The 248,811-nt window shown below is 39.6% G+C and overlaps 12 protein-coding genes across 14 annotated transcripts; 2 read left to right on the forward strand and 10 right to left on the reverse strand.

Moving 5' to 3' along the window:
• Positions 1-5,526: 5,526 nt before the first annotated feature.
• On the reverse strand, positions 5,527-8,684 carry LOC139121130 (golgin subfamily A member 6-like protein 7). Its single transcript, XM_070685777.1, has 3 exons — positions 8,297-8,684; positions 7,230-8,016; positions 5,527-6,844 (listed from the first exon to the last, which is right to left on the reverse strand). The coding sequence occupies exons 1-3, from the start codon at positions 8,395-8,397 to the stop codon at positions 6,350-6,352; spliced, it is 1,383 nt and encodes a 460-aa protein (XP_070541878.1). The 5' UTR covers positions 8,398-8,684; the 3' UTR covers positions 5,527-6,349.
• Positions 8,685-8,857: 173 nt separating this feature from the next.
• LOC139122167 (HCLS1-associated protein X-1-like) lies at positions 8,858-13,668 on the forward strand. The gene is made up of 6 exons (XM_070687586.1): positions 8,858-9,011; positions 9,414-9,638; positions 10,757-10,868; positions 11,199-11,286; positions 11,635-11,780; positions 12,478-13,668. The coding sequence occupies exons 1-6, from the start codon at positions 8,950-8,952 to the stop codon at positions 12,679-12,681; spliced, it is 837 nt and encodes a 278-aa protein (XP_070543687.1). The 5' UTR covers positions 8,858-8,949; the 3' UTR covers positions 12,682-13,668.
• Positions 13,669-15,598: 1,930 nt separating this feature from the next.
• Positions 15,599-33,101, reverse strand: LOC139121104 (poly(A) RNA polymerase GLD2-like). The gene is made up of 14 exons (XM_070685742.1): positions 32,938-33,101; positions 26,874-27,211; positions 25,983-26,379; positions 25,529-25,643; positions 24,950-25,059; positions 24,535-24,598; positions 23,910-23,976; positions 23,557-23,593; positions 22,128-22,167; positions 21,672-21,800; positions 21,000-21,043; positions 20,196-20,347; positions 18,591-18,691; positions 15,599-17,355 (listed from the first exon to the last, which is right to left on the reverse strand). Exons 2-14 carry the CDS (start codon positions 27,206-27,208, stop codon positions 17,228-17,230), a joined length of 1,719 nt encoding a protein of 572 aa, XP_070541843.1. The 5' UTR covers positions 27,209-27,211; positions 32,938-33,101; the 3' UTR covers positions 15,599-17,227.
• A 70-nt stretch (positions 33,102-33,171) lies between these two features.
• LOC139121103 (regulator of nonsense transcripts 1-like) lies at positions 33,172-70,407 on the forward strand. Its single transcript, XM_070685741.1, has 21 exons — positions 33,172-33,538; positions 37,399-37,541; positions 43,442-43,531; positions 44,618-44,827; positions 51,436-51,648; positions 52,226-52,398; positions 53,770-53,868; positions 57,186-57,294; positions 57,790-57,997; positions 58,520-58,590; positions 60,344-60,491; positions 60,855-60,986; positions 61,563-61,706; positions 62,007-62,220; positions 62,470-62,587; positions 62,790-63,089; positions 63,496-63,670; positions 64,034-64,121; positions 64,519-64,808; positions 65,241-65,357; positions 65,764-70,407. Exons 1-21 carry the CDS (start codon positions 33,350-33,352, stop codon positions 65,878-65,880), a joined length of 3,348 nt encoding a protein of 1,115 aa, XP_070541842.1. The 5' UTR covers positions 33,172-33,349; the 3' UTR covers positions 65,881-70,407.
• Positions 70,408-75,508: 5,101 nt separating this feature from the next.
• LOC139121105 (small ribosomal subunit protein eS6-like) lies at positions 75,509-79,176 on the reverse strand. The gene is made up of 5 exons (XM_070685743.1): positions 79,047-79,176; positions 78,574-78,705; positions 77,606-77,816; positions 76,873-77,022; positions 75,509-75,828 (listed from the first exon to the last, which is right to left on the reverse strand). The coding sequence occupies exons 1-5, from the start codon at positions 79,173-79,175 to the stop codon at positions 75,587-75,589; spliced, it is 864 nt and encodes a 287-aa protein (XP_070541844.1). The 5' UTR covers position 79,176; the 3' UTR covers positions 75,509-75,586.
• A 7,312-nt stretch (positions 79,177-86,488) lies between these two features.
• Positions 86,489-113,352, reverse strand: LOC139121107 (uncharacterized). The gene is made up of 27 exons (XM_070685746.1): positions 111,387-113,352; positions 110,670-110,960; positions 110,308-110,475; positions 109,049-109,193; positions 108,679-108,784; positions 107,977-108,121; positions 107,175-107,249; positions 106,091-106,237; positions 105,500-105,715; positions 103,962-104,138; positions 103,489-103,761; positions 102,627-102,816; positions 101,998-102,149; positions 101,600-101,832; positions 98,817-99,023; positions 98,349-98,586; positions 97,848-98,008; positions 97,000-97,185; positions 96,380-96,503; positions 95,661-95,891; positions 95,191-95,350; positions 94,838-95,011; positions 94,346-94,506; positions 93,188-93,415; positions 92,720-92,758; positions 92,229-92,276; positions 86,489-88,836 (listed from the first exon to the last, which is right to left on the reverse strand). Exons 2-27 carry the CDS (start codon positions 110,776-110,778, stop codon positions 88,442-88,444), a joined length of 4,488 nt encoding a protein of 1,495 aa, XP_070541847.1. The 5' UTR covers positions 110,779-110,960; positions 111,387-113,352; the 3' UTR covers positions 86,489-88,441.
• Positions 111,379-117,077, reverse strand: LOC139122168 (serine-rich adhesin for platelets-like). Its single transcript, XM_070687587.1, has 2 exons — positions 112,722-117,077; positions 111,379-112,620 (listed from the first exon to the last, which is right to left on the reverse strand). The coding sequence occupies exons 1-2, from the start codon at positions 117,075-117,077 to the stop codon at positions 111,379-111,381; spliced, it is 5,598 nt and encodes a 1,865-aa protein (XP_070543688.1).
• An 8,026-nt stretch (positions 117,078-125,103) lies between these two features.
• On the reverse strand, positions 125,104-153,516 carry LOC139121106 (serine-rich adhesin for platelets-like). 2 transcript variants are annotated; one of them, XM_070685745.1, is made up of 27 exons: positions 151,323-153,516; positions 149,400-149,690; positions 148,897-149,064; positions 144,701-144,845; positions 143,296-143,401; positions 142,761-142,905; positions 142,526-142,600; positions 141,769-141,915; positions 140,653-140,868; positions 138,868-139,050; positions 137,973-138,245; positions 137,157-137,346; positions 136,838-136,989; positions 136,386-136,618; positions 135,826-136,032; positions 135,349-135,586; positions 134,372-134,532; positions 133,179-133,364; positions 132,800-132,923; positions 132,060-132,287; positions 131,064-131,223; positions 130,651-130,824; positions 129,931-130,091; positions 129,309-129,533; positions 128,579-128,608; positions 127,954-128,016; positions 125,104-127,644 (listed from the first exon to the last, which is right to left on the reverse strand). In XM_070685745.1, the coding sequence occupies exons 1-27, from the start codon at positions 153,418-153,420 to the stop codon at positions 127,229-127,231; spliced, it is 6,795 nt and encodes a 2,264-aa protein (XP_070541846.1). In that variant the 5' UTR covers positions 153,421-153,516; the 3' UTR covers positions 125,104-127,228. The 2 variants fall into 2 exon arrangements, with proteins under 2 accessions (XP_070541846.1, XP_070541845.1); XM_070685744.1 differs by having other exon boundaries at positions 127,954-128,019.
• Positions 153,517-159,147: 5,631 nt separating this feature from the next.
• Positions 159,148-186,693, reverse strand: LOC139121109 (serine-rich adhesin for platelets-like). 2 transcript variants are annotated; one of them, XM_070685747.1, is made up of 25 exons: positions 186,532-186,693; positions 181,596-181,740; positions 181,240-181,345; positions 180,520-180,664; positions 180,206-180,280; positions 179,644-179,790; positions 178,988-179,203; positions 178,129-178,305; positions 177,207-177,479; positions 176,866-177,055; positions 176,388-176,539; positions 175,663-175,895; positions 175,172-175,378; positions 174,813-175,050; positions 174,187-174,347; positions 173,733-173,918; positions 172,433-172,556; positions 171,955-172,188; positions 170,946-171,105; positions 166,509-166,682; positions 165,616-165,776; positions 164,985-165,209; positions 164,162-164,272; positions 162,675-162,755; positions 159,148-162,134 (listed from the first exon to the last, which is right to left on the reverse strand). In XM_070685747.1, the coding sequence occupies exons 1-25, from the start codon at positions 186,560-186,562 to the stop codon at positions 161,416-161,418; spliced, it is 4,671 nt and encodes a 1,556-aa protein (XP_070541848.1). In that variant the 5' UTR covers positions 186,563-186,693; the 3' UTR covers positions 159,148-161,415. The 2 variants fall into 2 exon arrangements, with proteins under 2 accessions (XP_070541848.1, XP_070541849.1); XM_070685748.1 differs by lacking the exon at positions 164,162-164,272.
• A 19,731-nt stretch (positions 186,694-206,424) lies between these two features.
• LOC139122169 (uncharacterized) lies at positions 206,425-208,643 on the reverse strand. The gene is made up of 2 exons (XM_070687588.1): positions 207,478-208,643; positions 206,425-206,529 (listed from the first exon to the last, which is right to left on the reverse strand). Exons 1-2 carry the CDS (start codon positions 208,453-208,455, stop codon positions 206,425-206,427), a joined length of 1,083 nt encoding a protein of 360 aa, XP_070543689.1. The 5' UTR covers positions 208,456-208,643.
• Positions 208,644-217,717: 9,074 nt separating this feature from the next.
• Positions 217,718-223,894, reverse strand: LOC139122170 (uncharacterized). Its single transcript, XM_070687589.1, has 11 exons — positions 223,886-223,894; positions 223,470-223,655; positions 223,113-223,236; positions 222,574-222,804; positions 221,804-221,963; positions 221,192-221,365; positions 220,769-220,929; positions 220,408-220,632; positions 220,085-220,111; positions 218,723-218,773; positions 217,718-218,391 (listed from the first exon to the last, which is right to left on the reverse strand). The coding sequence occupies exons 1-11, from the start codon at positions 223,892-223,894 to the stop codon at positions 217,718-217,720; spliced, it is 2,022 nt and encodes a 673-aa protein (XP_070543690.1).
• LOC139121110 (uncharacterized) lies at positions 223,499-240,056 on the reverse strand. Its single transcript, XM_070685749.1, has 18 exons — positions 237,519-240,056; positions 233,659-233,949; positions 233,181-233,348; positions 232,261-232,405; positions 231,203-231,308; positions 230,490-230,634; positions 230,152-230,226; positions 229,788-229,934; positions 228,807-229,022; positions 227,670-227,846; positions 226,888-227,160; positions 226,350-226,539; positions 226,069-226,220; positions 225,241-225,473; positions 224,650-224,856; positions 224,201-224,438; positions 223,886-224,042; positions 223,499-223,655 (listed from the first exon to the last, which is right to left on the reverse strand). The coding sequence occupies exons 1-17, from the start codon at positions 239,917-239,919 to the stop codon at positions 223,942-223,944; spliced, it is 5,265 nt and encodes a 1,754-aa protein (XP_070541850.1). The 5' UTR covers positions 239,920-240,056; the 3' UTR covers positions 223,499-223,655; positions 223,886-223,941.
• Between the last annotated feature and the right edge of the window lie 8,755 nt (positions 240,057-248,811).

Below are 248,811 nucleotides of genomic sequence, written 5' to 3' on the forward strand. Positions count from 1 at the left end.
GGTGTGAGATGAGTATCAGTATCAGTGTTATTGGGAAGGTACACATATTGAGTTTCATGTTGATTTGTTCCCAGTTTTTTGAGGGATTATATCACATTTGGCACACTTTTACTAACTCATCATTTTGACGATTTTTGTCAAAAGAGGAAACTGTTTATGTCAACAACGTATCTTCCATTTCAGTTCTTTGAATTTAGTTTAAGTAATGATTGCATTCAAACACTGCAGATGAATACCGTTATCCAAATATCCTTGCATTCAGCAAAACATTGTGTATCCATTTCTATTGTTACAATATGTGGCTTGTACCAGTAAAGCTGTTCATGATGTTGAGTTGTATATACAAATGCCTGTGCAATGCATGACAAAAGCATGCTTACAAGTAGGCGTGTCGCAGATATTATCCCTGCATAAGGTGGACACACGTACATTCATCCTGTAAATAATGATTTCACATGAGATATGGACTGTATGCAAGTCTCATCTTACAGAAAAAATGTCCTGACTGTGTTTTATTGCTCTACATACAGGAATGTATGCTTGAATATTGCAAGTTCTCTGAAAAGAAGCTACAATTCTGCTGTGTTGAATTTCACTAGATATTGACTGGTTTCATCCCTGATACCCTGTGAATAAGTTTACACTGGCCATTAATAAATACGGAATTTGGCCAAAACCATGGTGGTAAAAAGGGTTTATTCTTTTATGGTTCTGTCTGCCAATCACAGTGCCTGGTACTACCCCAGAGAGTGTGTTGGTTATGGATGCGTGCTGTGCAGTTTGTCTCAGTGGGGCTGAAATAAAGTTTATCACACTTTGGACAAGTGTAATGTTGTTTTCAGTTGTTTGCTCTGGCATTCATGTTTTGCTGCTTTTGGATTCAGACCCAGAAGATATGTTTTCTTTTTGTTTTGAATTATTTCAACTTTCAAATCACTTTGAATGTTAATGGGATTTACACTCCATCATTCTTCAGCATGCTGGCACACCTAAAGAATACTATAGGTCCATTCCCATCATATTGTGCTAATCTGTCTGTCTTAGGGAGACTTTCAAAATAAATACAGAGAAATGAGCTCCCTAGGATAATGATGAATCATAACACAAATTAGCGCATACCATACCCACTATTCTTCAGCTCCACTAGCATGTTTTTTCCAGGTGTCAAAAATTATCGGAAAAATTATAGTTTGATTTCTTTAATATCAATACATGTGGTTATTTTGCTGCTTATGGATTCCGACCCAGAAGATATGTTTTCTTTTTGTTTTGAATTATTTCAACTTTTCATGATGTTTATTTCACCCATGGCTATACTGTTCCATATTTCATTATCACTGCTATGTAAATATACATATTTGCCTTAGTACAATGAGTCTTTTGGCTGTTCATACACAGGCCATTGAAACGCCTCTGAAACGGTTCTGGGCCAATACTGACACAGAAAGTTATGTGTGGACACTCCGAAGTGGTTCTGAAGCGTTTCAGATTTGAGACGGTTTAGTCGGCCCGACCAGAGCCGTTGTAGGGATTAACTCTATCCGCAAATCGCTGTGTGGACAGACTGAGCCGCTTCAGAAGCGTTTCAAACGCCCTCACGCGACAGGTATTTGTAACATAAAACAAACAACAACCAACATACAATATTCACTTTCGCCATGGCTGCCGAACACAGTACTACATCTCGCAGTATACTGGTCCGACGAAGAGATAAGCTTGCTACCAAAAACCCTATCAATTCGACCAGAAAAAATAATTACGATTTGAAAAACGTCGAATTAATAGGAAATTAAAACTGCCGAAATAATTTAGTGGTCGAATTTAATTTGGAACGACGATGATGAAATTTAAGCGAGACATGTTTGCCATGTTGAGACTTCAAAAGCATGGACTGTGAAATTTTGTGAGGTCGACAAATTAGGTAACAAAAAACCTCAAACGCATGTGGGTGTCACATCAAAATCAAAGTGGATGGATTACAGACGGAGCAATCTGTGACACTGCCACCGACCGCTCGACGGACGACGAAAGTTGACATCGTGTGCCAGCCCTTGGAAATATATTGTAACTCCCTGACAGGCAGATGAGATAGTCTAATGGCGTTTGATGCATTGAAAGTTTGTAAAAATAATAAAAAATGACATCACCGATCATAAGAAACGTGGTGTTGAAGATAATAGTTTTTAAGAGAAGACTATGACGACCATATTTCTGGAAGTATTATATAACTTTAGAAAACCAACATCTGAAGATTTACTTCAACCAACACTTTTGGATTTGTTCTACTCTTTATTATAAGATTAGTCGAATTTCTGGAAAGTAGGTGTACATTTTCGATGTCTGTGTATCGTCTACACAGAAGTCATATCCGAAAGAGTATAATCAGTTCACGACAGCGTAAACCTCTCTCTCTCCCTCTCTCCGGCATTTCAATTTTTATATTGTCGACATTTATATATCAGTCTGAAGTTTCAGGTCACTGCTCAATGCAATAGTTGATGTCAATTTTCCGTATCGGGCATGGTCTCTATCGTCACTCTAATCATTAGTGTTTTTCTGTTATATTCGACATCAGACTCAAAAACAACGTGAACAACACTGATAATATATTGCATCTTTCGTATCGAAAACCGGTAAAGGAATCATAACTGGCATGGTGACATGTCACGGCCTGGAGAAAGTTCATCACCATCGTCGAATGTGCGTGACACTTTTGCTTCCAAATAGACATATTGAAATGCACAGGGAACTTCGCGGTATGGCAATTATATGAATTTTATAGTGAAGAAAGTCTGTGACTTTAAACTGGCCGTACAACCAACAATAAACATGGCGGAGCAATGATACCGACTTCAGAGACTTCGATTTTTTTTTCATTGCGACCGCTGGTGAGAGCGAGTCGTCGAATTTTTTCCCACTGGCTATTTGGCTTTGAATTTTCAATTGCCATCATGTGCTAAGTTAAAGCTAAAAACAAGACGGGCGTTCTCTGTAAATCAATGAGCCTTTTGAATATGAAAAAATCAGACATTGAACCTCAACACGCAGCTTGAAAGTTGTTCTCCGAATCAGGACAGGGACATCGGTGAGGCCGGATTTCACGTAGTAGCTATGGAAACCGACGGCTCGTTTGTTGTAAGAAACCATGCGATGTACGCTCCCTTTGGCCGTGAGAATTTCGCCGTATCGCCTCTACAGACTGCACCGTCTATTACCTAACCATGCTATTAAACAATCACACGATAGTTCAGTAACATATATCTTCATTAATCTACCGATCATCGACCGTCGAACACTTCAAAAACAATGGTCGCGGTCACGGATTCAAGGACGTTCACAAGAAGAAACTATCAATAAGTGGCGCGCAGAATTATTTTTACTGGTTTTGAGAACTTCTAAAATAACTTGTAATCTGCATATCTTCGCACATCGAACCGATATTGTATACCTATCACCGTCGAAGTTTATGTCTTTCACTGTAGAGTTCTTTTCATCCAAAACACATATCCAGAAGAGTCCCACAGAGCGGTCAAATGAAAGGATATGTGCTCCAAACGAATGAAATTGCACGAAAGAATGAAAATCAACAGCACACCCTGGACGTGATTTAAAACAATTTAGCGCTTGTGGATAGGACTATTCTATTTGAGTAACGGGGACGGAAAGCACAGAACTGTAAAAGTACTGGAAAAAAGTGCCGTTTTTCTCGCAATTTTAGCAACTGTAACGACCCTTTATTCTTTACTAGGTTTAGGGCCTATACACACAGTGTACACTGATGTACAGAACTTTAAAAAAGTACTCTGCTGGGAACGAGCAAGGGGTTACACTCTAACGGGCGCAGTAAAACAATGCGGTCACGTCCATAGGTTCAAGGACATTCATGGGGAGACACGATGACAAATAGCGCAGTGTCGTAAAATTGCTTAGACTAGTTTTAAGAACGGTACAACATCTGGTCATCGGTGTACCGCTACCTGTGAATCAAAACGACAAGTGTAGGCCTATAGCTTCGAAATTTTATGGGAGAGACACCACGACTGAGACCGACAGTAGCGTCCGTGTAGTGTAGGTGATTCTGGTTTCTCAATCGAATCAAAAGTCCGACATTGACAAAATTGACACGAAATAAGTCCAAAAAGTTGTGTTTTATTCAACTAACTGATTCATCTCCTTTGATATCCCCTAAGCTACATGTAAACAGTCCGGAAAGACTGACATCGATGTCTCCCGCGCCCCCATTTCTTCACCGTTTTGCAAAATATCTCATCAACCGGGCGCATGGGCAAATGTCTTTGTACGTTGGTCAAAACTAATGACACTATAGGTCAGGATATAACATCGGTCAAAGTAATATTGAATATGGAAGACAAAAATGCTTTCATCGATTGACAAAAATGAGAAGGAACGAGTCAGTAAATATCGAACCATAAAGGGGAGATCGAGACTGCCATCCCCAATGATTAATCAACTGGGAACAAAATATATATTTCGATCAACAGACTTACACAACCAGAGACAGCATTTTATTCAGCTTTAAAATAAGTCACCGCCTTTCCTATAATAACACCCCGTTTGCGTTTCGATCTACTATGCTCTGTCCCCAATCGGTATGGCCGTCCCAGTTTCGCCTACCGTACTGACTGATACATGGTTATTCTTCACATATTTTTTCATCGTTTGGCATAAATACAGCATCTCTTTTGGTGCACAAGGCAAATCAACGTTTAGAAGGAAAGTCACAGGAGGTTGGGATATATATACCGTGGGTGAAATTAGAATGGAATATTGAAGATGAAAAGACTTTATCGGTCGACAAAAATTGCCATAAGCCGAGAATTGAGATTGTCTATGATTTATTAATTGGGAACAAAAATATTCAATTGAGTCATTAAGTTTGTGATTGATTCGTTTCAAAAATGTGTTCCTACATTCCTATCCGATTGTTTGTGTTAATAAAATGTTTGTTTCGCCTCTGATATTTGTTGGGAAGTTTGGATTAGTGTGTACGGTAATTTTTGTTTGTGTGGGGAGAGCTTATGGCGAGGCGAAACAAACATTTTTATTAACACAAACAATCGGATAAGAATGTAGGAACACATTTTAGAAACGAATAAAACACAAACTCGACACAAAAACATTTGGATAGTTAGGTGGGGAGCCTCTTTCACATTCTTTACAGCCAGTACGACGTCGTCCATTTCAGCCATCTTGTTACAAACAATGCTTGGCCATACACACCTTTTGAACTCGAGAGGGCGCATTAAGACGTCTTAAACATCAAAACAATGGCTTAATTTTGTGTATGTGGACGCAAGCGGACTCAAACTATTAATCCCCTGTGTTTACAAACACAAATAGTGTTGCAGAAGCGTTTCAATTTTCCCCTGTCTGAACATAGTATTTGTGATGTCTGTAAGCTGTAAACTGTCATAAACTATTCTGTAGACATGTCTTGCAATGTATCAGTCTACACTATGAACTTAGAATAATGGATCACAAAGGAAGGACAAAAAAGAAGCAGTCTGTTTTTACAGTTGTCTTTTATTTTGTTGTAAAACATGGCTACATATTGGTATAAAATAGAACTCTAATAAATTTCAACATTGTGCATTCAAAAGTAAAAAACAAATAAATTACATTGCATTCATCTGGAAAACCTGATTTACGAGTCATTTTCTTTAAAATATGTGTACCTCTGTCATACAGCTGCTAATTCACAATGGTTGACTTTTTATTGATAATTTACATAAATTTTTCAATCTACATGGATGTACGTATACTTTGGAGGCAAACTGAGTTTTCAGTTGATGGTTAGGTACATTAACTTTATGAGATGTTATTCAAAAACTTCATTACAAAGAAAACAAACACTATGATAAAGATGTCATTTCTGTTAAACACATTTACTATTTAGGTAATACATAGAACTTTGGTCAGTAGGTGTGTTGAAATTAATATGAACACATACATCTACATACACAAACATACATGCACATAGTACATGCGCAGAGTACATGAACACATACATCAATACACACATGCATGTACAGAGTACATGTACACAGTACATGCACACAGTATAATGAAGCGAGCTTTGTCTGCTGCAGTCCTTGCATTCCACATATGTTAAAGTCTTTGGTTTGTAAATGTCAAAATTTAATACAACTTTCTTGCATATGAATTTACATGTAATTATCATATTGATGATGATATTCCTCTGTTTCTATGGTTACCCCATCACCATCAAGTTCATTCTCAAACACAGGAGTCCTACTGTTTACTGTTGGGATGTCATCCATAATTTGCCCAGTTACTTTGTTCATTTTTTTCAGTTTAATACCTGATTTCAAGTGTTTGCAAGGCGGATTTGCCGATGTAGTCTGACTCCTTTTACTGGTATCTGAACGTCTTCTAGGGGAACATCATGACGATATTTGATACCTTCAATTTTCAGGATGCCATCTTTGTCGTAGTTTGCTGATAAACTCCGTGTGTCAACGCCCTGTGGGAGTTTCACCTTTCGCTCCAGTTCCCTCTCAAAACAACTTTCATCGCATCGACAGACATGTCTGCCTTCCAGTAAGAGGTTACCGCCATTTGTCGAAATAGTGAAATCTTCTGGATCATAATCTTTGACATTCAGAGAGACAATTTCAACTTTCTGTCCCATCTGTTTAGAATTCCGATGATTTGCATGGACTCTGTGATGATTTTGATTGTGTTGGTGATTGGAATGCTGACCATTATGACCTGATGGATGCTGGTTCCTGCTTCCTGTCCTCTGTTGACCAGAGCTCACTGTCTCTCTCCTCAAACGTTCACTTTGTCTCATCCTTTCCTCCTGGAAATCAAAACATAAAAGGAATACGTTTGAAAACCAAGTTTGTCAAAGAATTACCATTGTGCTCTTGAACATCAAAAATGTTACATGTAATGAGTGCAAAAATCAGTCCCCCTAGCTAAATTTTCAAAAGTTGCTGCAAGCAATATTCTTTCATTTTAATGTGACTAGATTTAAAATAAAATTTATGTAATGTCTAGATTTTTAGGGAATATTATTTCCCTCAGCTACTTATTTGAAAGATTACCAGAACCAAACAAATATTTCAAAGACAAAATTTAACCAGTTCACCTCTATTCCCTGTAAACAAGTCCACAGTTACCATTGGTAACAATGGGTTTGGGCCAAGTCATGGTTGTGAAATGGTTAAAGAAAAGTTACTGACCTCTTGCTTTTGTCTTAGGAGTTCAATCTCTCTCTGTTTCTGCTGCTGAAGTTCAAGTTCTTGCTGCCTTTGCTGTTGCAGTTCCAGCTCCCTCTGCCTTTGCCTCTGAAATTCACGCTCTCTTTGCCTCATCCTTTCAAGCTCCAGTTCTCGCTGTCTCTTTTCCTTCAGTTCTCTCTCTTTTTGTCTCTCCATTTCTTGTTTCTGCAGCTGAATTTGTTGCTGTCTTTGGACTTCTTCCTGCCTCCTAATTTCCTGCCATTGCTGTTCAATCTGCAACTCTTTTTGACGTTTCAGCTCCTCTCGTTGTCTCAGTTCTTCTTCAATCTTGTTTTGCCGTCTCAAGAGTTCCTCCCTTTCACGGACAAGTTCTTGGTACCTCTCAGCATTCTCAGTTTGGAGTCTTTCCAATTCCTGCTGCCTGGCAATTTCAGACTGCCTTTCACGTTCAACCTGGTGTTGCTGTTTGCGGATTTCTTCATCTCTGGCTTGCTGGCAGGAAGTAGATCTGTCACGCTGGTGGTTTTTATCGCTAGTTTTCAGTCCTTGCTGCCTGTATTCACTATTTACTTTGTCTGTCACACCTTGTTGACAATTTGCTTCACATCTCCCGTGCTGCTGCCTCTCTGGGAGCAAGGAGTGGTACCATCTCTGAGTTTGGAAAATATCATCAAAGAAGTGGGACGCAAATGGATCTTTCCATTGACCATCCCAGCCATTCCAAGTCCACAGCTGTTCAGGAAAGTGTGGTCCAAAGTGCCACACATCAGATTGCAGAGGTCTCAATCTGGCAATTTGATACAAAAATGAAACATATTAATTTTCAATTCACACTGTTTTCATATTTGAAACAAGCAATGAAACATAGTACATGTTAAGGAACATGCATGAGAAGCATTTGAAGTATTCGAGTAGTATATCAGGGCTGATCTGAAAGCACTTTTCTCTCTCAATATAATCCCATTATTCTGATCAGATCATTTGTTGATAAAACATATCTAATGATATCTGATACCTTATTTTGAATGTCTATTTCGATTAATATAAAAGAAAGATGGTATACCTACCCATTGTTTCCAAACTGCAGTCTCAGTGCATCACATGTCTGGCTCTGCCACAATATTGTGGTCAGAGCTAGGCCAACCAACAGCTTCACAACTTTTCCCATCAGCAAATTGTAATATTATATCCAACAGATGTAAATTCTTCCGAACAAATACTAAGTTTCGATGAATATACTTTGAATCGCTAGATTATTTCTCCGAATCTACAAATTTCCCTCGATGAACAGTGACAGCCTTGACTTTCAGTATTTTACGCCTCTTTACCAATGCGTGGTTTCCAGATCTGGATTTACGGATTAGCTCAACTGAATAATTGAATGGAATAACTACCACACCAAAACTTGTAAGAATTTATACTCACCGCCTGTCGCTAAACACACGTCAGCTAACTGTATCTCGTCCAATGAGAGTGACCCACGCAAGCATAGGATATCGATGAGTCCGCTGAGTTTGATGTACACGTGTATCTTGTTTGATTGCATCAGTGTTTACATCCAAAGTTCTAAAAATAGCAAGTATGAATGACATCATGATTTGCCACTACGCATGACCGTGTACGTTTTACGGCCAGATTGTCGTGAATTTCCGTATTAGTGAGAACGGAACAGAAGCTTCGCGAGCAATCTGGCATTGTCCCTGAGGAACAGGAAGTCAGTATGAACTTTCATGACTTTTTCGGAAATATTTTCGGTTTTCCTCGACATAGACGACCACCCAGGTTAGTAACGCTTTCCGGATGTTGCCGTTCAACCCCAAACCCCAGGCAAAACCTCGAGCGACTGTACTGCAGTCTGTACCAGTCTTACATCATAGGAAAAATTACACACACAAATCTTGCAGTCTATACCTAACTACTGTAAATGTATTTATCATCTCAGACTCTGTTTCCCTGCGATAGTCACTCTGCCTATCATCCAATTTTCACACACTCTGGCAACGCCAAGATCATGACGAATATAAATGTTAGGCAATATTACAACAGTGTTGAGAATTGTAATATCGAGATAATTTTTTTCCTCCACCAGTCCATGACATGATCTCACCATGGAGCTAGAAACGTATCTCACAATCATAAAACAACATAACTGTCATACACATATGTACCATATGACCTTTTCAGGGATGATGATGATGAGGATGAACATGGAGGCATTTTTGGTTTCCATGGTTTCCATGATGATGGTGCCGATGAAGACCAAGAGCATGGTGACTCCCATGGTGATTTTTTCGGGGATCCATTCCAAGGTTTAGCTCGGGAAACAGAAGACATGTTCAGACATTTTGAGAGACATTTCAATGAGATGTTTAAAAATTTTGGTTTGGCAGAATTTCCCCCGATAAGTGAGTAATGTTGATATTTTTACTTTTTAAAGTACAGTAATTGGTATGGAGCCAGTGTAGAGTTATTACACAGATGATGAAATACCAATGTCACATTTCAAACATGTATTATGGAGTTCTGTGCAGTACCTTAATGTACCTGCTTACGTTAAGTTTATCCCTCCCAAACAGAGTAGGAAATGACTGCCAATTTAAAGTTCAGGGCTGGTAAATTGTCCATTGGGAAGTGGAAATTTTACAATGTAACCTGCCATATAGATGGGTGGATATAGGTCAGATGGGATCATAGGCAAGGTGTTCTGGGTATACTGTGGGCAAGACATACCATATTGTCAAGGCAGCTAGTTTTTGCTTTTGCAGCAACTTTTATTTATAATTCACAGTCACATGCACTGATGTCTGTCATTATTTTCCATTGATGTCCTATACTACCGAAAGTTATGATGTCATCGTGCAGTTTTTGATTCACACTTTTGGCTCATTTTTGCAAAAAACTCGCCAAATGCTACTTTTTTCTCGCATTTGCGATTTGGCGAGTGGGCAACGGAAACACTGCAGTATTCATCATGTACCTCTAATAAAAAGTCTGACTCCTTGACTATTGCTGTTTTCCGTGCAACCCTTCTGTAGGGCAGGTAGCTCATATAGATCTTTGAATTCCTTATTCATAGACTGGCAAATGTTATTATGAATTACGGATAAAGTGTCATGCCACATTGTAACACAACTGATGTATAGATGTTGATATGCATCTTCATAAACAAAGGTTATTTAAAAATCTACAAATTTACAAAAAGAGAACAGATCAAAGAGAGGCAAATGAGCAATTTGAATTTCTTTAATTTGTCATGACATATAATGTTATGGATGCATTTTGATTTCCAAGGTGACCATTTTCAATCAATGCTAACAATGTTGTCCAAATTGTGATGGTGACAAGTAGAAATAGTGTTGGAGTGTATTGTTGTCTTTTTTCATGTCAGTTTCTGTATACTTTGATATTGGTCTCTACAAAGCAGATAAATAGAACAAACACAAGACAAGTAGATCAATTTCGTCATCAAATATAGAAACTTGACAATTTGTGTGTGTTTTTTTCTGCAGATGTACCATCAATTGAAGGTCCGAAATCGGAGGGAAAGTCAGATCCTTGAGAGATGAAATGCTTAAGAAACCAAATGCAGAAAAATTTTCAGATGCAGAGAGGAAGCCCTTGCCGTTTGATGATAGTAAAGTAAGTACACATTCCATTAACTCCAACACCGTAAAGCTGCAGTTGTGCTTATGCTAGATTACAAGGGTTTCCTAAATACCAATAATTGATGAAAATTTTAAAACAATTATAATTTATCAATTATCATATTTACTATTCTAGTTCTGTTTCAAGTACATAGCTTGAAGATATTATTCACTCTACTTGAAAAATTTCTTATTCTTATCAGACTGTGTTTGAATCAGATTCTGCAAAGATCAATTACCAATAGCTGTCTAAATGTCATTTAATGTTTTGAATAGAAAATATCCAGTTTTCTGAAATATTAGTGTATTTCTTATTGATTTCCAGCCATTTTTCAAAGAGTGGCATTGGAACTTGCCATACAGGTTACCAAGGTCAACACAACCACCAACCAGGGACGAAAAGAGGGATCGAGGTAACATAAGCTGTATCATTAAAATACGTAAATTTTGGATTGTAACTGGAATGTAGCTAGTACAGGATAGCATAGTACTTTTTGTGTATATATTCATAAAAAATCATAATGTCTTTAATCAGTGTGTCTTCTGACTAAAAGTGCTACAATTTGATACCTTTGAAGAACTTGCTCAGATTGCCCAGATATCTCTTTAGTAGAATAATCTTAAATAGGTGCACAGTAACAAATGAAACACCCAAACATTTGCATTGTCTCATCACTTGTAACTTGTCTTGAGTAGTTGTTGTTCCCCAGGGGTAAATTACAAACTCCTAACTGCATCTTGTCGATACTGTTGTATTGTAGATTTAGATGGTGAGATCTCTGCTGGCAACTTGGATGCCATCTTGCCAGGTGGCAACCAGAGTCCAGACCGAATTGTGCCAGACCAGCCCCAAAGCAGGTCATTCTTCCGTAGTGTGTCTGTGACTAAAGTGAGAAAACCAGATGGGGTAAGTGCTGATTTGGTCACATTGTGGAAAACAAGTCTTTGGAAGGGAAAAATTCCATCAAACTCTGAATAGAAGGACTTTAACACTTAGCCCATAGGTAGGAAACCCTCAGGTCAGATATTCCAAGTTGTAGTGTATTCACTATTGCATTAACATGTCAAACGTCAGATCATGAATCTTGAAATTATTTCCCTGCCAAGGGTGTTGTGATTAAACAATCCATATTGGTATGCAAATGAGTAATTTCAAAAAATCATGAAAATTGGCGTGTGAACATCAAAACGCATTTGCATTGGATGTGAATGTACTATGTAAAATGTAAATATATCCACTGTGTGCTGACTTTATCATTTTCTGAATTTTTTTTTGTGAATGATGGTACTGCTTTTTGAAATTTGTCCACTAGAACTAATAGCTTGGTTAATTTTAAATTATTTAGCTGACATTTTCCGTAAAGTGTTTTTCCATTCTTTTTAAAAATACTATATTTAATTCACTTTTATGTCGTGATTTGCTTTTGTATGTCTTACGGCATTCTGAACAAAATCACAACTTCTCTTTAGTACAGTATTGTGTGTGGTTTCCAATTTACATGCTATTGTGATAAATGCAAATTCCAAATACATGGTGTAGTAATATCATTTCATCTGGAATTACCTATCCCATCCATGCTTGTATATGTCATTCTTATCCACAGAGTATAGAGGAACGTAGAACTGTGAGAGATGACAAAGGCAATGTTGAGACCACGGTCACAACAATTGATGCCGATGGAATCAGACAGAGTCCATCAGGAGCTCCGGAAATTCCTATTAATGCTCCAAGACGACCAGTTGTACAGGAACCCATCCTGCCAGATGGATCAAAGTCAATATTTGAAAAGTTGTTTGGCAAGAGATGACATCTGAAACTTGTAAATAAACTATCTTTGGAATTGTTGTAACTGATCAGCCGTATCACAGGATTATATGGATATCATATGCTGTACATGTGTTTCTCTTTTGCTGATTGGTTGGTTCTGTCTCATCCAACACCTCTCAATGGCCAATTTCTGAATGTATTTGTGTCTCATAAATTGAGTGAAATCACATAGACTATTCTTCTTTGAAGTATAATCTGTGTTATTTGGATTACACACAATGATACAAAAAATGAAACGGCTTGTACTCTTGGTGTTTTCTCACTCTAGTCCATAGTTTCTAACAATATGAAGCACTTGATTAATGTTTTTTATTATCCAATGTACTGAGGTAGTATGCGCCTTGAAAGTGAAAGAAAAACTTTTGCTCAAATTTTCCACAATGAAACTTTCAACCATTCTCTTGAATCAAGAATAAAAATCAGAGTTTACCATGGAATTTTTTTTACAAGAGAAACAAATCACCTAATATTTCCCATTATTTGAAAATCAAAATGGCCGCCATCCCTCTGCTAATGAGGGGAAAATATACTTTATGATTTTTGAAAAACTAAGATGGTGAACATTTTTCTTCCTGCACAAGCTTTAAAATATGCCTTAACAAGTGGTAGACTAGACAAGAATTGTAAAAAATTTATAGTCAAAATATCTGTCCAGGAGGTGCATTCTACCTTAACTTGAGTGCACATAGCAAGCAGTATAAACTGAGTCATTGTGAGTCAGGATTATCAGCTTGCACTTGTCAAGTTAGAGTTGCTAACTGTTGCATGGGTGGTTGTGTGTGAAATATGATCAAAGTGTCAATACCACTTCATGTGTGCAACATAATATTTACATGCTAATTTATTAACATATGGTTTGGATCATTAACCCGATCCTCTCTTTAAGGTGTTGTTATCAGGTCTTGTTAGCTATCAGTACATTTGACATCAATATAACTGGTTGAAATAAAGATACACTTTAAATGTCTGTACTTTTGTTTTATTAATTCACTGCATTAATTGTGTCAGTGGTGTATTTGGATTTGGTAAAGTATCCTGGCAGTATGAGAGGTCAGTTTTCCTGGTAGTATGAGAGGTCAGTTTTCCTGGTAGTATGAGAGTTCAGTTTTCCTGGTAGTATGAGAGGTCAGTTTAGCCAAATCAAAGCCATTAATTCAGGATCACTCCGTAACTCTAGCTGTCTGATCGATAACACAATGTTTAATCAGGTTGAACATATTAAAATTTTTGCAGAACTTTTATGCAAACATGTGGCGAATCACGTCTTATTTCCTCTCATTTGGACAGTGTGTGTGTGTTCATGTGTGGCAATTGAAAATGTTCCCCATGGTTCAGCACTTCCTGTATATTTTAAAATTTGTTATAAAGAAATGTAATGGTTGAAGATTGTGTTTTGGCCCGTCCAGCCTGGAAGAGTAACTGATCGATGTGACAAACAAGTCTCCCAGAAGCACAAGGTTTGACTGTTTTGATGAAACGATTTACAAATACTAGTCTTCAGCTACCGTTCAGAGAGTGTGCTCTGGGAATATATGTGCAAGGAGAGAAGCATGACACTCTGTGGTAGCATTGATGGGATATTCCTATTTTTGCAAATTTCCAAACATGAGAAATTATGGAAGTCTTTTGATAGAAATTTATTGTTATTAACACAACCAAACTTCTGACATGCAATCTTGAACATGTACCAGAGACTGAGAGAGAGAGAGAGAGAGAGATTTTTTGTGGAAATAACAACCAATACATTTGAACTTGTTGCTATGTTTTTCATCAAGTGACGCTGAAGAGTATTACCTGTGCATAATTTGAAGTGACAAGATCATGAGACGAGTGAACATTCACAGGTTTGCTTACATACATGCAGAGTAGTGTGTGCGTAATGAAATCTCCAAATGCAGACTGACAATGTCAGTGTTTCTCTTTGACAAAAAGACAAACTCATTATTATATTCATTTATTTATTTATTTTATTACAAAACATGAAAAAAGTCTGAACCTGAACAAAAAATAACAACAAAATGAACCAAACAGGAAAACCTTACTTCAATGAGTATAATGATTCAGAAACTCTAGTAAACTTATAACAGTAACCTTGGCCCTGATGGACATCAGTAGAAAGAATTTCATTGTAACACGGAATGAAATTTGAAAGCGTTGCTGGACACTCAGAGAAACATCATTTGTACGTTTCTATTTTTTGTTCATTCTCTAAATAAAATGATGAATTAATCTGGGTTGATCCACCATGTATACAAACATTTCCTTGTTAAGTTGACTTACGTTTGAAAAAATTCCAAGAAAGAAAAAAATGTCTACAGAACTTGAACAAATACTAACAGTTCCAGAGGGCGCCTTTTAAGGCCCTCTGGGAGGAACTAGGATATAAAGGGTTACAAAAAACTAGTCACAATGTTGTTGAAATGGTTGACTCCAGATCACATGATCATTAATGCATTTCTTTTATACTAAAGATATTTGATTGTGTACCCTACAGACACCAGCCTGTACTTTTACTACTTTGTAGACCAAAACAAATTACAGATTGACACATGCAAGATAATTGTTGAAACAAGTACCACAACTCTATTTATCATGATGGCAGTTGGACCTTTTTGATAACAAATGCAGGTGAAAAGATCATCACACCTTCCAGTCCTGGGTAGACCTGAACAACGCTGGGCCCCTTCTTCCCTGTGAGACAATAAGGTTCTTTTAGGGGGTGCTTCCAAGGCTTTATGAAGTAACTGGGCCCCTAGGACTATGTTGATTTGTAAAACTCTTCAAAGTGGACCCAGTATTGTTAAGCCCTGCCCTGTATATAGTTGAATTGTGTGTGAGAAATATTTCAGTACAGAAATGGTGTACAATGAATACATCAGTCTTTTTTTCCTGACTACTTGTTTTTTTTCTGTTCTATAATATCATGGTAACTGGTGAAAAGTACTGGTAATTCATAAAATGTTTGAAACAAAATCTTGCAGTGATTGTGTTTTAACTGAATTAAGGGAGCGAGACAATTTTTATCTATTTGGGTATCAAAATATCTGTCCAGCATGAATTCAACTACAGTGAAAAAAGTTACGGAACCACTGATACATGACAGGAAATGAACTTGGAAAGTTTTGAAAAACATTACTCCAGAGTTTATTGAGTTTTGAGAATTTGCTGTGCATTTACTCAGTATTGTGTGAACAAGGAGAGCTTCATTAAACATAAAACACAATGATGGCAGTGAGGTTAGGATGTTCACCATGTCAACCTGTTGCCGAGTGTAATAACAACAGACCTTCATTTCAACATTTACACAACAGTAATGTGGAGACAAAGAAGAGTTGCTCTTTTCAAAATTTGGAATGTCAATTGCAAAATTTGATCAAGTTTGGCACCTTAAAATGATGCTGTAATTGTACTATATACACTGTTAAACAGTTTTACAGAACATTGATAAGACTGGAAGAGCACATTGAGTAAGTTTTATCTCATAATATGCCAAAAAGTTTGGTATATTCTTGCTAAACTAATCCCTGTCATCTTCTGAAAGAAAAAATCTCAATATATTACTCTTGCAGCATAATTTCAAGTCGACATCTGTAAGTGTAACACAGAAACAATAAATAATTTCAAAGTATAACACAAATATGTGACATTTTGGTATGAAAGTTTTCAATGCACGTGGTCACATCACACTATGCAATGCTAACACACCTATAAGTCACTGAAAATGAAAAGTGTAATTCTATAAAGGAGACACTTTGCATGTTTCTTCAATGGAATGTCTGGATCCACCAACAGAAGAAAGCTTTGACTGACAGATTCTGTAATGGCGTTTATCCTGAGACCATAGATGATCGTAGCAGTTCCCTTCTATCGGCATCTACAGAGGGACTTGATAGAAGTTGGTTATTACCCATTGCATGTTTGGTATATCGTCCTGCATATATCACACAGGGCTTCACTTGGCATCATGCAATGCATGGTGTAGCACTTGATGACGAGCCATTAATCATTCCACCATAGATTTCACACTTCATGTTTTGTGAAAAACGCAAGTACTCCACGTTCTCCATTATTTGAAACGGTACATTTTTTGACAGATTTGTTTGTCAGTTATCTGACACCTGCTAAGAAAGCAGTGTGTCGACAGGATATTGTTCATTTTTCATCCCAGACAGCATGTAACTGCAAAACAATTTTCATAAGCTCCATACTTCACCTTCTAAAGGGATAGATTCCTTTGTATCTTCCGTTGAATGCATATTCTTTGGTTCAGTATGGTACACAGCTGATATCATTTGATAACAGATAACAAAAACAGCCTTACTGTTCTGCTCCTGGTGACTACAGATAAGTTGAGTAACTCACCACTTGGTATCATGATTAGCATGTGTCGATATCTCACAAAAATCTGCATCTCACACCTTTGACATCAGTGGGTATGTAATATTTCCTGACGTAACACTTGATATCTGTCAAAATCTGTAATATCATTGCATGACCCTTGACAGTACATACAGTACCACTCGAGTTTATAGTATGTCGTTCAAACTGGTAGCTTTTCCAATCTTCCTGTTTGTGTTTTTGAAGGTGTCAACGATCTGTTCATATTTGGACTGCAGATACACTGGTCTTGCAGTGTTGTTGCTGTCAAATGGTTCTGTGTAACAAGAAAAAAAACTTACTGATATACAGAGAGACAGCAGGCTAAAAAGATCCTAATGATTATTATAGGGGTTGAAAATTGTGCAATTTGTAAACAATTTCTAGTAGCTATATAACAATGACACGAAATTTTCGAAGATCAAATATGGTGAACTTTTTATGGCAAGACATTTGTCAACATAATTATTTCAAATCTGATGGCTGAACTTTAATAACCACAGACCCTTTTCTTTAGGGTCTATGTTTTAACTTTCTTGAACTCTTATTAGTGGGTTAAACCTCATCATTAAAAGAAACATTTTTCAGTGAGAACGACTTTCAATAGTGTCAAAAATTTAGATGGCCTTTACATGCCTCATTGAATTGCTACAAAGCTGTCGACAGCCTTGGATTTATTATCTGTCAGATCAATGTCTTATCCCTTTAAGGGGAAGTTCACCACAGCTGATTTTTAAATATAAGGTCACTTACTCCAGAAGAGCATTTTTCACCACTTATAACTCGTGTGAATTTTACAAAAACGGATAAAAATAGTGGCAGAGGTTGCATTTTAGGGCTTCATCAACTCACTGTATTTTGAATCATGGGAATAAGTGCCAAGCTGGGCACTTTCATCACGTGATATGGCAGGTACCATCTTCTGAAGGGTATTGCATTGTCCACTCACTCACTTTCAAGCTAGGTTCTGCGTATTTGCATAACTTAAACAATAGTTATGCAAATACGCAGCGCATGGTGTCACCGTGAATGACAATGACAAGTCTAAACTGGATGTATTTTATGATTCAGAGAGAAATCAAAAGTGGTTTCACCTAACTTTGCAACATTGCAAGAGTTCATCAAAATTTTCTTTCAAATTTGCAGACCAGAACTTTAAATTTAATGTTTCTCAATCTGATAATAAGCGGTTTATTCTGTATTATGCAGAGTTCATTGTCGACAGCAATGTGGATTTAATGCATATTGTGAGCCCTGATAAATCAGCCTCAATGATGATTAGAAGCATAGACAATAAAGAAACGTTTCTCTACTGTCTACATGAGAAGTAACAACCAAAATGGAAACTACAGTACAGCAATAGGTAGTATACTTCTAGTACTGTGATTTTCAAATGTCCTAAATGATAGGGACAAATTTCATAGTAAATGCTGGTGGATACTTGTCCAGAAAAATTAATATGCCATCATCAGAGCCAATGCTCTCATTGTTACTGACCAAGTTTTCATTCACCTTCGATGCATATGTGTTTCCAGTGATATGGCTCAGAGACATTCAGTGACTTCTTTGGATAAGCAATGCCCAGTCTGACTGAGATGACCTGCGATGAAAAACTGTAGAAGACAGGTAGAGGGGTGTCAATCCACATAGCAACATACTGTCATGAGAGTGTAACTTCACAGCATCATTTTCAGTCGCTACAGCTAATATTACGACTGATTTAAACATGCTCAAAGATCATAAAATCCTGATCACTGGTGCTTTGAGCTTATCTCAGTACTCAACAAACACTTTTTTTTTCTGAGGAATATTCTCATCAAAGATGACATGAAAACCACCTAATCCTATGTATTTTCAAAAGGCTGAGACTCTTAAGTTTAGTATGGTAGCAATAGTTTACTCAAAGGATGAAGCAGTACATTTGTAGCGTAGAAAACCAAATTTTGGTATCAATGATAGACATTAATTTAAGTAAAATCTTGATTTTACTTCATGAAATTTAATATCTCATTTGAAACTAGAGTATATGTGGAAAAAACAATTTTGTTTTGCATTGTCTATTCACATTCTTAAATGACAGAGGTTGAAAGATTGATATTAAAAAAGTGATTAAAATCCTGATAACCAAACTGAAATGACTCTTATTCAAAATGTAAAAATTTTCTTGCCAAACAAAACTGTATTTAGTTGTAGTGTTTAAAGAAAATACCGGTGATATGAATATTTCACAAAATTTGACCATGCCAGAGTGGAAGTAAATATTTTTGAAATGTTGAAAATGGGAGAAAAAAGAGCCAGAAAATTTGGGTGATTTGCACAAATTTAAACCAAATCAACTTACAATTGCTTGTCCTGATAAAAGGTGAACCTAACCAATTAAATTAATATATTTATCATGGGTTAACAAATTACTGAAAATTGAATGAATCTTTGCAAAAAAGCAATTTTGAGCAAAATACACTGTGTTATGTGCCACCTTAAATGCCCCCTAAATGAAAGGGAAACATTTTAAAAGTACATGCTGGTGGATACTTGTCCTATAAAGCTGTCATCAAAGTCATCAAAGTCAATGCTCTCAATCAGGTCCCATGTTTTCACCCTGTCGTGACAGTCAATGCCATTGTTGAAATTTGTAGCAGTATCATTGGCCCTTCAGTGTTTGCATTGTTTAACTTGCAAAAACATTGGTACACAGTTGCTGTGCTTGACCATACTGACTGTCTAGCTGAGTGCCAGTGAGGAATTCCATAACAGATTGCATTGCATTGCTAGACAAATTTTTTCAGCAAAACCTATCACAACATAACTATTCATAACGGCAGGATGTGCTGTGTATATAATTTGAAAAGAACCCATATTAAACAGAATTCAAGCTGGCATCACCCGAGGTTGTCTAACCACACAAAAGGGTATGATTTGTGTCTTGTCTATGACATGCTCCAAGTGTAATCACCATACTGGTGCTCACACTTTGATCACACAGTGATAGCTAAAACATAACATAATCTAGCTGCACACAGTGATTTTATGACACACAAGTCTGTGATAACTGATGTACACTGTGACACTAAATAAATGTAATCTTACACAATCATTTCTGAAATACAGCTCACTTACTCAAACTCCTCTGCAAAGTACTGGAAGAAACCCTTGAGCAGACCAGACAGGCTCTGAGTATTCTCTGAGTTGAACTGTAAATTCTTTGGCAAGGCCAAGTCAAGTGATGTCGATAACAGATTTTTCACATCTGAGGTATTCCTGAATATGGTCTGGAAGAGTGAAACACATCACCATCTTTAGGAATGCTGAAAATATTGAACTTCTTAAATGTTAAATAATGCCATAGGAATTCTATCTTGCAAACATTCTACAGATTGCTGTCAGAAGAAAAGCCTGAACATGTTTGAAGTATTGATAGTTACAGAACAAATGCAAGGAATTTTTTTTTTTCACAGAAAAATGTCAGCAAAAATTCTCATGATAGACGTCAACCAGCATTGCCCATTCAACATATTACTCCTTGAAGCTTGAATTTTTTTTGTGAATGGTTTGTGTTTGAAGCCAAGTTGCAAGAGAAAGCATTCAAGCCATTGGTACATTATAAGCTCTGGGGTATGTTTAGACTTTTTGCTTGACATGATGAAAATCATCCCCAATTTTGATAACTAACTATAATCAAGGTTGGTAATTTTAACAGAATATTATTCACTTATTTATGCAAGTTTTTCTGACTTTCATGTTGTGACTAATTCTATATTTGCATGTGCTGTACATGGTGAAATATAGGTATTTTGTGTGGGGTGGTTCATAAAGTTTTCCTATTTGCAATAGTCTCACCACAGGCAAAATATCCGTGTCTCAGCACGGTTGAAACATGTTTTTGAGGTCAAGTTGAACATTATAAGAGGAATTTTGTCTTACTGGGTATAACTGTTGTAAAGCAGGTATCACTGGAGGCCTCAGACCTGTAGACAAAGAGAGAAACGTTTACATTGCACTTTCATCAACATTACAACTCCAATTAAAATTTGCATACTGGTTTATGCGGCAAAGACATTTGCCAGTTTCCATTGAACTCTGAATAACTGAATTCTACTAATCATAAGAATACAGCAAGGGAAAGCTGAGAAAACAATGTTCCAGAATAGACTTGTTGTTCAAGGTCATAACACTGCAAGTCAGAAGTCTCTTGCACTACACCAAGCGAAAAAAAACCAGTAACTTCATAAGATTGTGTCTGAACAAGTTTGACATAAGCAGAACTGTAAACAGTTACTGTGCCTGACAATACTTGATTTCTTGCCAAGTATACAGCAGTAGAATTCAATGTCAAGGTCATAGAGGGTCAGCAAGGCACGAGTAACTAGACATTTCTGCATAATGTCAATCAATATTAATGTTTTTAACTGCAGTGTTCATGCCATATGTTACGTCTGAAATGTGTCCACATTATCACACAAAAACAGCCAGGGACATTAACAGAATGCACTAGGCTCAATAATTCACGTCGGATCTATGAAGTGTTTCATGTGCATGTACAAGTGTGTGCATTCATAACATGAAGTCTTGGGGCAAGACAATATCTGGACTTACGCTGTAAATAGTGGAGAGCCATGAGAGCTAGTGAGTAACTGGACAGTGTAGACTGACTGGCATCATTGATATCGTGAGCACTGGCCCAGTGTTTGATCACCATCACAAGGGGTGCTACTCTCCAATCCACTGTCAAACAAAACACACAAGAGAGGTAAAAAAAATCATTGACAAATTCAGGACAGTTTGAAAAAGTTGCAAAGTATGAATGCTTTGTTTCAGGGCAACAAATCCGAATCAAATCTAAGGCAAGATTGAAAATTAGTGGACAGAAAGAAATTTTGGTTGAACTGTTAATGACCTAGGGAGTCCACTGATACCATCACTTTTATTTAAAGCCCCCTAAGAATATCCCATTTTGTTTGAAACCAGAGGTGTGTCCACTAATCTGCAGTCATCCCAAATCAAGTTGCAAATTTGTATTTGCAGTTATGAATTGTACAATTATCTGCTTACTTTTTGCATAGACCTGGAGAAGATGTGTGTTTCTGATACCCTATGAAAAAGGAAATAGAGAATTGTATTATCAGAATAGATAGTGAATACTTGCGGTCTCCATAAAATATTCAAGTCTTATCTTTCTAATCAAAGTCATGGCAAACTTACAAGAAACGAACCAATCAGGAAATTCCAGGATCTCTTATGGCTACCTCACAACTCAGGTACACTTGACCTTTCCAGAAAGGTCACAAGATCTTTGTGATGTTAAAATATGACGAAGGGAATATTGAAAAGACTGCAACTGTGTTAAAATGACTTATCATATACCCATGCCAATATTGCTACATCATAGTGACGTTCAACATAAAATATCAGCCGTGATATTTCACGGTAAACGTCGAGATATGCACGATGAACGTCATCAGTTTTAGAGTTTTCCCCGAACTACATTAGCAGTTTGTTGGTAAACAACGTAAACAACAAAATGGCTGCCGCTCCCCGCCTGCGAAGCGATGTCGCCGACGTAAAAACTTGAAGGGCTTCGAGGAACACGGGTATTTCTGGTTGCAAAATACGGAAATATCACGTTGAGTCTTGAAATGTTTTCCCGTGGTATTTTTTTGGTCAAGTTCTCGCAAACATTCTGCCGTTCGCACGGCGCCGGCACTGTGCACGGTCTCCACCGAATAGGTAGTGAGCGCGTGGCGTGACAGCGATGTCGCGCGCGCGACGACTGTTGACATGGCAACTCTAAAGGTAAACTAACAAAATGGCGTCCCCTCTCCGCGCGAGCTCCGTGCCGTACGACAATCGAATCACGATAGATTTTAAAGCTGAGCAGTTTTTGATCGGTTACAGTTGTAATAGCATATTGCATCTTAAAATGTTCCTTCTGTATGACGATTTTTGTATCCCGGTGTCTTTCTTCTTGGGTTTCATTGAGATATGGACGACTTGCAGCGATGTCGCGCGTGATGTTGACATCTTCGTCGTATGAATGAAGCCTGTTCACATAAACATTCTGATATTTATGCGCAAGGCGTAATAAAGTAAAGCCTCAAAATTAAAGGTTTTTCGTTCTATTTGTAAAAATTCCCTAAAATTATGGGCATGGGTATATGATAAATCGGTTATTACCCAATATCGCCTGTTCCTTGTGTCGTATCAGCATTCGTGTCATTTGTGCTGCGTCAGACACTCGACTTCGTCTCGTGTCTGACACAGCACAAATGACACTCATGCTGATACGACACAGGAACAGGCGATATTGGGTAATAACCTCTAATTATAATAAATTCATGTAGATATGGTATCCATCATGAACTTTACATCTTGTGAAACAATTGACTCTATCAAAATATCTGTCAGTGTGTATCTGTGTCCCTAAAGTTTCTGAATTGACAGCTCAGTAAATGAAAGAGAAAGAGACTGAAAGCAGACTTACCGTAGCATTGTTGATGTTGATGTCACAGTCTAATCCACTGAAATACACAAAGTGAATAGGGTTTGTTCAGATTTCAGTCTTTTTACAATAATAGCATTTGATGTTAAAATGAAGGCAACAGTGATGTATTGTAGAGTTTATTGACTGTGAGAAAACTCTATATGACTGCTACATGTAGCGCAGTCATATTGTAACTGCGTTTGTTGAAAAAATGAAAGCTATGAAATCCATATTGGTTGACGCGCCAGAGTTGTACATTACATGCAAATAGTACAGGTCCTTGATTGACCCAACGTTCTGTTAAAAACACCGATTTGTAATTTTAATTTTTACAGAGGGTTTCATTTTCTTACCTTCTCATATCTGTAAAACGTAAAATAGGCACTCTGGCTCTGATTACACTCATTCTTTGAAAATGACCTGCAATGTGCAAAAAGTAAGCATTACCTCTTTTTAGTTCCAACACATTTATACACCATAGGACTATTATGGCAGTATAACCTATTTGTGTAGTCTGGCACCAAAATGTTGTCTGTATGTCTGCTTGATTTACTGATTCTAAATAACTTGATCATGTTAGATCCAAAACACTAAGTATTTTCGAAAAATTTCATCTGAACAAGTATACAACTATCATTTTGTTGTTGGAATTTATAGTAATATAAGAAATAAGATAACTGAAGGTGGAATGTTGTGTCCTTCCGACCAAATGATATGTCACTACATGTGCACTTTAAGTAATGTAGGTATCTGTGACCTGATGTCTCTTGATCAATATTTTGACTAAACCTTCAATTAGTTAAGATGATATGAGAGAGCACAATCCCTTTTTTTTTCAAATGGCAATGTTTTGTTACCATAAAAATCAAGTACAAGAAAATACACCACATTTACATAATTATGAATATTCAGTATATGGATATAAATGTGAAAGATTACAGCACATCACTCCTACAGTGTTGCAGTCATGATACTTACGGTGGTCTTGTCTGAACTGTGCTTCAATGTCATACAGGCAATTCAACACCATACTTCTGGATGGCTGGTAGTAGATGGACAAATAGTACATTAATGGTTAACACTGACTGTATCTTGATCAAAGCACCTCAAATATTGATTACTGTAAAAGTAAATGCTGTGATACTGGAAGTATCAGATCTTTGAAATCAAACTTTGATATTCTGTCAGCATGAAAATGTTGGATGAAACATAACTAGGTTTGTGAAAGAATAAGGACAACCTGTATTGAATGCTGTCTCATGGATATACATGTATAAATCATGTTTTAACGGGTGCTGTTTAATCAGAACAAGATATTGTTATACAACACAGCCTGTGAAGAAAGTGGGAAAAAAACTGCAAAACTTTGATTACCCAAAAATGAAATACTTACTGATGTGCTGTTGAAACAATCTGTCAACATGAGACACATGTCAAGGTCACTATGTCTGTTGCCAAAACCATTGAGTGAAGACCCAGTGATGTGAAGACCTAACATAACATCTGTTGGGTGAGAAAGTATGACAATAATTCAGGCATATCCACCACTAAGGGGTTTTACAAAACTTGTTTGGTGTGCAATCCCTGTCTTGTCAAGAAAGAAACAGAAAAAACACAAACATGCTATTCTCTTTGGGATGAATCTTCTTCATAAGGCTGACTTATTCTTTGATCCTGTTCTGCCTTTGACAGTGAATGCTATGTGAGACTCTCTCAAATCAAACACACACTGAAATAGCTAACAACTTGTGAAATACTAGTTTATGGATAAAACCATAGACATTACTTTGCATTGGACATTCACTTCCTACATCCAAGAAACTATTATCACAATTGTCATTAGTAAAAAGCCATTGGTATATATGGACAACTCAATGACTTAATGATCACTCAAATCAAAATCTAATACCAGATAGTTCTCTCCCCATACACTACATTATCTTCTATTTATTTCTTTTCACTCTATACTTACTTCCTAGTGCAGCTAAGATACTTCCAAACATGCTATTTCTCAGTTGAAACTTCAAGTTAAGGTCCTCTTGTGTCTGTTTGTTTTGCAGGTAATAATTCCAAATATCTTGTGACAGCTGGAACATCCATGAAAAACAAAAAGCATAGGTATTGTTGCAACCAATGTGCCCTCTATCTGACATAATTTCTAGAAACTTTGCGTCAAATTGAGGAACAGTGGAAATTTCTTTGCAGCAGCCCTTCATATTTACATGTAACAAAAATTTACATCACAAGCAATTTGTTTACACCATGGTCAGTCATATTGGCTTAGAAGGTGCAATCACAGCAACTCAAACACTAGCATGATAAATTAAAAAAATAATTTGAGTTGCACTTAAATTTAACAAAGGGACTGTGCTTAGCAGATAGCATACGCACTGTATCTTTATGTGTGTGAAAGCAACTATCCATACCTTATCTGTGTTCAGGGAGGGTTGATGTAATTTTAAGAATTTGTCTATTGCTGAGGAGTACTTGGAATTTGTTTCACCACTGTCTGAATGTCCGCTCTGTTCAGGTGGCGATCTTTTAGCAACATACGTGCTGTCCCTTTGAGGAGCTGATGGTCTACTTGTTGATGATCTACTTGTTGGCGGTCTACTTGTTCTTGATGAGCTCTCAGTTGTAATTTTGTCCAGCTTTCTCTTTTCCCAACCTCTGATTTCAGTGTGTGGTGCATATGTTGTGTACAAATTCGCCAAGTTCTTTTGCTTTATTGTGGATTGTCTGCGTACTGGCGTCTTCTGTCTCTTTGCTCTATCATATTCATTATCATCGTCATCATAGTCGCGATCATACTGTGACAGTCTCCTGATGGTGGGAAAGAAGAGTTGTACCATGTGTTTGATTCAAAAGAAATTCTTTCGAATGGAATTGTGCTGCCATGAAACCTGTTACACAATGAATGTCTACTTCAGCTGTTAACTGAGCAATAGGTCTGTGCATGCAACATATGCCAACAAACCCACACAACCAATCTCCAACATTCTGGATGTAATAAAAGGTGTTGAGGTTTTTGAAGTATAGTTTTTAATATTTTTCACACTAAGTCATTCCACATTATTAGTATATATGATATTATATCATACCAGTATATTGATGGTGCAAATAAAAGAATATTATAAAAGTTAGAGAGTCCTAATATCTATCCCTGAGGCAGGTTCTACCTTAATATCTAGTTTGACCTGATAGCCATAGATAAAGCTGGTAGGACAGTGATCTTCACACAGAACTCTCAGTTTGAATTGATCAATTCAATGTTTGACCATAAGAGAGATGCATATAGCATGTAGCAAAATACTCACTTTCTTTTAATTCTTGTTCCGTCAGATGACCAGTTTTGATCTTCTCTTCCACTTGAACTGTTTGGTGTACTCACAAAGCTACCTGTACTACCATTTATCCTTGTCAGAAACTCCCTGATATTGAAATGTTGAGAGCTATTGCCATACGCTGAGCCAGACATCAGTGGGCCCTGGGGAGATACTTGTGACGGCCTGGCTAACAGTGGGGTTCTCTGGACTTGCTGTTGTTGCACTGTTTGCTGCAAAGATTTCAGAGCATTGTCGTATGCGGGACTTGGGAATAAGAGAGACTGAAATTGCCAGGAGTTCCCGTAACCTTGGTAGTCACGGCTCATCCTCTGTAGAAGAATAACAACATATGATAACATAAATCTGAGTTCATGTGTAATAGAATATACAAAGGGAGTCAATAAATGAAATGAAAGGGGGGGGGGGAATCATTGGAGCTGCACCTCTGCGACTTTCTTGTTGCATTTCATGCATAATATTTGGATGCATACAGTATGACAAACATGTTTCAACTTTCATCAATCGCCAATGCACCTGGATACAGTGTTTACATTGGTGGAGGGTCCCATGTGACCTTTGTGCACAGTTGATGAGACTATAATGAGATTATAAAACAGTATAAAAGAGATCACCTCATATATTTGCAATATTTTGATTGCCTTTGGCATTGTTGTGCAAGTCACTGTGGGCACATTTTCATTGTTCAAACTAGCATCAGCGGCCAAAATCCTCAACATGCTTATTTTCCAGAAGGGCATTTGCCGATGTGCTATCAGCATGCCAACTGCTCTGCAATTGGACCAATTCTTGGTTTACCAGCTGATCCATGTATTGTAAGCAAGGCATGTTGGTATGTGCTTCTTTGACAGCATCTTTCCAACTGGGTATTGAATGATAGTGCTTTAGCTTGCTTGGACTGAAGATATCATCACTTACTATGGTCAACGCATTACAAAACTGAGTTATAATACGTAGAAATTTGACTAATATGATGACAAAATTCTGTGCTTTCAATGGTCAGGAATTGTAGCTCTATAGACTAGCACTACACAGCCAACATGACAGAAGAAGCTGGCACATGACTCATGAGCTTAAATTTTTGCAGCTCCAAACCCCTCATTTTAACTACCTTTGATTTTAGTTAAAATTACTTTTGTCATAATAGGCATGTTAGACAGAGGATTTGCCATTGACAAGGGTGATTTACAAATATTAAAATATCTTTCAATAAATAATATTTCTGAATGGAATAGTGATAATTTTTTGCGTGAGTGTTATGGTATGGACAATTTCAAAGCAAACTGTCCAGGGTTAGGCCTTGAGTAATGGTCACAGTTAGAGTAATTGAAATGGAAAATTATGAGTTCATCAAAATAAGATAAAACTTTGCCACTGTCAATAGACATCAAATCAGGTCCAATGATCGTTATCATTCAAGGTAAACTGTGAAATTTACCAGGTCCAAGGAACATATAGATGATGACAAAGGCAATGGGGTCATCTTGACCACAAAATAGTGGTGGTACCAGGTGTCCGGAATGGGTAAGCGTACCCTGCCAGCTAGCCGCACCCGTCAAGATTGACCCAAAGCGACAAATTCATTGTTATTTGGTGAATTCACCAAATTACTTTTGTGAGTCAAAATTTGGTATGCTGTCACTCATCATTTGAGAAACAGACAGGTCATATTTTGATACAACATCTCCGTATCTACCGTAGAACTTCTTAAATGATTTCACTAATCTACTTTCTGAGAATCCTTGCCTCACTAACTTTTGAGCTAATAGGCTGTGTCTAACTTGAAAGTCTTCATATGAATGGCATGCTCTACTGTATCTGAGGAGTTGTGAAATATACACACCATAAGCTGGAGATGATGGTATATTGCTCGACAAAAAGGGAAAGTTTATGATTTCAAAATTGAAATCGTCTCTTTTGTCATACAGCTTAGTATATAGTGTATTATGTCTAATTTCAAACAATACATCTAGGTATATGATGCGGAGTCCACACTTTCAGTTGTTTCTTTTATTTCTAAATCATCTGGGTAGATGTGGTGTAGATAATTGGATATACCAGGATTGTTTAAACTGATGAGATCATCAATATATCTGTGGGTGTTGTTAAATCGCTTGGCAATCCTTTTACACCCAGATTTCTGAAGTGATTGCATGACTCCGCTTCATACGAATACAAAAATAAGTCTGCAAGAAGTGGGGCGCAGTTTGTGCCCATGGGAATGCCTATGGTTTGCCTGAATGTCATGCCAGCAAACTTGATAAATATGTTGTCAATTAGGAATATAGCATTTGAATCACCTCAACATCACTGTATTTGAGTTTGGCATCACTGTTGTTGGTGAAATAGCCTAAGTTGCGCTTGATGGCAATGTATTCATACCTACGACTACCATTCTTGTAAAAGAAGGCTTTCTTCACGAGAGATGATAGTCTGTCTTTAAGTTTGTTATGTGGGATGGTTGTGTACAACGTTGAAAAATCAAATGTGTGGATTGAATTGAAAGTATGTTTGGGATTTTAGAGTGTATCTTAAATATCATGGAAATAGTTCGCCGATTGATATTTGTTTATGAAATATTTAGATACACAAACTACCAAAAATCTCGGGAAGTGAGCCTGCATTTTCGACAACAGTAACACCTAGCATGTTTTCGAACCCTATAAAATCCTGATGGCATGCTGCTGCTGGCTGGTTTTCGTGCCTCACTGTTATACCTCTGTGTGGTGTACGTGCATTAAAGGATACAACTTGATGCCTTCCACTGCAAATTTGTTGTGGTTTGAGTAAAAATACTCGACTGTACATTTGGAAATTGCAAACACTTATTTTCAAAATTGCCGCACGGGGTCAAATGGCGATTTTGCCATGAAGGCGCGACTTTGCACAATTTTTAAATATCGGATATTTACAATCTAGTATCGAAGTTTGACATATCGACGTTTTCGGGACTAGTATCGATACTAACGATACTAGAATGAAATGCCGTCGTTCCATGGGAAGCTGTTGGGACTTTAATATCGATACTAGACGATACTATGATGACTAGCCTTGTACCTCGGCACACCGGATCTGTGAAATCTCCGATATTTACCCGATATTTATCGGCGATTTGGGGACTCTAATATCGATACTAGACGATACTAGAATGACTTGCCTTGTGCCTCGGCACGCCGGATCTGTGAAATCTCCGATATTTACCCGATATTTTTCGGCGATTTGGGGACTCTAATATCGATACTAGACGATACTAGAATACTTGCCTTGTACCTCGGCACGCCGGATTTGTGAAATCTCCGATATTTACCCGATATTTTTCGGCGATTTGGGGACTCTAATATCGATACTAGACGATACTAGAATGACTTGCCTTGTGCCTCGGCACGCCGGATCTGTGAAATCTCCGATATTTACCCGATATTTTTCGGCGATTTGGGGACTCTAATATCGATACTAGACGATACTAGAATACTTGCCTTGTACCTCGGCACGCCGGATCTGTGAAATCTCCGATATTTACCCGATATTTATCGGCGATATGGGGACTCTAATATCAATATATCATATATTTGAGTCTGTCAAATCGCAAGTAAATATCCGATATATATCGGAGATTTCACAACCTCACCGTTCTGGCCAAGCCCGACTTCCGAGGACTGACTCTAGCATCGATACTAGACAATACTAGAGTTTGTCAAATGGCAAGTAAATATCCGATATATATCGGAGATTTCACAACCTCACCGTTCTGGCCAGCCCGACTTCCGAGGACTGACTCTAGCATCGATACTAGACGATACTAGAGTTTGTCAAATCGCAAGTAAATATCCGATATATATCGGAGATTTCACAACCTCACCGTTCTGGCCAAGCCCGACTTCCAGGGACTGACTCTAGCATCGATACTAGACGATACTAGAGTCTGTCAAATCGCAAGTAAATATCCGATATATATCGGAGATTTCACAACCTCAGAGTTCTGGCCAAGCCCGACTTCCAGGGACTGACTCTAGCATCGATACTAGACGATACTAGAGTCCGTCAAATCGCAAGTAAATATCCGATATATATCGGAGATTTCACAACCTCACCGTTCTGGCAAGCCCGACTTCCAGGGACTGACTCTAGCATCGATACTAGACGATACTATAGAGTCTGTCAAATCGCAAGTAAATATCCGATATATATCGGAGATTTCACAACCTCACCGTTCTGGCCAAGCCCGACTTCCAGGGACTGACTCTGGCATCGATACTAGACGATACTAGAGTTTGTCAAATCGCAAGTAAATATCCGATATATATCGGAGATTTCACAACCTCAGAGTTCTGGCCAAGCCCGACTTCCAAGGACTGACTCTAGCATCGATACTAGACGATACTAGAGTCTGTCAAATCGCAAGTAAATATCCGATATATATCGGAGATTTCACAACCTCAGAGTTCTGGCCAAGCCCGACTTCCAGGGACTGACTCTAGCATCGATACTAGACGATACTAGAGTCTGTCAAATCGCAAGTAAATATCCGATATATATCGGACACTTCCATGGACTGACTCTGGCATCGATACTAGACGATACTAGAGTTTGTCAAATCGCAAGTAAATATCCGATATATATCGGAGATTTCACAACCTCACCGTTCTGGCCAAGCCCGACTTCCAAGGACTGACTCTAGCATCGATGCTAGACGATACTAGAGTCTGTCAAATCGCAAGTAAATAAATATCCGATATATATCGGAGATTTCACAACCTCAGAGTTCTGGCCAAGCCCGACTTCCAGGGACTGACTCTAGCATCGATACTAGACGATACTAGAGTCTGTCAAATCGCAAGTAAATATCCGATATATATCGGAGATTTCACAACCTCAGAGTTCTGGCCAAGCCCGACTTCCAGGGACTGACTCTGGCATCGATACTAGACGATACTAAGAGTCTGTCAAATCGCAAGTAAATATCCGATATATATCGGAGATTTCACAACCTCACCGTTCTGGCCAAGCCCGACTTCAAGGACTGACTCTAGCATCGATACTAGACGATACTAGAGTCTGTCAAATGGCAAGTAAATATCCGATATATATCGGAGATTTCACAACCTCAGAGTTCTGGCCAAGCCCGACTTCCAAGGACTGACTCTAGCATCGATGCTAGACGATACTAGAGTCTGTCAAATCGCAAGTAAATATCCGATATATATCGGAGATTTCACAACCTCACCGTTCTGGCCAAGCCCGACTTCCAGGGACTGACTCTAGCATCGATACTAGACGATACTAGAGTCTGTCAAATCGCAAGTAAATATCCGATATATATCGGAGATTTCACAACCTCAGAGTTCTGGCCAAGCCCGACTTCCAGGGACTGACTCTAGCATCGATACTAGACGATACTAGAGTCTGTCAAATCGCAAGTAAATATCCGATATATATATCGGAGATTTCACAACCTCACCGTTCTGGCCAAGCCCGACTTCCAAGGACTGACTCTAGCATCGATACTAGACGATACTAGAGTCTGTCAAATCGCAAGTAAATATCCGATATATATCGGAGATTTCACAACCTCAGAGTTCTGGCCAAGCCCGACTTCCAGGGACTGACTCTAGCATCGATACTAGACGATACTAGAGTCTGTCAAATCGCAAGTAAATATCCGATATATATCGGAGATTTCACAACCTCACCGTTCTGGCCAAGCCCGACTTCCAAGGACTGACTCTAGCATCGATACTAGACGATACTAGAGTCTGTCAAATCGCAAGTAAATATCCGATATATATCGGAGATTTCACAACCTCACGTTCTAGCCAAGTAAAGATTTCACCACCTCATCGTTCAATCTAAGTTCGATATTGTAGAGTCTAGTAGCCGTAAATATCGGATATCATATAAAAGTGCAATGTCGCGGTGTCCTCGATTTTGCAGTGGAGGATCGAAGATCAAGATGCTGGCAGTTGAACTTTGTGAGCGAATGAATTCGAATGATTCCTTCCGAAGTCCGTTCGGACGACTATGAGCCGTAAAATCTTACCGGTTCTTTCTATGTTTTTTGTGATGTTTACAGATAAGTTAATTAAAGACAATTCCCAGTTCTTCACTAACTGCACCACGTCTTCCACAATGCTTCCTGCTAAATATTCAACCAGCTGAATGGTTTTACAAACGCCAAGCTTGCATTACAGCGCCACCATTCATGATTGTGTGAAACGTCACAGCTTGAGAGATATGAACTTTGACCGCACACCCATCGAAACGTGAAGTGTACGTCACAATATTCTGCGAACGTGGCTCGTGACATCGTGGAATACGGCGTTTCATTCCTAACCAACGGATGCGAGAAAACTTCCAAGCCGTTTAGTACACTCTTTGCCGCTGCATTCATTTTTTGGAGTCCGTTTGTAGTTAGAGGACAAGAAACAAGGGTGTGTTGTTTTTACTGAACTATGAGTGTAGACACATATGGGCCGAGCTCACAGACTTTAACCTTCCTCGACACGGAAGAAGGCGATCTGTTGGGTGCGGACACGCAAGGATCGGAATTTGATTTCACAGATTTTACTCTACCATCTCAAACACAAGCGTCGCAGAGTCAGGCCTCACAACTTGAAAGTCAAACACAGAGTCAAAGTCAGGTAAGTTATACTAGTTCTGAATTAGCAGTGTTTCAACCGACCTTATTCTACGTAAGGCGGTGGCTAAAATGCTGGTCTAACGTGGGAGGTGAGCCAGCGAGCAGATCATGCATGCTGGCTGTTGAAATTTATCGGAACCATTTGGATACTCTGTTTGCGTAAGACTTAGTGGGTTTCTGCGCGCAGAACAACGCACTTGAATTACAGTTTCGCGAACACTCCTATAACCACGTGCTTTTCCACAGAAAGAATATAACAACAGTTTTATTCATTCTTTTTTGTCGTATTCGGGCCAAGTGTATAAGGATACCATGCAGAAGAAAAGTTTACATAATGATTCTGTTGCTTTGCAAACGCTCTGTCAGTGTGATTGGACCTAAAAGAATTAGTAAGAATTATGAAGGATGCCGTGAAATTAGCGGGGGCGAGTACAGTTACAGTGATATTGACTTTACTACCCAGCCACTGCTTGCACAAGGAAATCTGCATAACTATTAAATTTTACCGGATGTATCAAGATATGATGAAGTGAATTTTATTGCATTATTCTAATGATCTCTGGGATTGGGAAATGTGCAGCCATGCTAATGGGGAACATGGTGCTGTGAAGCTTGCATGATTTACGATCTCAAAGACACAACCACGCACTAACCATGTCAATTCTGAAATAGGTGACAGTACCCAATATTCACAAAAATTCTGATAGGACTAGGTCATAGCTCCTTGTTCAATATGGAATGTGTGACCAGTCAGTCATTTAAATTGCGTAGCCTCATGGTACTAAGTGATGAAATACAATCATGTCATCAGGTTAATTAAAACTGTGATTGTGTGATATGCACATCTAACACCATACCTAGTTTAAACTTAAGTAAGACAAGTATGTCTTTCTCTTAATGAACATGCATTATCCAACATTATCAAATCATTAGTGTCTCTGCTTCTTGATTCGTGTCGTTTAGAGAGTTGTTTAAATCTGTCCCTGCCGACATTGGAAACTTGTCCTCATGTACCCATCTTTTGATGGTCCCAGTTTTGCTGTGATCCTTATCAATGTCTCAGGTTTTCCATCTTTTGGACCTTAACTTTTAAATACAAACAGCTGAGGGAGTGATAGGGCTACAGATTGCAGCAATCCCCAAGCAAGAACTCTTGAAAATACGTAAAACTTTCCAAGAACTGAGATCTTAAAACCCCAAAAAAGTTTATGAAATGTGCACAGGGTTTGAACGTCTGTGAAAAAATTGTGAACACAGCAGACATTTCATGAATTAAAATATTACATGGAAAGAACTTGTTAATTTCATACCTTCCTGAATGTCTTCTCTATGTTGCTATGAACACCTGGTGAAACAAAGCAAATTACACTTGAGGTTTTACATTCTCCACGGGAGGAGTTCAGAGCTACCAGCTTTTCACCGTATTCATCCTGTGAACAAAGTAAAAGGAGGTGATGGGCATTTGATGAGAATCGTCGCTTTCCAGATGTTGTACACAAAGGTGTAAACTCAGAGAGAAGGCATGGAGAGTGTCCAAATGCAGACATTCTCCAATAATAATGATCTGGGTTGTGTTTCATTCATGTAAACCAGGCATGCGTTCAATCATTAGTAATCCAAAAAGCATTTCTGAAAATAAGTAGGGCAAGCGCTATGGTGATGGAATGAATAGTATGACAGAGTGACCTTATGATCTGTGATGTCAGAGATTGTAGGGCAGTTTAGTTCACAAAATATAGACTTCTCAATGTTCACATATTCACTTGTGTGTGTGTAAGTGTGTAAACACATACATAAACATATACACACACACACACACACACACACACACACACACATATATATATATATATATATATATATATATATATATATATATATATATATATATATATATATATATATATATATATATATATATATATAATGCATAAATAGATATTTCTTTATTATGCCTACACACCACACAGTCCCCATTTACACACAGCACATGTACAATGTTATATGAAAGGATATATGGTATATGCAGCAGTTTAAGTTGACAATGACATTAAATTGGCAGTCCTCAATCCACGGTTCTGGCATTATAGTGGTTGTTGACGGTTTGTGTGATTTTAGTCCTCCGTTCTCTTTTGAAAGTTGTGCACAGTTACAGTAAGTTTGCTCAGAGATACATTTGTAAAGCTGATAAAAATGCTGCCCCTTTAAAAACACCCCTCTTTGACATAAAATATTAAAACATGTCATCAGTGCTTCAGTGCTAGATAAGTAGGTCACCACACATGAATGCCTCTCCCCAGCTTGTATCATAGCATAGACAGTAGTGGCAAGGCTGGCATCACTCATCATGGATTTGCCAAAAAATGTTTGGTATGAGTTCATTCTCAGTCAAATTACAGGAAACAAATGAAAAGGGCCAGACCAGTACCACTAAATCAGTGTTGTGGACTGTACACAATACATGACATATACACCTGTACTCTTCTTATTATCTGCTCCACGGATTGTGAAATCTTTCCCAGTATGTGTGTGACTGTCCTTGTTGGCAGAATGCATGACCCGATATTCATTATACCTGTAACTAAGTGGAGCAAGGTACATTTCTCTTTCATGACAAGATTGATCTCTTTTCCACGTAACAAGATTTTGAGTTAGTACAATAATTTGGTGATGTGTCGTAGCCATTGCTACCGAGTAAAAGACCTGCTCCTTGAGGTAAAGACATACATAGGGAGGAAATGTGAAATACTATTATCCATCATTGCCAGACAGGAACTGAAAGAATAGAATTACACTGTATACCTGATTACATTGCTGGCATTGAGGAGCTCTGTGTGCCCGGTTTCAATATGAAACAAGGTTTGTTCGGTTCAGGAATTTGAAGAGTTATTTCAAGGAACTGATGGCAAAAACTGTTATGTGTGATTTTTGTTGATGTGTGAAGTGGTCAGTGTGATAGCTCTGAGAGTTTACAGTGAAAAATGATGGTTTGTTATTAACCCATTCAGGCCTGACTTTCTGGTTACTTACCAGAGCTACCTCTATATATAGGGGTTTAAGCCTGAAAGGGTTAAGCTGAAAAGTGAATCCAAACACTGTGACACCAGATGATTGGTTATTTCACAATCACAGTAAAGTACTAAACTACAATGTTACGAAGTGTAAAAGGTGATATGTAAATCAGGAGTTAGAGATGAACTGGCTGACAGAGGATGACAACATCAATTTGTCTATTTGCTCCAAACCTATTGATGACTGACAGAGTTGGAAAGGTTCATTTATTGGTTGTCAGTGTAATGGTACGTTACTGTGCTCACAAAAACAGCCAGTATTTTGTTGTATCATTACATATACGACATTATGTTGTACAGGGAATGTCAACATCTATAATGCATGGATGTCATGCTCACAAGAATAGTTAGAAGTTAAATTCTTGAAGCCAACAATTTAATAGTATACTGTAACTACAGGCTTGCTTTGTATCAGACAACATAGATGCTGTAACATAACTTTGGGCCATGAATCAGTCATTAGACCATGTGAAAAAAGTTTGCATCGTGAACTCAAGAGTTTGACTTGTATGATTTATTTTTCAGTTAGAGACTGTAAAAGAAGGTGGTGAGTTCAAGTATTTTGCCCTAAAAAAGTACCCATAATGGTAATGTTACACATTTTCAATTAGTCTGCCTCAACTGAACTTTTGAGTAATGTTTCACCATGGCAACCTGAACCAGGAATCAGGTCGTTGAACACGGAGGATTAAGCAAAACTTCAAACCTCATAGTTGTCATAGCAACAGAGAGCAGCGTAAGTGTAAGTTTTGCACTGAATGGATAAATCTTTCACCCTCTGTCACTCCAGGTCAATGGAGGCGAAGCAATTTCTCAAAACGGGCCGCTGGAAGATGGGGTTGCCATGGCGACCCAAGCAATGGGCGAACTGAACTTTGAAGAAGATGAAGAGGAGGCGTTCTGTATGAAAGATTTGCCAGCATATGCCTGCAAGTAAGTGAATGCTTTAACCATGGCTTGTTATCTCCATGAATTTTTCATCAACAGAGCAGTGTGGTGTTTGTCGGAGATCAGTTCACAGACTTTTGTGTCTCTCACTCAGCAGCATTTGAAAATCACTTTGAGTGCTCAAGTTCTCACTAGAATGATGAGCAAATGTGTGAACACTTGTTTTGAAGACAGAGCCTGTGTTTTAATGGCATGAATTCACACTCTAGAGATTGAGTCTTAACAGGCAGTTTTGGTCCCATGTAAATTTTACATTCGATCTTCAAATCTTGTTTGCAGATCTTAGCATAGAGAAAAAATATCAGCACTGTGTTAGTTTACTAAAAGAGAGCATTATCAATATGCCTAACCTGGACTGCCATCTCTTTGAAATGCAAAGTGGGAAATTTCCCAGTCATCCACTGTTTTTAAACTGCACGTTATGAAGCAACAATTTTTCCAGCCTTTTAGGTCATAACAGCTAGTGAGACCCCTTCCCCTACCTTGGTACAGCTGAGTGTTTTCAAATATGGCACAAAGGTGTAACACCTAGACAGACATGATCTTATCAGGTTGTTTTGTGATATTCAATTTCTTCATTTCATTTTGATATTAATTTTACATGTCCAAAGCTGTTCTCCAGACAAAGATAATCCATGAACCAGTTTCAAATCAAGTCATTCCATTTGCCAGCAGGGGGTCCGAGGCTGTGTCATCAAGCATAACTTCTTCAAGTCACTTTTAGAGTTCCTAATTAGTCGTAGCAGACTATAGATATGTGTAGGTAACAGTTGACCATGGCAAACATATGTCTTTATGCATTTATATGCATTTATATTTTTCATTCATATTTTACGGAGCCTGTAAATGGGATTTTTTTCCGTTGGTCTTCCGTGAAATAAATAAATGGATAAATGTTTTCCAAGAAAAAATGATAAAATTCAAGTAGATGATAAGTGTAAATTTGAGCATTTCAAAATACATGGAACAGGAATAGGCCAAACCCGGAATTCGAATCGACCATCGACCACGGTACAAACAAAGCCATGTGCGCAAACGCGCGCGCACAGACGTACGTGTATTTCCATACGCGTTCAGTACACATGTGGGTTTGTTTGTACCAGCATCACGTGATTATTTGGGCGTACTGAGTATGTAGAACGGCGGACGCATCGCGTCCTTTTTATTCCGGAGTAGAACCATTAAAACTGCAGTATTTTAACCAGATTTTACAGATTTATTTCTGCATTAGCAGTACCATTCATGAAGATCCATTATTGCAGTGAAGATTCTCATATCCAGAGCCCTAATACACCCAATTGAAAATAAAATTGTTGTATTTTTTAAATGTGCTGGGTTTCTGCTGGACTCTGTTGGGAATACTGATTAATTTACAGTAGATACTAGATGCTCAGTGCCAAAAATAATTTGTATGCCTTCTGAATACAGTAAAGGAAGGTGGTGGAAATAAAAAACCAGACCGGTATCTTTGAAAACTTGTCTTCCTCTGCAGAAGAATAGTACCTGTCCTGTATGTCACATGTAATATGTATGTAAACAGTATCGCTTACGTTTGACTCCATGGAATAAAATTTGAAATTATTTCCACCTGTCCATTTGGCGGTTAGATGTAAAATTTCACCAGCCTGGTCAAAATTTTACCTGAACCAGGCAAGGAGCTACTTCCTGCTTTGATATGATAAGACAGTGGAATTTTAGGGAAGAACTTCCCATGTTGGGTTTCAATGGCATAGAATTGCGCGTGATGATTTCATTCTGCTTGTGTGAGTGTTTCAGGAGAGATGAACTCCCCTGACAAAGGTAGGCAGTGTGGGATTTGCGAAAAATGTCAACCTCATTCAACCTGCATGTTTCTCATATAAAGCCTAACCAACTGTAAAAGTGGCTGTAACCAACCTTGAAAACAAAAGCCACATTACAGAGGAACCTAAGTCACATGTTATTTGAGGAGGAGAATTTCTTGTCTGATACCGTGTATGTATAGGTGTGCAACCAAACTACGTGTCCATTCAGTTAAGTAATTCATGCCAACTTTGCTGGTGTCTAGCGGTTACAGTCAGTGTGGAAGATTCACTGAAACATTTCAGAAAGCGATAACAAATCTCACTGAATGATGCTTATGATCGGATTCAAAAATTTTGGATCATGTGTGATTTTGCCTTGCCATGAAAACACTGGGTGCAATTTTTCCTGCTCAGCAAGCTAGCGGTTGTCTTGCGCTCTGGATGCAAGGCTTTTGTAAAATGGTCCATTGTGTTTACAGTTCAGGTCAGGGAAAAATTTGACAATTATATTATACCAGAGGCTGTTGTATCAGTTTTGTGCATGGGTCACTTGGATTGTGATTGTTCTCAGCTTGTTTCAAAATGGGTAAGTGCTCAGAGGAAAAATAAGACCAAAACAACAAGGTGCCGAAATCTACACAGGTGACATGAGATTCTAAAATTAGTCTTAAATACCATCAGGGTTTCGTTTTCAATTTCCTAAATGTAAAATTGTCAAAGAAACTAATCTAACAACGGGAACATTCATGTCTTTTTTATTGCTGCATTGTTAGGAAAGTAGTCCATCATGAAAATTGCCTGAAGCTTTACCAACATGATAGATAAACATGCAGTACTCGGAATGAAATGTGACACCGTTTAGTTTTACAATTATGCTTACATTTGCTTGGTTTGTGAAAGCTAGATATTGATGTGTTATGAGTGTATGGACAACGCATAATTTGGGAAAGTCTTCTCGTGTATTTGTTCAGAGCAGAATTCATACACACATTCTCAAGAGTTGTGGCTGCACTGCTGTTGGTAATTGCCAACCAAAAATCATGGAATTTTAAACAACGCTTATTTCCTAAAATTTCAGGTCTTGACGGTATTGAAATAGAAGCAATGTTTCAATCAAATGAAAAATGTCAGCAGATATTTTGTGTCATTGGAGCTGCCCAGTGGCTGTTTTGATATAGGATTCTTTTATTTGAATGTTTATTTTCTCTTTCAAGTGCCAGTCGCTAGCGGCTTTTTGAGTTCCAACCATTTTAATTTTCATGTCTTTCACTGTAGTGATATTGTTATACAGTAGTCATGGCTATGGCAAATTTACTGTTCTCAGTCGGATTGTTTCACTCAACGTATATGTCAAAAATAATAAGTATTTTTGAAAAAATTAATTTCAAATATGTGACACTTTGAAGTTTTCTGTCATCTTGATTGTGCAATCTGTATTAAGCTGAAGGCTCTTTTCACTACAAAACTGTACAAAACTGTAGTGTTCATGAAGTATGCAACCAGTTTCGTTTTGGAGAACTAAATGAAAGGTAGCCAGAGTTATTTTTAGCGATGATAAACAAACGTTTTCAACTCGCCTGATCACAATAGATCTCAGCACGTCCAGTGTGAACTTTTGCCATTCAGAGCAAAGTCTGATCACAGTATGCTTGTCCTGACATATTACACATACCATTGTCCAGGCATAATATCTTATTCAGTTGTGCGCTGTCATTCTAACTGAAAAGTGTAGAAAATGTGTGTTGTAGATAAATAAAACCAGAACTGAGAAAGCAGACACAACATATTCAGTAATCATTTTGCACTGTGATCACACCTAATATAATTAACTGTTTGACGATGACCACAATCATGGCTTACACGTTCTTATTGTAGATCAATAGAAATTGTATCTCTTGTTTTTTGTATTTGGCACAAACATTGTTTGCATCACATAACACCAACAAACTGAGTCGGGAAACTTGCCACTAGCAAACTCTTAGCAGGAACAACTTGCCAAAGATATTTAGTTATCCCTTAATTGTGTGAGTACACCGGTGTGTGTATTATGCCTATACATGTGTTGACTGAGATATCCTTGTGCAAACAGTACAGCTAGAATAATATTTAAAATGAAAATTATCCTGTCTTGAAAAGGAACTTCATTTCAGACTGATTAGACACCATTATGATAAGCAGATTACTTTATGAAAGAGAGACAAAAGATGGGATATCTGTATGATACATGTAGTAACGATTCATATGGATTAAAAGCAGTGTAAATGTTCACAGCAGGAAACAGAACCCTGACTTGTATGTGTGTAATCACTTATTACCCATAATAGTGTTTCTATAACGAGTCTAAGATGTGAACATGTCTTGTAACAGTGTTCTGCACATCACTCAAAATATAATCGTTTTGTCATGCTGACAGAAACTCGCTATCACATCTTGGCATGAACGTGCCGTGTGTCAATAATTAATTTTCTAAATCTCTTTTATATAGGTATATTTCAAAGTGGAGAACTGATTATGATTAAGAAACAGTGTGTTAACACAATCACTGAAACATACATTAAACCACAGTTTCAAGAATTTGTATATTTGAATATTTTTTATTTGGTATTCTGTAATGCATATACATGTACTGTATACAAACATAGTTTTCTGGCTCCTGAGTAGAGAGATCAATGCTCTCCCATTTTCATTTGAGAGACAGTGAGAGTTTCCATGGCACCAAATTCACATCATGAAAATGTATATTCTATTACTTAGGTAATCACTTGGACAGACAAATATTGCTTAAAATGTTAATATGCTGCCATATGTACCATGAAATGTTTTTTAATAAACACTACATGATATGTGCTTATAAACCTTCATAATCCATAATTCATGTTATGATGAACCCAGAATTAATGACAATATAATTTTTTGCCTCGGGGGGCATCTTTCATTTCAGCATTCTAACTAAATCAACATTTTCTGGGTTACTGTTTCCAATAAATTTCACATTGCCACTTTCATAGACACAACAGAGTTCAAGAAAAATTATGTAATTTTTTTAAAGGTTTTATACAGTAACAGATTAATTTTTTTTGCAGGTTTTAAGTCTGCTGATTCATTTTGTTCAGAAGTAAATTCCCTTAGATGTGTACATAATTCTTAGCTCTCTTAAAAAAACCCAGCTTTTTTAATCGTTTTGCTTTGAAGTATGACATAGTACTTTGGACTACAGAGAGAATAAGAATAGGTTAATTATTTGTAATTTCCAGAAAATTGCCTGGTATGATGGTGATATCTTGAGCAAATACTCTTGTATGATTGTTTCACAATGGGGCATAACTCTGCGACACTGAGAGGGAGTTTTTAGGCTACGTGCTGTTGAAGTCATAACATCACACTGTAATTTCACGGAGAACGATTAAGCAGTAGGAAATTTATTACATCCATACTGACCTACAGTTACACAATGTGACATTGATATTTTAATCACCATGAAATGTGCCCTTAGTGACCGTTAATTTCCAGTCATCAATTTACTACCTGGCTGAATTGCCGGTGTATCATGACATGGTGGTGTCGCAATGACCATCAACACACACGTCAGTATCAGTGGTGAAGCATACGGTGTATGATGCAATTCAATTTCAAAAATAGCAACCTGTTAATTTCAAATATTCAAATTAATTCTGATTGACACCTTGATCCTCAATTACAAAATGCCAGTACCTAATTATTAAATGTTGACAAACCCAAACTACCACTTTTATATTTAGCTCTGTTGGGTAAAAACATGATTGAAAACACTGTGTACACAGTCTCAATAATCTTCCCATAGGAATCTTTATGCACTGTGCCGCTGTACATGTATGTCTTAATCTCATGAATTTCTTGAGGAGAAATGAAAATAATTCAAAGTTTCAGTTCGTAAGATGTGAGCTAAAATTTCAATATTTCCTTTTCAAAGGACATTGCATTACCTTCATCATTGTGAGGGAATAAGATAGTGTCTCATTTTCAGAAAGCATCATCTAATGCAGTGTAAGTGATGATACAGGAAGACATCATTTGTGAATTATGATCTCAACTTTGTTTTTTTCTTCTGTATTTTTTTGATAGTTACTGTGGCATCCATGATCCTGCATCTGTGGTAATGTGTAACAGTACCAAGAAGTGGTTCTGTAATGGACGTGGTAATACATCAGGGAGGTAAGCACTTCAAGTTCTGTTCATTTCCAAGTACCATTCCATGTGTGCTAATAACCACCTGACCTTTTGAAAAACCTAAAAACCACCACCTGACCTTTTAAAAAACCTAAAAACCTGATAATGTGAAAAGGTGGTTGGACAAACTAGGAGATGGCCATTTACTTTTCACTTTCAGTTTCATTTTGATGAGGAGGGAGGGGTTTGTTCATGTATCTATGAGCTGGTTCCTTGAAGCCGAATATTGAACCAACATTTTTAATCGTAATCTTTTTCATGATGTACACGTGGTTACCCAATTATGTGCATATGGTAGATACAATATGTAAATTTATTTCATGTGACAAATTTATGCAAATATGTTACTAGGAATGAGAATGTTCTCTGTTCACATCAATAAAGGTGCATTTCAATCTATTCCCAAAAAATATATTGTAATGTGATAGCAGTGTCACCAGTAAGTTAGCTTCAAATGCTGTTGAAAAACTGAAAGGTGTACAAAAAGTGTAACAATTATGTTGCCATAGTGTGAGTTCACGTTATTTAATGGTATGAAATGTTAAATATTCGGTTGACATTTCTGCTTCATTGTGTTTCCAATGTTGTTATCACAGACAGAATGTGAGTATCAAAGGTTGTTTTTGAATTGGGTCAGAGTTATAATAAGAACGACACAAAGGGGTTGCCATAAACACATCATTCAGAGATGTCATGTGTCTGTGGTAGCAAAGTTTTCACACTTCTGATGAATCTGCACTGCTAAATAAATGTTCCAAAGATGAATATTGTCCTTTTGATGTATCATCTTGACTATGTCTTAATTCAGCATATTCTAATCAAAAAGCAGATCAGACTATTTGAATTACTCTCTTTTGTCATCATAAAATGTTTGTACATACACATATAGATAGATAGATTATAGAGTGTTAGATACTAAGTAAGATACATAGATTTTTGCATGCATGCATGCATGCAAACATACATACATACGTACATACATACATACATACATACATTAATATTTACTGCTGACATACATACAATACACTGTCCATTTGAAATTGATGTATTTGTTTATTTTGTATTCAGCCATATTGTTAACCACCTTGTCCGGACCAAGTGCAAAGAAGTGACACTGCACAAAGATGGACCACTTGGCGAAACAATCCTGGAATGTTACAACTGTGGCTGTAGAAACGTCTTTCTGCTCGGATTCATACCAGCTAAAGCAGACTCTGTCGTTGTCTTACTCTGTAGACAGCCATGTGCAACCCAGAGCAACCTGAAAGACATGAACTGGTAAGCTTGTATAGATGATTTTCAACATAATTTTCTTGCATTCATAATTTCCATTAATCAAAGTTTTCTTGAAGCTGAATTTGCATATTAATACAGCATTTGCATATATAATAATATAATGAATACATTTATATCAGAAGCCAGTGAACCTCATGGTGATGTTGTAGCTCATAGTTCTTGCGCACATCTGTTGAGCTGAACCACAGAACTAGGTCACCATACTCCTGTTCACTGACCCACCCATAATACCCAGATCAAACAAAAACCGCAGAGTTTCCATTAGATTTCTGCTGGGTAAGCTTCATTGAGAAATAACGATTACAGGTGACATTATAGGGTAATTTCGGTTTGGAGTCTTCTGCTGTGCTGTCATTACATATTTGGCAGACACAAATTGTAGTGGTACTTCTGTGCATTGAAGTGTACCTTTGATATCATGGGCAGCAGTAATTATGTGATGAAATGTCTTTTCTGCTCTATTTTTTCTTCCAACCACACTGAATGATTCATATGCATTACCGACCTCCAACTCAGCAGTAAATTTGATGACCTACCTTTGGATGAAAATGAGGTCAGAGCTAAGAGCGGAGACGTTTACCTGTGGATTAATTGATCATATGTGCTAGACTGAATACTGTACATGTATGTCTTTTAAGTAATTTGTGATGAGAGTACAGTTTTCCAGAGCCTCCTATTATCTCCAGGTTGCAACGAAGGGAAACAAACATGCTCCATTTACCAGATGTGTGCTGAGTATTTATTATTGTTTTAACATTAGCAGACATTTTTTTTCTGATAATTTAATGAGTTAATGGCATTAAAGACAGGGTATTGTGTTTGACAAATTGCCTGAACAGCCGTATTAATTTCCTTGGCATGATTGCAATAAAATCTGTGTAAAGTGTCTGACTATTTCATTAGAGCTAAACAATACTCAAAGACTAACTGACAGTTATCTCAAATTTGCAAAATGGTGTCTATCATTTTAAACCTTGTGAAAGGTAAATTACAGTACAGAAATTATATCTTCAACGTGCAGGAGTATTCCAATTTTTTTTGCTAAGATATATATCTTGTCTGTGATATCTTATCTTATGAAGCTGATATGAAACCAGAAATTGAAAATACAAGATTTGTATCACCAATATTTAATCAGATACAGTCTTTCATTTTCTTTCATTAGAAAAACCAGTACTTGATGGTTTTGATAAACAACAAGAATTTTGATTTGTGTCTCTGTAATGTGATCTCTGTGAATGAATGAATTGGCCTCACCAGATCTACCCATATTGTAACAGAAATAATGAGAACCTGGTTATTGTATTGAAGTAAGAAACTACTGCAATTCATGCTTTTAAAATTAGACAAGAAAGTCTGGTCACCTTTTGATGTACCATAAAATTCCTAATTGAAGCCGTGGCTTCTATTAGAGAATAGTTTTTACCACCCCCTCTAGACAAATGTTAAAACCACAGGCAGCTTCTATTACACACATTTTCCTGATCTTGATATGGTTAGGTCAAGCCTCATAATGCTGGCCAGTTGCCTGGTGTTATGCAAATGATCTTGGTCAAGGATACTGATCAAATATGATAAATGAAAATGAAAAATATGGACAAGGTATAACACTAGTGAAAATAAAGAAAGCCATTGCCTGACGTCAGACATATTTCACTGACCAATTTATTATGAGGCATACGATCACTCCTTTTCTTTGTCACAGCTTAGTATGTTATACTGCAATGGAAACAGAGTCAATCATCGACATTGGAGAAGGATTCTGACTGGATTGCAGCGTGGATTTCACTCTCTGGTCATCCATCAGTGTCAGAGTCTCAATATCTGGTTTCTCTTTCAGTTTATCAACCCTTGCCACTCAGTTTTCCTTTTTCCGAGTGGAATTTGTGGCCAAAATATTGCCATATTGATGATCTTTTTGTATGTGGAATTTGTGTGATCATGACATCAGAAAATTTCCAGAAAGTCCTTTGCCTAGCATCATTAGTTGTGGAAAGCTTGGGGGAAGGGGGGGAGGGAGGGGGTTACAAGTCGAGGATGTCTAAAGGGCTATGCAGCTTGAACAAATACCAGCAAAGTTGGGAGTAATAACCATAATCATAATCTTTATTTTTTACATAGCGCATATCTCAATGCTCTTGGCATTAAAAAAGTTGAAAATGATAACAGTAAAAATGTTCAATAAAAGTAACAGCTTATAAAAATCATGAAATGGTCAAAATAGATCAACAAATAAAATTCATTTATAAAAAGACTTAAAATGGTATAAAACTCACATATAAAATGACTTAAAAAGGTAGGTTTTGACCCAACTTGAAAATTATCAAATGATTCAGGGTATTGGGAGAGCATACTATACGATGTGATGGTCCCGTAGGATTCAAACAAGCTTACCATCATAGTAGCAACTTTTGCCCAGCAGAGAAGTGGGTACCCAGAATATACTAGTACTTGGCCACATTTCCAAAGTCTGAAACAAGGGATGTTCAACAACCATTGAAAGTTTTTGCCCCTTTTTTGAATTTTCTATTATGTCAACATGCACAAAATTGTGTTTTGTATTCTATAAATGTTTGAGACTGATGTCCAGAACAGGGATCTCACCAGCCTCCAAGCAGTTGTGGTCATTAATTGATATTCTTAATCATCAATATTATACACCTACAGCCGTAACCTATGGGAGTTTGACCGTCCAATAACTTTCCGTATATTGTATAGTATGTGGAGTCCCGAATACGCGCGACGCGCAATTTTAGGGGTTTGTAGCAATTTTATTTCAACAATCACGCGCGTTCCACTCATATCGCGCGTGCTGCATCCTTCAAAATTTACCATAGAATTAGTTTTAACGGACGATTAATGGAGGGAGGTGTATAATAATAGGGTTACACACAAAATACGGCCCTGTATGGACTCGGGCTCAGTGAGTGACGTATTGGACGAGCCGAAGGCGAGTCCAATACGTCACTCACTGAACCCTCGTCCATACAGGGCCGTATTTTGTGAATAACCCTATAATATTCAGAATTTCCAGTAATGACATACAACTGTTACTATAAATTTAAAAAATCAAGAAATGTCAAAACTGAGCTCAGTGTATAAATTTACTTCTTTTCCAAAATCACTTTTACTATTCCTAAAGTACTTCTAGGAGATTGTGATAGCCGAGGGTGCAAAATTGTGGTCTAGAGTCTGTCAAGCTATAGCCACAGACAGATAGTGACTATACCATTGCTAATTTGAGAGTTCATGAATGTATTTGATTGTTAAGGGCCTGGTTACACTACATAGTCTGTGAATCTATCCATCTGTCCAATATATCCAACATATCTGCCAGCTTTTTCCATATCCAACATTGTTTGTTCTCTCTTGCAACGGTGGAATAGCTTCCCGACTTCTGAATAGTTTTCACTCCTGATTAATGAACCATGCTTGGGAGGTGTGTCGCTTTGACATTTTCAGATTATCTGGGTCACCTTTTGCTTTCCTGTGGTGTTTCCTCAGGTTACACAGTTGAGTTGTACCAGCAACTCCTAAAAGTTAATGATACACAGTCAGAGAATACATCATTTGGGCCCTAATTCATTTTAACCCACTATCACAGCTAAGGATTTTATGTTAACAAAAAGTAATGTTCATCTTTCATTGTTATATTACATATTATGCATACATGTTCATGTATTCATCTTTTGTCAAATATGATGATAATAAACTAATATATAATCTTCAGCTAATGCCTCAGCAACTACTTCATGAACCTACCATACTACTGCCACAACTGAGGCTACACATCATTATATCACATATATTTGCAGATGTTGAGTGAATTTCAACTCTGTATTTAGTTGTAGCATGCTAGTTTAGTTTCTACTAAGTATATCACAAAGATTTGTCACTTTCAAATTCTCACTGTTCTGTGCAGTCAAATGTTCATTTTGTCGCAATACTATAATTAAAGTGTACCAATAGCCACACTGAGTACAATCTAGTGGTGGCCTGGCCCCGTTTGTCTGCAAAAATACTTTAACATGTCAGCATATGTTGACAGTTGACGGCTGCTTGTTTTGTTCTTACCTTTAATTTTGCATATGTAGTTGTGAAGGAAGTATAAGATGGTCATATCCACTGGGAATATTCACCTTGTCTTGCAACTTATGGTAGTATGCACCTCGAAAGTAAAAGACTTGAACTTTTGCTCAAATTTCTCTCAATGAAACTTCCAACCTTTCTGTCACCAAATCAAGAATAAATATCAGGGGTCACCATGCAAATTTTGGCACTAGAGAAGAAAAATTATCTATTACTGAGACATGTATTTGAAATTCAAAATGGCCGCCATCCCTGTATTAACACCCCCCACCCCCACGCACCCCTGACTTAATCCAAAAATCTCGCAACATATTTATAAAAAGATTGCAACTTCAAAAGAAGACAGAAGACAGAAACGCCTCATAATCTTCTTAACACTTAAGTTAATCCCAATCCTGGGCAGGGGTTTAACTCTATGGAGAAAAATTAAATTTCGATTTTTAAAAACTAAGACGGTCACATTTTTTTCATTACTCCAAGAGCCTTACAACGAACTCCAACAAGGGGTAGATCAAACCAAAATTATAAAAGTTTGAGAGTGAATATCTGTCCCCGAGGTGCATTCACCTCGAAGAGATGTTATTTGAGTATGTACTTTTATGGATTGACCAATCATTTCCAGCCTGGGGACACTCACTTTGACAAATTGTTGAGATATATCAATATAAAACTCCGTAAGTAGTATCAGATCACTTATGCAGTACTTCTCGGCCTTCCCCTTTGTCTAGATAACATCATGAGAATACAGGGCTATTGGGTAGAGTTGTTCCTGCCAGCTAGTTTTTCTGTGGTGATAGAATCTTAATACCATCGTATATGTCCACTTAGAAGTGCATCTGGCAGGCTGTGCAAAGAATAGAGAATCTGATATCAATACCTGTCACAGTGTATTTTTCTACCTTCCAGAACTGAAATTAATTCATTTTCTACAAATGCGTTGCGTCAGAAACATGTCAGGACTATAGAGGGAATGAAATTTCTGTATCGAATGAACTCTTAATTATTTGAGTGAGTTTGTCAACGTGTAACCTGTATATGGCAGAGGGGTCCATGTCGTGACTTTTGACTTCATTGAACGAGATGATGGTGAAAAGTGAATATTGATAATTACATTTCAGGGAATGTTTGCTGGCCAGCTGATCCCTCAACCTAAACATTCCACTGTCTTTTGGGAATAAGTTTGTATTTGTAGGAACAAGGAAGCATCGGTCCTATCCAGCCCTATGTCTGTAAACTACAGATACTCTTCTGAGACTGCTTAGGCAAAAAAATATAATAGGTTTGTTTCTGGTCATTGACATGTGGCAAAAATGATGCGGCAGCACGATTGTTTTTGCATTTTTTTTTAAATTTTAGGTGGAATTTGATACATTTTTTGCCTTTTCTCTGTAGGGGCAAATGAAAAACAGGAAAAAAAAAGAGTTGATGCACACACTTTGAAATGATGCGGGCAGTGACCAGAAACAAATACATTTTTTTGGCCTTATGTTTAATAGTCCCATTAAAAGTGAAATACTTAAACTTTTGCTCAAACTTTCCTCAATTAAACTGTCCACCATTCTGTCACCAAATCAAGATTAAAAATCAGGTTTCTCCTTTGCAAAGTTTGTCACAAGAGAAACAAATCACCTAATATTTACTGATATTTGAAATTCAAAATGGCCGCCATCGGTCCATGGAGAAAAATAAAATTTTCAAATAAAGAAAAACTAAGACAATGAAAATTTTCTTACTTCAGGATCTTTCAAATGAGCTCCCTCAAGTGGTAGATCAGAAAGAATTGTAAAAATTTGTGAGTCTGAATATCTGTCTCCTAGGTGTATTCTGCCTTAATAACGCCACCGTGGCATAGTTGGACCTTGAAACAGTGAAACAAGGGAGGCGTTTAAATCAGTCAACATTGACAATGTGAAAAGTTCACTGTAGTTTTTGAGAAAAGCACATTTAATTTTAGGAAGTGCTAGAAACAAGTGAAATGATGAAATATAAGCTTAATCCATTCTCTGAGCTTTGTGTATGTTTAGCCAATCAGCACTCAGCTGATGCTGAGTTATGGCACACAGTTCAACTTGCCTAGGGATGCTAATGTTTTATTGGCCCCTCAGGTCAGTGGTTGTGTGCCTGTTGACTGGTCCTGAACATCACAGGGAGGTGTACTGTGTAGTACCCTCTTGAACCCAAGGACGTGTCCAGGCTATCTGATCACTTGTTACAATAATGTGTTTGATTTCACAACAGGAGCTGATATCTCATAATTCATGTTTTGTAACTATAACAACTGTTCACAGTGCTCAGATTACAGTTCGTTCTTTGTCGGGTGTGTCTACTGTATATTCACAAGAGTGCAATATCTGGAGAAGCAGAGACTTCTACAAGCTAGTCACCATCAACAAAGTTCTCCAAAATATTTTACTATGTTCGGTGCAAATGGGCACAAAAGGTGCCATTTTATTCATAGAAAGTTTTCACCAACCTAGGACTGTGGTTTCATTGATCCACAGGGATCCATCACAGTGGCAGCCTCTGATCCAGGACAGGCAGTTCCTGTCATGGCTGGTCAAGATCCCCTCTGAGCAGGAACAGCTCAGAGCACGCCAGATCTCAGCCCAGCAAATCAACAAGCTGGAAGAGCTGTGGAAGGAAAACCCGGACGCCACACTGGAAGATCTGGAAAAACCTGGCGTCGATGAGGAACCGCAGTCAGTTCTACTGAGGTGAGTAATGACATGTGAAGTTTCATCTCATGCATATTGTCCTTTACATGCCATGGCACCACTTTCCCAGTGTACAGTTTCTTACAAAGCCATTGGAATCAGAGAGGTGATTACCATGGTCCGTATTTGCTTTGAGCATAAATAAAATACCTAGTTGATTAGAGGTACTATTGATTTGTACAGGAAATTTAACCTGTTTCGAGATACTCAGGCACTCGGAAAACTAGTAATCAAAATTTTATCCTTTCACTTCACAATTTGTTCAAGTATCCCTTTTCATATTTCGGCCAAAGTTGACTTTATTTGGTAAACATTCAGCAAAGCCTCTTTGAGGGCATTTTTCAGTCAACTAAAGGGGCTATGAATGATTAAAAAAAATGTACACGACAAGCAAAAATCAAAATTGTCAATTTGGTGGGACTTTACCAGCTGTATTTTGACTATCATGTTCTATTTTGAGCCAGCCAAGAAATGGAAAACATACAGAAAATACTGGAAATAAGGGAACATTGATAAGAGAGTTGAAAATGTATGACAGCATTTTGAAATAATCTACAAATCTGCACTGAATTTTCAGATATGAAGATGCGTACCAGTATCAGAATATATTTGGACCACTGGTGAAGCTTGAAGCAGACTACGACAAAAAACTGAAAGAGTCGCAAACCCAAGATAACATTGTTATTCGCTGGGATATCGGACTGAACAAGAAGAGGATTGCACACTTCAACTTCCCGAGACGTGACGGAGGTAAGCGCTGAAACAACTATTTGATAATTTGGATGTCACGGCTCAATAGACGAATTCTGGTAGCTTTCAGTAGGATTAATTGATACACAGAGGCATAGAGGCATAAACAGTTAATGGCACTCATAACCCAGAGCTGAAAAATATTGAAATTATGGCATCAAAATCAAGTCTACAAAAACCTTACATCTAACTTCGGATTTCAACACTTCAAGCTCTTTAATTGTTGCATCTAACTTTTTTCTCACTCTCACTTAAAAGATGATATGTGTTAATGATGTGTTGACCACAAAAAGGATTTCCAAGTGCTTCTATTGTGCTGCTATGTTATTGACACCATCTGGGCACGAGCCCATTTCAGTCCCAAACTGTTGTGCAAGCATGGAAATTCATCTTCCACAAGCATGTTTTGAATAGTCGTTTAATAGATTTGAATGTGCTTTTGATAATTTTGCACGTCAACTGGGTAATCCTCATCTTGAGAAACACTCAGGAAATATTCATGCATCGGGTGGAGTGAGCCATTTATAAATGGTTTGATGGAATAAATGTTAATAAGGACATGTATGCCGAGAGTGTGATTATCCTCTACAAGCTACAATACCAACAGTGTTCATCAGAGATTTAAAATCAAGGAAAGATTTCCAGGTACAAAATCGGCAATTGCCAATGCTCCCACGATGAAGGTTAAAATTGTGATGTTTCAACAGGTGAAAGAGTTCGTCAAGGTTTGCTTACGGTGTATTCCTATCATGTTGTACATTTGCCTTTTTTTGTGAATATCACATCTCTGCACTTTGTACTTTGCTGTTACCACTGCAGGGTTTGATTTGTGTTGAACAGCGTCAGTTTATTTTTCCCGGTATTGACGGTTTTTTTTTAAAAAAAGAACATGTGTCCCTTGTTGTGATTTTACTGGGATGGTTTGAGTAGTACCAAGGATGTCAAATGAATCACCTTTTTTCAGTGGATGTTACTTTGCCATTAAATGTGGCTTTTGGCAAAATGAACATGGCTGGATGACAAACTAAAGCAAGGATTCAAAAGGTTGTTGCTGTGACTATAGAAAGTGCTGTCATTAGTATAGTTGTAAGAAAGTTTGATAATGTATGCCATATTGCCTATCGGGCAAATCTGTAGTGAGCCCTGGATTTTTCAAAAAAAAGTAAACCCTGGACAGGTAAGAAAGCATCATGCCTCAGTCTAAGATTCTGAGATTTTACCTGGCATATGTCACAAACCTTTCATAAAAGATATTGTTGAAACATACTGTCAAACCAGCAATATCTCGCCAGTGCCGGCCAAGTTTGTTCCCCCAGTGCACAAATTTAGTCTGTGCTTTAATCATGAAATTCCCCTGTCCCCCTGTTTCAGATTTGAAGCTGATGCATGGCGATGAATTACGCATCCGATATCTTGGAGAGCTGCACAAGCCGTGGTCCGGAGTTGGACATGTCGTGAAGATCCCAGACAGTATCCTTTCTGAAAATTCAGCATAGATCATTTTCTTCCTGGCAAATAGCCATTCAACAGTCATTGCCGAGAGAATGTCTGTAGCCCCAGTCTGGAATGACCATTAAACTGTAACTCTGAGACGAATGAGAGAAATTAATCGTGATTGGGACTCTGAAAGCAATCAGATTTCTCTTGTTGACTTCATCGTGATTGAATTTCTGAAACTCTATACAATGAAGTTTCTGCATACATGTACACACATTATTGTTGCCGAATTCATTAGAATGGCCTACCACACTCAACGGAAATGAGAAAAAATTTAATCTTCTAGCGTTTTGCATCTGTGCAGAGGTTTAAAAGTTGCATTATTATGACACCTGTCCTTCAGCAATAACATCTGCACATCTTCCCAGCCACTTAATGCTTCATGAAAGCTTCAATTGCATGTTGGAACAAATAATATTTCAGATTTATTTGCTCACCTAAAAAACATTGCATTGTCTCCTGTTCTAATAAAGAATGTATTTTTGATTTATGAATAGTTTGAAGATGTGTGAAAGTTACCATACTATTGTCTGTTGCAAAGGGTTCCTGCATGAAAGAGATTTTATGGTTTTGAATTGCTCAACTGTATTTTTGTATCGTTGGAAATGCAAATTAACTGTTGATTAGCTAATGAGCAGCCAATCAACTTCTGTTTGTGAAGATGTTAGTTATAATTCACTAAGTGCATGAAGCCTCAATGGCCGACTCTGCTGTGACAAGATCATAATTTATGCCAATCTTTACTCATTATGAAATTAATGTCATTCATTCTAGGTAACCAGAGTAAGAATTTAATAAATTTTGACAACCCAGCTGAAATGCAATTACAGTCTGATCCCCAAGTGATGACTGACTTATGTGCAGGCTAAATTTAGACTGTATGTTTTGTGAAAGCCGTCCGATAACAATTTTGTGAAATCCTAGAGCTACATTTTAATAACTTAATATCTTTGCTCACACAGTGATGTTTGAATTACCGTTCCCCTGAGTGTGTGTTTGTTTGACAAGCAAACTGAAATGTGCCTTGCGGGATATTCCATCCCACTACCTCTAATCCTGCTACCACCTTTTTTTAGTCTAACCCAATTATTTTGATCGGTGTGGTCAAACCATTGTAGATTTAAATAGGGGGATTTGGTTGTACTTGATGTACATTGATAATATTGGTATTACATTAGTGCTGTATAGACATTATTTTTCAATCATATCTCAGATAATCCATTTATTTATGTGTTTTTGCCAATAGTAATATATTTGTCTTGTACTGAAGTCTTTTCCAATGCTCAGTACAAGCAGAAAGGTCAAAACGTGACATATTTTTAATGTTTCCTGTAAGTTAATCTTCGTATCCATCTTATCATGTATCACTTTAAATGTCAGAATCATAAAAGCCTTAGGCAATAAGCCGATACTCATTGCAAGGTCCGTATTCCTCTGATATGTTCATCCTCACACAGATGCTTGGTTTTATAGTTTCTAAAAAGCCTCAGTGTCTTTTTAGTCCCCAGCCAACAAAGTCAAGAATGAGGACCTATGGTCCGTCCGTCTGTCCAGAGCCATTTCTTGGACATGACTAGACCGATTTGTGTCAAACTTGGAATAAGGACTACACACTATGGCATACATATGCACGATGATTTAGTTCGTCATTGCTCCAATATGGCTGCCAGACAGCTATTTTATTTGAAAAGCGGTAATTTGCCTCAACTAATTTCATTCAAAATTGGCAAAAAGACTGTACACTGTGATTTTTTATATGCATTTTAATTTGTTTAGCAGCATGGTCTAGTGTGAGCGATTGGCAGCCATTTTAATTGTTATCGGGTCTTGAACCAATATTCTTACACCGATGGACCAATTTCAATCAAACTTGGCAGAAGGGGCATATGATAGTACCATGACATTCATATGCACATCAATTTATGTAGTATTTCAGTTCAATATGGCAGCCTGGTGGCTATTTTGTTGTTGAATGTTTTTCCTTCCAGAGTCATTTCTTGGACAGGACTGAATCGATTTTAATCAAACTTGGCATAAGGAAATAGCAACATGACATTCAAGTACATGTCAATTTATCTCGCAATACAATTCAATATGGCAGCCTGGTGGCCATTTTGTTTCATTAATATTTGTCCTTCCAGAGCCATTACTCGGACATGACCTAATGATTTCATTCAAACCTGGCACAAGGACAAGTACTATGACATCCAACTGCACATCAACATGTTTCGTGATACAATCAAATAGATATGCCTGGTTGCAATTTTGTGTGAGTTTTTGTTGGTCTTACCGTACATATGTTTAAAGTAGTGTATAAGATGGTAGTCTGATTTCTATACTCTGTGTTGATTACTATCTCACTTCAATAGAATGTAGTCTGTTTTGACACCAAATTAAGGATTAATGAGGAGCAAATACTGGCACATCCAAAGCCAAGGTAGAAAATAGCTGTCTAGTTTTGGTGGTTTAATTGATCCCATAAGCAGGCTTTGATGTCTTTCCAGGATATCCAAGGTGAAAAAAAATGAACAAGAAACAAGTGAAATGATGAAATAATAGCTTAATCCATTCTCTGAGTTTTGTGTATGTTTAGCCAATCAGCACTCAGCTGATGCTGAGTTATGGTGCACAGTTCAACTTGCCTAGGGATGCTAATGTTTTATTGGCCCCTCAGGTCAGTGGTTGTGTGCCTGTTGAATGGTCCTGAACATCACAGGGAGGTGTACTTTGTAGTACCCTCTTGAACCCAAGGACGTATCCAGGCTTTCTGATCACTTGTTACAACATCACAACTTGAGCAATGAGAATTCATTAAAAAAAGTCAATAATGATTCAGAATCATGATGATAAAGGGAGTTATCCGCACATTAGACCAGAATGTCTTTTGCTTGGTAAGGTAAATATTCATCACAGAGACAGTCCATAGCTGCCATTTACTGAATGAGGATTTGTACAGAAATATGCAAGCAATAATGGAGTAGGGATTCCCATCGACCAGTGACGTAAAAGTTTGCATGTTGAGATTGAGCGAATGTTTTCTTAAAATTGGCATCACTGCAAGCATTTACCGAACAACTAAAGTTCTTTTCATGTTTACAACCAAATTTCTTGTTTTGAGTGTAACCAACATCTGTGTTGCATGTCATGTGACAACAAATGCTCATTGATGTATACCTCATCGTGGCAAACAACATCAAGGCCCTCCAAACCTTTACAGTATTTGAATTGTGACTCCCTCCCCCTGGAAAAGGTATCGTGTCTACTGTCATCCTTGACTCGTATACTCTCAGACTATGGTGATGAGGTTGGCATTGAACTAAAGAGCAATGCTGGTGCTCCATTGGAGTGCACCCATAACTTTGTGGTTGACTTTGTGTGGAAATCCACCTCCTTTGACAGGTATGTGATATCTTTCCATCCAAAATTGAAATAAGCACATGTGCGCTCAAACACACACATACATCAATACACATGTAGAAGTACGTGTTTGCACAAGTACACATGCAAATTTAGACTACACACTTATTGAATGCGCAAGTGTTATGTTGACATTTATGCAGCCAATTCGTTTTACATGTGTTAACTCTCATGCAGATTTTAGACATATTGGAACAGTATTTGCTCAAAGACGATGGTTGACCTTTGAATCACTTGTAGAAAAGAAAAACCACATACATACACTCCTCATTGTAGTTATGTTACCTGTCCCCTGTTTTGTTGGTTTTAAGCTGCACTGCTCACTTATTCTGTTCTACAAAGAAAAGATAAAATTTCAACAGATAGAAATATGACGGTTTGCTCCTCATAGTTTGAATAAACGTAAGCTTGTGTAGTAAAAATTTGTATAGTGCTTTTTAACCTAATGAAATCTGCTGTGTGTTTTGATGTGTACAGGATGCAGGGTGCTATGAAGACCTTTGCTGTTGATGAAACCTCTGTCTCTGGTTACATCTACCACAAACTGCTTGGACATGAAGTGGAGGAAGTGGTGGTCAAATGCAACCTGCCCAAGAGGTTTTCAGCGCCTGGTCTGCCTGAGCTGAACCACTCCCAGGTCTACGCTGTAAAGACTGTGCTTCAGAGGCCTCTCAGTCTGATTCAGGTAGGGAGGAAAATCAGCAAGAGATGAAATTTTAAGTGGTTTTGATAGTGTCAAAGTAGATGATAGAGCTGCTGTATAGAGGATAACAGACTGTTCCTTGGAAGGATCAGAAGAAAGTTATTTTTAGGAACATTTCAACCGAGTGCAGACTCTTACATCGGTTGTGTTTCATTCCCCTCAGGATGGACGGTTCACTGTTTTTGCCAGTAAAACAATAGATTCTGTTGTTATTGAACATTTTTCACAGGGATTTAATTTGGCAGATTTTATTTTTCTGCGAAAATAGCGAAATTAAATCTCAGTGAATAATAAATACTTTTACAGTGAAAACAGTGAATAATTAATACTTTTACATTGAAAACAGCCATTATCACATACTGGATTCAGTCTTAGTGTGCACCATTGATACACACATAAGTGTAACCACCACAGAATCACTTTTAGCTGGTCAGGGTGTACTCGTAGATTTTATATAATGGTAAACACTCTTGTGTGATTTCTATGTTAATATTTGTCTCTCAGGGCCCACCAGGCACAGGGAAGACTGTCACATCAGCAACCATCGTGTACCACCTTGCTAAACAGAACATGGGGTGAGTAATGAAATCACTAGTCTGCCAGGCATTATCAAATGTCCTTGCCGTCTAATCTCATTGTAGCTGTAGCTATGGTAACAGGAAAAAGCCAAGAATCCAGAAAGGAAATCTGATTACAAGATATTTTAGCAGTGTTCTGTACAGTGTTCCCTCTAAGGTTTTGAGAGTGTGCGCAACTTGAGATATGCCTGATTGCCTCACAGCTGGGTCCGTTCATGTATATGCTAATTTTTTTAGGTACGTCACAACGTACAATGAACGTTGGTGGCAACTGCGCCGCCAACGGGCGCTAAACTCGAAACGCGGAAGTAAAACCTACGCTGAGATCGCACATTTCGCCCTGAGTTATCGTTTCCAAAACTAATACAGATTGAAATGACTGAGACTATAAAGTTGCGCAAGACATGAAATTTCACTGCGAGAGCAGTCGGAGACACTGTGCAATTAGTGCGCAAATAAGCCTTAGCGGGAACACTGGTTCTGTAGTCACTTGATGTACTGTCTTCAAAAATTCCTGATGTAACAATTATTACCTTTTGTACATGTAATCATGTATTTTTGATCATTGAACAGTCACAATTATTATTTCTCTGTAATCCCCCTATTCTGTCATGTAGTGATAATACATTGGTCATAGCATGAGTGAAGATTGGATAGACAAAAGAATGGAATGTAGTGCTGATGCAGTTTCTGTTACAACCAAGCGTAGTAATTTGATTTCACATTGATACGTAATTCAATTTCCACTGGTAGTTATAGCGGAGCCCGCCATTTTCAGAAACATCACGACTAAAATTGACCTCAAATGTAAAAATGTAAGATTTGGAATATTATTTGGCTGATATGTTAATAAACCAGTACTGAACAAACTTCAGAAAGGGGGAAGAATTACTGGTGATGTTAAACCAAACATACTTGACCTACCCATCGCATAGCTTCTCTGACAAACCGAAAATGTGAATTCAGTTAAAAAAATTTAGGAACAAACAAGTCATTTGAAGGGATTTTACCTACTTGAACAAAGTTGCAATTTCTGAGAATTTGTTGCAAAAGATCGATCTGAGTTCCTGTTTTTTGCGCATTGCTTGAGGTCAGGTGAGATATATCCCATTATTTTCAACGAGGAAGTGAAGCCTTACATCCCGGTTCCTAGCTTTGCCGTGGAAATGGATACCCTGTGTAAACAGAATGTTCCCAGCCTGAATTAGAGAGCTTCTTCCCTTCCCACCAACAGCTCAACAAGTTTCAGTTATATTTTGTACTACAAAAATGCTGTCTTTCAGATTAGGCTCTGTTGATTTACAGATTCTGTAAAATCCCATCAGAACCTGGTATCAGTTCAGAAAGCCTTGTGTAGGCACCAGTCTATTAATTCTCTGAAGTCCAGAAATAGCCCTGTTTTAGGCATTTGTAACATGTATATTTGTCTTGCCTTTGTAGTCTTAAAGATGCATTGGGATGCAACTTTTTTCAGGAATTTTAGAGAGTGCTAGTTGATCCAAGGCAGCAAGTCTAGCTCTGCTTAAAAATCTTCCTTCATGTGTACTTTTTAAAATTTGATATTGCTTCACTGATCATTGTCATTCTGTTACTCTGTTCTCATGTTTGCAAGGTTTATAAATTACAAAAATGGCCACTTTCCTGATGAATAAATCATAAAAATGATTGAAAGAACAAAATGAAGTCAGACATTGGGAGCTGGTGAGTTCTGCTGTCAATTTATGATGTATGTTTGTCTTTTTAATGACAGACAAGTCCTGGTATGTGCACCGAGTAACATTGCTGTTGATCAACTGACTGAGAAGATACACCACACAGGACTCAAGGTTGTGCGTCTTTGTGCCAAGAGCAGAGAAGCCATTGATTCACCAGTGTCGTTCCTGGCTCTTCACAACCAGGTGAAAAAAATCAAAACTTGTACTCTTCTAAACTATTATGTGGAATTGTGGAGTGCCCATCAGTAGTCTTAATATGGATGTGCTCAGTGTTTTCTTTTTACAACGTCAAAATTATATTTGTCGCTTTGAATTGAACTGTAGGATATACTTTTGTTGATTTCATTGGCACATGACAGTTAATCTGCTGATTAAACTTGGCTTGGAAAAAAAAATGCTCATTCTCAAACTCTTTTCTGATGTTTTCAAGATTGTTGCCATGATTTAGTGTGACATTCAAGAATATGATGTCCTGGCTGTATCTTCACTAGACGACAACCTATGTGATCTTCACTGGATAAAACCTATGTGATTTGTGTTATACAGGTACGAAGCATGGAGACATTCCCAGAACTGCAGAAGCTGCAACAGCTTAAGGATGAGACTGGAGAGCTGTCAAGTGCCGATGAGAAGCGCTACCGTACTTTGAAACGAAACTGTGAAAGAGAATTGCTGCAGGTCAGTTCTTGGAAGTTAACTTTGCCATTTCACTAAGCCTTTTTTCCCAGAATCCTCAATGTAATCATAAATCCAGACACATGATTCACACCAGAGGATTCCTGATTTTTATAAGAAATGTGTTGATAGTTTTTTTTTTGAAACTATACTCTTATACGATGATGTAATGGCACCAAAGTCAGTGTGTTTACTGCCTGTGTATTTCCTACAGAGAATGTATGCTGATTGAAATCCATTTGCAATAACGCTAGATAGTTTCAGATACTTTGCTTTACCATGTTCTAGGGGGGCTTGTTCGTAACATAGTGTCATCAGCATCCATTTTCCACAGAGCATTAAAGTAGCCAGAATGTGACATTTTGTTCCGTAGTAGGCCCATCGGCCATAAGATATAACCATTATATCGAGGGTGAGAATTGGATCTAACAGAGGACAAGTAGAGAAGCAAAATATTCAACTCTAACAGAAACTTAAGTTTTGTAAGACCTATTTCGTATGAGCAGTACTTCATTCTGTAAGAAACTGCAGTATATTAAGAAATGTTTGTTGACAAAATTTGTTTTTTCTCCCCACCAGAATGCTGATGTGATCTGTTGTACATGTGTTGGTGCTGGTGACCCTAGAGTGGCCAAGTTCAGGTTCCGCAGCATATTGATTGATGAGAGTACCCAGGCCACTGAACCAGAATGTATGATACCAGTCGTACTGGGAGCAAAGCAAGTAAGTGGTTTACAAAAAGCAGAAACAACATTGATTCCCCCTGTGTTTCTTCGCTGCAGTCCAGTCCATGTATTGTTTACACCAACGCCGATCATGGAAATGGGGTAATTTGACCACAGGGTTGTTCAATTAATCATTCAAGCATGACAATTTTGAATTTTCCTGTTTTATTACGCTTCTCTTTCATGAAAATTGTTTAAAATGATGCACATGTTTTACACTGTAAGTCATGTGAGTTCAAAACATCTTGAGTGTTGCATGACAGCTAGACAACAATATTGTTCTGTTTATCTCTAATAGCTAATTCTAGTCGGCGATCACTGCCAGCTTGGCCCTGTGGTGATGTGCAAGAAAGCAGCCAGAGCTGGCCTCTCCCAGTCTCTGTTTGAACGTCTCGTTGTGCTTGGAATCCGACCCATCAGACTTCAGGTGCAGTACCGAATGCACCCGACTCTCAGTTCCTTTCCATCCAACATCTTCTATGAGGGATCACTGCAGAATGGAGTCACACCGGGTAAGTTCATCATCAACACCAGTCTTCCAGCAGTAAATTTCATCCCACTCATTGCCTGTGTTATAGGTTCATAAGGTAGCACATGCCGTGAAACTGAAAGTTTATAAGCTTTGTTTGAAATAGGATAGCTGTAACCTTTGACTGTACAATCAAGAGTGAAATCAAATGTGTGTAGTTTTAGCAAAAAGGCCAAACAAAACCTTTCTTTTCCAGACTCTTTATTTTATTGGTGCATGTATTTCCTTTCAGCTGAGAGAACCAATAAAGCCCTGGACTTCCCCTGGCCTCAAGCAGATAAACCCATGTTTTTCTATGCCACCACTGGTCAGGAAGAGATAGCCAGCTCAGGAACTTCATATTTGAACAGGTAAGATCTGCACTGCCAGTCTGACCTCTGACCTCCAGGCAGAGTAGTGTACGAAAGGAAAGTAGCAGGAATTCGGAAGAACTTGCAGTTTTTGTTTAGGATGAATTAAAAAATCTCAAATTTTAATAAAAATGGAAAAAGTTCATCTATTTTACCATGTTCCTGCACTCATAGGTAGTTGATTTTGACTTTTTCTTGTCAGAACTGAGGCTGCTAATGTTGAGAAGATCACAACCAGATTCCTGCGGTCTGGAATCCGACCAGAGCAGATTGGAATCATCACACCTTACGAGGGTCAAAGGGCGTTCATAGTGCAGTACATGCAGCACAATGGATCTCTCCATGCCAAGCTGTACCAGGAGGTGGAAATCGCCAGCGTTGATGCCTTCCAGGGCAGAGAGAAGGACTATATCATTCTGTCTTGTGTCAGAGCCAACGAACATCAAGGCATCGGTTTCTTGAACGATCCAAGACGTCTTAATGTCGCTCTCACCAGGGCTAAGTGAGTATACATCTACATGCTGTACTGTAGGAATAGCTAGATATTAACTGTACTGGTTGAAAATGTGAACTACCTATAAAATGACCAAATGCAGGATTACTGTGTACTTCATTATTGAAGATATTCTGTCAGAAATAGACGGAAAAAAGTTACAAAATCATAAAGCCACCTGATTTTTATGCAGTAACAGTCAAACATAGAAGAGCAAAACCATACTGAGGGCATATGAGAAATACCGTGTACTTTTTGTTGAATATGTGATTAGAGCTTGCAAATATCTTGAAATTTCCTCATCATTTTGGAGTGTACTAGAAATGTCTTGTTGTGTCCAGTTATCTTATCAGCAGAAATTTTGACGTCTTTGAAAATATCTCATGTTTTTTATGAAATACCCTTTGGTTGACAGGTTTGGTAACATCATAGTTGGCAACCCCAAAGTGTTGTCAAAACAGCCTCTGTGGAACCATCTGTTGAACCACTACAAAGAACAGAAGGTGTTGATGGAAGGTCCCCTCAACAACCTCAAAGAGAGCATGATTCAGTTCAGCAAACCACGCAAGCTGGTCAACACAACCAACCCAGTGAGTATTTAGAGCTGTTGTGTAGCAATGTCATGAGTATTACCGTTGTTGTGTGAGGGAGCTGTTTACAAAGGCCGCCTCTGATATAACAAGAAACATATTACAATTAAGTCATGGTGTTCAACATGGGGTTGGGGAGGGGGGATGGGGTGGATACCAAGTGGTATGTATTAAAATTATAGTCGCGGTTTCTGCCAAGATTTCTTGATGTAAACGTTTCTAAGCAGGTATTACAAATCAAATTGAAAATTCCAGGCCACTTGTGATGTTCTCTATCACAAATTTGCCTCTTTAACCATATTGACTGTTCTTCAAGTCCGTCAACATGGTGCACATCTTCTAAGCTTACACTGTGTCTTGCAGGGTGGCAGGTTCATGAGTACAGCCATGTTTGATGCCAGGGAAGTTATGATTCCTGGAAGTGCCTATGATAGATCCGGAATGGGATCAAGTAAGTCCTGTCGTATCCATTATTTGAACCAGCCAATAGTAATAATAATGCAATCCGTTGTGATATTTTAAAAATATTTGTAATAAATTTGACTTGCCTCTTGAAACCAGCAAGCACATGAAGTCAAATGGTTATCAGTTAGACAATATTATGTGAGTTTGTTGGTCTCTTTATTTCATGTGCAGATACTAGATCAATTAAACTTACTATGTGTCCTTTATTGTATCAACCACTTTCATCTAGGCATGCTTACACTGTGTAGATCTTTAGTCTGAATTACACTCACTTTGGAAGCTGCATCCACTGGTGGCTTACTGTTCCCCCGTCTCAAGATATGTCCACATGTGTCGCTTAAATCAGTGAAGTTTATTCCATTTCCATATTTTTCCTCTGACAGGTAACATGCGATATGACAATTACTACCAGACACACGATCAGATGGGTTATATCAGCTCAGAGAGGGCTCACGCTGCCGGTGCCAACATTCCCATTCCGGTGAACATGTTTATGCCTCACATGCCCCCCATGCACTCCTACTACAACCAGATGGCACCCTCGGGGGGACGGCCCCCTCCAAAGGCCAGGGGCCCGCACCGGAGAGGCCACCAGCAGAGGCACCAGAACCACTACAACAACAGTCAGAACATGTCGCAGTTCAGTGGTGGTGTACCAAGTCAGGCAAGCCAGGTAAAGTGCCCATCTGGTTTCAGAGCACCCTCTATGTGTTGAACTGTTGGAGTAAATTGTGGAATGTCAGAAATTCTGTTTTGTATGAGCTGTATACCAATACATATTTCATGTAGAGCTAAAACAATAAGGCCGTCAAACGTTTACTTGATAATTAGATAGCCACATGAAAAATTGTAGCTGAGGAGAACGCTTACTCCTTCAGTGACTCTCTTTCATCTTATAGAGAATGATCTCTCACATGTCATGATCCACTCTTTCTATTGGAACAAATCACAGTCAAGAATTTTGTCACAATTCATATCTTTAGACCGGAAAGACTGACAGATTTAGATTAAGTACAATTTTGCAAGTGAATTTCAGCCAGATGATAGCATGTGTTGTCTGGGTAGCTGTACGGTACACTTGATGTATTTGGTTTGACCATTTCAGGACACTTCACAGCCATTCTCGCAGGGAGCTCTGACACAGGCTCACTTGTCAATGAGCCAACCACTGAGTCAGCCTGGTTTGTCACAGCCTGGACTCTCACAGCCAGAACTCTCTCAGGTAAGAGGGACCTTGAAATGTCATAGAATAGGCAGAAACAAAAATCATTCAGATCCTTCAAACTCTGCACACACACTCAAATGCATACAGATTGGACCCTTCTACCTTATAGAGCTTGTTGACAGTTTTCCAAAGTCACACCAAGTGGAATCAAATATCGTAGTGATATTTATGAGAACAAAAAATATTGCTTATGCGATGTCGGGATTCCTGAGATAACTGTCCTGAAAATTTTGAACAGGTACTGAACGCAGTGCACTTTAAAATTAAGTTCATGTAACGAACAGTAAAGTTTGACAACAGGGGTTGAGGATCTTGCTGGTAGATATTTTAATTTAAGTTTTCTCGCATGTACAAATAGACAATATCAACATTTGTTCTCTGTTGTGTTTTTTATCCATTACAGGACAGTTACCTTGGAGATGAGTTCAAGTCCCAGGCTGATGTGGTCCTGTCGCAAGACTCCACCTACCAAGGCGACAGAAACTACCAACAAGGGGCCGGAAACTTCTCTCAGTATTAGAAGACCTGTGACAAAGACACCAGTCTGAGTTTGAGGAATAAAAAAGAGCAAGAGAGAAGACATAAACAGGAAAGGAAGTGACAGAGAGAGAGATAACAAAACAACAAACGTAATGACAACCTATGGGAATGTACAATTGTTACCCGGTAACAGTTGTCATGGCAACCAATGAAAGAAGAGCAGCGAAGAAAACTGCATCAATGCCCAGAGGGCGCTCTGATGCATTTTTAAGGGCAAGATCTGCTGTCTCATGCCGCAAACTATTCCGGACTGATATCTCAAAATTTGATGATCATGAAAACTTGAAAACAAATACGATACAAAATGGACACAATAGTTGTCTGAAATGGATCTGCTTTATCATCCTTATCAGCTGCTTTGGAAACAATGGGTGAGATGAGAAACTCTGCAGCAATTGTAAAATGGTGTGAGATGACAGGAATAAAACAAATAAAAGAGAAAGTGACATAAATAAAGCAATTCTTGCATGAAAACAAAAAGCTGTTGTTGCTTAGGAAGGTGGGTGGTAAATGTGAAGGCCATTGCCAAGTCGGTTCACCTCGGTGGTGTACCGATTCAGGGCTTATGAGAAAGAGATGAACAGGAAATCGCCATAGCGTCAACATGATATGTGCACACGTGGCACTCTTGTGAATACAAGTTTTGCCAGCAGTTGGTTGACGTGCGGCTGCATCAACACCTAACATCCTAGGACTGGTATTGGCAAGAACATGCTGCCAGCAAAAGTACGCCTGGTACTGGATCAGGAGAAAAGTGACCATTGGGTGCAGGATCGAATCTACCCATGAAATTGTTAGAGAGAGAGTTGGTCATGTGGACTGAAGAAAAGGAACCGTGAGGCTTGTGTTGCAAGGAGAGTTAATTTTAGTTTGGCTTACAGCTACTGCAGAGTTTTTACTGTTGTTTTTATAGACTATAAAGCAAAGATGTGTTGGCTCATACATGGTATCTAAAAGAAGAATGAAAGACTGGCAAATTATTAAGATATGAAGCTTTCGCCATTGTCATTGATTTCCCCGTTGTCCGATGTAATTGCTAAGTAAGTTGAAACGTAAAATTATGTGATGACCAGTTTTTGCCGTCAACATAGGATTCTTTTGCCAATAACAAAAAGATAAAGATATACTGCAAGGCTGAGGAAATGCTGTAGCATAATAGAAGCTGACCCTGGGAATGGAAAACTTGTCAACATGCTTTGACTTCAGTTTGTGAGAATGGAGGGAGCAAGACCACATACATGTACATTGCTATGTTTCAACCTTGCCTACAGTGTGTTTTTGGTTAATGGAAGCATGCTTTGGTAATTCTGAGTCTGTCATTTACGGTGTAACTTCACAGTTATTCATCTGAAAAGTCGTCATAAAGGAAGGGGGCTCGCTTTTTCATCTCTTACCAGCTGCATACATTGATAAAGGACTTTGGACCAAAGATTTTACAGTACAAGGCTTGGCACTCATGTTGGCTACGGGATTGGTCACTACTGTATGACATGGTTCATCATGCTTTGCCATTTATCTCTGTTGCACAGCAAGGAACGAACATTTCATGCCAGGCATGTATGACCAGAGATCATTTCAGAATAGAATCAGTCTGTATGGCTCATCAAGCTTTGATGTCATCCATGAATGGATGTCACTGCCTTGAAGTGGTTCAATCATACATGTCATTGGCAGAAAAGTTCATAGAAATTGCTATCTCTTGCATGTTTCTTCTCTAGGCTTAAATTTCTAACTCCCGCAATGCATATCCGAAAGCTTTGACAACAATCAAGTGCCTGCCTCCCTTGTAGTTTATTCTTGCTGCTATGAACACTCTCTCTAGATGACCAGACTCCTTGATCTGCCCTGTCAGAACTAGACACCACAACAGCCTTGGCATATCGCAGCTATTTCCGGCTGTTGCAAGAAAGCGTAGAACACCCAAGTATTTGAACAGGAGCTGTATCATAGGTCAAAAACATCAGTTCCCCTCTCTCCCCCCCCCCCCCTGCAACTCAAGTGCTGTGGTCCTCCTCCATAGAGCGATGCCATAGGCACACCAGAAGTATAGCTATTACTGCAAGATCAGGGTCAGCGGAAGAAACCTTCACAAACTGTGTCGCAGTGAAGCAAAAATTAATAAAACAATGGATAGTATGAGTTTTTTTAATTCTTTTGTTATTTTCAGTGTTGTTATTTCATTGTTATCATTTGGTTGCGTTGTGCGGTTCTGTAGCTTTGTGTTTTGGATGTTTTGAAACAACTCCTCTGAGAAGTAATATATACGGCAGTTGAACGGAGTTTGTTTAATTCTTCCGGTGTTTCCAAGTTGTTTCATTTCTTGAACATTATGGTGCATACTACATGGGAAAGCTGGTTTTTGTGTTGCAAATCATTTTGAGGTACGGGTGTTGTGTCTCCAAAGAAATATGAAAGCAAAAAGTTATACTGAAGTATTGTTGGTATAAGAAATTGTGTAGCTGACCAATGCAATTGTGTTATTTTATCCAACTTCTGGAAAATACTTCCAGTTATCATAGATCAAAAATAGTTTAAAGAGAGAGCAGGCATTTATAAAGTCTTGTTGTTTGGATTACATTTTTGGTCATGTGATTCCTATCAAATGGACAGACCATTTTACAATGAACTGATACTCTCACAATGATGCAAAACCAAAAACCAGTTTCACCATCGAATTGAGTAAATTCTTTTCAGAAAGTATTTTTCCTGTATTTTTTCCCTTTCAACTAACAACTTCTATTACAAACTCTCTGTAGTTGGCTGCCGTTACGCTTTTCAAGTATATTAACTAGAAACCTGGTTGTTTTGGGTAAAAAACACAGCATTTACTTTTTGTACCTTCAATTTCCAGAAATTTTATTGCTTTTCTGTTTTAATGAACTGTCAGGCGTTCGCAGGAATTTGTGAAAATTCACAAAATGTGTAGTACTTGTATGAACAGTAACAGAAAGCATAAATTAAAACTAAAAGTTCGTCGCTTGAGGGCGCTCTCCACGATATTCCTCTGAAATGAATGTTTTTGCATGTTCCAGACTCTTGGGGAAGAATACGGAGAGTACCCGGAGTGACAAATCTATTAGTGAAATATTAATGAATAAGGTCAAAAGAAGTAGTAAATGGGTATTTCCAACCAAGGTGTAAAAACTGACAGAATTCAGTGAACAATCTATGCATGTTGCCGCATATACAGCATTGATTGTGGTTGCTTTTGCATAGATACCTTCCAATACTATATATTTACTTCACTTGTCAAAGTATGGATTGGAACATTTGGCATCATAGGGGAACTCTGAATCAGACGTACAATAATAGAAACCAAACGATACGATGGAAGGGTTTATTATATTCCCCCAGTGTTAATGTTACTTTCACAGTTATGGATGAATGTGTACTGTCTTTGTTCTGCTGTTCTATGTCGTACAATTTGTGTGAAAATAGTGAAATGAACACACATGCAATCAGCGAATTCCGTCATAAGTCCCATGACAACATACAGAATAGTATAACAACATACACCTACATAAAATGTGTGTCTGTAGAAAACAAAGTATGCATTGTCTTCTTAACACTTGTTTTGTTTTAAATTTTACCTCTATCCCCTCAATATATATAAATGTTTGTCATATTCCCAGCAGTATCATAGCATTGTATTTCAACCTTTCTTAAGTAGTTTTCAGTTATTATTTTGAGTGAAATGTACCATGGTCAGCTGTTTCTACTGGGACTACACATAAATACCATGCATGGCAGCTGAACAAAGCATGCTTGTTAGAATCAAATCACAGTTAACAAACCAAAACACTGCTTTACAAATTTTCACTTGGAGTACTCGATATTTTCTCACAATGAATTTATTTCATTTTGACTTCCCCAACATTTTTCAGTTGTCGTTTATCTCAAGTATCAGATGGAATATTTGCCAACCACAGTATGTTTTACACAGATCTTTGCCAATCAATGTTCAAAACTAGCTTTTCACAGAGTTAGCTCATATCAAGTATCTGAGGGACCTTCAGGAAGTCAAACACACAGTCTCTGTCTGAGCTAAGGGAACCCTCGATTCAAAACCTGTTACACGTCAAATGGCCATAAATTTTTTTCCTGTTTGAACATCCTATACCTGCATACGTCATTAATACTGTCTGATGTTTCTGATCAGGTTATATGCAAAATTTGTTTTAGCTTTCCCAACACCAACCTTTACTGGCCGTAAAAAAAAGATCATGATGTCGGTTGGCAAGAGGTATGGCTGAAGAGTATGATGTAAATTTTAAGTGATATATTTCACTGTCTTGTAACACCCTGTGAAATATGTTCAGAATGCATAGTACAACTTACAGTGAAAGAAGTCCAGAGTAACTATCTGGAGTGGATGTTATATGTATTGAGAGCAGCTGAATTTTAGCACACATCAGCACTACCACATTTGCATTTTCTGCCTTGTAGAGATTGTCAGATAATTTGTGTGAGTTTATGTAGATTGGAAATAAAGCACTGCTTAACCGCTGTCCTTGTCCGGTATTGTACATTCTGTTGTACATTACAGTGGTTTGCTTTGACCCATTGGCATCATGCAAACTAGACATATTGTCTAAATTGAGGTGTTGCCAACACTGTCAGGTGTAATTATCAGCTAAGCAGTAACACCAGTCGATCACAGAGAAAACGTACTGCAGGAGGTCAGATGTAGTCAAAACAACTATGATACGCCTGAAAGCAGATGATACGTCCGGGACAGTTAGCGGGCTGTACGTGGACGTGTATAGTGGTGTTGTCTTGACTACATCTGACCTCCTGCTAGACAATGTTTTAATATTTGCAGGTTTGATTTCTTTGTGACTGATATTACTGCTTGGCTGATAGTTAAGCTAAGCAGTGTTGACAACACCTCAATTTGGACAATATATCTAGTAGTTCTATTGCCAACAGTCAACGCGAACCACTGTATTTTGATCTTAGATACTTGAATGCAAACTGTCAACAAGTCTTTGATTTCAATCACTCAAAAACAATAATTTGTGTACTTGTTTATTCACTTCATTTTGTCCTTTTATGATTTTTTGTATGTCAACTCTCTTCATGATGACAAACTTTTCCATCATCCCTCAACAAGATCGCTAGTTTCCTTGGAAACAAACAATTGAATATTAAACAAGGTAGAATGCGCCTCGGAGACACATATTCTGACTCGTAAACTTTCACAATTCTTTCCTGATATACCACTTGTGAGGGTTCATTTTAAAAACCTTTCACCAGCTTCGTTTTTCAAAATTCGAAAATTTTTATTTTTCTCCATAGAGTTAAGACTGAGATTGCTGCCATTTTGAATTTTAAATATCGTTAAATCTTGGGTTGTTTGTTTCTCTCGTACCAAAATTTTCACAGTGGTGACCCAGATTTTTTTTAATCTTGATTTTGAAAGAGAATGATTGAAAGATTCCTTTAGTAAAGTTTGAGCCAAAGTTTTAAGTGTGTCACTTTCAAAGGGCATAACTACCTTAAAGGAGACTATTTGTTGTACTTCAACTCTTAACAGTACACAAATTGTTGTCGCTGTCATTTTAAGGCAGAAAGCAAGTAGGGGACATGATCCGACTCAAATTTTTACAGTATTTGTTTGGTCTATCACTTGTGGAGGCTCATGCCTAATAAAGTTTTCACTGACTAATTTTGCTTTAAAACTGAAAGTTTTCCCCATACAGTTAACACAGAGATGGTGGCCATTTTCAATTTCAAATGTCCATAAAGGCAGTATTGAGTAAATGTACAAAATTAAGTACAAAATTTTGCACAGCGTCCCCTGATTTTTATTCATGATTTTGAAAGGGACTGATTTAAAGTTGCCCCTCATTGAAAAGTTGGAGCAAAATTTAAGTCTTTCAATTTCGAGGCACATAGTACATTAATCATAAATTATGCTGACCTCCCTGTGAAGGTGGTGAGAACCTAACCTGTTCACCCCTATTCCTTTTATAACAGTCCATACTCACCGTTAAGAACAATGGGTTTTGTCTAAAGTTTGATGGTCAATGGGTAAAAGCCTAAAATTGTTGATGATGCTCCATCTGACCAGACCATACAAATAGATTTTCATTCACTCTGGAACATGTCTGCAAGCTGTTTGCCAAAGTATAACAGTTCATCATAGTGAGCTGTGTGTTTCCACATATAATCCATCTGCCCAGACCCCTTTCCTTTTATCAAGGACAGCACTGGTGCAATGGTCACTGCGCAATACTTCAATTGAGTACAACAAGTATCAAACAGTCTTCCACATATCAGTTGTTAAAGCCCCTGTAGCTGTAACTCTTGAAATTTGTTGACCTGAAAAAGGCTTTCTATTTTCTCTGGATTTCTTTAAATTCTACAGATTTAAAGGATATAGTCTTTTACCACTGAAAAATTGGACAAGTAAATTTAAATTTTAACCGTTATTTTGATTTCCCGCCATTTTTAAAAATTGGTAATATTACAAAGAAAACATAGCATATGGTGTCCCAGTGGAAAGCATTCAGCACTATGCATTATATTGGACTACTCTGTTGTTTCTGTGAAGATTCCAATGCATATATGCACTGCGTACTGTGTTTTTGCTTTATTTGCATGAGGGCGCCATTTTATGTTTGGGCAAACATTTATTATTTATCTTGCTCAAAATTGCACATGTAGTCCCAGTGGACAGTTTATTCTACCTGTATAAACACCCCTCAATGAGTACATTCCCATGAACTTGTTTTAGTTTGGAAGTAAAATCACAAAAAATAATGCTAAAAGATACAGCTATTGGGCCTTTAAGGTAGAAGGCGCCTTGGGGACAAGCATTCAGACTCTCAAACTTTTGCAATATTCCTTTCGGCCTACCACTATTAGGGGCTCATTTTGAAGGTTTTGGAGTAAATAAAGTTTTCACCAGCTTAGTTTTGTGAAAATTTTCAGATTTTATTTTCCCCCACAGGGATGACACATTGGTGGCGGCCATTTTTAAATTAAAACATATTGCTAGATATTTGGTAATTTTTTCCTCCAGTACTGAAATTTGCACAGTGACCCCCTAATTGTTATTTGATTTTGAAAGAGAACGGTTGAAAGTTTGCATGATGAACGTTGAGCTAAAGTGTCAGTCTCAATGCCAATGCCAAGCCTCTACTGCTGCTGAATTTTAGATCACCTTTTTGTGACCTGGCAAGAGATTCAGTACTACTATCACTGAGGATGACATTATAAACAAAAACCAGCTTTCCCATTATAAAGAATCATTAAGTTGGGTCCTATTAAGAGTAAATATCTTTATCCCGTTTTAAAATTGATTGTAACATCCCCCCCCTCCCCATCCCCCAATTAGTACACTTTATAAAGACCACATCACTACCAAATTACTATGTGTATGGGACACCGAATACAGGTAAATATCAGAGTTCAGCCAGACAAGAATGGTTCTATGACTGTATATACTAAACTTCAAGTTTTTGACACATAATGTAGCAAATACCACTGAAAGGTAATTTAGAGAAAGAGCAGTTCAAAATATTGAATACTATGTAAGGAAACCAAGAAATGCCTGATTTCAATAATAAAGCATTTGATTTGATATTCAACAGAAATAGGTAATGTTTGAGGTCCTGTTTGCTTGGCAACTCTATCCAAAACTAACATCAGATGGCAGGCAGAGTAGTTTGTGAAGCTGCATCTTGGAATATGGCAGGAAACTTGCGTACACATTCTTTTTTGGAGCTATCGGAGATAATGTTCCACTGCCAACTTCTGAAAGGGATGGTGCAACCAGTGTAGTTTTTTTCCATTTTGAGACCAACTTTGTTCAAGACACTGTTTGCGACAAAGATCACATGGCAAATTAAATGAGACGTCTGTCCATGGATGTACTTGTGAGATGATATATGTGCTACTCAGTGTGAGTTCATTTGTTCAAGTAGCTTTCTTTCTAATCAAGATCTCCATGACTTCCGAAAAGCGACACCCCCTCCAAGTTTCATTCCAACACATAAATCTAACACAGTGACTGGCAATTGCAATAATGAATAGTTATTTCATTGTAATGCAATGCATTTAAATGCAATTTGCAGTCTTTTAAAGCTTTATTTAGGGAAGTAAATAAACATGTTCATTATAAATCTACCATTTGTGTTATTGTTTTTATTGCATTGTTGGCCAAGGCATAGGGAGTGTATTAAGGTCATCATAGTCATATCAACTAGTCTCCACACATTTGATTACAAAAGGAATGATTTATGCCAGCTACATAGTAACACCTGATAGATTGCACTTTCATCTATGCATTTGACAGTACCTAGGTTGGATTTACTACCACACATCAACAAGTCCAGTTTCACTTCCCAAATTTGCAGAGGGCTAGATTTCTAAGTGTTTGAAAGATGGAACACAAACATCCATCGATATGGAAACATTTACATACTTTCAGCCTCTGGCAATATGGAAGCATCTATAGCATCTATGTGACTGTACCATGTTACAGTTGTTACAACTCATTGAAACCCAAGTTTTCCGAGTTATCACATCTTGTACGGAAGACTATGATCTCTGATTGTTTTATTATCAACAATGCTGCTAGCAAAATCCCTGGACTCATCTTATCCCTTTTGTTACCATGGCTTGGTTGAATCATAGTTCTCGAGGGTCTATGGTTGAATCCTATCTGTTTCAATTGCAACGTTCAACTACAACTTATGGAGGGAAATAGGACGAAAGTGGTTCAGGGAGCTGAACACCAAGGCCAGGTTTCAGCAATACGAGTTTTCAAATATCGTAAGTTGCACTGTAACCACTGTAAATATGACTTTGAGGATGCTTGACAATGCCATATGGAATATTCGGTACTCTTTGACTGTCCACACTATGCATACACATACATGTATTGGCAGAACTCTACATCAACGCACATCACAGAGAATAGTATCACAGCCCTTTGTTGGCCTCAATGTCTTTTTTTTCTGCAAACTCTCCATCATTGAGCTAGGCATGGCAAGGCAGAGAATTTGCAGTGTCAAAATGTTGGATGCGAATACTGCCTTGTCTTGCATTGCCCTCATCAAGGGGATGCAAGGACTTTGTAACAACAGGCTGTGAAAGAGTATGGAACGATCACCTCCATATGGCACCCACTCTTTAAACAATCTTTCAGTGTAATACATAAAAATCTGTAGTTTCTGCATTCAAAGAGGTTTGATAAAGAATGGGCAAAACTTTGGCAGGAGGGTGAGATAGGAACCCTAATCATCTACATATCATTAACCTTTTCATTCCGTGTTCCTTGCTTGTGTGGGATCACCTATCCTACTGCAAACAATATCAAACTCTGGAGGTCAAAGGTTAAATATTGATTACTACATTTCAGATCATGGAATCTCTAAGGGGATGGGGAAATATGGGAAAAATTACTCACCAAAGGCAACAACAGTTCAACGGATTTTTTCCTGAATGTCCTGTAGTGAAATAGCAGATACCTCATAATTTGAAATTTCACACTGCCTGAAATGGGGTCTGTGCTGAAATTTCACACTGCCTGAAATGTGGTCTGTGCTGAACTGAAGTTTGCCTTTGGAGATAACACAACAACACATTACACTGGAATCCACGGTTTAAGTGCAAACTTTTATTTTAGTAAATGACTCTGATCTTTCACTTTCCATTTACAGTTGAGTTCTTTACTTTTATTTCGATTTTGATGTGGACTCTCTGACAGACTCCCTGGTGGAAGCAGATCTCTTACGCTTCAGAACGGCTTCACGCTTCTCCTTGGCCCTCTGAGCCAACAATTTGGCATACTCAGCAGCATCCTCCTTGGCTTTGATCGCCCGGCGTTTCTTCAGAGCGAGACGGTGGCGTTTACGCTGTAAGACCACTGGAGTTATGAGACGTTGAATCTTTGGGGCTTTTGTTTTCTGTGGTTTACCTGCAAAAAAATGGAAGAATTGCAAGATGTTTTTGTTTCCCTACCAGTTTATTGGGACTACATATAGCACAGTCATGCATTACATACTGTTTACATGTAAACATTTTTTGATTTCTGTGAAATAACTGTAAACAGACAAATCTTGTGCGTTAACTTACACTGACATATAAAATGCTACAGTACTGAATTCAGTTGAATTCAAACCAAAGTATTTGTGTAGTATCTACAGTAACAATTCTGTTGTCTTCTAATATGACAGTATTACAATGAAACATATGACAGTATTGATATGTCAGTATTACAATGAAACTAAACAGAATGTCCTATAAACTTTACTGGCATTTTGGTCCTATTCCTGTAGATGTTTAGTGGCGTAGCCTACAAACACCATTGTACAATTTTGAAATTGGTAAAATATTCTTTTGTTTAAGATAAACATTGCCGCTGTATAACTTTGCTTTCTGGCAGCCCTTTTAATGATGCTGGCATTTTACACCTTGGTATGTGTGATGTATAAAAACACAGTATCAGCTCATTGCATTCACCGAGTTATGTGCTGAAATTCCACAGACTCATTCTTTCTCACCTCAAAATGATTAAACTTTTGCATATCACAGACTACAAGTACCAGGATGTAGGATAACAAGAATGACCCACAATAATGTCAATATTGCATACACCTTGACTGTTTTTGTCTTACACTTTGAAAGCACCTACATTTCACAAGTTTTTCCCACATCATATCGGAGTCTACACTTCCATCAGTCAAGAAGGAGCATCTGTCATCTCCGTATCGCACTCTCCTATCCTTAAAGAGTGCTCCTTGGTTTAAGGCATGGGTCAGGCGTCAGATTGTCTTGCCAGGAAATTTATTTAGATTACAGTTTCAAATGAAACCAAAAGGCTATGACACCTTCATAATCCTCTTACAGACTAGAGCAAACTCGATCCCTGGGATCGAATCCCCTACCTTTAAGATATGAGATGGCACAATGTAATGCCAGCCATGCAGTCTGAGTTTTTCTAACTTGACACATTGCTTACCTTCTTTCTGTGGGAGTGGTCTCCTGACAACATACTGGCGTACATCATCATCTTTTGACAAGTTGAAGAGTTTACGAATTTTGCTGGCTCTCTTGGGTCCAAGGCGACGTGGGATGGTGGTGTCGGTCAGGCCTGGGATCTCACCATCACCTGTACGCAGTGCATTTTGAGAAAGGTAATTACTGTCACCTTCAATACCACAAGTTACAACAAAATAAAATATCTGTAGCGATTTCAGTATTGGATATCAAAAATTAAATACCTTAAAAGGACAGACATGTTGTACTCTTATTGTTCTAAGTGTGCAATTCACACCTTGCATACTTTTGTCATTCAATTTTAAATCTGTTGAAATGATTCCACTTTAATACCATAAGGCATGTGATTCAAGCCAGTGCTAAAATGTCTAAGATGAAATTTTGAATGACGAAAATTCAAACAAAACTGAACAATTGATGAAAACAAAATCAATTTCTTTGAACATCATTTACAGTCATTTCAGTTGTTGATCCCATTATCAAGTGAATACAAGCCTTGTAATATTTACTTTTCAACTACTTTCTAGGGTGAATTCTTTTGCACTAAATGGGTTGTGATCACCTTTGTGGATTGCAACTCAAATTAGTGGTACATTTGCAGTTTAGATATATTAATGTCAAACTAGGTGTTATGAGTAACAGTTTCCTGACTGTTTCATGAACACAAAACAAAGTCTTCCTTTCACACTGCTTACCTTTCTTGACGATGACAAGACTGAGTACAGACAAGTTGGCATCTACAATGCAACCACGAACAGACTTGCGACGACGTTCACCCTTTCTGCGAGGGCGGTAGCACGAGTGTCCCTTGGATAACAGGAGTCGCACTCTCATATGTGTCAAGATACCTTGCTTCATGGGAAATCCTTGCTTGTCATTCCCACCACTGATTCTAACCACATAGCCCTGGCGGTGAGGAGACACAGTGTCTTAAAATTGCAGTCAAGGAACAGACAAACATGTGTGTGTTTGTGTCACATGGGATGATGTTTCAAAATTAGTACCCGTCATTCTGATGGTGAGAACAGTTAATAATCATCACATGCACTCAACAACCACTTGCTACAAAAACTACAAGTCAACTTACAGTAGTACGTACATGTAGGTCAAGATGTTTGAAAAATATGCATCCGCACATACATACCCACATATATACAGACGCCACCGACTCATCATATAAGCTTTTTGGTATTTATATACAAAACCAAATATGAGCTCAAAAACATTTAAAACTATTAGGGTACTACACTCAAAGGCTAAATATCATACACCCTTCTCTTTTAGAATTGAGAACAGATGCACAAAAACTCAGCAAACTTCAAAACATTCTTATTGACATGTTGTATGTACAATGACTGCCACACTATATATTACGAGACGAGGAATGCTATCGAGATGCAAGAGACCCTCGTCAAAAAGCAATACAGTACTTTTGTTGACATCAATTTTGTTGTGTGTTTGTGTTCGTTTATAGTTCTAGTCGTTATCAGTGTGATGTAAAACATAGCCTCCTGATGTGGAAGGAAGGTATGCCGGTATCTCAATAACTCGACAACAACAACATGCCATGTGGCGGTTTGCTGTACATTACATTGGAGGTAGTCTGGCGATCTAAACGTTTCACGAAGATGACGAAATATCGATAATGATATGTCTACTATACCTTCCATTCATCGCCGAGAGGTTCCGCTGATACTTCTTGGCTCATACGTTTTTCGTAAAATGAACGAAGTTTTCTTTCATCGTCCACTTCGATCGTTTTCTGGCAGCCAGTTGCCGGATAGCTTATATTAAGCTGAAAAAAATGTCAGAAATCAGTAATATGAAAAACAGTGCGGTGCTGTTAATAAGCCGGGAAACTGCAGAATATTAAAACGTCAAATTTTTGCTGACGATAATGAAATAACTCCGGGGATTTTCGTTTCCGACGTCCACATTATATTCCTGGACGTCGCCATATTGGCTTGGTCCAACATGAGCGTACGTCTAACAGAATCGGAGTCATCCAGCATAATATCGGGTACCTTACGAATATGGAAGAAACAAAACGATAGTCAAAACCTCAGAAAATATGTTTCTTTCAATATTGTTTTATTCAAGTATGGCATTGGGCGAAAATTTCGGTTTAGATGTTACCTTCATGGTTGAGGTATACGCCGGCCTCAGCCACGATCGAGAAAGAGGCCATGTAATCTCGTTAAGCGCTGAGGACCATGCGAGATTACGCACTAGACGAGATTTCGCTTTTTTCCCCTTCCCTCCCATGGTGGCGCTCTGGCAATCGGATCGCAGCAGCGCAGCGAGCAGCGACACCACAGTCGCTCGAGAGCTATTCAGCTCTGGGACTATTCGCCCCATAGACGAGTATACAGAAGCGAGAAGCTATTCAGCTCTGGGACTATTCGCCCCATAGACGAGTATACAGAAGCGAGAAATACCCCAAGTCAGGAAATGAAATGGCTATTTCGTATAGGGATTGTGCCACCATGTCATCTTCGACGTTCGATTTTACCGTGAAAAGTAGCAAGTTCATCTATCATGTAACCGTCGACCGTTCCCTATCATTCTCAAAATTCATACCTGGTACTTGATTTGCTTCACAAACGCTCGTTTCGTGTGATTTCGGCCGAATTCGACGGACACGTCGCTAAAACATAAGCGTGAGCAACATTCCGGTCACCTTACAGTGGACGTTGGGCACCTCCACTTTACTGACGTTAGCGCCGCGTACCCATGAGGGGTGACTGGAAGGTTGTTCATGCCTTATGTTTTGGCGACGTGTCTTCTGAACTGGCCGAAAATCACACGAAAATTCATACCTGATACTTCATCTGCTTACAAAATGCTAATTTCCTGTGATTTTCGGCCGAGTTCGAGAGACACCTGGCCAAAACATAAGCGTGAGCAACATTCCAGTCATCCCTCATGGGTAGGCGGCGCCAACGTCAGTAAAGTGGAGGTACCCAAGAGGTGACCGGAATGTTGCTCACCCCCAGGTTTTGGCGAGGTGTCCGTCGAATTCGGCCGAAAATCACACGAAACAAGCGTTTTTGAATCAGATAAAGTATCAGGTATGAACTTTTAGAATGATAGGGAACGATCGACGGTTGCATGATAGATGAACTTGCTAATTTTCACAGTGAAATCGGACACGGAATGTTACATGGCGCGGTTTTTATAGCCATTCTGTTTCCTGACTTGGGGTATTTCTCGCTTCTGTATACTCGTCTATGGGGCGAATAGTCCCAGAGCTGAATAGCTCTCGAGCGACTGTGGCGACACGTACCACAGGGGGCTGTCTACATGTCCGTCCCCAAGGGTGGGTAGATGTTTCGTTGTATCGCTAATAAAGATATATTCTACCAACCTTTGGTGTTTCGGTCTTAACTTAGCACTGCCCTTGACAATCTTGCGTATACGTTTTATCAACATGCTGCGTCTATTATCTGAGGAGTTCGAGTGCCTAATTAGCCAAAGTCAAGGGTAAATTACTAATCTGTGGACTCTCTCACCAGATTATCACCGGATTAAATTTTACAAAGTCAATAACGAACGCGCTAGCAAGGTATAATTGAAGTTCTCATGTTGATAAAACGTATACGCAAGATTGTCAAGGGCAGTGCTACCAAAGGTTGGAAGAATATATCTTTATTAGCGATACAACGAAACACCTACCCACCCCAGGGGACGGACATGTAGACAACCCCCTGTGCACGTACAATGCTCATGACAACGCCGGGAACACACAGCGTCGTACACAGGGCCAAGTAAATATTAGAGTGGGTTTCAAATTGGTACTTTGTTCATAAATTTACAAGATTACTCATAAATTTTACTAAATTGGCAGCAGCATCTTACAGTCTAAAACAACAGAAGTAGCAACACACCTGGAAACAAATTTATTATTAAAGTGAACACAAAGTCATAAGCTTAGACTTTTCACATGATTATTTATCACAATACTAACAACCAGAAATAGCGCAATTGAAACTATTATGCTTCCGATGGGACACAAAAAAAGAAAAATAATTGTTAAATACCAAAGTGGATGACTTTACACGTGGCTACACGTACGACAAAAATACGACAACAATCTTAAAATAAAACAGCTTGTCTAGCGAACAGCAGGGAACTTGTGATTTTACTTGCGTTTCAATAACACAATTTACCAACATTTTGCTACAAAGGAAAAAAAAATCAGTGAAAATGAGGTCTAGCTAACTTCCGTTTTAAACGGCTTCAATTGTCGACACTTTTATACATGTATTTTAAAGTTTACAGTTCTGGGTTGATGAACTCAAAAAGTTTTCAAAATGAAGATGTAGCTTCTATATCTGCCACCTGTCAACAATAGCTTTGAAAGTTGATGAATTAGGTTGTGTAGCAATAATTGTACTCAGGCTGGTATTGGTGTAAAGTTGAAATTTAAGAATGAGACAGCCTTTTTCCGTCACTGTGACTGCAATTTTTTATATTGTCAGCCTATTTTTGTCTCAAGCCATTACAGGATTAAAACATTTTTCCCTTCATCTGCCAATATTTCCCCCCAAAATCCCCCAACCCCCTCCCCGGAATCAAATTGGTGTCCTAATGCCTCTGAAATACGATGAAGGGCCGCCTTCCAATAAACCATACCCGTTGGCCTACCTACAAGAAGACATGGCCGTCTAAATTAGCTGACTCGAACTTAATTCGACGGATTTCCATTGCTTGTCCATTTTGTGGGTCCTCCGGATATTCTCGACTGTGTATAAATCGTTTCAGTAGTGAAACTGATCCATGCAGGAAAGACATTAAGTTTAAGCGCAGTACATTAACAATCTCGACCGCGGACCATCCGGGTACTTGTGGGTTCTTACGTCATTTTTGCGCCACAGCGCGGTGAAAGCAATATATCGGATTTCAACCAAGTAATATTCAAAGTTTCAACATGCAATAAATGACATAACTTTTAGTTCTGCCTTTTTCACACAATTTCTGTAACATTCGCTCTTCTCTCGTCTGATCTCTCATTCACCTCGCTCACGTGCGCTTCACCTACTGACGTAACTTTGCGGTCAAAAATGAAATAGGAACACAGTTTTTAGACGTGATTTCACTACGATTTCATAACTCAACTAGCAATGGACAATGGTTGAGATAAGAATGACCATAAGTCTATTACAGTTGAAGACTGCAGGGAATATGTCTGCGGAATGACATTATGTTTATCTCGCAGTCTGTCTCCATTTGAAAATATATAAACCGTTGAAGAGGTTTCATCCCGTAAACTGTTTGCACTCTAGGGTGCCTATGATGCCAGCAAGTGTCAATATATCTGAGTGCACTCAAAGATACTTGATTCCATAAAAAGAATTAACTTACTCAAAACACTGGAGAGAGAGAGAGAGAGAGAGAGAGAGAGAGAGAGAGAGAGAGAGAGAGAGAGAGAGAGAGAGAGAGAGAGAGACTACGCAAGGGGAAGCGTTACTTGTGGAACTAGGTTATATAAGCCGTATATACCTAGATGAAAAAGTCATTATTTAGTTATTCCAAATCAATGGAGACAAGATATTTTCCTTATAAAACGAGTCATCGCTTTCTCCGTGAGATAGTTATTACCATGTACCTGTAGGGTTCGAAGCACTGAGGTGACATTTTCGGAAAGGTAAAGAGTTCATAGGTACTTTTTATTGAGAAACGTAAAAACATTATGGAACCAGATAAGAATTGAAAGTGCTCCCGTGTTTCAGTATATTCTATTCAGATGTATGTATTCCTAATTAGCAAAGTTCATTAAATATGGAAACTAGTAATTAGCTGAAGTGAAATGCTAAATGTCTTTCAATAAAATTACATCATTGTGTAGGCCCTATTCAATGTACATGGCATGTTTCATCGCCTTTTATCAAGTCCATTTAGATCTACATCCTTGATTAGTAAAATTCATCAAATAAGCACATTTCTGTAATTTAAAGGGGTTTTATAGCTAAAAATACATCCATCAAGGTATATGGAGTGTTTACTTAGCAACAATAAATGTTAGATGTTGCTGCGTAAGAGGGAACAATTTAAAGGGAAACCGTCGTCTGAACTGCGTCTGTGCGAGTTTATTGTTTACAAACAATTTATTTTGTGCACGATATCAAGATGCATCTCATCATCATAGCTGCAACATTTAAATTATACGATGTAGATTATGACAGACATGTTTTAAGGCTGCGTTCACAAAAAGACGGTTAGGGGGGCTGGAGGAATTCAGGAGGGATTCGAACATTTTGGGGGTAGTGGAGGGGGGACTTGAAAATTTTGCTTTACCTGTAGGGGGGGGAGACTTGAAAATTTTTGGATCCCTTTTGAGTTTTACATTTTCCAATTCCAATTTTATGTAGGTAATTCAATGAAAAACGAATACCATTTTTATGTCATCAAAATGTTGTAATGTTAGTAATAATTTAACAAAATCTAGGACCATTTTGTCACATTTCATGACTTTTATCTCGAAAAAATCTAAACGTGTGATTTGTCGTAGAAAAACAAACTTCAGCCTCGTAACAGGGCAGAAGCTGCAACTGTTAATGATTTCTGCAATATTTCTATGCAATATAACAACTATAGTTTCTTGCTATCTCCCTACAGTATGCTCAAACACACATATTTAGAATATTTAGGTTTTGTTTCTTCTCCAACACGCCACCAGAATCTAACTATAACAATACGAAACAATACTAATTATATACTGTGTGTGGCTACGCTACCACCATCTGCTTTATTACAACAGTAGACAAAGCATGTATATATAAATATAAATATGTATTTGGTGATAATTTAATTGGAGTCCAGACTGACAGTCGTCAGTTGTCAGTGATACAAATGCATGGTACACATACATAGGCTGTGATAGCAAGCTGAATACTAGACAATTCAACATGCTGTAGGGATCGAGTAGAACAAGAACGCAGTTGTAAAACTGAACAAAAATATTGCCAAAATTATCAAAGTTAATACAGCTACTGCCTAAGGGTAGTGTCACTATCATTAATGCTCTGCTACTGCAGTGTCACCGTCACTGCATACCTGAACAGTGACAGAGATAGCTCTGACTCTGATGTACATGGTAGTTGAAGAAGAGTTGGGGTCAAATGACGCTCATGACAGTGAAACATACTTGTACACAAGAAACATACTTGTACATAAGATCAAGCCAGAGAGCAACACATGGAAGAACACATATAATTTTTTTAATTCTGGCATATGAGAATAATCAAATATTAAAGAAAAAAGATATGGTCACCATGCTTGATTTTCTAAATTTTCACATTCTTGTTATAAAATGACACAGAAGTAAAACTTTGAACAGTAAAGACGAAAAGAAAAAATATGTGACCAAATGGAATTATTTATTTTTTAACCAAATTTTCAATTATTACAACCAAAATTTCAGAGATTAAAACATTTATTTGATGGAATATTTTAACCTTCCAGTATTTTCAATTTTGAGTAGCATCTAATTCATATATGTCTTGTAGTTTTGAAACAATTTTTGGTAGGTCACTGTGCAATATGGCAATTAGCCAGAATTCACAATTTGCCTACTCTCTAATGATTGCCATTTTGTGTGCTCTTCAGGAGGAGCAATTGACCTGGCCAGAGTTGGATTAACTCAAGTTGGCTTTTAGACCAATAAATCTAAAAACATTCACTGATGCATTTAAAGGCGCACTTTTCAATCCCTGGTTCTCGCATTAGAACTCGTCTTGGGAATATGACTATACAAAGTGCTAATACAGGTAGCAGACGGCACAATACATGTTTATTTTTTCTGCGCTCACATCCTTTACAAATATGCGGGTCTGTGATAGTTGGGGGGACGTGAAAAAAATTTGACCATATAGAGGGGGGGGGGGCATTTGAATTTTTTAGGGTACTTAGGGGGATGTGAAAAAAAAATAAGATTTCGATCGAGATTCCTCCAGCCCCCCCCAATCGTTATTTGTGAACGCAGCCTAACTTTCATCAATCACCATCGTACCTTGGATACAGTGTTTGCATTGGTCGCATGGGTCCGATACGACTTTATTACACCTCACTCATTCAGCGTGCACTACCATTGGTTAAACGCGACTCACGTGACATGTAAAAGAACGTGATGATGCCCTCTGCGAACTTGATGATGCCCTCTGCATTTGATATTACATAGATGACGTAATTTTACTTACTACGCCTCCTTTCTGCGCCTAACAAATTGTCGTTCGCTTGTACTTGTTACAATCGCTGCGAAACGTCAAGCAGAGTTGTAACACACCTCATCCGCTGTCTGTATTCTCATTCGCCAGTTGATAGTCACGTGGGATGTATTCTTTTTGTGCTGATCCACGTAAACGACGTCATCAGGCATCATTTGTTGGAACTGTTGCCTGCCAGGCATCAGTTCCGAAAAATGATGCCCGCTGACGTCAAAAACGACATTGACGCGTGCGCGGACCGGAATGTAAACAAAGATGTCGTCTGCGGCCGATCTAAACGATAGTCGAGAATTTTTGGTTTATCCTACTTTCTGAAGAAGAATTGAATGCTTTAGTTTCCAACAAGGACTCGAAACGGACGAAAACTATAATCAAAGGTGCATTGAACGTTTTGCAGTTCAAGCAATGCGATCCTGTTAGGAAAAACTTTTTCTTACTGAACCACTCCAACATATTACATCATAGGCCTACATGAGACAAGTTTTGTGCATAGTACATTCTTATGCATGGCTACGGATGAGATGTGTTACAAAACACATATTGACTGGCCATGAGGGCAACAGCATACGTCTTTAACCCCTCGGGCCTGTGAGTCACCCCAAAAACAGACTGTTTCCCTCGGCCTACGTCTGTTTTTGGGGGTGACTCACACAGTCCCTCGGGGTACAGACGTATGCTGTTGCCCTCATGGCCAGTCAATATGTGTATATAATATTGCCCTCGCTCTCATGTGTTGTTATTTAATTTCAGAGCAGTTCCGACGACTGTATCCCTTTAAATTGTTGTCAAATACTTATACTATGCATGCAACTCTTTTGATGGTGAGTTTTGTGTTGAAAATTGTAGCCAGTTTTGTAAGAGTGGTGACTCAGTGTGTTCAATTAGGAAACTGGTAAGTGAACTGAACATGTTGTTAGTATCCCGCAGAGCAAATCACGGCAAAAAGCGAGTTAACCACAGGCGCTCCTTAGCTGGGTAGTCTGCCAGTGGCGGCATATCGACTACGGGATCGATAGATCGAGCAGAAAATCGATCTACTTGGCAGACTACCCAGCTAAGGAGCGCCTGTGGAGTTAAACTGGTAGTTTACTTGATCTCTCAGTGTACTTGGACGGCGGGTACAAGCTTCTCGTGGATTCGTCAGCAGTGAAGGTGCTTTCATTGAACAAGGTTCAAGTTCAGATTCAGATTCAGATGCGAAAAATACTGTCTTATGCCAGAAATCAGACTGTCTGGGGTGCCTATTATGGTGATTAATTGTAAATATACCACCTAAGTTATTTTTGAATGTTGATGCCAATAATTTTCAGTCTTGCCGATGTGTGAAACTGGTAATGTGACCGACTCAAAAAGTTGGAATTTTTCATGACTTTTATTTGCACACAGACTACCTACATACAAAACACGACAACACAAGCATTAGAGACACAACCTAAACAATTAATACTATAATTCAAAATACATGGTTTATTTGATGACGACATTGAGAAGTTTCGCTTGCAGACTGACTTTGTGTTTTCTCTAGTTAAAATCAAATCGTTTGATTCCCTTACTTTTCTAACGACGATCACATTTCCTTCTCGAAATTCTGGAGCCAAGCGAGGAAAGAAGAGACGTCCCTCTGTGTATTATATCTAATATAGGGATTTTCTCGTTAATTTAGGTCTGTAACCATTGATATTTATTATGTACAAATGCTTAAACAGCGAAAGGTTTATTTGTCAGAAATGTCGTAAAATTCCACTTCCTATATACGGTATAGTTTCAGGAATAATCGAACATAGAGGAGAATGCACAATAAGGATACGCAAAGAATGTACGGAGCCATTTCTCTCGTCCTTTCTGACCAAAGCGTCTTCGACGAGTTCTCCGGAAAAGTGGAAGACGGAAACACAATACGTCAACAAATTGCATTGGTGACTGGTGAAAACCGTATACGTGTAAACTATTGAGTAGATGTAAACTCTGAACACAATGACAGTAAAAAATAATCGAAACATCACACACACACAAGAAAACACACAATTGTCACCGATTAGATGAACTCTCACATAATATTCTACATCACAAAAGAAACATATTACACACTCGTACTATCCTGTATCAGAAAGACACACTTAGGTGTAGATGAAAAAAATACGCCTCTTTTCAATGATAAAATTCAAAAGACATATCCAACGTATGAAGGACGTACAGTTTCTTCGCAAAAATGTCTTGGAAGTTAATGAATGCATCCTTTATGTAAATGTCGTGAGATGTAAGAACAATAAAAAATGTCTGTTTTGCACGATTATAAAAGACAAGTAGTAAAATACTGTATAAAGTAAATGCAAAATATGGTTGACGGGCATTCGAAAATCAAATTTGTCATTTCCGCATCAAAATGTAAAGAGTAACGGAGTTTAAAATAAAGAAAAAACACATTACGAACGTTACAGTCAACTAAGATTCAAATTTTCCAGACAGAGAATTGTTGGACGCAACATAGACGTGACGTTAAAAGCTACTTACACAACATCATGCACAATAAATTTTATCAGTTTCTATCATAATGATCTCCATTTCCAGAAATTGGCTGTATGACATCATCGTCTCGTCAGAGACGCAAGGATCCGTCGCTTGCGGGCGCGCTGCATCGTATTGCACACACAAATTTGAAAAAGTATCTCAATTTCAATGAAGTATTTACAAGTGTATAGATTATATAAGTATTTCTACAATATACATATTCACATTATATAAATATACAGAGTATACAAATTTTGTATGAAAAGAAAATGTAACGAATATGATTTCCAGCGACATTAACCACGTTGTAGACGAGGGCGTTGCATCATTTAGCGTCAACTTATATTTATAAAAGCATATGTCATACTACATTGTAAATTGACACTAACAAATGCTGGGGAGGAAAAGGTGCCGGGAAATTTCGCTCAGAGAAAAAATAAGTATCTTCACGGTGGTTGGAATAGTATTCCTACCGCCATCATGGTATGTTTGAGGGTAAACTTGGTCTTCACATGGAGTTTGTACAGACGTTGTCAATTTATCTACTCATTCACTGTTATGCGCAAAGGGGAAATCAGAAAGTTTGTTCTTTGTCATGACTTTAATCGTACAAGGGATGTTTAGTACTTTCTTTAGGGGAACGTAAGTTTTGTCTACAAAAGATTAGATGTTTAATGCTTTCTTCGGGGGAACGTAATGTTTGTCTTTTGTACTGTGTTGAATTTAATACCTCGCCATTGATCACGCCAGAATATCGTGTAAACGTCACGGTCGTACGCCACGATATCAACGATAAACTTATTCAGATACAATACTTAAACCGCCAGCACTGGCTGGCCTTTCTTCGAATTCTGGGATATTATGGTAGGTCATGCGAAGTCGGCCACTGTTACCACTGTCAACTGGTCGCGGTTTGGAAGTCGGGGTCACCAGGATTTGAGATGCACTGGCGGTGGACGGACGAGAAGACGAAGGCGAAGCCCATTGGCCCGATCTGGGACTGTCCCTGCCACTAGGCATTGGTGTCGTCATATCGTCGTAATCAAAGTTGCCGTCCTCGACGAATGTCTTGGGTCGCTTTTTCTTCAAGTGGTTTTCGATAGCTAAGATGATTACGACGATGACAATGACGAGAACAACACCACCGGCGAAGCCACCGATTATTATTCCGACTGAAATGCCGTCAGATGACGCTGAAATAAGGATGTGCAAATGGCAGAATGTGAGAGACATCATAAAGAGTCATTCAAAGTTTAACAATGTTATTATTCTGAAAAACGTTCTTCATGAGAATGCTAATCGTGCCTCAGGCATGACAGAAGATCTTGAAGTAGACCAAGCTGACCATAAAAGACTTTCTGCAGCAGATCACCTGACGAATATCTTATATAACTCTCTCCTTGACAAAGAATTCCTCTATCACTCCCTCCAGCCACCGATCTATTTATCAACCCCAGCTCGTTCAACCATCCATCAATCCATCCATCTACCCACCCACCCACCCATCCATCCATCAATCCATCCATCTACCCACCACCCACCCATCCATCCATCAATCCATCCATCCATCCATCCATTTTGGAGAAGATAGAATGTAATTCAACATTAATTCATTACAAACATCCATCCATCCATCCATCCATCCATCCATCTACCCACCCACCCGTCCATCCATCCATCCATCCATCCATCCATCCATCCATTTTGGAGAAGATAGAATGTAATTCAACATTAATTCATTACAAACATCCATTCAGCCATCCATCCATCCATCCGTCCATCCATCCACCCATCCATCCATCCATCCATCTGTCATGTTTCTATAATTTGCACCGGTTACTGTAAATCTTCATTCTAGTAATTCGCCAAATTTCAACATTTCGCCACTTGGGCTTGAATTCCCACATTTTACCGGAGGTGTAATTCTTCAAAATTGGCGGCAAATTTACATTTTCAAGTCTCTTCTGTTTAAATTCAATGGCAACGCCATTCCAGGCACCCGCATGTCTCGTGAATTCCTATGATTATGCATGAAATGTCTCACGCAAGGTTGGACAATAGAAAGACAATGTAGTCGAACTTTTATCAGAATTGTAGATGTTAAGTATCGCTTTTCATATTATCACAGCTTGGATTTAAAACAATGGTGTTGTGACATGTCTCATGCATACTACTTATTAATCATTGTGAAACTAGCGTTGGCAAGTTTTCTTGTCGACAAAGTATTGTAAAATTTGAGAGTCGGACCTTGGGGGCCTTGGAGTGAGCATATCTCCAGGCTCTCGGAGCGAAGAGTTGCCCCAGGCAGCCATCAGGCTGACCTGGGGAAATAAAGTTTCGAGCGCAACGTTAATTCCTGTGTCGCCTGATCTATATATTTACTCCATCTACGCGGACTGTGGTCTGAAGTTCCCTTTAATCCCGATTCATTTAATTCCCGATTGACTGCTCTACATCTCCCTTCAAATGTACTCCAGTTGGCCATGTCATCACTGGTGATCTGAACTTGGTTGAACATCACCACCTTCGTAAGATATTATCTTGTGGACCCAAGTTCAGAGAACCTCGCAGGATCAACTGGAACCATAATTTTAAGATCATTATGGACTCAGTTGAAGATTATGCCAGGAAATGGGCTAAAAGGGAGGATGTAGAGTTGGACACACTGTCAGAATGGGTCAAATCTGTGAGGAAAATAGTGCGTGGCCGTATTGGTCGACTAAGATCACATGTTTGCAGAAGACCCTATTCTGTATTAAAGATCCTGATGCTGTTAAGTGTTTGAATGATATCCATGACAAATATGTTGTCGTCCCTGCTGATAAAGCTGCCAATAACATTGTATTTGTCTGTAAGAAGTATTATTTTGAATATCTTATAGACGAACTTGGTGTAACTAAGACCTCAACCAACTCCACTTACAGACAATCAATGTTCAACAAATCTGAAATTTTGGCAAACCATAAGTCATTCATGGATAATTTTAATATTACAACAAAGGATGACCATAATAAGTTGCCTAGCTTATACTGGATACCAAAGCTCCACAAAACACCTTACAAAGCTAGGTTTATCGCAGGATCTTCAAAATGTTCAACAACAGAGTTATCGAAGATACTGACTTCTGTTCTTTGTACTGTTAAACGGGGACTTCAATCATACTGTGATGTTGTCTTTTCTCGGAGTGGTATAAATCAAATGTGGATATTAAAAAATTCGAAGGAACTCTGGAAAATTTGAAATCGAGATCTGTTTCAAAGTAACATCTATTAAAACTTTCGATTTTTCCACATTGTATACCACAATACCACATGATAAATTGAAAGAACGCTTGAAAAACATCATCAACCAAGCATTTTTCTACAAAAACGGTTCACGCCGTTACAAATATGTGGTATTAGGGTATAATTCTACATATTTCGTTAAAAATACAACTAATGCTAAAGTGTTTTATACCGAGAAAGACATTATCAGTATGCTTGATTTCCTCATTGACAACATATTTGTTGAATTTGGAGGACACATTTTCCAACAGTGTATAGGAATTCCCATGGGCACTAACTGTGCTCCCTTACTTGCCGACTTATTTCTGTTCTCATACGAGGCAGAATTTATCCAGAACCTTATCAAGCAGAAAAAGGTCTCTGTAGCTCGTACTTTCAACCTAACATTTAGATACATAGACGATGTTATTTCATTGAATAACTCTGAATTCAGTAAATATCTCGCTATGATTTATCCTCCAGAATTGGAGATTAAAGAAACTACAGAAACGGCCTCTTCTGCTTCATATCTGGACATTTTACTTGAATTTGACTCCAATGGTCACCTTTCTACTAGGCTATATGACAAGAGAGATGATTTCAACTTTAGTATAATTATTTTCCACACCTCATCAGTAATATTCCACTCTCACCTGCTTATGGGGTATACATTTCCCAGCTTATACGATATGCAAGAGCATGCAGTTCATATGGTGATTTTGTAGAGAGACATGGCCATCTCTCTTTCAAACTGTTAAATCAAGGTTACACCAGAGCAAGACTTGTCTCTACATTCAAACGCTTTTTGGCAGGTATCGCAAGCTGGTAGATAAATACAATATCTCTCTTCGACAAATGATCACTGATGGCATCGGTGACATTGGGCCTTAGTTAGTGACCACTACCTATCTGACTTACAGATTGATATATGGCGGGTGCCACATGTGGGGCAGGATGCGCTTACTATTTTCGAAACACCTGACATCACTTCTTGGTCTTTTGGCCAGAGGTCCATATATCTTTCTTTCATGAATTTGACTTTGTTTGTACCGTCTATTTACTGTCTGTTCTGTGCTGTTTTGTGTCTATGTTTACGACTATTGTCTTACAAATTTTGACCTAGTGTTATTGGATTATGGATTGGTATGATTGCGATTATTTCAGTACAGCATGAATATTTCCTTACAATTTGATATATCCATCGATTCTTCATCCATCCATCCATCCATCCATCCATCCATCCATTTTGGAGAAGATAGAATGTAATTCAACATTAATTCATTACAAACATCCATCCATCCATCCATACATCGTATACTTACAAGAAACGGCTACTCCAGCCACCGTAGTCGCATTTGCTGTTGTTGCTGTTAGGAACGAATACAAAAAAAACCGCAATTAATACTCGGTTTATGTTAAGATCAAATATCAGTTGTTTCCCTTTGAAATATAAACTCTTGAGTCTTGTTTACAAAATGTTCAGTTTGATTTTCCGGAATAGTTCGTCTTCACAGCACGAAAATGCATTTTAAAATCGAAATTTTCACCAATTATATTGAGAAACTTTCGAAATCATGCAACTTCTGGTGTCAACAAAGCTGCTCGAAGAAGAGGAGGTCTTGAGTAATATAAAGGAACAAACAAACTGTCTGATATCAATATCAAAAGTGTTGGTACAGTTAACAATTTACATTTACAGAAAGACTCTTGCCGGCCATTGACGCATAATTAGTGTTCATAAGTTTGGTACTTTGCGATGGTTGTATGTATGAAGATAAGCTAAATTATGAATTGAAATAAGATTTCTAGATACCTGTCGAGTTGTCTGCACCATTCACGGTAGTGGCCAACCCTGTGAAAGATAGAGCGTTGAATAAAACGTTTATTTCGTGTAATATGATGAACTGGACAATTCGCATGCTATCATCGCAAGACAAATCGTATTCTTTGAGTGAATAATTGCGTACAAAATGATACTCTATATGTGATACTCTAAGTACACTGTGGAAAACTGTAGAAATTATTTACCGGAGCCAATTTAAAGAGAACGAAAAGATGACCAAGTGACAAAATTATGAAAATATGGGCCACTAATTTTTACCCTTTGGTAGTTTATGTTCATTGATCGTATTAATTTGTAAAGTATTCGCACATTCACATTGTGGGAATACCAACACAAAAATAAACACCAATCATGCGCTTTGTATGAAGCAGGGGAATACCGGTCATGTGTATTTCAGAGTGCATTGAAAAGTAAAGAACATATACTTTTATTTATTACCTGTCGTCGTCGGTATGCTTGAAGAAAAGGCTCCGAACTCAGACAAGTGGTTCATCTGACACTCTACGGTAGAACTGTCAATCTCTACGGTGGTGATGCCACTGGTCGACCACGCGCTTGCATCCTCGTCCCAGTACTTACAGGTGTACAGTTTAGTGCTGTCTGGACTGTTGATGGTCAAGTTCATTTTGATAGGGGTGGTCAGGCCCGTAACGTTGAGGGTTGCATCTAGAGAAGTAAAACGGCATTTATGTAAAATTGATGTTAGCTTACTCAAAGCAGGGGAAAGCTTAGTAATCTATGTAAGAACCCAGTCCCTATCTGAGGGACAAGGAACGTGACAACATGTTTTCTCAATATAGGGACTGCTTTGTAACTGAATGCTGCACCCTTCTGTACCGTCTATGGCAAGTCGCACCTCCAACAAGGACTGCGTAAAAAAAACTTTTGCTAAAACTTTCTCAAGCAAACGTTCAACATTCTCTTTCAAAATTAAGAATAAAAATCTAGGGGTCATCGTGCAAATTTTGGTACAAGAGAAACAATTTATCACAGAAATCAAAAATGGCCGCCATCTCTTTGGAAAATGAAATCCCCCATTTTCGAAAACCTAAAGGAGACTTCAGTTATTATGAGGGGCGGGTGGGCCGGAGGAATTGGGGAGGGTCACATTTTACAAACTTTGCCTTGGGGGTCACATTTTACACTGCTAAGTTTATGATGGATGCAAAATCTGAATGAGTTGTGTAAAGAAACTTCACAACAACATTGCCATATGTAGTGAATCAACATTTTCGGTGAAATTCTAACATCAAATTTCTTGTACACATATGCACTTGTAATCACCCTCTTCTAATCAAGTACATTTGCATCAATTATCCACATCTATAAATGAACAAATATTGCTATAGTTTTATATTGGAAAAAATGTTCATAGTTTTCTCATACACTATTATGTATAGTGAATCAACATTTTCGATGAAATCCAAAATTAAATTTCTTGTAGACCAAAAGAATATTGCAAAGGTTTGAGAGTCCGAAAGTCTGTCACGGTCCCGCCGTCATTCCCTTCGATGGGAAAAAAGTCGTCTTCCTCGGTGAGATTTTTGAAATAAAATGAGAGTAAAATACACAAAGGTGATTGTTTATTTCCTTTACCCGAATCAGGATCCGCCAGTTCAACTGACACGACATCAGTTGCTCTTGAGTTTTTATCTTCATCGGTAGTTGATCGGTAGTCCACACCGGTGTCATAGTGCTGGGTTTTGACGGAAACACCCGAACATGTACCGCTGGAACATGTCCATGCTGCCGTATATCTGTGTATGCGATAAAAAAACCCCAATTTATCTAATAAATATACATGTACTTCATTTGTTCGAAAAACCATAATATGACGCACACGAGTCGCACAGACTGTTTTCGAGACTCTTCAGACCACATAGATGACAGCGACGCCGGTTGTGTAGGCCTACACCACACCTGTATATACCAATTTTGCCATCTTAGTCACTGCTCTAATAAACATAGCCTGTGATCAAAATCGATGCAAGAAAATTTATTTAATTCGTTCCAGAATCTCTTATCCACCACACAACACCTACGCCGACTTTTGGGATAATACATGACAATATGTAATCTACTACATACGTGCTTTGAAGTTCGGAGCCGAAGTCAATTACAGCGCCACCAGCCGATGAAAAGGTGCTATCAAGAACGTTCTTTTCTATGCTCATGGTTACTCCTGTAGTTGATATTTGAGTGGCGCCACCGCCCAGAGTCTGACCACGTGACAGTGACTTCAGAAGTTTCCCTTGCGCCTGACTGCAAATAGAAAGCAATGGAACCATTTAGTTGATGTAGAATTAGACTTATTTGCAATGAGCCTTTAAAGATCAGCCTGCCGATCCTCTCTCCAATTTTACCGCCCTGACCCCTCTTCCTTGTTTGTTGCATGCAAACGCAAGAACTGACAAGCAAGAAAACAGTGTGTGAAAATTTACCGGCATTTGTCCAACATGGCACTGTTCCACAAGGGATCCAAACCATCACCAATAGCTTGTACTTGCTCCAGCATAATGCGCGCGCTTTCGGAGTCGATTGCGGAACTGGAATCGTCACTATAAACAGTTACAATCTCGTCCACGACATCTAAAAAGGAGTCTGCAATACAAAAAAGTTATTGCTAACCTTGCTTTGTATACATACGTAACCAGTGAATTTTCTTCAATGAATCCTGAGGTGTTCTAGAACTCAATGTACACAAGATATAGAAAGACTATTTTTATTTTGGACACTTTGCTAATTAGTGACACTTTAAAAAGTACACAATTTATGGTTTGATTTTTAAAGGTATCTCCCCCAACTCGATATAGTGGTCGCTGTCGATGGAAAACAAAATGACAAATAAAACATAGCATTAATTTTTGGAAGCAAAAGTATACCAATTTGAAAGAGATATGAATTCACCCACCTTGGTCATCGATATCTAAATCATCGGTGTTAAATTGGTTGATCTGATCTATAAGAAGTCTTGCATCGTCTTTACTGATCACCGAGCTGCTAAGGACGTTCTGCACTAAGGTCAGTCTGCTCTCTTCGTCCGCGGACGATATCTGGGCGTATGAACGCTTACGACGACGCTTGGACGAGGTTGTCTTCTGTAGCAGCATATTTGTGTTCACCAATGCATCAAGGAATGCTCCTGAAGGTAAAATAAGCGAAAGAAATGTTAAAGCGAAAACCTCCGTTCTTGACGTCATACGACAGAACCGTTGTAATTCTGCACGTCCTCTTTTTGATGGGAAGAGGCGATGAAACGAAAAGAAGATGCATTTGATTCAGTGGCGATGGAGGAATTGTATGAACGATTATAGTGATCAAAGGCTGTTTTGTTTTCAGTTGGTCGTGTACCTCTTCTCCATAATCAATAGCAAGCCGACTGTTCCTTTGACACCTTATTTAAACATGTCGCGTGCCATTACTGTCCATTGTAAGATTTATCTAATTAAACCACCAGCCATGATTAAAACTATAATATCATGTGTAATTAATGGGCGAACGGTCCATCGTTGAGGCGGGGAAACTACCGAAGCATGGTGTTTCAGCATTTTCAAAAACAAACAAACAAACAAACAAACGATGAAACAAAAGATAAAGTATCTGAATAGTTTGCGAGATTCTATATCTCACCTTGAAATTCCAGTGGTTCGATCTGGTTACTCCTGAAGTCGGTGATGTCGGAGGCACTGAAGGACACTTTGACTAGGACACTGATTTCTGTGATGAAATCTGAGCAGCTGTATTTATCACATGCCTGTGAAGGGGGATTGAATGTTTAAATAAATTGCCATTTTTATGTGCAATTCGCATTTCACACAACTAAGAAGGATCACGATGCCAGTTTACACTTCAAAGACATGATGTGATATGATGTTGTGTGATGACATCTTGTGATGCGCGTGATATGATTTTATCTGATGAAAGGCCATGTGATTTGAAATTACAATGTGCGATGTTCATGCGATGGTGATGCATATTTATATGATATGTGGTGAAGTGTGAAATAGTTTGTGTTATCACACCAGTTGATATGATGTGATAGGATAGGATAGGATACGATGGTTTGACATGAATTACATAGCATGACATAGTGTGACATGACAAGACCTTATACGATGATATGATATGATATGATATGATATGATATGATATGATATGATATGATATGATATGATATGATACCATGCGATACGATTGCCAGATAACTTACTCCCGTATGGCCATCTTTAATGAATAGATAATTCACTCACTCGGGCAACAAAAGTGTTGTTTGAAGTTCCATCCCTTGCTGGTTTTCCGACTCCGCTAGACGATGGTTCCGATCCCTTCTTGGAGACCGCTTCCATCTTGTTGTCATTGTCTTTGATTCGGAAGATCTGATAGCTGAGCGGATAGGCATCCTCGTCCGCGGCACAATTCTCTATCAAGTAACTTATCTGAACAGAATGGAGGGAGAAAACTGCATTAATACGACGAGAAATGATAATGATATTGTTGTTATCGCAAAGGTAATTTTCTTACCTCACTGATCAGATTCGAGGGAACGGAATTTACGTACTTTCACTAACAATAGGCAAACACAGGACACTACTTTATACAATAGAACACCACAAATATTCAAGATCGCCATGGACTGACCTCCTCGTGGCGTATGTAAGAGGCGTTGTCAGAAATCTCAAGGGACGTTTGAAAGTATTCGATTCAAAAGCAGCGTGACGCAACAATATCGGGTTGTAAAACAATTACGACGCGATCTGCCACGCATTAAAGGGGGAACAATAAGGAGATCGATAAGTCTCATAGTACGGGCTTACTGAGTTCCGAGCCCCTGGGGTATGGGCCGCCAGGCTTATGAAAGTTGAACATTTCAACAAGGTGTTCTTTGTCATGCTGTAGTTGGTAGTTTAAACAGATGTTCACCATACAAACATCTGTTTACTCCGTAAACACGGCAACATCTACAACATCTCAGAGCAATTTTGCCACAGACCTATCTTAGTGCGTTATGTATATATATATATATATATATATATATATATATATATATATATATATATATATATATATATATATATATATCATCCCGCTGTAGATATACCTGTTCCATTTCCGTGTATGATGACGCGCCGCCAGCAACTGTGAAGTCACATGACGTCACACCAGAACGAACGCTGAACGTAACCTTGGAAACACTGGACTGACCATCTTGATCGGTGGCTGTCACTTGGATGCTGTAACTTGTTCCTTTAACCAACTGGCCTGGATGGTGAGAGAGAGAGAGAGAGAGAGAGAGAGAGAGAGAGAGAGAGAGAGAGAGAGAGAGAGAGAGAGAGAGAGAGAGAGAGAATGTGTTAAGTACTGTGTTTACATAACTAGGTTCATCTATTGTGGCCGATGTAGAAAGACAGCAACCCGTAAGGATGGTAAATTTCATTTCTGATAAATTTCTACCCCAATGTGGTGAATATTTGACAAAATATGGTGTACATATCACATATCTTTCGTAATGGAGTATAAAAGAGTCAGAAATTCGCTATTTTGTTTACAAATATACGAGAATTGAAAAAATATAACAATTAGACTGATCTAGTTTACAAACCTGATCTTATAATGACGTTTGAGATTGACTTGGTTCCATCTGGTGAGGCGATTATTCTTGGGACAGTGACCAGGCCATTGGTGTCACTGAAGTTGAAGTATCCGTAACCGCTGTCTGTGTCCACCGATTCAAAGGCCACGGACACCACGGGTACGGTGTGTTTGATCAAAGACTTGATCGTCACTGTTTCGTCTTGGGTCACCTTGTTGTCGTCGCTGTTCTCGATTTCAACAGATACCTGTACAGGAGTGGCAAAATTGTCTCAATTGTTCATCTATACGTTACATCATATTAACATGCTAATTCGTCAGGAATAAGTATTTTACGACCATCATGATGGAAATTGAGTTTATCTAGACGTGGAGTCACCTGGGCTCTAAAAGTAAAGCTATTAGGTTCAAAAGTAAAGTACTGTTTATACAGATATTAATGGCAAACATGAGTGTAAGGCCTGACAGCGATCCTCACCTGCGGCGGGTTACCAGAGACAGCTGAAATCTGGACACTGGCACTGGCCACCCTGGTCAGCTTGGAGATGGTAAGAGTAAATTGATATGTCTTGTCAGCCCCCATACTCATAGCATCGAAGACCAATATGGCGGAGTCGGTGGTGGCGGGAAAGAGTTGTCCTTCTTCGCCAGACTTGTAGGAATAACAGGCTGTATTGTCGGTGACCTGGAAGAGTGGAATCGATCAAACAATCACATAATTTATATATGTTTCATCTCAATGTCAGTGATGTTTTTCAAGGCATATTTATAGGCATTTTTATGTTTCTCTTACTATGTTTGAATCAGGTCGTGTCGTAGATATCAAATGATATATCGAAGTTAGGGACTGGACACAAATTACAGGGGGGGGTGGGCCGGTGTTTTTTGGGGGTGGGTCGCCATTTTTCGCGCAAGCATTTTTGAAGGGTCATAACATTTTGTGCAAGCCTATGGGGGAGGGTCACCTTTTTTCATGCATCAAAGCTGAAATTGCATGTGCACGTTATGGAATACTGAAAAAAGAAAAAATACCTCCTGGCACTTTCATTTTCTGCCATTACCATTTTCGACGCGCCCTTCGGGCGCAAATTTCAGGTATAATAAACAATGTATTGATGATCCAAGCAGCCACATTGATTTAAGTTGTCATGATTTCTACTTATTCAACACTATTGTGCATAACTGTTCCCTATAATAACTCTTTCAATAACAATTTGGGAGATTACTTATTTGACATCATTCTCCCATTGACAATACATTGGGTATAGGTCGGTGTCAAACGTTCATGTCGCTGTATGTACATTTTTTAATTTTTTGAGGACATTGACAGAATACAAACTGTTCAGAATAGTGCATAGTGTCATCAATAACAACTGGAAGCTTCAGGTCGAACAACTTTTGAATAACAATTTAGGATCAGATAACCTATGAGTTATTTGTAGTTTCCTCATAGCCTACAATGTACAGTGAATCAACATTTTGGTGAAATTCCAAAATCAAATTTCTTGCACAACCATTGACTTGAAACCACTCTAGTCTAATCATGAATATTAATACTAATAATTAGGTGTACATAAATTCACAGGTTTACCAAGTTTTGTATTGGAAAAAAATTATTCATAGTTTCATCATAGACTGCCATGTATAGTGAATGGACATTTCAGTGAAATTCCAAAATCAAATTTCTTGCACACCCATTGACTTAAAACTATTCTAGTCTAATCATGAACATTAATACCAATAATCAAGTGTACATAAATGCACAGATTTTCCTATTTTTTTATTGGAAAAAAATTATTCATAGTTTCATCATAGACTGCCATGTATAGTGAATCGACATTTAAGTGATATGCCAAAATCAAATTTCTTGCACAACCATTGACTTGAAACCACTCTAGTCTATCATGAACATTAGTACCAATAATTCAGTGTACATAAATGCACAGATTTACCTATTTTTGTATTGGAAAAAAATTATTCATAGGGTTTCACCATAGACTGCCATGTATAGTGAATCAACATTTCGGTGAAATTCCAAAATCAAATTTCTTACACACACATGGACTTGTAACCACTCTAGTCTAATCAAGAACATAAATATCAATAATCAAGCATACATAAATACACAGATTTGCCAAGTTTTGTATTTAAAAAAAATTATTCATAGTTTCTTCATAGACTACAATGTATAATGGATCCACATTTCATGCGAAATTCCAAAAACAAAGTTATTGTACACAGGTGCACATTTTACCACCCTCTTCTAATCAAGCACAATTATGTCAATTATTCAGGGTCATATATACACAAATAGTGCATATTTTTAATTCTGAAAATTTTTTTTACAGTTTTGTCATAGACTCCCATGTATAGTGGATCAACATTTTATGCGAAATTCCAAAAACAAAGTTATTGTACACAGATGCACATTTTACCACCCTCTTCTAATCAAGCACAATTATGTCAATTATTGAGGGTCCATATATGCACAAATAGTGCAAATTTTTAATTCTGAAATTTTTTGACAGTGTTGTCATAGACTCCCATGTATAGTTTTGTCATAGACTCCCATGTATAGTGGATCAACATTTTGACAGAAATTCCAAAATCAAATATCTTGTTCACATGTGCACTTGTAAACAACCCATGCTAATCAAGTATATCTATATCAGTTATTAAACATCTGTATATGAACAGATATAGCTAGTTTTATACTGGAAAATACACGTTCGTAGTTTTCTTATAGTCGACTACATGTATAGTGAATCAACATTATCGATAAAATCTAAAAATTACATTTTTTGTACAGGCAAGCACTTTTTACCTGCCACTTCAAGCAAAGTACATTTACATGAATTATCACACACATATGATTTGATATTTCTTGGACAACGCGTTATATCGGCCACATTTTGCCTTCCTTTCGGAGGGCGACTTAAAAAGTATAGCAAGTCAGAAGGGGGTCTTTAACACATTGCGGTTTTTTTGCGGGTATTGAGTAACAGGGGAGGGTCACTTATTTTCATGCACGGATAAGGGGAGGGTCACTAATTTTTGTGCATGAACTTTTGAAGGGTCACTATTTTTTACGCAGCAGTTTTTCGAAAAACACCGGCCCACCCCCCCCCCCTGTAATTTATGTCCAGTCCCTTAGCTTATTCATGAAATCAGTTTGAAAGAGAGACTGCGGACTCCGAGGTTATTGCCCCGATTAAAATGTAAACGCTCTCTGGAAATATGGTTATTTGCTAAGATTCGTACCTGTGTGCAAGTCCACTGGTAAGACATGTCAACGGCTAGATTATCAGGGTCACTCGATGACGACCCATCAATTTCAAGATTGCCGCTGTCTCGCCCCACGGTCATCTCCGCACTTCCGCGAATCGTTGCGACCAGGGGTGTGCTTACGGTTGTGACTTGGATGGACGCCGTCGCTATTTTGTCTGGATCACTGTCTTTGTAAACTTGAACGGTGAACGTGATAACTACGTCACCTGTTGTCGATAAAATATTTTGCATAAAGTTCATTAAATTAGTATTTTGAGGCATTTACATTTAACTCAAGACAATTTTCAGAATAGGAAAATATCGACCAGAGAAAGCATAGTACCCAGTCATCTTATGTAGAAAACTTGTGTAACATTGGCAAAAATGCTCACCTGGGAGACTGTTGGCATCCACGTACAGCGTTCTTTTGTACATTGTCTTCAAGTTCAAGGGCACTTCTGAGTTATCGACGGACCAGGTGGATTGTGTAGAGCCAGGTGGCACACACTCCGAATAGAAGGTGACTTCGGCAGTTAGGTCGAAGCTGTAAAAAAAGTAAGATTGCTACGAGGTCAAAGGTCAAGTTTAATGGGAGAGAGTAAAACTTGGTTTCGAGGGTCTTGCTTTGTAACTAATTTTATTATATGATGAATAACACGTCTGCCGAGTAATATCTACAACTCCTATCCCTGCTTAATCTTCCATAGATTACGTCTGCAGCTGCAGCAGATCCACAGAATTAACACAGAGTAAAACTGGAATTTTGAATTCCACTTATCCATAATTTTAGATAATTCGTAATCCCAAAAATTTTAAGGTGATCCCTGACTTTTTATTCTGGAGGGTTCAAGTACATGGTTAAAAGTTTACCTGAGAAAAATTGAGCAAAAGTTTACTTTCTGTTTGGAGCGCGTATTATCATAATATATTTAACAGACATTCATTTAAATGAGTAATATTAAAATCAACAGAGTATAAGATATTCAGTGATTTGCCATCAGTTAAAAATGATTTGACATACCTGTCCGAGACACTGGCCGACGAGACGTCGACTCCCTTTGAAACTATCTTGATTTCTGGAAGAGCTACGGCGGATCGTTCCACCACGTAATATGCAATGTCGCTTTCACCGAGGAAGTTGGTCACAGTCAGTGAAAAGTTGTACGGCGTGTCAGCGTCGATGAGTTCACCATCAAGTTCCAAATCTGGACCTGAACGTACACAGGTTAATCAATTCAATGTTAAAAAGGAAATACGGAAAGAAGAAGAAGAAGAAGAAGAAGAAGAAGTCGTACATTGTCTCGAAAGAGACCAGGAATAACCAGAAGTTACTTTATGTCAGTCATTTACGGTCTATATAATTTTCTGCAAATAAAAAGGTATTTTTTAATTTTGGAGATGATCAATTTATATACATTTTATCCGTACATGTCTTAAATCGCAGCATGTTCAAAATCATACACAGCAGTCTACAGGATATAGACAAACTACCATTATTCGGTCGATTAAAATTGTACCGCGAATTTCTTATTTTTTATATCACACTTCAGACACTTCGTCGAACAAGCTTAAATTCACTGTAAGTGAGTCCTGCTTAGACGTCAATATGACCTTTTAGTATTTCTAGTTCACAAACTTGAAACTTTCATTATGGGGATTTGAAAAATGAAAGAAACTTTTAAGAGAATGAAAGAGTCGAAATTTTTTCCTCACCGGAATTAATCCATGTAAAAATTTTGGAAAATATAACACAATGAAAAATTTGTGAATTTGGTCACCATGAAAATCGATTATTTAGAGCACCAGTCATTAAATCAGAAAGTTTGAGATATTTTCCTTCCAAAGGAATCTAAATTTTAACTAATTTAATATTGAGTTCTTACTATTTAACCCAGACATTGCTGCGGTTGCGTTTGTTGTGTTGCCATCACTTTCGACGTCCCAGGTGTAAGTCATCGCTCTACCGCCACTACCGGTTGACCTGCGTCCACTGATTTTAACATCACCGCAGCTTGGAATCTTGGGAGAGCCGTCCAGGAGGGCGACAGGCTGGAGGGCTTGCGCTGGACCGGCGACAGTCACGTTGCCACTGGCCTCGCGTGAATAATCTTGTTGGAACGCCTTCACTACCCCGTTTCTCAGAGTCAAAGCGTCGTCTGTTGAAGATTAATGAAATTCGTGACATAGAACACAAACGTATTTCGAACTATTATTCACAAGAGCTCAATCAAATAAAACATCAGTTTTGAAGCACCGCATCACACTTCAATAACCAATAAGCAATGCGACAAAAACCCATCCCTTAATCATAATAAATTTGGAGTGAAACATGCAACACATTCGTGTACATACTTACCAGGTTCAACAAGCGTATTTGCTTTTCCAGTTATGATAACCAGGCTCTTTGGGTCGCGGAAGAAACAGTCCGATCCCACACCGAGCAGATCACTGCTGGCAACATCGAATAAATCACTGCATGAACTTAAGCCGCCATCTTCGACGCCGTTATCAAATGTGACCAAGAGGGAGGCTCCTGAAAAGTTATTTTCAAATTGTTATTTCAAGACTGTACATGCCTATTTGTCTAGTGATATGCAAGCAAGGAATGAACCCTCAAAATGTAGGTCACCTAAAGTTCTATGTTACCCCAAAGTCTACCGAGTCCATATCATTTTTTTCGATTTTGGAAATAATTAATTACTCATAAAAACATTTAACAGCCTCCTGTAACGCGATGTTATAGTAATTTATAGTAAGACTCGAGTATTGATTGAGATTTCAGCCATTTAACAAGCATCCCTTCCTGTGAAGAATCAATAAAAACGGATCGAGTAGATAAGGCTAAGGAAGGACATAACAGTTGTATCCGAAATAAGCGAGTCGTAAACACATACATTGTTCTTGTTAAATTATCACGCACGAATAGAGCTTGTGTGCTGTATGATAGTGATATCATTAGATATGCGGGGAAGATAACATACTTCCATATTCAGTACGCTAGATTTTGCAACATAGAGAGGAAATATAGATACTCTATTCAATATGCCACTTTTCATTTTCTTGAAAGAAAGACTAACGACTTTCGACAGGCAACTTTCTTTAAGTGATCGATCGTCGATTTATACGATACATTTGATGAATTGGAAGAAGCCGCCATTGTTCGCCTGGAATGTTACGGTGGTATATTGAAACGGCACTGACGCGATTTCTGGGACAGTAGCCTGGGGCAAAGTCAATTTTTTTTGTAACCCGTTAGACAATGAACGCTCACGGCTACGTTTCTGGAATACCTGCGATGTACAATCCTAACAGAGCTGAAGATCCAAACTCTATGAGCTGTTTGCATAACAGCCGTTGACAGAGATTTGAAAAAAAAACTAATTGCACAAGGTACAGAAACACAAAACTATTTCAACCCTTTCACAGGCAGAAAATGGTTTAATTCCCTTGTTTCAAATTACTGGGTGAGGCCAATACACAAGGAATAAGTGGGAAAGAAGAACCCCAAATGCAAAGATTAACTTTGCTCTTTACATAATGAAGCCACAATCTCATTTGATTCTGCTGGACCACGGAGTAGTTTCACTTAACTTCAAGACATGTTTAAAAGTCCTTGGAAACCCTTCAACACCCATCGGCGAAATGTGGCTTCTGTGAAAACTTAGGAAATACTTTAAGGACTACTTAATATTTTGTACTGCATAATACATTCTTTCTCAGTTTGCATAGGGTATCAAAATTGAGCATTAAATAGTGTAGGTGTTTGTTTTGGCGGGTTTGCTTTTGTCTTTTTTCCTGGTGAAAGGGAGGGATTGCGCAACGTCGAAGAGACAGGACTGTTAATCTCTCTGTAATTGGCAATGTGCCATCATTGACAGTGACGCTGTGACCTACCGTTGTCAGAAAACTGCGCAGACTCCATAGACGGGGCAACTGCGTAGACGGTGATTTCGATGGGGTTGGCGCCTGTGTCTCCGAGCCCTGTATAACCATTCACCGACGGCATGGCAGACAGCCTGCACGAGGTGGATGGCATCGCCACGTCAAATTCCATCTCTTCGTCCGAGATAAATTGACCAGTGTATGTCTCTTGGCCGCCGCTCAATATACCTAAAAGCAAGTCGTAACTGACACTGAGTTCTTGACGGAGGTTAACAGATTTCATTCTTTATATCGTGAAATAAATTTTTAAATTTAAACTGGGCATAGTCCCAGAAAAGGCTAGGGCAAGTATAAGAGTAAATACTAAAAATTCTTAAGGAGTCCTTTCATAATTTCTCCAAGTTTGTTAATTCTGTTTTAGAATACCACGAAATAGATCATTTCAAATTAAATAATTCATTTCAAACTTGAAGAACTTGAAAAATTAATACTTCTTCCACATGAGGAATTGCCTGATCTCGCACAAATGTCCATTTTGATAGGGAGTACTACTGATATTTTTTGTTGTGATTTTCACTTTCAAACTTTAATAAGGCCACCTACTGCCCGTAAGTATAAGCGACGGCACGGCATACGACGAGTTTCGGATTTCACTGAATGCTCCCGCAGTGGCGGTGACAGTCACCGTTATGCTGGATACACTGGTGTCCAGGTCAATCTCCAGCGGAGTCAAATCAGTCACGTTTACATCTGAAAAGAATATACGTCAGAGATTTCCAAATATGAGTCGACATATTCTATTTATGGAAGAGCAGAATCAACAATTGCGAAGGTTGCTGCATATTTACACTCAGTGTGCAATATTAAGACTGTCACTTAATTGCAGAATAGCTATTTTGAATATAACGGTCCACTCTCAAGCTTTTGTGCTTCACTGTTTGCACGGAAGAGCCTAACTTAAGCCGTCAAAGGCAAACATGCATTGAAAGTCTTTGTGGGACAATTTGCGCAACAGGTGTTTGAACCGATAAACAAGAAAACGGGTAGGCATCGTCATGGTGAGATGAGGCGATCACTTTCGCCGTGCGTGGTAGACAAATACAGTCTTCCAAACAACGGCGTTTCTACATTACCGTATTGTACTCTCTCTACTATGCAGTGTTTCATATGGCAGACACATGGGGGGGGGGAGAGAGAGAGAGAGAGAGAGAGAGAGAGAGAGAGAGAGAGAGAGAGAGAGAGAGAGAGAGAGAGAGAGAGAGAGAGAGAGAGAGAGAGAGAGAGAGTACACTTGTCTTGGGCGAGACAACTAAAACTCTGACTGAACTAGAAAGGGTGACAAAGTTACGGCTAATAATAATGACCTACGGACCGGCTAAATTGACAGTAAATTAAGTCGAACAGTGTGAGAGGGAAATGACAGACGCACCGGGAAAGGCCAATTCAAAGGTATTACTCGTAAAAATTAAAAGAAGAAATGGCATTGAGAAGCGAGCGAGCCAACATGATCTTAGACCGCATAGTTCTTCGAATTATAGAGGGCTTAAAAGACAATAATCGGTTTACAAGTATACAAAGATTCCATTTTCTGGCTAAGGAAAAAAACAGTAAAAGGCAGGTCACTCGAAGTATCTTTTATCCTACATCTAGTGTATAAAGAAACGTACGCTAAACGATATTTACACACCTTGGTAAGTTAAAAGGCTAGCTCCAATGTTTGTAGGCTGATCACTATCACGGCGAATAGTAACGGTGTAATTACCTATTCGGGAGAAAAATCAGATAAAATCAACTGGTGCTTAAAAGATTTGTATTGGTGCTTTGTACAGCTGGCAGTAGGAATGAAGGGATAAATAAATGATATCTCATGTGTAGTTTTGAGTTTAACCCTTTCTGACTGTACCGATCGCTATGACATAGTGCCAGACATTCATAATGCAGGAACATTGTATACATTTGACAAAATGTACACAATATAGTGTTCATCTTCTTCTTGTTCTTCTTCTTCTCCATCAAGCTCGTTGACGAGCAAAGAAGTGAGAATGCATGCCAATATAATCCTTATTGTTTTATTGTGATATTATCGCTAAAGTGCGAGTGTATTTAAATCGCAGTGCTGGTGATATCTGAAACATATTTTTTCGGTAATTTTTGTTGCCGATTTCAGCTACAGGTTCTCGGTGAACTCCTAATAAGAACAGAACCACTAAAAACTCATCAAATCAAAACAACCTCGACGGTCGAATTTCTCAGTATTCGGGCATAAAAACGATCGTTTCGTGAGCAATAAAAACATTGCCATCTGATGAAGAAATTTTAAGAGGCGAATTACTGGCATTCTAACAAGCTGTATTTCACAAAAGCGATAAAAAAGCCACAAATTTCGAAAGTTAAGCTTACAGATGCTGATAACCTTGTATGACATGAGATCAAGGTAATAAAAAAATTCTATTAAAACCACTTTTTTCGTTTTGTGAAATATGACTCACCTAAAGCCAGTGCGGGTGACATGCAAGTGATTGAAGTTGTGTTTGTATAGGCTAGCATGTCCGTTTCAGTTTTCGTGCCGTCACTGCTTTCAAATACACAGACTAGTGTTGACCCCACGGTGAATCCAGCGCCAGTAATAATCAACTGTATTAGGATACGAAAGACATAAAAATATATGTATCACAGCTGTTGGAAATAAAAGAGCGACCCTGTACAGTCTACAGCATGATCGAAGAGGCAAACCATCCCTATTATCCGGTTTGGTAGCCCACGTTCAATTCTTAATGATAGTGTCCAAATTCCAGTAACTTCCATCTGGGAGAAGATTATCGAGAGCAAAGAACTTGGAATATTTTTTATAAAAATACCTTCATACCGTCAGCAATATGTATTTTAAACCCTACAGCATAAGTTGAACTCACTTTTAGGTTCTTAACCACTATTTTTATTCAAACCACTTTCATATGCTGTTGATCAACAGTGTCTTTGTAATGTGTCTATTGTCTGCCTTTTTAACTATTTTGTATTTTATTGTATGTACTTTACTGCGAGTGATAAAAACTCGATTTTCCATTTTATGGACAATAAACTTTTTCTAACTCTATTTCTAATTTTCATCCCGGAGAACGCAAACTACTGTGATAGTCAGTTCCTTAAACTCTGCCACTGAACAAGACAAATTATGCATGAGAATAGCTTACCTCTATTTCTGTATCGGCGGGTATAAAATCTGGCACTACCCAACCAACACCAACGCAGTCTGTCCCGTTGCCTCCGCATACACCACAGGTATCGAAAGTTTTACCACTGCGATGGACGATAAGCAGTTTAAAAAATCCAGAGTGAAAGAACAATATTCAGTTTTTGCCTTACAGTTTGAAGATATCTTTCACGACGACCGATAAAAATAATAAATGCCTAGCCAACTTGTTTAAAATTTCATCGTGAGATGTCTACAGAATATACAACACGTGTGATGTACGCTATTAGCACATCGACATATGTATACCGTTTACTCATTCTTGGTACGTAACTAGCGGGTTATAAAAAGTTTAAAATTTGGCAACGCACCTGTTGGCTACACCGTCACATCCTAAGCACGACGTGGCACTGACAACACCGTTGCAGCCACAGTCATTTTTGCCTGCATCGTCCGTGAGGTTAGTGCTGCCTCCAACACAGATGCCACAATCGTTCTCATATGCCCTGTCAAAACCTGATGAGTTTACAAAGACGGAGTTAGGATTATGGGAGCGAATGAACAAAAGTCATGTTAACTTTGACGTAAAATATGTTTCGTATTCCTCGCACAAACATGAACCTGAACATGGCAGTGGCGTGCTACAGTGATAATAATTCACAAATGACCGACATTGAGAGATTTCGATGATGACCTGACCTCCGAGCAGTTTGTGTGTTATCCTGTTGGTCTGTCCACGACAGGGTTATTTGACGTCAAACTTCTTTGGTATTATAATTACACAATCCTATTACCGAACAAATTAAAGTTGTCGGTTTTCTAATATAATAATATTGCCTGAATATATTGGTTTATATATCCGAGAGCTGGTTACAATTTGCCCTACGTCAGGAGTTTATTGGCCGGGCGATAGAATTGGAACGTTGGATGATAGCCTTGTCATTCGCTGTTCAACTTTGTCGGAAAATGGACAAATGGAGCGGGTAGCCGTGACCAACGGAGATATCAGACTATCTAGTTTAAACGAGACGTAAATTAGGTCATAGTGTGTTGAGGATCGTAATTAGATGGAAAATTTTCTTGGACTTCAAAGTCTACGTCTGTTTACTGAACTCTTTCAATTTGAATATACCCCTGCTATCAGTCAACGCCAACTTTTTGTCATGTTTGGTACGTGTTCGTGGCGTTCAACCTAGTATACATGTAAAGCTTACATATTCTGTACTGTATCATCGTGGTTGGCGTTTAGAAAATACATTGAGTAATCGATCCATGTGTCGACAGACAATGGAGGCTGACTTTACAGCAGAAACTACTTGCTTCTTGATATTCATTAGATGCGATAAACTTTTATTCCAGGCCTGCGCGCTTCTCAAAGGGCAGTCTCATGATTTCAATTAATTTAATCTTTAAGATCGTTATTTGAATTAATACATGTAGATGTTTTGATGTCCAGCCAGGTGTGACCCCGATGTTATATATACCACAGAGTATGATTATGGACAGTTTAACTGGCTATGACAAGAGGCCCTGATAATGTTGTGGTATTTCTGGCCAAGAAAGGAAGTGTTGTAAGAGTCGGTCACACTTGTTGTAAATGCGGTCACACTTCTGGGATTCACGATCTCACCTGGTAACACGCATGTGCCGGAACAGTCCATGTATTTGCTGGCGGTGCTGTTACTTCCATCGGAAGGTTCACAATAACCGCAGTCGTCTCGTATCCATCCGCCATCACAGATATCACGGCAGTCTAGACGACCACTGTTGGTATCGTTCTCAAGTCCAGAATTTCCGCCTAATAAACAGAAAAACAGCATAAAAGTTTTACATAAAATCTATATTACCAGGCGTAATTATGCTCAAACCTAGACGAGGATAATAGGTATATGTAAAAAATGTAAACAATTGTCGCAGATCTTGAAACAAGGGTAGTGTGCTGTTGCTGATTTAATAACGCATCGAACAATTATCTAAAATTTATAGACTTACCAACGCATTCACCACAGTCATCTACGAATGCCGTCCCATTACAAGTTCCGTAGCAATCCCAAGTGATACGGTAGTCACTGGCCGCCTTGCAAAGCCCGCACCTATCCATACCAAAGTCACTGTTTCTTCCCGTTGTCCCGCCGACACATTCATCGCAGTTGTTGATGTAAGCCCCACCGTTGCATATTCCAGCGCAGTCCTCTGTGGCGTTGCCATTACATACTCCGGCACAGTCCGTACTTGCAGCGCCATTACATACACCAGCACAGTCAGTGATTCCCAGACACACCTCTATCAGGAGTAAAACATTATTCTTCGTTAGTAAAATTATTAAGATGGAGTTTAAAGATACCCAAACTACGAAAACTGCTATGCCTTCAAGAATGACCGAGGGTGTTCTGTTCTTCATGTAGCCTTCTGTCTATGACAGGATACTATTTATAGTTGACATAAGTCCGGGAAAAGATAACTTTTGACAGATGTAACGTGATGGAATGTCGTGAGGCAACAGCATGATTCATGTCTATATGTATGACAATCACACATAACATTGGATATCAGGAAATATAGAAAAGACACTCGTAAAAATGATTTACACAAAGCATAAATAAATAGCATACTAAACTATATTTCACAGATACGTGTACCAAGATTAGTACAAAGTTTAGTACAAAGTTTATATAAAACGCTTATTGTAGGACACTTTTTATCACTTACCAACAACAGACGATGAAAGTACTTCCGAACCAAGATTTGAAGAGCTGAGTAGTCCAGAGTCCGACAGTTGACCATCAATCTGTCCATCAGAGCTTAAGAACAATGATTCAAGGGAACCGAAATCACTTTGAAAGCTGTCCTGAGATCCCTCGGAGATGACTGACTCAAATGGATTGCTGCTGTCTAATGTTTCGGAAGACAAACCGTCATCGCTGAGTGATAGCAAGGACTCGACACTTAATTGGTTTATGGAGAGTACGTCAGAAGGAACAGAGTCCGAATACGAGTCACTTATTTGATTTCCAGAGTTTAGGTCTGATCCCGTTGACCGTGAATCTCCTGTAAAGTCACTTGATTTACCCTCAGAGACATGGGAGAGAGACAGAGATTCTGCAACAAAATCACTTATTTGACTTGCAGATAATAAATCTGAAAGATTTGTGTCTGATGACAAAGAACCACCAGCAATATCGGAAGCCAGCGAGTTTCCAGCGGCGTCACTTCCCTGACTTGCAGAATCTAAGTCTGATGGCACTGAATCTGCATGACTGTCACTTCCCTGATTTGCATGTAAGTCTGATAATGTTGAGTCTGCATGACTGTCACTTCCTTGGCTTGCTGAATGCGATTCTGATAATGACAAATCTGCAAGGCTATCACTTCCTTGACTTGCATGCAAGTCTGATAATGCTGAATCTGCATGGCTGTCACTTCCTTGACTTGCATGTAAGTCTGATAATGCTGAATCTGCATGGCTGTCACTTCCTTGACTTGCATGCAAGTCTGATAATGCTGAATCTGCATGGCTGTCACTTCCCTGACTTGCAGAATCTAAGTCTGATGGCACTGAATCTGCATGACTGTCACTTCCCTGATTTGCATGTAAGTCTGATAATGTTGAGTCTGCATGACTGTCACTTCCTTGGCTTGCTGAATGCGATTCTGATAATGTCAAATCTGCAAGGCTATCACTTCCTTGACTTGCATGCAAGTCTGATAATGCTGAATCTGCATGGCTGTCACTTCCTTGACTTGCATGTAAGTCTGATAATGCTGAATCTGCATGGCTGTCACTTCCTTGACTTGCATGCAAGTCTGATAATGCTGAATCTGCATGGCTGTCACTTCCTTGACTTGCATGCAAGTCTGATAATGCTGAATCTGCATGGCTGTCACTTCCATGACTTGCAGAATCTAAGTCTGGTGGCACTGAATCTGCATGACTGTCACTTCCCTGATTTGCATGTAAGTCTGATAATGTTGAGTCTGCATGACTGTCACTTCCTTGGCTTGCTGAATGCGATTCTGATAATGTCAAATCTGCAAGGCTATCACTTCCTTGACTTGCATGCAAGTCTGATAATGCTGAATCTGCATAGCTATCACTTCCTTGACTTGCATGCAAGTCTGATAATGCTGAATCTGCATGGCTGTCACTTCCTTGACTTGCATGTAGTCTGATACTGCTGAATCTGCATGGCTGTCACTTCCTTGACTTGCAGAATCTAAGTCTGATGGCACTGAATCTGCATGACTGTCACTTCCCTGATTTGCATGTAAGTCTGATAATGTTGAGTCTGCATGACTGTCACTTCCTTGGCTTGCTGAATGCGATTCTGATAATGTCAAATCTGCAAGGCTATCACTTCCTTGACTTGCATGCAAGTCTGATAATGCTGAATCTGCATGGCTGTCACTTCCTTGACTTGCATGTAAGTCTGATAATGCTGAATCTGCATGGCTGTCACTTCCTTGACTTGCATGCAAGTCTGATAATGCTGAATCTGCATGGCTGTCACTTCCTTGACTTGCATGTAAGTCTGATAATGCTGAATCTGCATGGCTGCCACTTCCTTGACTGGCATGCAAGTCTGATAATGCTGAATCTGCATGGCTGTCACTTCCTTGACTTGCATGTAAGTCTGATAATGCTGAATCTGCATGGCTGTCACTTCCTTGACTTGCATGTAAGTCTGATAATGTTGAATCTGCATGGCTGTCACTTCCTTGACTTGCATGTAAGTCTGATAATGCTGAATCTGCATGGCTGTCACTTCCTTGACTTGCATGTAAGTCTGATAGTGCTGAATCTGCATGGCTGTCACTTCCTTGACTTGCATGTAAGTCTGATAGTGCTGAATCTGCATGGCTGTCACTTCCTTGACTTGCATGTAAGTCTGATAATGCTGAATCTGCATGGCTGTCACTTCCTTGACTTGCATGTAAGTCTGATAATGCTGAATCTGCATGGCTGTCACTTCCTTGACTTGCATGTAAGTCTGATAATGCTGAATCTGCATGGCTGTCACTTCCTTGACTTGCATGTAAGTCTGATAATGCTGAATCTGCATGGCTGTCACTTCCTTGACTTGCATGCAAGTCTGATACTGCTGAATCTGCATGGCTGTCACTTCCTTGACTTGCATGTAAGTCTGATAATGCTGAATCTGCATGGCTGTCACTTCCTTGACTTGCATGTAAGTCTGATACTGCTGAATCTGCATGGCTGTCACTTCCTTGACTTGCATGCAAGTCTGATAATGCTGAATCTGCATGGCTGTCACTTCCTTGACTGGCATGCAAGTCTGATACTGCTGAATCTGCATGGCTGTCACTTCCTTGACTTGCATGTAAGTCTGATACTGCTGAATCTGCATGGCTGTCACTTCCTTGACTTGCATGCAAGTCTGATACTGCTGAATCTGCATGGCTGTCACTTCCTTGACTTGCATGTAAGTCTGATAATGCTGAATCTGCATGGCTGTCTCTTCCTTGACTTGCATGTAAGTCTGATAATGCTGAATCTGCATGGCTGTCACTTCCTTGACTTGCATGCAAGTCTGATAATGCTGAATCTGCATGGCTGTCACTTCCTTGACTTGCATGCAAGTCTGATACTGCTGAATCTGCATGGCTGTCACTTCCTTGACTTGCATGCAAGTCTGATAATGCTGAATCTGCATGGCTGTCACTTCCTTGACTTGCATGCAAGTCTGATAATGCTGAATCTGCATGGCTGTCACTTCCTTGACTTGCATGTAAGTCTGATAATGCTGAATCTGCATGGCTGTCACTTCCTTGACTTGCATGCAAGTCTGATAATGCTGAATCTGCGTGGCTGGCACTTCCTTGACTGGCATGTAAGTCCGAGTCTACATGGCTATCACTTCCTTGGCTAGCATGCACGTATGCTAGTGCTGAATCTGCATAGCTGTCACTTCCTTGACTTGCACGCAAGTCTGATAATGCTGAGTCCGCGTGGATGGCACTTCCTTGACTTGCAGAATGTAATTCTGATGGTACCCAATCTGCGTGACTATCACTACCCTGACTTGCATGTAAGTGGGATAATGCTGAGTCCGCGTGGCTGGCACTTCCTTGACTTGCAGAATGTAATTCTGATGGTACCCAATCTGCGTGACTATCACTACCCTGACTTGCATGTAAGTGGGATAATGCTGAGTCCGCGTGGCTGGCACTTCCTTGACTTGCAGAATGTAATTCTGATGGTACCCAATCTGCGTGACTATCACTACCCTGACTTGCATGTAAGTGGGATAATGCTGAATCTGCGTGGCTGGCACTTTCTTGACTGGCATGTAAATCTGATAATGCTGAGTCTAAATGGCTTTCACTTCCTTGACTTGCAGAATGTAATTCTGATGGAACCCAATCTGCTTGACTATCACTACCCTGACTTGCATGTAAGTGGGATAATGCTGAATCTGCATGGCTGTCACTTCCTTGACTTGCATGTAAGTCTGATAATGCTGAATCTGCATGGCTGTCACTTCCTTGACTTGCATGTAAGTCTGATAATGCTGAATCTGCATGGCTGTCACTTCCTTGACTTGCATGCAAGTTTGATAATGCTGAATCTGCGTGGCTGTCACTTCCTTGACTGGCGTGTAAGTCTGATAATGCTGAGTCTGCATGGCTATCACTTCCTTGACTTGCATGGAAGTCCGATAATGCTGAGTTTGCATGGCTGTCGCTTCCTTTACTATCATCGAAGTCTGATAATGCTAAGTGTGCATTGCTGTCACTTCCTTGACTTGCAGAATGTAATTCTGATGGTACCCAGTCTGCGTGACTCTCACTTCCCTGACTTGCATGTAAGTGGGATAATATTGAATCTGCATGGCTGTCACTTCCTTGACTTGCATGTAAGTCTGATAATGCTGAGTCTGCATGGCTTCCACTCTCATGACTTGTGAAGTGTGATCCTGGGTCTGAATGGCTCTCACTGACTCCGCTTGCGAAATTTGTGTCAGACAACACAGAGGACTCATGCAAAGCGTGGAAACTATCATTTGATACGTCAGAAGGTAAGTGAAAAGAATCCGATCTAAGATCACTTAAATGATTCTCAGAAGCTATGTCAGAAGGTAAGGAGCCTGCTTTGAGATCACTTACTTGATTGTTGGAAGGAAAGTCAGAAGGCCATGAATCGCCATGAAAGTTGCTTTCTTGGCTCTTCATATTTTCAATAGACAGATCAGAAGGCCACGAGTGTACAGATTTAGCACTTTCACTACCAGTGAGCAAATCGGTCAAAAGAGTGCCGGAATCAGACGGCCAAGAGAGTGAGTTTTGATCACTGAGTTTGCTCGTTTCCCAAAAGCTTGGCGGCAAAGACTCTAAATCACTTGGAATGTTGTCAGAAGGCCAGGAAAGCGAATAGAGAGAATTTTGTTTATCAATGAATGATAACTCTGAAGGTAAGGATTCTGAATCAAGGGCTTTGCTGTCTTGTGACCAATCAGATGGCCAGGAAAGAGAGTATTCATCACTTGGTTTAAGAAGGAATGATAATTCTGATGGTAAGGATTCTGAATCAAGGGCTTTGCTGTCTTGTGACCATTCAGAAGGCCATGAAAGTGAGTATTCATCACTTGGTTTAAGAAGGAATGATAATTCTGATGGTAAGGATTCTGAATCAAGGGCTTTGCTGTCTTGTGACCAATCAGACGGCCATGAAAGTGAGTATTCATCACTTGGTTTAAGAAGGAATGATAAGTCTGATGGTAAGGATTCTGAACCATGAACTTTGACACCTTGTGACCAATCAGATGGCCAGGAAAGTGAATATTCATCACTTTGTTTAAAAAGGAATGATAAGTCGGAAGGTAAGGATTCTGAACCATGGGTTTTGCTGTCTTGTGACCAATCAGATGGCCAGGAAAGTGAATTTTCATCACTTGGTTTTAGAAGGAATGATAAGTCGGATGGTAAGGATTCTGAACCATGAACTTTGCTACCTTGAGACCAATCAGAAGGCCATGAAAGTGAGTATTGATCATTCTGTTTACCGATAGAAGGGAGGTCTGAAGGTAAGGATTCTGAACCACGAGCTTTGCTACTGTGTGACTCCTCTGAAGGCCAGGCAGAATTTTCCTCGGAATCACCATGCCCATGGGACGGCCAAGAAAGTGAGAGCGAATCACCATGTTGAGTGTTGGTCAGTGAATTTGACTGCCAGGATTCGGAATTGCTAGCTTCACGTCGATGTGATTGATCAGAAGGCAAGGATGGTAACGCCACGTCGCTTTGCTGACTGCCATGCTGTGATTCACCTTCGCTTGATTGCACGCTTTGACCAGCAGAGCTGTTTCCAGCGACGTTCACATCCCACACATTTAAGATGGTAAAACACAGCACAATAATGATCTGCCGATATCTCATACCCATAAAGTTAATATTATGTATGTAGTTTTCCGTTGAAGTGTAAATCAAGTTGTACCTTATAGTTTCGGCCCCTTTTCGTCCACGCACCAGTTTCTTCCTCGACAGACACGGCAGCCAAATTGTGTACGGTCGTGCATTCAAACTACTGCAGTGTCTTTTGGGCAGATAACAGTTATATGATCTAAATCTGAAAGACGTTATTCAGTAAACGTCTTAGTGGGAGGACAATGATTGTGTCAATATAATGTCTATTCATTTCCCATCAGCCCCTTTCATCTGCGGCTTAAACAATTGGCAACGGCATTGTCTCTGAATCAGAACGTTGAATCTGGCTCATAACATTTGGACAGTAACTAGGTTATCGAGAGTGTCCATTGGACATCGTGATTACGTGTGAGGTCCATCAATGCTTTATGAGCATAGGTTCATCTTCGATGGGTTTACATCATCCTGTGCAACTGCTCATGTCAGCACCTTGCATGTAACGGAAAGAGCACGGATTCAACTAATCTGTGACGTAGCCATACCATCTGTCACCCTTGGGGATTCTACGTTAAAATTTCAAACATTCCGCTGTCAAGTAGAAACGCTTTTATTGTCCGGGTCACACGACATGTACCTTACAGCCGTGTCCGGGTAATTATTGCATTCAAACTCAAAATTACCAAGGCCATGATAGAATTATCGATTGTTTCCTTATTCAATCGTAGCTGTCCAGAACGGATATGTTAAGGGCCTGTCACACTCCTATGTCAGTGATCTAAAATTTAATTGGCTTATGATGTGTCAGACTGTATTTCCTATTCATACTTATGTATTATATATATATATATATATATATATATATATATATATATATATATATATATATATATATATATATATACACATACTTTTTTGATCACGTGCTATTCAAACTGTCTAATATTACTCGAGATAAAAAATCAAGCACATTAAAAGAAACAAAACCAAAAAATACCCTGAATTGATGACTAAATGGTTTCTCATGAATGGCTGTTCTCAGAGAAGTGTTCCTTGACTTTCACCATCACATAAAATTATTTGAAAATAGTGATACGTTTGTTGGACTGTTAGTGCTGAACTAAGAATACATGATTGTGACAAGTGACATTTGAAAGTCTGTGATCGACAGACGCTGTATTTCCTCTGCAAAATCTCTTTGTCATCTACTTGAAAGGGAAAAGAGACGTATTTTTAAAATCTTGTACTGACCAACCATGACCACCAGAATCTTTTTAGATTTTCATCCAGGTGAGCCTTGACTAAACTAAACGAAATGTTTTCCAGCCAATCAGGTCACATCTCTCCTGCCTCCCAGAAATATCCAGTTGTAAGTTTGCTTAATTTTTAAATTGTCACTAGTTACATGAATATCAATTTAAATAGAAAGATACCATCAAGGTCTCAAATCAAAGCGTAGCATGCATTTTAGCACTAATACTCGCGTGCTAAGGTGAGAATGGGGCTGAATATTTCATTTAAAATATATATTATCATAATGATATGTTCAGTGGCAAGATGACTTTAGTGGTTGAAACGGTGGCGTAATCACTTTCACTTTGAAATCTCAAAGAAGTATATGCAGTGATCATCTGACATTACGATTTTTTGTAAAAGAAGCCATTCGCTCCTTAGCTGTAACACAAACATGATCTGTAACTTTAAGGGAGTTTTGGGTTTTTGCTTTATTTCAATCGTTAGACCGTCTGTCGTAGAGGAAGCAGGCGTGACATCGACAAGACCGCCTTTCTTGTCTGGTGTGTTTTCTACCTACAGTACCATGGACATACAGTCCCGTCGCGAAGGCGTATTGCTCAGAGAAAGGATATTTGCATAGCTAAGAAAACTCGAATCAACACAGCCAGTCAAGTGTCTTGGAACGTAAACAAATTGTTTACCGCCTTTATGTAATCCGGCATTCTTTAAATTCACTGCCCCGTCCATGCTTAAATCACCGAACAAAATGAACGAGTTCTTGACGCTGCTTTAAGAATTTCGAGAAAGTACATCCCCATTGCATTACTATGCTGAATTTTCTCTAGAACTAAAAGTATCTGGATAGTTAAAGTATGTAAATACTTTGACGTGCAAATATGTTCTGCACAAGCACTCAAAGCTATCGCAATAAAGGCCACAGCGATCTCAATATCACGAGGAGTGTGGTGGTTCTTTAATCCTTAGGAGACGATTTATTATTATATACTATCATTATTATTAGACTTCCTTTCTTGCTTGATGAATATGATAGAACTAATACCGTAATGATTCGCATTCCACGCTGATACAACCAACATGTAAAGTCATTCCCAGGGACAGTATCATAGCGTAAACATGGACATCAGTTACGCTGTGGTACAATCCAGTGACTATTTACTCCGACAACAATCACACAATATGATAGTTCAACACAAAGTTAATCATGGCAACCGACTCAACTTCCAACAGTTTTGATTTTGTTGCCCGGCCATCAGACAGATGCCATAACCTCGAGGTTATTGACCTTGGGTATTCTTGCCTTAAGTAGGGTATGGAAGATGAAATTATGAACTTTTCATTTGTCAAGAAGATAAAGTATGGAACAAATATCCATGGCGAAAGCACGGTCTTGTATCTTGCACATTAAAATAGTTTCTGATTTGTAATTGTGCAGATAAATCAAATTAGTTTAGAATTGGTTTTTACTCTGTTTCCATGTGACGATGCTGCCATGTGGTCACAATCCCTCAACCCACATGGAGGGTATTGTGATGTGATTTCCCCGAAAGGGTACGAAAAAATTACACCATTCCGGTCACGCTGTTCACAATGAACACTAACTGAACCAGTCCTGTAGTCCTAACATACATGAAGGTAATGTATTTGTAGAAATGAGAACAAAGGTTGAGAACGAAGGTTGTAATTTAAGAATTAAATATTATTATTAAATATTATTATTAAACGTGCCTTTCTTCTACGTCCAAGATTAACCAGGCAAACCCCCCCCCCCAGCAAAAAATGTTTCTCTAATCAAGCATGATTATCATCGTTGCACGTGGTCACCACATGAACAAATCTTCAAATATCGCTCTTTCATGTGACATGACTGAGAAACACCACTAGTTTTGACGCGCAAGTTTGATTCCTTGGTCGAGAAAATTCCAAATGTCTTCTGAGGGGATTTTTTTGCAAAAAAGTCAACATTTCGAGCCGATCATGATCACTGTCAAATAATCGTCAGAGACAACCAACTGAAGCCAGTTTTCAAGATACTGTAGTTAAGAGTGCCGTGTGTAAATTTTATCATAGTTCCACTTAATTTTGAAGACAAATCAACTAAACGTTTTGACGGGTCATGAAAGTCGTTGTACATAGCTTCCCTTATATCTGGAAACTTTACCCTTCCGCCCTCAAGGTTTCCCATACCCCAAAAGGAAAACTCCTGATGTTCCTCTTCCATACTCCATACAGACCTGATTGGGTTTTGTACAAATTGCACTCTGAGAAAAATTCGCTTTCTTCCCGCCCGCTACTGGAAAAAAAATTCCCGATAGTTTGATGCGAGAAAAATCGCCACCCTTCCTGACAAGAATACGGTTTGGATAAACTTTTCTGCTAACTCCCCCTCCCTAATATCCAAGGACATTTCGAAGCTTGACTTAATCTTTCAACCAAGAATCACACTAAAAAATCCGATCAATTAACTGTGATATTAACAAAACGCCGCCGACACTTCCATCCACTGCTTATCCATGACCTGCACTTTTTTGTCTGTGTGTCTACCTTCCGTTTACAAATATTGATGGCGGTTTCTTCAGTTACCAGGGGCACCTGTCTCCCCTGGAGATGTCACTCTGCAGATAAACCAAATCACTTCAGCACTGGCTTTTTAATGTTTCCTCGTCACAACCATGTTTAAAGATAGCTTATTCCTTTTTAGGAAAATACTCTAGTCCAAAGATTTAACATTAGCTTGCTTCTTCTTCTCAGTATCTCTCAGAGATTTTAAAGTTAATCCTATTACTTCTCCATTTCAAAGCCTACACGTCACACGGCAGCGAAAGTCTTGAAATGTTGATCCGCGTTCTACATGCCACAGGGCGCCTCTCAAGCAGTTGACGACAAGCATAGGGACCCTAAAGCATCATAACAACATCCTCTGTTATGCTTTTTGCCCAGTAAATCTCACATTGGGCTAACATCACAATCTATTACAATTCCTAAAATCATAAAATGAACACTATGTAGACTGATTTTTGTTGTAAAAATGGAAAACTTTGCAGGGCATGGGGGATTGCCAGAAACACATGTCTCAGAATATTTCTTCAACAAACGATGTAAGTCGTTCATAAAAAATCAGCATTTTTTTCTCTCGCTTTGTTGATTTTGTTGCATATTTAGCATATCCAAATTAACAATGTACCCTTCTCTTTGCTACGACCTTCAGGTGTTAAAGATAAAACTAGTCCTTTGTAGTAGTAGTCGCTGTGGTTTAAACACCGACCAGAAGGAAGCGCTTCCAAGCTTTTTCACTCTTAAAGTTTACTGTAATTGCACTAAGAAATCCATTTTGGTGTTTTACATTTACACAATGTCACACATGCTACACATGTTACACATGCCCCCAAAAATCAAAGGTTGAATAGTTCAAAGGTTAAATAGATCTAAACCATTTCCTTTTGTGTTCCAGCCTTGTTCAAACTCCCTGTAAGCAAACGCCATGGGCATGTTTTCTTAACTACCCACAATCAATTATACAGAAAATAACTGCAGTCTATTTTGGTATATCTGGAACAGAATCCACGGGCGATGCTTATCTGCAGTGCAATAAAGTAGGTGCAAAATCAACAAGCAGCTAATTATTGCATCACAGAATCAGTAGCATAGAACTTTGATGGGGTAAAGTTCGACATTACAGCATGTGTGTGCCGGAACTTGAACCGTAACTTTTACTGCCGAGTTCTCAGTATGGTTCTGTGTTATCGAGTTTTTAAAAAATAATACAGAACCATATACTGAGAAACTCGAGTCAGTGCCTGCCACAGTTGCTGTTACGAAGCAATAAGGACAATTTGATGGTGTCGTACGGTACATTGTTAAAAACGTTGTAAAAAAGAAAGACAGACAGTAATTCGAATGGAAAAATTACTATGTTGCCTGAAATAGCGCATAAGTTTGAAAGGTGATCACGGTGATGTGGACGGGAAAAATGACCGTGACGATGGCGCCTTTGCTCGCGATAAAATTGGCGGGATTATAGATGATCGGACGACTCGTTTTACGTCATCATTGGAGTAAATAATAGCACAGAGATCACGCTGTGCGACGTTCATGTCTATTGTACATGACTGTACTAATCGTCAAAGCGAAACTAGAAAACGTTAGCCGCCATTGTTCGTACAGTTCAGAATAAAACGGATTGAATAGAGAGAATGTGCCATAGCTATTAAGATCAAACAATTGCCGTGTTGTCTCAGGGTAGGTGGAGTTAAACGCTGGAGTCGTGGCATGATTCAGAGCAAGTACTTCATAGACAAACGCAATATCATGCAAGGGTATTCGATTCTCGCCAAGTTGTAATGTGCTTTTTTATAGGTTTGCGACTCCATGCTTTTATAAGATGTGCAAATTTTCATATTCAACTGTTCATGCATATGAAAATCGGAAATTTCAATAAATATTTGACAAAGTATTGATAAACAGGAATTTCTAGATTTAAATTTGCTGCTATGTCGATCATTGGCCAACTGGGCATAATGGTAATTAATACTTACGAAAGACATTTGAAAAAATAAAATAAAACTGCTAATCAGTGTGTGGTGAGTCGTGATTGTAGAGAAACCATGTATAAGGTAATGTTTCGAGAAACTATATTAAAATACACCATGACGTTACAACTTCTCCCGTCTATGGTAGATTCATGTTATGCAAAAGCTCTGTTTTAAATTAAATCGAGTGTGGCAGCCATATGCACATTTCAAGTTTTTCCAAGTAAAAAATTAAGTATGAAAGGTATTAATTTTTGTCTTGCAATGTCAGATATTAATTACCACAGGGAAACACTGTGAACAATAATAGAGAACTCAGTTTACCGACTACCCGTAACACTTTAGTTGAAAAGAAAACTTTAATATTTATATGGATTTTGTGTTTTTAAAGGGCTATAGCTGAAACATGTTGTTCTTGAACCAATTACATCTTCTCAGAATGTTGGAATACAAAGTATAAGCATAGTTGACATAATAACATTGTGCACACTGTGCATTTTGTTTGAACAAATGATCATGATTCTTAGTCCAGACTATAATTACTTTGTCAATAATACAGTTCGAAATATGAAATGCCAGTTTTGTAGACAAGTGGGGCGCTGCGAATTTCAATACGATTTCAGGAGTAGAAAAAAAATCTACATTTCACAAAGTGCTAAACTGTCGGAAAATTACATCAAAATTTACAGCTAATATAGCTTCAATAAAGCTCGCTCTTCAAGTTGTATTTATAATGAAATCAACATCATCTTCTGGGACCAGAAAGACCGTACGCTTAAGTTGAAATTTTCTCTTCTAGTGTTCCATTATAGAATGTGAAATTTGTCAGCTTGAAAGACAATCAGACACAGGGACTAGTACTTGGTAAAGGTTTTGAAATACATTTAAATATTTAAAGAAAACTACATGCAAAGCATACATCGTGCTTTTATATTTCTAACATAATTGTGTGATTGCATTGAACTCCACTTTATCGTCATTTCCTTATTACGATATAGATTGCACGAAAAAGCCATTAGCAGAACACTTATTCGTCATCAGGTTATATAACTCTGTAAGCTTCTTTGTGTACAGTAGTAAAATCATATGATGATGTCTCTTCAACCACTATGGGATTGACAGAACAATTAGCCAATGGGGTTGCATGGGTTTACAGACCAATGCTACAACGCTTTTATATGCTCTGACTAGTCAACAGACAGCCCTTTTAACTCTATAAACACCTTGACCTTTGAAATCTCATTGGATTATCGTTTGGGTCACCTTGTGAAAACTGTCGACCAGAAAGGAGACTTTGACAGTATTAATTGTACCATATACCCTCGAGATCTTCTCAAGAGTCTATGATTAAGGTAGAACGCACCTCGGGGACAGACATTCGGACTCTAAAACTTTTACAATTCTCTTCTGATATACCACATGTGGGGGTTCATTTTAAAGCTCTTGGTGAAAGAAAACTTTTCATCGGCTTAGTTTTTTGAAATTCGAAAATTTTTATTTTTCGCCATAGAGTTAACACAGGGATGGCGGCCATTTTGAATTTCTAATATCGGTAAATCTTAGGTTATTTGTTTCTCTAGTACCAAACTTTGCACGGTGACCCCCTATTTTTATTCTTGATTTTGAAAGAGAATGATTGAAAGATTCCTTGAGGAAAGTTTGAGCAAAAGTTTGAGTCTTTCACTTTCGAGATGCATATTACCTTAAGGTAGTAGGGCCTATAGTATACGCCTCGAAAATGGAGCTTGTGCTCAAACTTTGCTGGTGAAACTTTCGACCATTCTGTCACCAAATCAAGCATAAAACTCAAGGGTCACTGTGCAAAGTGGTGGATAAAGAAATAAACTAATATTTACCGATATTTGATATTCAAAATGGTCGTCATTCCAACTTTTCGGGGAAAATAATATTTTTTGAATTTCAAAAAAGTCGGTAAAATTTTTCTTACTCAAAAATCTTTAGAATGAATCCCCATAAGTGGTAGACCAGAACAGTATAGCAGAAATTTAAGAATCCGAATATCTGTCCCTAAGGCGCATTCTATGGCGGTAAACTACCCCTTCCTATACATTGATGGGTTTTTGCTCAGGGGTCCACGATTCTAACAGCATACACCTTGATTTGATCTCCAATTGGATTGTGGGTAGTCTCGTATGACCCAAGCCAACAACCTCGTAGAACGTGATTTGGTCACGAGACTAGTATGGTCAGCTATAACATGTGCTTCATCGCTGAAGCAAAATAGATTTCACACCTTGTCAAACTTGATACAAATATAAATATGTTTTATTTTCTGCATCTACTTGTCATCAGTTGTATATTACACAAAAGTCCTGCTGTACACTTTGAATAGGAACTCTTTTCATTGGTTTTAAATTATCAGGGTCTAGTTCTACCGGCTACTTTCTTCTTGAAATAAGTCAGAGTAAATCACTCCAAGAGTTTAGCGAGTGTTCAACACGTCAAAAATCTTACAAAAGTGTGAATGCTAGTAGCAATTAACGACCCAATGAGTAAAAAATACAAAGTCAAAGAAAACAACAACATAAGATGTCATATCTCAGTACATTTATGATAGACGGTGCTCAGGTAACTCAGTCCGATTCAAGCAAATTGTTCGATTTGCCTTCATTATGAAGGACAAAGTCGCTGATGTTTGTAAAAAATATACTAGATGTTGTCATGACCATTGATTCATGTATTGCTGCCAGTGTTGGATATAAAAAGTATAGTTATCATCTCTCTGAACCAGGAGGTGTTTAGTTTGCCTGTCCAACCATCACCACCCTGGTCTAGTTTTAACATATACAATAATTTTTGTCTTTTCGATGTTGTCCGTAAAAAAAGCAGCGAATATATTTTATCAGTCTCTCTTTCAACTTTTTTTTAAATGATGGAAATTCTATCCAACTGTATAACACAAAATGCACTGAACTAGTGTACAAACACAGCGACGTTGTCCCTTTAACGAACATAGAGTCAAATTCCTACAACAAAGTACAGCTTACATTCAAACTTAACCAGTTATTTTTACTTTACAGCAATGGCGTTGCGAAACGCACAGAAACACTCACAGATAAAAAAATCAGCAGAATATCACACATTGTTTTTGCCCCACCATGGCGACCATAGCCGCACAAGCAGATGTATAGTAAGGGGCGATTTTATCCTTTTGAGAGTGCGTGTAATCTCCCTGGTTAGACAACAGTATCACCATTGCATGTCCTGCCAAAATAATGCTTAGATTTTGTCAATTTTCATTGCCTATCAGTCTGTACTTTATGAACGTTTTCGAACCATATTAATTTCCAACTGCTTGCTCTACAAGCGGGAAAGTAGTGAAAGATATCTGGTCACATGTGCTGTACCGATAATGATCGGTTTTGTACACATAAACACTCACAGGTATGCACACAAACGCTTAGAGGTACAAAATAAGAAAAATATTACATAATTTTGCCCCATCAAGGCGATCATAGCCTCGCAAGCAGATGTATAGTATAGGACAGTGCCCGGATGTGCGTATTCAAATAAACGCAGTGATATCGGGGTTGGGGGCAAGAAATCTTGTGTCAAATCTATGTTTCACATTGCAAAATACATAATTAAATATATGTTAAACACTCACAACCAGCACTTGAGATAATTAATGGACGGAAATACAATAATTAGCACATTTAATTGCTTGTCCACATACTACGTAATTTCTTTTTAAAAGACGATAAAAAATATTACAAAAATCTTCGCGCGTGTGACAAATATCAATTTCACGCATTTCATGTAAATGTTGTTCCATCAAGATGACAAACATCGAAGTATGGTACTATGACTCTTAAATAAGGATTAGTTATGTACAAATCTGATGTCTATTTCTACAGTTTCACGAATTGAAATCTTACATATATATATTTTGCTGTTCACACGTGACTGCCATGCAATATCATCGAGATTTGATGGAAGCCCTCCTTTTCTCGTTGATATAATGTACAATAAAAGAAATGTTGTTGAAATGCCCGACTCAATATATAACTTTCTTTTCTGTGTATGACTTTTATCAAAAGTCATTATCTACAATCGAATTATTTCACACTGAAGGAGGCACACGAGACAAATGATATAATATAATTGTTAATATGCATAATATGTTACATTTCTATATACATGATACAAATACATTCGATAAAATCATATTTCAAAGTTGGAGTGCATGTGTCACCATGTGTTTATATGCATGTCAGTTTATTCGATTGTTCGTGCATTTGTCATTACAATGAGCATGCGTAGATGTGTGTCAGTATGCCCAATGCGCTGTTTATTAATATGAAATTACGACTGTGAAGAAAGCGACATTTCCCGTCATTTATGAATTATTCTTGCAATAATCAGTTATTACACGTGATGTGTTGAGAGAGTCGCACTTGTTGATGAGCGTGGCCGAGATTGTGGTGCGGAGTCTCCCTCCGAAACGAGGGTCACTTCTGTGTCTGGTCTGTCGACTGGAGTTGTTCCTCCGGCGTGAGATGAGGTGAGCGGACGCGATGGCGCGTCGGCTGTTGCGCCATCATCGGCAGCGGCTGTGTCTTCCTTGGCAGCGTTATTGTTGCCCGGAGGTGGCAACATTTCTACCTGTTCTTCGGGTTCTAGGGCAGGGTTTGGGGTGCCGTCTTCGACATCGTTGGTGACTTTCGAGGGTTTTTTCGCCATTTTGACCCCGACGACGACTAGAATGACAACGATGGCGACAAAAACGGCGGAGCCGACGGCGATACCTGCGATCGCTCCATCGCTGAGGCCATCGGAAGGCGCTGGAAGTAAACGACAGAACCTCAGTTATTGCTACCTGGTGTTATAATTTACGGTTGACATTGCATTGTTCCCTGAGACATACCATAGAAATCATCAACACATTATCCCTGTGGTGTTAAGGCCAAGGTGATGTTTTGAAAAACATTACAACGGTAGAACCCTTTTGATTATTTTGTTCGGCGACAAGTGGCAAAGCTGCAGAAACTGATCACATTTGTCTCATGGTAAGCTAAAATGAGTCATTACTATCTTTAAAGACGAAACTTGAAGCTGAGAATCTCAGGAGGATGGCTGATATAGTTACATACCTGTTGCTATGACGACATCGTCCGTTGTTTGTGCAACTGTTGTAGCCGATCCTGTTGCTGCTCCTGCTAAATAAAGACGTTTTGATCGGTAAAAATCTGAATGCTTTTAGGGTTAAACACTGCAATTTTTAAAAATATTTCCATTATTTACAAAGAAAATGTGGAATCTTAGCTGATAACGCCGGAAGAAAATTTTGCATGATATGCCGATATGTTGACTGGTCATGTGACAGACGAAAACAGGGCAAACATTAAGTTCAAAAGTTAGAATAGAATTTCCATCTTAACATAACAAAAGTTGATCAAAATTTTGCCTATTTTGGTTGATTTTATCGTATACTCGGTGTAACCTAGGGAAGGCAAGAACAGTTAATGGAGACGCCCTTAATTCGACCGGACTTGCACACATCAAGGGAATTACTTGGTAATTTATAGTCGACAGTCACAGAGAAAACGTTACGCCGAACGAATTAGAAATCTCGCATTGATAACTTATGATACACATTATTCGTCAGTGTAGAACGTGAGCGTCCATTGGACTGTTTTTAGGCAGCACAGAAACATTTATATTTTATTTTGTATTGTATTTGTATTAATTGTGTTGTAAGAGGAAACGTTTGAATACCTGTAACTGCTGCAGCCGTCGTAGGTCCAACTGTAAGTAAAACAAGATTGACGAATTGGTAAAGTTGACAAATCTCATGCGATGTAACCTTATAGTGTATCACCAGTAACGGCTACGCTACCAATTTGACTTATTTTACATTGGTCTGCTCCCCTTACAACATGGACATAACTAGTACACAGCCAGTCAATACGGCAGGTGTAACCTTCAAATTGATTTTTATTGCTGATTGACTACTCTTCCTTGCAGTAAAGACTTGAATTTTCTTGGCAACAATAACAACGTGTATAGCACACATTGTACCGTATTTACAAGGCAGGTACCGACTGTCTCAAGATGTTTCCTGGAGTATTCAAGGATATTCGGCTGATACGAGGAGCTCACGAACGAAATAAAATGGTCAAAAGTTACAGTAAATAAGCTTTCTTTTAAAGTCACGTAAATGTGCGATAAACCAAAATCATTGTAAAGAATGACTTGATTATAAAATTACATGTATATTTTGATAGCATAGTATTCCTCAGCCATCAAAGACATTGCAAAAAGTTGATTTCATCCCTTGAAAGAAGTGTTCTCCGTAAAATAAAAACTATCGATAATGTAATCCTGTACACCAAATAAGACTGAAACGACGACAGACATCACATGGAAAATAAATAAAATAAAAATAAAATAAAATAAAATAATCAGATAATTCTGCAAATTTCATATAATTTCCGATCTATCTCACCTGTGCTCGGAATATCGGAAGAAAAGGCACCGAACTCAGACAAGTGGTTCATCTGACACTCCACGGTAGAACTGTCAATCTCTACTGTGGTGACACCACTGGTCGACCACGCGCTGGTATCTTCATCCCAGTATTTGCAAGTGTAGAATTTAGAGGTGTCTGGACTGTTGATGGTCAAGTTCATTTTGATAGGGGTGGTCAGGCCCGTAACGTTGAGGGTTGCATCTAGACGAGTAAGGTTGTAAAGTTAGTCAATGAGTATATTGCGGTTTTGAAAGCTAGTAAAGAAAATCTAAAGAGATCAGTGTAGGAGCTTGACAAGCGTTCAACATTTTGATATGTTGTTTTGAAGTGGTAATTGAAGTCAGAAACCGATGTCTTCACTGCGGCAAGCACTGAAAAAAAGACTTTTTCATTGATTTTTCAAATAGCAGTGCCTCTGAATTATTTTATTCACTCATTTACATCAAGGTGGATTACTTCGCTTGTTTAGACAGAAACGCAGTCTGCCTTAACTGGTTTAAAAGCTGTTGCTGTGAAAAACGTGCCTGTTTCATTTACTTTACTTTTCTAACTTTGCACATTTGCTGTTTTGCAAAGTACCGGGCAGTTCTTTCTTTACCTGAATCAGGATCCGCCAGTTCCACCGATACAATGTCAGTAGCTCTTGAGTTTTTATCTTCATCGGTGGTTGATCGGTAGTCCACGCCGGTGTCATAGTGCTGGGTTTTGACGGAAACACCCGAACATGTACCGCTGTCACATGTCCATGCTGCCGTATATCTGTACAGTAATAAAAACAAACAAAAAATAATAAATAAATAAATAAACACATAAATAAATAAAATACAATGCTCAGATTTGAATTGGCTTGTTTTTTGAATAGTTGAGGCACTTTCTGTTATATTTGGCATAAATAGAACTGACAATTGATAAAGATAATCCACACAGAAGGCATAAATATTGTAGCGGAATTCTTGAAGGTGGGAAAAATAATAAGGAAATGTATTGTGTCAGAGGCAATAACCGCATCTGCACACAAATGACACTGTCCGCGAGACGGTTAGAGTACAGAACACCACAGACTAAAAAGTTTGTGTGAAGATAAAGATCCCATGATGAAATTTCGCTTCATCTGAGAGTTCCCCGATGAATTTCCGCAAAGGAGAGTCTCTGTTACAACATGGAGCTAGGAAGAGATTACCTCCATGGTTACAACATGTACAAAGATGAAAGCGAGCTTACGAAGACCCACGGCGAGGTTAAATGTGGCCGACTGTTACGCCTGACCCACGTTACCCATAATTCATGATAGGTCGGAAGTGTGTCTATTCGTACTCACGTATTTTGCAGTTCGGATCCGAAGTCTATGACGGCACCTCCAGCTGACGAGAAACTGCTGTCAAGGACGTTCTTCTCGATGGAGATAGTCATCCCTGTGGACGCTATTTGAGTGGCTCCTCCGCCCAAACTCTGTCCACGCAATAGGGACTTAATCATATTATCCGTCGCTGTACTGTGGGTGAAAGTCGTTTATGTTGAGTTAAGACGGGTCATGATCCTATCGATATCATGGATGGTGGTTACGCAGAAGTCGATGAGTGCTATCATTAGTTTTTAAGTAAAATGACAAGCCGTAATCTTATTATATACGGGTTTTTAATGTCATGAAACACGAACGTGAAACCAATGCATTCTATGGTCTTTGAACATATTCATGAAACGCGAAAGGTTACACACGTGGACAGCACCTACCGAGACTTGTCTAACATGGCGGAGTTATACTGAGCATCCAAACCACTTCCGATTGCTTGAAGTTTCTCGAGTACAATGCTTGAACTCTCCGAGTCGATGATTGCATCGGAATCGGTGCTGTATATTTGAATGACCTCATCCATGACATCCAAAAACCCATCTGCAAAGGAATATATTCAATAACGGTCAATCACTGACAGAAAGAAAAGCTAGTCCCTCTTCTCCAGCATTTTTCAAATTAGCGTTCTGCAAAACCACCCTTGAGCCACTTTATGAAATGAACGCAGCTGTGGAGATTTCTGGGTCGTACCAAAGAACAATAAAAACAAGAACAACCACTTCAAAACGTTCAGAGGCATTTCATAAAACTATTACAGGCCAAACATTGAGATCACATCACAGTCACATAAAAAGGATAGGAAGTACGAAGACAGAACGGCCGCGATACAGACATATCGCAGAGTTCGCAGACCGATTTTCCACGCAACAAGGCACAATTTATTCAATAAACCAGCAATGATGGCTTCCTCACATCTCTTAATTCATACCTGTTATCTCCTTTGCGTCAAAATTGAGCTTCTGTGTATTTTGCGGTACGATTTCCGAGGGGACCCGTGCTATCAACATGAAACGACCCTTTCTAAAAACAACTGCCTTACACTCATTGGCTCAATCAGCATACCCGAATTTAAATGTTTCAAGCAATCATGGACTGACAGTAGATGGCCAATCACAGCACGACTATTTTAAAGGGTAAGAAATCAAAATTTGTTGTCGAACTTCCTCTGTTACTAACGCTTCGAGGGGCCTCGCCGTGTATCGAACCACAAACCACATTGTGGATCACATGTACTACTGCAGACAGTAAGAAATCGTCGCCTTCTCCATTGGTGTTGACATCAAGGCTAGGTCCAAGTTGTGAGATACTGGATGACGTAGACGTTGTGGTGTTATGGCCCGTAAGAATTTTTTCATTGAACGAAGAGTTAAACATACCTTGATCTTCGATACTCAAGTCCGAAGTGACGAACTTGCTGATTTGGTCAATCAGAAGTCTTGCGTCGTCTTCGCTTGGAACTGAGCTGCTCAAGACGTTCTCGATCAGGGTCAGTCTCTCCTGCTCGTCTGTCGACGTTGTTTCAGCGTAGGAACGCTTGCGACGTCTAGAGGAACTGGTCTTGTCAAATAACAAGTTTGTGTTCACAAGCGCTTCTAAATATGCCCCTGCAGTAAACGAATGAAAGTTATCAGTCGACAATATTCACTTTATAAGGAATAAGTTGAAAATGATTTTGAGAGGCATTTAGTTCTAAAATAAATATTTTATTCCACATTAGCATAATTTGTGAAACCTGAATTTTGTTTTTTTTTCTCATTCACATAGCTGTAATTTCGTATAGAATGATTCTATGATTGCCCCGTACAGTAAAGTAACCTCAAATTAATTGTATGGCATTTTAAAACATCAACACAGCAGGATGATTATATCTCGGTAATTTTTGCTGAATTTCTCGTCTCTCCTGTGTTTTATTCGAGGTCCGCATACAGGCATATTAGCGTTGGCGATCGCATGGCAATTGCTTTTGATGTAAACCTCTTTGTTTGTCCGAGACTCACTGCGGAACACAAAAGTTTACCCCATGCATATTCAATGCATATTCGTTTTAACATTCAACACTGATGGGAAACGCGGAAAAACAGAGTATACGTAACCATCGCGCCTGGCTGCTATTTACCTTGGAATTCCAGTGGTTCGATCTGGTTGGTTCTGAAGTCGGTGACCTCGGAGGAACTGAACGATAATTTGGCGTCAACACCAATGTCTGCTGTGAACTCGGAGCAACTGTATTTATCACAAACCTAGGCGAAATTGAGATATCGAAAGCAACGATGAACAGAGAGACAGAGAGACAAAGAGAGAGAGAGATAGACAGAGAGATAGATAGATAGATAGATAGATAGATAGATGGATAGATGGATAGATAGATAAAATCAAAGCGTTACTGTCCGTTTCCTTATTACTCAATTTTAAACATTAATCGCAAAAATGACAAACGAAATGAAATAGAAACACAATCCATCGACAAAGCAAAGAAAACTTTTACGACAAATTACCTTGGCAACAAATGTGTTGTTTGAGGATCCCGCTCTGGCTGCTTTTCCAATTCCGCTTGAAGCTGGTTCTGAACCCTTCTTTGAGATCGCTTCCACGTTGTCATTGTCATCTTTGACTCGGAATATCTGATAGCTTAGAGGGTAGGCATCCTCGTCCGCGACACAGTTTTCTAGCAAGTAATTTATCTGAACAAAAGAAAGATAAAGAACCATTATGCTGGTCAAATGGGGTTAACGTCGACTTTTTTGTTTTTCTGCCATTCTTTCGAATTTTACAAGTTTTTTTGCTCCGTATTAGAGATGTTTAGTTACACGTAACTATGTTCGATCAATACGCGTAGCGCTTTGCCAGGTGATAACCAGACGTCGCGTACGTGTAGCACAAACGTTCGGAACGTCAAACGACACTGTGCAGGGCGAGGGGTCGCTGTCAGAAAAATTGTAACAACAGCGGTTCTGTCTGTGGCGTTTTCGCTAGATGAGTTCGAACCCGATATGATTTCCGCGAATTCAGACGAGAAACTTCGTAAACTATCATTGTAAATCAGCAAACATCTTTGATATCAGAATATTTCCTAGACTTTGCACCAGTACAAGAAGTACGTGCCATGATTTCCTGACATGAACGAAATGTTGTAGTCTAATTCCATTTTACCTGACGCCTACACAAAGATTTCTTAATTACTGTATGAAAGAAAATCGGTACATTTAATTCGATGATACAATGAGCCATACGAAAATTCCTCACGTAGAAAATTAATATTGTAGAAAATTACAAGAATTTCGCATATTTCTGAGAAAAAGATGCAGCAAAATCATTTGAAACGAGGACTAAACGAAAAATTCCACACGCAAGCACAGATACGCGTACGCCACAGCTCGCCGTCAGAAGTAAGCGTAAAACCTCTCCATAATACCATGGCAGAAAACGTGCTCCACACACAAATTCGTAGTTTAAAAGTATTAGCACTTAATGTACTTAGGCAAATGTTAATTTGCTTGCAGGGTAGGCAGAGTCACATAAAGTTGCTTTAATATAATAATTTATTGGTTAAAGACCACTACACACCTTGTCTCTGTGGTCTGTACATTTCAGAAAATTAATGGTAGAAATAATACTTTTCTCAAAGAAGATACGATAGTACCCAAATTGTCAATCTTCTTAAGATAGAAGACAACTTAAAGTTATATACCTCTTCCATTTCTGTGTACGACGAGGCGCCATCGGCTACAGTGAAGTCACATGACGTCACACCAGCACGAACGCTGAATGTAACCTTGGAAACACTGGACTGGCCGTCTTGATCGGTGGCTGTTACTTGCACTTTGTAGCTAGTTCCCTTCACCAATTGACCTGGTATACCATTAACCAGAACAACAGCTTAAGTTTATTTTAAAAGACCAAGGTATGAAAATTTCTAACGAAAAACTCACTCTTTCATCATGAAAATTCAACTTGTTTTAGTCGTCGTTCATATCGGTTTTATTGTACAGACGTTCGCTGTCTGGATATTATTATTGGTCTAGAAAACAAGTATTCCCCCTTCTTCCTAGAGTACAGTGGAAACACAATGCCTTTCAAACAGCACGGTGTTCAACATGATGTTGACAAATTCAAAATCGGACAAAAATGAAATTGACAACAAATCACACGCAATGGCTGAGTAAAAAAATTGTAAAATTTCACGCTGTTTATGCCGACATGATTTTAAAAATAGATCAATCATCTGTCTTTCACAAACAGATAACAATTATGAAAGTTACTTTGGGAGTTGCAGCTGATATTGAGGTCGAATGCAGCTGGGCGGCGGGGGGAGGGGGTAAATATTCGGACTCTCAGACTTTCACAATACTTTTCTGATCTATGGCCAGTCGGGGCTCCTTTTGACACATTTAGAGCAAATAAACGTTTCACCGTTCGCGTTCTTTTTTTTTGTGAAATCCGAAATTTGATTTTTCCCATGGAGTTGAAAGAGGGATGGCAGTCATTTTGAAATTTGAATATCGGTAAATTCAAGGAAATCTCTTCCATAGAAACATTATTTTGTACAGGGAATCCTAACTTTTATCTTAAATTTTGAAGAAAAAATGGTTTAAAGTTTCCTTTAGAAAAGTTTGAGCAAAAGTTGTATGCTTGATGTGGAGCTTCGAGTGTACTTGAGGGACTAACCTGATCGTATGATAACGTTGACCACTGATCTGGTTCCGTCCGGGGAGGCGAGTATCTTTGGTGCTGTCACCAGGCCATTGTTGTCACTGAAGTCGAAGTATCCATAACCACTGTCTGTATCGACTGACTCAAATACCACTGACACGAGCGGGGATGTGTGCTTTACGAGGGCCTTGATCGCGACTGTTTGGTCCTGTGTCACCTTGTTGTCATCACCATTCTCAAGTTCGACAGATACCTTAGAAGACAAATCAGAGAGCATTGGTTTCAGCTGTTATTGTCTGATCACAAGTTTAGACTATTCTGCAGGCTATACCATAATGCTGTGAAAAGTGGAACTTCTGTTTGGCATACGTGGAGACTTGCCACTTTCGGGTTGCACAAAATGTCAGTGGTATACTCCAGAAAGTATCCTGAAGTCATGAAAATGATAAGTTCATCCCGAAAGAGATAATGCGATTGAACGTTTATTCTTACCTGTGGTGGGTTACCGGAGACAGCTGAAATCTGGACACTGGCACTAGCCACCCTGGTCAATTTGGAGATGGTAAGAGTAAATTCATATGTCTTATCAGCCCCCATACTCATAGCATCGAAGACCAAGATGGCGGAGTCGGTGGTGGCGGGAAAGAGTTGCCCTTCTTCGCCAGTCTTGTAGGAATAACAGGCTGAATTGTCGGTGACCTGGAAGAGAGGGAGATGCAATCATGATATAACATATCTCTCTTCTTTCCGAAAATGTCAGTATAGCTTTTAAAAGTAACCATCGACAGCTTACAGTGTGATCAGCTACTCGTGATTCCAGACATTATGTCGACAAAATTTCTCAATTCAGACATTGAAGTACATTTAACGTTATGTATATCGACTTTGGTGAGTCATATATACATACAGTGTACGAATTCATAACGTGACTTATTAATCAAAATATTTTCGATGTTCTCGGAACAGTTATAACATTTGTTTATTAGCTGGTGGAGTAGCCTGTTTCGCGGCACCACAGTCCTCAATGCTGCCTTGACTTTCCATTTCCTTACCTGAGTACAAGTCCAGGTATAAGTCATGTCGACAGCAACATTATCAGGGTCACTCGATGACGACCCATCGATTTCAAGGTTACCGCTGTCTCGTCCCACCGTCATCTCCGCACTTCCGCGAATCGTTGCGACCAGGGGTGTGCTTACGGTTGTGACTTGGATGGACGCCGTCGCTACTTTGCTGGGATCACTGCTCTTGTAGACTTGCACGGTGAACGTGATGTCTTCGTCACCTGTTTAAAACATAGATACATATTATTGCTGTGCCGAGGTGTTCTTTTTATATATCTGTCGTTACGATAGCCGCAATACGAGACAAAAGGAAAACATACACATGTAGCAGATAGCAGAAACACTGGCCAATCACTGGATAACACTCGGTTATCCCATCATCTGATGTCACAAAAACATTGTATTTCAGGTACAGAGTACATTCAGACGAATATACTCACCTGGGAGACTGTTAGCGTCCACGTACAGCGTTCTCTTGTACATTGTCTTCAAGTTCAAGGGCACTTCTGAGTTATCGACTGACCAGGTGAACTCCGTACTGCCAGGTGGCACACACTCCGAATAGAAGGTGACTTCGGCAGTTAGGTCGAAGCTGGGAGATAATGCGACACAGTCGGTTAATCAATTTATGTACAAAACTTCAAATGAAAGCAGACAGGCTAATTGAGAAAGCAATGTTGACATTGCGACATGAAATATACAGGACAAGGTGATGATGGTACATTTTTGGTTTACAGTATCATGGTGATTTGGTCTTACCTGTCCGAAACACTAGCGGACGAAACGTCGACGCCCTTGGCAACAATCTTGACTTCTGGAAGAGCTAAGGCAGATCGTTCGACCACGTAATACGCCGTGTCGCTTTCACCGAGGAAGTTGGTCACAGTCAGTGAAAAGTTGTACGGCGTGTCAGCGTCGATGAGTTCACCGTCCACTTCCAGATTGGGACCTGGAGATCAACACGAACATCACGTACAATTAATTAAAGAACAACCTGCAGAGCGGCGGGATCAACTCAGATTGTTATTAACCATCTGTAAAGGAATATTTTCCTTCTCAGATAGCCCAACTTGTCAGAAACCGGAAAACGTATCGATAGAGAAAAAAGTGAAGTAGAATTTCAACAAGTCACTTGATGTTAATGGTCACTTTCAAGGTAATTTATTGCTCTTGTGATTTTCATTTGGCAGAGAGTTCCTCAAGAGAGCTCCTCAAGGGGAAACCATCTGACGCACGTTATCTGGACCACCAACATCATCACCACCATCACCGCAATAAATCAATCAGTCTATCAATCAATCAATCAATCAATCAATCAATCAATCGCCTACCTACCTACCTACCTACCTACCTACCTACCTACCTACCTACCTACCTACCTACCTACCTATCTATCTATCTATCTATCTATCTATCTATCTATCTATCTATCTATCTATCTATCTATCTATCTATCTATCTATCGTCATCTACTTTGTCGTCGTTGTGATTATCATCATTTTCAACATTGTCCTGGTCATCGTCATCACCATCATGGTTACAATATACAAGGATCTGCGGGGTTTTATATCTCACCATTCAATCCCGAAATTGCATTTGTGACGTTGGTTGTGTCGCCATCACTTTCGACGTCCCAGGTGTACGTCATCGCCCTAGCGCCACTACCGGTCGACCTGCGTCCACTGATTTTCACATCGCCACAGCTTGGAATCTTGGGAGAGCCGTCCAACAGGGCTACTGGTTCGAGCGGTTGCGCTGGTCCGGCGACGGTCACGTTGCTAACTGACTCACGTGAATAATCCTCCTGGAACGCTTTCACTGCACCAGTTTTCAGAGCAAGCCAGTCAGCTAATAGCAACAAGGAAAGAAACGGAGATTCGCTCTTTTCAAACTAACTATTTTGTTGTCATTTCCAATATTGTGTATTTCCATCATTACAAGAAAGACATAACACCAATCCACGATTACAAACACACAGCTCAGCCTCTCAGCCTCTCAGCCCCCCCTCTCTCTCTCTCTCTCTCTCTCTCTCTCTCTCTCTCTCTCTCTCTCTCTCTCTCTTCTAATTGTGCTTTACATATACATATATGCGAGTACAAGCTATCTGTTCACATATAACATGTATATGTTTGCACAATCATTGATGTACATGTGTATCTTTTTATGTGAGTATTATGTCTGCCTGTCTGCCTGCCTGCCTGCCAGTCTGTCTGTCTGTCTGTCTGTCCGTCCGTCCGTCCGCATGTATGTATGTATGTATGTATGTATGTATGTATGTATGTATGTATGTATGTATGTATGTATGTATGTATGTATGTATGTATGTATGTATGTGCGTATCACTATTTGAACATTTATATTCAGCATTTAATACTCAAAATGTGCAAAAACGATTATTTTAACTCCTTGATAATCTTTGTCGAAAAAACGTGCATGCTCAGTTTCACGGTCGTTTTTTTTCTTTATTTACCTGGTTCAACCAAAGAACCTTGCGATGCCTTCCCGATGACAATGACCAAAGTCTTGGGGTCACGGAAGAAACACTCTGCTCCTGAGCCGAGGAGAGCACTGCTTGCAGTGTCGAAGATGTCACTGCATGAACTGAAGCTACTGTATTCCACACCACTGTCGAAAGTGACCGACATTTCGGCTCCTGTCGGAAGATTAGAACTTATGCTATGGTCATACAGAGAGATTTAGACGTGAGCCACTAAATAATCGACTTTGTAGATTTTGTAACATGAATGCTATTGAGGATGAAAGTCATTTTCTCTTTGATTGTCACCAATATGATGAAATACGTCAACAACATCTTGGTCAAATATTTGCGACTATTCAGGGGGTGCAAAATAAAGAGAAGATGGAATATCTTTTTTCTGGTCCTGTAAGACAGCTTGCAAATTTTGTTGAGAGGGCGTTTTATAGAAGGAAGGAGATTTTGTATGTTTAATTTTGATACGATTCACATGTATAGATCAGCTATCAATTCCTCACTTTCTGTTATTGTACTTGTTAAGATGTAAATGGTGACTTATAAGTCCATAGGGCTGGGCAACTTGAGAGTTGCAGGTCAAAATAATAAATAAATACTACTACATACGAATGCAGGGTGTAAAGTCAACTTTAAGCATTAATGTGTTTCCATAGGGATATTTTCCATCGATGATGTCATTATCTGTTGATTTGCATACTCAAACAATGTTCAGTAATACACTTTGCATACCTGAATACAATTATCTGACAAATGAGCACTAGATGGCGTTTCGTGCAATGCAGGTAGGTCGGTAACCTTCAAATATCATTTTATTTCGTCATTTCAAGGTGTAGGTTATTTATGTACCTCAACAATAAGCTTACAAATTAAAACGGAAAAAGTCGCTTCCAGAAATTTCCATCCCAAGAAAATATGAAAGACTTTCTTAAAACCGACATTAACTCTGATAACGGCGATGCATGTCGTGATGAAAGTCAAGTGTACCCCCAACGCCACCCTGAGTCTGTAGCTTCATTCTGCCCTCGGTGCATGAGTACCGAAGGCCAGGATCGACTCGTTGAAACCGGGATATAATTGTGAGTGTACAGTTCCATTGTCCAACTATGGTTTAGTTACGCCAGAGGAATGTTTGGGCAAATACAGCCAGACAGTGTAATTAACGGCACAATTCTATAGTTTGGATCACTCAGGCGAACACTTGATGGTGTTTGAGGACGAAAGTATCGTCACACAAATATTAGTCCAAATTTCTCATTTTAGTGTGCAATAGACGATTTTCCGCTGATTGCGAGATCTCGCGAGACTTTATTACATGCCCGTAGAAACAGGTTTCCAGCTTAGTAATACAAGTCAAACTTAGTATGGAACTAGAAAAAGTGCAGAACTGAGCAAATGTTGCAACTTCATATATTTTATGCAGTGTTTAACGTAATTAGCGACTTGTCCTGTTTTACGCAGTTTGTCCTGTGTTGCGAGAACGCGTCCACTGCGAACCACATATTCTCGCGATATCTCGGAATGTTACGCGCGGTTCGGAACATGGTCTATTACGTCACCTGCAAAACATTGCACCTGACTTTGTTGTGTCATTGAAGCACTTGTGAAAAAACAGTCGCCAAAATCTTGTGTCAACTCTACGCCCATATGCCGAGAATGTATGAGGCACTGGAAAGGAAGAGGACGACAACGTAGTCGCATGATGTGACGTAACACTTTGGAATATATCCAACACTCTGGCACCAATTTTGGTCACAAACTCACCGTTGTTGGAGAACTGCGCAGAATCCATGGAAGGTGCAACGGCATACACCGTTATTTCAAACGGATTATCGTCTGCGCTCCCGAGTGCTGTGTACCCATTCACAGAGGGCACGGCTGTGATCCTGCAGGACACTGTCGGCATCGACACATCAAATTCCATCTCTTCGTCGGAGGTAAATTGACCCGTGAAAGATGCTGAACCACCAGTAAAAACACCTAGCACGAGAAAGTTATTCGTTAAATATCTTCCTAGTCAGAAACTGATTTTATTCATTTCAACTTTGAGCCCTGATGGTATATTTGCTTTTTCACGGTGGAATACATTTTCTTCTTCCATCCAAGTCATCCCAAAATGCTTTCTGTTCAACTTGCTAACACAGTCTGAGTTTTAACAATGTCCAGTATTATAGCTGAAAGCTAAAGTCCTGTCCGGATTTCAAATCATTTGGCAATGGCATTAGCATTGCATATTTCTGAAACATCTCGACAGTGATACTTTGTATGTACTAGGTAAGAATTCTGTGATAGTGTATTTGTTTTGTAGAAAAAAATGATGGAGCAATAATTAAAAATTGCGGCTCAGTTGAAAAGATCATCGACAGTCATTTTATAAGAATTGGGGGTATTCTTGAAGACGCCACCATCATCTGTTTACCTCCTTGTCAAAGTGCACTTCAAAATGGCCATTTTTTCGGCCATTGAGTTTGTTTACTTTACTGGTCGTTTGGTTCCGTGGAAGCGGAATTGATATATGTATAAGTTATTGTCAATGACAAAACTGCTATATGCATTAAACATACATCAACACCTATACTATCAAGCTATTATTATCACGATTGGCCCCAGTGTGAGTGAAGTAAGGAAAAAACAGGTAATCACTTTATTGATCTTGAAGCCAATAACTTACACCAGTTTTTGATATATTTCCCCGTCCTTGACTGCCCTCCAGCAGGCCTGACACTCTTTTTCCTCAATGCGCTTGCGTTTTTATTGGAAAGAGTGAAAAATTAGTTGCATTTGTTTTTTTAGCTACGGAACATGAAAGCAGCTACCCACTGGCACTATAAATCTGTTTGTTCGTTATTTTTGTACACCCGAATCACGTGCTTTACTTACTTCCGGAAAGCATAAGAGTGGGCACAGCATACGATAAGTTTCGGATTTCACTGAATGCTCCCGCAGTGGCGGTGACAGTCACCGTTATACTGGATACACTGGTGTCCAGATCTGTCTCAAGTGGAGTAACCGCAGTTACGTTGGCATCTGAAAAGAACGGAATTGGGTTGTAAATGTACTGGTGAAAGAATATAAATGGTTGGGCATTGTTAGTGCTAAATACGTGAGACAACTCGAAATACCTCTTAGTTGACTAAGAAACGCAGATGACATCAAAAGAGATTGTCATGCTATTTCCGACTTATCGCGGACTGAAAACATATCCTTATCTATGGAACACGGAAAACATCATCAATATCATCATCATCATCATCATCATCATCCCTAATCCTAATCCTTCTCCCCCTCCTCATCATCATCATAATTTTTAAAGAAACTGTCGTTCAATTTTGTCATGGTGAAGAATTATTTTTACCAGAAAGACATATGTTAAACACAGCGACAGAGGATGAACTCAATATTAGAAATATCGATACGACTTAGCAAATTTATCACACTGCTGCGCTAAAATGCAATATTGTATAATCATTGCATTCTTGCTTATTCATCACATTTAAAAGGCTTCTTGGTTCACCAATCAAAACAGTAGAATACCATGGCAAAACGTCCGTAGAAGGAAAGCGAACACTTGTGCAAATCAAGTAGAAAAGATCGTGGAAGGACTGTTATAATTTGGACGAAATATCTGTTTTCTCACCTTCGTAAGTGTACAGACTGGTTCCAATGTTACTGGGTTGATCGCTGTCACGCTGTATCGTAACTGTATAGTTGCCTGAGGGGGAAATGAAACTAGCAGCATGAATTTAAGTGTCACGTGTTGATTCAGTACATGCAAAAGGGAATCAAAATGTCCAGTTCGACACAAACTACGAAACACGAACAAGATGCAGATCCAAAAATCGACACGTATATGTTTTGCAATCGACACCCACCTGCAGGCAGTGCTGGTGACATACACGTGAGTGACGTGGTGCCCAGGTAATCTATCATGCTACTGTTATATTTCGTGCCATCAGTTGCTTCAAATTCACAAGTTAGCGTTGACCCAGACGTGAAGCCTGCTCCGATCAAGGTCAGCTGCAAATGACAGTAAAACGCGACTGTTTCAATTGAGTCCTCAAATAGGTCTATGATCAATATATATATATATATATATATATATATATATATATATATATATATATATAGAGAGAGGAGAGGAGAGAGAGAGAGAGAGAGAGAGAGAGGAGAGAGAGAGAGAGAGGAGAGAGAGAGAGAGAGAGAGAGAGAGATAACAAATTACTTAAAATAATATATAAGTAATTTGTGTTATATATATAACACAAATTAGATAGATAGATAGATAGATAGATAGATAGATAGATAGATAGATAGATAGATAGATAGATAGACAGACTGATGGACAGGCAGATACAGATAACTGTATAGTGTACAGCCTCCTACCAAAGAATCGACCATATCACTTACTGTGACTCTCTGTCCCACAGGTATGAAATTTGGTGTCACCCAACCAACGCCAACGCAGTCAGTTCCGTTCCCACCACACACACCGCAAGTATCGTAGGTTTTCCCGCTGCAAATATAATTGAACCTTCATTGATAAACCAGTACAAGTCCGTAATGTACATTACAAGCTGCTTGCAGAGATGAAATGGTGATATATTGTTTTTTTAACAGGAAAGAGAGCAAGAGAATCCGCAACTCGTACAAACTGACAAAATGCTGATTCGGGGACTCAAAATATAATGAATCAATTCAATGTCTCTTAATTCATTGGTTTAATCACTAGGGAGATCTCTGAGATTAAAGAGATCATTTTATTAACTCTAATGTTCCAGATTTTCTTCTGTACGTTTTTTCGAGTACCTTTCATTTCGCATGCATTTCGTCATTTATGGAAGGAGTCGACTCTCCAGACTGATGTCAAGGGATCACTGATTGGTTAATGGTTAGTCGCGGACCTATCATGCAATTGCAGTGTAACCAGGGTGAACCGCGTCAAAACAACAGAAAACAGCCGCCAGCAAGATGGCAGAAACGATAAATTGTTGCGTAATATAGTCGCAGGCCTTAGATTGTCGGGATTGTTAAAAAAAAAAACGAGAAAAGAAAAAAACATCACGCCAAATTTTCGAAAGAGCCTATATTTGCATGGTTTGCCCCCTAAACTGATTCATTACCCAACGCAAGCCTTTGTTTTAAAAACCTTGCTTGTTCACTACATTCCAGACTGTGAAAATGAAACCACCCGAACAAATTTGTTTACTCAATTTGGCGTAGTTGGAGAAAATGCAGGAAATGGCGAATGGTAGTACCAGCGCATAGTGAACATCGTGCAGAGTTTGTTCATTTGCATAAGGGCTTATTTGAAACTTTGACATTCAGATGATTCAACTAATGGAAGGCGCGCTACGATGGTCTTGCTCTACAAAGGGCTGTAGTTTTAGGGACCTAAACATAACAAGCTTCGTAGAAGGAGAAGAAGCATTTCCTACCATGATAACAGAAAACATTGTTTGATAATTATCTGATGTTATTACATGTGAAATGTCACGACGTCTTCCAATCTCAATTTTTGTTTCTGGAACTTTTTGACGGCTACCTCTAAACTGTTACCACTTACAATCGATTAAGTCGTCGCTACTTGCGATGTAAACTACCTCAACGTCGCTGATAACTGTAAATTTACATTCTGTTACTCAACTGTGTTGCATTAAAATGTCATTATTTCATATACAATTAAATGATCGATTAATCCCTTAATTGAAATGTTGCTATGGATACTTGATTACAGCAAAACAAACTCTGTCGGATAGAGTTATTTCTATAAGTATTTGCAGAAAAAAAGTATAAGGGTTTCTGTGTAACATACCTGTTGGCCACACCGTCACATCCTAAGCACGACGTGGCACTGACAACACCGTTGCAGCCACAGTCATTTTTGCCCGCGTCATCAGTCAAATTAGTGTTACCTCCAACACAGACTTCACACTCGTTCTCGTAGGCCCTGTCGAAACCTTTAAAGACAAAATGTTACATCTTACTTGTAGAAATGTCACCTTTGACGTTGTCCGGCGTGCGCTGTCTAAAAGATATCGGTTGCAAAGTGTAAGTACTGACGATTTATGTTCAAATCTGAGTTTATCACAAAATTAAAATAAAAAACAAATTACATCCAACTATTTGAAGTGTTTGGAATTATTGGATATACTGTTAGCCCCATCTGTTCTATGCGCTGTAGAGGGGTCGCCAGAATTCTTAAAGACAGTGGCTAGTTTTCAAACGTCATCAATCTATTACTGTGTTGATGACATTTTTCACTCTTTCTTGCCCTTGAGATATTCAACCAAACGCAATAGATACAATAAAACACATTGGTTAACGATGGAATATTTCATATTTCTGCATGTTACCGTAATACATTTTGTTTGATAGCCCGCCCTCGAAAAAAGTGATAGCCAAAATATCAATAAGCCCGCGCTTGCGTGTGCTGGAAATGTTCCCAACAGTTTTTATTGTCTTTAGCTACCGGTCTTGTTCCCATATATGTCAAAATCTTTAAAATTGGCCGAGATTCTATGAAAGCCGGATAGGGATGTCGGGGAAATTCGAGGCGCTAAAACGCTTGAACGCTAAAACGCTTGGACAATGTAACACGGTTGCTACGATGTACAGGGACAGTTTGTTCAACTTAGAACGGAATTACACAGTGCAAATTTTTATTTCAAAACACGGGTTTCCTTAATGTGCATGGATATTGAGGGTTTTTAATGGTACCCTGCATACAAACTCCAATTTATCTAAATCATCAGCATTTATATGACGTCACGCGGACTGTTGCTAGCAACAGCGCCTCTTTACGCCCTAGGTCACATCACAGACTCCGAACAAATGGAGTCACAAACAGTAGACGGCGCCCACAACTGAAGACCAAGAACTTGTACGAAGTCGTATCTCTATTTACTCGCGAGAAGATGTTGAAAACAATCTTTACAAGACAAAAACAAAACCAAATTACGATAAATGGATGTATTTTTGTAAATTACCTGGCTAGGGATAGATGTTTCATCTCAACAAATTTCGAGGCAGTAACGTCAAACGACTCGACGTGTTTTTTTTAATGAAACGGTCTGCACTTATCAGATATTGAACTATGGCAGTGACATCCAAAAATTACATCAAAATTTCACATACAAAACAGTCTTAGAGATACACTTTTGAAAATCTTATCTGATCATCTTATACCACTTTGTTATCGAAAAATCCTTCTAAAAATTTCCTCATTCTTATAAGGTGATAGCTCGCTGAAGAATGAGTAGGTCGCGACGCTTCTTTCTTACGAGAAATATCAACTCCTTCGACGCTATGTATTCAATAAGGCCAAAGGTCAAAATAAATCAAGATGGCGGAGTCGATAAATTTTGATGCCATTCGAAAACTAATAGAAGGCGCAGCATATTTAAACCAGTCCCACACTTACATTTTTAATCGGTCTTTAAGAAAGCAGATGTTTTCAGAGTGTAAACAACTGTTTTTGAAGATAATAGACCACTTTGTCCAGGCAAATATATGGATAATCAACCCTTTCGTACAAGGCAATATGTTCCCATTATCTGCTTATAATTAGCATGTTTAACTTTGTGTTCATTATATCTGCATCCCCTTTCTTTTAAAAAAATACAAAAATGATGAATGTTATCATCAGATAGGTTAATAAAATAGTGCAATATAATGTATGTCTGCAAGTACAGTATTCTCCTTTTTCCTTTTTCAGAATTATGTCAACGATTCGATGAATATTTGCAGCGTTTATTTTATGTGATGCAGTTATACATATTACGTTTGCAGTACATCATTCTGACTGTTTACTTTTATTCTCAATTTAACATAAAGGATCATGCTGATATTGCCATTCGTTCCCTAAGATATGCACAATCTAACATATATTTTATTTGAGGAAATTAGGCCTAAACTAAATTTAATAAAAAAATGGAAAATAAAGGAAAACAATGAATTGAAAACCAAGGCACACTGAACAAAACCAAGGGACACACTGACCGAACAACAACACAGTTTGTAAAGTATTGTCATGACTACTCTAGTCATCACAATGTCTGAGATGGCTAGAAACTAACTAACAAACGTAAAATGACCCCCGTCCCATCGGGAGGGGAGGGGAGGGGAGGATTGGGCAAACCCTCCACATATCTTTGAAATACCGCGGTGATGAAAAGTGAGCGAAATGTACCTTTCCATTTTCGTGACTTTTGTATCGCCAAGTCTTGTATATTTTGACGAAAGGGCAACTGGAAGCCAAGGTAACTTCTGTTCTCAAAATAGTATAAACAGACCTAAAACCATACTCTTCATCTGATGGCTGGCACAATCACAGAGTAGTTCGAATCGTGCTTGGAAAAAAAAGCGTGACCGTGTGATGTTTGTTCGATGATGCCAGATAAAGAGAATGGAACTCATTCTAAAATGACTACAAACACAAAGACTCACACTCGAAAACAAACAAAACTACCAAACGACACCATCGGAACACTTTCTAAAGGCATTGCAAAAAAAAGATAAACTAAAGTTTAATCCAAGCAATTTCATCGACATTTATGAGAGAAATTAAGTGGGCAATGATTTGAGCCAACAAATAGGATCTCTTTGTTCTGAAATTATTAATGATTTAACGTCCGACAGAGGCCATACCGAGAAACAACAGTCTGTTCACAGGGAAAATGAAAATATACTGTAATTAAAGTACGGTAAGTAAATGGATACTTTGGTCTGTGTACATTTTTCTCTCTTATTTTTTTTCTTTTATTAAATTTTTTCATTTAGTTTTTCATATAATCTAGAAGGGTGAAACCGATATATTTTCAACATCCGTCACTTGGATACAACACTAATGTACGTCATCAGATCCTATGTAATCATATTTCATAAAAATGTCCTTGTCACAATAATTTTCGATGAAACGCATTGATTTTCGTCAAAATGAGTGGTTTTATCCCAAATCCAATGTGTTATCCCTAGTGTGAAACACTGGATGCTATTTTAGTCAAACTCAACTGGTAACAACGACAGCACCCTGTAACATAGACGTGTACATCACATGATAACCGCTTGTTTTCGACACCTCAAAGGCTGACAAACGCATGATAACCGGCGGGCCCAACTGAATTGAGTATTTCTGAGCTATTCATGACCACACAAATACGACACTCCTGTCAAGAAGTAAAATGGTTATCACCCGCCGGCCAGTACCAACGTTTATGCCTGTCACTATGGCAAAATCTAAAATAGTACACAACGCTTTGGGCACTAGGCAAAGAAATAATTAACACAAGCGTGATCTCAATTTCTTAACCTTCACTGCTTTACTTAACAGAATCACGTTGCCATTGCAAACAAACTCTCGAATTAAGCCACCTTGTAATTTGCAATCAGGGCGATTCTTGGTCTGAGTAAAAACGATGACCCATCTCGTTTGTAAACTTTCCTGCGCAATTTTAGAAATTATGCCACCTCATTGACTTTCAATACGAACAGTATCGTACTGACCAGCAAAGACGGTGTGTTTAGTAAAAATTCATGAAGAAATCGTCTGTACTTCATCAGAACTTTATGCTTTGTGCGTGATCGAATATTTAGCGGGGGATCATGCACTGTTTACCAATTTTAACAACTGTGAATCCTACCTCAGAAAGTAATATCACATACCACGGGACGTAATTCTATTGGTCTACTAACATCCAGAAAAGAAGATAAAGTCTGACGATTAAACTTTTCAACTTTCAGAACACATTTGTAGCAGATTCAAAGTGTTTCACTTTATACTGCCTGCTGATGACAGGAATGAAATGTCGCATTGGTTCCTGTCGGGATATCATTTGTCGGCAGGATTTTGATGTGAAGTGACTTTCACATTCTAATATATGCAGCAATGACATGCTAAAAGTGTCTCTTTTTAAAATATGTATTATGTGTGGGAAGACATATATCCTTTTTGTTTGTTTTTGAACTGTGTATTTGGTTGTTTGGCGTTCATACACAATTGGCATAGCATACCTGGTAACACGCATGTGCCGGAACAGTCCATGTATTTGCTGGCGGTGCTGTTACTTCCATCGGAAGGTTCACAATAACCACAGTCGTCTCGTATCCATCCGCCATCACAGATATCACGGCAGTCTAGACGACGACTGTTGGTATCGTTTGCTCGTCCAGACGCCCCACCTAACACCGGATGAATAAAAAGACGGAATTTTCTGAAAATGTTACCGTAAAAGATTTTATATCTTGCGTAGAGTCATTTCTTTTGAAAAAATAAGGTAAATAGGATTATAACGGGCAAAAAGTTACAGGTGCAAATATTGCCAAACGACCACAAGCATTAGATCTTTTGAATGACAAAATGGCTAAATAATTATTTGTTACTCGCAGCAATTACAGGCTCACTAATGACACAACAAACGAACAGCCGACGAAGATTCTATAGGTCTTATTGTTGTCCAATTTGGCGTACACAAAATGAAGACTTCGAAATTTGAATTGAGAGAAACTGGACTTACCGACACATTCGCCGCAGTCATCCACGAATGCCGTCCCATTACAAGTTCCATAGCAATCCCATGTGATACGGTAGTCACTAGCCGCTTTGCAAAGTCCACACTTGTCCTTGCCAAAGTCACCACTTCTTCCCGTTGTCCCGCCGACACATTCATCGCAGTTGTTGATGTAAGCCCCACCGTTGCATATTCCAGCGCAGTCCTCTGTGGCGTTGCCATTACATACTCCAGCACAGTCCGTACTTGCAGCGCCATTACATACACCAGCACAGTCAGTGATTCCCAGACACACCTCTGTCGTTCGGAGAACATAAAAACCAAGGTTTTAGATGAAATGAGGAAAGATTCATTTTTTTCTGATATGTGTTTTAATCTTCTTAACAAATAGGCAACCATTGTTTAAAGGTATGCGGAGCTGGAAAACTGAGAGCACTGATGCGTGATACGTATCTCAGTTGCGCACGTGTATCGGACAATTACTGAAACCGGTGCGGTTTTTTGCATAACCGAAAATCAAGTATCCTTTCACGTTGTCTAAAAGTGAGCATTTTCACCAATCATGACAGGATAATGGTTTAAATTTCTTCAGGGGGTTGTTATTAAGACAGTTAGGATGAGCATTGTTTTATATAGTTTACACAGCCCTTCAGCATTCATTGCTTATTCAGTGCTTGTTGAGACTGAATTAAGTTCCCTTTTAAGGTGCAATATAAGCACTATCTGTGTAAGTCTGAGAGCTTTCTTTGCTGAAGAGTACAATCGACAAAGCTAAATGCAGTTGTGAGACATCCATGGCCCGAGGCAGGCCAGTGTTTTTTGAAAGTGTAGGGAAAATAAGAATACACCTACAGACTGGTCGTCAAAGCAGAGTCATTGTACCAGATAACGTTGTCTCCGGTTCAATATCTACAGTGTAGGAGTTCCTTACCCAACTATTTTAAATGCATGCAAATGACCTGCATACTTCTGCTATAGAAATTGACTCTACAGAAATTGAAACTGCTTCCGAAAGAGACACGGTACCGAGTGTCACGTTTACATTTAGCAAATTGACATAACGGACAGGGGCGCCTTATTTCCAGCGAAAGTCGCATCTAGTCTGGGACCAAATCCTCTGAACGAAGTCGTGCCGTTATAAGATTGGTCAGAAGAGGACAGAACTGTCAGAATTCTTGTCTTTAAATTCGATAGAACAGTCAAAATTCAGTCTCACAAAAAATAACTAAATATGATGACAATTAAATCATTAATCGTACCAGACAATACTATGAACTGTGAAAATATCCACGTCGGGTCATGTGACTAGATTTTTCCAATATTTTTGTGAGTTGCTACTCACGATTAAAATTGATCAGATTTACCGTTAGTGGCCCAGGCATTTTTATGTCGTGTTATTCATAAGGAGCCTTTATCTTTTCCAATAATAACGCCAAAAAAGAACTTGAGTAGAATTTGTAGTACAAAATTGGAGCCATTGTTATATTGTACCCTTTCTGTTGTCATGAGTCCCGGGATTAAAAGTTTTACAGCATTACAATTTTCTAAAAGTTTCTTGACAAGTTGAGCAAAACGATTTTATGAATAAGTGCAAAATTCTAGAAATAGTGAAAGGCGCGTAACTATTGTAACTTCGTGCAACTTTCAGACATTTCTCGGAGTTTCCGAGGACACTTAAAAGTTGGTTCTACCTTACGGAGACAACACCAGCTGGAAAAGGCGATTAATGTTTCCCTGTATGTGCGCTTATGTTAATATTATAGACTTAGAGTCAGACAAAAGGATTTTGTAGATTCGGGACTCGCATTTTATACTCCAGCTGAATCAGTTTGATAGCAATTTACATCCTAGTGAATTCAACCTGCATCCTTGAAATGTGTATATTGTTACGATAGAGTCAGTGGTTTTTAAGTTCTATTTGAAACTTACCCACAACCGAAGACGACACGTCACTTGATTCCAGCAGAGACGAGCTGAGTACACTGTAGCTGGACTGCAACTGACTGTCGCTGTCACTCGAACCGCTCACTAAGACAAGCGAAGACTCGATGGAGCTCGACAGGGATTCCCCTCCCTGACTGACCTGGGAACTTTTAGAGGATACCGACTCCACCTGACTGCTACTGCCGACCGACAAGTCAGAAGATTCATCACTGATAGATATTATTAAGGAATCGGCTGATTGATCGTCGCTCTCACTAAGTATGACAGATGAAGACACGACAGATATGATCACCGACGATTCTTCCTCTTGCTGGCTTGTATCCGATGCGCTCGAATCGACTTGATTAACGTTTACCGACGCGTCGGCAGATACCGAAGCAGAATCATCGGAATCAGATACTTGATCGGCGGATGATGCATCAGATGATTCGGATCCGGACTCTGACGTTTGGCTGTCGCTTTCCGATTGAGTATCTGAACTGACTGATTCCGACTCGGATGCCGAACTTTGCAGGCCGTCGGATGATGCATCAGATGATTCGGATCCGGACTCTGACGTTTGGCTGTCGCTTTCCGATTGAGTATCTGAACTGACTGATTCCGACTCGGATGCCGAACTTTGCAGGCCGTCGGATGAAGCATCAGACGATGCGTCAGACATTTGAGACTGTGAGGATTGGTCGTCGCTTTCCGATTGAGTATCTGAACTCACTGATTCCGACTCGGACGCCGAACTTTGCAGGCCGTCGGATGATGCATCAGATGATTCGGATCCGGACTCTGACGTTTGGCTGTCGCTTTCCGATTGAGTATCTGAACTGACTGATTCCGACTCGGATGCCGAACTTTGCAGGCCGTCGGATGAAGCATCAGACGATGCGTCAGACATTTGAGACTGTGAGGATTGGTCGTCGCTTTCCGATTGAGTATCTGAACTGACTGATTCCGACTCGGATGCCGAACTTTGCAGGCCGTCGGATGAAGCATCAGACGATGCGTCAGACATTTGAGACTGTGAGGATTGGTCGTCGCTTTCCGATTGAGTATCTGAACTGACTGATTCCGACTCGGACGCCGAACTTTGCAGGCCGTCGGATGAAGCATCAGACGATGCGTCAGACATTTGAGACTGTGAGGATTGGTCGTCGCTTTCCGATTGACTATCTGGACTGACTGATTCCGACTCGGATGCCGAAATTTGTTGTGCACCAAATGATGCATCTGACGATTCGGATTCCAATGACAGGCTGTCGCTTTCTGATTGTGTGTCTGAACCTGCGGAATCCGACTGAGGGCCTGAGTCTGATCCTTGATCGTCGCTATTTGCTGAATCTGACGAGTAGCCTGAGTCGGAACCGAGGTGTTCGCTTGCCTGGGAAACCGATGAGAGGCCGTCACTTAATGTATCGGACATCGAGTGACTGTCACTGTCGTGACTTCCTGATTGCATGTCGGAAGACGCATACTGTTGAACGTTGATGCTACCGTCTGACTCTGACATCATGTCCGAGCTGCCGAGTTGTCCCGCCGAGCTGAGATCAATTGATCCGAAAGAGCTTTCATGTGAATCACCGTGACTCAAGTCAGAACCTATCGAAAGGTCTGATTGAGAAACATCTGATAGAATCGAAATATCATCACTTTGGGAGAGCAGATTTGACGGCATTGATTCGCTATCATAGCTTGGCATGGATCCCATCGATCCCATGCTTTGAGAATCGAGAGAAATTATCAGTGACGAATCTCCCATTTGACTGCCTTGCGACCCGAACGAACTTTGATCAAAACTGCTAGGAAGACTAGCTTCTGAATTTAAGGAAATCATTAAGGAAGAGTCTGCCGATCCCATTTGACTGCTTTGCGACCCGAACGAACTTTGGTCAAAACTGACTGAAAGACCACTTTCCGAATTCAACATCGAGCCGGAATCGCTGCTGCCCAAAACGAGAGAGCTCGGCAATGAACTGTCGACGATACTGCTCCCTGAATCCGAGAGGCTCGAATCTGAGCTCGTTGCCAAACAGTTTGATGGGAAACGAGTAGCACATATTAAAAGAAAAACGACAGTTTTGATACAGTTCATCTTTGCACTTTCCGTTCGAAAACTTGGTCGACTTCTTAGGTGTGGTACCTTTGAGGCGCACAATCCCAGCCAATGCTATTCCTCTTGGCGTACTGAAGCAAGTGAGACTAGCGCTGCTATGACATCCTATCTCATTGATGTGTTACATAATTGAATTCTAATTTTGTAGAAGACGGCAAACAATAACCAATTGCAGATCGCACTGTGTAAATTATTTCAATAGAATTCCCTGTATGCTATCTGACGTGAAAGTGTTGTCGGGGAGGATTGTAATGTTCGCGAGTCAACAAACGTAACAACCTCTCCTACATCTTGAAATGGCATTTCTGTGTAACAAACGAAGGTCTACCCCTAAGTGTAAAGCATATTTGTATTCATTTCACAGAGTTTTCCCTTGAATGTTGACTCAGTGCCGTGCAAGAATTCAGTAGTCTCTAATATCATTAAACAGACTACAAATTAAATGAAATTGCAGGGCAAATAGCGTGCATCACCTCCATACGATAAAACTATTGCATCTTTCCCTGTAAAAGCACTGATACAGTACAGATAAACAAAAAAATAGACTGGTTCAACAATTTGACGAGAGGCCAATAAAATTTTCTATGGTCTTATGTTTATTCACAAACCTCATTTTTTAATTACACACATCTGTTCACAGCAACACACATACATATGTACATGGTATGCATGCATAGTATACATATATACATGCATACATGCATACATACATACATACATACATACATACATACATACATACATACATACATACATACATACATACATACATACATACATACATACATACATACATAAATACATAAATACATACATACATACATACATACATACATACATACATACATACATACATACATACATACATACATACATACATACATACATACATACATACATACATACATACATACATACATACATACACACGCACACACACACACACATACATATACATACATACATACATACATACATACATACATACATACATACATACATACATACATACATACATACATACAGACAGACAGACAGACAGACAGACAGACAGACAGACAGACAGACAGACAGACAGACAGACAGACAGGACTAATCATAAAATAAAAACAGATTGTCTTTGCATGCTACTGTAATACGAAAAAAAGTTCTTAATTTTCTTTATGATTTCATCCAGCGCCAGATATTGAAAAAATTCACAACAAAATGCTGCGTCATATTTTAAAACTGTACAACAACACTCGATCATTGCTATGAGGGGCGAGCTAGGCAGACCAACTTTGAAGATTCATATGTATTGTAAAATTATTAAATATTGGTTAAAAATATTGAAAATGGACAAAACAGAATGGTATACAAATGTTACGAGTTCCAAAAATGTAAAATAGATGTACAATGTTATGATTTTGGGCAAAAAGTGTAAGAGCTTTACTTCAAAGTTATGGTTTCGGAGAAGTTTGGGAACACCAAGGTGTAGGAGACGAGACTGTATTTTTAAGATTGTTTAAGCAAAGATGTATAGACATTGATATCCAACTTTGGATGAGCGACTTGAATAACTCTGAGAGGCTAAATACTTATCGTGCATTTAAGAAAGAGCTCACTTTAGAACCATATTTGACATGTATAGAGAAACCTGCTTTCAGACTTGCCCTTTGTAAATTTAGAACATCTTCCCATTTACTAAAAATAGAAACGGGCAGGTGGAATAATATTCCCAGACCCGACAGAGTTTGTAGCTTTTGTAATCTAAGTATCGTTGAAGACGAATTTCACTTTTTACTTGTTTGTCCAACTTATATGGACTTGAGAGCGAAATACTTACCTTACTATTACTTTAATCCTCCTGTTATGTATAAATTTAAGACCCTCCTTTCATCTCAAAATACCGTTACACTAAGGAATTGAGCAGATACATTCTTTTCGCGACAAAACGCAGGGAAGAGATTGCTAGAGCTGCCCACTTGGCAATATTTAAGATTTCTTGTATATGTATGTGTATGTGTTCTTTTGAATCAGTAATTTTGTTAACTAGCGATCTGTATTATTTTCTATTGAAGTTTGTACATTCTGGCCGGAGGCCATTAGTACTGAATAAACGAAATCACAATGTTGCGTTGTTTCTGTCGCGTAAACAAACCAACAACAGTTAAACGTCATCAATGCCATTACTTTGCATTAGAATTGAAAGTGCTTGTACTGCAAAATGCGAGTGTACTTTCTTGAAAAGAGGGGAATTTTCATTCTTTGGTAATATTTCATAGTGGTACTTAACAGTACCTAATACGGAGAAACAAAAATGCAAAATGAAATACTTCTCGTTATTAGTGTAGCAGTATACCTCTGCCTTTTGCGTTAAACGGCGATTCAGGACTTCTGAGCGGATAGACGTACAGCGTAAATTGTTAACGTTACCATCGAACGGGGCGTGCGCATACACGATGTGAACGAATTCTAGATTCTTTCCTTGGAAACGGTGTAAATGTTTTATTGTTTCCTTGGAAACGGTGTATATGTTTATGACCTTCGGGGAGCAAACAGTTACTATTGACCCCACAGGCCTTGGTTATACATACCAAAATATCTAGTCATGATTGTTGGCGCAGACAAGATTTTTGGATTACTCATCGATAGTTTTTGGTGACTCGGTTACGAAGTCAATATCATCTGTTTCACAATTTTTACCCCAAAATATAACTTTACATGCCGTCTTGGATTTTTTAAAAAGTTCTTTGAAACTTAGAACGATTGGAATTGTTTTACCGTTTTATACATCTTAGATAGTTCAACCGGGAGTAGTTCAAGTTGAGAGTCAATAGACTTCTGTTTTGCAGTCTTCGACCCAGGCCCCGTTGGTTAGGTCACATTCCCTCTAGAGAGACCGTGGTTTGGTTAAGTTTCCGTTTTGATCGTGTGACCTAAAAATGTCAGACCACACCTGATTGCTGTCTGTCGTTTAGGGACCCTGTGCGCAAAACGTTTGAATCAAAGCACAAGCAAGATTTCAGGCGTAGATGACGTGATTTAGGCGTAAATTAAGTTACATCACTCGACAAGTATTGTTCGATGTTTGAGCCTTCTAGCAACGGACTAAAAGTGTAAAATGTTTGTTGAGTCATATGTCAGCGATGCGGATGTCTTCGGCTTCACCTTGTCTTGTCTAAGGTGAAAATGTTTCCTGATAGAGGGCGTGAAATGCTGGAGTTGTTCGGGGGGGGGGGGGGGGGGGGGGGGGAGGAAGTAGCCACTGTGTGTAAAGTGAATGGTTTAGATTTTGCCGTTCTTGGTGACTTATTGCATAACTTAGGGACCTTGTCAGGCTAACTAGGATTTCCGGCTTCAGGTCCGGGATAATGTCGTTTTGAAGTTTTAAGCAGTAGCACTGAGCTGATAGGAAACACAGTGTTTATGTCCAGTGTGTCTGAACATCGCGGAAAAAAACTCCGCTTGGCACTGAAAACGGACGGTGGATATATTAGTTTGACGCCAAAGGTAAGTAGTGTGTTTCTCATAGAGGATGTGTGAGGCTTTTGCACGCTACCATCTCCTCCCAAATGGTGTTCACCATTTCATCTCCAGATATGTTGGCAACAGAAGATTGGAATGGTTACTTGGTTAACGTATATATAGAGAGAGTTTGGATTCAATAATGAATGTAATCTGTAATCGAAATAGGCCACATTTTCATGAGATTTATCATGAGGGAGGTTTCATTATGTTAATTTTGTTTGCTTTAAATCGAAAAAAAATTAGCAAGGGTATGGACATAATTGGTGGAGTGACAATCAAGTTTCAGAAGGAAGGTAAAATCGCGACAATAGAATAAATCACACACAGTATCACGATTTTAATTATTTTGAAAGTAGCAATAATCATAATGTCTGATTGTTTTATTGTGATGATAACGGTGATCGTCTTGATAGTGAGGATGGTGGTGATAGCGATGATAGTGATGATGGTGACATGATGGCGATGACGGCAACAATAATCAGTATGATTGTGGTGGTGATGATGTGACGATGTTGACGATGTTGACGACGACAATGATGACGATGATGACGCTGATGATGATGATGATGATGATGATGATGATGATGATGATGATGATGATGATGACGATAATGATGATGATGATGGCGGCGGCTTGGTCACTTAGACGGCGCAATTCGAGGAAAGGTTCGGTTACCATTCAACTGAAGAAGTCAGTCTGATAAATTGACTTCTAAACGTCTGATTAATATTGAAACTTTGCCTGTGTGTCTGAAACCGTTTTGTATTGCTTTTCCATTTACAAATCAAAATACAGAGGCACAAAACGATGAACAAAATGGAGACAAACACAATTGAATTGAAAACAAAAGTATTGGCCTTCGAGAAACAAGGAATTTAAAACATCTTTCGGTAATAACCATTTTGCGTTATGAATTTCTAGCTTGCCATTACTTTTTGCAATACATTCTCCACATCCCCATTTTTGATGCAACGTTGCTCTAAATCCAAATCTTGGAAATAGGGGTAAACACTTCTGCATTTACTCGTTTATAAATATTGTTTCCAAATAGTCAGAAGATACTTTAGGACGTTTGAAAAATCCAAGGAACCTAGGATTATGTGTCGTAGAGTTGGAAGTTCTGTACTACCAGTCTTACTGTTTTTGAAATAAATTTTAATACAAAAAAAGTAGATGATTCCGTGTTTCAATTTCCTTGTGAAAACATTGCAAAGTGGATCAGTGACAACGAGAGTTTCCATCTTAAAGAGATCGTCATTTGAGTAGATGATACGATGTAAAAACTTAAATTGAAAAATTCAGGCTATAGTATCGATTGCACTCAATCAGTGCATACTTTTTATTAAAAATGACAGAAACCCCCTCACACTATATATTGTCAAAAAGCAGAGAATCTAAAGTTAAGTATGATAGCAATAATTTACTCTTAGGAGGCATGGGTAAATATTTGGGGTAGAAAATCTAACTTTTGGTATTCGTGATCAAAACAAATTTAAGTCAAAAACTTGATACTACATGAAATTTAATATTTTCATTTAAAACTAGAATATATTTTCATTTAAAACAAGAATATATATATATATATATATATATATATATATATATATATATATATATATATATATATATATATATATATATATATATATATATATACGACAATTTTTGCATGGAAATTCATTTGTGTTGGTAGCTGATTACTGTCAATTGAACCTTTGATCTCAACGCTCTAGATTTTAGTCACTGAAATTTCGGTTGCAGCACTAAAACCTTCGTCAGCACTACAGCTTCTGCTGACGAAGGTTGTAGTGCTGGTGCAACCGAAAATTTCAGTGACTAAAATCTAGCGTGTTGAGATCAAAAGTTCAACTGACAGTAAACGACAATTCTGTTCTCATCAACTGTTATCATTCCTAAATGTCAAGGGCTAAAAATTCAAAAAAGTGATCAAAATCATGATAAGCGAAATTGAAATGAGTCTTCTTCAAAGTGTAAGACCTTTATTGCCAAAGAGAATTGCAGTTTTGTAATACAGTATTTAAAGAACATGTTGTGAAAATTTGAACTAGCCAGAGTGGAGTTTATTATTTTTTGAAATGTTGAAAACGGCTCAATTTTGGCCATAATGACTTACCGCTTCCTGATATCCCAAAATGTTGCTAGCAAAGTAAAACATCAACTCAGTAATTGGGTTTTTTCATTGAATTTTATTTGCACACATGCTATCTACAAAAATAATATACATTTATTTGACTATTCACAGTAATATATTCGCAGGAATACTACAGTTTATGCGTAACATAATTTGTCCGGGTGTAGACTTTTTCTCATCGCTGTAGAATTATGAAGTTTACATCATATATTCCGGTGAAGTTTAACCAATCATGATCTGTGCGAACACCTGTCTCACACCGCAATTGCGTGTTTTGTTGATTTTAATCTCGATAAAGAACCTACAACGAAACATTTCCATTACAACTCGTCTGCGGAGGAACAATGAGACAAAAAATGTGATTGGTGTTGCACGCAAACCTGTGGACGAGTTTCAGGAATTTTGGCGGGAGAGGGTAACGCGCCAGATATTACATTGTGGCATATGCACGGGTACACCGCGCATGCGCACAAATTCGAATGTTTGATTGAGAGGCCGCCTGCACTCGCACCTGATAACGTGATAATACATTCACAACATTTATGAAGCAAAAAACAAGCTTGAAAAATATCAATCGGTCTTTGCCTATTTGGTTTGGGATTTTATCAGACAGCCTTAAAACCAGGTTTCCCGCCAAAATTATCAAAACATTGTCTTAAATCTTACCCTTTTGACAATCGAATTCAGATTATTAATGATATATAAATTGTACATCGATTACATATGGTACTTTTGTGTTTTTCTCGCCGTCGAGGGAACATTTCTGACAACCCTACTCCCGGGTCGTCCATAAACCAAAAACCACCCGTAAAACAGCTCGTTGGAATTTCCCATCCCTTTATATGTAAATCTAATAGTAATACTTTAAATTATGATAATGCTCTAAGAACCAATGAACGCAACGGAAAGCTGAACCATATGAAAGCAAAAATGATGTCAGCGAAGTGTAAGACGAATTGTTTCAGTAATCGACAAGGACACTTCTAGTGTGGACGGACAATTTAGCTTCATCACGGACGGATCTCATCGGCGTAAAGAAAATTGATGTAGATAATGTCGACATTTTTTTGTCATTTTCAAATTTGACGGACCGACACAATGAATGTACATCTACGTAGGGCTTCATTTACGAATGTAGGTCACGTGACAAAGTAAGAACGATAGGACTCAACGGATCTAACATTCAATGTGACGGCATACAAATCTGACACAACTGTAAAGACATTTTCTGTTTCAAAACAATTTCACTTGTAAACAATTTACTGATAGCATCTGAATGATACACACGTACTTTTCTAAGAAGGAGATGTAATATCTAATGTAAATTTTCACTTGCTTGTCAAATCTCTATATATTATCAATAAAAGTAAAGTTTCAAGATCGACTTGTTTTTGAATCAACTCATGAAAAAATCTGTCTCAACATAATTCAGTAATGACATAATATACACTCTAAAATACATCTACGGAAACATTGTACCACACAGCAATTACAAAAAACAGTGAATTTCTGGTAAAGCCCACGTCAGTTTTTGCAGAGCCTTCGACGCCAATCTCAACGTAAACACCATTTCGACATAAAAATCTCAAATATTCGGAGCACATAACGAATAGTGGACCCAGTAGAATTATCGTATTACATGTCAATCACTTGGGGTGTCCTTTTTAGGGTTGTCGACACGATCCAAACTCTGACCCAAGAGTACACGTCGGCTAAATATAAGTTTATGGACTTCGACAGTTAATGACAAGATAACTACTAGGCCCACTATAATGCTTTCCAAGTATTCTTGGAACCGATATGTAAATGATAAACTAGGGAGATCACCGTCAATGGTAAATAAAAGAGTCAGAATTGTATAAATACAATACAGTTTCTACTTAACAAGAATGTGAAAAAAAACAACATAAATATTTCCGAAACCATAGAACCTATCATTGCCACTTTGACGAACTTTTTACATTGCTCATTTAAACTGAAATTATGTAAATGCTTCAATATTTCATTGTCGCTTTGAGGTGACATATCTTTAAACTTTCTTACTATGACCGCAATATTAAAAAAGGATCTGAGGATGCTGGCAAACAAGAATTTGGAAATCCATTTCTACTGGTTTGATGGTTGCAGCCAACTTTTTATCCTCCGTGCAAGTAGTTGATCACCTTTCCTTAAAGATACACTATCTAATGCACATGCCCAAAGATAAATTACTATAAAAATAGAAAATAAAAGCAAAATAGTCCCTAACGTTGGATTGTTCCGTTTTTGTTTTCATCGAAGTTACAACAAATGTATGTGTTGTTGATATTATTTACATGTGGTGGGTAGTAAACATCCTGCGAGAAGCGGATGCAGAAGTCGAACTCGGAACGGATCGTGGAAGAGCTGAATCTTCGGAAGCACCGTCCGCCGACACGACAGTCATCGCGCTTGTAGGCCTTCTCGGTGAACTGCTAGAAGCTGAGCCCAGGCGAGAACTGCTGTCGACGCTTGAACCGATCTCAGATACGATGGTTAACCCTCCAGCACTGTTTGGTCGTGGGCTGGTGCTTCTCCCGTTGTGTCTGGGTGTGAAAAGAGGGTCACTCGGGCCCGGCTCGGCTTTCATCGGCATACCCTGCGATTTGAGGAACTCGTTGAACGTCGGGAACGTCTGCCTCAGCATTTCCTTCGTTGGGTTCGTCACGGCAGTTGTCGCAATGTCGTCGCCAGATGGCCCACCGGCGCCCCCAGAAACCTCGCCCGCATTTACGACCGAATACGGATCAACCGATTGGTAGGCCGGGGTTACACCGAGACGGTAGGACGGTTCTTCAGCAGTGGTGTTCAGCGGCGAAACCGTACCGACGTCACCTACTGGTCTCGGCGTTATAATATCGACGTCGATATGGCCGTCTTCGATGTTCTTTCCCGGCGCCTTCTTGAAATGCTTTATGACGACTAAGACGATTATTGCAATGAATACAATAAGCACCACAACGCCGACAACAGCGCCGATGATTATTCCTGTACTGCTGTCGCTACTAGCTTCTGCAGGTAAAATATCAGACACATGAGTTGAGTCACCATGAAACATAGAGAGGCAATATTTGCAGCAGATAAGAATAACAGCAGAGTGTTTCCTCAAGGCTGAAAAAGCAAATTTATCCAACGGGTTTTTTTTTGTCCGAAATTTCTTATAATTCTTTATTTTCCAAAAAAATATCAATAGAGCGTGTTTATCCAACGATTTGTCATAACGTTGAAAGTATAACAGCGGTTATACATGTCTAAAATACGGTTAGAGTGTGTTAGCATCCTAGGACCCGTAACTCGTTTGCGAGTATTAATAAAGTTGGTTGATTTTCCTTTAAAACCTTTAACTCAAAATAATCAATATTTTTAAAACGCACTTTCACATTTATAGACAAACGCCCACAAAGCAAGTACCTGAATATCCCAAATTACGTAGTATTGCACGATGCAAAGACGATTTCAGCGTCTATGGTAAGATACACATCCGAGCCTTAGGTTCAGCCTCAATGCAGACACCGTGGTTCGGCGTGTAGTGTACATTACAATGGTACTAACCTTCCATGACAATTGGTCCATTAGCCGTCGATACTTCTGTCGGCATAACTGTCCCGATCCCATTTGTCAGATCTTGACTCACTGTCAGGACAGAAGGAAAAAATTACCAACATCAGGTCAACTACAAGGTACATCAGACGAAGTTTTTCAAGAAAGAAGTTAAACTATACCTTAAAGAGCAAACTTTACCTTATGAAGAGCAACCGAAGAGGATAACACCTTATTGTCTGTGCATGAAAGGAAGTTTAGCTAAAGGACTAAAATATGTATCCCTTGAAGCGTAAAGAGAGGACAGTCCTAGGTGGAGGGACCGTGATATATGTATAAATCAATACCATACCATCTCTTGTAGACACAATATAACTACGAGATAGGATGTGCTGAAAGATCTTCAATATCTTAAAGGTTCCAACAGCCGAGTTCTTTTCTTAGTATTTTCACGATTTTCGTTTCAACAATGTGATTATAAGCAATGATATATTTTGGTCTCAGACAAATTTGAGTGCTGTCGTGATTATCGTGTGCTAAGAATGACAGTTAAGATTTAACATCTTGACATTTTACGCTAAATTGATTGGTCAAATAAGGTGAGACATGTCACTACCGATCCAGTTCATATTTCACAATAGTGAGCTTTGAAATAAGTGGTCATATTTGGTAGCATTTTGCGTAGAGCAAAAATTCAAGTAGTAGAAGTATATATATATATATATATATATATATATATATATATATATATATATATATATATATATATATATTATATATATATATATAAGTAGAAGAAATATACGGCTCAAGTGGCGAACTGATATCTCTAAACTCACATATTCTAGATTTAAAGGGCAGTAGCTCTAATGTTTGATGATTTGCCCAACCACTTTTGTTTTATAAGTCAATGACAAGTTCATGTTCTACCCCACAAGCGTGTTTAAACACTACTATATAGCTTGCCAACACAACATGTAGAATGTATTGTTATTGTTTGCATTTACATTCGAGTCCGGACCAGAATTCTCTCGTCAACTATAACGATAACGATGCAGTTTTGATTGACAAGCTAAATACTATGTATCGCAACGTGTCTTGGGGATAGAACATGAGCAAGAAAATATATTTGACGTACAGAAAAATCATCAAAAGTTACTGATACTGACCCTTTAAAAACAAAGGATTTGATTATTCTGTTTGAGACTTTGGATGTCGATATTTTTCAGATCGTTCAGAGCGGAAGACAGATAGTATTAAGATTCAATAAGAGTTCCTTATCGAAAATGTAAAGCTTACTGCAAAAATCGTGAAACATCATTATTAGTAGAGAAGCTTTGTTTCTATCTTTCGATGGTTTAAATATTAGCATTTATTATTTATATTTAACATGAATTTAGTGTAATATTCAATGTTAGACCGATAAGCTCTTGCATTAACTTTTTACATTTATTTTAGGGTATTATCGTGTGATTCATTGAACATCCGGGTAACTTTACCAGTTGTAAAATTGGAAACGGAATCTGTTGTATATTCCGTGGCATTGACCGTGACATTGACTGCTTCATTAAATGTTGCATTTGGTGTAACATGAGCAGTTGTAGGTACAGCTGGAAAAAATAGAGAATTACACATCAAAGAAAGATGAGCAAACGACTAATAAGGAATATGGACCAGAGTTGAGGGCGTGCTCAGCGGAGACCCACGTGATTTCTGTAGATCGAAAGTAAAACCACAGCGGGTAAACGTGATCCTTCCGTCCTTTCCGGTAATCCACCTTGGTCGATGTTTTGTATTTGATCTAGAGGAGTATCGTATGGATAATAACATTCAATCGTAACGTAGTTCAAAAGGGGTGCATTTCAACCGACTATCGCAGAATGTTCTGGCGCGCTTTCTTACCCCAGTCAAATGTTCACAGGGCACTTTGTCAGTTGGTGAAATTTGTGACAAGGTAACTGAGTAATTTTGTAGCCCTTTTTGCGACTTCTCACTTTGTACTTTACCGCATAACTATTATTTCTGGTGTAATGTCACCTTTGTCCCACTTTTGAATTATCTTTCGTAAACGTGAGAGTATAAATGTTAGCAATATTTTGTAAAACACGAGAAAAGATATTTGGCGAGGTTAAACGGACTCAATTCTTCTTAGTTTGTACGATTGGATGCTCCGAATCGTTCCTACATAATTTTTCAGGAAAGTAACCAGGCTTCAGAGGTGTCTGGCGAAAATTGTGTGATTGCCTGATGATCGAATCTGTGGAGTACCAGTTGTGACCTAGGTAAAAATTCCCGCGTTCGAAATGACGTCGGGTATCTCACCTGTTGTTGGCTTATCGTAAGAAAAGGCGCTGAACTCAGACAAGTGAGTCATCTGACACTCCACGGTGGCGCTGTCAATCTCGACAGTGGTGATGCCATCGGTTGACCACGCCGCTGCATCCTCGTCCCAGTACTTGCAAGTGTAGAATTTAGTGCTGTCCTGACTGTTGATGGTCAAGTTCATTTTGATAGGGGTGGTCAGGTCCGTAATGTTGAGGGTCTCATCTGGAAATAGTAAATGTATTATACTTTAGTAATAATTCTTAAATCTGTTAAAATAAAGGCGAAGATTTGATGCATCTTTGGAATTATGAAGACTTTACTGTCACCGTGAGAAAGTGGAAATTTGTTTTCTCGACGTCACAGCAGAAGTAGAAGGTTAATTCTTCAGTTTATGATGCACAAGCATATCAAGTACTTTTCATAGCATAAAAGACACACTTAATGTTTCTTATGGTAAATTTATTCATAATATGCAAAAGCAACAATATGCAGCTATCAAGAGTTTTGGAAACTTGGAAGGGCGAAAGGCTTAAATATAGGTATTTTCAAAAATTTGCCCGAAGCAGAAAGAGGCAATTCTGATGAACAATTCTTAAACTTTGCCAGCCTGTATTTAATATTTCTTTACCTGTCTCAGGATCCGCCAGTTCAATTGACACCACATCAGTTGCTCTTGAGTTTTTATCTTCATCGGTGGTTGATCGGTAGTCCACACCGGTGTCATAGTGCTGGGTTTTGACGGAAACACCCGAACATGTACCACTGTCACATGTCCATGCTGCTGTGTATCTGTGAAAAAAGGGGAGCGGGAACCACGCTACAGTAAAGTTTTGCACAATGTCGACGAAATGTCACCGTAGGAAAATCGTGCACGATCGAGTTCTTTACCGGCCAGGAGTGCATTCAAAGCAGGCATGAGAGAAGATTACAACTATACTAGGCATGAAGTTTAATTGATATGAAGTATAGAGGGCTACTTTGAGGGAGAAGCGCCAGTACCCAAACCTTTATCCAAGAAAATACATGTACAGCGTCCTTACTGATGCAAGATGAAAAAGATGGGTCATAATGAAAAACACTTAACAGACTGTAGAAACACCGTCTGTCGGAAGAACCATATGGGAGATTGTCGGTCCACTTTACCGAGGTACATAATTGTACTCCCATAGAAATGTGCACGGGTAAGTGCCTCCCCCCCGAATTGGTCACTTTTTTGCTAAAAAATCCATAAAAATGGGTCACTTTTCACCCAAAAACCCTAAATATGGATCAGTTACAAAGGAAATATCTCCATATTCCAGAAAAACCCTCACATATAGTAGGATATCGGTGAAATTCTCCAAAATTGTCGAGAAAATCCCTTAAAAGTATATTATTGCAATATTTATGGGCAGATATTTTCAAATCAGGCAGATACCCCGCGTATGAAAATATTTGAAACACCCCCACCTCCAGGGAACAAAAGCTCCATGGGATCGTAATCGTTGAAATTGCATGAAATGAAGCCCGGCGTCAACTTACGTGTTCTGCAGGTCCGCACCGAAATCTATTACAGCGCCACCAGCCGATGAAAAGGAACCGTCAAGGACATTCTTCTCTATCATCATGGTTACTCCCGTGGATGAAATTTCGGTAGCGCCACCACCCAACGTCTGACCACGTGACAACGACTTCAGAATCCTCTCCTGCCCCTGTCTGTTGTTGATTACGTTTAAAGAATTGGGAAGAAGCAGAGGTCAGTGTGATTCTTACGAAAGATAAAATAGCCTCTGAGTAATTTTTAGAATGGTCACATTCCAAGTTTCTGAAAATCAAGCTACCTCAATAGCGTTCGACATTTAACACTCTAAATTATTTTCTTCAATGACTCCTTGAGAATATAATGTTAAAAGACTAAGCATACATTAGCGCCGTAAAGAAGAAACTAAACACCATACTTTTCGGAATTTGATATGGTACCTTGGATTTGGAACGTGAATTATGGTGTCCAATCCATGCCAAAATTACTACTTTGATTTTGCAACACAACATGCCATTCCGAATTCTATTTTACAATTCAACATGCTATTTCACAACTCAACATGCTATTTGACAACACATCATGGACTTCCAAATCCTATTTTACAACTCAACATGCTCTTCCCAATTTCATTTGACAATTCAACATGCTATTTCACAACTCAACATGCTATTGACAAGACATCATGGACTTCCAAATCCTATTTTACAACTCAACATGCTCTTCATTTGACAATTCAACATGCTATTTCACAACTCAACATGCTATTTGACAAGACATCATGGACTTCCAAATCCTATTTTACAACTCAACATGCTCTTCCCAATTTCATTTGACAATTCAACATGCTATTTCACAACTCAACATGCTATTTGACAACACATCATGGACTTCCAAATCCTATTTTACAACTCAACATCCCATTCTAAAGCTAGCTCTGCGGAGCAGGGCAGTGTTACTGGCTATCGAACAAGATTCAAAATGGCGGACGCGAAATGGTCCCTCGCACAGAGAGAGAAATGCGAACTTTGCACAAGTCTAAAAACGCAGCTTAGTACATTGTGTATCTAAACAAAATGAGCGTGCTCGAAAACTAGGATCGATCACGATTATAAATTAAAAATTGCCTGTTTTTGGAAAAGAAACTGGGCGCTGCAATCAGCAGTTTTGTCTATTGTGCACCGTGCGTGGGAGGCTTATCGTGAAAGACCGAGATTTACTATATGGCGCATCTGATATGGTCCCATCGCATAGAGAGATGAAAATAGGCTTTGTCTAAGTTCAAAAGCACAGCTTAGCTCATCGTGCATCTAGACAAGTTGAGCGTGCTCAAAATAGGAGATCGATCACGATTTTGGGTGAAAAAAACCGATTGTTTTCGGTGGAGAAACTGCGTGTTGCAACCAGTGGTTGGTTTTGCCTATGGCGGTCAGCAGGGCTGTGGTGGGAGGCCTTTAGCCGGCAAGGGGTGGACCATTGGGGATGGAAAATTTTCGAAAAAAAAATTCCCCACAAATTTCAATAAAAATAATCAGCCAAAGAAACTTGAGAAAAACAGATGACGCACTTAGGTAAAAGGAAAAAAAATCCGTCAAAATTCTGAAACATTTTTATTTTAGTCTGCATCAGATATACTATGATTCTTTGGCCAAGAAAGGGGGGGGGGAAGGGGAGATCTGAAGGGTATAATCGTGGCCAGTAAATGAAGTAACTTTTTTATTTTATAACTTTTTGTTTTGTTCATCATATGTTTTTCTTTCACTGAAGTTTGGCATCGTAAAGTAATTCGAGATATAAGATAATATGAAAATCATATCTGTGATATCGATTGTTAACAACTGTATTGTGGGTCTTTACACTATGATTAATTAACAAGAATTCAACAATTCAGGCAGCTTGTATCGGTACATAAAATGGGAAATATTCACCAACCATATGACAAACAATCACTTTCTTTGTATTTCACTATTCAACGAAACTGATTTCCATTGTAATGTTTAAACTTTATTTTACAATTAAACATTACAAATCCGTATTTTTCTTTTCAAAATTTCATTTGTACACTTGTCTTGACGGTTTCGCTTTTCTTTCTAATTCCACATAATATCCCTCGTCATATACACAGGCTTGCAATTGAGATATTTCATACTCAGCTTGCTGGAGATTGGTCACTACATCATCATTTATGATACCATGACCAGTGCCGTTCAGAACAACAACAAGCCGGAGCAGTGTTACCATTCTTCGGTGTAGCCCATCATAGAATGATCGGTACTTTCTAACTCTCTTTCCAATAGCTGTATTTTCTCTGTGATGGTCTGCCTGATGAAGGCTGTGTTACGTGAACGATTCATTTCAATGATTATCATAAGTAGCGAGCAGCCATGACAACTGACAACTAAGCCTCAGCAAGCGGAGATGTAAAATACGAATATGGGGCCAGACAAGGGTCAAAGCTCTGTTGGAACGGACTTCGCGAGAAGACTTGTGGATAACAACCGATAGAGGTCGCTGTAATGTCGCTATCCGTATTCTTCTGCACTATTGCATTTCACACGCACGGTATTCAACCGTCAAGACAAGTGTACAAATGAAATTTTGAAAAGAAAAATACGGATTTGTAATGTTTAATTGTAAAATAAAGTTTAAACATTACAATGGAAATCAGTTTCGTTGAATAGTGAAATACAAAGAAAGTGATTGTTTGTCATATGGTTGGTGAATATTTCCCATTTTATGTACCGATACAAGCTGCCTGAATTGTTGAATTCTTGTTAATTAATCATAGTGTAAAGACCCACAAACAGTTGTTAACAATCGATATCACAGATATGATTTTTATATTATCTTATATCTCGAATTACTTTACGATGCCAAACTTCAGTGAAAGAAAAACATATGATGAACAAACAAAAAGTTATAAAATAAAAAAGTTACTTCATTTACTGGCCACGATTATACCCTTCAGATCTCCCCTCCCCCCCCTTTCTTGGCCAAAGAATCATAGTATATCTGATGCAGACTAAAATAAAATGTTTCAGAATTTTGACGGATTTTTTTTTTCCTTTTATCTAAGTGCGTCATCTGTTTTTCTCAAGTTTCTTTGGCTGATTATTTTTATTGAAATTTGTGGGGAATTTTTTTTTCGAAAATTTTCCACTCCCCAATGGTCCACCCCTTGCCGGCTAAAGGCCTCCCACCACAGCCCTGCTGACCGCCATAGGCAAACCAACCACTGGTTGCAACACGCAGTTTCTCCACCGAAAACAATCGGTTTTTTTCACCCAAAATCGTGATCGATCTCCTATTTTGAGCACGCTCAACTTGTCTAGATGCACGATGAGCTAAGCTGTGCTTTTGAACTTAGACAAAGCCTATTTTCATCTCTCTATGCGATGGGACCATATCAGATGCGCCATATAGTAAATCTCGGTCTTTCACGATAAGCCTCCCACGCACGGTGCACGATAGACAAAACTGCTGATTGCAGCGCTCAGTTTCTTTTCCAAAAACAGGCAATTTTTAATTTATAATCGTGATCGATCCTAGTTTTCGAGCACGCTCATTTTGTTTAGATACACAATTACTAAGCTGCGTTTTTAGACTTGTGCAAAGTTCGCATTTCTCTCTCTGTGCGAGGGGACCATTTCGCGTCCGCCATTTTGAATCTTGTTCGATAGCCAGTAACACTGCCCTGCTCCGCAGAGCTAGCTTTAGAATGGGATGTTGAGTTGTAAAATAGGATTTGGAAGTCCATGATGTGTTGTCAAATAGCATGTTGAGTTGTGAAATAGCATGTTGAATTGTCAAATGAAGAGCATGTTGAGTTGTAAAATAGGATTTGGAAGTCCATGATGTCTTGTCAAATAGCATGTTGAGTTGTGAAATAGCATGTTGAATTGTCAAATGAAGAGCATGTTGAGTTGTAAAATAGGATTTGGAAGTCCATGATGTGTTGTCAAATAGCATGTTGAGTTGTGAAATAGCATGTTGAATTGTCAAATGAAGAGCATGTTGAGTTGTAAATAGGATTTGGAAGTCCATGATGTCTTGTCAAATAGCATGTTGAGTTGTGAAATAGCATGTTGAATTGTCAAATGAAGAGCATGTTGAGTTGTAAAATAGGATTTGGAAGTCCATGATGTGTTGTCAAATGAAATTGGAAAAGCATGTTGAGTTGTAAAATAGGATTTGGAAGTCCATGATGTGTTGTCAAATAGCATGTTGAGTTGTGAAATAGCATGTTGAATTGTCAAATGAAATTGGGAAGAGCATGTTGAGTTGTAAAATAGGATTTGGAAGTCCATGATGTGTTGTCAAATAGCATGTTGAGTTGTGAAATAGCATGTTGAATTGTAAAATAGAATTCGGAATGGCATGTTGTGTTGCAAAATCAAAGTAGTAATTTTGGCATGGATTGGACACCATACGTGAATTACCTGACTTTGTCGAACATGACGGAGTTAAATTCTGGATCCAGACCACTTCCTATGGCCTGGAATTTCTTCAAGGCGACGCTGGCGCTTTCCGAGTCGATGACGGCATCCGAATCGGAGCTATAGATATTGAGAACCTCCGTCACGACGTCTAAGAAACTATCTGTAATGTTAAAAAAATAGCAGATTATAAGATTAAATCCTGCTGGGCCCAAGTTTGTTGTTTTTGGGGTTGTGTCATTTTCCTCTGGCAATTGAGTAAATTGTGTACAAAATGACACAAAAATGTAAAGCGCAGAATGAAAGCAACAAACATGGAAAGAAGAAGAAGAACAAATACGCAGATACTAGTTGTTCAGTCTCTCCGGGTTACTCAGACAGAGAGAGAAAGTAATACCACGTGATAAACTATTTGCTGATGGCGTTCGCTTTTAAAAGTAGAACGCACCTCAGAGACAGATATTTGGACTTTGAAACTTTTACAATATACTGTTTTTATCTACCAATTGTGGTGAGCTCATTTGAAACTCATTGAGCAACTGAAGTTTAAACGGCTTACTTTTGTGAAAATGAAATTTACCCCACCTGCCGTTTACACAGTGATAACGACCATTTTGAATGTCAAGACTCGGTAAACATTTGGTTATTTCTTTCCCGAAATTTTGCCCGGTTATCCCTGATTTTTAATCTCGATTTCTAAAGGGAATGATTAAAAGTTTCCTTACGGAAAGTTTGAGCAAAAATTTTATCTTGCAATTTCGAAAAGCGTACTATGACTGATATCCTTTACAAGTGACGCAGGCTAGCATAGGCAGAATGAAGTTGCTTTTCCACGGATGGACAACTTTTGACCGTGCTGCTGACTTTGCTATTGTAGACAAGATTATTCTCAGCTCGACAGGAAACCACCAGTGTTTGAAACGAGTGCATTCCTTGGTGAGTTTGGATATGAACACTAACCCTGGATATCTATTGCCATAGCGCTTGCTGTAGTTAAGATAGGAACACATACCCTGAGCATCTATGGCCATGTCTTCGGTAGTGAACTGATCGATTTGGTCGATGAGAAGTCTGGCGTCGTCCTTGCTTGGCACCGAGCTGCTGAGGACGTTCTGGATCAGCGTCAGTCTGTTCTGCTCGTCCTCGGACGTTGTGTCTGCGTAGGACCGCTTACGACGGCGACGCTTGCCGGCAGACTTCTTCTGGAAGAGCATATTTGTATTCACCAGGGCTTCTAAGAAAGCACCTGAATAATCACGTGACCGGAGAGAAGGGAAAATACATTCCATGTGAGAAATCATACATAAATTTAGGTAAATAATAAGAAAATCAATCTTCGGATCGAAAACGGAGCGTTTGGACATTTTATTTAAAGAAAACATTATAGTCAACCATTCAAAGTGTTCTGTTTTCGGGTTTCAATATCAGCAGCAAAACCATATAAGGGAGAGGGTTCCCTGTACGTTTTGTTGACCATGCCATGGCCTTACCTTGGAATGCTAATGGGTCAATCTGGTTACTCTGGAAGTCACTGATATCAGAAGCTGTGAACGTCAATTTGATGGTAACTTCGATCTCTATCGTGAACTGAGCACAGCAGTATTTGTCACAAACCTAGGAACGCAAAAACACAGACAAACGGTGTGTGCATGTCAATAACGTTTCCGTCATATTGGTCTATCTGAAATTATTCAGCAAGTGTTTCTGACATCCATATTTTCCCTCACAGCAGAGATATCGCCGTAAGCGTGATTTTTAATTTTCTTCATTCATCTCCATGTTACATGACGTGACGTAATATGCGTGACGTGAAGTGATGTGATGTGATGTGATGTGATGTGATGTGATGTGATGTGATGTGATGTGATGTGATGTGATGTGATGTGTTGTGATGTGATGTGATGTGATGTGATGTGATGTGATGTGATGTGATGTGATGTGATGTGATGTGATGTGATGTGTTGTGATGTGATGTGATGTGATGTGACGTGATGTGACGTGACGTGATATGATGTGATGTGATGTGATGTGACGTGATGTGATGTGATGTGATGTGATGTGATGTGATATGATGTGATGTGATGTGATGTGATGTGATGTGATGTGATGTGATGTGATGTGATGTGATGAATTGTGATGTGATGTGATGTGATATGTTGTGATGTGATGTGACGTGACGTGACGTGACGTGTTGTGGCGTGACGTGACGTGACGTGACGTGTTGTGTTGTGACGTGACGTGACGTGACGTGACGTGACGTGATGTGTTGTGATGTGATGTGGTGTGATGTGATGTGATGTGTTGTGTTGTGTTGTGACGTGAAGTGATGTGATGTGATGTTATATTGTGTGATGTGACGTGATGTGACGTGATGTGATGTGATGTGTTGTGATATGAAATGTGATTTATTTGATATGATATGGTGTTAGATAACACGATGTATGGCATTGTATGGTATGGTTTAAGTTACGATATGATGCGATATGATATGACATAATATGACACTATGATTCGCAACATATTATGGTAAAGTAAGATGTGATGTGATATTACGTACAAGTGATGAGAAAGAAATAAATGAAACTTGAACGTGACATGATATGATACGACATGGCGGCATTTGACTAGGCGATGTGACATAATGTACGGAATGTGAGGTAACATGACATGGTATTAACAGGATATGCAGTACTCAATGGTGTCAACCAAATTCAGTTGTCTACATATTCAAAAGTAAACGGAATTTCAAGGGTTTGGAAGACACGTTTGGGGATGTAAAAGATTACTCACGTTTGAAACAAATGTATTATTGGAGGATCCATCTCTTGCTGGTTTCCCAACTCCCGTTGAGGATGGTTCAGATCCCTTCTTGGAGACCGCTTCCAAATTGTTGTCATCGTCTTTCACACGGAAGATTTGATAGCTTAGTGGATAGGCATCCTCGTCCGCGACACAGTTTTCTGTCACGTAACTTATCTGAAGTACAGAGAAATACAAATGCTCTGCTCAGTTATACCCTTCTTTTCCGGTACTGTGACTAGAATGCACTAAAGTTCAACATTCACAACATGCGTTTTATATTTGTACATAAGCATTAACAAGGTTTTTAATAGGTTGTCAAGGTTGGGAAATGATTTTCCTTTCAGAGTCCGTTTTTAAATTATCTTCAATTACAGAAAACCTGCATTTTCTAATATTTATTGGCCATACATTGGTTTGTTCATTTGTTTCAGCTTTTAATTACCTCTTCCATCTCAGTATAGGAGGAAGCGCCACCAGCGACAGAGAAGTCACACGACGTCACACCAGAACGAACGCTGAACGTAACCTTGGAGGTGCTCGATTGGTCATCTTCATCCGTTGCTGTGACCTGGACGCTGTAACTTGTTCCTTTCATCAATTGACCTAAAGGTAAATTAAACGTTGCCATATTATTCTTTCAGTTGAGAAATATCGAAACATACTTAAAGCTCCATAAGCTGTATCTTTTGGCTATTTTTTCAGAACCTTTGTTTTGTGATTTCCCTACACTTTCTACATCGAATCCCTAAACTGTAATTTAATGCCGAGTATTTAGCATATCAACACAACTTATGAGAGTATAATCTAACTTGTTGTTGTTGAAAATTGTCCGGACTAGAATTCATTTGTAAACAATAAACAATTATCACTACACACATACAAGGTGTGCTGACAAAAAGAATACTCAAAATTTCAGCATGACAAACGGATTAGGGTCAGACAGGGTAGTTGATATACAGAAGCAGAATACTGAAAAACTTGCCAAAAGCTATGTCCCTTTAAGAGATAAGTTCTAATCGGAAGGTTTTTATTCTGAACTTTTACCATCATTGAAGAAATCGTACATACCTGATTTGACTATGACATTAGAGAAAGACATGGTCCCTTCTGAATTCGTGTGTATCCTAGGAACGGCTACCAGACCGCTGGGATCACTGAAGTTAAAGTACCCATAGCCGTTATCTGTGTCCACAGATTCGAAGACCACTGATATAAGGGGTACGGTGTGCTTCACAAGCGCTTTAATTGTTACGACCTGGTCTTGGGTCACTTTGTTGTTTTCGCTCTTCTCCAGTTCGACAGACACCTAGAAAGCAGACCATGAAATTTCCAGGGTCAAGTTTTCATGTGTTACAATCACGTACAGCGCAGCATGTGACGACTGATGCTTTACAACATCGAGTGGATTTTGATACTCCAATCCTTACCTGTGGTGGGTTACCGGATACAGCTGAAATCCTGACGCTGGCGCTGGCTTCTCTGGTTAGCTTGGTGATGGTCAGGGTGAATTCATATGTCTTATCAGCCCCCATACTCATAGCATCGAAGACCAATATGGCGGAGTCGGTGGTTGCGGGGAAGAGTTGACCTTCTTCGCCAGACTTGTAGGAATAACAGGCTGAATTATCGGTGACCTGTGAAAGTCATGGAGTGAACAGTGATGAATTAAATAACTGAAGATTGAAATGTCAACGGTATGATTTTTGGTACAAGAAGACATTTTTAGGTAAGGTTTTTCATTTTTCTAAGCTTTTGCATACTTATGCTTTTAATATTCGAAATAACAATATTATCACTCGTTATTCTTTTCACAGGCTCGCCTGTGAGATCTACCTCTGCTGTTATTCAGATAAATGTGCATTGAAAATGGGGGTTACATTCTTCTGCTCTGCACACGTATTCGTTTTTTATGCCCTACCTGTGTACAAGTCCACTTGTATGTCATATCAACGGCCACATTATCAGGGTCTTCGGAATCCGAACCGTCGATCCGTAGTTCACCGCTGTCTCGGCCTACGGTCATCTCAGCACCGCCGCGAATCTTGGCCACCAGCGGCGTGCTGACGGTTGTGACTTCGATGGAAGATGTTGCCACTTTGTCTGGCTCGCTGCTCTTGTAGACTTGCACGGTGAACGTGATAACCTCGTCCCCTGTTGACGGACAAAAACAGTTTTTACGCTCAAATTTGTATCAATCTGATTATTAACTTGACAACGAAATGGCAGGTTAAAGAGTTTCCCGAATGTACGGGTTGCCCTCAACGTCAAGCAATGTACATACCGTGACATGTGCTTCACGTAATACAACCTGCGCGCCTTATATTCAAGTTTCAAATGAAGGCATTTTATCCATAATTTTAATATAAGACTGTCCAAATCAGTAGGACATTCTTCCCCAAAATATGTTTTTAGCATAGAGGATGGCCCGAAAAGAAATCACCAAACAAGCCAAATCTTTATGTTACCAAAAGTTTCAAATTTGACCTTAATTTCATGACTGCTAGCATGACTGCTACAACAATAAAAATAAAGTCTAAAATTATTCCTAACTAAAAACTGGCTTGTGCATGAATCTTCAAGCTACTAGCATTTAACGTATCTCATTGTACAACTTCAGCGAGTATTTGATCAAAAGTAACTAACCTGGGAGACTGTTAGCGTCCACGTACAACGTTCTCTTGTACATTGTCTTCAAGTTCAAGGGCACTTCTGTGTTATCGACAGACCAAGTGAACTCCGTAGTGCCAGGTGGCACACACTCCGAATAGAAGGTGACTTCGGCAGTTAGGTCGAAGCTGTAAAGAAGAGACGCTTTTGGGTTATTACAGTAATTTGCAGATAAAAAACTGAAAGAAGATCGGTGAAAGTAATAGTATTCTTTCACAATCATGCAAGAGTTTGTCTGAACTGTAATATCACGACGAATGCCAACGATGTCGTTGTCGTAATTATCATCATCATCATGATCATGACCATCATCATCATGAACATGATCATCATCATCATCATCATCATCATCATTATCATCGCTGTCGTCATCGCCGTCGTCACTGCGAAAGCTTTCACACATGCAAGCAATGAATTCCCCTGTCAAGTTTTACGTCACTTGACATCACTGTACCTGTCTGAGACACTGGTTGATGACACTTCGACGCCCTTGGCAACTATCTTCACTTCCGGCAGTGCTATGGCAGATCTTTCCACCACATAATAAGCAATGTCGCTTTCACCGAGGAAGTTGGTCACAGTCAGTGAAAAGTTGTACGGCGTGTCAGCATCGATGAGTTCGCCGTCCAGTTCCAAATCTGGACCTAAATCGTTGTGCAATAGAATGAACAAATAGAACTGTGTGTCAACTCTGACGAAAAACCGACTTCTTTACATTTCAAACACATCTATAAGTGATGTGAAACCATGAATTTCAAAAAAAAAGGTTTGAAAGTATTGAGCCTAGCTTCTTACCAGTCGTGCCTGATAGCGCCGTCGTCACGTTTGTTGTGTCGCCATCACTTTCAACGTCCCATGTGTATGACATTGCTCTAGCGCCACTACCGGTCGATCGACGTCCACTGATTTTAACATCGCCACAGCTTGGAATCTTAGGGGATCCATACAAAACGGCCACCGGCTGCAGGGGCTGGAGAGGACCTAAGACTGTAACGCTACCATTTGCCGTTAATGAGAAGTCTTGGTGGAATGTCTTCACTGCCCCACTTCTCAATGCTAAATCGTCACCTTTAAAAGTAATAAGAAAGACGAAGAAGTAAGGGCGACTTCATTGATGTTGAGGGCTACGTCACAGCAAAATTCACTAGATACTTATTTCTCAGTGAAACAAAATCTGAAGAATATTCTGTAATACGTAAAACAATTTCCAAGCGTTCGTTGATTCAAGGAGCTTAGGCATTAGACATTTGCAATTCTATATCATGCTAAAGATGAATGCAAATTGTTCGACTGTGTTTAGACTATTCCCTGAAATCACTGGAGTTCTTTAAAGGACGACTGTCCGTGGACAGTCGAAACGCTTAGTCTCTTCCAGAGTTGATCGAGCTGGAAATGCACCGCAAACACCCTAATGGGTTTTGACGTGTTTCTAAATTGTAATTTGAACGGATTCCATCTCAATTTCACATGTCATTAGATATTTCTCTTAACTGCTAGCGATCACGAAAGGAGATCCAGGCGTCGATTATTGGACTTCTTTTATAATGCACCCGACAAATATTTTCATATCTTTCATACTATTTTTTATTTATTAATATATCAACCATAACATTGACGGACTCGTTCACAAAGGCTTTAGAGGGAGTGTCAACGTCACTGACAAAATTATTGCGGTACTTTTATGACAGGTGACGCTGTGAATACAGCATGGACTCACCAGGTTCGATGAGCGTGTCAGCCTTTCCAATGACGATAACCAGAGTCTTGGGATCACGGAAGAAACACTGTGATCCCTCACCGAGCAGCGCACTGCTGGTATCGTCAAATATGTCACTACAAGAACTGAAGGCCTTGTACTGCACTCCTGTGTCAAACTTTACCAATATGGCGGCACCTGTTGAAGACATGTGATGTTATAGTTAGTCTTTACGCGCTATAAGCGCTGATGAACACTTCGAATGAATTGCGTATTGATCTTGGTGTTCACAACCGTTAAGTTGAAAACAATGGTCCAATTTATTGCTATATTGATTCAGTCCTACATTGCAGTCTGGCAGGCATTGAAGTAACGAACATAACCCATTGTTTTCGTCCTTTCCCATTATAGACGACACAGTACTACAATGGGACGTCTTCACCGCATCACCAACATTCGCAATAAACATCAACTTATCAGGAATTATAGGTAGGGGGAGCGAAGTAAGGAAAACAACAAACAGGTGTAAGCTCTAATACACACTAATTTCTCTGGACAAAAGTGTTTCGAAATTGTTAAGATTGATGAACTCTGCAATCGGCCTGAATGCTCGATTAATGGTAAAATAATGGCACCAGTGTGCAACGTTGCTTTCAACAGACAGGCAATCTATTGTTTGATATCTCCTTTCACTACATTATCTGGGTAAGACAATCCCTGATAAATCCAACAGAATCCTTATTGTTGAATCTCCATTTCGCACGCATTGCTCATAGCGATGAATTGAAACGTTGTTATTTCTGAGACCGTTATATACAATACGTGCTGGCAACCGGCCAGTTTCAAAGAACACAGTGACCTATATATACTTGACACCTACCGTTGTCAGAGAACCGCGCCAACTCAAGGTTTGGTGCAGGAGCGTATCCAGTCATCACTACAGGGTTGTCGTTTGTGTCGCCGAGCCCCGTGTAACCGTTGACGGACGGCATGCCGTAGACTCTGCCGGACGAGGACGGGGCCTCGATGTCGAACCTCATCTCTTCGTCAGAAATGAAGCGACCGTTGTACACTGATCGATGGTTGCCAGAGGCATCTGCATTGAAATGTTTTGCACAGAAATGTCAGAAATAAAGCTACAGCTAGGAGTTGTCTATGAAAACTTACAACACGTACATATCGTGTTTAACATTTTTAGCCCGACAATATGTGACAAAACATCTGACAGTCACACAATATCTCTTGCAATATATCAACGCATAACAGTGATATAGCTAGGCATCGGAAATATGACACTACAATTTGAAGAAGTGTATAACAATAACATCAAAGGTTGCAGTCAAATTTGTTGCTCATCAAACCATAGAAGATTCTCGGGGGGATTTGACGATTGTATTAGTATTTTTTTCTTCAATGATTTATATCACGAATTGACTGATGGAAAGGAAATATATCGCGCGTAATTTGCATATCAAGACAGAACTGGTTTTTTTTTCAATATTCGAGTCCTGCATATCGACAATGTAAGGTACTTGCCTGAGAGAAATATGATCGTGGGCACACTGTAGGACAAGTTGCGCATGTCACTGAAGGCGCCATCGCTGACTGTCACAGTAACGGTGATAATATCCAGACCTTCAACGAGGACAACTTCAACTGGATCAATGTCGGTGACTGTAACGTCTGCAAAGAGATGAAGTAAAAATAGTTTTTGATTACATATCACAACGTCGGCCTTCTTTGATTGTTGTCTTTTTTTTAAATCGAATATCCTCCGGTTTGCTCCGGAAACCACTGTCTTAGACCATATAAAAAGTCATTTTGTAAATAGTTTGATCCTGTTTAAAGTGTACTTTTATGTATAAGTGGAAATCACTATATGAAAAATTATGCATCTCATAATCAAACTCAATGAAAAGCAACAAAAAACCAGCAAAATGAGACAAAGAAATTATTCACAAATATTGTAAATATGTGACAAATACCTTTAAAATATCGGTGTGTTAGAGAGAGAGAGAGAGAGAGAGAGAGAGAGAGAGAGAGAGAGAGAGAGAGAGAGAGAGAGAGAGAGAGAGAGAGAGAGACTAAAATCACTGACCTTGGTAAGTGTACAGGTTCGCCCCGATATCTGTCGGCTGGTCACTGTCACGGCGAATAGTTACGACGTATGTATCTGGCGAAGCAAACAAAAAGCATTTCCCATGTTATAAAACACTGCGTCATTGCAATAACGGATCGGACGTTCTGAATAGCATGATAAATGCCTCAAACTGTCAGCATTCAGCGGAACAAAGTCAAATTTGATTGAAAGCAAGAATGGGACGAGAGAGATGTGTGAAATATGACAAACAACATACCGATAATTTTCTGAACTTTGCGTTTATAATAAGGGTATTGAATAAATTACTTTACCTATTGCCAGTGCAGGTGATGTGCACGTGATAGCCGTGCTGTTTATATATTCAACCATGTCAGTTTCAAATTGCACGCCGTCGCTTGATTCGAATATACACGATAGGCTCGAGCCCTCAGTGAAACCAGCTCCTATAATGGTCAACTGTAATACAACGTAAATGATAAATTTGGTAAAACGGGTTATCGTTTGTTTGATCAACTCTCCTGGTAAACAAATTCACATCAAAGTATATCATTTTAAGGTAGAATGCAACTTCAGGACATATATTCGGACCCTTAGGCTTTCACAATACTTGCCTATAAGGGCTCACTCAGAAGGCTATGGAGCAAATAAAGTGTCCACCAGCGCAATATTTTAAAAATTGAAAATTTAATTTCCCCAACAGCGTTAACACTAGGATGGCGGCCATTTTAAATTTCGAGAGTCGGTAAATATTCTGTAAGTTATTTCACTTGTACCATATTTTGCACGATGACTACTGATTTTTATTCTTGAGTTCGAGAGAGAATGATTCAATGTGCCCGTACCAAAAGCTTAGGCAAAAGTTTATATGTCGTTCAATTTTGAGTCACTTCCTTAACACCGTTCTTATCTCTATGCTTAAAGTGCACGATGGATTAAGCAATGGGCTGTCACATAATAAAAGAACAATAAATATATGCTAAACGATTACAATGAGAGAATAAAACAAAAAAATACAAAAAAATTAGAGTTACCTCAAGTTCTGTGGCTGTTGGAATGTAATTTGGGAAAACCCAGCCAACACCCACACAATCCGTTCCATCTCCACCACATACACCGCAGGTATCGTAAACTTTGCCACTTAAATGAAAAGCAGGAAATCGATCAATATAAAGATAAGAAAGTAATGCATGACATTTGTTTTGAAACATGACCAGGTTTTTACAAACTTGCATTTCCCACTTTTCAATATTTACATAAGCAAGACTAATACAATTTCACAGCTCATGTAGCAATTTGATCGGTTTGAACAAGTTACGCTCTTTGTGATCCACAATGCAATTGATTGATGTCATGTGAGATTCAATGAATGAATCAAATTTTCCAGTACCTGTTAGGCACGGCGTCACATCCATGGCAAGACGTTTCATCGTCAATACCTTCGCAACCGCAATCGTGTTTGCCCTCATCGTCACCTAGGCCCGTGTTACCGCCAACACAGACCCCGCATTCGTTCTCGTATGCCCTGTCGTGTCCTGGAAAGAAAAATAGAAGTGCGTATGGAAAAGATGCTAAGATTGCGATAACTGATATGTAACAGCAACATCTTTCAATGAGGTTCTTTCTTATTATGATCAACATCACAAGCAAAATGCATCACGTTTGGCGTTGCCATATGCACAATAACCAGTTATTATAACTTAAAATTCACTCATACGTTATGTATCTCTACAGTGTCAATTAGAACAATATCTGTACAGTTTCACAAAAGGTGGGCGACAACATAAAAGTAAAAATATTGTCATTATCACTTTGATTGTACTTGTTGGGTGGTAAATATGATGAGAAAGATAGGTGGTCCAATTTTACTTCCTTTAGATAAGTAGTATCCTTGTATTCCACATAGCTTACATTTCAAGCTTCAAAATAGTGCAGAGCTTATATTAAAGAGCGAGGTGTAACTTTTTTATGACTTCACTTCTTTTGACATCTAATGTCAACTGCAGTTTCTTTTTCATATGTAGAGATACTATGTTGAAAAGCTAAATAGTAGGTATTTCAACATGCTTTAAATTGGGAAGTAGAAACAAGAAACGTGCAGTCGACAATATAATAAGAATAACACAAAACAAAACAAAGCAAAACAAACAAGGATAGTAAAAGAAATCAAAGTGACAGCTTCTTGCCCTTTAAGACTGAAGTTAGTCATGTCTTTTTCGGTAAAATATTTTGAAACATTCGACTACTAATGACTTTCAGATGCTGAAAGAAACAATAGGCTTGCTGACCAAGCATAGTATAACGATATCTTTGTCAAAAGCACGGATCATGGGTTCTCAGATGTAAAAAAACCCGAATAATTTTACCAATATATCTTGAGATAGAGCACGATGGTACCACATTTAAATGTGTTTTCGACATTGCTTCTTTTACTCGGTCTTTTTGTGAAATTTTCCAGGAAAAAAGAATGTGACATTTTCTCCCGCGTGGTCATACAGGTCAAAAAAATTGGCTAACACCGCGTTATCCATGGGTAGTCAGGCAGGTCTTTATTCACTATATTTCTCAATTAATAAACTAGTTGAACGTCTTTTATCAGAGAACAAAGAATTACAGCACATAATTAGTCAATGTCACCAAAAGCTAATGCAAAAACGAGGGATCGAGAACTGTCGCTTTAAGTAACAACAGAGGTTTGATTAAAATATTTAGCTATTCAATTACCATTAAGCTTACAAAACACTGCTAAATTACTTTCACTGATACTTATTTGTTCGAAGAATCAACGTATAGTAAGTTTCATAAACTTTGGTCAATTTCTTCTTCTTGGGTATCTCTAATTGTGAAAGTTCGTTAAATATGTAAATTACCAATTATCTATCATAAACTGCTAAATGCCTTACACTATCGTTATATCAAAGGGAAATCAATATACGAGGTAAGTTTCATCAACTTGATATATATATATATATATAATATATATATATATATACATATATATATATATATGTATATATATAATATATATATATATATGTGTATATATATATATGTGTGTGTGTGTGTGTGTGTGTGTGTGTGTGTGTGTGTGTGTGTGTGTTTGTGTGTGTGTGTGTGTGTGTGTGTGTGTGTATGTGTGGTGTGTCATAATGGCATTCCGTCTTTTCGTCACTGAATCATCACGACCACATATGCTAATTGCATCAGCAGATGCGCCATGACACGAATTGTCTTATCATGAGCGCGATATGCAAGAACCACGACAAGTTTCTCTGTGGTAATCTATGAAGCTGAAGGAGTCTATGGCGTTGATGTTTTCGGGCATTATAAAGTGATCCTTTGCTTTCATTTCATCGTTGGATAAATTATGTAGAAGTAAAGCCATAAGTTTTTTATACAATAAAATTCGTAAAATAATGTCGACGTAACATAAGGGCGTTGACCCTATTCACTGTCTGAGACGCAGCAAAAGGGCGGACAACTAAAGCTGAAGGACGTACACATGCGCAATGGTCATCTTCCAGATTGACTATGCTCCAGACAGCACACGAACTTTGAATACTGGTGACATGCAGGACACGATAAAGGGGAATTCTAAAGGTTGCCAGGGAGAGATTAATCTGTTTAGCAAAGTTCCTTATGTCACACTGGTGGACAATAGGCGAGCGTGAAATGAAATTAGTGATGTATTGTCGGCACATGATTGATCAATACAGCGAAGAAAAAGGTCATTGTACGGGATGTGGGGGACCAATGACAAATCGATTCAGACTAGAGCCTGGCACCTGTATCGCTGGATCATTAAAGATTTAATCTGCCAGTTATTTGCCAGTAAATTTTTGGACTGAAGATGCTTACCCAGTTTCTTCTTGGGAGTCTGAGTGACAAACTTAACGTTGTTTATTGTAAATTGTCATTGAGGTTCATCGGGGAGTTAGCAAATATTTATCTAGCCTCATCATTGTATAATTACCATATAAAGAAAGAGATTATGAATATGTCATTACTGAGACCAAAGCAATCAATTTATTGGTGGTAAAAAGAACAGTCCCTGTACATTTCCGTTCCAGGTACTTTGATCAAACGTGTGTATCAAGTTTTGCAACACTGCCAGTGCCGGCTTATAGCCTGTGCTGTGCAAGGCCTTTCAAATTCATATAGAGATTTCGTTTGAGAGAAAGTGTACACGGCCGATTTGTAAAAGTAAAAATTGAAGATTTCAGAAATTTTAAGGCATCGACAACAATACTGCGCAGATATATGCATGAATGTGCAGACTAATAAAGTGAAAAAGTTAAAACTAGCTCCCGTATCACAAAGAACATTTAATTTTCGGCTGATAAATTTATTTGTACTTTTAACTTGACCAAGAAACTCTCCCGACTTAGCACTGTAACGCCGTGCTTTACTACCGCAAAAAACGAGAACTTTCCACCTTGAAAAGGTTAGTTATTACTTTGCAAATGCAATATTCAAATTTCAGAGTTGGAGTTTTAAAGTACAGTTTTGTTGCTACAATTTTGTTATAGTGCAGATTTTAATCTGGGAATTCCCCTAATGTGCCACGCCTCGTCAAGCCAAGCAGCGCTGTAGTCAAGAATATTTTTAAAGTTACCGGGATACGCTGTCCATCCCGCCCCGTTTCTTCTGTCATTACGCGACTTCAAGAAATAAGATGTGGATTTCAGTTTGCGGTGTGACAGTTCTCACGGGACTAAAGCGCCCGCTTTTTCGCAAACGTTCAGAAATCGGGTCAGTTACGTAGTCCACGTCACAAAGTTACACAACCCGAGTTCATTGTAAATGTAACATACTTAATCGAAAGCCAAACACCATATGCACATGCTCTCGGGCACGTTCAAGTAGCTTAAGCTTTGATACGACGGCTCAGGGAGAAAGCTTGGCTTTTTATAGGCTAATTTGTGAGTTTGTACTTGTTCGTCACGGCGAATTTCGATTTTTAGCAGCTTTATCCCATACCCGGTGGCCGTGTAAACAACACGCTACTGAGTTTTGGTGAAAAAAGAAATGAAGCTCCGGGCTGTATTTTGTGGGCACAAGGGGTTGAGAAATTTGAAACAAAAGTCTGGAATGTGAAACCTTGTAAAGTTTTACGCTCTATTGGTGTCTTTTGTACCTTGTCCTTTATGTGCTTTTGTTGTGGTACGTTTCCAAAACAGATCAGCAGGTCGCAACGCACGGCCTTTGACATCATAGCATAAGGGAATGAAGTTAAGCCGTGCTTTAACCACCCCATGAACAAGTTGTTGTCGATGCTCATAATTTTTCTCATTTCTTGTTAATGGTTCCTGCTTTGTCGTCAGTGTGGGGCCAACGATCTTTAAAAACACCCTTGAAATGAAACAAGACCTAAAATACGCTCCCTTACATTTGAGTTATTCAATAACTGTTTATTTTTCACGTAAATGAAGAAAAATACTCATTTATAACAATATTGATGTAGGGTTTACTAGCATCTCCTGCAGACAGAGTGAATAGTTCTGGACACCAGTCCTTTATATTATTATATCTGTCATGAAGTGAAAGTAGGCACATTAAGGGTCGTACGCGTAATGATTGAATGACTTTAATCTTATGCTCAAATTTTAAACATTAAACCATTCCCTCTCGAAATCAAGAATAAGTATCAGGGTCATAGTGAATTTCTAAATATCTTTGGATATCTTGAAATTCAAAATGGCCGCCACCCCTGTGGTAACTTTATGGGTAAGATTAATTTTTCGATTTTTCACGAAAATTAACTTGTGAAAATTTTATTTACTTCATAAACTTCAATATGAACTCGCGCAAGTAGTAGACGTTTAGGTATTGTAAACGTTTGAGAGTGTGGATACTGTCCTAGAGGCACATTCTGCCTTAAATACAAAATTGAAAATCGTTTTAAAGTACGCAATGAAGCCACCGTTGCCGAAAGTAATACGGTCCAAGCCACGCATTACGTCTACCATTAAAGTAAAGATTTACAGCGTATAGAGGTTTCTACATTTGTCTTGTTCAGATATTTGATGAGTCGCTGGATTCAGCCTTTTTGTTTGGGAAAGAAATGCTTTATCTGGTTTAAGAGATAAAGAGGAAAGATGAAGCAGTGAACACTAGAAGGTAGGAAGCCACCCGACATAACCGAATCAAAGGCGACTAATTTGGTGGCAAATTTAAAATGGATATTAAAAAAGAGGTACTTTTGACTTTGTGCTAGAAAAGCTTGAACCATAGAATTAATCATTCTTAGATACTCTCGTTGTGTCAATACACTGACGCTTGAATATAAACCTTTCTAACCAGTCCTTGTAACAACTCGGTCTTACCTGGTTGCACACATGTGCCGGAACAATCCATGTATTTGCTGGCGGTGCTATTGTGTCAGAAGGAGGTTCACAATACCCACAATCGTCTTGTCTCCACCCGCCGTCACATATGTCTCGACAATCCAGACGGCCATCGTTAGCGTCGTCTTCAAGCCCAGTTTCGCCTCCTGGACCAAAGCAACGTGTGGAAATTGACATAAAAATTGACTCCAAGCACGCAGGTTCATATCATTTCCGTGGATTTATTTATGGGCAAGCGATTCAATCTTACCATAAAATAAGAATATTTTATTTTGGCAAGATTCTTTCAAATCACCGAATTTTCCAAAAATTCTTATCATGGTGATTGCTTTCGTCTCGATATTTTGAAACTCTAGGGCAGATTAACGTACTATCACTTAGAGTAGTCATTTTATGGCAATATGAAGGCTTTTCAAATAATTGTATTAAAATTGCATAATTTTCTTTGGTATGTGATAGCCTTTGCTTGAATTCCTCATCAGGAATCGCTATGGAAAGTCAAGACTTACCGACACATTCGCCACAGTCATCGACGAAGGCCGATCCATCACAAGTCCCATGGCAATCCCAAGTGATACGATAATTGCGGTCCTTCTTGCACAGGCCACACTTATCCATACCAAAGTCATCACTTCGTCCCGTTGTCCCACCGACGCATTCATTACAATCATTGGTGTAGGCATCGCCGTTGCATTCCCCAGCGCAGTCTTCGGCTGCGTCTCCATTACACTCTCCAGCACAGTCAGTTCTGGCGTCACCATTACATACCCCAGCACAGTCAGGGATTCCCAAACATACCTCTGCAATAAAACGTGTGTTGTAAAGGGGTGTTTACTGTCTACGGATGCGGAAAGGCAGATTTAAGAAGCCCCTTTTGGAGCTCCAGCTTCTCAATACTGTCAAGTCATGCAAACCAACAATAAGGATACGTTATTTCATGCCTCAAATAAACACTGAAAGACGTAACCACTCTCTTTAGCCGTCCTTTTCAGTGGCTCTGACACTAAATACGTACTACTAATTATATTGTAGCAAGCGAAAGGCCCAATGCAGTCACATTTAGCATATGACAACCCGCATAACATCATTTAGCATGTTGCATGGCCCATATTACAGGTAGGATTTTACAAGTATTTATGAGAGTTCTTCTGAATTCTAGAGTTTCAGAAAGGCAGATATATTGAGACCGACAAGGTCAGATTATAGTTATTATCCAACTTTCATTTCAAAAGAAAAAAAATGTACCGAAAACGATTTAGCATCCTCAATCACAGATTATGTTCACGTTTACGGATTCATGTGTATGACTCTGAGGCGGTGTTGTGTTGCAGAAAAAGTGCTTAGCTTTTTGTGATACCGTTCATAAAATAATTAACTTTACCACCCCATAAAAGCTGAAGCCAACTAGTAGACTTTTCGTCGATGTACTACGTAAATAACCAAAGCAAAGAGACATGAACTTTGGTGCTTTGCATCGGACATTTGCATTCAATATACTTCAAATTATAGGGTCACCATTGTAACCTCCACAAATGTAATAATCTCTACAAATGTAATATCAACCACAATTGTAATAAAATCAACCACAAATGTAATAAAACAGTCAACCATTAGTGTAACAACCCGCAACCACAAATGTAATAAACAAATTAACCATAAATGCAATAAAACTCAACCATAAATGTAATAAACTTGAACTTGCACATGTGACCATTTGTTTATCAATGCCCTGAGTAAATAATAAATTTATTAAGACTAGTGTAATGTTATAACATACGTTCCTGAAACTAGGTTTCCTTCCGAAACACAGAATAGAGTACTTTGAGAACACTATCAGAAAACGGCGAGGTACCGATCAAACCGTTTAATAATGGAAGTGGAACAGCAGTTCTAGACACTGATAATTACATAATACGGAAGCGTCAAAACAACTCGTCAACCAGTGATACCACACAAAGTTTATGACAGATGACTCAGAACAAATAACACAGAATTATACAACCTTATAACAGAAATTTACGACACAAAACATGTTGACGAGAACATATATCCATATTTCAATCTAGTCAAAAAAACATTACAGACACTACCTTGGACACAGCAGAACAAAATCAGACACTGCAGACATCCTAACATCCAAGCAAAGGAACAAACTTCCAGTGGGACAACATAGGAATACAGAAAATCTATCGATTATTCGACACAATTTATCCGCTGAAGATGAATTTGAGGCGACTGATTATGAAAGTGCGCAAAATTTTGAAAAAAAAACGGCGGTAAAGGATCGTAGTGTTATACAGTCTCCTCCACTCTGGAGTAGAGACTGCACTGACACTAAGATTACAGCTGTGTCTCGCCATGACCAATCAGTTTTGTACACAAAATAGGGAAACGTAAAATGCACTTTCGAATATACAAAACACACTAATCGCAAACAATTAAGATATGAATAATGTGTGGAGTTGCTTTCCCTATTACAGAGATAAATATTGACGGGCTAATTCCTCAAAATCAACTACAAAATAGATTTATTACATTTATGGTTGACAAGTATTACATTTATGGGTGATTTTTTTATTACATTTATGGTTGATTTTTTGTTACATTTATGGGTGATATTTCATTTATGGGTGCATTTTATTACAATTATGGTTGATGTTACATTTATGGAGATTATTACATTTATGGAGGTTACAACCATATCCTCTACGTCTATTGGTTGGGTTTGGTTATTTATCGCAGCGCAAACAAATATAGTCAAATTAATCGGAATATTCATTTGTTCTTCAGATTATAAAAGACCTGACGCGTCCAACAGTACCCCATTTCAAACTTTTGCACATGAAACCCACTTTATCAGCGCTACTGCAAAATCACTCGACTTTTCAATTTCAAAGCTTCAATTAGACAAAAGTACGCTTATTCAGATGATATTCAAAGGGGAATTATTACTAATGTTTTATGCCACGATTAATGCCACAAGTTTGTCTTGTTTGTTTAAAAGTGACTGTATATTGAACTTACCTACAGATGATGATACTTCACTGTCTTCTCCATATGATTCACTATGTTGCTCTGAAAGTGCTTCGTGATCCTCGCTTGGTTGAGATAGTACTTCTGAAGACTCCAGGTCAATTGATCCGACATAATGTTCACTCTCTGAGAGTAAATCCGAGGAACTGGACAAAGAATGCTGGCCATCATGTTCGCTATCAAATGCAATGTCAGAGGAAACCGAGTTCCTATGATGGTCATCATTTTCACTTTGGACAGAAATCTCCGAGGGCTCTGAGTCTAAATTGTTACTGTAATCTTGGCCCTCAGAAGATATTTCTGAAGCATCGGACTTGATATATTCATCACTCTCTTCAATGTCAACACGATGGGAAGATTCAGAATCCGAAAACGATGAAGAGTCCAGGTGAATGGACCCGACATAATGTTCACTCTCTGAGAGTAAATCCGAAGAACTGGACAAAGAATGCTGGCCACCATGTTCGCTATCAAATGCAATGTCAGAGGAAACCGAGTTCCTATGATGGTCATCATTTTCACTTTGGACAGAAATCTCCGAGGGCTCTGAGTCTAAATTGTTACTGTCGTCTTGGCCCTCAGAAGATATTTCTGAAGCATCGGACTTGATATATTCATCACTCTCTTCAATGTCAACATTATGGGAAGATTCAGAATCCGAAAACGATGAAGACTCCAGGTGAATGGATCCGACATAATGTTCGCTCTTGGAGAGTAAATCCGAAGAACTGGACAAAGAATGCTGACCATCATGTTCACTATCAAATGCAATGTCAGAGGAAAATGAATTCATATGATTGTTTTCATTTCCACTTTGAACAGAAAAATCAGAGGGCTCCCAGTTTACGCTGTTTCGGTTGTGTCGACCTTCAGAAGATATTTCAGAGGCATCGGACTTGATATGTTCATCACTCTCTTCAATGTCAACACGATGGGAAGATTCAGAATCCGAAAACGATGAAGACTCCAGGTGAATGGATCCGACATAATGTTCGCTCTTGGAGAGTAAATCCGAGGAACTGGACAAAGAATGCTGACCATCATATTCGCTATCAATGCAATGTCAGAGGAAAATGAATTCATATGATTGTTTTCATTTCCACTTTGAACAGAAAAATCAGAGGGCTCCCAGTTTACGCTGTTTCGGTTGTGTCGACCTTCAGAAGATATTTCAGAGGCATCGGACTTGATATGTTCATCACTCTCTTCAATGTCAACACGATGGGAAGATTCAGAATCCGAAAACGATGATGACTCCAGGTGAATGGATCCGACATAATGTTCGCTCTTGGAGAGTAAATCCGAGGAACTGGACAAAGAATGCTGACCATCATATTCGCTATCAAATGCAATGTCAGAGGAAAATGAATTCATATGATTGTTTTCATTTCCACTTTGAACAGAAAAATCAGAGGGCTCCCAGTTTACGCTGTTTCGGTTGTGTCGACCTTCAGAAGATATTTCAGAGGCATCGGACTTGATATGTTCATCACTCTCTTCAATGTCAACACGATGGGAAGATTCAGAATCCGAAAACGATGAAGACTCCAGGTGAATGGATCCGACATAATGTTCGCTCTTGGAGAGTAAATCCGAGGAACTGGACAAAGAATGCTGACCATCATATTCGCTATCAAATGCAATGTCAGAGGAAAATGAATTCATATGATTGTTTTCATTTCCACTTTGAACAGAAAAATCAGAGGGCTCCCAGTTTACGCTGTTTCGGTTGTGTCGACCTTCAGAAGATATTTCAGAAGAATCGGACTTGATATGTTCATCACTCGGTTCGATGTCAAACCGATGGGAAGATTCCAAACTCGAAAATGATGAAGAGTCCAGATGAATTGAGCCGACATCATGTTCACTCTTTGAGAATAAATCCGAGGAACTGGGCAAAGATTGCTGGCGATCATGTTCGCTATCAAATGCTATGTCAGAGGAAAATGAATTCATATGATTGTCTTCATGTTCACTTTGTACAGAATAATCAGAGGGCTCCCAGTTTACACTGTTTCGGTTGTGTCGACCTTCAGAAGATATTTCAGAGGCATCGGACTTGATATGTTCATCACTCTCTTCAATGTCAACACGATGGGAAGATTCAGAATTCGAAAACGATGAAGACTCCAGGTGAATGGATCCGACATAATGTTCGCTCTTGGAGAGTAAATCCGAGGAACTGGACAAAGAATGCTGACCATCATATTCGCTATCAAATGCAATGTCAGAGGAAAATGAATTCATATGATTGTTTTCATTTCCACTTTGAACAGAAAAATCAGAGGGCTCCCAGTTTACGCTGTTTCGGTTGTGTCGACCTTCAGAAGATATTTCAGAAGAATCGGACTTGATATGTTCATCACTCGGTTCGATGTCAAACCGATGGGAAGATTCCAAATCCGAAAATGATGAAGAGTCCAGATGAATTGAGCCGACATCATGTTCACTCTTTGAGAATAAATCCGAGGAACTGGGCAAAGATTGCTGGCGATCATGTTCGCTATCAAATGCTATGTCAGAGGAAAATGAATTCATATGATTGTCTTCATGTTCACTTTGTACAGAAAAATCAGAGGGCTCCCAGTTTACACTGTTACTGTTATGTCGCACTTCAGAAGATATTTCAGAGGCATCGGACTCGATATGTCCATCACTTGGTTCAATGTGAAAACGATGGGAAGATTCCAAATCCGAAAATGATGAAGACTCCAGATGCATTGAGCCGATATCATGTTCACTCTTTGAAAATAAATCCAAGGAAGGCTGGCCATCATGTTTGCTATCAAATGCAATGTCAGAGGAAAACGAATTCATATGATTGTCTTCATTTTCACTTTGTACAGAAAAATCAGAGGGCTCCCAGTTTACGCCGTTACTGTTATGTCGAACTTCAGAAGATATTTCAGAGGCATCGGACTTGATATGTTCATCACTCGCTTCAAATAAATCCGAAGAACTGGACAAAGAATGCTTGACATTATGTTCGCTATTAAATGCAATGTCAGAGGAAAATGAATTCATATGATTGTCTTCATTTTCACTTTGTACAGATAACTCAGAGGGCTCCCAGTTTACACTGTTACTATTATGTCGAACTTCAGAAGATATTTCAGAGGCATCGGACTTGATATGTTCACCACTATCTTCAATGTCAAAACCGTGATCAGATTCCAAATCCGAAAATGATGAAGACTCCAGGTGAATGGATCCGACATCATGTTCGCTCTTAGAAAGTAAGTCCGAAAAACTGGACAAAGAATGCTGAACAGCTTGTCCACTATCAAATGCAATGTCAGAGGAAGGAGAATTCCCATGGTGGTCATCATTTTCACTTTCTACAGAAAACTGATAGGGCTCTGAGTCTACAGTGTTACTACTGTGTTGACCTTCAGCAGATATTTCAGAATCCTTATCTGAAAATGGTGATTCCCATTTACTGCTCAGGTAGGATGGGTTTCTGGAAGACAGTAAGCTTAAAAAGCCATCAGTGTTGTCAACCATTGATTCTTTAGAATGACCACTAAAGTGATTGCTATATTCTGATTGGTACGAAGTCATACTTAACAATGAATCTGAAAAAATTACATTATCAGCAACAAGATTTTCGCACTTCTTCCTCAACTGATCTGCGTCATCGTCTTGCAGTGAGGTACATAAATTATGAAAACTGTCTCCACCAAACATGCCCATAGCAAGCACTTCACCAATAGTCTCACAGAATAGCACAGCACCATCGCGGACTGTATCTGCCTCCCACATATGACCCGCTACTTTGAGCACATCTTCGTAGGAAAGTCCAGGCAAAATGTAACCGGGTGTTTGGAACGCTTCTATGTGTGAAAATGATGAAGGATCAAATGCATGAATGTCCACCTGCAAACTGCCATCAGGATCCATTGCTGATGCTAGTGCTGCACAGTATGCTTCAACAGAGTCAAATCCCAGCACACTGTAATCCATGATTCCATCCAATCCTTCGTTGATTCGATTTAACATATGCACACACGTATCTGGATGGTGCAGGGCATCCATCAAACCTGAGTGCATACGGGATACAAGATCGTCTGTCAGGGAGGGATCTGCATCATCAGCTGTCGCCTCTTGAACATCATGACAGAGTTCATCAGAGTCTCCATAGTCTCCTATGGCAGTGAACACCACACCCATGATGTGGCCAAAGTCCCATTCGGGTTCCTTATGCATGTCTTCGGAGTGTTGGGGAGGACCATCGTTGAAGCTGTCTGTTTCTCCATGTTCGGAGTGCTTGGGAGGACCTTCATTGAAGCTGTCTTTATCTTCAGCTCCATGACAGAGTCTGGCACCCATGCGAACGTTGACACGCAGCATACGGTCTAGGATTTCGTCTACGTAGTCAGCAACTGTGTGGTCTCTGTTGGACAAAATCTCAACAACTCCTGGACATATGTCATGTGGGTTGCTGACGTCAAAGCCTACCATGTCTGAGAATGTGCCAACCATTTCATGCAGATACCATTCTCCTACCCAATAATAATCCCCGCTATTTATTAACTGGTCAAAATTCATATTTGAGACAAAAGCAGAGCTATCCCAATGACCGGGACCCATTTGATAATCGGAGGTAATGGAAAATGATGGTTTAGCTATGTGTTCATCAGAACCTTCAGGATGTTTAAGGTTGCTATCACTCTCTTTTGCAAAAGAGGACAATGACTCTCTCGATATATATTCATCATGTTGAATACTTGATATATTTTGGGAAGGCCATGACTGGTGTTCAGTCTGAAGACTGCCTTGTGAAGACTCAGAAGGTTGGTTGGGAAATCCATAATGACTGGTATAATATGATGATAACATATTTGAAAACCATGAATTTTTATTGTGCTTGTAGCTCTCATTATCTGATGGAAGATCAGAGTTCCAAAGGTTACTATTTTGATGATCAGATGTTGAGTGAGATGGCCACGAAGCTATAAATTCAAAGCTATGTTTACTCATTGATTCAGCATTATTTGAAAATGACTCTTGATTTTCCTCAAGTCGATGGCTATCTGACAGTAATCCAGATGGAAAGGAATCCCTATTGTTTTCATTGTGATAACTATCAGATGGCCATAAATTAGATGTGGATCCTTTAATATCCATACTGTTTCCATATTCAGACAAAAAGGCTGCCAAAACTTACTTGAATAACTACTGTCAACCATATCTAGAGAAGATCCTTTCAGGGAGAAGGAATCAAAATTGTTAAGACTAAAATGACCGATTGCTAATTCGAAATCACCAATAAAATTCGAACACTCTTCCTCTAAAGATTCAATGTTCTCATTTGCGATGGAGTCACACATGTCTCGCACTCTTTGTCCACCAAACATGTCCATAGCAAGCACTTCACCAATAGTCTCACAGAATAGCACAGCACCATCGCGGACTGTATCTGCCTTCCACATATGACCCGCTACTTTGAGCACATCTTCGTAGGAGAGTCCAGGCAAAATGTAACCGGGTGTTTGGAACGCTTCTATGTGTGAAAATGATGAAGGATCAAATGCATGAATGTCCACCTGCAAACTGCCATCAGGATCCATTGCTGATGCTAGTGCTGCACAGTATGCTTCAACAGAGTCGAATCCCAGCACGCTGTAATCCATGATTCCATCCAATCCTTCGTTGATTCGATTTAACATATACACACACGCATCTGGATGGTGCAGGGCATCCATCAAACCTGAGTGCATACGGGATACAAGATCGTCTGTCAGGGAGGGATCTGCATCATCAGCTGTCGCCTCTTGAACATCATGACAGAGTTCATCAGAGTCTCCATAGTCTCCTATGGCAGTGAACACCACACCCATGATGTGGCCAAAGTCCCATTCGGGTTCCTTATGCATGTCTTCGGAGTGTTGGGGAGGACCGTCGTTGAAGCTGTCTGTTTCTCCATGTTCGGAGTGCTTGGGAGGACCTTCATTGAAGCTGTCTTTATCTTCAGCTCCATGACAGAGTCTGGCACCCATGCGAACGTTGACACGCAGCATACGGTCTAGGATTTCGTCTACGTAGTCAGCAACTGTGCGGTCTCGGTTGGACAAAATCTCAACAACTCCTGGACATATGTCATGTGGTTGCTGACGTCAAAGCCTACCATGTCTGAGAATGTGCCAATCATTTCATGCAGATACCATTCTCCTACCCAATGATATTCATCCTCATGATGCTCGCCATGGTCTTCCCATACCATGTTCCAGCACTCTTCCTCTAGGCTGTCCAGCTCGTCATTTGCCACCCAAGCACACACGTCTCGCACTCTTTGTCCACCAAACATGTCCATAGCAAGCACTTCACCAATAGTCTCACAGAATAGCACAGCACCATCGCGGACTGTATCTGCCTTCCACATATGACCCGCTACTTTGAGCACATCTTCGTAGGAGTCCAGGCAAAATGTAACCGGTGTTTGGAACGCTTCTATGTGTGAAAATGATGAAGGATCAAATGCATGAATGTCCACCTGCAAACTGCCATCAGGATCCATTGCTGATGCTAGTGCTGCACAGTATGCTTCAACAGAGTCGAATCCCAGCACGCTGTAATCCATGATTCCATCCAATCCTTCGTTGATTCGATTTAACATATGCACACACGTATCTGGATGATGCAGGGCATCCATCAAACCTGAGTGCATACGGGATACAAGATCGTCTGTCAGGGAGGGACCTGCATCATCAGCTGTCGCCTCTTGAACATCATGACAGAGTTCATCAGAGTGTCCATAGTCTCCTATGGCAGTGAACACCACACCCATGATGTGGCCAAAGTCCCATTCGGGTTCCTTATGCATGTCTTCGGAGTGTGGGGAGGACCGTCGTTGAAGCTGTCTGTTTCTCCATGTTCGGAGTGCTTGGGAGGACCTTCATTGAAGCTGTCTTTATCTTCAGCTCCATGACAGAGTCTGGCACCCATGCGAACGTTGACACGCAGCATACGGTCTAGGATTTCGTCTACGTAGTCAGCAACTGTGCGGTCTCGGTTGGACAAAATCTCAACAACTCCTGGACATATGTCATGTGGGTTGCTGACGTCAAAGCCTACCATGTCTGAGAATGTGCCAATCATTTCATGCAGATACCATTCTCCTACCCAATGATATTCATCCTCATGATGCTCGCCATGGTCTTCCCATACCATGTTCCAGCACTCTTCCTCTAGGCTGTCCAGCTCGTCATTTGCCACCCAAGCACACACGTCCTCGCACTCTTTGTCCACCAAACATGTCCATAGCAAGCACTTCACCAATAGTCTCACAGAATAGCACAGCACCATCGCGGACTGTATCTGCCTTCCACATATGACCCGCTACTTTGAGCACATCTTCGTAGGAGAGTCCAGGCAAAATGTAACCGGGTGTTTGGAACGCTTCTATGTGTGAAAATGATGAAGGATCAAATGCATGAATGTCCACCTGCAAACTGCCATCAGGATCCATTGCTGATGCTAGTGCTGCACAGTATGCTTCAACAGAGTCGAATCCCAGCACGCTGTAATCCATGATTCCATCCAATCCTTCGTTGATTCGATTTAACATATGCACACACGTATCTGGATGGTGCAGGGCATCCATCAAACCTGAGTGCATACGGGATACAAGATCGTCTGTCAGGGAGGGATCTGCATCATCAGCTGTCGCCTCTTGAACATCATGACAGAGTTCATCAGAGTCTCCATAGTCTCCTATGGCAGTGAACACCACACCCATGATGTGGCCAAAGTCCCATTCGGGTTCCTTATGCATGTCTTCGGAGTGTTGGGGAGGACCGTCGTTGAAGCTGTCTGTTTCTCCATGTTCGGAGTGCTTGGGAGGACCTTCATTGAAGCTGTCTTTATCTTCAGCTCCATGACAGAGTCTGGCACCCATGCGAACGTTGACACGCAGCATACGGTCTAGGATTTCGTCTACGTAGTCAGCAACTGTGCGGTCTCGGTTGGACAAAATCTCAACAACTCCTGGACATATGTCATGTGGGTTGCTGACGTCAAAGCCTACCATGTCTGAGAATGTGCCAATCATTTCATGCAGATACCATTCTCCTACCCAATGATATTCATCCTCATGATGCTCGCCATGGTCTTCCCATACCATGTTCCAGCACTCTTCCTCTAGGCTGTCCAGCTCGTCATTTGCCACCCAAGCACACATGTCTCGCACTCTTTGTCCACCAAACATGTCCATAGCAAGCACTTCACCAATAGTCTCACAGAATAGCACAGCACCATCGCGGACTGTATCTGCCTTCCACATATGACCCGCTACTTTGAGCACATCTTCGTAGGAGAGTCCAGGCAAAATGTAACCGGGTGTTTGGAACGCTTCTATGTGTGAAAATGATGAGGATCAAATGCATGAATGTCCACCTGCAAACTGCCATCAGGATCCATTGCTGATGCTAGTGCTACACAGTATGCTTCAACAGAGTCGAATCCCAGCACGCTGTAATCCATGATTCCATCCAATCCTTCGTTGATTCGATTTAACATATGCACACACGTATCTGGATGGTGCAGGGCATCCATCAAACCTGAGTGCATACGGGATACAAGATCGTCTGTCAGGGAGGGATCTGCATCATCAGCTGTCGCCTCTGAACATCATGACAGAGTTCATCAGAGTCTCCATAGTCTCCTATGGCAGTGAACACCACACCCATGATGTGGCCAAAGTCCCATTCGGGTTCCTTATGCATGTCTTCGGAGTGTTGGGGAGGACCGTCGTTGAAGCTGTCTGTTTCTCCATGTTCGAGTGCTTGGGAGGACCTTCATTGAAGCTGTCTTTATCTTCAGCTCCATGACAGAGTCTGGCACCCATGCGAACGTTGACACGCAGCATACGGTCTAGGATTTCGTCTACGTAGTCAGCAACTGTGCGGTCTCGGTTGGACAAAATCTCAACAACTCCTGGACATATGTCATGTGGGTTGCTGACGTCAAAGCCTACCATGTCTGAGAATGTGCCAATCATTTCATGCAGATACCATTCTCCTACCCAATGATATTCATCCTCATGATGCTCGCCATGGTCTTCCCATACCATGTTCCAGCACTCTTCCTCTAGGCTGTCCAGCTCGTCATTTGCCACCCAAGCACACACGTCTCGCACTCTTTGTCCACCAAACATGTCCATAGCAAGCACTTCACCAATAGTCTCACAGAATAGCACAGCACCATCGCGGACTGTATCTGCCTTCCACATATGACCCGCTACTTTGAGCACATCTTCGTAGGAGAGTCCAGGCAAAATGTAACCGGGTGTTTGGAACGCTTCTATGTGTGAAAATGATGAAGGATCAAATGCATGAATGTCCACCTGCAAACTGCCATCAGGATCCATTGCTGATGCTAGTGCTGCACAGTATGCTTCAACAGAGTCGAATCCCAGCACGCTGTAATCCATGATTCCATCCAATCCTTCGTTGATTCGATTTAACATATGCACACACGTATCTGGATGGTGCAGGGCATCCATCAAACCTGAGTGCATACGGGATACAAGATCTTCTGTCAGGGAGGGACCTGCATCATCAGCTGTCGCCTCTTGAACATCATGACAGAGTTCATCAGAGTGTCCATAGTCTCCTATGGCAGTGAACACCACACCCATGATGTGGCCAAAGTCCCATTCGGGTTCCTTATGCATGTCTTCGGAGTGTTGGGGAGGACCGTCGTTGAAGCTGTCTGTTTCTCCATGTTCGGAGTGCTTGGGAGGACCTTCATTGAAGCTGTCTTTATCTTCAGCTCCATGACAGAGTCTGGCACCCATGCGAACGTTGACACGAAGCATACGGTCTAGGATTTCGTCTACGTAGTCAGCAACTATCTGGTCTCGGTTGGACAAAATCTCAACAACTCCTGGACATATGTCATGTGGGTTGCTGACGTCAAAGCCTACCATGTCTGAGAATGTGCCCATCATTTCATGCAGATACCATTCTCCTACCCAATGATATTCATCCTCATGATGCTCGCCATGGTCTTCCCATACCATGTTCCAGCACTCTTCCTCTAGGCTGTCCAGCTCGTCATTTGCCACCCAAGCACACACGTCTCGCACTCTTTGTCCACCAAACATGTCCATAGCAAGCACTTCACCAATAGTCTCACAGAATAGCACAGCACCATCGCGGACTGTATCTGCCTTCCACATATGACCCGCTACTTTGAGCACATCTTCGTAGGAGAGTCCAGGCAAAATGTAACCGGTGTTTGGAACGCTTCTATGTGTGAAAATGATGAAGGATCAAATGCATGAATGTCCACCTGCAAACTGCCATCAGGATCCATTGCTGATGCTAGTGCTGCACAGTATGCTTCAACAGAGTCGAATCCCAGCACGCTGTAATCCATGATTCCATCCAATCCTTCGTTGATTCGATTTAACATATGCACACACGTATCTGGATGGTGCAGGGCATCCATCAAACCTGAGTGCATACGGGATACAAGATCGTCTGTCAGGGAGGGATCTGCATCATCAGCTGTCGCCTCTTGAACATCATGACAGAGTTCATCAGAGTCTCCATAGTCTCCTATGGCAGTGAACACCACACCATGATGTGGCCAAAGTCCCATTCGGGTTCCTTATGCATGTCTTCGGAGTGTTGGGGAGGACCGTCGTTGAAGCTGTCTGTTTCTCCATGTTCGGAGTGCTTGGGAGGACCTTCATTGAAGCTGTTTTTATCTTCAGCTCCATGACAGAGTCTGGCACCCATGCGAACGTTGACACGCAGCATACGGTCTAGGATTTCGTCTACGTAGTCAGCAACTGTGCGGTCTCGGTTGGACAAAATCTCAACAACTCCTGGACATATGTCATGTGGGTTGCTGACGTCAAAGCCTACCATGTCTGAGAATGTGCCAATCATTTCATGCAGATACCATTCTCCTACCCAATGATATTCATCCTCATGATGCTCGCCATGGTCTTCCCATACCATGTTCCAGCACTCTTCCTCTAGGCTGTCCAGCTCGTCATTTGCCACCCAAGCACACACGTCTCGCACTCTTTGTCCACCAAACATGTCCATAGCAAGCACTTCACCAATAGTCTCACAGAATAGCACAGCACCATCGCGGACTGTATCTGCCTTCCACATATGACCCGCTACTTTGAGCACATCTTCGTAGGAGAGTCCAGGCAAAATGTAACCGGGTGTTTGGAACGCTTCTATGTGTGAAAATGATGAAGGATCAAATGCATGAATGTCCACCTGCAAACTGCCATCAGGATCCATTGCTGATGCTAGTGCTGCACAGTATGCTTCAACAGAGTCAAATCCCAGCACACTGTAATCCATGATTCCATCCAATCCTTCGTTGATTCGATTTAACATATGCACACACGTATCTGGATGGTGCAGGGCATCCATCAAACCTGAGTGCATACGGGATACAAGATCGTCTGTCAGGGAGGGATCTGCATCATCAGCTGTCGCCTCTTGAACATCATGACAGAGTTCATCAGAGTCTCCATAGTCTCCTATGGCAGTGAACACCACACCCATGATGTGGCCAAAGTCCCATTCGGGTTCCTTATGCATGTCTTCGGAGTGTTCTGAATGACCTTCGTTGAAGCTGTCTGTTTCTCCATGTTCGGAGTGCTTGGGAGGACCTTCATTGAAGCTGTCTTTATCTTCAGCTCCATGACAGAGTCTGGCACCCATGCGAATGTTGACACGCAGCATACGGTCTAGGATTTCGTCTACGTAGTCAGCAACTGTGCGGTCTCGGTTGGACAAAATCTCAACAACTCCTGGACATATGTCATGTGGGTTGCTGACGTCAAAGCCTACCATGTCTGAGAATGTGCCAATCATTTCATGCAGATACCATTCTCCTACCCAATGATATTCATCCTCATGATGCTCGCCATGGTCTTCCCATACCATGTTCCAGCACTCTTCCTCTAGGCTGTCCAGCTCGTCATTTGCCACCCAAGCACACACGTCTCGCACTCTTTGTCCACCAAACATGTCCATAGCAAGCACTTCACCAATAGTCTCACAGAATAGCACAGCACCATCGCGGACTGTATCTGCCTTCCACATATGACCCGCTACTTTGAGCACATCTTCGTAGGAGAGTCCAGGCAAAATGTAACCGGGTGTTTGGAACGCTTCTATGTGTGAAAATGATGAAGGATCAAATGCATGAATGTCCACCTGCAAACTGCCATCAGGATCCATTGCTGATGCTAGTGCTGCACAGTATGCTTCAACAGAGTCGAATCCCAGCACGCTGTAATCCATGATTCCATCCAATCCTTCGTTGATTCGATTTAACATATGCACACACGTATCTGGATGGTGCAGGGCATCCATCAAACCTGAGTGCATACGGGATACAAGATCGTCTGTCAGGAGGGATCTGCATCATCAGCTGTCGCCTCTTGAACATCATGACAGAGTTCATCAGAGTCTCCATAGTCTCCTATGGCAGTGAACACCACACCCATGATGTGGCCAAAGTCCCATTCGGGTTCCTTATGCATGTCTTCGGAGTGTTGGGGAGGACCGTCGTTGAAGCTGTCTGTTTCTCCATGTTCGGAGTGCTTGGGAGGACCTTCATTGAAGCTGTCTTTATCTTCAGCTCCATGACAGAGTCTGGCACCCATGCGAACGTTGACACGCAGCATACGGTCTAGGATTTCGTCTACGTAGTCAGCAACTGTGCGGTCTCGGTTGGACAAAATCTCAACAACTCCTGGACATATGTCATGTGGGTTGCTGACGTCAAAGCCTACCATGTCTGAGAATGTGCCAATCATTTCATGCAGATACCATTCTCCTACCCAATGATATTCATCCTCATGATGCTCGCCATGGTCTTCCCATACCATGTTCCAGCACTCTTCCTCTAGGCTGTCCAGCTCGTCATTTGCCACCCAAGCACACACGTCTCGCACTCTTTGTCCACCAACATGTCCATAGCAAGCACTTCACCAATAGTCTCACAGAATAGCACAGCACCATCGCGGACTGTATCTGCCTTCCACATATGACCCGCTACTTTGAGCACATCTTCGTAGGAGAGTCCAGGCAAAATGTAACCGGGTGTTTGGAACGCTTCTATGTGTGAAAATGATGAAGGATCAAATGCATGAATGTCCACCTGCAAACTGCCATCAGGATCCATTGCTGATGCTAGTGCTGCACAGTATGCTTCAACAGAGTCGAATCCCAGCACGCTGTAATCCATGATTCCATCCAATCCTTCGTTGATTCGATTTAACATATGCACACACGTATCTGGATGGTGCAGGGCATCCATCAAACCTGAGTGCATACGGGATACAAGATCGTCTGTCAGGGAGGGATCTGCATCATCAGCTGTCGCCTCTTGAACATCATGACAGAGTTCATCAGAGTCTCCATAGTCTCCTATGGCAGTGAACACCACACCCATGATGTGGCCAAAGTCCCATTCGGGTTCCTTATGCATGTCTTCGGAGTGTTGGGGAGGACCGTCGTTGAAGCTGTCTGTTTCTCCATGTTCGGAGTGCTTGGGAGGACCTTCATTGAAGCTGTCTTTATCTTCAGCTCCATGACAGAGTCTGGCACCCATGCGAACGTTGACACGCAGCATACGGTCTAGGATTTCGTCTACGTAGTCAGCAACTGTGCGGTCTCGGTTGGACAAAATCTCAACAACTCCTGGACATATGTCATGTGGGTTGCTGACGTCAAAGCCTACCATGTCTGAGAATGTGCCAATCATTTCATGCAGATACCATTCTCCTACCCAATGATATTCATCCTCATGATGCTCGCCATGGTCTTCCCATACCATGTTCCAGCACTCTTCCTCTAGGCTGTCCAGCTCGTCATTTGCCACCCAAGCACACACGTCTCGCACTCTTTGTCCACCAAACATGTCCATAGCAAGCACTTCACCAATAGTCTCACAGAATAGCACAGCACCATCGCGGACTGTATCTGCCTTCCACATATGACCCGCTACTTTGAGCACATCTTCGTAGGAGAGTCCAGGCAAAATGTAACCGGGTGTTTGGAACGCTTCTATGTGTGAAAATGATGAAGGATCAAATGCATGAATGTCCACCTGCAAACTGCCATCAGGATCCATTGCTGATGCTAGTGCTGCACAGTATGCTTCAACAGAGTCGAATCCCAGCACGCTGTAATCCATGATTCCATCCAATCCTTCGTTGATTCGATTTAACATATGCACACACGTATCTGGATGGTGCAGGGCATCCATCAAACCTGAGTGCATACGGGATACAAGATCGTCTGTCAGGGAGGGATCTGCATCATCAGCTGTCGCCTCTTGAACATCATGACAGAGTTCATCAGAGTCTCCATAGTCTCCTATGGCAGTGAACACCACACCCATGATGTGGCCAAAGTCCCATTCGGGTTCCTTATGCATGTCTTCGGAGTGTTGGGGAGGACCGTCGTTGAAGCTGTCTGTTTCTCCATGTTCGGAGTGCTTGGGAGGACCTTCATTGAAGCTGTCTTTATCTTCAGCTCCATGACAGAGTCTGGCACCCATGCGAACGTTGACACGCAGCATACGGTCTAGGATTTCGTCTACGTAGTCAGCAACTGTGCGGTCTCGGTTGGACAAAATCTCAACAACTCCTGGACATATGTCATCTGGGTTACTGACGTCAAAGCCTACCATGTCTGAGAATGTGCCAATCATTTCATGCAGATACCATTCTCCTACCCAATGATATTCATCCTCATGATGCTCGCCATGGTCTTCCCATACCATGTTCCAGCACTCTTCCTCTAGGCTGTCCAGCTCGTCATTTGCCACCCAAGCACACACGTCTCGCACTCTTTGTCCACCAAACATGTCCATAGCAAGCACTTCACCAATAGTCTCACAGAATAGCACAGCACCATCGCGGACTGTATCTGCCTTCCACATATGACCCGCTACTTTGAGCACATCTTCGTAGGAGAGTCCAGGCAAAATGTAACCGGGTGTTTGGAACGCTTCTATGTGTGAAAATGATGAAGGATCAAATGCATGAATGTCCACCTGCAAACTGCCATCAGGATCCATTGCTGATGCTAGTGCTGCACAGTATGCTTCAACAGAGTCGAATCCCAGCACGCTGTAATCCATGATTCCATCCAATCCTTCGTTGATTCGATTTAACATATGCACACACGTATCTGGATGGTGCAGGGCATCCATCAAACCTGAGTGCATACGGGATACAAGATCGTCTGTCAGGGAGGGATCTGCATCATCAGCTGTCGCCTCTTGAACATCATGACAGAGTTCATCAGAGTCTCCATAGTCTCCTATGGCAGTGAACACCAACCCATGATGTGGCCAAAGTCCCATTCGGGTTCCTTATGCATGTCTTCGGAGTGTTGGGGAGGACCGTCGTTGAAGCTGTCTGTTTCTCCATGTTCGGAGTGCTTGGGAGGACCTTCATTGAAGCTGTCTTTATCTTCAGCTCCATGACAGAGTCTGGCACCCATGCGAACGTTGACACGCAGCATACGGTCTAGGATTTCGTCTACGTAGTCAGCAACTGTGCGGTCTCGGTTGGACAAAATCTCAACAACTCCTGGACATATGTCATGTGGGTTGCTGACGTCAAAGCCTACCATGTCTGAGAATGTGCCAATCATTTCATGCAGATACCATTCTCCTACCCAATGATATTCATCCTCATGATGCTCGCCATGGTCTTCCCATACCATGTTCCAGCACTCTTCCTCTAGGCTGTCCAGCTCGTCATTTGCCACCCAAGCACACACGTCTCGCACTCTTTGTCCACCAAACATGTCCATAGCAAGCACTTCACCAATAGTCTCACAGAATAGCACAGCACCATCGCGGACTGTATCTCGCCTTCAACATATGACCCGCTACTTTGAGCACATCTTCGTAGGAGAGTCCAGGCAAAATGTAACCGGGTGTTTGGAACGCTTCTATGTGTGAAAATGATGAAGGATCAAATGCATGAATGTCCACCTGCAAACTGCCATCAGGATCCATTGCTGATGCTAGTGCTGCACAGTATGCTTCAACAGAGTCGAATCCCAGCACGCTGTAATCCATGATTCCATCCAATCCTTCGTTGATTCGATTTAACATATGCACACACGTATCTGGATGGTGCAGGGCATCCATCAAACCTGAGTGCATACGGGATACAAGATCGTCTGTCAGGGAGGGATCTGCATCATCAGCTGTCGCCTCTTGAACATCATGACAGAGTTCATCAGAGTCTCCATAGTCTCCTATGGCAGTGAACACCACACCCATGATGTGGCCAAAGTCCCATTCGGGTTCCTTATGCATGTCTTCGGAGTGTTGGGGATGACCGTCGTTGAAGCTGTCTGTTTCTCCATGTTCGGAGTGCTTGGGAGGACCTTCATTGAAGCTGTCTTTATCTTCAGCTCCATGACAGAGTCTGGCACCCATGCGAACGTTGACACGCAGCTACGGTCTAGGATTTCGTCTACGTAGTCAGCAACTGTGCGGTCTCGGTTGGACAAAATCTCAACAACTCCTGGACATATGTCATGTGGGTTGCTGACGTCAAAGCCTACCATGTCTGAGAATGTGCCAATCATTTCATGCAGATACCATTCTCCTACCCAATGATATTCATCCTCATGATGCTCGCCATGGTCTTCCCATACCATGTCCAGCACTCTTCCTCTAGGCTGTCCAGCTCGTCATTTGCCACCCAAGCACACACGTCTCGCACTCTTTGTCCACCAAACATGTCCATAGCAAGCACTTCACCAATAGTCTCACAGAATAGCACAGCACCATCGCGGACTGTATCTGCCTTCAACATATGACCCGCTACTTTGAGCACATCTTCGTAGGAGAGTCCAGGCAAATGTAACCGGGTGTTTGGAACGCTTCTATGTGTGAAAATGATGAAGGATCAAATGCATGAATGTCCACCTGCAAACTGCCATCAGGATCCATTGCTGATGCTAGTGCTGCACAGTATGCTTCAACAGAGTCGAATCCCAGCACGCTGTAATCCATGATTCCATCCAATCCTTCGTTGATTCGATTTAACATATGCACACACGTATCTGGATGGTGCAGGGCATCCATCAAACCTGAGTGCATACGGGATACAAGATCGTCTGTCAGGGAGGGATCTGCATCATCAGCTGTCGCCTCTTGAACATCATGACAGAGTTCATCAGAGTCTCCATAGTCTCCTATGGCAGTGAACACCACACCCATGATGTGGCCAAAGTCCCATTCGGGTTCCTTATGCATGTCTTCGGAGTGTTGGGGAGGACCGTCGTTGAAGCTGTCTGTTTCTCCATGTTCGAGTGCTTGGGAGGACCTTCATTGAAGCTGTCTTTATCTTCAGCTCCATGACAGAGTCTGGCACCCATGCGAACGTTGACACGCAGCATACGGTCTAGGATTTCGTCTACGTAGTCACCAACTGTGCGGTCTCGGTTGGACAAAATCTCAACAACTCCTGGACATATGTCATGTGGGTTGCTGACGTCAAAGCCTACCATGTCTGAGAATGTGCCCTTCATTTCATGCAGATACCATTCTCCTACCCAATGATATTCATCCTCATGATGCTCGCCATGGTCTTCCCATACCATGTTCCAGCACTCTTCCTCTAGGCTGTCCAGCTCGTCATTTGCCACCCAAGCACACACGTCTCGCACTCTTTGTCCACCAAACATGTCCATAGCAAGCACTTCACCAATAGTCTCACAGAATAGCACAGCACCATGGCGGACTGTATCTGCCTTGAACATATGACCCGCTACTTTGAGCACATCTTCGTAGGAGAGTCCAGGCAAAATGTAACCGGGTGTTTGGAACGCTTCTATGTGAAAATGATGAAGGATCAAATGCATGAATGTCCACCTGCAAACTGCCATCAGGATCCATTGCTGATGCTAGTGCTGCACAGTATGCTTCAACAGAGTCAAATCCCAGCACACTGTAATCCATGATTCCATCCAATCCTTCGTTGATTCGATTTAACATATGCACACACGTATCTGGATGGTGCAGGGCATCCATCAAACCTGAGTGCATACGGGATACAAGATCGTCTGTCAGGGAGGGATCTGCATCATCAGCTGTCGCCTCTTGAACATCATGACAGAGTTCATCAGAGTCTCCATAGTCTCCTATGGCAGTGAACACCACACCCATGATGTGGCCAAAGTCCCATTCGGGTTCCTTATGCATGTCTTCGGAGTGTTGGGGAGGACCGTCGTTGAAGCTGTCTGTTTCTCCATGTTCGGAGTGCTTGGGAGGACCTTCATTGAAGCTGTCTTTATCTTCAGCTCCATGACAGAGTCTGGCACCCATGCGAACGTTGACACGCAGCATACGGTCTAGGATTTCGTCTACGTAGTCAGCAACTGTGCGGTCTCGGTTGGACAAAATCTCAACAACTCCTGGACATATGTCATGTGGGTTGCTGACGTCAAAGCCTACCATGTCTGAGAATGTGCCCATCAGTTCATGCAGATACCATTCTCCTACCCAATTGTAATCATCATTTTGGCCATTAGGTTTGTTGACATCAGAACTGAAAATGTTAGTTATTGATCCTATTGTTTTGTTTGGAAAGGCATTACCTGATTGAAAGTGTGTCCAAAATGATGAGCCGAAGCTGAAATCATGATTTCCTGGTAGACGGCCTGAGTCTTCTAAAAAAGATGACTTCATCAGCATGTCTTCATCATGTTGTGGTTGGCCATGTAGTTGTTCGTCGTCTTCACCTTGTGTTAAGGGGTTTGGGAAGTTGTTTTCAGATGTACACTTTAGAAAAAACATGTCCATTAGGCAGAGGAATAAAAGGACGGAAAAGCCCGCCATTGTCCCCCTCATCCCAGTATACAGATATGTCGGTGAACGCTTCTGTTTTGCTACCCAAATAGCTTCATTTTACAGAGCATGGATGATGGACACAGTGTGAGTATGTCGCGACTAACTGATCGGTGCGCTCCGTGCAGGGCCGTCTTCCAATGCTATTCAATGAGTGATCGATAAAGTCCTTATTGAAAGCGTAGAAGAATAATAGACATCGTACTGATACCAGTGAGCTTGTGATGTCAGCATTTTTAACGATTGAAAAACCTATTGTTTGGGAAACTGTATGCTAATATCGCCATGAAAACAAGCATGCAGTCACTACGTCTGGAAGGCTGTAGATACAATTGCATAATGCATTGATTAGCAGCTTCCTTTGATTAAAATGAAGAGACCTGAAAACTGCCACAGTCTACATTGCCTGTATAGCCAACGTATCCACGGGTATTCTTTTCTTTAAAAATGCATTAAGATATTTTGTACCAATCTTACCATGACGCATGAAAAGTTGATAATCGTTTTGAAAAAAAACACTTTCAGCTTTCATAACTGTTACATTTATTTCCTTCAAAAATGCATGTGTAAGCCAAATGAAAACGATTACCTGTCCGTACCCTTCGACTGTATCACTGTATCAAGTTTCTCTTGTCTCACACGAATGTGTATTGTGTAAATTTTTGAACATGATTAGATGAGAGCGCGGCTTTTTCAAAAGAAAGCGTTCACATGCAGTTTGTTTATTCTGTAAACTAATTTGGCTTGTCTTTTATGCAGTGTACGAATGTCGTATCATAAGGCCATGCCCATACATTCTCTCATCAAAGGGGGAGGGGGGGGGGGGCGAGGTATAATATATAACTTATTTTATTCATTTTATTAGAGGATGTTCAGCAGTGTGCAGAAAACGGATACTTACAGCCTTCACAGCCAAGAAGAAATTAAACCTATGAAAGGTTTGAGGGATACACCAAGGTATGGATAAGAAATGACGTGTTGATATTGCCGGCCTGATTATATGTAATTCAATGATACTTGCAACCTTCCTCCTTTCTACAACCTAATTAATGTCTTCTATCGACGATCCTTGAACGTTTGTTCAATGGCCATGGTAACAAAGCAAAAAAGCCATAACAATAAACAATACGTCGTCAACGTTGAAACTTTCAGTGTATTCCGTTATATTAAGTAAACAAATATGCCTTAAATGTCATGACGTAAAGTTTTTCACCGACATTTAGACTTATTGTTGCGTTTTAGGGGCCAGAAAGAAAGCTCCATGTGAAGGTATGATACGGTTTAATGTCGAGTGCCAGGCGTTCCAAACGCCGTATTTGGCCAATTAAGGAGAGTCATATGACTCATCTTCCGACGCATATGCGTATAAATATCACAATGAGCCGATGTGGATTTCTGTAGGAATGTCGCAGACTTGCCATATCGTGGGGGTGCTATTTTAATGTCCTGCGAGACTAGGACCAGGTACTTTAAAAATCCATGTTATCGAATATAGCACATATAACTCTTGAAAACTGGAACTGTTACTAAATGTCGCCATGGTGCCTCTTTGTGGAGGGACCGTATTGTCATTTAACTTGCGCGCTCCCTCTTCCCACGTAGTGATAAAATTTTGCGACAGAGAAAGCTAAACGAAACTAAACGAAAGCTAAACCGAATTTTGGCATTAGAAAGATTCAAGCCACCTGGAGTGTCTAAGGCATTGTAAAGTGGAACCCGAGCTGTAAGGAGTCAAGTAAATGAAGTTTGCATTCTCTTCAGGTACTTTTACGGAGTAGACAAACAAACAACTGCTGACATGGTAATTAAAGAGACATTGCTGTTCCTGTACGCGTATTGTTGAAGGTTTATGGACTATTTGTTCAGTTTTGTATAAGTTTGAAAGGAAAGTGTGAAGACGCCTTTTAAGCGGTACGGTGCGTAGCAAAAGAAAGGGCACTTTTTAATGTATTCCCATGAATCGAAAGAGGACAGAGACAAAAACGAATTTACTCTTTTTGTCGTATTCATGGTGGGAATATGAGTGGTTTCTTGTTGTCTGTGCTGTTATCCTTGTGATGTGGCCAGTGCACGGTAGGAGAATACCGATTGAGGGTGGTGTGTGTGGGATGTATTTCACCTTTTTATCCATAAAACAATAGTCATTCAAGACGACAGAACAAACGATGAAACTGCCTCAACCCTTTTGTTGTGAGAGCTACATCGCCAAGCACACGACATCACCAGCTTAAATGTCGAGAACACAGACATTTAAGTTGCTGGCGACATTAAAGTCCTTTACGAATGATACTATGCATGAGTATGTATTCGTCTTTTTTACCTCCATGATGATGGTATTGGTCAATACATTTAACAGTGCCGTATACATACTTTCGCCTCAGAGGGCGCCCTATGCAGTCTGAGGTTGTCGTGACTGAGGTATCTAGAATCTACCAGTGCACGGAAGGCAACCGCACAGACAGATAATACAACTCAAGTGAAAAAACCTCATGAACATACAGAAATGACACCATTTAGCCTGGTAAAACTAACCAGTATGAAGAGCTGTCATCAGAAGATGAAGATAACGATGATGAATATGAAGATGAATATGATGATATGCAAGGAGAGGAGAGCACTGGGGATACAGAAAATGAAAATGGTGCAATAAACAAAGAACTTAATACAACTGCTACAGTATCATAATGCCATGAAAAACTGATTACACTAAACACAAGGGGCTCAGAAACCCCAAAGGGAAATAATGCTTTCAAATTGTGAAAAGACAAACAGCTGGAATCATTTTTCTTACAGGAAACACACTGTGCATCACAGAATGAAACTGACGCATGGACAAAAGAATAGGGTGGAGTGTATGGAGAATATGGAACAACTACAAAAGCAATAGCAGAGGCACGGCCATACTCCGGAACACAGATTGTGAACTTGACATTAAGGTAATTAGAAACGCTCACGAAGGACGGAACAATCATAGCAATTTTAAAATATGGCAACAATGCTTATGTTTTACTACCAAACATCTATGCTCCAAACTCTGCTAAGGACGGAAAAACTATTGCAATTTACTTAGTAAGGGGAGAACCATTTGATTTCTGGGGGGTGGAGGATCTGGGGAAAAAAAATTGTCGGCAGGTGAAGGACAGAAAAAAAAATTTGATCCAACAATGGCTTGAGAAAAAAAAAATTGTTCCAACAGACAGGAGAGAAAAAAAAAATTGTCGCCATGTGCTAAAATCACCAAAGTTTGGGACTGATTTAAAAAAACCGCTGGAGGGCGGCCGCCTACGCATTGACACAGTCAGTATTAAAAGGGGAACCATTGGACTTGCTGTGATCTGTATCTACTGGAAAATTAAAACAACGACACGATTCAATGAACTACTTTTAAAAGCAATATATTATTCTCAAAATATATGTCTTTCCTTGCAATGAAAATACAATAACAAATAATGAAATACAAACACAACTTTTGTAAAACATGACTTCTTTCCTGAGAAGTTGACAGTACTAATTTTATATAAAACACAGCTATAGTACTGACTTTCACAACTGTATGATCACTACACTTCTATACTAGTCACTATCAGCCTGGTTTAACCAGACGGCTGATCTGTTCAGTGGATGGAACAGATCAGCCGTCTGGTTTAACCAGGCTACTATTACTCTACTGGAGACTATGGCAGTGGCTTCGTGGATGACAGTAGGCAGATCCCATATCTTTTTGGTTCGGTACATGCAGGTACCTGCTGAGCACCTGTAAGAAAGGAAAATTGAAGAACAGGAAAATTGTTATTTTTATTTAAAAATTGTCTGCAGTAGTTTTGTGTTTGATTAAAAGGTTTCTCACTTTGGAAAGGGACAAAAGCGTTAATATTGGTGATTTTTATATGCATTTTTATATTACTCCAACATAAAGTCATCACTCAAAATAATCTGCTGATATGACTACCTTTGTCTCCCCTTTCTTGTCTGTTGAATAAAGTGACAATGTCAGTTGAGTGGATGTCCTTTGCCATCTCTCTTCGGCACTTTGCCTTGACATGTGGATTGGTATTGAGTGATGCTGATATCGCAGCTCTTTTCTTCTTCTTTCTTTTTTCGTTAGCAGCTCTCCTGTAATTGGCTGCTGCCTGCTGGCTAGCTCCGTACAGTTCTTTGTATTTCTCATGCACAGCTGATATGGTGGCCATCTTCTCATTTACCATTTGCACAACTGCCTTGACCTTGGCTTGTAGAGAGTGGTAGAAAACCATACTTTCTTGGTATGACGCAGATTTCTTGTTGATTTTATCCACGTCTGCTACACAGCTTGAGTACAGCTGGTCAAGTTTGTCAGTCTGGTTTTTTACTAGTTATTTGTTGTACATAAAATTTTAATAGCAGAACCATGAACACAACAAGTTATTAAAACATCCGGTTGTGAACCAATAACGTGTATGTATAGCATATTGTATTAAAAATTGGCAAGCGAGAAAAAAAATTTGCTTTGCCACTGCATACAGGAAAAAATAATTTGATGCAGGACTGACAATAGAAAAATAAATTTGTTGTCACAGTCATGGGAAAAAAATTGTTGCCCCATCCATTTCCTCCATCCCCCCCCGAAATCAAATGGTTCACTCTAAGGAAATTGAGATATCCTCACGAGATCACGCAACAGATTCCATAATCTGTTGTGGTGATATCAACTGCGTTGTAGATACATCCGAAGATAAGATATCCTCAGCTGGGTTCTGTAAAGTCAGCAGTGTATGATGAATTAATTCAATCTGACTGATGTATGGAGAAGACTTCACCCACACCTTCTCCAATACACTTGACACAGACAAAATGAGCTTACAAATAAAAGTTAGGCTAGACCGGTGACTCTTCACTGGCGATTTGTCTCTTGAGGCTAAAAAGTGTGAAACTCTACCTTATGTTATTTCAGATCATCAACCAGTTGCAGTTGATATGGAATCTTTAGAAAGTGTAAAAGGTGGGAAAGGGACATGGAAATTCAATAACAGTCACTTGTCATGTCTTCATTTCAAAAACCGAATAGAAAATCTTTGGAAATTTTTGCAGCAAAAACCTCATTGTGACGATATTTCAGTTTGGTGGAAAATAGGAAAGCATAAAGTTCGAGAATCGGCCATTAAGTATAGTTTATAGAGAAACAGAATTGATAAGAAACATCGTAATCAATTGGAGGAGAGGCAGTAGAATATAATGACATCAGATCAATCTGCAAATGAAATTTCAGAAGCTTAAATACAAGGACAGCAAATATGGGGTGAACAAGGGGAGAAGTCTTCAAAATATTTCCTTAATCAAGAACGGGAAAGAAAATCTTCCCAAGGAAGATAGAGACAAGAATGGCAAAATTGTCTCTGATATAGATTCTATGTTAGAAGTACAAGCTTATGAAGATCTTTACAGACAAGAAAGTATTTAATCCATGCTACAGAAGGAATAAATAGAACTAATATGCTTTAATTACTCAAGATAAACAAAGTTGTGAAGGTCAAATTACACAGGAAGAAGCACCCAATGACCAACAATACTTGTAAGTCACCAGGCTCTGATGGCCTTTCAGTAGAATTCTATAAATGCTTGTGGCATATTTTAAGGCCTGACCTTATTGAAACATTTAACTCTTGCTTTATTTGAGGGGAGTTGACAGACAGTCAGAAATTTGGTTTAGTTTCTTTGTTCTACAAAGGGAGATATGCAGACTTAAACAATTGGAGACCAATACGTCTCCTCAATGTAGACTATAAGATTCTTGCAAAAGTAATTGCTAATAGGGTACGGAAGATAATTGGCAAAATATGCAACCCTGATCAGTGTGGTTACATCCCCGGGCGGGAGATAGGTGATAATTTTGTCTTCACCAGATTATTATTAAATATGCAAAAAATACCGATAAAACTCTTAATGTCAGAAGTCTAGACCAAACGAATTAAAGCCTTTGACAGCAAGAATGTTGGAAATACGTGATTATGTGCTTACATATATTAAAAATTAGGAGATTGGACTATTTTTTTAACGTTTGTTTTATTTTTAGCCGACAAATCTATAAGAAAGACGGTTACTCTAAAGATAAATGAGATTATGGCGGTGGAAGTGTCGTCTTATGGGGTGTAAAAGTTCTACAATACCAAATGCCGCCATTTTGAGAAAGCTAGTAACTGTCCTGTGTGGAGGGATCGTGCTTCTGTTAACTTTTGCTCACTTGTGATTGACCAATCAACGCTGGGTCGGCTTCTGTCTTGTTTTGTTTGTTATTTCTCTTCTCCGCGGTAGAGAGATTGATTCCGGCGGAATTAGGGGCGACGTCAAAAGATCGATGTTTGAAAAAAAAAACTTAATTGCTTAAGTTTGGGGGTGGGGGGTTTTTGGCCAAATTAATTTCTGTGCAGTCAAAAACAATTTAACGTCTTTTTGGCAAATTTTACGATTTCAAGGCTGTTTTTGTACGCTAAAACCGATCCAGTCACCCGTATTTTTGTTACTTTATAAAGGTTTTCAATTTTTATTTAATTCAATGGTACATTGGTACGTCGTTTGAAAGAATAGTACAGGGTATGAGTCCGCAATGTTTTTCAATTTTAGGTCAGTTAAGTTAGAAGGGGGTTTGGGGGGTCTGAGGCCAAACTTAAGCAATTAAGTTAGATTTATTATATTGAACTTTTGATGTTGCCCCTTACGGACACGGTGTAATTACGCCTGAATTAGTAATACGTAGGTTTTGGATTCACAGGTTACTGATATTGATATGAAGGGCTGCTGCTTTGACAAATTAGTCACATGACTTTAAATTGAGTGACGCATAATTATGAATACAACATCTTGGCACACTGTGTAACATACAGGAAAAATAAGTATGTGATTTCTTGGAACAATTGATAATGCATCCTTCATTCTGACAACAGCCTCCACAGAAGGAACGATGCCGAAAACAACAAAGCTGTCATAAAATTTGTATTTGATAAAGCATTCTATTTATTTATTTACACAAAGACTATCTGCATACAGAACACGAATAACAATCTTCTCATTACTTACGTGCTAACAATCTCATAAAATTTCAAGTTTTATTTTGCGATTTCTAATTGTAGACCCCCTCTCCGTTAAATGATGTGAAAGGAACTTGTGAATCATTCAAGTATCGTACCTTCAGAAACTGTAACGTAACGTAATCTTTCAGAAAAGATGTCGCCAGAATTGGCAGGACATGCCCCACAAACTGGAACGTTAGTGTACAGTATTTTGGTGGACATATCCCATACATACTGTAAACGTTGTGTTGAAAACTCCGTAGTTTGACCAGTCAACACAAAGTACGTATGTGAGGTGCATTGTGCTGAAAATGTTTTTCAAATCTGACATAAATTAATTTTTGAACAATGTAAAATGCAGCTGGCAGGTGAAGGGGCTGTGTAGATGAGTCGAATACTTGGTATTTTGCATTCGCTGTGAGAAGTGGACGGAAACACAAGGGTTTACATCATCAACCATGTGCATCGCAAAAACTGTCAACAGATGCAGGTACTGGTAATGAACTTCAAGTTATCAAAAGTCGCAATTATACATATCACGATAAGCACAATAAAAATTTTGTCTCATGTTGGGACACTTTGATCTCAGGGAAACCGAACGATACAATGGACTCTTCATCAACGTTTTACTCCAGGAGGAGACGCCCACACTTGGAAATCACAAACAGTAAGCTTACAAAATGATTTACAATTATCACAACAAACGTCAAAAGCTGAGGTAACAATAAAAAGCAAAACAAAGAAGTGACTAGCCTCTGAAAACTTGACGAGCTGAGTAAATTGTGACGATCGATAATTTTCACTCGTATGACTCCCGCGTAAACGTAAGTTTCCTTGCTTGCCACAGAGTTACTGAAAGACAATTGGCCGAAACAAAGTTTTCGATGTTCAGGTCTAATTGGTGGAGAAATACCAGTTGTTTGATATGTTTTAATGATGATAGATGGATCAATATTGTTCGATTACATCAAACAAATGACAAAAGTCTGTACATCAAGGTCTGTGGGTTTAGTTCAGCAAGACCAAAATGATAAAGGCTTTCTTTCTCATCCTCGATCAAGACAAGCCGCATTAGTATTTTGCTGCGTTGGCTTGAAAAGTAAATAAATACATAAATGACAGCTGTTATGGAAGGCATAAACGTCGGCATCTGAAGGATCAAGTGTACGTATAGGAAGATCCGACTCGCCCTTGTTCTTTTAAAGCCTCGTATTTATTGGCCTAAATAGTAAATTTACGGACGTTTATTCACTCTTTACATACAGAGAACACAGTATATACAAAAACTAAAAAAACAACACGACACAGATGGAAACATAAACTGTACACAATAATTGCACATGGTAGTGTATGAGATGCATTTTTCAAACTGAAATGTTTTAATTTAATGACTATGGACGGAACAACGAATGAGGTGACCATAAACATGCACGGCCGCAGTTTGTCGTTCTGTGCAAAGCGCCTTTGGCATTTCAGTTAGTGACTGTTTTGAGTGATGGTGCTGCTCTGGTCTCTTGTGTCGCTGCGAATTTCATGTGTTATTATAAGTTATGCACTCAATGAAAATAAATCATGAAATACTGTACAAGTCTGCGCATTTCTCATAGTGTTACAAGACAGTAGATCATGGAATCACATGAAACGTCTGCGACACAGTGCGATGGAGAATGTAAACTTTTCATGTAAATGTTGTTTGAAAAGGTTCGGAAATCATGAATAGTTAGAATTTAACTGATTCCCGTACAGCCAACCTTTACTATTGGTAAAAAAATCCAATACCTACATCATAACATAATTGTTTTAACCGATTGAGAAGAAAGGTTTTGTTTAAATCAATCTGGTCCCATGGACGCTATACATAATTGTGTGATAAATTTGTGCTAGGAAAGACAGCAAAAAGACCTGGCAGCAATGAATTGTCTACTGCAGTTCTTTTTGAGTCTGCAAACAGCAGACCGACATTTCATATATAATCCATATTTACAGCCAGGCGTATGGAAGTTTCAGACACTGAAGAAGTACTAGTATGCATTTCCGTGTCGACTGACTGTTGCATAGTTAATCTGGCTACATGGAAATTCTTAGATTTTTGCCTTTTGTGAAGCGAAATGCAGGCTTTCGAAATGAAGTAAAGACGCCTCTTCCAGAAGAAAGCACGTGTGCACTGAGCAGAAGTTTAGTCTAGTTCTTGTAATTTACAGACTGTAATAACTCTCAAGTTTTCACATGTGATGGGTGGTCACCGAGGTCGAACGAGAGGTTGAACTTGGTCGGGATTCAGGGAGGGCGGAATCTTCAGATATACCGTCGACGGAAACAACAGTGAGGCCGCTTCCAGGTCTTGCTTTGGTGACAGACTTTGCACGGAACGTAGTAGCATCGGTTTTGCCGGCCTCGGAGACTACGGTAGGCTCCTTGAAAAGCGAGCCTTCGTATGTCGGCTCCTTTTTGGTAGTTGCACCTTGAGACGCCAGGAACTCGTCCATGGTGGGCAACGTTTCGGCCAGTTGCGCTTTCTGGTTGGCTGTGGCGGCTGTGGTCGAGTCGTTGGAGCTGGACGTATGAGCAGAGAAGGCAGCGATTTCGGCTTTAGTCACGGAAGAATACGGATCATTCGGTGGGTATGCCGGGGACAGTCCGCTCACGGCCGCGTATGTGGGATCATTGGTAGCGGTACTCCGCGGTGTCTTGGCCTCGGGTGTCTTCGTCTCCACTCGGACGTGATCGATCTTTCGAGGGGAGACTGTGTCGGTGTCGCTTCGGCCATCCTCGATATTCTTCGCCGGTTTCTTCGCCTTTTTAATCATGACAATGGCGATGATGACGGCGACAACGATGACCGCAATTGCGCCTACAACGGCACCGATGATTATTCCAGTATTGTCACCCGTCGAATCTGCAATAGAGCAGAGGAAGCTTTCATCCCGATGGCAACAATTCCTGAATCTAGCGTCAGCAAGTTTTCTTATCGAATAAACTTTGAAATATACCCTGCTTCGATACGAGAGAGCGAAACAATAATGACAAACTTAAAGGCGGGGCAATAATAATACTTACTATTCGACATTTTAAAAAACTGGATGCACTAGCTAGAGATAATATCCTATCTAGTATCTTCCTTGATTTTTTTTTCTTGTTAAGATAAACAAAGCACCTGGCAGAGGACAGAGAAGGGAAATGGCAACAAGGAGTCCACTAAAAACGAGACAGAATATACAACAACATACCTAATGGTGCTGCAACTGCAAGGGTGGTCAATGATTCTGTGGAAGCTGGAACTGTTGGAAAGAATTACAAAACATAAACTCATGGATTATTCAATCACAACACAAAAATTCGAGAGGTAATACTCACGTTTTTAATTGGAAAAGAGTAAGTATTCAGTTAACGTGGAGAAAAAGTTTTACCATATTATTATCACTGTTTGAAATTTAAGCAAGAGATATACATGCGTTATATTATTACAAAGTAGGGTCATTCCTTTATAAAACAGCCATATCCTCATTGTCCGAGAAGCCTAACACTTCAGTCTCGTGTTTCTAATTTTTCTCGGTAAAAATGGGTGTAGGAATTTCCCAATTTGTCTTTCTATTTAGATATGTTTTTGTTAAGATACTGCTTTGATTGCACTGTGATACCAGATGCTACTTTCTAATTTAATTCACAGACAACCCAAGCAACCATTATTATGTTTATAAGTATACTGGGAACGTTGGAACCTCGTTGAATAAATTCACCTCCAATTTATCCTTTCCAAAGAAGGTAAAACACATTCCTTTTTTCGTGATCCAACAGAATTCTACCGTGTTTGCCTCTGTTAAAAAGTCTGGTATACTACCGCTTATGGTGATATTTTCACTCAGAAAAAGATTATATACAAATAAATTCTACGCTACTTTATCATCACAAACAATTTCATCATATTCACAATGTTTGTTTGAAAAAAATGCTGCTTGGGTTATTGCCATGAGTCACGAAGATTGCTGCAAAACGTGTTTCTATTTTAAAGGAAAATGTTTTTATGCTTCTACAACTATAATTAGCACAGCGCAAGATACGCTGTCAAATCAACAGTAGATGTGGAACATTGCTCTGAACACCCAAGGATATGAAAGGCGCCCTCATCAGATTGAGAAACAGAATGAGGATGTGGTGAGGTATGAAGATTTTCTGTTCGTGTCTCCTCATTGGCTTCCCTAGCTAAGGTACGAAGATTTATGGCTTTATCCCAGAAAGTACGTGCTAAATATCACCAATTAATGTGTGTTACATATTGAAGGTTAATCTGAAAGAATTAGACACCGTATGTTCAGATACAGACACTTGTCTCGGTTCAGATTAACGGGAAGATGAGCAACTGCGCATATTTATTCATTATTACTCAATTCATTATTTTATACACATTACCGTTATTCATTGCATTTATCTATACGATATGTCACTAGTCTATATTTTATCAGATGTTAATCAATCTACAAGTTACTTATAGTTTCTTATATGTGCACTGATCTTTAATATAGGTGTGATTTAAAAAGCCATAAATTCATTCGTTAATTAAAGTAACTTTTTGATTGGAATATAGGGGATACCTGTAACGGCGGCGGTTGAAGGTAACACTGCAAACAAAACGTTCAAACAAAAACAAACGTAAAAAAACATGTAACAAAACAAAAAGTAACCAAATTGAGAAATAACAACATTAACATCATCGGCAATGGAATCATCATCAACAACAACAACAAAAACAACAACAACAACAACAACAACAACAATAATAATAATAATAATAATAATAATAATAATAATAATAATAAGCATTGTGGATGCTTGATTCGTTTCTTGTAACAAAGTTCAAAGACGGTCTTCAATAAGATATTTTCATGACAATCACACTTTGGCACGATTGCCTTACCTGTGGAAGGAGGGTCAGAAGAAAAGGCGCTGAACTCGGACAAGTGGTTCATCTGACACTCCACGGTCGAACTGTCAATCTCCACGGTAGTGACGCCATCGGTTGACCACGCCCCTGTATCCTCGTCCCAGTACTTACAGGTGTACAGTTTAGTGCCGTCTGGACTGTTGATGGTCAAGTTCATTTTGATCGGGGTAGCCAGGTCGGTGATGTTTAAGGTCTCATCTAAAGTACACACATTAAAAGTGAGAATTTTATAAAAAACGAAAAAAAAGAACTGGAAATAATAACGATAAAAGTTACAAAAATGCTTCCCCTCTCATTTGGTAAGAATGAAAGACGTTTTCTGGGTCATTCTCACCTGACTCAGGATCCGACAATTCGACTGAAATAACATCAGCAGCTCTAGAGTTTTTATCTTCATCGGTAGTTGATCGGTAGTCCACACCGGTGTCATAGTGCTGAGTTTTGACGGATACACCCGAGCATGTACCGCTGTCACATGACCAAGCCGCCGTATACCTGACATGACATGATGAAATGTGAATAATATGGGGTCAATTTCATCATTTTCATCGTTTCAAAGCGTTTTCGCTTGGAAGTTTATCATTGGTTTAAAAATGTGAATTTGTGGTTTGCGCTTGATCACTGCATGAAGAGGACGACAAAGATGAAGGCGCGAAATGTTAAAAGTGTTAATAATGGCGCTCCTCACTACATTAATATCAACTTCATCAGTAATCCATAGAAAATTCTGGCCGTAATATGCACTACATGAACTCACATATTTTGCAGTTCGGATCCGAAGTCTATTGTTGCACCTCCAGCTGACGAAAAGCTGCCGTCCAGAACGTTCTTCTCAATGGAGACGGTCACCCCTGAGGATGCTATCTGAGTAGCGCCACCACCCAAAGTCTGACCGCGTGACAGTGACTTCAACATTCTCGCTTGACCCTTGCTGTTGACGGAAACGTTCGAAGAGAAGTTAGCAAATGCGTTAACATTTCCAGGTGCAGCCAACTGGTAAATTCAGTCAATTTTACAAAATCGTCGCAAAACATGTTTCGAAGGTTGATATACTGAAACTCTGCGCACGAACACCTTTTTGCACAAACAGCTGCGTCGGCTGCACCTATATGCCGTTGCCATCAGTCAAAAGTATGTTGTAATATGGGATAAATACTCGGAACAAATGGGAAGCAAATAAATGCAGTAAAATTGTCAGAGTTTGGACAAAAATGGAACTACAATTAGCATCAAACTCCCTCTTATCTCGTTTGAATTAATATATTCTTCCGGGCTCTTTAAGAATGGTTGGGGTGTGGGAGAGGCACGTCTTAGGGCTCACGAGAATATGGGCGGGAGTATGGAAGAAGAACAGTACGTGTATTAGTACCGGCACTTATCCAACATGGCGGAGTTCCAAACAGGATCCATTCCGCTTCCGATGTCGTGCAATTTCTCCAGCAAAATGCGTGCGTTCTCTGTGTCGATAACTGTATCCGCGTCTGAACTGTAAATGGTGACCACTTCTTTCATGATGTCCAAAAAGGTATCTGTGGGGACAAATATGGAAGAAGTTTTAGAATAAGCTGTTGGCAGAGGGGTATTGAAAGATTTTTCGCGGCTCACATCCCAATTCTCACAAACGCTCTCTTTTTCAATAGCGTCTGACCACTTAGTCGGTTGGCGCCTCGAAAGTGAAAGACTTAAAATTTTACTCAAACTTTCCTCAATGAAACTTTCAACCATTCTCTTACTAAATGAAGGATAAAAATCAGGGGTCATCGTGCAAAGTTTGGAACCAGAGAAACAATGTACCTAACATTTACCGATATTTGCAATTCAAAATGGCCGTAATCCATTAACTCTACAGGGAAAAATTAAATCTTTGATTTTCGAAAAATTAAGACAGTGAATATTTTTCAGTGAATATTTTTAAAATGAGCCCCATAAATGGTAGATCAGAAAAGAATTGTAAAAATTTGAGAGTGAATATTTGTCCCCGAGGCTCATTCTATTAAAGAGCAAACAAGTAGGCCCCATGTTGTCAATCATTTAAACAGAAATCAATCGAAGTAAAAACCGCTGCATGTGCAATTTACAGAAGTGTCGAGAAAAAATCAGGCTACATAGGTAAACACGCGAGTCGGAAACAATACTTGCCTTGGTCACCGATGGCCATATCAGAGGTTATGAAGTTACCGATTTGGTCAATGAGCAGCGGGGCGTCGTCCTCGCTGAGAACCGTGCTGCTGAGTACGTTCTGTATAAGGTCCAGTCTTCCCTGTTCGTCCGCTGTCGTGGTGTCGGCGTACGAACGCTTACGGCGACGGCTTGAGGAGGCTGTCTTTACTAATAGCATGTTCGTGTTCACCAGTGCCTCAAGGTAGGCCCCTGCAACGTTACAGGTAAGTTCAGAGAGGGAGAGTCACGTATCTTATAAAAATAAACGTTTCTTTTTCGCACACAATCTGACTGTATGGACATCATGTGCCTACAATCTGCTCCTTTGGTAACAAATGCGTGGAAATGTAAGTAACCACTTCAACAAATATAGCATCAAAACATTAGGTCTACATAACCATCAAACATAAACTGATTTTTCTTCGCCGTTTTATGGAGTTCTGAATTAAATTTCAAAAACACTCTGCTGCAACCAGTAAGGCTGAGAAAGTAAGATTAGGCGATCCACTATAATTTACCTTGGTATTCCAGTGGTTCGATCTGATTTGTTCTGAAGTCGGCGATGTCGGTAGCGGAGAACGATACTTTAACATCAACGTCAATATCTACCGAGAATTCGGCACAGCTGAACTTGTCGCACACCTGTAAGGATGGTAATGACAAAAAATGTGATTCATTGCTTTGATACTCGTTGAATTTAGCGTGTCGGCAGATGATGTTAAAATACTCAACGCCTTCAAAACTATGATATGAATGTGAATAATTGTTCGGTTCGATCGCAGGGCATCATGGTAAAGCAGATGTAATTATGACTTATTTTCACATTATGCATATCGTTGTCACCTGTACTGTAGTATTTGGAGAGGGTTACTTACTTTAGCTACAAATGTATTGTTTGAAGTTCCATCCCTCGCTGATTTTCCAACTCCTGTAGAAGATGGCTCCGACCCCTTCGTAGTGATTGCTTCCATTTTGTTATCATGGTCTTTGATTCGGAAGATCTGATAGCTCAGCGGGTATGCATCCTCGTCCGCGACACAGTTTTCTACCAGGTAGCTAATCTGTAAAAATGTGTAATTTCAAGGTGAGTTAAAGTTCCGAATACAGACGTACTGCTGTTGTAAGATTTTGTGAAGTCACAAATTGGATATTTCCTATTTGCCGTTTGATTATTCTTGCCCTTTGTCATTTGGTTGATGAATTGCATTGCGTCTGCAGAACACAGACTTCACTTCAAAGTTTTCTAAACTGAAAATTACACATAACTTCAGTAAATGTTATTTAATATTACCTCTTCCATTTCAGTGTAGGAGGAGACGCCGCCAGCGACGATAAAGTCGCACGACGTCACACCAGAACGAACGCTGAAACCTTGGAAGAGCTCGACTGTCCGTCCTCATCAGTGGCTGTAACCTGGACACTGTAGCTTGTCCCTTTAACCAGCTGACCTGTTGGGAAAAGCATACACTTTTCGCTGATCCAAAATAGAAATATTCACACACAAAAAAAAAAATCGAGAAGCTGCTTTCACAGAGCCAAGAACAGGATTCTATGCGAAACAAGTCACCTAGCATTCATTCAGAAAATATGCATCACTCGTACTCACCTGCTTTCAAAATGACATTAGCGAGGGATCTCGTTCCGTCTGGAGAGGAGTGTATTTTTGGAACAGTAACCAGGCCGTTGAGGTCACTGAAGTTAAAGTATCCGTAGCCAGTGTCCGTGTCCACAGACTCAAAGACCACCGAGACTAAGGGGACAGTGTGCTTAACCAGGGATCTGATGGTAACGATTTCGTCTTCCGTCACTTTGTTTTCGTCACTGTTCTCAATTTCAACAGATACCTGAAAAATATGAATAAAAAACTCCAATAACTGTATATTGAAGACATACTCATCATAAAATCATAACAACTGTGTTTTTATGATATGCAGGTGGTGATGTTTGTCTTCTACATATAAGAAAGTACGTAAAATCAGTGTTCATTTTCCATCTTTTCAACGTAAAGTTTTAATGACAGCCAACTGTAAAGTTCGGCTCAGAATCTCTCCTTACCTGTGGTGGGTTTCCAGAAACGGCTGAAACTCTGACACTGGCGCTGGCTTCTCTGGTCAGCTTTGAGATCGTCAATGTAAATTCGTACGTCTTGTCAGCCCCCATACTCAGAGCATCGAAGACCAATATGGCGGAGTCGGTGGTGGCGGGGAAGAGTTGACCTTCTTCGCCAGACTTGTAGGAATAACAGGCTGCATTGTCGGTGACCTGTAATGAAAAGAGTAAAATTAAATTCCAGATATCCGAACTGAAAAAGCTATCGCGTTCAGTAGCATACGGACGAGTCCAGACTGATGTGCTCCTCATGACACGATCGCTTCAACTTTGAGAAATTTGCTTTTATTATTTATGAGAAGTGGTTTCATTATTTTCATGATTTTATCAAGTGGTTGCCGTTGTTGTCCATAGGACTTGTGCACTTACTGTTGGTCCTTGTGTCGGCAAATGAACAAACTACGAGCAAGTAATTTCTGAATCAACTTCCCAACTTTCTTTAGCACATTCGGGTAAAGTGTCATCTTGTTTTATAAAATACGTTGGGATGATGACAAAAGAAAACCATTCCACGAAGATTTCGGTGATGTGTGTTACCTGAGTACAAGTCCACTCATATGACATGTCAACAGCGACGTTATCTGGATCTTCAGAGGATGAACCATCGATTTCAACATCGCCGCTGTCTCGGCCCACCGTGATCTCCGCGCCGCCACGAATCGTGGCAACCAGCGGTGTGCTGACGGTTGCGACTTGGATAGAAGCCGTAGCCACTTTGTCGGGGTCGCTGTCTTTATGAACTTGAACAGTGAACGTTATGACTTGGTCACCTGTTGATCGAAACTGACTGTTAATACTCGCAGTGGGAACCAGGTATATGCGTAAGTTTCCTTTTCCGAAAGTCTGTGTAAGTTAATGTGCGCCTTGAAAGTATAAGACTTAAAATGAAACTTTCAACCATTCTCTTACCAAATCAATAATAAAAATCGGGGTTCATCGTGCAAAATTTGTTACTGGAGAAACAGATTACCTGACATTACCGATATTTGAAATTAAAAATGGGCAGTAATCTGTGTTTACTCTATGGGAAAAAATGATATTTTCAATTTTCGAAAACCTGAGACGGTGAATTTTTTTCTTACTGCCATAGAACTTTAAAAGCAGTCCCTACAAGTGGCAGATCAGAAATCTGAGAGTTTGTCCCCGAGACAAATTCTACCTTTGACTTTGGGTGACATTTCCAACATCAATGCTGGCGGTATAAAATCACGCTTTCTGCCTATCAAGAGGAAGATCACTTCATAACAAGACAAGTTTTCAACCTTTATCGTTAATGTGCTTGCAGGATTCATTTTCAGCGCCCCGGTATCAAACACCTACCACCCATTGGATACACATGGTACGAAATTTTGCAAACATACTGACCTGGGAGACTGTTGGCGTCAACGTACAAAGTTCGTTTGTACATTGTCTTCAAGTTCAAGGGCACGTCCGAGTTATCGACGGACCAGCTGAACTGTGTCGTGCCAGGTGGCACACACTCCGAATAGAAGGTGACTTCGGCAGTTAGGTCGAAGCTGTGTATAAAATTAATTTAAATAATTACTTACTTGATGAAACCGACTATAAAAATGACCAAAAAAGCTCTTACAAATTGTTCGTTCAATTGTAAACTTGCAGGTGGAATTCTTGAAATACTAACTTACCTGTCCGAGACACTGGCCGACGAGACATCGACTCCCTTTGAAACTACCTTGATTTGTGGGAGAGCTACGGCGGATCGTTCCACCACGTAATATGCAATGTCGCTTTCACCGAGGAAGTTGGTCACAGTCAGTGAAAAGTTGTACGGCGTGTCAGCATCGATGAGTTCGCCGTCCAGTTCCAAATCTGGACCTAAATGATAACCATATAAAAACAGATGCACTGAGGATTTGCCAAAATGAGATGCGTTTTGAAAGCTGGTTAATCTACCATATTCCGATTCTAAATGATAAAACAAAGACTTGTGATATATGTAAAATTTATATACAATTGTATAATCTGACATTTTCAAATCAAATTTTGTGTAAAAGCATCGAGCGAAATCCGTAGGATGAGAGAAGGCATATTCAATTATAATAGCAGTGGGTTGAAGTATAGCAAATCATTGTCAGATGTCACTGTGTCATTTCTGTCATTGGTTAAGCACGTGCATTCTGGGAAGTGACAGACTTTGGTGCAAGATTGCACGCCCTCACTCACTATTCAATCCTGACAATGCAGCTGTAACGTTTGTCATGTTGCCTTCGCTCTGGACGTCCCAGGTATACGTCATTGTTCTGGCGCCACTGCCCGTCGACCTGCGTCCACTGATGCGCACATCGCCGCAACTTGGAATCTTGGGAGCGCCATCCAACAAGGCGGTGGGCTGGAGGGCTTGCTGCGGTCCGGCCACCGTTATGTTGCCGCTTGCGTCGTGCGAATAGTCTTGATGGAAAGTTTTCACGGCCCCGCTTCTCAGTGTCAGCACATCACCTATAGACAAATTAAAATGTTGGAAAGTCTATAAATTAAATTCGAGTTCACAGGTTACAAATCTGGAAACAGATCAGTCCTCTATGAACTTGGGAACCATGTGTACTCGTTGTCTGCCCGTATGAGGAACAGCAATGTCACCAACAGCATCCTGTGTTTTACGACCACATTGTGAATGTAGTTCCGTGCTTTTTTTGTGAATTCCAAGGTCTACATTGTGGAGCAAATATTATTTTCCATTAAAGGGAGTCAGTCGTCGGAACTCTGCCCAAAGGTTGCCAGGGACCTCTACTACCGATGTAAACACTGTGTCTAGAGTACGTTGGCGATTGATGAAAATAAAACATATTTGTTGACAGTGAATATCGTAAAATTTAAATTTTGCCGCTATGTTGACTTGATGCAACTAGATACCATGCATAAAAAACATTGTTTGTAAACATGAAAGTCTCGCACGCGCAGTTCCGACGACTGCTTCCCTTTAAACAATATGTATGTGCCTTTATTACCTGGTTCAATCAATGTAACTGCCTTCCCTATGACGATGATCAACCTCTTTGGGTCACGGAAGAAGCACTCGGATCCCACGCCGAGCAATGCATTGCTGGCATCGTCAAATATGTCAGAGCACGAGGTGAAATCCTTGTACTGGACTCCCGTATCGAAAGTGACCAATATTCCAGCACCTACAAAATCATGGAAAGGGAATATCAGATATAGTTATCTTGCATTGTCGCAGGTAGAGGACTCTTAAATTAAGTTCATTATTCTACTTTCTTTCAGTTCGAAGTCGTCATAACGAGCAAGCACAGCGGCGTAGATTTGTAGATTGCCAGATGAATGTATGCTAAAGAATGATGGTTGGGAACGAGGCTGTTTGCTCTGATGTGTACCGGTGGAAACAAAATGTCGCAAGGTTTTGTTGAAAATGTTTGAATCTGGACAAACCAACAGCTGTCACAGAAGCAGATAAAAACAAAAAAACTGTGTTTGTTTGTAACCAAGAAATGATATAATCACGTGATCTGGCATTGTTTATTCGTAGAATTAATAGTTGTATCCTCATCATATTTGCTGGTTATCTGTAGCTTTTGAGTTAAACTTCTCCGCATTAATCAAAATATCGAAGTCTGCCTATCCGCAATTCCCGATTTTATTTGTAAATACGTGAAGCGGCATACAGATGATAAGAATGATATACATGTTTCAAGATGCCCATTATGTTTCACACCCACATTTCAAAAAAAAGAAAACGAAAAAAAAATAACGCTTCAAATTCAAACTCAAACATAAAATGATTTACTTCTGCGAGAATGTGGCTAAAGTGTCCCTAATGAGACAAACTATAAAATCTATAAGATGATGTGTCTCTCTTGAGCATCTCTCAGGCTTTGAAGATCGCACGACAACATACCAAGTGTTGTCTCTGAAACGAGACTGTACATGTGAACGATTGCAAAGGTTTGTTTGTAGGCGCAAAGTGTCTGTCAATCAGCGTCAACTTAGTAATTATTATGTGCTAGTATCCGATCGATATTGATGAGGTGTCGCATCGGTTAACGGCTGTCGTGGGCGAAACACACTGAGGATAACCTTGCTTTCTGGCGACCTGCCAAAACCAGGCTCACAAGAAAGTGTCGACTCACCGTTGTTTGAGAACTGCGCAGACTCCATGTTCGGTGCGGCGGCGTACGCCGTCATCGTAACGGGACTGACTTTCGTGGTGCCGAGTCCTGTGTATCCGTTGACGGTTGGTGTACCGTACACTCTGCACGAGACGGACGGCGTCTCTACTTCGAACTCTATTTCGGTATCGGAAACAAACTGACCCTCGTAGGATCCCTGACCGTCCGCAAAGATAGCTGTAGTAAAGAACGGTAAACATAGAATAATAGTGTGTGGATGGAAATGCATTCGCCAAACTGATGTCATTGTACATCTTGCAATTGCTCGTCTGATTGTTGTTGAAAGTTACATCAGACGGTTTAAAATCAAGAAATTAATTTATCAAAAGCCGATTATATTAAAGTTATTTCCTTAAGATCTTGCACACAAAAACGTGACGACCAGAACTTAAACCGGCTGGCAAATAATTTTCAAGTGCTTTACTTTTTCCTCAAAGGCAAAGTTGTTGTAAAAGTCACAAGGGCTACAAAGCTGAGTATGAAAACGTTGTTTCCATAAGCCGAGCATCACTTTTTATTGTTATTTTTTCATCTTTTCGCCAAAACTTCGAATGCAACACTCCAGTCTTAGCACGAATAAGCAACGTCATCAGAAACAGGAATATCTGTCCATTTATGGGGAAATTGCTTTCTTTGATGTCGTCGAAAGAATTCCTGTATACCTTGTCATTTATATTTTAAAACAATGCTTAAATGATTAGGGAAAATTGGGAAGGAATTCAATGATCAGAATATATCAGGAATACATCGTGTTTATCGTGTTTCACATGCGAATGTAAACGCTTTGGGCAAACTTTTTCCGCGTAGTTTTCCGGTACAGGAACATTTTGAAGAATGGTGTTTCTTTTTACTTTGCAGGCAAGACTTTCCACATTGAACAGTAATTTTGAACTAATATGAAGTAAAAGACGACGAGGTGCCTTTGTTTAATCGTGTACTCACTTCCAGCAAGTATTAGCGTAGGCACTGCGTAAGGTAAGTTTCGGATGTCGCTGAACGCCCCAGCCTCGGCCGTCGCAGTTATTGTTAGACTGGTCACACTACTGTCCAGAACAATCTCCACCGGGTCGATGCTTGTTATATTGACGTCTGCGAAAATATGAGAAGCACAGTGCGTCATGCATTTCTAGAAGATCGATTGACTCTGAAAAGGGGTTCAAAGGAACAGTTTTGAAGCTTGTCAAGTCACTTGATCGATATTTGATTATGCATATGTAGACTGATTAAAAGAGGTTGGTGGAGGATCGTAGAACAAACAAAGCATAATGGAAAGGCAAATAAATGGCCTAACAAGTGGAATTCTTACCTTGGTAAGTATACAGACTGGCCCCGATGTCTGTTGGCTGGTCGCTGTCACGACGAATAGTAATAGTGTAATTATCTGTATAAGAGAAAGATTATATTGATATTTTACCTTTCATAATCATCAAAGTTTAAATATCTTGCAGTATTTCGTCTACTGCTTGGTCCTTTTTAATCTGTGGTCCGTGGACTCGGAAAATTCGCGACAAATCAGAATCATTGACGAGTTATTAAGTGCTCAAGATACACGAGTCAAAAAAAGGCAAACGATATCAAACCGTGTCTTGCTTTAAAAACAACAACGACATCAATTAATTCAGAGGAAGAGATGACAAGACTTACCCATGGCCAATGCAGGTGACATGCAAGTAATGACGGTGGTGCTGTTGTATACTATCATTTGTGTTTCGGTTTGTGTGCCGTCGGTTGCTTCAAATATACAGGATAATGTGGAGCCTTGCGTAAAACCAGCCCCGATAATGGTTAGCTGGACAGAGATAAAACACAAAGAGTGTGCGGAATTTGGTCTTCACAATAACGATTGAGTATTGCACTGATAGTGGAGATTCAAAGGGCGCGTTGTCCACCATTTTTAAGTGAACCACAGTCCCTCTATATATAGAGGGACTGTGAGTGAACATACTCCTTGTAAAATCGCATGTTGCCCACAATGCATTCTGTTCGCAGGACTAGTATGCACATTCAAATATTTCATTTAGGGAGGAGAACAAGAAACTGCACATGTTTTCTAACCAAAAATAATGGCGATATTATTAAGAAACGGTACAGATTTTCCCTTCTTCACAGAAGCCTGTGCTAAATAAATGAATGTATTACAGAACAGAAAAGGGCGTTTCCTTCCTGATAAAGTGGGCGAAACAAAGATGACACTCCCCGAATAATTGCATAGTCAATAGTATCGTCACCATTAACATGTCGGCTCATAGTTCTGGCAATATCCATGACTTCAAACCATTCTGTAAATGATTATCCAACCGTCACAAACAGGCACAGTGGAATAATTTGGCGGTCAATTGATTCTGATGTTGACATACCTCGATTTGGGTGTCTGCCGGTATAAAGTTTGGAACAACCCAACCGACACCGACGCAGTCTGTTCCGGTGCCACCACAAACACCACATGCGTCGTAAGTTTTACCGCTGCATTATAGGACAGGGAAAAAAGACAAGTATAAAACATTTTGAATCGAGTAGCTGCAAGCAAAATAACAAAGATGAATGGACTGTAATTTCATTCCTGAAAAGTCATTTTCTGACTCACCATGGTCGTATTCTATACTATACTATACTATACTATACTATACTATACTATACTATACTATACTATACTATACTATACTATACTATACTATACTATAATATAATATTATAGTAATATATATTTAAAGATGTCGTAAAGGAAGATATGCAATTTTCCTGGCAGTAAATATGCCATACAAGTTGGATGTCATGTTTTTATTATCCCCATGCTGCCCTTAGTGATTAGTTTAGATTGCCAGTGCATAGCAACGTGAAATAATGATCATCGCAGGAGTCAATTGACCAGGGTGCTGGTATTTGCCCTTGACAGGTCGTCTTATTTGACCAACAAAGCACTTTAATTGCGATTCATCCATAAATAAAAGATGTTGGAACAATAACAGATATCGACTATATTACTTTTTTATTGATTTACACATTTTAAAATGGCATTGTGCACTTTCAATTACCCGCGTTATAATTGCGATACAGTGTTGTCTGCTAGTTTTATTTGTCAATGGACTTGCTTGACGTGTTTATTTTCCAACAATACGTAAAAGACTGTAAAAAATTTGCATTATGTGTCCAAACAAACAAACCCATAGTGACGCAAATTCTCACCGTAAAGACACCAAACGCGTTTATCGCACAATCTTTTGCACTTTTGTATTTTATGCACGTTATTTTATTTCAACGATAGTAAAGGCATGTAGGAAAATGGGGAAATAGAAACACAATATTGGTCATGTAACAAAGTATTCGCTTCTACATTTGAAATCAGTTTCCAGCCACAAGCGTCAGAAATACGCCTGCTACTATGCTGAGGATGAATACGAGAGATGTCGTTACCCACCTGTTGGCCACACCGTCACATCCTAAGCAGGACGTTGCACTGACAACACCGTTGCAGCCACAATCGTTTTTGCCTTCGTCATCAGTGAGGTTTGTATTACCGCCAACGCAGATTCCACATTCGTTTTCGTAGGCCCTGTCAAAACCTTTGTCAGAAAGAAAGATAAAAATCCAGTCAACAAAACAAACATCAAAATCAATCCTGGTTCTCTTCTTCAAAGGTTAAGGGTCATTAACTGTAGCTTTTGATGACTTTTTTCACTTTTTCTTCTTCACATCAACTACGGTATCTACTCTTAGAAGCATATTGAGGTACACAATATTCAGCTTGTCTACCCTGCCTGTACATGTGTAAACTACATTGTAATAGTTGACAAATGAATGGTCCGTACTAGAATTTAAATGGAAATAATAACAATGTATTTTACTTGTATTGTCCTTTTGAAAGATTTAACTTTTTGCTTACATGTTGATTTTCTGTAATGGAGCTTTAAAGAATTTCATTTCAAAATTAGGAATAAATTCAGGGTCAACGTGCAAAATTTGGTACTAGCGACAAAAAAATTCTCAGTATTTACAGATACTTGAAATTCAAAATGACTGTCATTCCTGTGTTAACACTATGTGGAAGCTTTCAATGTTTTATTTTCACAAAGATAACCCGGTGAAAACTTAAGTCATTCCACTCCATCAGCTTCGAACTAAGACCTCGCAAGTAGTAGGAAAAAAGTCTTGTAAAAGTTCGAGAGTCTGAATATCTGTTCCCGGAGTGCATCCTACCAGAATGCGACGAATTCGATAAACTATCCCTTGTTATTGAGGTGTGGAGTCAAGTAAAAGACTGACTGATTCGAGACTTGGGAAAATGTGCTGTAAGATATTGATTTTCATCGATGATTGAATGTCACGACACCAACTCACCTGGTAACACGCATGTGCCGGAACAGTCCATATATTTGCTGGCGGTGCTGTTACTTCCATCGGAAGGTTCACAATAACCACAGTCGTCTAGTATCCATCCGCCATCACAGATATCACGGCAGTCTAGACGACCATCGTTTGCATTGTCTTCAAGTCCTGTTTCTCCTCCTATCGTTAGAATATGAGAGAGAGAGAGAGAGAGAGAGAGAGAGAGAGAGGAGAGAGAGAGAGAGAGAGAGAGAGAGCATTGAAGTACAACTGTTCATGTTTTTAATAAAAATAGGGGTATTTTGTTCTGAAATTATCTACGAAGAAGTTAAAGGAACGATCGACTCCCTCAATGATCGAATTATCAATTTTACTTGAATAACGTTTCCACTTAGTAGATCAGAACGTTTTTAGCTATATCCAGCCTCTGTTATTTTTGTCTCGGATAGTACAGATTCCAAAGGAGGAGTTCAAGGAAGATTCGACCTACCGACACATTCACCACATTTGTCAAAAGACGCCGTCCCGTTACAAGTTCCATAGCAATCCCAAGTGATGCGATAGCCCCGAACTTTCTTGCAGTATCCGCACTTATCGATGCCGAAGTCGGTGCTTCGTCCCGTTGTCCCTCCAACACATTCACTGCACTCGTTGATGTATGCGTCGCCGTTACATCGCAATGCGCAGTCCAGCGTGCCGTTGCCGTTGCAAACGCCAGCGCAGTCAGCTGTTGCATCACCGTTACACACACCGAGACAGTCAGGGATTCCAAAACACACCTCTGTCACAGAAATTAAAGTAGTGAGCATGTCTTTACAATCATTTCGACACATTGAATAAGTGAATTTTGAAATTATGTCCCTTGTCCACAATTCAGGGGCAGCCAATGAAACTTGGTGTAAGCGTCAGTCAGCAGTTCAGGGCGGGAGGGTATTCATTTTTTATTCTACCAGTGAGTTGGAAAGAGGGCATTCCACTAAACATTCCACTTGCATTTCCATTTGCATAAAGCAAATGGAAAAGCAAGTGGAATGTTTAGTGGAATTATTTTATTATAATTAACGGAAATAAAACTTCAGAACAAAATAATATTTATTATTATTAACGGAAATAAAACTACCTGCATTGAAGCCCTTAATTGTGGGGAGTATGTACAGACCCCGGGTTCAGTATCTACTGATTGGTGCGACCAAGCCGTAAAAGCGGTAAGTGATTGGAATACAAGCAATGCTGATGTCTTTCTACTGGGAGATTTTAATATTGACGTTGCCAAAAATCCGGACTCGACTCTGATCTGCCGACTGGAAGATATTGGCTTAAATCAATTAATCAACGAACCGACACGGGTTACTCCTTCTACATCAAGTACAATTGACCTTCTGTTTTCTAGCAGTACTTCAATCAACCACAGCGGTGTTTATCCACTGAGCATATCGGACCATTACATGGTTTACTGTAGCTGTAGAGGTAAACTGCCTAAACATAAAAACCAGGAACTTCAAAACTTTCAACAGTCAACATTTACTTGATGACCTCAGAAAATTTCCTTGGAAATCACTCTTTCGTGCTCCTGATAGTAACATAGCCTGGAATGTATTTAAGACCTTTTTTAATTCAATTTGTGATATTCATGCTCCTTGGCGCATTTCTAAAGTCCGTGGCTACACAACACCATGGCTTACTGATGACATTAGAAAGCAGATTTATACACGAGACTACCTAAAAAGGAAGGCTCGCTTATCAGGAGATCAACGTTTCTATGATCAATATAAAATCCAACGTAACAAAGTCACGAGAATTCTGAAAGATGCAAAATCGGGCTATTACAATAACCTTATTCTTGAGAGTATGTCAAAGCCAGATAAATTATGGTCTGCTGTTAAACAGTCACTTCCATCATCAAAAAAGTCTGTAAATGTTAGCAGTTTAGAGGTTAACGGCAAGAATATCACAAACCCCATCGGTATAGCTAGAGCTTTTAATGAATTCTTCTCAACAGTAGGAAGAAATTTAGCAAGTAAATTCACCACAAGTCGTCATCACAGACCCTTTGTTTCCTCCAACCGTATGCATACCACATTTAAATTCAATCCCACCTGTGCTGAGGTCGTTGAAAATTGCTGCATAAATTATCTGTCAGAAAGCTTTTGGTTTTGACGGTATGTCACCCAAATTGCTGAAAGCCGCTGCACCTGTGATCTCTTGGCCGTTAGCTACTATATTCAACTACTCACTCCAAACGGGTGATCTACCCAATGATTGGAAAATTGCAAAGGTCTGTCCTGTGTATAAGGATGGGTCAGTACTAGATACTTCAAACTATAGACCTATATCATTGCTGTCTATCTGCCTTAAAGTATTTGAGAAAATTGTCCACCAACAACTGTATTTCTACTTAACTTCAAATAATTTTCTTAGTGTACATCAATCGGGGTTCCGCCCATCTCATTCCACTACTACTACTCTTATAGATGTCACTGACTACATTTTAGAAAATACGCACAAGGGTTTGTACACGGGTGTCGTCTTTCTAGATCTAAAGAAAGCATTTGACACCGTTGATGTTTCACTTCTTTTAGATAAGCTTTCAGCTATTGGACTGCAGGACAATGAGTATACCTGGTTTAAAAACTACTTATTCAACAGAAAGCAATGTGTCTCTGTAAATGGTGTGACATCTGATCTTCTCCCAGTTGACTACGGGGTTCCTCAAGGATCCGTCCTTGGCCCCTTATTATTTATCATTTACATCAATGACCTTCATGGTCAGGTTAGCAACTCAAAAGTGGTTCTGTATGCAGATGACACTGCCCTGTTTTACGCTTCAAAGGATACTAAAGAAATTGAAACTAAACTGCAAGAAGATATGATGTCAATCAATGATTGGTTAAGCGAAAACAAGTTGACACTGAATGTTAAGAAACAAAGTGTATGATGTTTGGACCGCGTAGAAAACTGCGCGGCGATTCAACTAATTTAAATATCAAAGTTAGTAATGAATCTTTGGAACAAGTTGATACTTTCAAATATTTGGGTTTGTGGTTCGACAAACTTCTCACCTGGGACTCACATATTGCCAAAATAAGTGCAAAAATTTCACAGAGGCTTGGTATAATTCGTAGAATCAGGTCTGCTTTACCGCAGAAAACTGCCAAAATGTTAGTTACATCTATGGTTTTGCCAATTTTTGATTATGGGGATGTCGTTTGGTCAAACTGTACTAGTAAGTTACTGTCTAAACTCCAAATATCACATAATAGAGCTGGTAAATTAATACTAAATTGCCACCCTTACACCCCGTCATGTCAAGTAAGGCAAACTTTAAACTGGTATTCGCTACTAGAAAGACAGAATTTTCATATTTGCTCATTGATGTTTAAATGTTACCATGGTATAGCTCCACACTATTTGTTAGAATGCTTCACACGAGTCTCCAATACACATAAATACAATACACGTTTCAGTTATGCTAGCACTGTTTACATTAAACCAGCTCATAATAATTATGCAACACGTAAGTTTACTCATAGAGGTGGAAAGCTATGGAATTCATTACCTGATCACGTAAAGCAGGCAAATACTTTTAATCACTTCAAATCACTGTATAAGATCATTATGTATAGTTACTGTATAGTATGTGATTTTTGTCACAGTTCTGTAATTTATTGTCCTTGTGATTCTATGTATATTTATTGAGTGTTTGCTGTTTTTTTTATATTGAGTGAGGGCCTCAATGGAAAGAAGCTGATCAACTAGTTTGCGAGGCTTATTGAGATACCCTGAATAAAGATATTTAAAATAAATAAATAAATAATCACTCTTCGGTAGAAGGACAAAAGTATCTGTTGATGAGCGGGTACAGGGGATTTTTTATGGAAGGGAATACTGGAAACTTCTTGTGGTAGGGAGGAACATTGGGGAGTTTGTGGCAGTGGTATGCGGAGGGCAGAGGAGAACATTGTGGGTGGGAGGGGAAGCTTTTCAAATCGTTAGGGGGGCAGTTGCGAACCACTTTTACTTTATCCTCCAAAATTTATCATTCCCGGATTTTAAGGTACTGTACTGACACGAAAGCAAACAGGAAATTATTGGCATTTGCATGGGACACGTACCGGTGCTCACCCAGCATATCTATGATCAGAGACATCATATCATGTCGTGGATCCTTAAGAGTATCTACTGTATCTCGACTTTAAAAGACGTAATTATAGACATTGATTATAAAAAATAAAGTTTTGTCAACGAAATTCGAATGGGTTACTATCATGTTTATGCCTCAAACGGACAACCCAAAAAACCCATACAAATCACACATACAAATACAGTCATAATTAAAATCCAAAAACTCACCAATTTCTGACTGCTCGAGCAGGAACTCCGATGGGAATTCTGCAAGAATGAGGTCGACACACTCTTGCGATAACGTATCCATATCATCATTTTCCAGCAGTTGACAAACATCACGGAAAAGCCCACCTGCACCCGCAGACTCATCCACGCCAAACATATGGCCGACTGTGCTACAAAGTATCAGGGAACCATCATACAGGCTGCCGGCGTTCAAGATTTGACCGACCACCCCGAGTGCGTCCGTAATGGATATTCCCGAAAGAAGCGCGCTCGGTCTCTGGAAAAATTCTGACATGGGCACCGATGGCCAATCAAACGACTCGATGTCCAATTGGAAACTGGACTCGGGATCCATGGCTGTTGTCAGCTCGGAACAGAAGCCGTCGATTGAACCAAATTCAATTAAGCCTAAACTCAACAATCCACCGAATTCGTCGTTGATTTGACTGAGTACGGACACGCAGGTCTCCTTGAGTTGGAGCACGGCCATGATTCTTGACTTGACATGTGACACCATACCAGATACCAGAGAGGAGTCGACTCCGTCCGCTGTTACCGCTAGGACGTCGCGGCACAGTCCGTCGGTGTCGTTATAACCTCCGAGTGCAGTGAATACAACGCCCATGATGCAGCCGTACATGTCATCTCCGTTGTCATCAGACCATTCTGAATACCCGTCCATTCCATCGCTGCTCTTTCCAAACCAGTCTGAACGCTCACTTTTGTCATCGTTGCTCTGTTGATCTTCATCATCTGCACACAGGTATGCTCCCATATACAGGTTTTCTAAAAGCACGTGATCTAAAGCTGTATCCAAGTACACCGCTAGTGGAGTTTGCCTGTCCGACAAGATGCCGATTAGAGTGTTGCATATTTCTTCTGCGTCGGTCGTATTCAGTCCAAGGAAATCTGTAACAGCTCCAAACAGAGAATCCAGAGAAAGCAAATCTTCAGCCCAGTCCATACCGCCATTCTCTAGCAACCACTCAGGTATACTGGGACCTTCATGGCATTCTTCTATGAGTGCGGTCATTTCATCACTCATTAACATGTCACACATACCTCCGATTATTTCGAATGAACTGTCCATCATGTAGGGAAGCATATCGCAAACCAATACAGCGCCACTGTAAACGCTGTCCACGTGTAAAAATCGAGCACCTAACGACATTACGTCTGCGGCCGTCATTTCGGAGGGCATCCATTCGGACGGCATCATCCTTTCAGATTTTGTTTCGGATTTCGTTTCAGATGACCAAATCTCCGAGCCCACGTCAAATTCGAAGACAATATCTGTTATTGACGTCATCGTTGCGCAGAAGTCGTCCACTGAAGCAAACCCAAGAACGCTCAAGTCTAACATTCCGCCGAGTCCATCATCAATTTCGACTAGAGCTGAAACGCAGGTACTTTCATCAAGGAGCAAGGCCTTGATTCTCATTTCGAGACGGGATGACATTTCTTCTGCCATGGATGGATCTGCATCCTCGCTCATTGCCTCCGCCAAATCTATGCAAAGTTGGTCAGCATCGTCATATCCAGCCACCGCACTGAGAACGACGCCGACCATTTGACCGAATTCCCCACCAGCATCTTTATTCTGACAGAGGAAAGCTCCCATGTGCATATTTAACATCATGAGTTGGTCGAAGAAATGCGGTAGCATTCCACCAATGGAGGTTCCCTCTTGCGACAACATCTGTACAGCAGGACATACTAAGCTGGAGTCTACGCTTTCAAAATTAAAGTTCATCACGCCCATCACTGTGTGGACGATATCTTGTATTGGAATGACGTCATCGAGCCAAACAACGTCGCCAACATCTGGCCATTCGATGCTTTCACTGTCATCCTCCACCATCTCACTGCATTGGTGCATCAAGCCAGCCACCAAATCGCTTTCGATTACACCACAGATGCTTCCGATCACCTGATCTTCGCTTATCTCACGCATTATACTACAATAAATAAGAGCGCCATCATACAGAGTTTCTGCACTTGATAGTAGACCTACTATTTTAAAAGCATCTCCAATGGTGAATTCCTCCATCTGGGATGATTCAGAGTTTTCTACTGAAGTATCCGAGGCCGAATCGAATTCAAAGGCTGACGTCAACTCCGCACATAATTCGTCCATGGAACTGAAGCCAAGGACAGTTACATCCAGCATCCCGTCAAAGCCATCGTTCAACCCGTTCAAAACTGAGGCGCAGGTTTCTTGGGAGGACAACACGCCCATGATGCGCGTCTTCAAATGGACAACCATATCAACAAATTCGGCGTCGGCATCTTCCGCAGTCGCCTGTAAAGTGTTAAGACAGAGTTCTTCGACATCAGAATATCCGCCAATGGCGGTAAACACAACACCCATAATGTTTGCAAAGTCGAATTCTTCTTCCATCGTACTTTCTGAATGGTCGGCGGGACCTTCACTGTAACTTTCTTCGTTCCCTGGCAAAGAACAGCACCGATGTGCATGTTCGCAGCGATGCCATAGTTTAAAACAGTTTCAACGTAAACGTGGATTGGAGTGCGAAGATCTGCTACGTAAACGCTGACGAGGGGACATATCATTTCAGGGTCTATTATATCGAAACCAATCATACCTGAAATCATTTCGAAAATCGCTTCTATTGATAGTGACTCGAGTTGGGCGAAATCTATTGCCATGATATCTGTTACAGCACCAAATAATGTCTGGATCATCGTCATGTCAAATGGTAAGGCGTCAAATATCTCATCAATCCACCCAAGGGTTTCATTGTCGCCGCCTTTTTCCATCATTTCTTCGCACTGCCCCATCAACAGATGCATACTATCGCTTCTCATCAGTTTGCAGACTTCTCCGACCATTTCACCACCGAGTTCCTCCATGCTGAGTATTTCTCCAAATACTTCACAGACGATGACGGCGCCGTCATATACACTCTCTACATGCAGCATGTGACCAGCTACTTTGATCGCGTCGACAAAGGCGAACCCTGGAAAAATCATACCGGCTGATTCAAACATGTCCGCGTGCGAAAACTGTGACTTGCCCATCGAGGACATGTCCATATCGAAGCTTGAACCGGGGTCCGTCGCGGATGTCAGTACCGAGCATAGTTCATCGAGAGAGTCGAGTCCGAGGCTACTAACATCCAGCATTCCGCCAAAGCCTTCGTTTATTTCGTTCAGAACGGAAGAGCAGGTGTCTGGGTTTTGAAGTACACCCATAATTCTGGTCTTGAAATGTTCAACCATACCTTCCACCAATGACGAGTCTTCACCCGCTTCTGCGGCTTCTGTGACGTCAAGACATAGCTGAGCGGTGTCTTCGTAGTCGCCAAGTGCGGTGAAAATGACCCCCATTATGTACCCGTAGTCAATCTCACCCTCTCCGGCAAAACTTTCTGAGAGACTGGCCATATCGTGACTGTAACTGTCGCTCTCGTTAAAGCCTTGACATAGAACGGCGCCCACGTGTATGTCAGTCACAAGGATATGGTCCAAGATTTTATCCAAATACTGAGCCATGGATGCTTGTCTGTCTGATAAAACATGAAGGATGGCAGGACAGACAATGTCAGCATCGGTCATGTCCATGCCTAGAAAACTCGATATTGTATCTAGAATTGTATCGAACGGGAGCCAGTCAAACAGCCAGCCGAGCATGTCGTCTTCGTCATCGTCTTCGTCATCTCCTGCTAATTTCCTGCACTCCCTAGTAAAATCATGCATACGATCACTTTTTATCAAGCCACACATGGCCGCTACCAATTTACCGTCCTCATCGAACTCACCGAACATGTCACCAAAGGCTTCGCAAAATAAAACAGCCCCGTCGAAGACATTGTCAATGTTTAAAATGCGGCCTCCGACTTTGATCAAATCAAACATCTTCAATCCTGGAGCGATCTCCCACGCCGAATCAAACATTTCTTTGTGAGACCACATCGATTCAGACATATCTTTATGGGACCACATCGATTTAGGCATATCTTTGTGGGACGACATTGGCATATCGAGAGAAGATATTTCGAAACCCATACTAGAATCTGCATTGGCGGCAGATGATAATACCTCACAAAGTTCATCAAACGATGCAAAACCAATTTCACCAACGTCTAACATTCCACCAAAACCCATGTTGATTTGCTCTAAAACGGATGAGCAAGTATCTTGCACATGCAGTATACCCATGATTCTATCTTTGAAGTGTTCTACCATGCCTTCTGCCAAAGATGAGTTTGCATCATGTTCTGTGGCCTCAATGACGTCGACGCACAGTGCATCACTGTCGTCGTAACCACCAATGGCGCTGTAAACTACGCCCATAATGTACCCGTAGTCGATTTCATCACTATGAGCAAAACTTTCAAAAAGGCTCTCTGTGCTTTTGTCGCTCATACTTTCGCTACCCAAGCCCTCCCGACACAGTACACCTCCTAATTGTAGTTGAGAAGAGAGCCCAAAGTCTAAGAATTTGTCTAAATACCGACTGATCGAAGCTTGTTTGTCGGTCAAAATGTGACCTACGGCTGGACACAGAATCACCGGACTAGTCACGTCGAAACCTACCATGTTTGAAAATGTGTCGATCAGGGCTTCAAATGGAAACCAGTCCAGCCAGCCACTCTCCATGTCATGGGGCCACCAGATATTGGCGATGTGTTCGAGAATCATCGCTTCGCACCGATCGGCTACACTGTCCATGTCACCGGTTTCTAACAAATCACACATCCCCTTGATCATTTCACCAACTTCATCGTCGTTACCAAGCATCTCGCCGACTGTGTCACATAAGACAAATGCCCCATCAAGCATGTTTTCAGCGTTTAGCATATTTTTGCCCATCCGAAGAGCGTTTAAAAGCACCAGACCAGGCAGCATTTCATCTCGCCAATCTGAGTCCGACATACCAACTGACGGCAAGTCGAACTCTAGACTAGAGCCGTGATTGCTCGCCGACGTTAGTTCTGCGCAGAAATCGTCCATGGAACCAAAGCCTAGCTGATTTAAGTCCATAATTCCGTGTAGTTCGTCGTTAATTTCGTTCAAAACAAGAGAGCACATGTCTTGCATTTCCACGACGTCCATAAACTTCATCATCATATTTGAGGCGATTTCGTCCATCAGAGCCGGGTCTTCGTCTTCGGCCAATGCCTCGGTGATATTATGGCAGAGTTTGTCAGTGTCGTTGTACCCTCCAATTTTGGACAAAATAACTCGCATTATGTGCTCGTAGTCGAATTCCATTCCCTCCGAGAAAGTAAACTTATATCCTTTAGAGTCATCGGACATGTAATGTTTAGAGTCTTCGGACATTTCGCTGTCACTCATATCGTACCAGTCGCACAGTTCTGCACCAACATCTGCCAAAAGACGTTTACTCGTGTTGGCCATCTTGTCTATGAACATGTTCATCGGGGCGTCTTTGTCTGACAGCATTTCAACAAAACCTTCACAGACTTCTCGAGGCTTTGTAACGTCGACGCCGAGGAATTCCGTGACCGGTCCGAAGAGCGTACTCAGTGGTAACTCGTCGCCCAGACCGAACATTTCCATAAACCTTTCCAGCATGGAAACCCAGTGGTGTCCTGACTCACTGAATTCGTAGGAATCCTTAAAACTCTCTGTCTTGCTGCCATCACTGAGTCCATGGAGGACAGTTGGCGCCGTGAAACACAGCAAACCGATGAACAGAATCCGCGACATGTTGATATACTTTCGATCCAGGTTACCCACCGCACCTGTCTTACAACTCGAGCGATATACCTCTGCTTCTTTGATAGCCTGGGCGGCTGCGCAGATCACGGCAAGTGCGCGTGGAGAACACCTTTCTCCTTATATGAGGGCCTGAGCATGTAATGTGATGCAAATTCATGCAATTTTTTAAAGGACAACCTTAAAACTAATGACCAGAAACAAATAGACGTCGATTGGAGCATTCTAGGGACATGTAAACACAACGGCTATTCAGATTTGCCAGCGTGTGACGTCAGTGTCTCTGTCAAATAGAAACAGTTTTGTCGCTGACATCGTGTGTCACTTTCTCCTTGGGACTTGTATCTGGTAACTAAGACGGTTACGTAATGTGGTTGCTTCCCTCTGGAGGTGTATAGCTTAGTATGTGCAAGTCATCAGTGGATAAGTGTACCGACATTATTCAAATGTACCCGTCACTGGCTGATACCATTAGAATTCCTGTTGGCACAGTTCCCAACCTTAGGTCGGAGCTGAAGTAAGCAAATTATTCCATACTGCATAATAATCGTCCGAATTTTGCAAAATTTTGTTAATGTTATCTGTCGGTCGTGTCTAAGATGTTTCGAAGCTGAAATTACCAATCGCATTCAGTGTAATCGTTGTTAATCCGCCTGTCCATCAAAGTAATATCGCTTTAATTAAGACTGTTGTACCCTGAATTAAAGTCACACTTCGTTATTCTAATTGAAGATGTAGAGTTAATAGATTTGAAATGGCGAGACCAAAAGACTCGATGGATGTAATTCTGAACAAGGAGTTATTTACAAAGAAAATCACACTAATGTACGGTCGACATTCTACTTCGTTGGAAATCCGCCAACGACTGTATTGTTGATGATATATTCAGCAAATAATCATAATAGCCGAAAAGCCAAGGAGTTTACGTCATCCTTTTTAAGTAATTATATTGCGACGACTAAAAAAATTCCTCGGAAGAACATACCGAGCACGTTACATTTCTGGCAGACAAAATGGCCGCCACACACCATTACGGTCACTGTACAAACTCTGTCCGTGCGCAATCACATTATTGCGCAAGAGTATAGACATCAAATGTTTAACCAGTAAATAAACCTATTTGAGTGGGAAATTAGTGGTATGTGATGTTAATTAAAGCTTTCTTTAATTAATTCAGAGTCCCTGCTGACATTTTTATTAGATGGTCCTATTTATTGAGATTCTGCTATTGCAATCTTCTGCAAGCCATTGCGTTGGAGGTTTTACTTGAGTTCAACGACACAAACCTTAAAGGGTTTATATAACAAATGAAACACGAGATTTATTTTTCTGTGATTTGAACTAACTTCACTACTAACTATGCAATTAAACTAACTAACTAACTAACTATGCAGGTAAAATCCACAACTTTTTAAAGACATTTTCCGTTCGGTTCACTGGAGACATTACTTGCATGCCCATGCTTGTTAAATAATACCGCCGTCTGTACACATCTTATGGAAGTTGCACAAACTTTGGTCTGTGTTGAAAGTAAAGGCTCGATTTTCAAGAAGAGTGAGGAACAAGTATAATTAATGCTTTGCAGTGGTTTTATCCCAAGAACATCTTGGACGTTCTTCGGTGACAACCGGCAATGCTAGTAAATGGTATTAGGTGTATGTAGTAACATAAATTGCGATTTTACTTTTAGTCAGCGCTGTTTGCGTGTGACGACCGGAGTTTCAGATTTAAATATTGATTTTGTTCCCGTGATTCGCGTGACAACTGTTGCTTCACTGACCCCCACCGTGTTTTACAGTCTTCCCGTATCAGAGATGACGCTGCTTGCATGTTTGCCTGACCCTTTCTGTACCACTGTTTTATGAAGACGTTTCATTTTATGGGCAACAGGTCAATTTTTGAACGTATGTGACGTCATGGCGATTAGACACCTGCTAAATAACAGGCTTTACATCCCGTCGCGATCGGTTTCTTTTTCATTCAATAATTTACAAAATAAACAATAAAAATGTACAGGTATTAAATCTTATGAATTACAATAATTATCGAATAGTTGTGTAAACTTAAATATTTCACGTGATAATTCTGTCTTTAGTGATACGTTTTTTATAAATATCACATTTTACTAGACAAGCCATTCCAAGATACGCAACACTAATTAGCACGGACCAGCTTTCAGGGGATGATTCTCTAATATCGCAAAACAATTATAGCTCCATGCTACAGATGTTCTGCAATTAACTTATTTTTCTGACGGGCTTGGCTAGAGGTAACCGCAGAACTGATGACAGGATAGTCAATACGTCCGAAATTACCATTTGGGACCTACAAAGGCTGTCGTGTTGACATTGGGATCGCCATGAATTCGAGTAGTCTTCAACGTGGCCTGATTGTAAGTGCTAGATTAACATATCAGTCGTCAAGACTGTTCTAACGATATGTCGTCAGTTCACTTTAATGTATCGATTCATTACTTGTTACATGCAATGTTTATCTTCGGACAAAGCATTTCCAGACATCCAATAATTACTAATTAGTTCAGAATCGTATTAACATCGTTGTTTGACTCCATCTAACGCTTCAAGCACTAAATCAGTTATCATGGTTGAGTCTCTAGTGCGTAAAACTGGAGTAACGGACAATTTTCGTTCTCAATGTGTTGTTTTATATATATATATATATATATATATATATATATATATATATATAACATATATATAAAATAATATATAAATATATATAACATATATATAAAATAATATATAAATATATATAAAATATATATTATTTTATACATGATATGCATATGAACATCCTTCACTAATAATAAGAACTTGCAAATGGAAAATATGCAAATATTTACTAACTTCGGATCTAATAAATGTTAACAGCATTTTCTATATTTGTTTGAATATGTGGTACACCATACTTCACAAAGTGTATGTGTAGAAACTAATATCTATCATGATTACGAATTCAAGTAGCGTAAAACAAATTCTGCATTTTGCAGCATGCTTTTTTAAACGATGAAACAGGAACCAAGACGCCTGCCTCCTACAAACGTGCCGAGTAAAGCGTGTAAGTGGCAAAGTCTCTGTTAATCACAGACAAGCCCATTGTTACAGTATTGTTCGAAGAATGTTTTCGAAATGAATAGTTTGCCGACCTCTGTCTTATGTAAATCCACGGATTTACCATAAGTCCATCCATGGTAATCTAAGTTAAAAGAAACATGTCAGTGTCACACTGATTTGCATGCATATTAACCAAAGAATGGGGAGGGTGGGGGGCGTTGCGTGTAATTATCGGTTTTAGTCCTACCGAAGGTGCTGGAAATGACTTGAAAGGCTTGTTATGACACACTCCCTATGTCCGAGGCCATATAACACCAAGAGAAAAGTGGTCAAAGGTCGCAGAGAAGCTATGCATCACTGAATTCAGACACTGGAACGTTAAGTCAACGCGTGTTATTCAACAGGTGAAAGCGTATAATAGGCTCTTGATTGATTCTTGTAATGGGCAAATAAAAGCCATAAACCTCGCTTTGAGATCAATATACCAAAGTATTAGATTGTGTGGAAGACCGCCATGTTTTACTGCAGCACGATTCGACGAGGATGCAAAATTTAAAAAAAACGCAAGTTATATTTTTCGCAATCGTTTGAGAATGATTTCGTTTACATCTGATGGCTTTTGACTGGTCTCGCCGACATCCATTGAAAACTGGCACTTCTTGATCGGCGTGCCTAGACATAATGTACCTACATACCCAGTTGCGTTATAAAATGCATTTGACAGCGATTCGGTCCAGGGTTGTTATATTTGTGTGAGCAAACTTCGTGACGTCAGGAAACCAGTCTTCCTATTTGAGCTGATAGTGGCAAAAACTAGCGCAAATGTTTACCTGACAATTGCGTGATTTGAGAGAGGAGAGAGAGAGAGAGAGAGAGAGAGAGAGAGAGAGAGAGAGAGAGAGAGAGGAGGGGGGGGGAGGAAGGAGATTATACCAACAGCGTCTCGGTAAGAATATTTCTTAAGATTGTGACCAGAGATTATTTTACATGTAGACACGCGATTCTCAAGACATGTAGTATTCCGATTTTTTTCAGCCGGGTCACTTGACTAGTTGATGATCAAATTAACGAAAACCAATCAACGCTCCTCTTCCAAACCCGGTATCCTTTAGTTTTTATGAACAATGTTTCCCAACACTTGAAATTATAATGGCCGCTGTCCCTCTATGGTGAAAAATTAAAATTTTCAATTTTCACAAAAAGAAGCAGGTAGACCGAACAAGTATTCTAAAAGTTTTAGAGTCCGAATATCTGTCTCTGAGGCTAGAGCAGTCGACCTTACTAAGGAAAATACTTTTAAAATCTCAATCTGTCGTCATTCTTCAAATGGCTTTTACTGATAATAGCCAATGTTTCGACTACACACAAAATACAGTCAAAATCATTACATCTGTAGGAGATACCTATACAAATTAAGCTAAAATGTCTGATAAATCGCATACAATCAATTTTTCTTGGAGGAAAATGGAAAGAAAGGAAACGTGTTCAGAAGAGTAACCTTTTCATTGTAGTGCAGTTATGATCTGCTTCTATTACCCCTCCCCCCCCCACACCCCTCAACTAAATTTAACTTTGTTGAAAATACTTGAGAATGGTATGTTCACACGTAAAATCATCTCTGGACACAATTTCTGAAAATCGGCGGGCTTTCCCTTAAACTGATTGTGGAAGTAGGTTGATTTGTTACATCTATAGTCTTGGTTCATGTAGCTGTTAAAATACACACAGCGACATGGAGGTCACTGAGCGGTGTGTTCGTTAAAATGCTTTGACTAGAGAAAGTTCAGGGAAAGCCTTGACAACATGATTATTTTTGTTTGAAATTTGACTTCTACGGTCTCAAGTTCACAAATGGACGCATGCTCAGCTGCACACGTAACAAATACTACAGGACGCTGAACCAACGTGAGATGCTTGCAGATTGGTCTTCATTCAGAAATGCAATTAATCTTGTGCAAAATAGTTTTTCCCAAACGAAAGAAAAACAACATCAACGTTATGTTAGCAGCTTTTGTGTTTGACAGAATTATGTTTATTTTCAAACGTACGAAAGACGGAGGTAGCTCCGTAACCGTTCCTGCAAAACTTTGATAAATATAAAAAAACTCAATTTATTCATGGTTGTTGTTTTTGTATGTGCAATCGTTACGACATAGATGAAAGCATGGAATTTTTACATCCATGATGAAAGTGTGATGATTTACTTAAAACAATCAAAAACGGTTGTGACGAGATAGGCGAAACTTGAAAAGTAAACATCATGATAGACTTTCAGTGTGTTAATTCACAACCTCATAGCATCCTGTCTTACCATCTTCGTAACGGTGAGCAATTCGAGCTAAGCATTACTTTGACAATGAAGTAAAAATTTTACAGCTGACGCCGTTTTGTTCTAGGGAGCTATGACGGGAACAAACAGGCCGGTCATTGTTGTTTTTAATTTTTGTGAATGTTTTCATTTGAATTCGATAATTAGAACATTTTTTCAACATTTTTTTGTTCAGTACTTTGTT

Source organism: Ptychodera flava, chromosome 21, assembly GCF_041260155.1.
Source record: "Ptychodera flava strain L36383 chromosome 21, AS_Pfla_20210202, whole genome shotgun sequence".
Taxonomy (NCBI): Eukaryota; Metazoa; Hemichordata; class Enteropneusta; family Ptychoderidae; genus Ptychodera; species Ptychodera flava.

Coding starts and splice junctions, on each gene's coding strand:
- LOC139121109 (XM_070685747.1), bottom strand. CDS start 186,562: ATGGATTGTTCCGGCACATGTGTGCAACCAG. Junction 172,189..172,432: donor TGACCCATTAGCATTCCAAG/GTAAGGCCATGG, acceptor GTGATTATTCAG/GTGCTTTCTTAGAAGCCCTG. Junction 171,106..171,954: donor CATGGCCATAGATGCTCAGG/GTATGTGTTCCT, acceptor TTAACATTACAG/ATAGTTTCTTAGACGTCGTG.
- LOC139122168 (XM_070687587.1), bottom strand. CDS start 117,077: ATGGGTATGAGATATCGGCAGATCATTATTGTGCTGTGTTTTACCATC. Junction 112,621..112,721: donor CTTGCATGCAAGTCAAGGAA/GTGATAGCCTTG, acceptor CATGCAAATCAG/GGAAGTGACAGTCATGCAGA.
- LOC139121103 (XM_070685741.1), top strand. CDS start 33,350: ATGAGTGTAGACACATATGGGCCGAGCTCACAGACTTTAACCTTCCTC. Junction 60,987..61,562: donor GTGAAAGAGAATTGCTGCAG/GTCAGTTCTTGG, acceptor TCTCCCCACCAG/AATGCTGATGTGATCTGTTG. Junction 61,707..62,006: donor TCGTACTGGGAGCAAAGCAA/GTAAGTGGTTTA, acceptor TATCTCTAATAG/CTAATTCTAGTCGGCGATCA.
- LOC139121130 (XM_070685777.1), bottom strand. CDS start 8,397: ATGGGAAAAGTTGTGAAGCTGTTGGTTGGCCTAGCTCTGACCACAATA. Junction 8,017..8,296: donor CTGCAGTTTGGAAACAATGG/GTAGGTATACCA, acceptor TCAAATTGCCAG/ATTGAGACCTCTGCAATCTG. Junction 6,845..7,229: donor TCCTAAGACAAAAGCAAGAG/GTCAGTAACTTT, acceptor TTTGATTTCCAG/GAGGAAAGGATGAGACAAAG.
- LOC139121106 (XM_070685744.1), bottom strand. CDS start 153,420: ATGAACTGTATCAAAACTGTCGTTTTTCTTTTAATATGTGCTACTCGT. Junction 149,691..151,322: donor CGTGTCGTCTTCGGTTGTGG/GTAAGTTTCAAA, acceptor TCCGAACGACAG/AGGTGTGTCTGGGAATCACT. Junction 139,051..140,652: donor TGCGCAGTTCTCCAACAACG/GTGAGTTTGTGA, acceptor ATCTTCCGACAG/GAGCCGAAATGTCGGTCACT.
- LOC139121104 (XM_070685742.1), bottom strand. CDS start 27,208: ATGAGCCGTGACTACCAAGGTTACGGGAACTCCTGGCAATTTCAGTCT. Junction 23,594..23,909: donor CGTTTTACAGATATGAGAAG/GTAAGAAAATGA, acceptor TGTGTATTTCAG/TGGATTAGACTGTGACATCA. Junction 17,356..18,590: donor GAAACACATATGCATCGAAG/GTGAATGAAAAC, acceptor CTTGTTACACAG/AACCATTTGACAGCAACAAC.
- LOC139121105 (XM_070685743.1), bottom strand. CDS start 79,175: ATGGGAGGGAAGGGGAAAAAAGCGAAATCTCGTCTAGTGCGTAATCTC. Junction 78,706..79,046: donor CGTATACCTCAACCATGAAG/GTAACATCTAAA, acceptor CATTTTTTTCAG/CTTAATATAAGCTATCCGGC. Junction 77,817..78,573: donor CTCTCGGCGATGAATGGAAG/GTATAGTAGACA, acceptor CCTCACCGCCAG/GGCTATGTGGTTAGAATCAG.
- LOC139122167 (XM_070687586.1), top strand. CDS start 8,950: ATGAACTTTCATGACTTTTTCGGAAATATTTTCGGTTTTCCTCGACAT. Junction 9,639..10,756: donor GAATTTCCCCCGATAAGTGA/GTAATGTTGATA, acceptor CATCAATTGAAG/GTCCGAAATCGGAGGGAAAG. Junction 11,781..12,477: donor AAGTGAGAAAACCAGATGGG/GTAAGTGCTGAT, acceptor TCTTATCCACAG/AGTATAGAGGAACGTAGAAC.
- LOC139122170 (XM_070687589.1), bottom strand. Junction 223,237..223,469: donor ACAATACATTTGTAGCTAAA/GTAAGTAACCCT, acceptor CCATCCTTACAG/GTGTGCGACAAGTTCAGCTG. Junction 220,930..221,191: donor GGATCCGAACTGCAAAATAT/GTGAGTTCATGT, acceptor ATGTCATGTCAG/GTATACGGCGGCTTGGTCAT.
- LOC139121110 (XM_070685749.1), bottom strand. CDS start 239,919: ATGGAAGAAGAATTCGACTTTGCAAACATTATGGGTGTTGTGTTTACC. Junction 231,309..232,260: donor TGTGACGGTGTGGCCAACAG/GTGGGTAACGAC, acceptor CCTATAATGCAG/CGGTAAAACTTACGACGCAT. Junction 226,540..226,887: donor TGCATTGTCAGGATTGAATA/GTGAGTGAGGGC, acceptor GTTATCATTTAG/GTCCAGATTTGGAACTGGAC.
- LOC139121107 (XM_070685746.1), bottom strand. CDS start 110,778: ATGGATAGGTGCGGGCTTTGCAAGGCGGCCAGTGACTACCGTATCACT. Junction 109,194..110,307: donor CGGCACATGCGTGTTACCAG/GTGAGATCGTGA, acceptor TAAACTCATCAG/GTTTTGACAGGGCATATGAG. Junction 92,277..92,719: donor TGGTGCAGACAACTCGACAG/GTATCTAGAAAT, acceptor ATTCGTTCCTAA/CAGCAACAACAGCAAATGCG.
- LOC139122169 (XM_070687588.1), bottom strand. CDS start 208,455: ATGAGGGGGACAATGGCGGGCTTTTCCGTCCTTTTATTCCTCTGCCTA. Junction 206,530..207,477: donor ATCCTGATGGCAGTTTGCAG/GTGGACATTCAT, acceptor GGCAGTTTGCAG/GTGGACATTCATGCATTTGA.